The 288,358-nt window shown below is 29.3% G+C and overlaps 12 protein-coding genes, 1 long non-coding RNA gene and 1 other non-coding gene across 20 annotated transcripts in view; 5 read left to right on the top strand and 9 right to left on the bottom strand.

The window, feature by feature from the left end:
- Positions 1-10,593: 10,593 nt before the first annotated feature.
- Positions 10,594-12,162, bottom strand: LOC109609216 (forkhead box protein D3-like). Its single transcript, XM_020025849.2, has one exon. The coding sequence runs from the start codon at positions 11,890-11,892 to the stop codon at positions 10,921-10,923; it is 972 nt and encodes a 323-aa protein (XP_019881408.1). The 5' UTR covers positions 11,893-12,162; the 3' UTR covers positions 10,594-10,920.
- Positions 12,163-30,912: 18,750 nt separating this feature from the next.
- LOC126264238 (uncharacterized) lies at positions 30,913-31,420 on the bottom strand. Its single transcript, XR_007547000.1, has 3 exons — positions 31,311-31,420; positions 31,164-31,202; positions 30,913-31,091 (listed from the first exon to the last, which is right to left on the bottom strand). It is a non-coding gene; the product is annotated as an uncharacterized LOC126264238 (long non-coding RNA).
- Positions 31,421-62,362: 30,942 nt separating this feature from the next.
- On the top strand, positions 62,363-81,582 carry LOC109609197 (putative phosphatidate phosphatase). Of its 2 annotated transcripts, XM_020025828.2 has the most exons (6): positions 62,363-62,657; positions 69,639-69,790; positions 76,644-77,006; positions 77,065-77,241; positions 80,189-80,310; positions 80,435-81,582. In XM_020025828.2, exons 1-5 carry the CDS (start codon positions 62,591-62,593, stop codon positions 80,261-80,263), a joined length of 834 nt encoding a protein of 277 aa, XP_019881387.1. In that variant the 5' UTR covers positions 62,363-62,590; the 3' UTR covers positions 80,264-80,310; positions 80,435-81,582. The 2 variants fall into 2 exon arrangements, with proteins under 2 accessions (XP_019881387.1, XP_019881386.1); XM_020025827.2 differs by lacking the exon at positions 80,189-80,310.
- Positions 81,583-82,262: 680 nt separating this feature from the next.
- Positions 82,263-99,856, bottom strand: LOC109609222 (F-box only protein 11). Its single transcript, XM_049962132.1, has 10 exons — positions 99,722-99,856; positions 96,629-96,985; positions 96,216-96,516; positions 94,496-95,031; positions 92,499-92,743; positions 90,725-91,246; positions 87,471-87,776; positions 87,170-87,405; positions 86,919-87,110; positions 82,263-85,530 (listed from the first exon to the last, which is right to left on the bottom strand). Exons 1-10 carry the CDS (start codon positions 99,816-99,818, stop codon positions 85,401-85,403), a joined length of 2,922 nt encoding a protein of 973 aa, XP_049818089.1. The 5' UTR covers positions 99,819-99,856; the 3' UTR covers positions 82,263-85,400.
- A 5-nt stretch (positions 99,857-99,861) lies between these two features.
- On the top strand, positions 99,862-102,950 carry LOC109609221 (CAAX prenyl protease 2). Its single transcript, XM_020025855.2, has 7 exons — positions 99,862-100,110; positions 100,539-100,644; positions 100,704-100,842; positions 100,899-101,066; positions 101,151-101,219; positions 101,271-101,556; positions 101,609-102,950. Exons 1-7 carry the CDS (start codon positions 99,935-99,937, stop codon positions 101,634-101,636), a joined length of 972 nt encoding a protein of 323 aa, XP_019881414.2. The 5' UTR covers positions 99,862-99,934; the 3' UTR covers positions 101,637-102,950.
- A 76-nt stretch (positions 102,951-103,026) lies between these two features.
- Positions 103,027-109,546, bottom strand: LOC109609220 (BTB/POZ domain-containing protein KCTD3). Of its 3 annotated transcripts, none has more exons than XM_020025854.2 (11): positions 109,343-109,545; positions 108,973-109,286; positions 107,920-108,360; positions 107,765-107,858; positions 107,529-107,710; positions 107,269-107,472; positions 107,096-107,212; positions 104,944-105,083; positions 104,599-104,882; positions 104,344-104,525; positions 103,027-104,018 (listed from the first exon to the last, which is right to left on the bottom strand). In XM_020025854.2, the coding sequence occupies exons 1-11, from the start codon at positions 109,396-109,398 to the stop codon at positions 103,828-103,830; spliced, it is 2,205 nt and encodes a 734-aa protein (XP_019881413.1). In that variant the 5' UTR covers positions 109,399-109,545; the 3' UTR covers positions 103,027-103,827. The 3 variants fall into 3 exon arrangements, with proteins under 3 accessions (XP_019881413.1, XP_049826851.1, XP_049826850.1); XM_049970894.1 differs by having other exon boundaries at positions 103,027-104,015; positions 109,343-109,544; XM_049970893.1 differs by lacking the exon at positions 103,027-104,018 and adding an exon at positions 104,091-104,288 and having other exon boundaries at positions 109,343-109,546.
- Positions 109,547-112,464: 2,918 nt separating this feature from the next.
- Positions 112,465-116,608, top strand: LOC109609210 (uncharacterized). Its single transcript, XM_020025844.2, has 6 exons — positions 112,465-112,847; positions 115,187-115,269; positions 115,319-115,454; positions 115,507-115,713; positions 115,765-116,001; positions 116,054-116,608. The coding sequence occupies exons 2-6, from the start codon at positions 115,212-115,214 to the stop codon at positions 116,502-116,504; spliced, it is 1,089 nt and encodes a 362-aa protein (XP_019881403.1). The 5' UTR covers positions 112,465-112,847; positions 115,187-115,211; the 3' UTR covers positions 116,505-116,608.
- A 1,397-nt stretch (positions 116,609-118,005) lies between these two features.
- On the bottom strand, positions 118,006-120,512 carry LOC109609243 (cyclin-dependent kinase 20-like). The gene is made up of 5 exons (XM_020025879.2): positions 120,274-120,512; positions 118,809-118,994; positions 118,516-118,752; positions 118,225-118,452; positions 118,006-118,169 (listed from the first exon to the last, which is right to left on the bottom strand). Exons 1-5 carry the CDS (start codon positions 120,454-120,456, stop codon positions 118,044-118,046), a joined length of 960 nt encoding a protein of 319 aa, XP_019881438.2. The 5' UTR covers positions 120,457-120,512; the 3' UTR covers positions 118,006-118,043.
- A 1,402-nt stretch (positions 120,513-121,914) lies between these two features.
- Positions 121,915-127,784, bottom strand: LOC109609242 (mediator of RNA polymerase II transcription subunit 16). 2 transcript variants are annotated; one of them, XM_020025878.2, is made up of 13 exons: positions 127,608-127,784; positions 127,411-127,554; positions 126,841-127,039; positions 126,535-126,784; positions 126,326-126,478; positions 126,075-126,271; positions 125,482-126,023; positions 125,285-125,424; positions 124,856-125,233; positions 122,802-122,911; positions 122,450-122,658; positions 122,283-122,370; positions 121,915-122,109 (listed from the first exon to the last, which is right to left on the bottom strand). In XM_020025878.2, exons 1-12 carry the CDS (start codon positions 127,679-127,681, stop codon positions 122,334-122,336), a joined length of 2,433 nt encoding a protein of 810 aa, XP_019881437.1. In that variant the 5' UTR covers positions 127,682-127,784; the 3' UTR covers positions 121,915-122,109; positions 122,283-122,333. The 2 variants fall into 2 exon arrangements, with proteins under 2 accessions (XP_019881437.1, XP_049826759.1); XM_049970802.1 differs by having other exon boundaries at positions 126,078-126,271.
- A 273-nt stretch (positions 127,785-128,057) lies between these two features.
- LOC109609198 (uncharacterized) lies at positions 128,058-130,769 on the top strand. The gene is made up of 2 exons (XM_020025830.2): positions 128,058-128,090; positions 128,147-130,769. The coding sequence occupies exon 2, from the start codon at positions 128,152-128,154 to the stop codon at positions 130,651-130,653; it is 2,502 nt and encodes an 833-aa protein (XP_019881389.1). The 5' UTR covers positions 128,058-128,090; positions 128,147-128,151; the 3' UTR covers positions 130,654-130,769.
- A 957-nt stretch (positions 130,770-131,726) lies between these two features.
- LOC109609226 (uncharacterized) lies at positions 131,727-270,529 on the bottom strand. 3 transcript variants are annotated; one of them, XM_049961992.1, is made up of 11 exons: positions 270,326-270,529; positions 257,610-257,754; positions 203,529-203,550; positions 192,836-192,976; positions 154,522-154,695; positions 148,803-150,970; positions 148,297-148,713; positions 148,076-148,243; positions 134,237-134,389; positions 133,058-133,517; positions 131,727-132,979 (listed from the first exon to the last, which is right to left on the bottom strand). In XM_049961992.1, exons 4-11 carry the CDS (start codon positions 192,927-192,929, stop codon positions 132,324-132,326), a joined length of 4,290 nt encoding a protein of 1,429 aa, XP_049817949.1. In that variant the 5' UTR covers positions 192,930-192,976; positions 203,529-203,550; positions 257,610-257,754; positions 270,326-270,529; the 3' UTR covers positions 131,727-132,323. The 3 variants fall into 3 exon arrangements, with proteins under 3 accessions (XP_049817949.1, XP_049817951.1, XP_049817950.1); XM_049961994.1 differs by lacking the exon at positions 154,522-154,695; XM_049961993.1 differs by lacking the exons at positions 192,836-192,976; positions 203,529-203,550; positions 257,610-257,754; positions 270,326-270,529 and adding an exon at positions 164,357-164,505.
- On the top strand, positions 228,699-230,218 carry LOC109609188 (uncharacterized). Its single transcript, XM_020025817.2, has 7 exons — positions 228,699-228,873; positions 228,919-229,003; positions 229,055-229,222; positions 229,271-229,518; positions 229,569-229,696; positions 229,748-229,893; positions 229,988-230,218. The coding sequence occupies exons 1-7, from the start codon at positions 228,784-228,786 to the stop codon at positions 230,119-230,121; spliced, it is 999 nt and encodes a 332-aa protein (XP_019881376.1). The 5' UTR covers positions 228,699-228,783; the 3' UTR covers positions 230,122-230,218.
- On the bottom strand, positions 232,450-232,522 carry Trnak-cuu (transfer RNA lysine (anticodon CUU)). Its single transcript has one exon. It is a non-coding gene; the product is annotated as a tRNA-Lys (tRNA).
- Positions 270,530-287,208: 16,679 nt separating the features above from the next.
- Positions 287,209-288,358, bottom strand: part of LOC109609217 (inward rectifier potassium channel 2-like) — a 2,206-nt gene continuing 1,056 nt past the window's right edge. The window contains exons 4-5 of the mRNA XM_020025850.2: positions 288,133-288,358; positions 287,209-288,066 (exon numbers count right to left, since the gene is read on the bottom strand). The exon at positions 288,133-288,358 is cut by the window's right edge and continues 31 nt beyond it. Of these exons, the coding sequence (XP_019881409.2) occupies positions 287,811-288,066; positions 288,133-288,358 (482 nt within the window). The 3' untranslated portion in view covers positions 287,209-287,810. The remainder of the gene's footprint in view (positions 288,067-288,132) is intronic.

Below are 288,358 nucleotides of genomic sequence, written 5' to 3'. Positions count from 1 at the left end.
TTTTTTTCAAATAAACAATATTTACTGCGCCTTTAGATTTAAAGTGCTTGTATGGACAATGGACTTAAAATTGATCATCTTATTTTATCTGTCTAACATATATAAGAGAAGGAAAGATGAATTATTTTTTAAAATTATTTTTTTATGGTGATATTTTAATAATTTGATTTAAATAACATATGTATAATATTAAACTTCGTAATGTATTCAAATAAAGTTTTGAAACAAAATGCAATAGTTTACAAAAACATTCTTAGACTTCTGTTATATGTATATACAACGAATCCAATATGTTTTCATCGGAAGTGAAATATCTGAGTTATAGCTATAGAAAGTTAAAATTGTATGTAATTTTCCTCTTCATTTTCAGTTACGTTTGTCATTTAAGTCATATATAAATAAGTAAGTACAAGTATTTCCAATATCCCAATATAATATGTAAACAATCAATATTTCAAATACAAACAAATTTCTGGTAGACCACGATAGGAGAAGAAGAAAAATAAGAAACGATCAACTATTATTTGGTCCTTCCTGAAGCTGCTTTCAATTTCCTGATTGGTGGAACGATTCACCTTGTGTGTCCTTTTAACTACTAGATTCTTTGGGATTAAACCTAAATAACAGATGACATAAGGTCTTTTTTATTTTTTATTTTTGCATTAATATTTTTAATTGAAGGACATGAAAATAATTCTAAAATATCTAATTCAGTATACTTTTTGAAAATATTAGAAATATGGTTCTAGCAGATACTACCTACACAATTGAAATGATAGAGGCACTTTTCACATCTTAATGTAGTTTACATGAGTGAATAATATTGATATTTAGCACCAAACTTATATATTAACTTCTATTTTCTATCACAAAATCATCATTGTTTATTCCATTTTAGGTCTGCTAGGGCTTGAAATGGTTGTAAATGTAAGTATCTATTAAAAATGTAAAACTTATTGGAATTTGTTGTTAAAAAAATTACACAACTGGTGAAAGTGACTGAAAGTCAATTACATAGCTACCTTTTTGTAGAAACAAATTTACCATTTAATGCGTAATTTAATCGTTCTAATACCTGAAAACACAATTTTATCATCAAGATGATGAGGAAGTTCTGATAAGATTAAAGAGAAAAAAATAAATTTGGTTAAAACTGCTCAGGTATGTTCTGAGAAAATAAAATTTAATGCAACTTGAATATGCTAACGATTTTTTAGGAGCAGTTGTTTCAGTCGAAATATATCCAAAAGAAAATAGCACTTCGACATTCTTACCGCCCAATAGTGAAAGAGTTGATGAATGAATTTTGATAATTTGGGTGTATTTATTTGGTAATGACGTAATTGTCGTTATAATTTATCCTACAATTATTATGATCTAACTATTCAAACGTAATCACTAATTTTAATAGATTATCGAGTACGATAATTACGATTATCTTACTGCATTTAACAAACTTACCCGTATATGTAAGTGTATTTTAATGATAATTACTTGTGTAAAGAACAACTAATAATATTGTGTACAGACATAATTAAATTTAAAAAATAAGTACTATCCCATTTTTAATTTAGTAGAACTTATTATTGGTTGATGGTCAATTGCTGGATAATGCGGGATGGATCTCAAAATTTTATTGATGCTGCACTGTTTATCACTTCATTCCTCGATATAGTCAGTGAAAAAAAATAAAATACATATATCAAATGGATAAAAGAAAGTAGTAAACTCACATATTAAATATACTGATAAGTATCATATTTTTAACTAATAATGAGTTAGACCTCAACGTTAATCCAAACACTTATTGACTCGCTATTGTATTGATCTAATGAGGTGGTCAATTTCGTCAATTTCCTGAGGTCCCTCCTTCTATGCCACCAAGCTGAAGCTTATGATGTCCCACGTGTGTTCAATCGGTGATAACTTCACAGTTCTTACTGGCAATTGTCAGAATGTTGGAAACGCTTCAAAATAATGTTGCAATACGAATTCGAGCATTTGAGAAAACTGGATTTTGAAAGGTTGTGGGGTCAAATCGAGTCAAATTAACTCCAATAAAAAATAAAGATAACAGAGTAACATGGCACTTTTGAAAACTACTGGTCACAGAGTAAACTCGTAGAGCTAAAGTTTTAAAGCAGTACTCTTGATGTTCATTTATCTTCCTGAACGTCTCGCACGCCACTTCTTTAGATTACGCACTCAACAGTTCAAGACTGCTGCCTCTTTTAAGCCAATAATCAAACTCATTTAGATTATTGACTGCCTTCGTATTAACGAAACTAAAAATAAATGAAAGAACCCTATAAACGTTGAAACAACAAAAAAGTTATACAATACAGAACTGTGTCTACGTTGTTCGAATTTTGCACACGCAAAAATTGTACAAAAGAATCCTCATATGGATGAGTGTGAATACCAATTGTAAAATTGAATCACTGAATTTGTGTGTCCTATTTTCAATGTCACTGAGTATATAAGCAACGCTTTATGGTATTGTTTTGATACTGCTACATCACCTTTCAGAAAACTACAATTTGTTTGTTATCTATTCTATATGCACAAGACGTTCTAGAAGATATGAATATGAAAGCTATTTTTCCTTTAAAGCCAGTGGTCATCTCATATTGTAATGTTGGTTAATCACAAGTTTAGGAGAAGACCGACGATTAAATGTTACAAGTCACTATAAAGTTAGTTATAGATTGTAGCATAAGGTACGCAACTGTAACCTAGGTAATTTGCAATTGGATTATTTTAACTGTTATTTAATATAATAACAAAAGGCTAGTATTTTTTCCTTTAATTAAACGTGTATTTTTATCTATATAATTTTGTTTATTTGCAAAAAAAAACATTGCCAAGCTCAAGTGTTTATGGAAAATCTGATAAAAATCTGATCTGATTTTATTGATTTTTTATTGATAAAAATGAACAATGCATTTTGTTTACCTGAATTAAATATATTTATAATAAATAGTCTGCGTAGTATAATTTATTAACTTTTAACCAACTTATAACTGAGAATTTGTGTCAGATAAATGCCAACATTTTTAAATCACTATATAAAATATTAACAAAATGTATAAAATTGTTATGCTTTTATTTTGTAAATTTTCGATAAGAGTTTATTCATATAATAATTATATTAACGTACAATGTAATAGTATTAAATTTATACAAACAAGTATATAACAAATAAATATAATTAAAATATCAGACAGTGATATATTGATAAACTGATATCAAATTCAAATATTTTAAAACGTTTTATTATATACACAAAGAAATTTTAAAAATATTCACCATTAATAATTAGTTAATCATTGTACAATAAGAATTCAAGTTTAGGTGGTTCTCTTATAATCAAATTTAAATGGGGGCATTATCCTCTATATACTATCAGAAAATAGTCAGTCAAAATTTCTATTTGTTAAAAAAAGCTGTTAAAAGCTAGACCAAAACTTTTCCAGGAAGTAGATTAGCAAGAATATCCTAGAAGATCTTAGTACTCAAATGCTAATTCCCTTTACCATAAAACAATGTATTTTGTTATTAAATAGTATCATATGTTACTGACTTCTGCCAAAAGCTAAAAATTAATTAAAAAGTTCTAACCACTTAAAATTATTATTTTAGCTATATAAACACCTATTATACTAATCAATTTCTAAGATTGTCTTATCAAGATATTTATCTATGTACGGACAAGTCTTAGATTATAGATTAATATGTGTATATTTTTAAGCATGATATAATGTCGTGATTGGTTCACCTACAATTAAAAAATCATGAGTGTTATTTCACCGTCTTTGAACAATTAATTAGATTATAAAGTGGTTGATATGAAAAAGTTATTTTTGGTGATGATGTCTCAAGAGCCCCCAGCGGAGAATATTTTCTCATCTTAATTACAGCAAGTTGTTAAGAAAAAATTAATTTCGAATATTGTAATCGGAAAACAACCATTGTGAATTACATAGTAATCGATACATGAGGATTAGTTTTAATACCAGTACTTAGTGAAATGTGACATGAACACAAAATCAATCATTTGAAGAGATTTTTAATAATTTAACTTCTAATGGACAGATTAAGTTAGCGGGTTTGATTTGGCACTAATATTCAAACAAATCAAACGCCATATTAAAATAACACAAAATTTATAAAATGTTATAATAAATTGCTACGTTTTATGTCTCTTCATCCATTATCAAAAAATAAACAAGGTACTGATTTAGATTTATTGTACAAAAAACAAACGTTGCTCGCACATTAAAATTGTTGAATTACATCTTGTATGTTTGTTCTTAGATAAAAATTTTGAATGCATATTGTAATATTTTCTTAAGAAAACAAATATATATTTATTTTATTTAGATAACTCATAAATTTCTGGGATTGTCTAAATGTTATCTACTTTAACTAACATTTGGTTAAATAATGGTATTTCAATGTTTAATTGTATTATATACTAAAAATATACACAGATTTACAAGTCATTTAAGGAATAAACAATAGTTGTTCATTATTATATTTGAAAATTAACTTTATACTGATAAAGGAGTGTAAATATCAAAAGTTGAATCAAAACAATTCGTGTGTGGTAAATTAAATCAATTTTTGCTAGTCTCCATTAAATGAAAAGTACATTTTCACGTCTTTCGTTTTCTTAAAACTTAAAAAAATAATAGAGAATAATTACTAATAATGGTAAAACTGTAATGAATAAGAAAACTAAAAATTGTTTATGTAAAAACTTAAAATATCGTATTTAAAATATAATAATTATTTTTGTATAGTTCAACATTTAGTATCCTGGTAAGATATTTCAAATAATTTATTCATTCATTTCATTTATTCCTTATCTTTATACTAGAACTGTGAAGTGTAAAAGTAGATACTTAAGAGCAAAAACAAAGTTCACATTTGTTTGCAGAAACAAGGGCGATCTGAATAAATTGTTTGATTCAATATATTATATTACTGGAAAGTCTGTGGCACAATTAAAATGTAAATTCTTATGAATTTTTTCTTTTAATCAACTAAACTATAGAAGAGTTATCAAAGATGATTGAATATATCAGAAAGTTACTTAAGACATTATGAAGTCCAAAAATAATTTTGTTAATCCGCACTAAAACAAAATTTAATAATTTATGAGTTTATTTGAAGAGAATATGCATTAAATTTTATTTCAATATTCATATTTAATATACGGAAATAAAAATTTTATATAAAAATAAAAATGTTTCATGGGTTATTTTGTTTCACCTATCGAAAAAATGTAAGACGTTTTTCGCAAAAAGTAGAAATGCTGACAACATCAAAACGGTTGTTTAAAAAATTTGATATCATTTGACTGAGACAATTTTTTCATAAAAAAATGTAAATTTAATTATACCAATAAAAATACAAATACCTTGTTTTATGAAATAAGGTTTTTCTCTAGATATTTACTTTATATTTTCAATATAATCAGTAAAAAATATGTTTAACCATTGCTATCTGTTTGTATTTATTTAAACACTGACCAGTCAAGTGTTTTGAATTATTGCCAGGATAACTTTCAAGGACACTTTTAAGATCAGATAGAAATTTTAAGATTGGCATATTATTTTATTGTTTTATGAATCCTTTTTGTCCATAAATAAGAAATATTATAATACAAGTAAATTCCACTTTTGTGAATAATCAGTTTATAAATAAACAATAACTTTTTGTTTAATAAATTTTTAAACGAAATTTAGAAAATACGTGCACATTTTAATGGCATTGATTACAAAACAGATAAAACATAAATCATGACATATTTTAACCTTTTTATGTAAAATGCAGTCTTACAAATTAATTAATTACAAATACTAAGACTGCATTACAGTATACAATAAATTTAATAGATGGTGAGATTGAATTCAGAGAACTTTAATAGTATTTTATTCTTCAATTTAAAAGATTAGATTACTTATTCTGAATGTCATCGAAGCCTCGGTATAGAATTCTAAAAAAATTAAAACACTAAAAAGGGGTGTTAAATTCTAACTATACTCCTTATTTTACTATTTAATTTATGAGGTAATGCATTGTCCGAAATGAGCACTTCCGATTCAGTCTGAGTAAATTAGCTATTGCATATTTCAAAATCCTGGGTATTTTCGGTCAATGGATACTACTGGAGAGTAGAATACATGAAGTCGCAATGAATAGAACACACTGCAATTTGTACACATCTTAGATTCACGTTTGGAACGTAAAATGTGTATGATATCCATCTTCATCTTTGTAGAGTCTGCAGTATAATAATGTGGTTCTGCTTCGATTTGTCCACAGTGTTAGCCAATTTTATTTATGATTTTGATTGATTACTTTTCTCCGCCTTCGAGTAAGTTAGAAAATGGGTTTTCTACCATAAGTAGTTTTATTTTTTTCATTAATTCTCCAAATTTCTCCAACTTGTGTTTTTTTCGGCAAGTATTTAAGTAAATTTAACATGAATTTCGGCATTTTTTATGACATTGTGACGGACTATTGGAAAGATTAATTAGATAGATTGAAGAATAAAATTAGTCTACGTTAAAGCTACTGACAGAAGAACAGAAAAAGAGTTAAAAATATTTAATATTAATATTATTTATTTAGTCTATGGGGTCTTCTTAGTAAAAGTGAAAAAATGTATTGGTAGACGGACAAGAACTAAATAGGTTATTTTGTAATAATATATAGTATAAGATCATTTGTGGTTAAAGTTTAATTAAATTAGTTAGTCAAAAATTATATATTAACATTACAGTTGGAATTACTTTAATAAAAAGAATCAATTATCCATCATTTCTTACTGATTACCAACGGTGCTTCATATTTCTCATACGCACTTAAAAATTTTATAAAATAAATAGATTCTGATCTTGTATAAGGACATGAGTACATACAGACCATCCAAAAATAATTTCTCACGGTTTTTAATAATATTTACCATTTTCAAAATTGACGTAATTCTTTTTTCGCGTGGTGTTGTCAATGAGATTACGAGATTTGCAAGTGTTTGCCTTAGACAATGAGTATTTATTTAAAATTAATCCAAATGACAACTGCAAATAATTTACAATTGTGTATTTTACGATTTTCATTAACGTTTAAATATATTGCAAAATTTGCACGGTTTGTTTGTTATGCTTATGTTATAATTTTAGTATACGGGGTATCTTCGGAAGGATTCTACCACATATTTCTGCTTCGTTTCGGCCGTAACGATGTGGCTTATTACCTGGATATACGTCGTCACACCTAACGAAGCTCACATTTAAAAGTTCGATTTAAAGCTTTTGAACTTTTTTAACTAGCAGACGTTTTGTATTTATTAATTTATAAAATCAAAAAAATATTCACGTGATAAGACTAATTTTAAACCTTTGTGTCAATCAATATCGAGACGGGTATAACATTTATTTGTTTAACTGATCATTTATATAGGATTACATATGTTATAAAAATACTATTGTCTCTAAATAAATTTTATGATTTATATCAAAGTATAGATAGTACAAATAGATTATATTTGTATAAAATTAAAGGTATTTATTAAAGGTATTTGTTTAAGGGATAATGATTTCATGTCTAACTAGTATAGAAGATAATTGAAGGCATCGAGGTAGAGATAATCTTTGGTTAAAATCTGAAGAGATTTCATTTTTATATCATGGAATGAATCATTTGATAAATCATACAATATACAGCAACTTAACAAGAAAATCAAGGCTCGTTAAGAAGATATTTGTAAATAAAATTCTATTTCCTTTTTTTAACAGATAAATATTCTAAAATCACTTTCAATACATTATTTTGAAATTATTTTCTGTTACATTTTTTTAAAATTTAGTTTTTACAAATACTCTTTTTTAAAGAAAAACTACTATTCTACTCTGAATATAGAATTACAGAATTAGACATAATTTCAATAGGTTAAATATGAATCTTTATGATGATTATCAACGCTTTGAAATAGAGATATCAAATTGTCATACTTGGCTTTTAATAGAAATTTAATTAACTCTTTGATGATAAAATTTGTTGATGAAGATAGCTCTTGAAAATGTGATTTACATAACGTTATCAAATGTGGAAATATAAAACAAACTTTTTAAATAACTGTTTATTTAAAAACTTCTAACTTAATTTTTCCATATGAAGAATAGTTCCACAATTAAAAAATATTCTGTGATAATTTAGGGAGGACACTAAATAGCTTATAATTTTTTATTTTACATAGTTAAGTTTGAAAAGATAAAGTTGTAAATATTGTATTTTTTCTTTTCTATGGGAAAGTATTTTACTACATGTACTTCCACGTATGAATATGGGAATAAAAAAAGTCATTTATCCTAAGATTGGACAAATTTTCTTGCACACAATTGCATATTTTTTTTTTTTTTTGATAAAATTAAAAACTGTAGTAAAGATTATCTATACTCCTTTAAGATTAGATTCACTTGACATCAAGAAATCTTATTGGAGTGTGCTAATGGACACTTTCAGTTGCAATACAGTTCTAGGATTTTGAAAAAAGTACATTTTTCTGTGGTATACAGTTGCATGAAAAGCATTAGTGTATTCTTATTTTGCCCAGAGCAGTTGTCGACACTGTTATCATGATGTATGGTCAAATTAAAAGTTCGGATTTTTAAATGGATACAGGCAGTTTTACAATTACAGGGTTTAATTAAAAATCCGTGGTGTCCAATGACTTTATTTATGTTAAAAATCTGACGTCAACTTTTGTCTTTTCCTCACTTTAGGCAATATATTTATTACAAAACTACTAACCTATCTTTTCCATTTCAAACCATATAAGTATATATTAATTTGTGTGTTAATTTCAATAATTAATTTTTAAATGTACGTACAAAAAGTTAATATGTCATGGTTTAAACTTACAGTTTAATGAATGAAGTTTTAGGGGCAATTTTCAATAGGATTATTGAATTGTTTGATGATCAAAAAACATCGTGGCTTCTTTTTTTTGTTACTGAAAATTAAAAAAATGTTACATGTTTATTGATATTAATTAATTAAATAACTATTTGAAAACATTCAAATAAATTACTGTCTAAACAGCCCATGTTTATAAAAAACACATATATTAGTAATGTTTTCTGCAGTAGAATTAAAATATATTTATTTACTATAACTTAAATATGTTTTATAATAATTAAATAAATGCTACAATTCGAGGTATTTAAATTGAAAATCTTACAGTAAAAAAAAAGAAATACATAACTTTTATTTTTGGCGATACAAAGGCGGGTGTCGTTTATTAGGATATTTCAAGACATTCCAAGAATCTCAGACTTTAGTGAGTTCCAGGATTTTCTCTCAATTGTTGGCCTTGAGTTTTCGGTTCGTTGTTATTTTGTAGCTTTTCCCTAAAAAATATATCACATACACAGAAATTTATCCATTATTCCGGGAAAGGGAAATATTTGAACAACATTCAAAGCGATGATTTTCTATACATCAAAGTACAAAATAAATAAATATACTTGAAAAAATTATGTTATATCCGAATACACTATATATAACAATTCTTTGCAATTTATTTATTAATGTTTTTATTAAAGTGGAAAAACTAAATGAAGCGTAATAATACAATGAAGTTAATTGAGGATTATGTCGCATTTTAAATCAGGTTATACGGTTTCACAACAATATAAATTTTAGAGCACGACATGGTATATTTTAAATGAGTTAAAAGGTAAAAAGGATTCTGGTAACAGAGCAAGATTTTAATTTACCGTTGCTGCCTGACCACCAGCAAAGTACTCCCACATACTAAACCTACTGGTTCACGCATTTAAACCTTTTCATGTCGTTCTCAATTATTACTCACCTGCTTACAGCAACATAAATAAATTGTTCTCCAAATTTCAATTAAAATACGGATTTGGTTCGAATTTAATTTATTTAGGCAAGTATTTACAAATAAATATATTTTACCACATAAGAAATAAAATAATGGAAATATAAATACACGTAACTGTACAACTTTACTGTTTAGGATTATGTACACAAATATATCTAAACAGATTTCAAACTTATTAAATTAAATTTTACATATTCAAATCTACAACTATAATAATAGAATAGTAGTAATACCATGTGAACGTCTACTACTACCATTTACAAAATCTAAAATCTATAAATTTTGCGTTTTTAATTTTATAATCCTTGTGAAATAACAATTGAATAGTGAATTTTAGTGCTACATATAAAGATAAGTACTTTATTGGTGTAAATTAAATAATTTCAACAGTATTTCAAAAATAATAAAATTTATCTGCTACAGAAGATCTGTAATATAATTTTTTAAATTGTGAAGAAGGTGTGAATTACTCTGTATTATATGTTAAACCATAATTTAATTTTATAAATATTAAATATTGTTACTCACCTTTTTAATTAGTTAATATTAGAGTTCAGTTTATCAGATTATTATATTTAAATTTAATTATAATGAAAATACAAAACTTGGTTTAAAATTAATTTATTTATGCAATTAATGTTTATTACCACATACGAAAAAAACGCAGAAAATTATAAATACATTACTGTACAATTTCACTATTCTGAATTATGTACACAGATACACCTAAAAGTGACTTAAAACTTATGAAACTAAGTTTTACATATTAAAATCTACAATCTATACATTGTATATAGTAGTAATACCAAGTACTCGTCTACTACTACCATTTACATCACCTACAAAATCTAAAATCTACTAATAAATATTGCAACAATAAAATCACATTACATTTTTGCTTGTCTTTGGTCTTATACGAGAAAATAATGAGATACCTTTGTTGAGAATATACCTTTTTCTTAATTGTTAAACCAAACGTAGTTTTAATAGTTGGGAAAATTTCACCTCGTCCAATCATCACTGGATGACAGCGGTGAAAAAGCCGAACTGTGTATTCTTGGCACGGGCATGTCCGAACTTTCCGGCAAAAGCTTAACAGCCCCGTCGGATTTCGACAGCGACTTTTCGTTGCCGATTATCGAGTCTATCGAAAAACCGTTCTTCCCCTTCTTGGCGATCTCCGTCACCAAATAATCTTCGGTATCGGAAATTGATGTCACGCTCGGCGGTTGAACAGGAACTGGCTTGCAAATGGTCGGTTGCGGTATGATGCCCAAGTTGCCGAGGCTGAGTCTGGACAAGTCCATGGGACCGAGCAACGGTAGATTTGAAATGTTCGCCGGGATCGTCGGTATGTAACTGTAGGGGTTGTGCAGGCTGGGATGGCTGAACAGACCGTGCGAGTAGTTCTCCTGATTCAAGAACGAGGCCACCATCGCGGAAGCGTGATGATCTCTCATCAGTAAATTGGGAGATGGTCTTTTGTATCGTTTTCGCCTTCGCAGAAAACTGCCGTTGTCGAACATGTCCTCGGCTAAAGGATCGAGCGTCCAGTAGTTACCTTTGCCGGGATTTCCCGGTTCCCTGGGAATCTTGATGAAGCAGTCGTTCAGCGACAGGTTGTGTCTGATGGAATTTTGCCAGGCGGGAAACTTCTCTCTGTAGTACTGAAACCTGCTCATGATAAATTCGCAGATCCCGCTCAGCGTCAGCTTCTTCGAGGGTGATTGGAGTATGGCCATGGTGATCAGAGCAATGTAGGAGTATGGTGGTTTGATTAGCTGGTGTCCGGGTTTCTTTGATGATTTCTCTTTAGGGAAACTGTCCGATTTTACTTCCTGCGATTCGCCGGATCCTCTCAAATCCAACGGACTGTCGGGCACCGGGTATCTCTGTTCGAGTAGCATTTCCGTCTGTTGCAAGTCGATGTTATTTGTCATCTTGTGACGAACGTCATTGTCCATCATAAGCATTTGATTGTTCTCGTGTCTCAACCCACGCTACAAAAGTTTTTTACGCCACTGATTCAAATACGCACAATCACTCGTAAATATTTTTATCTGTAGCACTGCATGTGTGAAAGTAAAGTGGGAGACAGTCACTCACGATATTTTTTAAACTAGTCCTTATCGTGGAATCACTTAGATTTGTAGATAAGGACCCTTACACGTAATACATGGACTTAGTCTTGTGTTTGGTGCATTCACAGAGCCTTCAATGGTAGCTGGCTAGCACTGGCACCGCGGATGAGATTAGATGTGTAGCCGACGCTTTCTCAAAATGTTATACCAATATTTTGATGGTAAGAACAATGATGGTTCAGGCCACCACATTTCCGTATACGCAATGTGAAAACAAAGCGGTAACGGTGGGGATAACGGCATGGACCACGCCCTCTCAAACAACCCCAAGACCCGCCCATTTCGCCCCGTTTAGGTAACACCGGGGACTTTACGTTTGGATTTTCACGTTCCAAAAGTGGGATTGCTGTTAGCCGTGAATGTTTGATTGATTTTTCCAATTCCCGTATCCTTACAAAGAAACTAAACACGATTTAATCCGACGGAAGCACTACTTATGTATTTTATATGATTTGGTGCTCCGCAGCAAATTTTTCTTTATTTAATAACTGACGGGCTGGTTTTGATGACTCAATTTGGCTGATTGATAAATTTTGATACACCTCATTGCATACTCAAATAAATTTAAAATAAGTGTTGCTTATCACAAAAAATCAAAGATAACAACAAATCATCGACTAATCTATTCTATTTTAATTTAAATAGTCTCCAGGGGTTAAATTAAATAATAAAAAAAAATTACATCTATATTTTTTCTCATTTTCAGAAAATGAAATGAAAAAAAATTATTTTTATTTTGAATTACAATAATATTTTTTATTATAATTTCATTTCAAAATATTAAATAAAACAATAATATTCAGAAAGGTAATTATTTAACAAAATTTAGAAAGGTGTTCAAATAAGATTATTTAATAATTTCAGAACAAAGTATAAACGTGTAAAATATTACTTATCACAAAAAATCAAAGATATCAAATCATCGACTACTCAATTGTATTTTAATTTAAATAGTCTATAGGGGTTAAATTAAATAATAAGAAATAATTACCTTTGTATTTCTTCTCATTTTCATAAAATAAAATGTGTAAAAAATGATTTTGTCTTGAATTACAAATATGTTTTTTGATGACCCATTTCAAAATATTAAATAAAACAATCAAAAAGTAGAGATATTCAGAATTGTAATTCTATATAATCAAGAAAATTTAGAAACGTGTTCAAAAGGGAACAATTATATTCATAACCCGACAGGTTGTGTCATAATTAACAGTTTTAACAGTGAAATTTCAGGACTTGGTAAATTTTACTCGGATTTTAATAAACGTGTAACATAAATATGTTTGTTTCACACAATGAATCAACAATATATAAAAGTGTTATCTGCAATTTAAAATTAAATCTTCGATTAAAATATCAGACACATCATTGTAAAAATCTATAAATATGTTTTATTGCCAAATTTATAATGAAATTATAATTTAATTGCCTAGAATTAAATTTTATTGATTTTAAACAAAATATTATTAAAAATCTTTTTTATAGATATAACCACTTATAAAATTAAAAATTGATAAACGAAAGTATATATTCTATGTTAAATTATATTTTTAGGCATTTTTATTACACTGGGTCGTTGATAGGTCTACACCGATAATTTTAAACGTTTTTAATGAAATCAAAATAGTTTATATTTATATAATAAAGAAACGAATAAGCAAATTATAATTGTTTTAAAATCATTAAAAAGTGACATTTTTAAAAAATAAAAAAATCTAATCTAATAAATGTCAAATTTAGTAAGTGTTTATTATAAAAGCTTCTATTAAAAAAAAAAGTTTATAAAAAAGTTGTAGGTTTTAATATATGTTAGATCTTAAACGTGGAATAATCATTATACAATTAATTTTTTTTAACGGATAATGAAAATATACAGGGTGATCACCTAACTGAATCAATAAGTTTTATGAAGTGCTAAAAGCGTCTTTTTTAGATATAATATAAATTTAAAAATTAATAAACGAAAATATATATTTTTTTATTTTATTTTTTGTTATTTTTATTACACATTTTTTATGCAGGGTAGCTGATGGGTCTAATAAAGTACCATTCTTCTAAATGCCTTTAATAAAATTAAAATAATCTTTAGACAAAAGTAGGGTTTAATCTGAAACAATTAAAAATTGTTAGACAGGGTTAGTCAAGAAAATGTAATCCAATAAAGTTTTTTTAACGTTTTCAATACCCCTGTATAAGGTGATTCACCTAACTGATTTATTAGAGGTTTATAGATAATTAAAAGAGATCTGATCTGATCAATCTGAAATTTTGGCTACAGGTGTAGCATGATGTTAGCTATTTTTATAAATTATTTCAAGTGAAATATTATTGCATATTTTAATTGCACTTATAATGGACCTATTTATTATATTTTAAATGGAAGTATTTAATTTCTACAAAAAACTTTCACACATGTAGTGACATTTTTGTGTTGCTTAGCAATTATTAGCAAGTTTGTTCTTGGTATACACATTAACAAAAGGGTTACTAATAGTATAATACTTCAATATTTTATACAGAGTGCTTGGTATTTTCGTTTTCCTTTTTTGTACTTTAAATGCCAATAACTTTCTTATTTGAAATCGAATGAAAAAATATTTTCAAACCATTCGATGCAGAATTTCGTTCTCTATTAGTATGCTGTAGCATATCCTTGAAATAAAATAAATATTTACCGCAATATTACAAAATATCTGAAAAAAATCAACTCGGGTATGATCGAAACTGTTTTATATTTAGTTTTAAATATATATTTTTTTAATTTATTATTGTGGCATTTTTAATAATATGCCGTAATTCATTTAAGATATAGGGTATGTTACAACCTGTCAATAGAAAAAAATCCAGGTCGAATGGTGTGAAATTTTTAAGTATTTGCATTTAAAATAAGATATTTATTCGCATTTGAAGTATTAAAAATGTGAATGAAAATACCAAACAAACTTTACATCTTTAGTTATGGTGTATGCTACATTTTAGTAAAGAAAAAAATTCTGTGTCGTGTGGTGTAAAAATTTTATGATGTTTCCATTTAAAACAAGAAAGTTATTTTTATTTAAAATTGGAAATAGTGTCTGTATGTGAAGATTGAATTTTTCAACATTAGATTTGCTTGCAATATTGACATTCAATCGATTCAAAATACAGTAAATCCAGAATTTTATATAGAATTCAAAATTGCAAGAAAATGTATATATAGAGTTTCATTTGAGAAAACAAGGTTATAGTTTAAATGGCAGGGACAGTACTCTGAAATTAAAGAAAAATATATATCACACTGTAGTCCTAACCAAAATTTCAGATTGATGTCTCTTTTAGTTATCTATAATCAGTCTATTTATTAGAAAATGAATCAGTTAGGAAAATCAGCCTGTATAGATGTAGTCATTTAAAAAAAATTTATAAAACAACTTTATCCTATCACCCTTTATGAATTAACAACTTTAAGGTGTTTTAGAATAAACTTTATTTTTGTGTAATTATAATTTTAATATTTTTAAATGTATTTAAAATAATCAACCATTAGTCTACATAAATTATTTCGTTAATTATATTATATCTACAGAGACAATTTTAGTTGTCGAAAAACCTGTAATGAATCAATTAGATGAATCGCCTTGTATACATCTGAATTTTTCCATTTCTTGAGAATTTTTGAGTAAATTGTCTAATTTTTCAAGAAAATGGTATCCATAAAAAATAATTCACCTACTAACCCTGTATACTGATTGTTTAAGTTAAACTTACATGTATTTTATTTAATAAAATAAAAAAAAAATGTAAGTTTAACTTAAACAATCAGTATACAGGGTTAGTAGGTGAATTATTTTTTATGGATATCATTTCCTAATAAGATCTTTTCAGCTAATAGACTGTTACTGTACTATATTTATCAATAATTGTGTGTAATACTTTATATTTATTTATTAATTTCTAATAAAATTGTAAAAATTAATTTTAATAATTTATTACTTACAAAAAAAGTTTTTGAAGGCAATTAATTTTAATTTATAACTTGTTTATTCGTGTCATTATTAAAATAATGAGACCACTTATAAAAATAAATTATCTTCAAAAATAGTTTTTAGTTTTATAACGAACAAATATTCAGACAAACCCATTATTGCTAAAATTAAATCATATCATCATAAAATTTACGATTTTCTTAATATATATATGGTTTATTTGCTTTATCACGGTTCAATTATTTCACTACATATTTAATAATATTTATTTTGTGTGATAGCGGCAACGACCAATTTAACAAAAACCATATTTATCTTCGAATCTGGAATTAAGTAGAAATCACAAACCGCATACTATAGTTAAAACTGATAACAATAACTTAGACACTGCTACAGATCCTTCAAAATATACTTATGCAAAAGTTTGTGGTTAATTATTTATATATACCCTCATATATACGTAAATTATATTGTCTGTCTGTCTCAAAAGTAATAGAATTGTTGATTTCTGAGAAGTAGGAAAAATTCTTGTTGTATAATAAATGTTTGTTTATCAATGTTACCTGTTGCACCAAAGTAAATGATTGTTATCTTATTCAAACACTGGTCCACACTTATACTTATGTGTTGTGGAACGTACGTTCAAATTAAATATTCTACGGTATGGTTTGGCCAAGGCAAACACAAATATTTAAATCTGTTGTCACAGTCTTACGAAACGTACCAAAAAATCGCTGTTTGTCTTTATGAAAACTAACCCGATACACATGAACACGGAAAAATAAATATTGTTCTATTTGAAATAACTATAGTTATTTGTCAAGATTTAACGTCGTAAATAGATAAAGTAACATAATTCTAGATTGTGATTGTGTTTTGTGCCGGATCCGTTGGATGGGTTGTTGCAACACACATTTTGGACGTGTTTCGTCTTTAGTATGTCGGTGTTCCAACCCTTTAAAGTTTGATTTATTTGTTTAAGTAACCTACATACAGTGAGTCCCATTTAAAATGGAAATACTTCCGTATATTTACTATTTTTTATTAGATTTTTGATAATAATAAATCTTTTCTTCTGTTGTATTGGACTTAATGAGAGAGATATTTATTGTACAGAAATGTTTAGACATTTTAAAATTTTCTTCCATATTCAATATCATTTGTCCATCTTGAAGTAACCATTATATTATTATTTTACTCCTTTTTGTTGATAAAAGTGGTGTAAAGAAAAGTGATATCGCTCGCAGATTATCTGTATAAAAATCTCTCGTGTCACGAACCATTCAATTGTTTTCCTTTTGTGGCAGATTTGTGAATTTCAAAGGGGGCCACATAGAAAAACGTCGGATAGAATGGATAAAAAATAATTTCCATCTGTAAATCCAATCCATTTTTTACTTCTTCTACAATTAAAGTTGATATTCTGAAGACTATTCACTGAAAAATGTACGAAGAAGGTTTACCTTTGCCTGCAAATACATTTATTGGTCAACACAATATTGAAATTTTATTTAGGAACAAGTGAAAGTCATACTAAAAATGAGAGGTTAAATCTAAACTATGTTTGGGTCACTTTAAAACATAGTGGACACGAGGTGTCAGTTTGGGTTGTCTTTCTAATCACGGTATGGGTCCAATTCACTGCATCGAAAGAATTAGTGACAAAGAAAAATACAATAATATATTGCAATTAATTATATTATATATATTATATTATTACCTTCCCCATATTGAAATATACCACTAAATTTTTCTTCCAATGCGATAACGACTCAAAACATACTGCAAAACTGGTTAAGGAATAGTTAAGAACAACATAATTGAAGTTTTAAAATGGTCAACTCAAACACCGGACTTAAACTCTATCGAAAATTTATGTTAAGTGATGGAAAAGAAAATTTGTGGCAATAAATTTAAAAATGATTATCTTTTTCACGAGAATTAAACTGCCTGTTAGTGATTACCATGATCAGTTCTGAATATATACATATATATATACGGAAATTTGAAATGAAAATTATTCAATTTTATCAATTATTTTTAATTATCAAGGTAATCAATCTTAATGTTCCTTATAAAATATATATGAAAAATGGCAGGTTTCACCATAAACAAAAGTAAAATTAAATATTTTTGAATACCTTGCCAGTTAGCCTTATAATAGTACATTACGATGATAAAAAGGCATTTAGTCTTAACATATTAGGTAATTAAACAAGTTAAACATTTGATATTTGACATCAAAATCATATAAATATGGCAAAGCTTATCAGTTTAGTCTTACTACACGACAATTCTAAATACTACAATATATTTTATCAAAATTCACAAAAAAGATAAGTCTATGGCAGAAGAAAATTTTCTAATAACATAACATCACTTTTAAAGATAACATATTTTGAAAAACAATTAACTCATTGTAAGAACTAATAAATTGAAAGTAAATAACATCTGATGTTCTCAAATATTTTTCATATTTAATTCCATTATTTAGAAACAATTTAGTTGATAAAATGACATAACTTCATTAGAAATTAATTAATTAATAAGAAATATTCTTTAAGAAATTTAGAGACTAAAAGCTAATTTTGAGCTACTATTGACTAAAACTGAGTTAAAATAAAAAAGTAAAGCAATACTTTTACCCTGTATATTTGCACATATCTCTAAAAAATACTAAAAGGTTAAAGAAGTAAAAATGTTTCGCGTGACTGAAATTTCTGAAAATTCAAGTTAATTAATGTTGCTTCTGAAGTTTGAATATGATGGGATTAGTTTATTAAATAAATTATTTTAAGTATTTAGAATTCAGTTGGTGAAAATAAACAAGACTTTGCATAGAAAAACTTATGAAAGCAAAAAACAATTGCAACTTCATTTCTTGTTCAGAAATGTATAAGTTTTGCATAATGTAGATAATTACTTGTGACGTCTCCGGATAAACTTGTGCTGTCATAATCTTTGTTTTTTAAGTAGATTATTAAGAAAAAAATGGTCTAAAAATAACAAAATAAAAAAAAAATACCCTGGTCGTCAACCCAAAAATACAATCGAGCAAAAAGAGGACGCAATGATAATTGACAAAGATTATTCAATAAAACCAAATTTAATTTCAACATTATTAAACGAAACCCCCAACAAAACAAAAACCGTCAAAAACAAATGAACGTTTTAACTTGATTGTCTCCCTCCATAAAACGAAAAGTTAGCCCTGAAAATGTCAACAACGTCAGCCCCTGAAGTGCTCCCACCACATCGGTCGGTGGGGGCGTGGCGCGCCACGTGGATGTTATCATTAGCCATTGGCCTGAAATGGGTGGAGTCACGCCGTCTTTTGTTAGCAAGGTAAATAATATTTTGCACAATGTATACACCTTTATGCGGGATAGAATGTGACTAGCACAGTTGTGAACGATAGGCGAGAGGGTTACAATCTAAGGGCGGTTGTGGGTCTCCTATACATAACTATGGTATCATATTATGGCTGGAATTTTATCCCTCCATTGTCTTTGTATTTTTAGAAAGCAATTTAATGAAATAAGTAATCGGCTGTGTGGAGGAAAATTTATTTTAATGGGGAGAGTTCTGAAACATGAAAGATGAAAGAATTTCTAAATTTGAAATTCTAACTGTTGTTCTGTGGTCTGAAAATCTCTTATAAGTGTACTCAAATGTTATTCTACTCTTCAGGCAATATTCAAAAAAAGTAACGAAATCTAATAAATAAATAATTTTCTTTTAATTCAATTTGAAATTAAATTGTTGATTAATTAAACAGTTATTTATTTCAGTCTTGGTCTTAACACGATTTTATTTAGAACAGCTTTACAAGTTTAAAATTTATTTTAATATTAAATGTTTTAATTGTAAATTTGATGTATAATTTTTCCACATTTTTTGAAAAACTTTTTCTTTTAATTACAAAAAACTTATTATTACTTACAAAATTGAACGTGTTTGGGTACCCAAAGACGTTAAATTCAATTCAGATTTCTTATTATCTTTTATTTTTTAAAAGATAATTGTCAAAAAATGACCAAAACATTTTTTTCAACTAATTCAATTTTGAATGATCTTTGCAAAACAAAAATAAAAAAGTTGAATTGAATAAGGGAATTTTTGTTTAAAACGACGTATGAATAAAAATTAAAAATGGTAAAATTTTAAAAATAAATAATTTTTTTTCAAAATCTAAAAAATCTCAGTATAAATTTAAAAATAAATGTAATTTTTATTCAAAATAGACATAAATAAAAAGATTTTAAAAGACTTTTTAGAAAATTATGGGCATACAGAATTATTTAATGGGGAATTGTAACCGAAAAAAATTTCAGCGAAAAGAGTCGAATTCAAAATTTGTGGATTTACCGAAAATAGTACGTTTTCCTGTATAATTAGGTTTATTTTTACATTATCCATTTTCGATGTCGAGAAATCAAATTCTAAATTTTAAATGAAACAATAATTTTTAATGTATTTTTAGATGGCTACACTGTACGAAATTTAATGGAAACCAATTAATTATATACATAAATGCGTCTTATTTATCTATAAAAGTTTTCCAAATCTTCTAATCAGAACGTTGTGAAACACCTTGTATATAATGTGCCCCACCGAAATTATTGTCCATTATATACACGCAATAAAAAAATGCATGACAAAATTTGTTCAATCAACAGAGGTCTACCATACCAGTTTTTACAGTTTTACCGCTTTTTTATGAAGCTTACTAATATCTTTGAAACAAAATTTTCAAATAAAATTATACTTTTTTTATAAATTAAATGTTATTAATCAATGCGTTAAATATGTTTCTCAAAATATCTTTAAATTTGAGTGCTTTTTAGTGACATAATATACCAGACAGTTAATTGGGAAATTCGTCGTCACCAAGAATTGAACTAATTGTAAGACTAATGTGTTAAATCAGCCTGATATTTTGAGATATTTTTGATAATTATTTTTATGCTTATTTTCATAGTTTATTTGTCCAGAAGAAATAACTTCAATAGAAAAATTTCTTCTGCCACAGACAAAACCATACTTGCGCATTTCGTTGGCCCAAAAATTAAACTAATTGTAACAAATAATGTGTTAACTCACCACCTGATAGTTACACACACATTATATTCACAATTATATAAAATGGATTTGTCCAAAATTGGGTTATAACAAAATTAAACTTTAGTTTCGAGTTTATGAGTGATTTCTGTTAAAACCAGTCTTCCAGGATTTCAGAATTTTATGTTTCTTTAACTTGATTCTGTTTATTACTTATTGTCTTTTAAAAAATACCTAATTTCTTAACTAATAATAAGACCCTTTAAAAAAATATATATTTAACTACAAATTATATATTTAAAATTTAAAGAATTTTATCATTTGTAACCTTTAAATAAATAAATAGTATTATATAACTAAATACAATATGAACTATAATTTATTAGTTGTAGAAGCTTGTATAGAAAAGTACATTATTTTAAAATTAAATGAACGTTCATATTCGAAAAAATATTATTTATTTGTTAAAATTTCAACTCGTTTGTAAATGAATAGGAACTACTTACCACATTTAGAACAGAAAAATGAAAAATACATTTAAAATAACCAGGGATTTTTGCATCACCGTAACCTGGAGAGGTGTAATACAAAAAATAGTCTTCGCCGGTAGGCATCAGGGAACCGACGACGATGAAGGGAATCACCGAATCGTTTAATCGCTGCGGGTTTCAAAACTCGTGGCAAGTGGTGTATGACACTGGCGCCAAGCTGTGAGCAAATAGTGCGCGAAGGACCCTCCTCAATAAGGATTAATTCATGAGCGTATCAGGGCCAGAAGAGGTTTCATGGTGGCGAGGGTTCCGAGGGAAGAACGGCGGTGTTTAACAAATGACACTTCAGCATCGGTGCGAGAACGATATGAATAATATTAATCGGTAATTTCGTGCACACTTGTTTTTTTTTACATAAATTATAAATAAAATAAAATAATTTATTAAAAGCTTATTCAATTAATGATTGAAAATTTTGGGGCTCAAATGAAAAATATAAGAAAATATAAGATAATATATATAAATAAAAAGATGTTTAAATAGTTCTACAAAAATAAGCAGTACATAAGAAAGTAAAAATCATTTTTCTGGACAACTGACATCCGATTAAAAAAAATGTGCGTTTCCTCATACATATGCATGTGTATTCAAATCGATTGTCTTTTGGAAGGATTTAATAAGTAAACAATGTCCCCAGAAATCCGGGAACCATTCATGAACAATGGGACAGACAAAAAAGCGCCATAATGAGATTTAAAACGATTCAGGAGGCATAGATACGGCAGCATCCTCGCACGCAGCTGAGGAGATTACACGATTGTCATCTGTTCACATTTAGACGAGAAATTTAATTAACTGCAAACAGCGGAATCGGATTAGGCAATAAAATAAAAGTATAATGGTCTCGGGGATTCGGTTTGGGGGGGAACGTGAGGCGGGTTGTCACCACTGTTCACTGCATTAGCTCGACACACAGCGGCACAGACATTCCAATCTTCGAAGTGGATTATCCCGGCGTGAGGAGGAAATTGTTAACCGCTGGTCAAGCCAATTTCGTTCCTATTTCACACCGTATGAATCTTTCCTATGCCATCGGAACAGAGACGAACAACATCAACTCGTTGTTCTCTTGTGTGGCCCGGATTAATTTTATATCTGTCAGGCTGTATTCATAAATTTTACATAACACCTACTATTATAAATGAAAATAGTGTTTTCTACGATATGCAAATCTGTACTACGTATAATAAATTGCGAAGCTTAAGTTAAGGATGTGAATTTTAATAAATATTGACATTGAAAGAGTAATCTGATTCTTAATTACTTACATTAATAAAAAATGCAATATTTATTATTGTTATTGTAATCTGAAGAACTTTTCATAAGATTATAAAAATTCAATATATATTTCATAGGATTATAAAAATTCAATAAAACACAAAGGAGAAGCTAGTAACACCGTAAGAAAGTTTCAATATCGTTCCCTTCACATCAATGTTGCGTTCACTTTGAATGATTCGGAAGGTCTTATTTCTAGATATGTGTTCTGCTTGACTACAAAGAACTGGTTAGTTGTTTAAATAGTCCAGATTTTGTTTATTTTTAAATACCCGAAGAGTGCCGATATGAACAAGACGAAATGTATTAAGAATATATGAAATGGTTCGTCTGGTTGGATGAAATCTGTTTTGGAGGAAAAACAGATTTCATCCAATATTTTTGTCAGGACTTTTGGACAGGGTAGATCTACAGGCAAAACCTCACTGATCAAGTAATCGTCAATTTTCAGACACATTTTGTTTCTCGACCTAACAGAACTTATTGTCAGCACAATCTCCAAATGTTAATATCATCGAGCATGCAAAAATATGTACCACATCTTGAAATACTTCAATAACTTCTGTAACTACCTACCATTATATTTGTATAATTATGAGAAGAAATTGTTTAAAAACATTAACAAATGCATGCAAGTGTCAAACAGTAATTAATAAAATGGGATTTGTGGATACTTATACATTTTTCTTTTCTGAATTTTTTTTAATAGAGTAAATTTTTGTCATACAGAGCAGTATGTTTATATCTCTTTCAAACTTAATTTATCTGGAAGAGAGGTGGAACTATTTCTGCACAGTAACTGGTATTGTCTCATATTTTTGGCTTTGAATAAAAGATGACTCCAGGAATTGGTTTGAATGAACCATTCTATTTCCTCATTATCAAAACTCATTCCCCCGGTGAATTTCCACTCTTTACCTCTGAAAGATTGCCAGTTGACATTTATCTGTATTGACTTTATGTTTAATGTACCATATATTATAAATGCATCATGAATTTATAGTCTGTTACGACTGATAGTAGTGTTCCTTTATCCGGTAATTAAAGTTGTGTCAAGCCAATACTGGACAATTTGAACATTATGGAATGTAGACATATCTGTTATATATATAATACACAGAACTGCCCCTTTCAAGACGCAAATATTTCCAATATCATAAATTTTACATTTTTAATTATTACTTTATTCAGTATATATATTCATATTATAAAGAAACCGTATGACCATATTTAATAAATATTTGAAGACAGTTTGCTATGAAGTATTTAGGAGGTTGTTGACTTTTTTTGGAAAAATATAAAAGTCGTAATTACGAAAAGATTAGTATATTACTAAAAAAGTTCCACACAAATAGTATGAACGTTGCAATGTTTCAGTTTCCCACATACTCTCCAAGGCATATTCATAAAAAATAATTAGTTTCCATTTTTAGTTACAAATAAAGCAATTAAGATGTATTTTTGAAGTGAAAACTTCTTTAGCTGCGTTGGACACTTTTTGGTAAGGGAAAATCTTATGGGTTCACGTCACCGACATGCACATCACTGGCGCACGTGCAGTGCGCAGTGCGCCTTACACACTTTTTGGATGGATGAAATCCCGTAAGTTCGCGTCACCGACATGCTTATAGCTGTATATCTGTAGCTATGATGATGATGCTGTGTATATCTTATAAGTGAAATTGAATGGATTTAGTGAAAAGTTCAATGTGCATTGTTGAAATAGTGTTTTTATTTAACTATTATTTGAATGGTCATGTCCAATGAACAAAAACTCAGTACAACAAAATATAAAACGACAATAGATGCCGTTTTTACGCGATACTTAGACAAATTTGAATAAAACATTTTCATTTCTTACTTTAGTTACCATAAGCCTATTGTATCTTTTTTATAAGAAAATGAAATAATTGAAAGTACAAAAAGCCTAAGAATTGTTAAAATTAATGATGACAATTAAAGTAATGTTAAAAAACAAGAACATTGAAATTTAAGTAAATACAAATACTATCCATAAATAATATGATTGTATATTAATTGTTATTTCAATTGAATTGTATTTATATTTTGTCATGATCTTGTACAGTCCGTAATATATTTGAATAATAAAAAACCACATAAATATGCTTATAATTGTTGCTCGGAGTGGCAGTTTCTATAACTGCCAATTTTAATTTTTTTACTTCAGTAATTTGGTTTTCTTCCTTAATAAGCCAGTAGGCTCATGGTACCATAACATGATTGAGATAAAAGGAAGTTTCAGCAACGAGCAAATAGTAGTGGTATCTACTGCTGATTTTTTATACGATAGTATCCGATCTACAGAAAACGTAAATGTTCAAATAGAAACTTTTCACCTAGTTTAAATCGGTAAAACATATGGAGATTTAGCAGTACATATTTGTTTTTTATATACATCATAACATTATCCAATCTTGATCTACCATGACGACAAAATGTTTGTAATTGTAACAAGTGTGGATTACAAAATTTTTATATATTTCACTTATATGTTGCCGGACGCCCTGTACCATTTTTAAACCGAAAACCGAATGACGACACCGGACAACTAGTCATTGAATATTCGATGACTTTTAAATCTTTTAGTTATATCTATTTTATTAGCTGCCTCAATTCTTCTAAAACTAAAACTAATGAATTTAAGAATAATTTATGTAATACTACTAATATCTCTATAACCATTTATTTACTAGTTTACAAATTGTATAAATTAATTATTCTAATAATATATTTATATTGTAATAGTATATTTTCTAAAAGAATTAGTTAAACTAATATTTAATAATAAACTTTTAAAAATTTTATTTTTATGACATGTATAAATAGCTGTAATATTTTTATAAAATGCCATGTGATACCAATATAGTATCTCATTTATAAATTTACGACCAGTTATAATAGATATTTATTTTTGGTTTTTTCCGTATTATAATTAATCAAAACAAAATCATTTAGATTAACATTATTATATGGATTATTATTCAAAATTAAAAATATATAATAAATTAATAAGTGTTTTACAAATTGAAAAAAAAAAAATAATTTCCTCATCATATTTTAGAAGAGATATTATTTTTTAGATATTTTTTTAAATCCTTCAAGAATATTACAAATGATTTAAAAGTGATTTTTAAATTAAAAAAAAAATAAATATATTTTTCGTGTTCAGTATATCCAAATTACATTAATTAAATACGATCCAATTTTTATAAAATTTAATTTACATATTTAAATTTGTTATCCTCCTTATTTTAAAATAATTCGTTCAAGTAATGTGTACTTGGAAGTATTGTCCGACATATGAAGGTACAAGTGTCATATTCAACATTCGTAACTCTGCCCAATTCGTCAGAGTAAGATATTTAAATAAATGAATAAATTTGTTATCATACTGAAGATAGTGGATATCTATAGGTTGAGAATTAAACAAAAGTATTTTTTATTTCGTCTTAGGAAGTAATAATATAATTTAATATATCAATTTTGTTTATATTAAATTATATCATTATTATATTATTATTATTATTATTATTATTATTATTATTATAGAGATAGAAAGTACTTAAAACAATTATATTTAATATCTGTTAAATATAAAAAAATCTTGTAAAATGTTTAAGAATATTCACCACCAGAAAGAATAAGATAATGTAATCTTTAAATGTTATTAAGGCACATTAATTTAGAGGATGACATTGAAAAATGATTTTATTTGATTTAGGTCAATCAATAAAATTTAAATTGAACTATTTTCTAAGCTTTAGTTGTTTTTTTAAGGATGTTATTTGCTTTCCGGCTGTTGTCCTTATACTGATTTAATTTATGTTGAAAGTATGAAAATTATTAATACACCTAAAAATATAATTTTCTTTGGTGGTTTTATGTCCAAAATTTTACTCCTCGATATTTTTTCGTTATGTATTTATAAATGTTTTCATGTTACTTTGATCTCTTAAGAGTTTAATGAAATGTTACGACATCTTAGGTTCTAAATTATATATGATTTCTTCTTTATAATATATTATTTAAAAAAGAAGAAAAAGTGACGTCTATAATTTCTAAAATACTGTTGCAACGGACAAAGCGCTTTGTTGAGATAAGCATAATTAAAATGAAAATTGAACTTGGTGGTTTTCGATATATCATTGTTATTTCTTTCTTGGTATATGATTATAAACTATGCATTAAATTCAACATTAAACATTTTTGATTTATAGTCTAATGCATTTATCAAAAAATGTCATAACAAAACATGTTTTACACAAAAATTAAATATTTTTTCAACAAAAACATAAATTAAAACATATTAAATGCATTATCTTCAATATTTACTTCAATAATATGCATGGCATGTTTTTAAGTGAAGTCGATTTAATTTTTGCACTGTACGTGGAATGCTTTAGTGAAACTTCAAGGCTCTGAAAGTTGAAGGGAATCAAAACCCTATTCAATTACTTGACGTCATTGCCACTTGAAAATATTTAAGAGATGATATCACCACTAAAGAGAGCAAAGTTTAACTTTATATTTATGTAGAAATATTGGTAAGTTACAAAAAAAACTTTTAAAACAACTAAAAATCAACTTAAATAATTTTGACCACATATATATTTTTAAATGTTTATTATTATTTTTTTAAAATCGAAATTAACTTAAAAAATAGATTTATAAAATGTAATAACAATAATAATTATTTAAACTATTGTCATTATTTATTTTGAATTTTTGGCTTTCTCTATAATTTTGACATGTATATACAATTTATTTATAAGAGATGAAATATTTTTTCGTTTTATGGATAAAATACTTTGTATGTATATTTGTTTAAAATCCCAAAAATATATTAAAAATATATAAATCATGATATAATAAAAGGAAGTGGAAAAAAAATACACGCTCGTGTCATAACAGGAGAACGGCAAAATCGACATCGTATACACACACATATTGAGGGAGAACAAAGCGAAAACTTCACTCATTGTAATATAATCTCGCTGGTTGGAAGTAGTTGGTGCGGCCTGCGGCTGCAATATTTCATCCTTTGTGCCGCTCAGACATTATTTGCATTGCCTTTTGCCTCCATCGTTTAACTACTCTGAACATTACAATATATTCGGCTGGAGTTTCGGTACCCCCGCGCACACCGCCACCAAAATCGGTGGTTAAATTGACAATCCGTTAGACACGTGTCAAGGACCAATCGTGTAATTAATTTTCTGTTTGTCTTCATCGCCTCTTCGACAGATTAGTTAAATTGAAATTTCTGTTTGGGGTCAAATAACTGAAATGATATTCTGAACCGTTCACTAATCTTAGTATTCTATGGTATTGTATAGGTAATTTAATATTTCAGTATTTATATTTAACTAAATTAAAAATGCCAAAGTAATTTAATAACTCTGAATCTTACTGTTTTAAAACCAATCATATGTTACACCTACACCTAAACTTACCTATATCATTATTGCTGTTTTATTCAATCACATGTGAATTATTGATGAAGAGACGCCAATTTTACCTTATAATTTTATCAAACGAAATCATAATGGGATAAGGTGCTTTTAATTAAGTCAGAAGGAGTAGGTTTCCATATTTTTTAAAATGCTAAGTATATTTATTGTGTTATATCATTTTGTTGTTAATTAAGAAATATATATTTATACAAGTTGGTGTTACCTTCCAAAAGGTTCGTTCTTACTAAATAATATATATATATATATATATATATATATATATAAAAGGTTTTAAAATGAAAAGAATTGGGCAAATGATAAAATAAAGCAAGTTTTTGGTTAAACAACTAATTTGACCAAAAACCCCACTAATGGAAATTATAGTTTAAAAACGATAATTAAGTTCAACTTTATAATACTCAATATCAATTTAATTCAATATAGTTTAAAACTTAAAACACTCATATTTCAGGAGACTGTAATCTGTTTTTTCTGAATTGACAGGTAACTAGTATTTTTTGTCTCAAAATTCTATTGATATTTTCATTCTAACAATCGAATAATATCATTTTTTTCTTATATTTTGTTTAAATTATTAAATATATATCAAATAAATATAGCAGGATATGGCCTATGGACTAGTTTCCAAGTAAAGGACTCTGCAAATATTTATTCTATTTTATTTCTTATGAATTTTCAAAGGTATATATATATTTTGAAGACATTTCCAGATTGTTGATAATTTCATTTTTTCGGTTTTATGCAGTAGTGAACACGTGCATTAGTATTTGAGGATGTTTATTTGATGAAAAGAAGCGTCTACTCTTATGCTATACAAGTGTAGGCTAAATAAATTATTTCTTATAATTTTACCAGACGAAATCATGATGGGATGAAATAAAGGGATTAACTTTCTCTAATGAGGGAAATTAAGTTGCAATCTTTTTAAAATTAAAGGTATATTTATTGTGTTAATATTGAATTATTTCCAGTTATTGATACTTAGAGTCTTTAAAATGGTTGTTATTGATAAATATGGAACTACGATGTCAAAGGATAAAATAAGGCAAGAATTTTTCAATGATTCAGTTTTCTGTAAAAAAAATAAAATTGGCAGTTATAGAAGTAAAAACTTTTAGTATTAAAATTTGAAATTTCATAATGTTTGAAATAAAATTATCAACATCAATCTGGTTATTGACACTCCGAGCAACAATTATATGCATGTTTATGTGGTTTTTTATTACTCAAATATATTACGGGATGTACAAAATCATGACAAAATATAATTACAATTTTAATTAATATACAATCATACTATTTATGGATAGTATTTGTATTTACTTAAATTTCAATGCACCTGATTTTTAACATTATTTTAATTATTTGCATCATTGTCATCATTAATTTCAATAATACTTAGACTTGTACTTTCAATTATTTCATTTTGTTCTAAATAGATACAATAGGTGTATAATAACTAAAGTAAGATATGAAAATGTTTGATTCATCTAATGCTATAAGCATGTCGGTGAATCGATTTATTATTTAGAAGTGCATATCTGGTTAAAAAATTTCGTATAAGTTACAAATATACCCTATATATAAACACATATGCTGCTCATTTAGTTTGGACACAAGAACATCTTAATTGGGGTTCTGATTATTTGAGCCGTATTCTTTTTTATGATGAGTCAAGACTTTTCTATCACAGAGATTCTGGAAGGATATATATCAGGAGAGAATCTGGAAAAGAAGCACGGCTACAAAATGCTCGTGAAGTGGTGAATTTTGAAGAAGGTTTATTAATGTTTTGGGAGGGAATTAATATTGGCGGAAGAACCGACCTCTTTTTAATGGAAACCACTTTGAATGCAGTTCAGTGTCGCAACATAGTTTTACCCTATTTAAGCAATGTGAGTAAAAATTCCATTTTCCTGGATAACTCTAGGCTACATAATACGAGGATCGTTTGAACAGCATTCGAAGAGAATAATATAAACGTTTTACCTTGGGCTGCAAAATACTCAGATCTTAATCCAATAGAAAAAGTATGAAATGAAACATTATGAAGACCACCAGCAACTAATTTTAGCCATACGGGAGATGTGGCTAAAGCTGAACCAAAATTTACTCCATAGGTTGATATTGAGTATGCCAAATCGATGTAGGGGGATCGTGAACAATTGAGGATTTCGGTCCGGGTATTAATTTAAAAAAATAAATAAATATACAATATATTTTTTGTTTAATTGGTAAAAAAACACTTGTTTTTATTAGTTCATTTTATTTTCATATTAGTTTTTATTGCAATAATTTAAAAATATTTAGGTGTTTCCTAGACTCATTGTGTTTATATTGATGATGATGACACATAATTTCTACCAACTGAAAAAAGCATGACAGAAATTCAAAAAAAAAGAAACATTCTGAAAGTTCAAAATTGATTTGCAATAAAATAATAATAAGAAAAGCACAATTTTTTTCCTTTCAATATATTGGAGAATACCACAGTGTAAAATTTATACGAATTCACATGGACTGTAGACAACATATAAAATTGTGTGTTGTTTGAAAAGATTCAGTGATCGATGAAAGTTCTAAAAACCGCCTACTTGCCAAATGTTCACAGTCCTTTTAGTTATGGTTTCCCAATATGGAGTAGAGTGAAGGAGGCAGGGTTTATACTTCAAAACAGGACTCTGAGGATAATGTTTGGACTTAGACAAAGAGATTCCTGCAAATTATTACTCAAAGGACACAAAAATACTTACCTCAACAATTCGGTGACTGTTGGGGTCCAAATACAATACCTGAAAACATTAAGATGTCGGATATGAAACATTTCATTCCTAGGGTAAAAGAAATTCTTATAAATGGTGCGTTGCCTGAAGGAATTTTTGAGCAGTGATATTACAAACCTGTGAAAATCTAGTATAATCGTCTGCTTTTTTATGTTTTCCTTCCTTTGAAATTGTTAAATTTTAAAATGTTTTGTGTAATGTATTGTGCACTGAGTGCCCTGTAACATTTATTTGTTATCAATTAAATAAGTAATTTCATCAGAATTGCAATTAATAGAAACTATGATATTAACAACATTAGTCATAATGCACGTTTTTCAAGTGATATGAAATGTAAAACACTACTTAATAAAGTTTTAAAGCAATAAAAATGCTGCATTTTATAATGAATTTTGAATACATCCTGAAAGAACTAAATGAAATATTACTCTATCTTAATATACAAAAATTATCTCTTGAATATAAAAACAAATAATCGACAATTCCCGAGAAAAACATAATGAAATGACGTTTCAGAATTTAATAATCCCCATGATACTGTAAACCGTTTCCCCGATTTGTAAAATAATCTCCTATTAATATTTTTGCCGTACCAAGTGTAACGTTATCTCATTTCTTATATTATAGATTGCTAAAATAAAAAAATAACAGAACGTGACCTTAGCCCCAGTTGTTAATAAATTTGATATTATCTAATTAACATTATCTTCTTTGAATTTTCAAAGACTAATTTTACTACATTTTTGAGGTGCTCTTTATATACTGCGTGCAAAAAAAAAATTCTTAGATATAATTTATTTATTATATTTTTTTTTAGAAAAATATTAACCTATTACAAAATAATAAGTGATCAAAAAAAAATTAGACGAAAAACGAAGCATAGTTCAGGAGCTAATAATGGGTTGGACCCCCTCTTTGATTAATATATTAATATACACATTGAGGTGTCGTGGCATCGATCTAATGAGATTATCGACATTTTCTTTTGGTATATCATCCGACATCCGACTTGAATAAGATGTTTTAGTTCATTAAGAGTCTGTGGAGCATTGCCTCATCACATACCACACTTGTTCGACTGGGAAAAAGTCTGGAAATCTAGATGACCAAGGCAGTAAATATACATAGGAGGATTCTAGGAAGTTTAACGTTTTGCAGGCAATACGTGGACATTATCTTCCTGAAGATAAGGCACCAAAACGTCATCCACATATCGCTGAGACGTCATATTGCCTCTAATGAAAACTAAAGGTGCTATCATAAGCAATAGCACCTCATACCATTAAATCCATATTGTTCTGAACAAGCCTTTCCAAAGCAAAGCGAGGATCACGTCTTTCTCCATGTCGCCGTCTTATTTACGCATGATTATCGTACAAGCAAAAGCGTGAATTATCACTAAACACAATGATTCCATTCCTCATCTCACTGTTGATGTTCCATACACCAGTCACTACGTTGCCGTCTATAGTTTGCTGTCTACGGGAAAAACTTAAGCAAAAAAACCTGTTGAAGTATTTTTGAGGAAGATTTTGTGTTGTTAGTATAGTGTTGCATGATCCAATGGTATTTTGGTTGTATCGTGCATGTGTCGGATGTCGGATTCTGTCCTTGTATTGTTGTATTTTTTGGAAAAATTGATCATTTCTGTCTTTTCTAGGTTTATTTTGATTTTCCACCTCTCAAAGAACACAGTGAGCTTGCCCAGGTGGATTTTGATCTGCTGGATAGCGACTTGAGATGGCAGTCTTCTCCGCGTATAGTACCAATTAGGTGTGGGAATGTCGGATGTATAAATTTGTATGATTTCGATGCAAGAACCGTTCCCTGTGGAACTCCAGCCGAAATATTTTGTGTTTTAGATAATTCCCCGTCGATTCTCTGTTTTTCTCCGGAAGTACGAATCAGTTAGTTTAACCAGACACCTGGCAGTTTTAACTGACTTAATTTATACACTAGTCCATTTAACTATACAATATCGAAAGCCTTTTTGCATATCTAGAAAGAGTGCAACTGTGTTTCTCCCCTAGTTTCAGTGCTTCTTAATGTCTCCTGCAATTCGTGCCACCTGCAGTACTTTGCCATGTTTGGGAAAGAATTCAAATTGCTCGGGTGGAGTTAAATGTAGTTGAGTGTCAGCTATTTCCAGACGGCGCAGGTTGACTCATCGGTCACTTTGGAAATAGAACTTAGAAGCGAGATTGGCCTCTATGAGTTGGGGTTCTGTGGTGGTTTACTGGTTTTAAGTAAGAGATAACAGCGTGCTTCCATTGGTCTGGGATGTATTGCAATCTAAGTATACCGTTGATAATATAAGTTAGATGGACCAGTGTCTTCCTTGGTATGTTATTTAAGAGGGTGCATTTGATGCCGTCTAGTCCAAGAGCTTTGCTGTTTGGCAGCCTTCGCAAAATTTGGTGCATTTCGCTGGGTCTCGTGAGTAGATTAGCGAGATCATTATTTTGGATTATCTGTGGTTGAGATTCGTGTATGTTCTGGGCCATTTCCCGTATGCTGTTTTTGCACCGGAGTAAGATTTGTCGGGTCCGTTTTATATATTCTTGCAAAATGCGTGAGTTTAGATGTTGCTTTGCATTTGTTGAATTTGTGCTCGGGGTTGTTGTAAAGGATGGTCGCATATACAGGACGCTCCTCTTTTAACTTCTTTACAAGTCTCCGTAAGGAACAGTCCATGACTTGAAGCCTGCCCAGAAGATCCCGCCACACGTTATTTCTGTGGTGCCCGTATTTGTGCCAACGTTTTTTGTGGTAGTTTTTTGTTTTGATAGCTTCTATTATATCATCTGGAAGGTTATCTGCTGGTGGTTTTGTTTTTATTAGTTTGGTGATTTTGTTCCTAACTAGTTTTAGATTTAATGTAAAGGAGTCCACTTCTCTTATTAGTGATTCTAAGATCACCCCTTAGGACCGTCTATTTCTCGAAACGAAATTTCTGCTTCATGCAGGCCCACTATTCTATCAAATCCGCTTAATTGACTAAAGTTATATCTTCTTCATAGTTTAGGCATGTTAAACGTTTAGTAGTCATAGTTTAGACGCTTATTCGCGATACCTTACAAAAATGAAAATTAAAAACAAAATAAACGACAATACGTTTTCTGATTGAATTATTGTATCATATACTATGTTGTAAAGATTTATATATACAGGTTGTTCCAAATGGATTATCTTTGGTCATTATAAATATTTACACACTAGATAGACAAAAACTGCTTTAAGTGTCCGAAGCACAATTTTAAAACGTTAATTACCGCAAATCGCACAGTGATATTTCTGATCGCTTATGAAATGTTCCAAAAAACTGTCTATTAATAAATCTAAAAAAGAAAACTTTTTATTTAAATTTTTTGAGAACCGGTAAAAATTTCTACACTTTTTTGTATGTAAGATAATTAACTTAATAAGACGTGAAATTTAAATCATAATTAAATTTGTTTCAACATAAATAAAATCAAGATCAAGATATAATTATATTTTTGGCAAATTTTGAGATATCTAATATTGTCGTATACGAAACAAAGAGAGTCTGTCTAACTGGTTATTTAAGTTTTTAAAAATCTCTGTATTTGGTTATAACAGTAACATTCCTATGAAATAATTAATAATTTTCAAACAATAATTCATCAGTGGTTAGGTTAGGTTATATGGTATATATGTCACCTATGGGAAATTCTAAAAAATGCACACTTAAATCAGAATTTCATTATTCATTCTGTATAGTTAAACTTTTTATTTATATTAATTTGCATATAAATACAATAGTTTATTTAATTAAAATATTCTTTTAAAACACTAGAATAAGTTAATGGGGTATATTATTAGATTAATTAAAATAAAATTAAAATATCCACACTTCATTATTAATATTTATATTTCTTTATGTCCTTATTTCAAATAGAATTATTTACTTTCCACGACAAAATAAACATAATTTATAAACATACGTTTATTATTTTGAAAATGTTCAACACACATTCAGCGGAAAGTTTGATGAGGACATCATCCATCTATTGTGTCACCCCCTTATCAAATGCTTTTATTAAAAGGGAATCATCGGTCCAATTTAATTTTCCCTGGCACCGCTTTTCTAATTTTCTAAACGGGTGGCATAATCCAAGAGTATGATTATGTGAATTTTAATCTGAAGTATTGAGTCTTTACTGGTGTGTTAGTAATTAAACTTGATTTATGTTTAATATTACAACGTGCCGTGAGGTGTGGTGCTTGTTGTTATATCAAATAAAAATTCATTTTTATATTGTAATTATGTATAAATATCTATGTTATAAGGTCTATAAAATGTAAACTACAATTGTTTTCGTATGCAAGTTATTAAACTTTACAATGTTTAATTTATAAGTAGATGTTTTGCCGATAAAAGATTAAGTTTTATTAATATTGTAAACAAAGTCGAGTGTAGCAAATATTAACATATTAACAAGATTTTTAGTGCTTAGACAATTATTTAAATTGTACATTGATAATAAATTATCATATTGCATAAAATATTAGAGTGGGATAATAAAAGTTCTAATCATTCATAACAGTGTTTAATTAGTTTATGTACGTAAAATGTGTACAAGATATACAAGTAGATAAAATTTTGTAATAAAATTCCTTAATATGCAAAACATTTTGTTTGTTATGTTTGAAAATTTTTATGTCATTTTATGGAAATAAATTTATATTTTGTTATTAAAAAATCACTTAAACCATAGACATTAAATATTTTTTTTAATTTCTGTTTTTAAAATTATTTAAGAGAGATTTAATAAGTACCAACCAAATAAACAATAAGAAACATTTTAGTGTTATAGGAAATAACAAAAATTAAATAAATAACTCATAATAAAAATATTTTTGAAAATGTGTGTAAATCAAATTTCATAAATAACCCTGGATAAAATATTAAATTAGTCCGAGGACGCAAAATTCAATTTTGTCTGTTATAAATTCTCAATAATGTCATCACATTTTTATATACATTTAAAGATATAACTGATTGTGAACATTAATGAGTCAGAAACTGTTCTCAGATATTTCATAATTTAGTTTGATAAATTGATCAGACGTAAATTTTATTGGAAAAAGTTATTTTTAATCCCATCGTATATTTATTATTATATCGTATTTTTTATGAAAGTTCATGATTTGAAATTCAATGGAATTTATATAAAAAATATTTCAGTCAATTTTTTCTTTTATTGATAATGATGAAAACAATTTTTGGGGTATATTCTTAAAGCTTTTATGTACCAAAATAGAGATATAAATAAAAAAAATGGATTATTTCATTTCAAGTTGGCCACACAGGAAAGTGTTACAAAATAAACAGATAGATAAATAAATAAATAAATAAATAATATTTTATATTGTAATTTTGCATTTAAGCTTTTTAAACTCAATGAAGATTCAAAATGATTGTAATAAATCTGCTCAAAAGAAATCCAATTCTTCACTTCTGATAGATCAATTGCTAAGGAATATTCTCAAAATCACTGTGGCAACATGAGTAATAGACTAATTACTCTGAATTTATAGTTTACCGGATTTTTGGATAACCCTTTTGAGTGAGATAAGAAGAGGTATTCTTGTTAATATAAACAAATGTTTCTTCTATAGCATATTTCCATAGAAGAACAACCTTTAATTGCTTCATAATTATAGAGCAGCATCCAATTATGTTTTTAAACCACTTAAGTCTTTAAATTTTGAACCATTCCGAAATGTCGTGGATGTGACATACTGTTTTTAATTAAATAAGGAATACGTGACACAACTTTTTTGGAATTTCTCAGATACGCAGATGAGAAGAAAATATCGATTTTTTTCCTTTTCATTGTACCTGTGGCTTAAAATAAAAATATTAATTACTCTTTGAAGTAACTTTTAATAAGACGCCTTTAAAGACTTCGTTTCGAGAGAAATCACTTATTTTAAGTTAATATTTTAATGTAAAATTAAAAATTAAATAATACAATTTTTCACCAGCAACTGTAAAACATAAGATACGACTTTGTTTTCCACGATCCCAACAATCAGGTTTGGTGAACGTTCTATTTCAGTGTCACAAAATATTTTTATAAAGTTAATATCATTAACAAATTACAACTTTGATTAAACAATAACTGTTTAACAATGTGAACATAAAAAATAACTACGCATTTATTTTTCTAACATCTTTGGCAAAAATTGAGAAATACCTATTCCTGATCTAAGAAATATGGTATAATATTTGATGAGTTTAGAATTTAAATCTGACAAATCATCATTAGTTGGCAAAAAATAACAGTTTTTATCTTTCGTTGGTAACTTTGAAAAACAATTTCCTTTTTGTAATCTAAAGGTAACGACTGCCATATATGTAGAAAAATAAGGTTAAATTTATTGTCGAAAAACAATTTGTTTGTAATTATTACTTGAAAATGATTCTTGATAAAATAAAAATATAATGTTTTAAATCTACGACACTTTTAGAGTCTCAGAAAATAGAACAATAATAGAATATTTTCGTTTTACGGCTGACCCCTTATTAATTTTATGTGTTAATTAATCACTAACAAATATTTTTGGTAAACATGTGCTTTTTATTCACTTACAACTAAGCTAGTGATTAAGCACAAAACTAAACAAAAAATAATGAATGTGTCTAGTAGAATATTTCATATAAAACCCGGTGTTTTGAATGATCAATATTTTAAATTTGGAATTATTCGGTAATTTGTAATTGCGTAATTTAAACTATAAGCTCAAAACAAAAAGTTTAAAAATAGTAAGGAATAATAAATAATAGAAGCACGTGTCGTTTTTTTTTTATTTATGCTGTTTTTAAGATTTGTTATCTATTTTTATCTATGCAACAAATGTAAAATAAACATTTATTTATCGCAAAATGATTTTAATCACGAACATGACTGTGACAAAAAAAAATAAAAAAATAATCATAAAAACAGTGACCACTTAAAAATATCATGTTTGAGACATATTAAAATAAAAATAAAATTATTAATTGAAAAAATAGATATAAACAAATATTTTACGAAAGTAATTTGAAAAAAAAGCACAGGTTGTTTTTAGTAAATTTTAGATATGAGAGTTAGGGATAATATCTGCATCTATAAAAAAATAATTCGTGAAATAATAAAACATAAAAATACGTTATATTTTCGATATAATTTATGGAACTTAGATGTCCGGATCTAATTTCATTCAATTATTTACTTTAGGGCACCTTAAATCCAAAATATTTTTCAACAATTAAATTCATTATTTTACTTATTTGTTAATTATTATACTTTGAATATATACGTCATTTACGGATTTTTTATAGTAACAATACAAGGCAAGTAATTAAGAATGTGTAAATATGTATCTATGTACGTATAGTGTTTTCGCCAGGAACGCTCAGATCATAAATACGCACAATAAACAACATTACATAAATTGTCATCCTAAATGCATAATAATAAAATCTTCCAAATATATTAAGTAGAGTAGCAACTTACACTGAAATTAAGAAAAAATAAAAAAACAGAGTGTAAAGTAGAGGAAGGTGGGCTTCCCCATTTCTTACGGGGTCATATTTAAATTTAATTTTGATTAGTATGTGAAGAGGATAAGAGAGAATAAAAAAGAAAAAATATTAGCAACAATTAATGTAAGTCATGAGAATTAAAAAATCTTAGTGAATTAGTATTTTTTTTAAACAAAAATTGAATTAAAATTATTAGTAAATTATTGTTTATGTGATCATATTTTATAATAATTTATAATTATTATTACTTCATTAGTGTAACTCTTATAATTTTGTAGACTAATCGCTCTTTTCAAATTTCTATAGATATTGTCCCCTCTGTCGACCTTCTAAGGAACTGGAATTGCTTCAACATAGAGTTCCTCTTAGTAATTTATGATAATATAGTCGATTGGAAATTATATTTTTAAATAATATTTTATTAATGCTAAATAGTTTAATTTGGTTTTAAAAGTAATATTTCATATTTTCAATATTACCCGAACAACTGTTTCTTATAATTTGCCTATCGCATAAAACTGTTTTAACTATTTAATGAAAGATGGCGCCAACAAATACTTCATATATGAGTGTATGGTAAGGATTCTATTTATATTTAGTTGACAATGTTTCGATTGCGGCATCACGTAGCTGGCTTCTACGGAACTTTAATATATTTCTTTTTTGCACCCTAGATGGCATACTTTAAAAGGAGGGTAACGATTAAATATATATTTTCTTCTTTAAATGTACATATTTAATCTGAAATATTTGTGAAGGTGAAAAGAAGTGACTGCAACAACATCGGGAACAGAGGAACAATTTACTCCTTACGCACAGTACTTCTTCAGAAATTTGTTTATTCGTCAACATTGGAATGAAAATTTATACAGATATAACTGTTATTTATTTCTAAATAATATTGTCTTATTAAATAGAAGATATGTAATAGAATAGAAATGTTAACGAACTATTTGACTAATTCTCAATTTTGTGTACTGACTAATTAAAATTAGTAAAATCAACCAACGCAAAAAAAGTTTACTCATTTATAGACCTTTTTATTGACCCATTGCATTTCCTTATATCTAAGCCATTTCACAAATAACGTTTTATCTTTTCTCCGTAAAACCTTTTTTGTGGATACCTTTAGCGGTCCTTATTATTCTGTAGATCTGTAGATTCATATATCTTCGGATTACTTTACACTACTTCGAATATCTTCCGTGGTACAATTTGTAGTTCAATTTTCCGATCCATTGGGTTATTGAAGCGTGAAATTATTTTGGGCATTAGGTTCAATCCATAAATATTTTGAGACTAAAATATTTTGGTACTAAAAGTTTATATTGATATCAATATTTAGATTTCACTAACAACAATTTGAACTACATCAATTTGGAAATCATCAGCAGTGATCGAAGGTACCTGTGGATCCAGTGTGTCATAATCCTAGTGAGACTGCTGTCAGGAAAATCAACCACACAGTTTCAGCGTTTGCTCCGCTTCAATCGAATTTTGACATTACCTAATTATTCCAGCCTTTGACAAACAACCATAGGGAAGGGAATATCATCCATCGCCGTGGATGGAGGAAGATCTAGTGTCTGTGGGAAACGAGACCAGTTGTCAAATTATAATACAAACTTAACGTCGGAACAGAATAGATACAGAGAGGACCACTCAATTTAGTTGTGGAGAAACGCTTAAAATGCATAGTCAATAAATCAATTTTGTCGATCGTTATTACATTTTCAGTACCATATTTTTTTAAATATTTCTTATATAAATTAAAAAATGTACTTACTTGTACCCAATTTAAATTAATATAAAATAAATAAAGTAGGTATACAAGATGGTTGTTAAAAATACCTCCCTGATAATTTTATAAGCACTACTACAAATGAGAAGTAGGGAGATTTTTTCTTTAAAATTTACCTAGTATGCTCGTAACTACTCATCCGATTTTTCCTATTAAAATAGAATCGAATAGAGAATAAAAATACTTTTCAAATGAGGTAATACAAGACCACCCTTCATATTAAAAATATAGTTGAACTATCAATTTCTCTTTAAAAAGTATAAATACAGTTAACTAGATTTCTGACCCAAATGAGCATTAAAATTACCTAAAAATGTGTAAAAGAAAGTTTATGTATGTTCTAAGTAAATTAGTGTTATAGAAACAAATTTATGTTGAAAATTGTTGGATAATTATAAAATATATAAAACTTTTTCATCAAGTTCGTTCAAAAATTATCTAGTAAAGAAAGTGCGTTATTTGATCATATCGGAACACGGTTACATCATTTTGTAAATATTTGTTGTCTAAAAATGTTAAAAACAGAAATATATTTATTTGAATTTGAAAAACAATATTCTTACCATTTGTTCTTTAGGACAGATCTATGGCTTCACAGAAAAAGACACGTCTAAGCGACTGACTATGCTTCTATAATTTGGGGAGTAACAACAAGGATAGTTATGATATGAAAGTGATTAAAATTGAATATTTCGAGGACTGAATGAAACCGATTCAACGAATTGGATTTGTAAGTAAGTAAAAAGTGAGTTGTACTTTCTCTCTTAAATGTTGAATCGCTGAAGCGATGTGAATATCGTTTTCAATTGTTTCATAATTATATGCGATAAATGAAAATATGTAATGATTAAAACAGTTATTGTTAAAAATTAATACTGATTAATATTACGAAATCTATTTCCACTGGCTGTTTATGATTAGTAATTGGAAATTATAAAAATAATAATGATAATATTATCTTTATTATCAATTATTACTCGTTGGTAATTAATGAATAGTAATCATTATAGTATTAATGAAATTTATTAATAAAATGTAAAAGTATTGATAATTAATCTCTAATTCTCAATTGTTTTGACTGCATGCATTCATTTAATTTATTAAAATGGAATATTTTTTGTCATAAACATATCTTACTAATAAAATATGTAGATACAAAAAGGAAAATATACTCAATTTATTCAAATTTAGTGTATAAATTTACTTATACAGTGTGGCCCATTTGAAAGCGGGACATCTCCATAAAATTCGCCCTTTTTTTAATTGTAAAGCATGAAAACATGTATCAAATATACCAAATCAAAACCTACAGGGTAATTTTAGGCATAAAAAATGAAAAAATCACTTTAGGAATTTGTTTTTTAATCGAATAGTCTACGAAATAAACTGTCAAAATAGCACAAACTATCTCAGTTTTCAATAATATTGGAATATTACTATATATCAATACTAATACATTATTATTAATATATACATTTATTATATAGAAAAAAATAAAGATGTTCCTTCATTTACATTGTATATATTTTTTGATCTCGTAAAAGATGTGTATAATTTTGTAAACAATGGTTTGTTAAAACTACATAAATTAAAAGAAAAATAGTGTAAAAAGATTTAAATTATAATTTAAAGGTCGTGAAACGTACCCTTCTTGTAACTTTTTAGTACAACCCAATATCAACCTCGAAAAAAAAAAACACATAAAATGTACATAATTCTACTAACATTCAATTGTCAATTTGAAAACATTTTTTCCTTGGATCCTTATTGTGTCTTCTTAATAGAATATTCATAAAATTATTAAAATTTTTTAGATAATTCTTATAAACCATTATTGCATGTGTAATTTGTGATTAAATAAGAATATTTTCTAGTAATTCTGTGTATTTTAATATTTAATTATTATTGTTAATTGTTAATAAAATAATAAAGAAAATATATAAGACGTTTATTTTAAAATAGACATTTGACGTGAATTTGTAAAACTTACACAATTGTGAGGAAATAATTTTTATAATAAAGGTTTTGTCTATTCAAACTAATAATTAATAATGCACTCTTTGATAAATTTATTATTATGATAACAAATTTGTTTATAATCTATCTCCCCAATTATCTGGTGTACACATGTCGAAATAATTCAGTAATTTAATTTATCCACTCAAAAAAGAAAAAAAAAATAGATAAGCCACTATTACAACATTTCGTATCCAATGAATTGTCAACAACCGCACACTTATTTATTTCTATACGGAAATGTCATTTGTAAAATTAGGCCATATGGTAATTTTAATTCCAAGTATAAACAAATATATATACACTGGATGTACCAAGAGTTAAATCAAACGGATATGAAACAAAAAGTCACTATAATTAAAGACGCATAAATAATAAATCTTTGTGAGTGTTAATTCCTTTTAAGGGTCCCCGAAGAGGCGACCTTATCAAGAGGCGGAGTTCAGAGCATTACAAAGTAATTTAACGGTAAAGAATTTTTCTTGTTAGTATATAATAAAAATAGAATAAAAATTAGTTTGTTTCAATTGACACAATAATTAAATTTAGAATTATTAAACTTAAACAACATTTGTATGAAAAATAAAATTAAATATTTAAAAATTAATATAATTGAGTGGTACTTCATTTTAGTGATACATTTATTTTTCTTTTGTAATTTATCATTAAATTTTCGATATTGTTTAAAATATACATGTATCTGTGAATTAATATATTATTTGACCGAAGTCAAAAAAATATATGATATAAATTATATTTTTATACAGGTGGATGAATTAAAAATACTCGTGTCTAGTTTAATTAAAAAAAATCATTAAATTGTTGTGTTTACATTTGACCTGATTCATATCAAGTTTTGTAATTAATATTTTAAAATTATTTTGAATTGCATATTCGTAGTTGGATACCCATGAGAAGCAATTATATTAGAACAAGTTGACAAAAAATTTCATCGACCGCCACATGTGGCACTGCATTTAGATAACACAACGGTTATACAAAATACAAGCAGCTACTTAAAAACAAGAATCGGAGACGGACATAAAAACGAAAAACATAAGGCCACCCTTAAAATGTCTCGTGTCGTTCGTAGTTAAGACAAAGATTTTTTATCTGACTGGTTGGGATAGATATTAATGTCCGGGTTCTGATCTTTTTTTAAGCCGGCGTTTTAATAAATCTCAGATTCTAATTCTAATTTTATTTAAAAATAAAAGGTGATCTCATTTGCAAACTATACAATGTTAAGCAAAATAGAAATCGTACTTTCTAAATATTCATGAGTGTTGTTCCATTTTAGGAGTCGAAGTCATATATTAACAATTTTACCTATTCTAACTCGCTTGGGAAAAAGTATAAGACAACAAGTGGCCAAAATGGGATATGTTCATAAACCTAACCGTAATTTTTATTTCATGATAAAAAGAGTAAAGTGGGGCTTTTATACTCTTTAGAACTGAAAACATTTAAAAACAAATTATACAAAATAATAAAAAACTTGATTTCCTAAAAACTTGCTTTTATGGCCCATTTAAAATGGTAGCACACCGTTTCTTTAATTATAATTTGATTTTACTGAATAATTTACAAGGTGTCTCAACCAACTAAATTTTACTGATCGTTAAAATTCAGTAAAAATATATATTTTTAATAATTATAAGCTTTGAAAAAAAATTAATTTTATTGAGATCAGTGTGGACTAGTACAACATCAATCTTTGTAAGGATTGAGGAGCTTGTATTCAATAATAAATCAATATTATTAATATTAAAATATACAGTATGGCTCATTTAAAATGTAAGCACACCGTTTCTTTAATTACAATTTGATTTTACTGAATGTAATAAATAGATATTTTAAAGAAAAACCTGAATTTTTCATTATTTAAAATAGGTGAAATTTCACAAAATCATATTAAACGTTAATAAAATTAAAAATAATGTTCTATTTATGAATTTATTTCTTCAATTGAACTATTGAATAAAATCTCAATTTTTCCATTCAGAAGAATGATGATTTTTAATTTTGCAACAGAATTATAAATTTACAATATTTTTTATGAAATTTGATTTATTTTACTTTTCATAAAAAATAATGAAAAATAAAATTTTCATTGATGAGTATAATTGTTGTCATGTGATATACAAACTAATTTAACTTGTTGAACGCAATATTTTTCTTTGAGTTTTTAATTTATATGAGCCACTCTATATATTTATGGTTACATTAGAATGTTTCTTCTCTTTTATATAGAAGTATACAATAATTAGTAATTTTATTTAAAACTTTATTAATATATATTTAATTAATTAATCACTTTTATGAATTTTGAAGATTGGTATTAAAAATAATAAATATTGTTCATAATTACATAAATTTAATGATATTATCAGTGTCAACTACTACTATAAAACAGTAGTAGTAAAGTATTATATATTTTAACTTGCAACCCTGTTTTATAATAAATCATTTATTTCTTCTAAGCACTTACGTGATATATCTCTCAATGTGAATCGTGAAGTATTTATAATTTACTTTGTAACTTATCTTGGCAAGTGTTTCAAATTACCTTCATATACCCGTTCTCAGATCAAACGCAAATAGAGGCATTATTAGCTTAACTCCGCTAACAAATATATTAATTATTCTTATATGTGCTTAGACTGTATCATACCCTGTGTATCTACTAAAATTAGTGAGTAAATCCTCGTTGAACAAAGAGTCTATTTTAAGAGCACACACAAAAAAGTAAATAACAGGAAAAACAACTTACCTGTGTTGTAAATTCTTTTTTTACAAAACAAAATTTCAAAAAGCATGTGCAAACAATATTCGAATTAGTGCAGAAAACAGAGTCTGTAATGCAATTTGAGAATTTAGCGATTTGCTGTTTCATAAGATAAATCCCAAGATCTTGGAAGCTGATATAGAAACTTCCATTATTTTCGGCGCAAAGGATAATTTGTTGTCAAATAAAATGCTCAGATCTTTATATCAATCCTTCCTTACCAGCATGCATCCATTTAACACATCGTTCAATAAGTACCGAGACTCACCCAGAAATGGTCCTAGTAGTACCAAACTGGCCACGTTTTCCTAGAATACGAACCTTTACATGGAACGTGTAAAAATTTCACGTCGATCGGACCACAAACAGCAGAGTTATTGAGATTAGAGTAAAGTCACTTTGTAATTTGTTTGAAAAATGGAAAAAAGCGAGTTTCGCGTGTTGATAAAACATTGTTTTTTAATGGGTAAAAACACCGTAGAAGCCCAGCAATGGCTTGAAAAACATTACTCGGACTCCTCTCCAACCAAACCAACGATTTTTCGGTGGTATGCTGAGTTTAAACGGACACAAACAATTCGGAACGTTCGGGTAGGCCATTGGAAGCCGTTACACCGGAAAATGTGAGTGAAATGTTAAAAATCATAATGAAAAATCGCAAAGTGACGGTCCGTGAGATTGCAGAAATGACACAGATATCATCTGGAAGCGTATTTACAATCCTTCATGAAAAAGGTTTTTTCCAAGAGGATACCGCGATTGCTTTCAGTGGAACAAAACAGTAAGCCACAAGTCCATAAAAACAAAGGCAAAATTGAACGAGTTGGGCTTTGATTTGCTTCCCCACCCATTCGCCAGAGTTAGCCCCCGCGACTACTGGCTCTTTGCTGATCTCAAAAAAATGCTTTTGGCTCGAATGAGGAGGTCATTGCCGAAACTGAATCCTATTTTGAAGCAAAGGATAAATCCTTTTATAAAAATGGTATAGAAATGTTGGAAAGGCGTTGGAAAGTTTAGGAGATTATATTGATGAATAAAAATGATTTTTGAAAAAAAAATGTTGTTTTCGTTGTTAGTCTCGGGACTTATTGAACGATGTGTTATGTTGTATCAAAACTTGACTGGCAATTTACGTTTGGTGTGACTTACGATAAAGCATTTCTTTACATTTAGCTGGAGATTGTTATGTTACTCTGACACTATGCCACCAAAGTGTCAATATCAATTTGTAGAGTAAGGACTTATACAATACTGTCGACTTGATACTATAGCTTCAGATCATCAGCATAGGTTAGACTACAGCATAAAAACAAATTCAACAAGTCATTGATGAATAATAGGAATAATAGGGGATTTAGGCGGTTATCACAAACAAAGGATATCCAACGAAATATTAACAATTTTTTGTTATGTATGAATTATTTAATAAATATATTTTTGTGATGTGACCAGCCACATTGTGCATTTATTTTGAGATACAATTTGTAATTGTAGAGGGAATATGTTGTAATTATTTTAAATAACAAAAATATTTTGAGTGCATTTGATTATAGGTGCACCTATCCTAATTAACATTAAAAAGTAATGTGTGACATCTCCGGTCACTACTGTACATCTCATTTAAAAATTTCAGTTTGAGACATATGGGGCAGAACGAGCGGTCCGATCGAGATGATGTTTCTCTAATGATACCTCCAGCATACAGACTAATTCGATTTTATCGAATGACATATAGCTGATGGAAATTTTAATTCCCTACAGTTTTTTTCGAATATTTGAGTCATTTTTTTTCCAACAACAAATAATTTGTTGTAAACAATCGTTCGCATAAAATATCATTTATTTGTAAACAAATAAGGACCATGTCTACCCAATGGTCACGTACCCTTGTTTATAAGTGATAGTGCAATATATATACAAATGCATCCTGCCCTGCAATAGGCTTCAATAAAATGTAAAAACGAACCCGAAGTTTCCTTTTACAAAAATTAAATTATTCAATTGCAGCTAACCAAGATAAAATAAAAAGTGAATTTGTTACAATAGAAAGAAGAAAAGAATACTATTTAAATTTACTGATAAATCTCCACTTAACATAATATAATTCATTGCGAAATTTGGTAAACCATTTAAATATTTAGGTGACTGTTTATTTCTAGCTATTATTTATCAATATTATTTTTTCCTGTTGCTTACCAAACATTATGAAGCACCCAAAGGTGACGAATGGCAGTTTGTTTATCACAAACTATATTCATGATATTCACACATCAATGCAGATTGACATCAATTGGCAATCAATTTAAGTAATAAATTCATAAACTATAAAAGCAAGGCTTACTGTAATCGCCGATTTAATTTTATGTAACTGTAATCACGTATGGACTGAGTGATTAAATTAATCAATTATCGCCAAATTAACGTTCGCCGAAGATTAATTGCCACCATTCAATATATAAGGAAATAAATGAAATAATGGTACGTTATGTTTTAACTTCACTAACACTTCGGAAATTTCATCTGCAGCCATCAGTTTGTTGACCAATAATAAATAAAATATTTTCAAAAATGAAGGTTATTGAACTATATAGAACTACCCTGAATGACTTGGAACATCTCGTTTAATGATCAATTAAAAAGTCCTGTATACCTCCGCCCACCGTTCTATTCTTAATCCGATTGAATATATGATAAACATTTAAAATATATACGTATGTATATGGTATGTGAAATATAGAATTTACTTACTTATTCTATTGGTAGAAATTCAAATAATACAACATATTTTCACTTCGATATGGAAATTGTTTTTATGCTGTTCGACAGTTATCAAAAATAATTTTCCTATAGAACTGTTGTTTGTTATTTAAATTAACAATTTGGTGATATAAAATATTGTTTTTAAAAATGGTATCCGTATATTGTTATATACGAATAGAAATGGGTCATTATGACGAGTCTCACCGGTCTGAATAATGGGTCCAAGCTGGTAAACCTGGTGGTACACTCTGAAGTTAAGAAAGACTTTGATGTGGTGGACTGCGCGTGGTATTTCACATATTGACTTCTTACCAAAAAGCCAAACGATCCATGCAATAGACGAAGTTCATGAAAAACTTACATACACGAGGACAAGGTACTTTGATCAATAGAAAAAACGTTCTACATTTTCATGACAATAACACCACATTTTGCATCACAGACTCAAAATGTTAAATTTGAAGGTCTACCTAAACCGCCATATAGTTCAGCTAATTCTCCTTATGACAATTTATTTTTGTCATTGTGCAATTTTTTATATAACAAACGGTTAACTCTAAAGAGTGATATTGATCTTTTCGTTGCTTCCCAGAAATCAGAATTTTTTCTCGTCGTATTAATTCGTTCAAAATTATTGATGATAATATTGATAATGGTAATTATTTGATTAAATAAAAATAATTTTGAGCAAAATTTTGTTAGCTTAAAATTAAAAGTCCAAAAAAAATTCCAATACCTAAAGATAATATTTATAAATGAATTAAACTACTAACCTAACTTAAAAACTTAAGTTCTACTCTAATCCCTTCAAATAAAAACGTATGGTCTAAATAAAGGCCATGCTATTTTATATCCAGAAGAAAAATGAAATGTTCTAAAAACATTATTCGCATTTGATGATAAATTATCTTTTGTAGGGCTGGGGCTAAATTGGTAGCACATCTGTTGTTTACAGGGGCAGTGTTGGCGCCGGCGCTAGTATTTTTTAATGATCTGAGCTGGTTATTGACTTCTACGTGGGTTGGTAGTTATGCGGGTTATTCACTGGAACAGTAAAATCGCTTTCCGTAGGATGCGTCATATAACGGAAAATCCGAGGAAAATACAAAATTGTGACGCGACTTGAGACGATAATGCTCGCTGCAATCAAATGTTTTACTTTACATTGTTGCTCCTATGGAATTTTCAATAATTTTCAATTTTCAATTTTCAATTTTCAATTTTCAATTTTCAATTTTCAATTTTCAATTTTCAATTTTCAATTTTCAACTTTCAACTTTCAACTTTCAATTTTCAATTTTCAATTTTCAATTTTCAATTTTCAATTTTCAATTTTCAATTTTCAATTTTCAATTTTCAATTTTCAATTTTCAATTTTCAATTTTCAATTTTCAATTTTCAATTTTCAATTTTCAATTTTCAATTTTCAATTTTCAATTTTCAATTTTCACTTTTCAATTTTCAATTTTCAATTTTCAATTTTCAACTTTCAATTTTCAATTTTCAATTTTCAATTATTTTCAATTTTCAATTATTTTCAACTTCCAATTAGTTTCAATTTTCAATTATTTTCAATTTTGCAATTATTTTCAATTTTCAATTATTTTTAATTTCCAATTTTCAATTTTCAATTTTCAATTTTCAATTTCCAATTTCCAATTTTCAATTTTCAATTTTCAATTTTCAATTTTCAATTTTCAATTTTCAATTTTCAATTTTCAATTTTCAATTTTCAATTTTCAATTTTCAATTTTCAATTTTCAATTTTCAATTTTCAATTTTCAATTTTCAATTTTCAATTTTCAATTTTCAATTTTCAATTTTCAATTTTCAATTTTCAATTTTCAATTTTCAATTTTCAATTTTCAATTTTCAATTTTCAATTTTCAATTTTCAATTTTCAATTTTCAATTTTCAATTTTCAATTTTCAATTTTCAATTTTCAATTTTCAATTTTCAATTTTCAATTTTCAATTTTCAATTTTCAATTTTCAATTTTCAATTTTCAATTTTCAATTTTCAATTTTCAATTTTCAATTTTCAATTTTCAATTTTCAATTTTCAATTTTCAATTTTCAATTTTCAATTTTCAATTTTCAATTTTCAATTTTCAATTTTCAATTTTCAATTTTCAATTTTCAATTTTCAACTTTCAACTTTCAATTTTCAATTTTCAATTATTTTCAATTTCAAATTAGTTTCAATTTTCAATTATTTTCAATTTTGCAATTATTTTCAATTTTCAATTATTTTTAATTTTCAATTATTTTCAATTTTCAATTATTTTCAATTTTCAATTATTTTCAATTTTCAATTATTTTTAATTTTCAATTTTCAATTTTCAATTTTCAATTTTCAATTTTCAATTTTCAATTTTCAATTTTCAATTTTCAATTTTCAATTTTCAATTTTCAATTTTCAATTTTCAATTTTCAATTTTCAATTTTCAATTTTCAATTTTCAATTTTCAATTTTCAATTTTCAATTTTCAATTTTCAATTTTCAATTTTCAATTTTCAATTTTCAATTTTCAATTTTCAATTTTCAATTTTCAATTTTCAATTTTCAATTTTCAATTTTCAATTTTCAATTTTCAATTTTCAATTTTCAATTTTCAATTTTCAATTTTCAATTTTCAATTTTCAATTTTCAATTTTCAATTTTCAATTTTCAATTTTCAATTTTCAATTTTCAATTTTCAACTTTCAATTTTCAACTTTCAATTTTCAATTTTCAATTATTTTCAATTTCCAATTAGTTTCAATTTTCAATTTTGCAATTATTTTCAATTTTGCAATTATTTTCAATTTTCAATTATTTTTAATTTTCAATTTTCAATTTTCAATTTTCAATTTTCAATTTTCAATTTTCAATTTTCAATTTTCAATTTTCAATTTTCAATTTTCAATTTTCAATTTTCAATTTTCAATTTTCAATTTTCAATTTTCAATTTTCAATTTTCAATTTTCAATTTTCAATTTTCAATTTTCAATTTTCAATTTTCAATTTTCAATTTTCAATTTTCAATTTTCAATTTTCAATTTTCAATTTTCAATTTTCAATTTTCAATTTTCAATTTTCAATTTTCAATTTTCAATTTTCAATTTTCAATTTTCAATTTTCAATTTTCAATTTTCAATTTTCAATTTTCAATTTTCAATTTTCAATTTTCAATTTTCAATTTTCAATTTTCAACTTTCAATTTTCAATTTTCAATTATTTTCAATTTCAAATTAGTTTCAATTTTCAATTATTTTCAATTTTGCAATTATTTTCAATTTTCAATTATTTTTAATTTTCAATTATTTTCAATTTTCAATTATTTTCAATTTTCAATTATTTTCCATTTTCAATTATTTTCAATTTTCTATTTTCAATTATTTATTTTCAATTTTCAATTATTTTCAATTTTCAATTATATTCAATTTTCAATTATTTTCAATTTTAAATTATTTTCAATTTTAAATTATTTCCAATTTTCAATTATTTTCAATTTTCAATTATTTTCAATTTTCCATTTTCTATTTACAATTTTTAAATTTCAATTTTCAATTTTCTCTTTTGTGTTCTCTATTTTCTACTTTCTATATCTTTTATATTTTCTATTTTTTCTATATTTATTATATTATTTTCAATTTTCAATTATTTTCAATTTTCCATTTTCTATTTTCAATTTTCTCTTTTGTATTCTCAATTTTCTATTTTCTATATCTTTTATATTTTCTTTTTTTCCTATATTTTTTATATTTTCTATATTTTTTATATGTTCTATATTTTTTATATGTTCTATATTTTCCGTATTTTCTCTATTGTCTATATTTTTATATTTTCTATATGTTCTATATTTTTTATACCTTCTATATTTTCTATATTTACTATTTTCAGTTTGCTGTTTACTTTCGTTTGATATACAAGACACCAAAAGGTCTATTTCTATAAAAGTAGACTACAGATACAAAGACATAAAATAAATGTTTAGAAAACGGTACAGTCATTTAGGAAACATCTATCTTTAGAATAACTTCTGTACATGTAATGCTATAATTAAAATTGAAATCTTAAATTCATTAAAATTGAATTATCAATAAAATGTTACGGGGTGCTTTAAGTGTATTGGATCGTAAAATACAGTCGCAAAATATTGCTCACTAGGACATCTCGTAAATTGATTTGTACTCTCGTATAAAATTCACCCCCATTTAATCAATGCGCAAACTTTAGTTGTTCGAACTCAATTTTCCGATTGAAAGGTGGGGCGAGCGCGGGCGCAAGCACTGCTATTATTGACATTGCACACGTTGAACATTGTAAATTATGATGCTGAATGGATTTGAACCACTGTTAATGTAATGAAAGACTTGGATTATTTTTTGGGCACATAGACATATGTGTGAATGTGTACCTTAAGACTTACAAATAGGTATAAATAGAGCTGAGTGGGTGTGTAAATATCTTCAATTCATTTTGTTGTGCGTAAACTAATCTGTTTCCAGTGCTCTAAGTTCAGTGACATTTTGATATTCTCAATTATCCACCTGACCTTTCCAATTACAAATTTGTTTTGACTACCTCGACGAAAATGTAATTTACCAAAGATTAATTACCGTCTTATTGCAGTGCAAATCGCACAGTGTGGTGTGAATTCTTGCAAGCCATTAATTATTACCGGGAATAACATCAATGTAATTTCATACACTACTCCATTAATCACGTTTATTCCAATTTCAAAAGCAGGAAGTACTCCTGACATAAAACGTACATAATGCGATGTAAAAAATAATGGACAACGGGAGGGTCGCGTCACAAAAGAATTCTCGTTTTTTTCTCTCTGTAAAAATCTCTGAGCGCATAAGAACCTAATAGAAGGTTGTATCGGGAGTTTAATCTCCTTGCGGTGTGGGATCATTTTTTTTTTAGTTGGCTTTAAATTGATAATGAAGCGGGGTATCAGGTGGCAAGATATAAGGATTTAATGCTTAATGGCTTCTTCGGGCTTTGGCTAATATCGCATCAGAAGCGTCGTTAAAATCTTTTATAAAATTTTAAATTGAATCTCACTCGCCTTCATTAGTTTACGCCACCTCATACATGATAAATTGTTAAATGGGTTTCGGTTGCACGAATTCAAAGCGCTTAATGGTGTGAGGGGTGAGTAACACGCATTCAATTTCATGCAAGTTTTGCAGTGACTAATCCAAAATTGCAGATGTAATCGACACGAAAACTTTCATATGAATCACAAACCGTAACGGAGACAAATTCACAATGAATAAGTTGCTTGAAATATTTAAACCCACTTCGTGCAGAGCCACTTCGATTTCTAGAATCGTAGACATCTGAAAAATTAATAGTTATTATTTATGCGTTGCAGGATAAAATTGTTGAGTCACATTTTACTTGTTTTTCAATATGACCGTCTGGCATAAAATGAGTATTATTAACGTACGGAGTCTGCCATAACTAATAGGTTATAGTTAAATGATGTATTTATGATGCAGAAATATTTCCATTTAACAAAACTTGTATTTTAAAAATGTTAATAAAAATCAAGATATAAGGAATTCATTTGGAGAAACTATTATTATATTATATTACTTTATATTAAATTTCAAATTGTAATATTTTTAAGCCATAAATATACACTATCGCTCATATGTAGAGCAACAAATTAAAAAAACAAAATTAATTTTATATTATTAAGTGTAATAATAATAATCAAATCAAGAATTTATTTGGAGAAACTATTATTATATTATATTATTTTATATTGTCACACCCGTGACTTATTGGAGGTTGGGGAGTAGCTCAGATAAACACCAGTACAAAATAAATACAATTTTATTCATAGCTTATATAGAAAAAACACATTACAAATTGTCTAACTTACAGTAATAAGTAAGGGACCATAATAGTTCCACCGCTGAGTCTTGGCAAGTCAGCGGAATGTATTGGTGCTGACAATGCCAATCAAGGCATTATGCGAAAGCAATAATCGCACTAGGGGCAATGTTTGTGTATTGATGATTAAGGATTATTTATGTGTCCTATCGTCCCTATGTGACAATATTAAATTTCAAATTGTAATATTTTAAGCCATAAATATACACTATCGCTCATATGTAGAGCAACAAATTAAAAAAAACAAAATTAATTTTATATTATTAAGTGTAATTAGTAACATTTCGTATCTCCATTTATATACAAATACCTTTATTTTCATAGTTTTTATACTTTTATACTTTTTATTTCGTGTAGAGTACATATGTTATGTAAAGCAACCAAACCGTATATTCAATACAGTTGATTTTATAATTTATTTCTGTGTCCGACACCGATACAACAAATTGTAAAAAAATCCTGAAATGATGAAAAGCAGAATAAAATTGCGATCAATTTAAACTTAAACAAATCTATCATTTCGAGCATGATTTTAACAAAATGAATACATTGGAAGGAGTTCCCAAAAGTGGTAGCAAACGCAAGACTAACTAATGTGTATAATGGTTTGGGGATGTTTTTCTGGGCTTAGCATGGGCCCGCTGGTTAAAATAGACAGGATAGTTTATCGTGATATTCTGGAGAATCATATGCTTCAATTTGCCGAAGATAACATGTGTTTAAGGTGAACCTTCCAGCACGATAACGACTCGAAGCACTCGTCCAAGTTAATTAAAGAATGTTTCGCTTTTCAAGGAGTACGTATAATGTCTTGGTCGGCACAAAGACCTCAATTCAATTGAAAACCTTGATCGGAAAATTTATGCAAAAAGACTGTCAAATTTGAATGAACTCTACGAAGAAGAGAAAAGAAATACTGAACGATTATATTGAAAATATATTGAAATCAATGATAGATACTAAATAAAGGAAGTCTAGGTAGGTACATAAGGTTGTTTTATTTTATAGTGACTGTACTTGTGACCCTTGAATTTTTTTCAAATATTAATAAATAGCTAACTAAACTCATTAATAAACAATTATACAGCCATATTGTTGTTATCAAACATAATGTATAACAGGCAATAATATGGATATTTAAACGTACACTTTTTTCAAGACAAATGACTATTTCTAAGGTTGCTCTACATGCGAGCGTAGTGTATACTATAGTATAAAATTATTACATTTACATTAAATTTAAAATAACCTCATATAACCTAACTACCCTAACCATAATTTAGCCTAAATTAATCTTGATCTAAATAAAAAATTAACATAAATATTTTTTATTTTATTTTTTTATTAGATATATAGTAAGTATCATAAAGATTTGGCTCTATTTTATTTCATTTCAATGCACTGAATATTTTGAGAGATTTAAATTAATATTATTTTAAAAGAGAGTATACCATAGACTCGAATATCTGAGTATCTGCTGACGTCATTGGTGCTCAAGCGTTTTACGAAGATTATAATCCGCGGTTATATGAAGACTAAAAGTTCATAAATTATATCTATCAGGTTTATAATAGTGAAAATAAAAACGGCACTTATGAATTAAGTAACTGGCAAAATATTGCTTAATCACAAACTAGGTAAACATAAATTTTATTCGCATAAAGAACAAAATAGTTATATGTAAACTCAAGTTCAAACTTTTATGAATTAAAATGGGTCCACTTTAATTGTACTTGATTTTCTATACAAAGTGTATTTTATTGATTTTTAAGAAATTCGATACAAAAAGATAAAGAAAAAAATATATTTTTTCACAGATAAAATTGGAACTGAAATTCGCATTTGTTTCTGACGAAGTCACCTGAAACAAATCATTTCCAGTATGCTAAAACGGTGGCTTTTGCACCATTAACTTCATCGTAATATTGACGGGGGCCTATAGAAGTGTCGTGTTAGTTAGTCGTTGATACCCATGGGGGCGTACAATATACTAACATACTTTTTTCAATATCCTTAACTTTTGAACATGAGTTTACATAAATTTATTTAATTTTATTTAATTTCAGTGAACCTACACTTAAAGTGTAAAATTAGGTCAAGAATTAATTTTATTTACATCTGTATTCACCATTGTACAGTTTATCCTATCCAAACTGTTTACTATCAGTTGAATAAAATTTAATGGTGTGTTAAGTTAAAATTGTATTCACCAAAAATAATGAACGTATGTTTAGACACAGATTAGATTTAATTTAATAAGTAGAAAAGTGAATGGTGTATAAAATTAGTACTGACTCTGTACAATTTTATTCAAACAAATGGGTTTAGAATTCATATTCATCTATCAAACAATTCCTCTATGATATCAGTTAGTATCAAATGAATCTGAAGATTTCATATGTCTATGATATCGACACGATAAACCCTATTCATTATTTGTGTAGTCTTAATAATCTGTTGACGGTTTAATAGGCCAATACGGGGTTGTCAATTTAACAGAGCTATAATCCATTATTTTTGGTTACAAATGTAACCAGTGTTAAATAATGAAGCAGTTTGTTCAAGAATGGTGAATAATTTTGAAACAATCATATTTACTACTAAAGGTATAAATATTAAATTTAACTTCAGTTAAATTAATGTAACATATTTAAATTAAAAAATAGATATATTATACATATCTTAAATCCTGATATCATTTTTATTATCCCTTTTCATCGCTTTACATGACTTTTTTCCTAACTTATATCACATGTATATAAATTATACAGTTTTCACAAACTTCATTTTGTGTTTCATCCATAATTAAAACGCACCCAAACTTTAAATAGCACGATACTACTATATTACATGGGCACCGATGACGTCAGCTGCATGGTGCACGCTCACGGGGGCATCGCCTGTTTTATCAACTTCAAAAATTTATTGTGAATCCGTTTAGAGTCCTGCTGAAATTAATGAATTGAGAAATTTAAATCGTTTAAATTCACCAAGTAGAGAACGTGCCTTAAAATATTACAGATATTTATTTGTTACTTTAAATAAACAAATCAATTTAAACGGGTGATTACTGCATGAGTCCATAAATTGTGTGGCAATAACATGCCACATCTGCCGATTTTGTACATAAAACTGCGTCCAAATGCACGTAACGGGGAAATAAATGAAGCGTGTAGTCAACGTCCTTTATTTTTTCAAAAATCCCCGTGGCGATACAATATTACCCGTGTGTGTGACCTTTTGTCAATGGTGCCATTATTTTGACAGGGGTGCCAGCAAATATCCTCCGCATCGTTTAACAACGGAAAGATTAATTGCGAAGCCTCGCCTGCAAAACCGGACCGAATAAACTTTACAGAGAAAATAAGAATTTCTTGCTGCTGAAATATTACGAAGCATACGTTATGTTCAGTATTATTGGTGTGTATACTCATTACTTCGGATCTTTGCCAAATTGGACATGTCACAATAAACTTGTACGCATGTTTTCGAAAATGTTTGTGAATTAAAATTGCTTTTATATTGGGTGTTCCAAAAATTTATTGAGAATAAGACAACAAATTATATTTTAGGTGTTGTCCGCTTTTGCCAAACGACTATTTTCGAAGCATTTGTATATTTTGGTAACTGAATAATTGCGTCGTATACATTCTTGTTTAAAAAACATTATATGATATAATAGTTTTCAATACAAGTTTCATTTACAAATATTTATTAACATTAGCCACGACACTATCGGTCACGTTCCTAAGAATTCGTTGTATCAAAATTCAAGTAAGCTTTTAAATCTGTTTAAAATTTTACAAACGTCCAGAAAGGACAATTCTATTATACTTACATTTGTGTGGTCTCTATTGATAATTTGTTATTACGTCTCTATTGTAATGATAATTTATTGTTTTTGATTAGTGTGTTACTAAAATATACATATTAATTAAAGAATCGGCTTAAATACCGCATAATAGAAATAGAACGAGCGCCAACTTTAATATAAAATATTGCAGTTGGTGTCAACAATCATGGTGTTTTATTTATTTTTTAATATGTACCGTCGTAATTGTTATTAATTATTAGTCGAAGAGTCAGAGTTTATCGTTAATTTTGCAAGCTTAAAAAGTCCAAACATTGAACTTTATTGTAATCAAAATTCATAGCACTTGTAAATACATTCATGGAGATTTATATAATTTATCATAAGATTATTACTAATTATAAATGTGCGTCGTGATGGGTGATAATTGATGGTTTGTTTGTAACGCTTGTAATGTAGATCGTGGCAGGCACCAAAGAAATTGTTTCAAATTACATGAAAATTTACTGTGATCTGTATATCACTAACAGTTTTCACCATTTAGTTTGACATAACAGAAGAGTAATACTAGGAACTAAAACAATAAAAATTCTGCGAGACACAAATATTTAGATTTAATAAACTAAATATTCAATAGACTATATTATTGGCACTACTTTTATTATACAAAATATTGATAAATATATCATCAGCACTAACCAGCAAATATTTAATATTTATTAAATATAGATGATCTTGTTTACTAATGGTTCTGTAGGGGTTATTTCAGCATTAAAATTATTAGAAATTATTGTTATTAACTCAAGTTGCGTTGTCTCATACATTAAAAATAAGTCGAGTATTTCAACTATAGAATGTAGAATATTATAATGAATGTTCAAATATGTAAGACCTATACAAAATGTTTAAATTTTCCATAGTATAATCCTACCACTATCTGTTTATAACAGTTTTGAATATCAATTCTTGATTATTAAGAATCTTTTATGTCACAATGTGTGACTCAGTGTTTGAACTCTTCAAATAATAAAGCTCTTTTGTACACACGTATTGTTTTTTATTGAATTAACTGTTTCCCTCATTCATGTTTTAAAATACATCCTAAATGTATGGTTATATATAATCAATATTTCTTTTTTAAATTAAAAATAAATTATTGTTAAAGAATAATCGAACATCACAAAGTGGTAAAGATTTTGGTACCGTTAAATAGCTCATAATTTTTTATTGTTTGTTGTGTCAATAAAAGTACCCTTTTTATAGTATTCACTGCTTTTCATAGTCGGAGGTAAATTTAATTGCGGCTATACGTCCAGTATCTTGTTCGTCAATGAATTGTATATTTTCTTATTGTGGGAAAATACAGGGAATTTGCTGGAAGATTAATTTGTTATTAAATAAAATTCATTTAGTTACAAACCTTAAATTTATTATGAACATATTTAGAAAAAAATAATCTGGGAACAGTCCTTAAAAATAAATTGTCGAAAAACAAAAATGTGGATAAGCAAATATTAGTAAAACGCATTTCTAAAATTCAAAACTATTTAGTTATTTACTTAATTAAATAAAAATTAAATTTAGATAATTAGAATTATTTTAAAAATATTTTTACACCTCCCTGATAATATATTGTTTTTAATGTTTTTTAATTGTTTAAATGATTGATGTAAAAATCAATGTTTTTACGCTAAATGTAAAAAAAATGAGTAGACATTTTCATCTTAATTAAATAATAAAATAGAAATACAGTTATGGTATTTTCATAATAAAATTTTATTTTAATTATTTGTCGCAAAACTGGAGGTCTGTGATTAAATCAAAAGGTATCTAAAATTACTAAGTGACTGAAAAAATGGTCCAAGCTCAGGTAGACAGTGTTGGTGACATACAGGGTGTCTTTGACTGTTATGAGTGAGGTATTTCCAAATTAGAGAGACAAAAATTCTAAGTGTACAGAACGCATTTTTTTGTTGTTGTTTGTTTTAATGTTGATTATTCGAAATCGTATATTGATATATCTGTTGACCTACAAAAACTTTTTGTTACCGGTTTGAAAAAAGTGTAATATTTTTTTTTATTTTTTTACCTTTTTTTACGTAATATATGGTACTTATCTAAAAAATATTTATTTCCATTTTTTTTTAAGATAACATGTTAATTAAAGTTTTTGAGCTATTAAAAAAAATTACCACTGGCTAAAACAACTTATTAATAAGTAATGAAAAAGTCTATTTTCTTATACGTTTTTTTGTGATGTGATCTGGAAATTTTTCTAATAGTCCGAAAAATATCAAATACGTGAACAATTTGGGTTTTTCAGTTTTCATTTTATTTTTTGCATTTTTTTTTATATAATCTCACGTAATAGGTTTATTGACAATAAATATGACCGTTTAACAAAAAAAAAAAAAATACTTTTTCATCATATATTGAAAAAAAAAAAATAGTTAATTTTTATTAGAAATTTTATATTAAGACAAGATGCGACGTTTATTCATAATATGTAAGATCGCCTCTTGTTCAAATTACTGCATTCGTATGACTCTGCATTGTTCAGAGGTAGTCATTTTTCAAATTTGTTCAATTTTGACCTTAAGGCCGTTGCGAGTCATTGCTTATTTTAGTTTATACCAAACTGTCTTAATAACATTTAAGTCAGGTCTGCTAGAGGGCCAAGAAAGAAGATTTATATTGTGATCAGAGAGCCATTTTTTGATGATTTTGTTGTTCGCTAATATTACGGTTTTGTGAAACGGGCCGTTTTACTTCAATTCTAATGCCTTTAGCAATTTTTTTGTGCATTTTAAGCGATATTTATGAAAAGCCTCACTTTTAAACACCAACATTAAGTTCAAATTTTGATTCGGCGCAAAAAATAACTCTACGCAAATCCTCTACATTTTGGACCTGGTTTTCTTTTGTTTTGTCGTTAACAATAGCTTTTTCTTTGCTTATTGGAACACACATTTAGATTTTAAAATTATTATTTCTGATTTAGTCTCATAAAGTGCAAGTCCACATTCGTGAGCCTTGATTAATTTATTCCAGTTACACTGTTTCATTTAACCATTTTTGCATATTTGTGTTAAAATATATACCGGTAGAAAAGCGTTTGATCCGACTGCAATTTGAAAGAGACATCAAGCACGACAGACACATTAAGTCTGCAAGTCTGCTACGTAGTGAGAGATCTTTACTGTCTCTGTCATATAAAATGTCTCTCTCAAAATTCAGTGGGATCAATCACTTTCGATAGGTATAATAAAATCTTTAAAATGAACAACAGAGCACATAATAACAACATTTAAAAAAAAATTGTGCGGTGGCCGTTTCTCTTTACAAAGAACGAAAAGCTCAAAATCAGATATCAAATTCACTAAATGTGACACATGTGGCGATTTTAAAAGTGATTAAACAATTTCACGAAACCACCACAATACCGATATTTTAGAATACAACCCTTAGGACGACAATTTATAAATAGTACTTTAGTGCAGCAAGAGTTTTCATTGACTTATAATGTAAGAATAAGTGGCTGATAGGTACATAAGGGGAACCCTAGAACATCATGTTGTACCCTTTGCTCCATTTATCGAAGAAGAGTCTATTTTTGCATGATAATGCACGATCTCACATAACGAGAATTGTCAGAGTCTACGTTGACGAGGTTAATATTCCGATAATGAATTGGTTCGCTAGAAGTCCATACTTAAATCCGATTGAACATCTATGGGACCATATGAAAAGACAAATAAGAGAACTTGAACCACCACCAAACACAAACCAATTAAAGGAAAAGATCATGGAAATTTGGGAGGGCATTGATCAGGATCTCATAAGAACGTTAATTTTAAGTATGAGACGACGTTGTCAAAAGGTCATTAATACACCTGGTGGAAATACTCCATATTAATATAAATAAACCTGAAATTTGTTTTTGTTATATTTATTTATTTCTCTAATGGCATTATATATTTTTTTATTCAATAAATATTATATAATAAATATATTTTACTTAAAACTGTATCCATATTTAAGAAAAGTAACAACTTATTTCATTTTTGTTAATTTTTGAAAGTATTCCATATTTTTGCGGTGCAGTATTAATTAAAATCAAATATTAGAATTATTTATGAAAATTATGATTTATTCATGTAGTTTATTTTGTCCCAATATTTAGGGATTAGGGCTCGTCCTATGTAACTAATTTGGAACATTCAGTATCTTATAGAATATTATTTGATTATAGGTCTCATGGGCGTGGTTGTATCGGGGTTAATTTTGTAATTTAAAAGACCCACTACGTATTTACAACGTACTTAAACGTAATTAATACTAATGAAAACGTCAAAAATGATATCTGTGGTGTTAGATCTGCGTAAGACAATGTTTTCCTTTTTATCTAGTTCATATCAGACGTATGAGCAAAAACATTCGTTTAAAAATAGCAATTAGTCGAATTTATCGGTCAGTGTCACTGTTCCTCCGCAAGATGAATCAACACTGCGTATGACCATATTCCCAGCATCCCATTCACCGGCTCTGAATGGGTGCTCTATGTTTTGAATTGAAAGCAGCGTCGCCGGTGGAGCGCAAGCGCCCAGGTGCCCGGCACCAGGTGCGATGCCGTCGATTCAGTCGCGCAGTCGATCTCGGTGCTGGTGGGTGTTACGACTCTCCGCGAACTGACAATTAAAACGAGTGACGTTCCGAGTGTGGCCCGTTTGCACGGTCGAGATTTTTCCGATTTTCCTCCGTTTCCAACATGTCGACGGAAAAAGTGCACGTGCCAGTGACGAAGGTCGTCGTAGACATCGTCCTCATACAGTTAGGTGAGCGCGCTGCGAGGTTATGTCATCTGGGTCAATTGTCCATTGCGGATTTGTTGTGAATTAATTTTACTCAATTAAATGTTCGTTGTTTGTGGTTTTGTTTCTGTAATATATTTACGTGAGGTTTTCTTATGAAATCGGTTGTGCGTTAATTATGTATGTTAATTTATTTAAACGATGAATCTCATATATCTCAAGTTTTAGTTTCAGAGTAATGAATAAATATGTTCTTCAATAATATTTATCATTTATATAGTATTTGTTGATGAATTATAAATAATAATAAAATTATTAAAAACAATTTTAACATATTGTTGCGCATTTTTATTATAATTAATTATACGTAGTTGATAGCAACAAACTAATTTGAAAGGTATAAAATAGCGTCCTTCAAAAATTATCTTTTCGTATAATATCAAGGAATATTTTAAATAAAAAATAGATTTATCTACCGAATACTGTTGATAATTAAATAGCAAATACAGTTTTATGCTAATTGTAATTGTCCCATAACTAATAATAACTCAAAATGAAAATTTTAGTTTCTATTTTATTAAATATATTTTATTTAAAGCAATCGTATTTTAGAAAAATAAACTAGAATGGGACACCCGGAGACATAATTATACGATGACCTTTTACCCACCAAAAAAGAAATAAAAAAGTATGACGTATTTTACGAAGTATCCCCCCTAACCTACCCCCTAAAATAATAATTCAAATCTTAAATTAATATTTTCTCCAAATTTTGCTAATAATAGTAATTTTATTAAATTGAAACTAAACTTTCAAAAGTGACTATAGATAAAGTTTATAATTTATAATGTATTTGTTCATAAATTATAAATAATAATAGAATTATTTGTAAAAAAGAACTCGAATTATTGCGACACTCATTTTTTTAATATTTAATTATATGTGGTCGATGGGTACAAAGGTTAAGTTAATGTCTTTCAATATTTATTGTTTCATATCATGTCAAAAAACATTTTAAATAAAGACAGTTTTGTATACTAAATAAATTTGATAATTAAATAGTGATTAAAGTTTTATATTAATTGTAATTGTTTTCCCACAAATAATAAGTCATTAAATATTATGTTTAAAAATTAATAATAAACCCCTTTTTTTAAAGCAATTGTATTTAAAACTAAACTAAAAAATTTTAGTTTCTATTCTTATAAATATATTTTATTTATAGCAATATTTTTGAAATAAATGTGGCGACAGAAAGGGAGGGAACACCCTAAGACATATTTCTATGTACACCTTTTTTCCACTGAAACGAAATAAAAAATGATTTTAAAGTATGCTGAGTGTTGTACTAGGTGTTCCGTTAATCTACGATAAAATGATTCAAATCTTCTTAATTTGGAAAACGTATTTTCATTAAATTTTACTGAAAAAGATTGGTTATTTTTAATAAAATTTGCATACTTGCACATCATAACTAGCATTTATTGATAGTATTTATAATTTATCGAATATTTGTTCATAAATTATAAAAAATAATAGAATTATTTGTAATTGATAATTAAATATCATTTTATATTAATTGTAATTGGTGTCCCACAACTAATGGGTCATAGTTAAATACTATATTTAATAATAACAAAAAGGATACAAGTGACCATATTTAAAATATTATTTTCGATTCCCTTAAATATATTTTATTTATAGAAATATTTTTGTGGAAAGTTTAGTGACAGAAAAGGGAGAATACCCTGAGAGATATTTCTATTTCTTTTTTTTTGTTAAAGCAGTCTTTTTGAAAAAAAAATGGTGAGAGAGGAAGCCCTGAGAGATATTTAAAAAGAAAAAAATATAATGGTATTAAAGTACGTTCAGTCTGTTTGAGATGTCCCCGTTAATCCACAATAAAATAATAATCAAAATATAAAATCTTAAACTAAAAATCCAGTTCACTAAATTTGGTCAAAGAGATTGATTAGAATAAAAATAACTTAATTAAATTAAAACTGAAATTTTAAAATGGACTCCTTATAAACAGTAATATTATTATTTGATAAAAAAAACTTATTATTCCAGTTCCCATTGTTTTATATTAAATTACATTATCCATAGATATACAGGTATAGGTAATATATTATCGTTTCGTTTCGTGTCAAAATCATTTTAAATAAATAATAATATTTGTATACTGAACAAAGTTGATAATTAAGTGTCAATAACAATTTTATGTTAATTGTAACTGATGTCCCACAATTAATGTGTCATTGTTCAATACTATATTTAATAATTACTAATAAATGAGGTAAAAATTTTTGTTCCGTTTCCTTTAAGCATATTTTATTGAATCAGTATATCATTTTTAACTAAATATATATAAATATGTTTATCATTCTGCAACATATCAAAGAATATTTTAAATAAAAGACTGATTTATATATTGAATAAAATTTATAATTAAATCACATCTTATGTTCATTGCAATTGGTGTCCCGTAACTGACAGCTGGATAGTTAAGTACTTTATTTAAAATTGATAATAAACCTAAAATTTAAAATCTTAGTTTTGATTTGATTAATTATATTTAGTAGTAGAGTATCTATTTCTGAAAAAAATGGTGAAAGAGGATACTCGGAGACATATTTATCTGATATACTATTACTTTAATCTATAAATGATCAAAATCAAATTTAAAAAGTTATTTTATTAAATTTTGCTCGTAAAGTTTGATTAAAGGAGAAGTTATTTAACAAAATCGAAAATAAAATTTTAAATATATCTCGGTTATTTTTTATTAAAGACAATATTTACAAAACATAATTAGTATTTATTGATAATATTTATAATTTATAAAAATACTTGTTCATAAATTGTAAATAATAATATAATTATTTATATAAAAGCAACTTTCTAATTGTTGCGAGGTTCATTTTTGTTATAATATATTCACTTATATGTGGTCAATTTACTACTACTAATTTGAAATGCATATGTTAATTCAATGTTTGTCATTCCGAAACATACCGAAGAAGATTTTAAATAAAAATACAGATTTATATACTGAATAAAGTTGATAATTTTATGTTAATTGTAGTTGGCGTCCCGTAAATACTATGTTTAAAAATTAATATTAATCACGATACCAGTGATCAAATTTAAAATTTTGGTATCTATTTCATAAATTTTCTTCTATTTGTACCGTTCTTTTTGAGAACCTTTTTCCACTGAAAAGAAAATAATGCAATGATTTTAAAGTACATTTTCAAAATCTTCTATGGTAATCTATGGTAAAAAAAGTTTTTTCATCAAATTGTGCTAAAAAGGTTAAATTATTTAAAAAATTAATTAATATTAAATAAACAATTTTATTATTTTTAATAAAAGTTAATATTAGCATAAATATAGTATTTGTTTAAAGTAAGTGTGATTAAATTAAAATATTTTTTAGTCTTAAATATAAATGAATAAACAAATACTTAACAAAACATTAGTTACGAGTCACCTTGTATTTTTTTCCTTAATAGGGGACATAATAACTATCTGTAAAACAATTAATGTACGTATTTAATATTAAATTTTCATCTAAGAGATACTCCCATTATGGTGATTAAATGTCTCCAATGACACATTCAGTTTAATTAAGAATAAGTAACGAAATAGCCCATGAGGGTTCTACAATATTCTCCGTAGTTTAATTAAATCCAAATGCTATTGTGTAATTCACACACTCCATGCAGTATGTAGAAATTTTCTTCAAACATTAAATTTTATTAAAGGTACCAATAGGGCAATCGGAACTTAACCTAGAAAAGGTAGGAAAAGTAGGAAAGAAGTAATTTATATAAACAAAATAATTACGCCATTTAATCCATTTTTCAATAATTATTTTAAAAAATTTGGAATTAATCTTTATCTATAAGCATTTCCTGTGTAAACGATATTTCTAACACAAGAAAATTAACAGAACCCCCAAAAATGTTGACAGTATCCTGTTTACTCATTGTAGCTTTTACGATCGGCTCCAAAAACCTGTACGTCGCGGACGAATTAGTTTCGACTCTCCTGAAGAGATGCTATTGACCCAGTCGACGTGTCCCAGGTACCCAGAAATGCGGAGAATGTGCGCTTGTAAAATTTGAAAGTTGAGTAATTGTTTTTCTGGGTGCAATTAACGAATTATCATAAAAGGTGTCACAGTCTAAATTGGCCAAGCTATTAGTCATTATGTTATTTTTGAAATAAAATTTATTCTATGAGTTCATGGAAATTGATAGCGTATCTTAACAAAATAATATTAATTTTTTAAAGTAGCAGTTAAAAACTAAATAAATAAATTTTTATCAATTATAGTGCATCTATTAAATGATGGTGATTGAAATTAACATATTAAACTGTTCTCACCAATAGAGGCACCAATAATCCAACTAATTGACCTCATAATAATGCTTCGGGAGAAGTGTTAACGATGAGACTTAATGGATTGATTCGAAGAATGGGAACTATATGAATTTTGCATTATTTATGATGCAAGACGGGCATTTTGGAGGAATCTATTAGAATAAAATTAGTGTTCTATGCTTCTTTTTTTAGACGACCTTGAACCCGGTGAGCTGCTACAATAAATACATCAGTCGACGGCATTCTTCGAAAATAAACAATCCCAACATCGAGTACTATAAACAGCCCATTGTACTTCTTGGATCAATCGAATTTATTGTGTGTGAAAATTGTGGTAAAATTTCTTCAGATACACTTCCAAACGAAATTCGTTGTGTCATATCGAGTCAACCGTTAATGTGATGCCGAAAATAGAAGCATCCCACATTTGGTAGCTACTTGCGCCTATTATTCTTTGAAACGCCTTGGGTTTTCCATGTGCCAAAACTCACGAAAACGTGACAACACGCCATAAAATTACGAATCCCTCATGTTATCCTAGTTATCTAATTCCAATTTTTGTGTTAAACGTTTCTATAAATTGCAATTTTACATATTACACAGGCGGATTTGTATTACTTTATTTTTTTTGTTTAAAACCGCATTATTAGATATATTGAATCAATGTACCATCATTTTTTACATAAAAGAACATGATCAAACAATATTTTTATAAAGATTAAGAGAATTCAAGAAAGAAGTTACAAATTAAAAGTATTATAGGTGTGACAAAAGGTGGCACCTTTAAATATACAACATATTCATGACATTGTTAAGTTAAAAAACTTCTTTTTATCATATTTTTATCAAAAAGATTCGTCTAAATATGTAATATAAACTCGGTTATGATTAAATTTTTTATTTAATTATGATTTATTAATTATGGGACACCCTGGAATCTCAGAAAAACTCTAATTTCAACCTCTCAAATTAATTCGTACTAATTGACCATGCGTAATTAATTATAAAAAAACATGTAATAACTTTATAACTACAATTAACGATTTTATAGACATTTCAAATGTATTTATTCCACTTAGTCGCCTTGCCATGTTTGTCATTTTATCCTGGTCTTCCCTATTAGGAAAAATAAAAAACCAAGGAACTAGATTTTATTAGAAGTCACTTTATATTGATTACTCATAAAGTTCATAATGAATATCATGTTCGAGTTATGACAAAGGTTGAAATGACCTAATGCACCTACTTGAATAAGACATTTTAGTACAAGGGTAGTCTTGTTATATATAATTTTTTTCTCATTCTTTATAATGTTTAGGATATAGGAAGGATAGTTAAGAATAATTTATCTAAAACTTAAATAAAATAATATTTTAAAAAGTTTTGCACAATTTGAAAATATTTAAATATATAATTTAAAGCAATTTTTGTCGTACTAACTGGAAAATTTACGTTTTCTGGCACAACACAGTGTAAAATAAAATTTATTGTCCCAAGACCGGTTCTTAAAATTCACAGCTGGTATTAACAGCCTGGTGCATTAATATTTTGCTATTTAATTTTAATTGTATTTTAAGACAGTAATATAATATACAGTATGTCCTATTTAAAAGGGAACCATCCTGGTCTTTTATAATATTTTGGATAATAAAAAAAATTAAATAAATTTACCAATTTAATTTTGTTCAAATTGATAATAAATAGGAATTATAATAAATAATTATAATTGGTCCTTAATATTTTGTGATAATTTGACTCATATTTTGACGTGATGTGTTGATGTGTAGTCTGATAAAAATTTTAAAAAATGAGTAATATTTATTTTAATTAATCTACGTGTAATCTGAAAATAAATACACCTAAACTTACTTAATAAATAATTAGAAATTCAAACATGTATTAATATATGAAATGTTACTAAATTATCAATATAAACATTAAAAAATAACAGATTGTTATATACAGTTATGTGTACATTAACTAATTGTAAAATTAAATAATATATAATACAAAAATAATTATAATTTTATCTCTTTCTAGAACTTCTGATAAAGTATATCAGTACATCGTTTGTTACACAATTTGAAATCGGCTAATCTAAAGAAGAGGTTCCATACGATTTTATATAAAAAAATTTATTCTAGAAATTTAATATTTCTCTTAAACGGTTATTTTTAATGTTACTCTACGATTATTTGCAAATTTTAATTAATTTTATATTTTTGTATGTCTGTTTAATTTTGTTAGTCACTTTTTCTAAATTTTAACAATATACACCAATATGTACAAAATATTTAGAGATTTTTTGATATCCATTCCTTATACAACACATGATTAGGATTCAATTGATATCTTTTTTACTAACATTTGATTTATTTGTATTTCACTCACCCTGTACATATATGACGATCACAAACCCATCGTATAAATGCAAATTTTGAAATAGAAAATTGTTTTATGTTAGACCAGTGACCAAGTTATTTATAAATTTATACGAGTTACATTGTCGTTTTGAGAGTAGAGTGGGTTTTAGTACTGATTACGTCATTTTTATTTCTGATACAAGATAAATAGTCGATTATTGAACTCAAAAAAAATTATCATCTATTTCAGTTGGCTGGCCAATTTTGTTTTTGTACTTGTGGGGAACGGCCTTCCGTAGAGGATTTTTCTGTGATGACGAAGACTTGAAGCATCCATTCCACGAGTCAACAGTACCAAGTTGGACTCTGTATATTACGGGATTGGGCCTCAACGTCATAGTGGTGAGTACAACAAAATACTCGTCTCATGTGGATCGTAATTAAATTTGAAGTCGGCCAATTAGCAATTTAGTACAATGAAACCAAATTGGCTGAGGCTTTGTATGAATTTCACAATAAAAATAAGAGCTTCAGACGTTTCGGGATATTAAATTCGAGATGACAATCGACGACGCAATCGTTTCGAGTTCGTTGCAGCAGAAGAAAAACCCCTTTTGAAAAATTCCATAACGTCGTACCTAATGCGGCTTATTTTGTAATAATTTGACACGACGGTCAAACGAAATGTCTGAAAACCGTAAAAGATTAAACAGACATTTACAATGAACAGTTTTTATCAGGTAGCAGGCTGTTATTTTTTTCTTTTGAGCTCTCTTATGATGACCGTGTGATTGTGACTTCCTTTTAATTGTCGGGGGAAGTAATTGATTGTCAACAGAAAACCAAGTTCTTAGAAATGGATACCCATCATTAGACTTTAATTTGTCTTCATAAATAAATGATTTTTGCGCTGTTGAGATCTGAACAGTATAAATAGTACGTGTACTTGTTATTAATTAAAAATCCAACTTGTTTTGAAACAGTGGATTCACGTAATACGGATTAATATCACAAATAATATGTTTATAAAACTCAAATTTTAGTATCCCTCGATTAGATTACAATTAAAATTATACTGATAAAATGTATTGGCTCATTTCAAATCCAATCGACAGTTTGATGATTTTGCATTTTGATGATCATTATTGTTTTTAAAAGATGCGTTTAAGATTAAAAGACTTTTGTACAATTTATACTAACAACTCAATTTTGATGAATATGTGTTAGGTCAAATGATAGACAAGAAAGAAAACTGTTTGCATGTCATTAAAATATACAGTTAGTTCGATAACTTTTGAATGAAATCAGATATCAACCTTGAATTAAAACAATGTAAAATACTGTCTAACTAAATTTTGCCACAAATTATCGTGTGGGCACTATTAACAAATTTTTTGATCTTGTGATGACTGTTTGATATTAATATTTTATTTTCTATTCACTTATATTTTACTGAGTAAAATAAGGTGAATAGTGACTAAAACATGAACGATTCATTTAAAGTGTATACAATTGCAAAATAATAGTTTTAGAATCTTGTTTACCTTAGAATTGTTGATTATGATTATAATAGTTGTCAGGAAATGGATTTTTTAAGACCTCACTGTATATCATCCACCAGAGGTGTTAATTTGTGATTATTTATTACGGAATAACGTTTAAATTAATTGTCTATTAATAAGATTATGAATTAAAAATTAATTTTTTCTAATGAATAGAATTTGAAACAATTTTTTTAAAATTTATAATTATTTTTAAATATGAAACTACATTAAATTTCTGAAATTTTCCTGTAATTGTAAAATATTCGAATGATATTCGTTTATTCTCAAAATTCATAAAATTATACGAGAATTGTTTAATTTTTTTTTCCTACGAGTCTCCTTCGACACTGGATGAGAATCAAATTGCGTCAGTGACGATCAATCTGTTAAACGGAAAAATATAAAATGTATAAATAATTTATAAGTTATTAGTCTTCCCACATAATCAATACTTGTACACTGAGCAGCTACAGCATTGACCTAAATACATTTTTTTCTATTGCTGTCGGTAAATTGTCATTTATGGTTATCGGACTATTATACAATAATATATTAATTACTGTCATCGGCAACTCGGCATAAAGTAAGTTCTTTTCGCCCTATGTTACTGATGTCAAGAGGTTAAAAACGCATGGAATTCTATTATATTTCCATTTTCTTTCATAATGGTTTGGTAAACTGTCTTCTCTAGTTTCTTGGTACATGTTGAGGGAGATAAGGCAGGTTTCAGATTGCTTGCCATGTTTGTCTTGACAAGAAAGACAACTGGCAAATATACCAAGATGCGCGCCTGGTAGTCAATAAATAGAGGTTTCGTTTGCTCGGCAAAGAGTTGTTAAAAGTTATTTATGAACATTATCCGTTGTGTGCGTTGTCTACAAAACCTTCTATGTAAATTTCATTGACATTTCCTTTTTGAGAAAGTGAATAATACTACAGAGTGTGAATATAATATTTAAAGTATTTATACCATGTTAATTAACATAATGCAAAGTATTTGAAGGGTTGATTCGTCAAACATTAAAACATTAAAAATTACAAAAATAAGTAAAAATTAAAAAAAAATTACACAGTATGATTTTTAAACTAAATTTAACAAAAATATTCTATATCAATAAATAATAATTTTTAATGAAATGTCTTCTAATCAACTAAACTAAATAATCATTAAAATGTTAAAAAACCTTATATATTTATACAATCAGCATAGAACTTGTTCAAATGTCTTTAGTATAAGTATATGACAAGTGGTATTATTAGTGAACATAATGTAAGAGACAAAATTGTATTTCAAAGTCTTGTTGGCACGAAGAATTAAACTATGTAATTGTAAGAACAACTGAGACATTTTATACAATGTTTACTTGATTCTTTATATACAATATTGGTCCTAATAAAAGCAATTTTTATTGTTTAGACATTGTATAATTATTTTATTTCTACCATATTCAATTCTAAAAACTACGTAAAATGTTTCTGTTCTTTTTTGTTCAGTTTTTTAAAGCGACAATGTTGTTCTTATAATAATATTTAACAGTGCCAAAAACTTATTTCTGTTTGTAAAAACGGTCAACTGCTCCGTGGAATTAATTTTTCAACAAGTTCATGTGACGAATTTTTATAAAAGTGGTGTAAAATTAATTGATATCGTTGGCAGGTTGTCTGTTTTTTTAGTTCTACGATTAAAGCTGAAATTCCGGAGGCGAATGTTTCTACAAGGACTATTCGTCGACGTTTAACTGCAGCATATTTACCTGTACGAAGAACTGCTAAAAAATCTAAACTTTCACTTAAAAATATACGAAGGTTAACCTATGCTAACGAACATCTCCATTGGTGACGAACTAAACTTATAGTAATATGTTTATAAAACGTCTTAAAAATGAAAAACTAAATTCGAAGTACGTTTGCACTTCTTGCATGCTGGTGACAAGGTGTTAGTTTGGCATTGTTTTTCTGGTCACGGATGGGTCCGAGTCACCTCATCAAAAGGATTATGGCATATTGCAATTCATGTTACCTTTCTCAGAGTAGAATATGGCACAATTTTTTCTTCAACGCTATAAAGACAAAACATATTGCAGAGAACAATAAAATTGAAGTTTTCGAAAGACTAGCTCATTCACCCGACTTAAACCTCATGGGGGAAAATATCTATGATTTTGCCGTGTGTGCGGTGTTACGTATAAATTTAGAAAATTGTTTAAGTTTGTTAATTTATCGCTTCAATTATGTTCACATAAAAATTTAAACTAAATTTTAAAAAGTAAATTCGGTCTAATTTAAATAAAAGTAGTATTATTTATTATTAATATTAAATAAGTTTTTTATATTAGTACGAAAATGTACTTATTAAAAGATAATATTCAGTGAGAAAAGCACCTAATAAAGATAACTAGATAGTTAATATAATAACGTGAAATTGATTAGTTTAATGAAAAAACACCTTTTGTCAACACCTGTAAAAAAATACTGATAATAATAATAATAAAAACAATAATAATAATAATAATAATAATAAAATATTGTATCTAGAATGATCGTGTAAAATAAATTACGTTCTAAAATTACAGTTTAAATTTTTTAAGTTAATTAAAAAAACATGAGGTATAGTCACAATTGACGTTACTACTGGCAAAAAAAAAATAATTTACTAATGTATCATTGTTTCAACAAAAAATGTGACACGAAATAAAAAAAATATCCGGTAATTATCAAAATAATATGGTCACAGAATAAATGATATTTTGAAGTGTCATGGTGATAAACTGAACACTGTGGTAGAAACGGCTGTTGCAATTCACTAAGAAATTCGGTCCAATTTTTCAAAACTAAATTAATTATCAATTTTTAAATATTAAAAATCCAGTATATAAAATATTGAGTTAAAAAAATTAGTTGACATTTTGCTGATGGTAGGTGCTGATTATATATTAAAGAGTTTTCTTTTGATTTATAATATAAATACTATACAAATAGTCGTAGGACTTTTTACTATATAAACAACAACAAATATGAAAATAAAAAAATAATAAACCAGTAGTAGTAGATAAATTAACGAGATAGCTAATTACAAATTATGTTTCATAAAAATTCCCATAGTTATCTAATCCATATTATCTAAATTAAATTATCAACACCTTTTTAATATAAAAACTTTTCCTTTTAAATATTAGATTAATAATATAAATAAATCAAAAAATAATTGTCTTTAATTGAAGTTGATAAGCAAAACAAAATTTTAATTGGCATAAACATTTATCTGATGCTGTTTATAGTACCTTTCGACTAAGTTGATCAAACAAACTAACTGAAGCATCAGACGATTAAAGTTTTTATTTGGATAATGAATTAATTGACTTTAATAGCATAGTGCATGGACAAATTCTCCAATTTCGATTTATAGCAATAAAACCAAAAGAAAACGACAAAATTGAAATATTCTATCTTAAAAATATTATGCTCACGGATAAATTCGATATATATGTTATGTTTAAGGTAATTGATAATCAACGAACTCAGTAAAACGTGTATCGTGATTTATCAACTAATCGAATTCAATGTAACTTCCATCAGATTTAATTCTCGGCCTTAGATATATTCAGCACTTCATAGTATTCAGCCAAATTTAGTCAGTTTAAGCCTCAGAACAGAACGTGTAATGTAGAAAATTCGTATGTTAAATGTATTAGTACTGTCAAACAGTTTAATTATTAGTGGCAATTTTATCTTTTATACCACACACACACTCTAAAAGACATTCTAACAAGTACATAATTAATGTGTTAAGTTACTGCTCATATTATCAATTATTTTTAACATTTTTATTTGGACCACAGATGTAATAATTGCATATTATTTGCTATGATCCATTTTGAAAGACGTAAAATTATATTTTATAGAAGAACTTAACTTGCTTTTGGGAAAAAACATTTTTACTTCTCTTTCTCATATCAACAAACTCTGAAATTTAAATACTATGAACCTATAGCACTGCAAAATGTTGCTTTATTTTGACCCAGTTGTCACTGTTACGTGGTGTAATAAGTAGAATAAATATTGAAATAACAAATGCGTAAAACAATTATTTAATAATCATAAATGGGTACGTGTTTATTATTTCTAATTCCAAAGATGTAGGATCGGGAGCAACGGTGGTGTGCGCCCAGAATGCAGAAAATGAAATAACTGTGGCCTGCTACATCTTTCTGATACACCACATAAGTACATATGCATGTAAAATTTATAATTGAACATCCTGAGTTCGTATACTACCGGGGATTAAATATAAACGTGGTATTCCTACATCTACAGAAACAAGCAGGAGAAAATTACATACAATTATAAATTTTTGAATTTCGCAGTGTACTGAAAGGCGATCATTATATGCAATGCTTAATTTCACGGCTGTGTTGCCTCAGGTCTTTCATGCACATAGGATGCTCATTTTTAGTTGGCATTCATGTTATCGCCACAATGGATACAATGCCGAGATAAGCGGTTTAATTTTTTTATGAAATGGGCATGTGTAATGATATTTAGACTACTAGTCGTTAAGTTGCAGAAACACGATATTGTTACAGCATTAGTCAAAATGTGGGAGTGAACGTTCCAACGACCTATTCTTTTACCAGTTTAATATTTCAGTATTATATTTACACAAGTTTTTGTTGCTGAGCAACTTTATTTAGCGACTTACAAGATATTATAATTTATACTCACAATTATTTTAATTAAGAAGGAATTTGGGTGGAATGTATTTAACCCATTTTCTTGTTTATAGGGTAAAGATAACATCTGTGTATGTTAGTAAAGTAGCTTTATTGTTTAAATATTTGACAACAGTTAACCAAATAAAACTAAAACAGGTGTTTTTATTCATTAGTGATTTCCCGAAAATTTTGTAGACATAGTAATAAGGAAGGAAGATAGGTGAAGAATTTTATATTTGTGTTGTTTCGTGATGACTATTTGTGGTTCCTTCCATATAGTTTTATTTATATTACATGATTAAAATAATTTGACTCTATTATTTATTTTTAAAGCCTTATTTAGTATTTAACTTTTTTGTTTAATGAATCTCATTAAAAATTAAAATTAAATTAAAATTACGTCTTTCTAATTAAATTATATCATCTGATGAACTAAACTAACTAAATTGTGAAATAAAATGTGAATAATATCTGAGAATTACTGACGAATTAATTTTCACAATCAGATTGGTACTTGCAAAATGTTTTAAAATACCATTAACTAAGTGGAGTTATCAGTGAGTATAATACAAAATTGTGTCTCTTGTGCACTTCGATTTAAAATAATTGTGGAGTTATTATCTGACATTTTCAGATATTTTTTACATTTTATACCAAGGTTTACTCTACCACAAGAAATCAATTTATAAGAAATACACATCACTCGATTACTACAAGTACTTGAATACAGAAAACACGATTCTTAGAAGTACTCGATTCTGCCAATCACTAGTATGTACGTATTTTGATGGTGTGGAACAATTTAATTTGTGGCATACATAGTTAATGGGTTATAGTTACATATTAAATCCTAATCACCAAATTTTGCCCAAACCTAATTTAAATAAAATCTTAAATTAAATATATATATATATATATATATATATATATATATATATATATGATATAGTATGCACTTTCTATAATTAAAAAAATAAAACATGATTCTTTCTTTTTCAGATCATAGTTACGGAAATTTTGAACCCCCGAAACGAGAACAAGGAATACATGCTGCTTGGGTTTCGCGTGCCGAATTGGGTCTACCACGCATATTGCGCTTTGGGAATTTTCGCATTCGGCGCTTGTTGCTCTCAACTAACCACCGACGTACTCAAATACACGATAGGACGTTTTCGACCTCACTTTCTGACAGTATGCGACCCTGATGTTTGCAAAGGCAACGCCAGTCCAATGACGTATCACGTGGATTTTAACTGCACGAATCAGAATTACATTAATAACAAGAGGATTATGAAGGAAATGAGGCTATCATTTCCATCGGGTCATTCGTCCTTCTCTATGTACTGCATGCTGTATTTTGCCGTAAGTTATTTGCATTTAACCATTTTATTGTGTTTCATTTGAATGTGATTTGTTACAGATTTACCTTCACCGGAGAATGTCTTGGGATAGGACAAAGTTATTAAAACATACCCTGCAATTTTTAGCAGTTTTGTATTCACTCTTCACGGGGATGACGCGAATTTCGGACTACAAGCACCACTGGAGTGATGTCTTAACTGGACTGATTATAGGTTCCACAACGGCTATAATTACGGTAAGTGAAATAAGGTGATGGATGGGAAGAAGGTCTAATTGGATACAGATAATTGATTTCAGTGATGGGACTATGGAATAATTTGATTTGAAATATAATTAATTGGCAATTAAATACTCCTTTAATTGGGAACTTAAAGGCACCATACTTTGCCTGTATTAACATTTACATATATATTACGTACAACTATACTGAATAAATTCATTATTTTTGATTATTAAGCGTATTGAATAGTCAAATGTAATATTTTTTTTATTTTAATTACCGGGCATATTTATAATAAATCCTGAAAGGTGTCAATTTTAGATGTAATGTAATCCTGCAACTGGAAAATTACAACCTCTTTAGTGATACTTAATAATCTCCAAATTTTAAAATGGAAAGTAGGTTCTTATGATCTTTATTTTGAATGTCTCTCTTCTCTATTTAAAATTATTATTACGTTTATTGTAACAATTAATATTAAAAATAATTTAAAATCATAATCTATATCAATTTCCGCTTAATGTAATAATTAATGATACCCATTTACCAATAACTAAAGGTTATTATTACTTAAGTTTTTAGTGATGATGATTTTATTTTAACTCCTTGGCCGTTCGACACTGTATCATTAAACAATAGTGGTAATATTTTAAAATGTTAAATATTTTATTCATGAATTTTTTATTTAAAGTGAACTATTTAAATAATATAGTTGTTTTATTCAGTATTATAAAAGTACTATATTCTTACTGTATAAAATGTTACATTTATTTTTACAATCAGAATTGAGATGGACATAAATATAGTAACTATAATTTTGAAAGGAATTTTTAATAATTAAATTTGTGTTATTTAATTTAACATTATCATACATAAACATTTGTTTTTGGGATCGTTTTCATGTTGAAACACATTTATTAAGAGCATCATTTTTTCAATATATGTTGAAACAACAAATTGTTGTCTAAGGTCCCCCTAGAAGAATTTAAGCATCCCCAAAACATAATTGGTCGCAACCATCTTTCACTGTGGATATAACAAACTTTTTGTGTAATTTTGTCCCTATAAGATGTTTAACATGAACACAACTATCATTTTTTTAAAATTAAATTTAGACACGTCGCTAAAAACTACCCGTTCCCACTGTTCTATGGTTCAGTGAAAATTGACCTTTCACATTTTTAGTAGAAACCAGAGAATTTTTGTAGATCTAGGGTCCTTAAACTAATTTCAGCCAGTCCCATTTCCTCCAGATTGGCTTTAACATAATTTCAAATAATAATAAGATTGAATAACTTTTTGACATTTGAATTATCCAGTTTTTCAAGATTAATAAGTAATTATAATTATGGCGACTACTGTGTATAAATTAAAATTGTTAATTTAGACTTTTTTATACATGGTTTAAATGGTTTTTTATCATGGTTTAAATTAAAAATATATGAAAAAGATGTCCGAAAGCAATTAAATTTTTAGTGATTAATTCGGCAGATTAAAAAACTGGTAAATGTTTTTTGTTTTTTTATCCTATTAATTAATGAATATATATTATTATATAATATTTATTATAAAACGTCATTTTAGGGACGAAATTTCAATTCATTTCACAATCAAATTAAACATATTGTCACTACAACACAATAGTAACAGTAAAATAAAATTATTATTCAGAACATCTGTATTAAATTAATTAATAATTTTCTTCATAATATATGTATTTGTTTTGTAAAAAATATAATTATTCAAAATCAATAATAATGAATCAATTATTTGTATTTAAGGTAATTTAAATATATGATAAAGAGATTTATTAGGACCCGCTGATTTTAATATTATCTGTTCCAATTATACTTAGTATTATTTACACATTATTTAACTAAAAAAAGTTATACATTATTAACCTTTCTGTTATTAATTTCATAGGTCTATTCCATTTTATTCCAAAAAAATCCGTGTCTGTAGTTTTTCATATAACAACATATTTTAGTTGCGTCAAAATATAAAATTGTGTCAAAAATGGACAGGTCGAATTGAAATGGAATAGGCTCATGCTGAATTTAAATTCATTGCATGTTATTTAATTATCACCTAACATACAAATTGTGGGAACAGTTGACTTTGTAAAAATATTTTTCCCAGGACATTGAATGTCTATCTAACAGTAATAATTCTTTATCAAAAACTACTATTTCGAAAGCCTTTGTTTTTTATTATTAGTAATGGTTTGAATTTTAATTTAAAACTTTAATATTATAATCAATTAAAGTTAATATGCTATACATAATTATACTCTATTGCTTCTTAATGGCATATTAGGAATAAATCTAGATTTATCGTTCTGAGAACAACGTTGTTCACATTTATATTTATTTTATTACAATAAATGTCTTTCCATTAAGAATTATGTAAGGTGTTTTATTATTTGGAAATAAAAGATATTATTCTAGAAAGTTTATATTTCTACAGAATAGTAATTTATTTATATCCAAAAAAATTAAATCCATAATTTTGTAATGAGCTCTTATGTCCACTGAAGTAGATATTTTAGTTTCTAAAAACGTTATGAACGTATTTGTTTAAGCACCTTTCTTATGTTTAGTTTTCAAAAACAATTTTAAATTGAGAAGAAACAGGAGTCGTATGTCGGTTTTAGGTGGTGTGAAAATAAGAGCTGATTCAATAAAAAATCAAATCTAAAAATAATAAATAATTAATAAAAGCCATATAAGTTTTCCTTTGATAATTTTTGCTATTTTATGTATTTATGACATTAAATTAAAAAAAAATAAACCTATTGTTTAACTGAAAATGGCAATTTAACGTCGTAAAATTTGAAAGATATTACTTCTAAAGAATAAAGCACTTTACAATAAATTAGAAAAATTCTAGCAGTACAAATTATTAAATCCACCATGCTTAAAAATTGTTGGATCCCTGCAATTATATTATTTTAATGTTGCAGGCAAAATTTTTTGCGTGGTTCGAAGAAAAAAGCGACATTAAAGGCACCTACGCAGAAATTACCCACAGCGTCTAAACAAAAAATAACCACTATACACCACACTTACATTACATGCACAACAGGTATTAAACTATTAAAACACCATTACTGTAATTAGTATACACATTCATAGTATTCAAATTAACTCTTGATGTCTGTGTTGCGCTGCTTGTTATTTCCGTTCAAAAAAAGCTTTTCTTGTTGCAGGCAACCTGTTTCTCAAATCTGTTCACCAATAAAAGAAACAACAAAGAACCCACGGAGGCCAATGGAAGCAGTATGGTGACCATATAATTCTCATGAACGGCTGAAACCGATGGACCGAATATGTTGTGTGAATATTAGATATAAGATCCTCCGGCGACGTTTTCGAGTAAGAAAACTTATCTTAATCTTCGATGTGGTCCGAGATATTTCTCGGCGTTCTAAGATTTTCAGCTTAACTCTGAACGTTGCATTTGACCAGTACTCGCTACAATCCAAGTATTTTTTATTAGTGAAAATATAACTGCCGAAACTGTAATTTTAGTTTAGGGAATTAACGGCCTATTAAATATAAACCAAACAAAGTATTTAATCTAATGGCAGTCAATAATACAGGGTAATGCTAAGTATAATAACTTATACCAGATGAACCCTTCTTTCTTACCCTAGTAGGTATTCCAGTAGATGTGATGTATATCATAAATTCTTGAACTATATGTGATTAATATTATACAATAATGTAACTATGTATTTAATGTTAGCAGTACGGAATTAAGTTTTGCTTCTTGAAAATGTTTTTGGTAAGATTCAAAGGCCGCCTAACTGAGATTATGTATGATGAAATTACTTTGAAATTGTACTCATGGTTCTACAATGGTCTACTTAATAAATATTTGCAATAATTTTATATGTTGTTATTGTAAAATGCATTTTTGTATTATATTTAAAACAACTTTAAAAGTGTATATTTGTTTCTTGTTAGTATTATAGGTTTATTTAAAATGTACTTACGTTACTCTTAATTTTATGTACCTATTGTGTGATTGTGGTAGTATGAAAATCCCATTTAACACAACTGGTGTATAAGTACAAAAAATGTTATTTATATATTATGTTAAAAAAGTTATTTTATCGACTCTAAACGAGTATAAAAACGTTTTGTACCTCAAATAAGTTTTGTGATATTAAGATTATATTTTTTATTGAATAAGGTGCAATCATAGAGGATTATGATATTATATTTGTGTAGCACAATTGATGAATTTTAACCAAGTGATTTTTTATACATAAGCCTCTGTGACTGCACTTGACTTAGATATATTTATTTATAAAAAAATATTTGCCACTAATAAAATTTTACTTTACAATAATGCAATGTTTTATTTTACTTATGGATTTAGTCAATAAATGAGCCTAACATTTTCTAAATTTACAAAATATGACTGATAAAATATGAAATATAGTATTAACTACTAATATATGTAGTATTATTGTGAATTAGCTTGTAGCTTTTACCCATTTAAACCAGGCTAGTAGGCAATGGGGTTGTGTATTTTACTCCCCATTACAAATTCTTATAAAGCATCCAAATCAATGAAGTCACATGTATTTACTAATTCATGCAACATTTTGCCTTTATTTAGAATTATTTCATATTTAAATCTAATAATAATAAACCAAAAATTTGTTTATTTTTTCACAAAAAATTTTGTAGTGTTGCGTAAGTTGGGGAGTACCTCCTAGGCGTAGTAAATAATAAGTTTAATTATTTAAGTTTTATTCAGTCGTAACAATGAGAGAAATGTGAAATAAAACGCAACACAAGCACTGACTTATTTTCTTTTAATTTAATAATATTATACTCTAAGAGTTAAAAAGCAGTGAATTGAGAGAAGAAGATGTACTTTATATATGTTTTTCTTCTTTCCTTTCACATTTTAAATTATGTAGATAAAAAACAAGATCACAAGCCGAATAAGTTCGATTTACCTTTTAGTTTATTTGATGATAAAACCTTTGGGAAAACATATGAATAAGGAAAAGCTGGACAAAATGTTTAGCCATATATTTTTATAGAATGTACATAGTACAATACAGTGCTAGCTATCTACGCAAAATGACCTGTCAGTAGATCTATAAGCCTGACAATTAAGTAGTTCTTAAACCTATCTTAATTTAGAATTAGTATAATAATAGAAAAGGACAATATGTTACAAATATGATATACAATAGACTTCAGTCATATTAAATAATATTAACCATTCACATATAAGACTTTAGTATCATACATATTTTTGAAAGGTTAACTTTCTGAAAACCACTTCGTCACCTGAAGAGAAAAATACACAAAACATTTAGACAACATCTACAGTAAGATGTCACGTTTCTTAATCGTTTACGTGAAAGTGGGAGTTATACATTTTTCCTCACTGCACACTGAAAGGCCGTATACCATTCACTCGATAATTGAGGCAACCCATCCGAGTCTTCAGGATTTATTTTTAATCGAGCGATCGTATTTTCTCAGTGGGTATGGGAAATATGTTTGTGACAGTATTATTCGTTAGAGCATTAATCATAACTACAATTGTGAGAAAAATAATATATTTACCTAACAAAGGTTAATAATAAATACACAAAAATACTTCCACATATCAACGGAGAGAATATACAAGTTTGACACAAGAGATTACTAATGAACAAAATTTCCTAAAATCAGGCAAATCTCATTTTCACCACATCGTTGTACCAAGAGAATTTAAACAACTGGCAAGAAAATAATCATCCACTAAAATTTTATATGTATATTTCAGTCAACATAAGAAAATGGTATAAAAAACAATTACTCTATTCCTTAAATATTATTAATTATCTATTGGATAATATTTACCTAGCTAAGTTTATTCTTTTTAACTGTAGAGTATGGCACCATTCAAAAAAATCTGCACATTATTGTACCTATACAGTTCATATAAACAGAGGCGGGTCAAAAGTGCGAAACGGTATCGTAGTTTTTGAACGCCGCTTTGAAATCGTGAAATCATATTCTGAAAGCTCTCGGTTATTTTCTTTTGCCATATATTTACAAAATTACACACATAAAATACAACCATATCAAACAAACTCTTGTCCAAATTATCAAAACCAATTTGCTTCATAAATACTGATATTTTACAAGTAGCCCATCCGAACGGCGGGCTCAATTTGTTGTCGCCTAAACTCCTGCATTGAATTTTAATTACTCCAAACATGCAGTAACACATTCAATAAACTATCACACAGTTTCAATATTTACAAATGGATTGTTGGTACAAGTTCCAAATCAACAGAAACCAAATTGGAAAATTGGTAATTAACATACTGAAGTTGTGTTAAACGTAAAGGAGTACTACTACAAAGAAATAAAATTATAAAAAAATGAATAACCAGATATTGGGCTTCTGATGTTAGGGACAATGGACCAACATGTTAAAGCTATATTCGCTAATACGTAAAAAATGTCACAGCTGCAACTGACCATAACCACTTGTTTCAACTATCACAAAAAAATGGTGTTCAGTAATGGGGGATTGTGGCATTTCACAAAATATTTATCATCAAATATTATATATATGTGATGTTTTCCACGGTAAATTGAGCTGAGTATTTGTTTTTGCTCACATATAGGCAGTTTGTGATCAGCTGCAACAGGTTATATAATAACTAAAACAAACCATAATCTAAATAAAATAAATAACTTTAGATGTAATGCATCGAGTTTTATTCGTGACCTTGATATACTGGATGTAAAGACAGAAATGAATGCAAAATAAAAGGAAAGGATAGGATGTAACTTAAATTTTAATTGATATACAATTTGTTTTCATTAATAAACACCAAAATTTGTAATGAACAGATGACGTACATGCGCAATTACAATACAAAGTGACGGATAAATACCCGTGCATAGAAAAATTAATAATAATTATATAAACAACTTTTAATTGCGTGGAAAATTAACTAAAAATAAACAGAAACACATTTAAAAATGCTAACATTTAGTCATGTACAAAACAGATACAGTAATTTGAGCGGACCACCTACTCAAAATATTTTTTTTGGGCATAAAACTGACCAATTACATTTTGAAATATTGCCAGGGTTTTACGTGCAAGATGATTAAAAATTTTAATATCGTTAAAAATTAAATTGGAGATTATACACACAAAACTGAGATTCATATTAGGTACGAAATAAAAACTACATCACCAAAAATAAAAAAATATGATTCAATATATACAAATTTTTGAAACTAGATGGTAGGTTTCTCAGGTAAATAAATAACGATATTTACTTAGTAAAGGGCACATGGAAAATTAAAAAATTGTATTCTTAGATAATGCCATTAATAAATAATCTAAAGTATAATAAATAACAAGTTACAACAAATAAAGGAGGGAGACTGGGGGCCAAAATGGAAAGACTACCATCAGTTCATGATGTTCTCCAGTGCAAAATTTTAAATTAAATAAACAATTTTTAAGGCTTTCGCAGTTTGTTTATGTTATGCAATAAGTTACCAGTTTAAACAGCGTCACACTGAGTCTTGTTTCTCACTTTTCACACTAATGGCATTTTATGATCTTAAACTATCACTGAGTGTTTAACACAACTACACCATAATAATCCTAAGAGCAGCTATGCCAATGAGGACCGTGTGCCAAAAATTGAAATTCAGTATTTTGCGGTTTAAACTTGAAAGTTATTGTATAGTTAGATAAACAGTTTCAAAAATGGAAGCGCAAGTGTTTTGATTGTCTAACCCTAGAAAATGGTGTAAACTCAGTCAGTGCTAGTTTCATTAGATGATATTGCTAAGCTATGCAATTATTTATATTTTATATATAGGTAATTTTTTAAATTGAAACACCAATATTAATAAACATGAGCACAGACACTTGTGCAAAAAAACTAATACCGACACGTCATGAATTTCAGTAAGTCACAGTCCAATTTTCTGGGTAATGGGGGAACACCTCACTCTCACACATTATGAGTACGTTTTTAGCACTTATTTTTTGAACACACTAATATTTGTCGCCGTTTATTTAATCCAGGATGAGACACAGGTCCTTTCGTTTCTCGTTAGTCACGACATGATGTCGATCATGAACGAACCGCTGGCTTGAGTCTCCCTCCATCGGTTCCATTAATTCACCATTAAGGTGTGCGATTCCATGGGTGCTGCGGAATCGTACAAGGTGTCCGTATCCTGGGTAGGCTCGCCCTGAAGCTGGCACTGATTCGTTAATGTACCAGCACCACAATCACAGAAAAATCTGAAAGTAAATAATTGATATAAACATTTGTAAATGTTTTATATTAAATTTTAGCAGATAATTTATTTAGATAAATAGGAATTATCTTGATTTTTTGTAGTTGCATATATTCTTTCTTCAATTTTATTGTTGCAGCAAATAAAATTTATATTTATAAATGGGAAACAAGAAAAGAATATATAAAACCAAGATAAACCAAGGAAAAGCTTATAAATACGCAAGAAATTCAAATTAGGGAAATAGTAAAGGAACCAATAATACATAAATAAATAAAGTTAGTGGGAATGTGAATAGAACAAGACAAATTAGAGAACAAATATTCAAAGAACTGTTATCAAAAAAGCAGATCAAAATCTGGGCCGACGCAGTTTATGAAAGAAAACCACTTCTAGGGTGTTCTGTTTCCACTGTTAGCCCAGCAACAGAGGAAGTTTCAAAGGAAGAAAGTAGTATAAACAAGTTAGATTATTTGGTGATGTAGGATAGTTAATAAGCTTTCCAGGAATTGAAAATATTAGAGTAAAACTAGAATAAGAAAATAAAAAAATATTAGGTACCTGGTGAAGAATTTTATAAACGAATCTACATTTAGACAAAGGAATAATTCATCAGAAAATCAATGTGAATACAACAGAAAAAGTGGAATTTCTGAAAGAGTTAATGAAACTTTTATCGACTTATTTATTTAATGAAAAGAAATCCTGGACCGGAGCAAATGCCTTCCAAAATTTTAAGAATATGGCAGTGTTTGGTCGCATTTTGAAACATGACATTAAGAAAAGCCAGATTTGAAATATGAAAGAAGAAAATAAAACAGTGTATATTATTCTGAAGATGTACAAGGATATAATATTTATCACTAGTAGTTGTAGTAGTACTTATTTTTGTGATGCTGAAAACAAGGGAAATTCAGTCGGGAACTGTTTCAACGATGAATTTGAGTATACTACTTATTTACAATAGATTAGGAAACAAAAATATAGACATATCAGGTGACCAAAATTTTGAATATTTATAATAAGTTTTGAACACAATTTACGAGAGAAACAACAGAGTGCCAATAGTATAAACGAGATAGATAGATTGTAATGTAAAAAACATCATCTGGGGATGTCAAGAAATTCAAAATGTTAGAGAAAAATCAAAAGGACAAAATAAATAATGAGTAATCTAGAAAATTTGTTAATAAATCTTAAATTGAATAAACGACAGAATTTACGAAAAAAAATCACTTGAAAGATTCTGAAACAGCCAGAGTGACAGCAGTATAAACGAGTTAAATATAGACTAATTGTAACGTAACAATCATAATTTTGAAATTATACCTTTAACCAGAGAAGGTATTTTATTATTCGACTTCATTGATTCATTTTTGACATTCAACTTACCTATCGTGTCTGATGAACTCAACATCGTGTCCCGCATGACAGGTCTTGATGCAGTTCACACAGATCGCATTACGATCCGTGGTATTGCACGTCTGGCAACGGTAAAAATCGTGCATCGGAAAAGATGTGTAGGACGAGATCTTATACAGGCACTGGCCATTTGCCACGGCTTTTTCAACAGCGTCTTGATTGCTGGAACAACGATTAACTTTAGCAAATCTGTTTAAAATAAAAATTAAGAGAGCGCATACCTGAAAATTTTGTTGCCCCTAACTATGGGCTGGACGCCGGAAGCGAGGCACAGACCGCCGAAGCGATTGTTGAAAATCTGATTGAACTCCAAGGTGGCGGTTGCATTGTTTGTAATTTCAACGCCGGCTGCCAAACCATCGAAAATCCTATTCCGTCTCAGAATGGGGTGCGATTGTGTCGAAATCAACACTCCAGCTTGAGCATTCCTAAATATATCGTTTTCCTCGAGGACACCCTGCAAGAGATAATAAATTTTTCCTTTATATGAGGTTCCGAAATATTACCGTGTAGAAAACGTACCTTGCCTCCGTTGAAAATACATATGCCGCCGTCACGACCATCGAAGATCTTGTTACGTTTCAGCGTTGGATTCGAATCGGTTTTAATCCAAACACCAGCCATGGCGTTGTCGAAAATCTCGTTCTGCTCAAGCAGTCCGAGGCCGCCGTTATAGACGAGAACACCACCGTTCTGGCCACCCCAGATCTTATTGCCCCTGATCACCGGGTTACTACCAGTACGTATCTGCACGCCCGAGTACAGATGATTGAAGATGTCATTGTCTTCCAACTTACCATGGCCATTATCGTAAAAGTATACGCCAACCTGAAATATCGATATTTTCCACATTATATGTATATATTAGATATTTTAATTTATATAATACAGTTAGTTAGTTAGTTGCAGAGGCGCGTACAAATTCTTGAATTTATTTTATATTGTCTACAGAGACTAAATTATTATAAATTGTTTGTTTAATTTACATTTCGTTGGTGGTATTTATTTACCAAGCAAATTGTTAGAAAATCGTTAATTATACAATCTTTGAAGTAAAAAAAAAAATAAGAAACTAACTAAACATATCTTTAACAAATTTATAAATTTGACCATTTTTTACAATATATTCTCAGAAAATTTTTGTATAATACATTTACATATATGATACAAAGGCGTCACAGATAATTTATTTCATTCACGTTTTCAACAAACAAATTTTATATTCATACACACCCACTGAAAAATTGTGATTGCTAATTTTCAAACAAATTAACAGTGAAACATTAATTAATAATAAGTTTGTCAAAAAGTCAGCAAATCCTAGTTAGAAACCCTGCACATATTGCATTTTACTTCGTTTTAATCAAAAATGCATAATCGTATAATACCAATTTTGCCTAGAATTATTATAGTATGTATTATGTATTAAAAAAATATAAAATAAGATATTTTATGGGAAAAAAAACAATTACATAAAACCTTCTCAACACACCCTCTGTGGCGAGCTGCGCCATGAAAGCAATCAGTCTATTATCGATTCGCGTATCGATCGGTAGGGTGACAGTGTGCCCGCACTTTAATGAGAACAAATTAACATAAATTTTCTTATTAATATTTAAATATTTTATTACCAATTTAAGTTTCTAATCAAATAATTTTTTTAAACGATTTCAGTCATTACAAATTTATAGTCTTCCTGAGAATTGATTATAATTTTTTATTATTATTGAATGTATTCAAGCCATTAACAATATAAATAAATCGGTTTGTCGTTTGGCAATTACAATTTTTACAGAACAAAATAAAGAAAGTATTCCAGTATGAATTCTTCAGTTATGTAAAGTCAATAGTCGAAGAAGTGTGACAAATATATAAGAAGAACAAACAATTTACATTTTAGAATGTTTTTGTTAATTTTTTCACCGAATAAACTAAAGATAAAAGAAAACTTGATTTCACCTTAGAAACTTCAGCAAGAAATGATAATTATAAATAATATGATCTCAACTTATGAAAATGAAACCACGATAAGGCAATAAGGAAAATACATTAAAAGTAAACGTTGTTTATTACTAAAATGATGAAATGTTTTGGAATGATTAGGGTTTTCTTCTTCGAGGACAAGAATTATTCGATACCAAGTATTCAAAAATGTATTTATATCATATAGTATTTTATGTTCTATCATTAATCTAAACATTCTCTTTCAGCTTAAAATAAATTAAAGAGAACTGTGTTTTAGTATAACCGTATTTATTTCTCCTCCACTCTGATAAAATATTATTTACGAAGTTTAGAATTGCAAATAGGTAGAAAATACATTATGTAAACGGAAAATAGCAATGGGAACATCAATTTTTCGTATTTAGTTTTTATTTTTATTATTATCTACTTTAAATTTAATATTGAAGGCGTTTCTGTGAGGGAACATATTATAATACTTGAACTTTAGAATGGAAATGGCTATGTTTTAGCGACAAATCTAAGTATTGTTTGTTTAATTCTAATGGGATTTTATAAGTTGGACGTCCTATCGGTCAGAGATTAAACCCAAAATAAACTATTAACTACTGTAAGGACCCGCGGTAATTCACCATTAGTTTAGAGTTGGTTCTCAGCTCTGATGTAGGTCCATTACACAGAATAAATGGAGTGGTGGACAGATTTGTTTATACGGATACATTAAAGAACATTAAGCTGCCCTATATAGAAGATAATGCGCCTCTATTATGTAGTTTCTAGCGAAACAACGATGCCGAACGCAGATAAGGCCTCATTCAAAATTATTTTAAAAGCGGACAAAATTCCAGTAATTAAATGACTTCACTAATCACCGGACCTCTGTGACGTTGATGATCAGAATTTTAAAATGTTTTAGTTTTACTATGAAAATCTAATTGTCTCAATTTTTGATAAGGTGTAATATTTAGTTAGATTGTTTAATTTACAGCAAAAATAACTTTTTTACAGGCAATTTTGATCAGATAGATATGAAAATCGTTGTTAAAAAAATAATAATTCCAATATCCCAAGTTTTATTTTAATCGTTAGTTCAATAATAACAAGCATTTCGAAACTTAGTAGACCAAGATCGGATAATAAACTACTTGAACTACGTTTTATAGAAATCAACGACAGTCGGACATCATTTACTCATCCCTGAAGCTTTTGAAGCTCTTTTTTTGTTTGAGTCAGTTGTTGGTGAAATCTTTTATCTTATTCATCGCTATGACCACCTAGATTTTCTTCGAACAAAACCAAATCTCTGGAGAGAAAACAGATATTTGAACTTGTAAATTCAAATTGAATATTTTGGTAAGATTATGTCTTAAAATGAATGAGAATTAATTGAAATGTTGCGTGTCAGTCGCGTTGTAGCAATGTTTTTTCACATAATTCATTTTCATTTTCACATATTTTGTTTACACAGTTAATATGAATGAAAAATATCCAAATTTAGCAATAAACTTATTCAGTGCTTTCTTTTGTCAGTACTGTATGTTTATTTAATTTTCATTTTCCATTTGTGTGCCTGCACTCAAACTACCAATTACTATGGTAAGAATTCAGATATATCTTTGACGTACTGGACAGTACAAAATCACGAATATGATGACTGTTAAATTTTTATATAATATTCGTCACTATCAATGTTATTGCTTGTCTTGTTTTCAACAAGTCTATTCAGTACATTTATCCAATTTCTCAACACATCAATCTGTGTTAATACAATAAACACTACAGCTTATAAATTTAAATAGAAACGAAATACTCACTTGCTTTCCACTATGTATCCGATTGCGCCTAAGAACGGGCGTACTACCCGTCGTGATCCAAACACCGGCGAGCGTATTCGCATACACTTCGTTCTCTTCGATGAGACCTTGGCCCTTCTCATGAACATAAATACCGCCATGCTGCCCATGATGGATCTTGTTGTGGCGCACGATCGGATCACTGTTAGTCCGTATCTGGATGCCGGCGAGGGCGTTGCCGTAGATATTGTTGTGCTCAATGAGACCGCGGCCCTCGCCGAATATGTAGACGCCACCCTGATGTCCGTTGTATATTTCGTTCCGTCGGATGGTCGGGTTACTGTTCGAGGTAATCCACACCCCGGCGAAGTTGTTCGAGTGAATCTTGTTATCGATAAATTGGCCGAGACCGTTCTCGTGCACGTAGATGCCGCCCGTCTGTCCGTGGTGGATTTCGCAGTGCACCACTGTCGGATTTGCGCCGGCCTTCACCTCGAAACCGGCGATCCTGTTGTTGTGGATGTCGTTCTGCTCAAAGTAGCCCTGTAGAACGTGCACCAATGGCAATTAGACAATCAGCGAATGTCATCATGTACATAAATTAATAAAGCTTCTCTAGCCACATCAGACAAATGACGAGAGAATTATAGTCTTTGGATGTGAATTTTATTAATAATTCAAAGTAGTCAGTTCTGATAATCAAATTTAGCAATTATATTGTCTTAGGAATGAAACACATTGACATCGACACCGACGGTCCAAATATTCCACCATCGACTTCGCCATCTGCCAACCGTCATCAGATTGACAACATTTTACATGACTTTTATATGCATATTTTCTACTTAATTAATATTTATTGCTCAATTTTTGATTAATTTAATTAAGTTTTAAAACTTGTTTTGCGAATCTTAAATCATTAAATTTCATTTTATAATATTTTATAAAAATATTATAAAATGAAATTCATTCATTTTATAATATTTTATAAAAATATTATAAAATGAAATTCGATTAACATTCGATGTGTGTATTTCTCTTTCACAAAAACCTTCTGATACATAAATAATGGAGAACGTATTATTTGTTAATTTTTATTTTTGTATTCGATTATGCTTGTGTTACCAATTAAAATGCCCTTAGTAATGTATATAGAAAATAAAGAATTTTAGTAAAATTTGTATAATTTATAATATTTTGTTATTGTCAAATCATTTACATTTAAATAATAACTAAACTATATCTAATTTAAACATATCGAAACCGTGTTTCATCGACATTGGCAATCGACTGATAAATAAAACATTGTTATCGCCATCGGCCGATGGAAAGAATTTGCCATCGGTCGAGCCCTAGTTACAATATTAATAACTATTTATGGTATCCCATAACTAATATCAAAACAAATATTTTAAAAACTTAGAAAATTATTTATAAGACATATTTTTTTTTCTACTAAAATGGTAGACATACAACATTTTCACAAATGATTATGATATTCTAAGGAGTAAAAGAAGTTTTAATAAAAGTAATGTCTTTACAAGGTACATAACATTAATCTACAACAAAATAATATTCAAAATTTAATTTCTAAAGTTAAAAAATCCCTTTCACAAAATATTATCCACAAGATTGGTTTAACTAGTTTACTTTCTTGTATTTCAAATATTAACTGTTGAATCGCAACAGTTCTGCGTCATAATTAAAGTAAATAACCATGAAATTTTAGTTATGAGACACCCTGAAATGTTCCAACGCACACCAATATCGAATATTAAAGTAGAAAAGTACTGACCAGTCCGTTGTCGAAAGTGAAGATGCCGACGTCACGCCCGTGGTGAATGTGATTGCGACGCATGATGGGATTGGCGTAGTTCTTCACCCAGATGCCAGCCAGAGCATTCCGACTGATCTCGTTGTCTTCATAAGTGCCCTGCGCATAGTCCGTCACATACAAGCCGACGTTCTCACAGTCGCTGATATCACAGTGCCGAATAACTGGGTTGGCGCCTACGCCAGTCACACATACTGCCGCTCCCACTGTAAACAATTTATAGAACCATTTAAAAATGTGAATACATAAATGATTTGGTGTTGATGCATCACCAAAATAAAAATGTCAAGTAGTTCTATTTGTTGAAGTTAAACAACGTGTTTCAATACGAGTCCCAAATGGGTCACTTCTTTTTTTAGATATTTTGGGTAAAGAATATTTTCAGTTTAAAGAACTAGTAAATGCTAATAAAATTAATTCCATAGAAGTTGAATAAAAACAACATTTTTGTAAAAACATAAAAAGTGTGAACTAAAATATATAAATCTGTATCAAACGTATAAATGTGCCTCTAGAGAAATAAATTTCGAATTAAAAAGATATGGCAGCACCGATAGTAATTTAGATTGACAATTAAATTGTGTTATAATTTAAAAAATAACGAGTTCCCTTAATAAACTCATTTCAGGTTGACAAAATATTATATTTATTTCAAATACAGCTGGAGTCACATTATTCTGATGCTATGCCACGCGAGGCCATCCTACACAATGTCAGATGAATTTGACATGGAGTATTTCATCAGTAAGGGGCACGCAGCAGTGCAGCATCCACTAATATTAATGAAAATGTTTCAATATCTGATAACTGAAGAGACATATAATTAGAAATATTTCTGTAACAACCAAATCAAACTTAATAATATTGTGAACGAAAAACTAATATGAAAAATGCAACATTTTTCTAAAATCTATAGTATTCATAAAACGTAGTGTTGATACGAATTTTTAAATGTTGAAAAACGAAGATTTGTTCAAAAACTCAATTTCTAATTTTAATTTTATTATTTATCTGTGATAATCTATTTAGAATGTCTATTATTCCCAAATTCCATTGATAAATAACATTTAACGCCTTCTGTTTCCTAAACTCTATACAGGATTTTCATAACTGTTGGTTTACAAATTGGGTCTTCATTATATCTGTTTTACACAAACACCAATTTCAACGTTTAAATTATTGGCAACAATTTGCACCAGTTTTCGCCAGTATGGGCAACATGTTTATTTTTATGTTAGGTTATTTTAGTACACGTAACTTGAATATGTGTGTAAACAAATATCGTTCATCAGTTGGTAGTATCAAAAGTTACTAGAAAATATGCGAAAAATAGAACTTAGTTCTATATTCTAGCAATAAATTGCCCATTTCTGTATTAAATGTAGCAATAAATTGAAGGTCTCATAATTGGACAATTAGTTTCACTTCAAACCAACAAAACAATTTTTTCATTTGTATTCAAAATAAACTTATGTAGATTAAAATTTAAGAATTAAATTTATTCCTTTATAAATCAATAACAGCAAGATGATTATAATATACGCAATTACTTCAAGAACTCCAAACATGCGAAAATATGTAGAAGTATCCATTAAGAAAGTATTTCATGACAAGTTGTTGAGTAACAGTGTATAATATTAAATACCTATTATTTATAAGTAACATTTACAATTAGTACTTGAACAAACCCATACAATACTTAACGACCCCCCGTGGTTCAATAAATTGCAAGCAACCTTGAAATCTATTAAACATATTTGATGTTAATTGAATCCAGAAATCCATTAACAAGTGTATGGATCCTATTAGATTAAACTCTACAATTTTTATATCAAGATTTTGATAAATATCGACTCTTGCAAACTCCTTTAGGTAAAATAAGGAATTAATAAAATAAATAAAATTATTATACACTAAAATTTAAAAAAATGGTCTTGGAATCCAAGTCGACTACTTACCCACAGACGTGCTCCGAATTATGCAGTGATCTATAGTAGGACTGCAGTTCTCGCCCACCTCAAGACAATAATGCTTGTGATGAGGCACCGTCGATGTGACGTCCGGCGAGAATTTGAGAGTTAGGTGACCCGCATACGCGTTCTTGGCCCCCTCCACGAACATTACCGTTGATTCCGACTCCCGTTCGAGTATGACGCTCTCCGCCACGTTGCCCGGAGCCGCACCTATCAACGCGATATCCGAGTCGATTACCAAGAATTCGCCGCGGTAAGTGCCGCCATGCAAGAATATTAGAGCGCCGTTACCGCCGCCACCGCCTCCCACTTGCGTTTGTCCGGTGTTACCGGCCGCGGAGGGGGCCGCGGCGGCGGGATTCGCAGCGCCACCGTCGCCCGAGTGGTTGCTGCATGAGCCGGACATCGAGCCGGTGGTGCTGTTGGCGCTGTTGCGGTCGTCGGCGTAGTCGAGCGCGCCCTGTACCGTGTTGAAGTAAATCAGGTTGCGACCTTTCAAGTTAACATCCTGGTATCCTAGCCTGTAATTAAATGGATCCGTTTTAATCACGTGTATTACATAAGCAATATATTTGTTTTTTCTGCGAAAAATTAATCTCCCATTAGGGAAATATACAAGAATGTGCCATTTGAAAATGTTTGTTTTTGCATACTATTCTACTCTTTCTAAACTCCCAGATAAGTTTTCGGCATTTATTTCTTAACGCTCTGTATAAAGTGCTCAAAGATTCGTTAATTAACTTTTTTTTAAAATTGATCATACTATTAATGTATGATGAATAATTTTATGTATAAATAATGATAAAAAATAGAATATTTGTTATGTGATACACTTATTTAAATGTTTTGTTGATTATTAATTTTATTATTTGATAAAACATTAGTTATTTTAAATAGATTTTCTAATTAGATAACAGAAAAAATGTAATATTAATATCCTAAGTTTTAACCTAGTGCCATTTTACTACTTGTTACTGTTGATAATATATCATACAAAGACGATGTTTAAAATTTTTATATTCATATTTATAAATAAATTTATTTATTTACAAAACATTTATCAAAAAGATCCTCGGAACAATTGTTTATATAAGATAAAACTATAGCACCATGCGTGAGTATCAACTACACTTAAAGAAACTATTCAAATCAGAAACTCATATTTTTTCTGTTATGTTATTAATTCATCAAACAATTATAAAATACAAACAATTATTCCTGTATACTAACGAAAAATAACTAGAAATATATGAATTACTTCATATATCTCCAAAGTTCTGAAAACCAAAGGAAATAAATGAAATCTTATTGAGTTAAATCGGGTTAGTATTGACACAGAAGATTAAGTGGATCAAATAGGCTGCTACTTTGGAAATTCACAAGTAACAAGAACATATATAAAATTCTCAAACAATTTTATGTAAAATAAACTTCTAGCAATGTGAAATTTCAGTCTTGTATACTAATCAAATCAAAATCTTAAGTATATTTTCCAAATTATATTAGTTTATCAGATAACTATAAAAGCCAAACTAATTAGAGTATGCAATTACTATTGTTGACTTTGACTAACCCAAAAATTCCTAGGAAAATGTGAAAGATAATCACATCATATTTATTTGAATTAAAATTTACTTAAAACACAAGCAAGAAGTCATTAACAAACACAAAATCAAACTAACTTATTAATATAAGGTTTATTTACCTCACGTGGATGCCCCTGTACAATTGTCTGAACGACTCCTTCCAGGGATTGCCCAACTCAGACTCCTCAGGACTGACGAATTCAAACCGACACGGTGCTGGATTGAAAAGGGGCAAATCGAACTCGTAAACGCTCTGATAGAGACGTTTCCACAATTCTGGGTCGTTGGCGATTGCTTGGAATCGCTTGCACACCTGACTTACGCGACATAAGTCCTGTTCCAACAGATAGCTGAATATGGTCAGCAGCACCTCATCAGGCAACTCGTACTGTAGGTAGTGAGCTGCACTGTTTGTGCAGTCTAAAAGAAATAAATTAATTTAATGAATACCAAATGTAGAAGTTTAAATTCATACTGATGTAACATACGTGTTAAAAATATTTTTCTATTACAATACACAAAAAAAACTCACTCTCATAGGAAGATGAGCACGTCCTGCGTGGACGTTTGCGCGCCGGTAACATTGAGCACGAGTAGCCCTGAGCGGGTGCCGTCGGCGTTGCCGGTGATGTGGGCGAACCCGCTGTCGCGGCGCTCGTACTCGGTCCCGGTCCGCCGGCTCCCGCGCCTCCTCCGCCGCCTGCGCCGCCGCCTCCGTCGTGATGGGGCGATTTACGCCGCAGGTCGTAGGGCGAGTGATGGGCGGGTACGGCCCCGCCGCTGGTGCTGGCGCCTGGCTGGGCCGGAGCTTGTGACGGGCCGGGTGCGGCTGCTGATGGTGCGGGTATGTTGACGTTGGGCTGCATAGGACAAGAGGGCTCACATGGTTCTGGAATTATACATAATTTTAACTCATCAAAATTTTAAATGAAAATTAGTTTGGGTTTTGTCACTTTGTGTTGGAAATATTAACTGGAATGCCGTTTTGTTGTTTTTCACGTTAAAACTGCTACTACAATATAAATTATTTTTAACAAATAATTTAATTTCCATAATTAAGAATATCTATTTTTACTTGGCACCTCTTATAAAACAAAAATTTCTTTTATTAATTAATGATAATTTAAACACCAATATTTTTCTGTATCCAAAATTATTTTTCCACAATTGAATTGTATCCATTTTTGCTCAGTACCCTCTTATAAAACACGTATTTCTTATTATTTATTAAAGGTCGCAAATGTAATTCATTATAAGCATAAGTAAATAATTCAAAATAATAGAAAGGACTTTTAGCTATAACAGTTTATTCAGAATCAATTTACATAATAATTACAATAATTTCAATAAAATACCTAATACAAAATATACGTGCCCAATGTTGTCTTAGTTTTTTTATATGCGTCTAGAAATAACTGTACTAAATAAATTCAACCTTGAGAGCACCTTTGATTAAAATTTCTCTTGGAAGTAATACCGATTTTTGATTATTGATACATAAACAAGTAAGCACACATACACAATATAATCCTCAACGTGACTGCTCAATAATATCAAAATTTGATTTGATTTATTTAATTTTTTTGTTGCTCTCTCAAGTTTAATATAATTTAATATATATTTAATAACTAATATTTAAAGCACATTTCTGATACCAAGGTTTATAAGGTATCATGTAGGATCATGAAAGCTAAAATGTGAATTTTGTGCACGTTTATCTGGTACTAGGCTCTGTTATAAATATAACGTTGCGTCCTGCAATTGAACTTTGAAAAACAAGAGAACTGAAAGACAATATACATTATTGAGAATAATTTTATAAGAGTAAGAACTATAAAATAGAATATTAAATGTTTCATAAATTCTATTACATATTTTTAGATATATACATATATATTTTTATGTACTGAATATTCAAATATGCTAAAATCATTCATTACATTTATTTCAGGTAATTCACATATAAACAGGCAATTAACACAGTTACAAGAAGATATTAAATGAATTTTCCAAAAACGTCATAAAATGCAATGTTTTAATTATTAATTATATGTGTCAATATCAGATTAAAATTTTAAACGTAAATTATACATTTAAAGTACACAAAAATAAAAAATGGTAACTAGGTAGTACATAATCTATTAATAGTTATTATATAACTATTTCACTTATTTTGTCTCAATTGGTACAATTTTAGTAGGTACCTATGTTATGCTTTGTTAGTACTGTAATTTTATGACATTAACATTGAAAATATTGCAATTTTGATGTGACTTTTTATATTACTTCATTTAAAAAGAAAATACAAAAATTACTTTCATTTGAAACTGATAAATAAAATTCCATAATACAAGTTAGACAATATTACAATAATTATTACAGGAAATGAATGAATCACATAAAATACATATGAAAATGCAGTAAATATTCATTAAAATATACAGTCTTCACTTCAACCAACGATTAAGAATAATTTTTCAAAATTAGTTGGCCTACTATCAACATTAATTTTTTTAACATGACTTACTTTGATATCCAGATCTCAAGATCATTTCAAATTAACGATTTTCACTGCAGTTCCGTCGTCTTACATAATACCATTATTTTAAATTCTTTTATCATATTACTTTAAATATTACTTTAAATTCACATTGATGTGTCTCTATAAATGTTTTTATTGGTACTTGCAATTGTGTTTTAAGGTTACTTTTCTTATGAAAAATTATGTATTTTAATTGTAACTAAAATTTTTCACATGCATGTATACAATGAATATTCATTCAGAGGCCCTTAAAATTTGTCCCATCCTGTATATAATGAATACATACAGCCTTGAACTAAGTGATATTAAAAAGTTTCACTGCTAAAGTACAGGTTGCATTTTACTGTTTTGAAATTATACATTAAATTTTTGTCTTATTAAAAAATCATGAATTACGGACAATTACCTAAAATTTGGCATCTTCAGAAATGTCTTTATAAAACACAACTACCAATTATTATTCACAATTATTCACCTGATTTATGTTTAATTTAAATGCTTATCAGTTCACAATATTTTGATGCGTCACAATCATTATTAATATCACTATAAGCCACTGTTTACGTTTGGAATAGATAAAACAATTAAATAACCAAAATAGGTAACATTTATCGGTGCCGACTCTCCAAATAAAAATTCTAACCATTTAATTTTTTGAATTTCAATACGTTTTTTTACACCGTATCTGTTAGTCTGCATAAACACGGACAATACACAGTAATTCTGGATCTGAAGGAATTTCGGGTTTTCGGTTTAGGATATTGGCGGCGTAAAAAAGTCGTCGACAACCATTTATCGATAACATTCCAGATGGTCTTGTACCGATTTAGCCGCATTTGAGAACGTTTATCGGCCATACAGTCTAGCCCTGTTATTTTTATGTAGATACATTTACAAGATGACATTTCCAAAGATGACAAACCTGCATCTGGATATTCAGCCAAAAGTTTCACTCGGGGCTTACAGAAACGCCACGGGCCAACGTTCGTGGCGATTTTGTGGGCCTCGATACGGATATGTGTACGATTGACACCATAAAAAATGAATCGGGGTCGGACCTCATCAAACGTCTTTCGCACTTACCAGAAGTTGTTCTTGACGGTGTCGGTATCCTGTTCGCTCCTTTCCTGCGGGATCTGCGGACGTACGACCGCGAGGCCGTAAACGACGCGCTCGGCATTTTAACAAAACACACGCACTCCGAAAAACAGGTCCTAAACAAAGGAGAAACAGGCACTTGCACAGGCGGCCATTTTTTCGACGGTACAGTTCTGTGAGGTCCGTTGCGCTTGCGCGATGTCAAACTGTGAGGCCAATGGGTGCGCCTGGTCGATTCCACGTGACCCCAAAAATGTCAGAATGGAGCAACATTTCAATGTAATATTTAATTGTTTTGTTTCTTTTGGATTGTGTTTTTTTCTATCGCTATTGTACATAGGAAGTCTTCACATATGGAACAGTCAATTTCATAGGTAAGAGTTGTTTGTGTCAAAAAAATTTCAATTTGTCTGCACACACATACACATGCGTTCCATTCTCGCAGGCCGTCATTCGCTTATTAACTAACCGATTATGGCCAGTTGCTCCAATAACGACACACACGCACATAAAATTCATCAATTAATATCCGTGCAACTCTTCACGTCAGCGACAGTTTACTCTGTGGAAGTTGCTATTTTACGCGGCGCTTTGTCTAATTGTAAGATCGTGGGAATCAATGTCTTAGGACCGGATACAGTTTATAAATATTCACCCCGTATAATATGTGATGAGTAAATAACGTGAATTAATTAAAATTTAGAAAATGATTTTTAAAACAAACGATTATAATATTTGTTTCTCACCTCTTCATGTCAGTTAGAAGGGTAAAAATATGTGGTATTACTCATTCATGTTTCAGGGACCATCCATCCACAATCAAGAAACGATTCATCAGCGTATTTTTTATGTTATTTATAGGCCCTTATATAGCTTATTTGGGTCTTCATAAGGAATATCTTGAAAAGGTATCATAAACTACACTCCATGCATTTGTAGAATTTAACAGTTTTGTTTATCCTTGCAGCATTCTTTGTATGAAATTTTAGGACTTAAAACTAAAGGACTATGTCAAGCAACAGTGATGCCTCTATTTTTGACCATGATATTCTTCCTGGGTCCTATAGTGGTGGAGTTACATAGTGGACTTTCCAAATTATACACAGGTATCCATATTTCATTCAATCCTGTTTTAAACAACTTTAAACTGACACATTTTCAGAGCAGTCTTATTGGATATCCAATCTTACAAACCTAATATGGTTACGGAATCATATTGTGGCACCACTCTCTGAGGAATTCACATACAGGAGTTGCATGCTGCCACTGTTGTTACAGAGTTTTTCACCCACAACATCAGTCATACTCAGTCCCTTGTTATTTGGAGTAGGTAGGACAGTAGCAGTTGTAGAATAGTTTGTTGCAATGATACTTTAATTTTACATGTCTAATATTTTTTCTTTTGATCAACAAGCACACTTTCATCACCTTCATGAAAGAGTGAAATATGGACTGGATTTGAAGACGGCTCTAATGATATCTTGTAGGTATATAACATTCAAAATTTTACAGTTATGATGTGAATTTTTTTCAGGTTTCCAATTTGTGTATACAACACTTTTTGGTATATACTCGGCCTATCTCCTATTGCGAACCGGCCATTTCGCATCCGTGTTTATCGTTCATGCGTTTTGCAATCATATGGGCTTCCCGGACGTGACGGAAGTTATGACGTATAAGATGAAGAAAAGAATTATTATTATAGCAGTATATATCCTTGGTGTTACACTTTGGGTCTTCTTGCTTAAGCCTCTGACTGAGCCAAAGTGGTATTTTAATGACAATCCGTGGTATATTTTAACAGAGAGTCATACACACAGGTAACAGTGTTTTAGTTTAGATCTTAAAACCGTTACACTGCCGTTATTGCAGTTTTAAGGTTCCTTCCATTCGAAGATGATTCGTCCATAAGCCGCAACAATTATTGTCTAATAATAGTAATATTTAAATAATAAGTTTTTCACGTCACAAATTGAAAATGTATCTTTACAGTAGACCAATAATCACACTAACACAAGTTTTTAAAATACGTAGCAAATCAATTGATCATTTAAAATTCACATGCAAATTTTTTGTTGATGCAACCAAAAATAAAATATTCTTTTCTCTTGAAGGATAGAGGCCAAACAAATTGATGACGAGTGTTTGGCTCTGTTATTAATTCATGAATACTGATTATACAGCTATTGAAGAAAGATAATGCCAAATATACATATAGATATTGTTTAAATGTATATAGCAAAATAGCTCCAAATATTCAATTTATTTTATTCTAAATATATATTTAAGACTGAGATTTATATGAAAATAATTTCGTATCATAATTATTTTTAATTTGCACAGTTCCACCCCTCACAGCCTCTTGTATGTTGAGCTTCAATGACTGGCAAGTAGACCACATGACAATCGTCCACGGAATAACTATAATTAACATATTTATTCAATAAATGATTACGGTGTTGCTATAAGAGTTTATTTAAAGCTTCTATCTGCCATTTTATGTTCTAATATTAAAAATATGAGGTCAAAAACTGAAACTAATCCAGGACATAAAATAAAATGCCTTAAATTACGTCTTTAGAATGTGTTGAAAATTCTTAATGAACGTGATTCCGCAAATTAATGGTTGCGAATATGTCGTGCATTATTTTTTTCTGAATCATTGGTGTATTTTTTTTTGTTTTCATTCACTAAGATTTTTTTAAATCTTTGTCAATAAAAACAAAAGATATCCACTGTTTTAACAAAGTAAATTACATATTACGTCCTCTTAAAGTTTGAGACACTTTAACACTGGATATTTTAAACCCTTGAATGTTGTTAATATCTAAATAGAAATAAACTTTATTTTTAAGTGTTCTTTTTATTTCAATCGACGAGAAGAGACTTTTTCTATATGTAGTAAAAGTGCTTGTGCTTATTAGAACCACGAAAATCACTTTTGTTATACAAAAATTTTTGTTAATCATATTAATTATAATTTAAGTAATAGTTACTGTAAAGATACATTATATGTCCGTGTGGAAGGTCCTTTTAATATGTTAATTTTACAACCAACGTATTTTTAAATGAATTGTTGATGAGATTGAAGTATATAATTAATTTATGAAAACATTGTTTAGTGTAATTAAAGATAAGTAATGTCGCAAATACAATAACATAAAGTCAATTAATAGTTTTTGTATATCTTAGATTTCAATAAACTGTTAAATATTAAAAAGTGTAATTATTGTTTCCAAGATTTTCAGCAAAGACAAAATAACGTAAATAAAACAGGAATTTTAAACCCATTGGAGTGTAAAACGTATTTTTATTAACCAAATACAGCAATGATCTAAGATTATAAATAGTAGTATATCACAATTGAATACAATGTATATATAAATCTCATTAAAATATTTATATTTCATAAAGGTATAAGTGTTGGCAATATTTAACAATCTACAAGGATCAAGTTTTACATCTATTGACACTATAGGTTGACTGAATAAGAGGAAAAACCCACTAAAATAAATACTTGTTTGTACCATAAATTAGTCTTTCAGTAGATCGAAATTTTAACTAACCTCTTGTACTACTCCCTAAAAGTAAACAATCTTGATGCTAGTCTAAAAACTAAATAAGTCTAAATAAATATGAGCTCGATAAAATTACCTTAGAAAACGTCTTAGTTGACAATTTTCAAAGAAATTCAAACCTCAGTAATAAAACATTTTCTTGCGCTTGAAGTACCTCTCAATAATGGGTTTCAAACTCTTAGTTATTCAGCCAAATAAATTACTAAATCAATAGTAAAAAACAATTAACAATATAAACAATCATTTGTTGTAACACTGTTTTGCAACAAACATTCCGCTTTTTTACATTTTAAAAAATGCCGAAAACGATTTCGAAATATGATATTTCTATTAATCGATTTATGAAATTCAAATCAAATTGTCACATTAAACAGAGTGCTGCATAAGTTGTGAAACACCCTGTTTAACGGCGAATTAATAATTTCGGATTCAGTACATCTCGATAACAGTACAGAACAGCTTAATCTGCAGTAATGTTAACTAATTCATCCTGGAGCAGCGCCCAAAGTTGTTTTAGGTAGAATTTAAGCAGTCGCCACAGTTCTGATTGAGGAAAGCAATATTACTGGTTTTGAGTCTCGCTGCAGCGGCTAATGATGGTGACGGAGACATACACGGGGTAGAACACAGGCTATTGCTGATGTCGCAGGTGTCCAACATTCTTAACAATTCCTCAGTCGATGGACCGCCATTAGTCTTTTCTGCTGAAACCAGTATAAATTTAAATTCGCACTTGAAAGTAAAGTGTTATTTATAATAAAAATTGCACTTTGATATTCGTCTATTTTTACACTTTATTCTATGTCTATATACAATATTTAACCTTGGTCAGATGATATATAAACAATTTTTATGGCATGTGAAGGTCTATTTTCAGTATGTAAAAAAATTTCAGGAGATTTTCCATCTTGAATAGATCACACTGTAATTTTAATCATTATTAATTACGTACTATGTAATAAAATCAAAGACATCTACAAAGTTTATTTTTAGACAATCTTTTTAAAACATGCATGGGCTTGGTTCTACCTAATTCAGTCTTATAGGTGAGATCAAGGGCCGTGGTTAGGTCCCACATCTGTATAGATCCGTTAGAGTGACCAGTGAAGATGAACCTCCTTGGCCTGGAGCCCATCCTACTTGAACCCTCGCATTCGTGAACACAGAAAGAGCTGACTGTGCTGCCATCCACGGCTTTTATGACACACACCCTAAAAATCGTTTGAAGTATTCCAATAAAAATTAGCGACAATACACACAATACATAAAGATCTAATACGTTACCTTTTCCCATTGCTTGCCAGTCTGACGAAAAGCTGGTCGGCATCTGGTACCACTTTCTGGACGAAAACCTGCTCATCGTCCTGTTCTCCGAACGGACCACAATCGTTTGCGACCGAATGACTGATGGTAGGTTCCACTGCTTCTAAAGCCACGATCTTAAACGAAGCTTCCGGAGTAGATCCCGGTTGAGTGGAGAGCATTCCTCTGAATCTGGTGACGCGCCAGCTTCTCACGTGATTGTATTCGGAACAAACCGACACTAGGTATTTCTCGGACAAAGTTACCTGTGTAAAAATAAGAAATACCATTCACTGTTTTTTCATAGCCTCGTATCTTATAACGTACCTTTATAACTTTACTCTGGTGTACAGTAAAGGTCTGAAATAGTTGTGGTCCATGTCCGACGGTCTCTGGATGCTGTACGATAACACGCACGGCGCCTGAGGTCGTGCCGTATGCAATTTCAATCCAGTTCCCGCATAAATCTAAACAGAATTCATTAGAACAAATAAAACCTAAATCGACATGTTCGAAATGCCTGTCGATTGTAAATATGTATTTCGAACACGCCCACAACACCGATACAAACGACATTTATATGGATGCGAAAATAAAAATAAAGGCGCCTAATGACAGATATTTACACAGAATTGTCTAGGGACTCCGCATCGAGTCTCATGCGCTAATTTTCAAACTACACAACTGGCTAAGGTGGCTTAATGCATTATGTACAATTCTCAAATCAATCAGTCTAATTATTGCCCATGCACGTAATTGATTCAATTCTGTGTAAGTAGTCTGGAGAGACTGGCAGCTTTCATGTCCTTGTGTTGACATACCAGCCAACCAAAGTGAATGGTGTGCAAAACGCATACAAACTCCACAGTTAACAAGAGACTCATCTGTAAGCTTTAGATTTTGCACTCTCTAACTACACATTAAACATATAACAATAACTCTGAGATTTTTGGCATAAACGAACTCTTAACGGCAAAGAAAGTCAAATTTAATTTACAGACAAAACAGATATAGACATTTTTCAATTAACCGGATTCGGCATTCATTATTTTATTTATATGGCATGAGTCTTAGAGGAATTTCCCCTTTTATTACTTAAGTATACACTTAAGAAATCATATATTAAATTGTATATTTGTATTTTTAATAAGATAACAATGTATTGATGTGTTTACAACCTATTAAAAACAATACTCATGAAACCATAGACTAATAAAACAATGTTAATTTGTTATTAAACCAAGTTTGACAATCTCTTTGCCATTTTCAAATCAAGATATACAACAAATAAAACACAACAATTCCACATCGCATATCAAAAAATTAAGCTGACGACTTGGTGATGGATTTGAATCAGTACTCCGACAGTTAATAACACTTACAAAAAGATTTTAACAATTAATTAAGTGTACTTTATTGTAGTAAAGTGAGTTTAAGAAAAATAAACGTGGTCGTGGCAAAATGTAAAGCTTCAAAAATTCTCTTTTTTTGGAACATGTTGGTAGAAAAGACATTCATAATAAAATCCAATTCCATGATAAACAATGTTAAGGACAAATAGATTGGATTTTAAAATTAGATGTATTTTCTCTGGCCACAGTGTATAGAAAAATATAAACTACAGTTACGAGTCAAAAAACAACGTGTAAGCTTTCAAAATGTTTGTTAAATTCTGCCATACCTTCCCGCCCTCTCTCTGAAGCTGGCATGAAACACAAGGCTTAGTTACAGGGAAATTAAAATAAATCAATTTGTAACACAACAAACAACTTGATGGTATTTTCTCTCCTCTACTTTCATAAAGACTGTTCTCCTAATTAAGATCACAGTATATACAGTCTTAAAATGTACAATGTGGAAATATTTATTTCAAAATCAGTATCACAATAACGGAACCAAAGAAAAAGACACGTTCTAAAATCATTCTCATTTACGTCTTGTCTATATTCCTAAGAATATCATGAATGATATTCTTACCATATTTAATAAAAATAATTTTTGACTCTATTGGCTATAATTGTTAATTCTTAAATCAATGTTGTTGTAAATAATAAATAAATAAAATAAATTACTAACAATAAAAATTTAGTTTCTTATGTAAATGAATTGATAGAGTAGAAAATAATATTCAGTATGTATATAATTAAAGCCTCTGGGGATATATTACACATTATTATATATCAATTAATAATATTTACTGCTGCAGCTAATATTTCTAAAATTTAAAAGTTCAAACAAATTCAGAAAAATTATTCAATGTTAATTACATTTTGGCCAAGTTGAACATTTATATTTTTTTCTTTTCATTTCACTAAACACAAATGTAAAAATTTTATCAAGAACATTTTGATATGAAGAGATGATAAGTTGTTTGGTGTGTTATTCAAATTAACCAAGATGAAGCCATATTTATATGAGTGATTTGTAATTATGTGCATTATGAGAGGAATGACGTTCATATCAAAGAAAAACTACTTACTGGTTTTTGGTGTCAGGTAAACCGAAATTGCTGTTACTGTATCGTTATTCGGATCCCTGTAGAGCTCAGTTACTAATAGATCATTATCCTTCATTCGTAGTGGAAACTTTTGCATATCTGACAATAAATAACATAGATGTTGTAAAAATTTACAATATGTAATTCAAGTTTACCTATGTAATAAATGCATCCATTGTTGCAACCTAACAAAAGTATAGAACCTGCTGTGTCAAAAGAAGCTATTGGCATCACATCCTGTGTCTGCCAATGTTGTGTCATGGCATGCCAAACTCCTAATTTTCCAGACGGAGACAGAGCTACTAGTTGACTACCAATAAAAAATAGGTACTCCACCCTCACATGTAAATTGAACGTGCCTATATCAAACAATTTAATGAATTAATACGAAAGTGAACTGGTAATTGGCACCCACCTATATCAGTTCTTGCCCCTCCATCGGAAATACCCCACAATCTAACTTGACTGCTATAAGAAATAGCTACCATTTTGGAAGTCTCAGAGGAACCCATTTTTGCATTAATTGCAATTCTTTCAATACAGCTATCAATGTAAGGACTGGTAAAAACTTGTTGCCAGCCGCTTGAATCCTTTAACCTATACGAAAAAATTTGAATAAAAAAGAAAGCAGACACCTTATCAAATAAGTACCTGTAACAGACCACAAAGTGGGCGTACCCAGCAACAATCCAATTATGATGAGCTTTGATGATCTGTACTCTAAGCGGATCTGCCCAACTTGAACCTGAAAAAATATCAACATCAATTACATCAGATATATTCATAGTGTGATAAAAACAACGTACTCGCAGTACCAAAGACAAGACCCACATCATTCCTAACGAGTTTATTGAGATCAGCCGACGAATTCCTGGCATGTCTCAGATCCAGGGACGCGGCCCTGGAATGTCCACGACTTGAAATGCCCCGTAAGTCTTGGGAGCTACGACTATAATTCGTTGATATGCCCATACGCAGTTCCAAAGACGAGTTCCTCGAATGACCTTGTCGATTTTGGATGTATCCATTATTGGCTACGACATGCTGTTGCACGAGTTGTCCTTTTGGATGATGATTGTCAGTATTGATACCTTCGCCAGAATTAGAAACCACTCTGGACGTAGAAGGTTTGCTAGAATCCGTCGTAGTCACAGAAGAATCAGCGGGACGGCTTGTTGAGCCCCCAGACTGATGTACCGCAGTGGTTTCCACGTACGGTGTGTTACAAGGCACGTGCATCGGTATATCTGAATTGTGAAGAAAACATGACAGTTTCTGTCCACTATAAATTATTATATTTTTCGACTATTGTACGAGTATTCATATGCCCTGTTTAAATTTGAAATATGAACAACTAGAAGTCAGATTCCTTTATTTATTACAATAAAATATTTGAAAATAACAATCAAGAAAATTATTATTAAGTAATTTTAATTGTTGGTCACAGAATTTTTTATAGAATTTTTAACTTCATAAACTATTTTAATTTCAAATTGAAACAAATATAATAAATGTGTGCCTTTTATAAAATAGTGCAATTTAATTGTAATTCGTTAATAAACTAAAACTTATAATACATATAGTGTGTATTTATTTATTCCAGTATCAATTAAATAAATTGAATACTATTTTAATATTTTCATATAATGAATAAATAGTAAAATGCATGTGCATCATTTTATAATAAGTACAATTGTCTAGTAATAATATAGTATAAAATTATATCTCGTTAATCAATCAATGTCAAATCTCAAAACATATAAATGATACCCCATTGGTAAATAAATGCAATATTTCATTATAATTCTACATCACTGTGGGTAAGTACACTAATTTATAAATGAATCAAATTAACTTACTTGGTGGTGGTAGAGAGCCATAGAATAAAACATCTCCACAAATAGATTCAGTCAATTCTTCACATAGCATCAGTCGTTTAACAAGTGGAGCAATATTATAATATTCTGCTTCATGTCTAAGTATTCTTAAATCTATCCCATTCAGTTCAATATCCCTAGTCCTCAGATAGTTGAGGATTATGGAAAATATTTTGGGGTCTCTATCAATGAATATTGCACCTTTTTCATCCCGTAAACTGGATATTCGACCATTTAGAAGGGCAGTAAAAAATGTATCCGGAATGAGGGTTAAAGTTTGACGAGACGTACTAAACCTAAAACATGTAAAAATAAAAGGACTGATGTAAACTGTTTATCTTGAAATATGTACCTTTTTCCTCCAACATTCAAATGTAGAATGTCGCCGACTATTTGTTGATGGGACATCCTTAAAGGCTAGAGATAGCAGACTAACATTTCGTATTTTTTCTAATTTAAACACCTTTGCTTATGTGAAGAAATACGGCACGTAAATATCTTTCGTCAACAAATATTTGACATTTGCTGTCATAATAAAGCTGAGCTTTTTCCTTGGAAATTGTAGGTATTTTTAGTTTGTTCAATTGGTACTACGATCAATAGACCAAAGACGGAATATAACTACCAGAAACATGAGTAGGTCAAAATTCATCTGTTCACATTCAATATGCGGTGGCGTGCGCATCGGCTATCTCCATAATTATTGATAAATAAATATACATCGGTTACCACGAACAAATTAATAATTCGTCATAACAGAAATGTCCCAATAATAAAAAAATAATTTCTCCACACTTATGAGTTTCAACCTATTCCAACTTTTAATATTTTAGTTTTTTCAAATGTTCTATTCATTTACTCAGTTTAAACTTTAATTATTTTGAAAATTATTGTTTACATTTTTTTATTTTTCGCTAATTACTTTTTATTAACGTCAAAAAATTATTTTGTTCATATGCTCTTAGTCGACGCAACTGTAATTAATTTGTTACTTTTGTCCATTTTATAAAGTTATTTCTTAAGTTAAAAATAAATAGTTCTAAGATGAGACTAATAATTAAAATACTATTCTATAAATGAATCTGATTTTAATAATTGTAATAAATTACTTTATTTAACATCGTCCAAAATATTACTTTAATAATTATTTTTCGCAATTTATGAAACATGAATAGACATTTAAATAAAAATCTTATTAAACTGGGTCCGCAAATGAATAGTTTGGTGATATGGTAAATTATTTCGCGTTATAGCAGATTTTTAATTTCAAATTTTTTATCATTGTTAACATAGATGATGTTTCATGGAGTAAAAAACGTAATAAATCTATGACTGTTATTGTAACGCAGAATTAACCGATATGCATTTTTGTATGGTCGTACTAATGGGATTACCACCAACATCTAATGTTTTTCGATGAAGTTTATCCATATCTCCAGCTTTCTTCACATCTGTCTGTATCTACACCTAGAGTAGAAGAACAAATTTTGGTACAGGTAGTTGGATCACAATCTGGAGACCAGTGTGTGGACCATTACAGTCGAGGCCCTTCACCAGTAGCTGCTTTCTCTGTTATGTTGACACCGACTGCAGACCTTAAATTTATTCGTACATCAAATACGATATTTTTTTTGCTCCTGCTGTGATGTTTCTAATATTCACTAACGCATGTTTAGACAGACGAAAATTATCATGCTGTAATGGAATCTGGACATTTAACAGTTTTTTATTAAACAATTTGATTTGTATTTTTATTGTTTCTGTTGTCGTTAATAGGTGGTGCTAACCTCTAGAAACGAATGGCTGATCTTTTGATATTCTTTTAAACAAAAAGCAACAGATTTCGTTCTCCAGATAACTTCTCCACTGCTCTAAGAGAGCGCTTAGACGAAACAGTTACATGCAGATGGGGAAGAATGGACGAATCTGTATTATGGACCCAAGATCCTCTGATTTAAACCCTTTAAATTTCTACTTTTGATGATTTTTAAAAACATTCGTCTATGGTATATTTGTAGATAGCCTCGAGATACTGAAGATACGAATCTACAGAAAAAAGACAAGAATTCCTTTTGTAGCTTAGTTTTTGTTATAAACTGTTTTTGTTTGTACATTAACTCACTATAGGCGGGCAGCAAAATAGTCCAAACTAAGTTGTTGAATTATAACAAAAATTAAGAGATAATTCTTGCAGTTCCGTATGTAAACCAACAGAGTAAAATTATCTCACCCCGCTTTTAAAGTAAGTACATTCAAAAAGGTAAAAATTACCCGGCTCACTAATAATCAACAGTTCTCGAGACGGGTATTTTTACCCGACCCGCTTATAGTGTGTTAATAAGCATTTACAAATAAATGTTACATAAAATAATAATTTTTCATACTTCTAAAACTGTTTATTTGCGGACCCATGCTTATTAAAAGTTTTCTGCTTATTTTATATTATTAATTTCTTTTCCAGTGATTTTTTATACGTTTAAAAAAAAAATTTTCAACATAAAATAACATTTAATTTTACATATCTTTGTGACCTCTGTACTTCGAGTACAACACAACACGTGTTCTACACTGATGATGCATTAAAATAATAGATATATAATAATGCAGTTTTTTGCTAAATATAAATTAGCAATTACTAATAGAACAAAACGAACGCATTATGCAAATATTAAAATATTAATAGAATTACTCAAGTTAATATAACTTGTTTTTAATTTTATTTTTTAACTGGTCTATAGTTTCTATTTCACACTGAAATGTTACAGTATTGTTTCATGTCGACAATTCTCATACATAAGTTAGCTGCAAAGTTTATCAGTTTGGGATTAGAATTTCGAAGACGTATTATCAAACAAAAATGTGAAGTGAAGAAATTTAACTTCAAGTTTGGTTTATTACAAATTTATATCAAACTGATTCTAGTACTTCAAATTACCTTTTATTATATTAAATTTATTAAATAATAAATCGATTAATAACTTTGTACATTTGTTTTAATCACTGAAAACTTACATATTTCAATTGATATAGGAAACCATCTCTTCTTATATATCAATATAACAAGTTTCTCTCAAGGTTAAGTATGATGTGATACAGCAGAAAAACGGAAATAAATCTAAAATTTTATTAGTACAAATTTAGGAATTTTAAATATTTCTTTTATTAGATACATATGTTCGGTTATAAAGTTATAGAAAATGTGGACACTTCGTTCTCTAGTATAATTCATTATTATGTAAAAAAGTTTGATCTAGATAAATTCTAAACCCGTATACGGGTTTAAATGAGAACAATAGTAAATAATATTTTCGCAAATAATTGGTATTGATAATGATATCGAAATCAAAACAAAATAAATAAATGTGTTGATGTTTTAGAAACAAAATTTATTAATAAAATTTTAATTGTGTTATTAGAAACTTTGATGTATAGAATTAAATTTTGGAAATTTACAAAATAAAAGCGCACGTGAAATTAGCCTAAACTCCAATAATTCAAAAGCCACCTTTCTTAGACGCGTTCTCTTCACATATCAAAGTGTATTCCACATACTACACACAACACTACATAATAAGCAAATTACCGGTATTTAATTTTATCGTTTTGAACAAGTAACACGATTCTAACCGGTGCTGAACGTGGTCCAAACACTGGTGTGGGTACTGAACATACGAGGCACTTTCACTCAACGCAAAGAAGAAAGAAACGGTCTTCGTTCGTTCTCTTAACTTCATGCTTCAATTGTGCATGTGCTTATAATAACGCGTTATTAGTTATAGTTTCTAAGTTTGTTAATGAACTGAGACTATATTATATGTCACCAGAAAGTTACAAGTTCAGAATAAAGAAGTCTTTTGGTGAGTACCATTTAGTGATTATTTGTATTTTTTTAAGTGAGAACTCAGGTTGACATAGTTTAAAGAATGTTCATGTGATGGTCACATCTGTGAATCCTTGAAGGTATCGCAATAATGTTATGTTAAAGTAGGTCGTTAGCGTTTATATATTAATTTTATGCTATTTTGAAATATAATTATTGTTATTGATATTTACAAGTTTATACACATTTTATTTTCTATAAAAAATGGCACTTCTTTGTACTTACTGTGAATTTGCTTCGTAGATAATTGAGTAAAATTAGCAACATACATGCTTTTATAAGTATACAGTATAAACATGTTTATTATGCCTTAATTATTAGTAATTAACAATTTAATATTAATTTGATATTAAATTCAATCCTTATTTAAAAATTGGTCGATTTATTGATTTCGTTTATAAATATTTAACTCTAGTACGAAAGATTCGAGTCTTTAGCAAGTTTACTATGTTTATACTTGACATATCTAATAGAGCAGAAATATATAATTTACTTGTTCTACTTACGTTGTGTTTAAAAATGCATTTCTAACTATATTAAAATTATTAACTCTTGACCTGTGTTTATTATTTAAACTGTACAAATTGATAACAATTTTTAACTATTAATTAGTGGATCACTAGATATAGTTAATTGTACTATAAATAACTTGTCATTTAATATATTTACATACTTGTCTTAACTATAGTCTGCAAATTAAACTATTACATGATAATATCTAAATATTGATAGTGAAATTTAATTATTTGTAACACTTTTGATGCAATGTAATTGCCGAATATACTTATTAATATTACGATCACGATCCAGGAAGATTACATAGACAATTATTTAACGATAAACAAAGAACACATTTAAATACTACGGGGTTTCCATTGAGACACAAGTTTGGTAACAATCCAAAAATAAACTTACACACTTACTCAATAATGTGCAATAATTTTAATTAAATGATAGATTCTATTTACTTAACACTGAATTTTAATTGAATTAATAAGAAAATCATTATCTATGTTTTATCTATATTATTTGGCATAGTATATGTTGTGACTATTGACCAAAATTAAATAAAATCCATGTAAAAATGTATGTAATATAATATAAAACTCATAATATTGAACATATTCTGAAGCAGTTCAAAATAATAAAGAAACAAATTGTTTTCTATATTTTCCGACAGAGATATTGACTATTAAAATATTTTTAAAAGTGATAATGAGTGTATCATTGGCGAACAGACAAAATTAAACTTTTCTTGTTTGCACTAAGAATTAAATAGTTTGCGTTAATCACTATTTTATATTCTCAGATACTTTTTAATTCTATAATTAGGTGGTCACACGAAGATAATTAGATGAAGTGATTTTTTATTCCCATAAAAACTTCCAAATATCAATTGTTTTGGTTTATAACCATTCTGAAGCATCTTAAATTCAATGGAGACATTTTTTAATAAAATGCCTCCATTTTTCTCATGTTTTAACTGGTGATATAGAAAACAATTTTTATAAAAATTATTGACCATTTTTTGGACTATAATTCATTAAAATCCATTTATAAATAAAATGGTAGACAAATAGTATAGTAAGTGTTACATTAAATAAGCCTTATCATGTGTTTGGCTATGCTTAATATAAATGTAAACATTTATAAAAACAACAAAGATTTTATTAATAATAGGCAGTAAAATAACGATCTAAATTATTTTACGCATTTAAGTGTAAGTAATGTTGAAATTCGTACCTAGTTGCTCAATTAATTACTATGAGTTTGTGCGTGTAGGAAACAACGTGAAACAATCCGAAAGCCTTGAAATATACACTACAAATAAATAATTTACGCATTCATTATGGGTCATTCCATAAAAGATTTACGCTTTTTTGAGTAAACTATTTGTTGGTGTCTTTGTATTGTTCTCCTAATGCTATTGAAAATATTCGTATAATTGAATTGAGATGGCCTGGAGAAAAAAAAAAATTAACAAAAAGAATTGGGACCAACATGAAATATCAAAATTTTTGTCAAATACTAATAAATTTGTATATAAATCAAAAATTACAATTTGTTATGCATTTAAAAATCCAGTACACAAAAACTTTTTAAGAAAGAATTAATAAAAAATCTGATTTTTTAAGTTTTTTTTGTTTGATAAAAGTATCAAGAATTAGAAAATAACTGACTTGTTTTAAACATTGTATACTTATATATTTGATCAGAAATTGGCAGAAAGTTATTCACAAATTTTCTTTGTTACCTTTGTATTATTATTTTTTTTTTTGAGTATATTTATATTTAAAAATTATATATTTTTTGCAGATAATCTGAGAAGATAAGTTATGCAATGGCACCAAACAATCAGGATCAGGAAGAAGATAAATGCAACGTTGAAAGTGAAAACTGTAATTTTTCCAAATGGATGTATTTCAAAATACTTTATATTTTATTTAGTTTCAGATTTTTCCGCAGAAAAATTCGTAAATGATTTACTTACACATGGAAACACAGCACCCTGTGATAACACATGTGATGCCTTCAATAATAATACGGACCTACCCACTTTTTACGATAAGTCCTTATATAAATCGTAAATAAAACTAATTAACTAAATATCAGTTTTTATAAGTATATATTTTCAGTGGACAAAAGTTTTATTACAAACACATTTTCGCATTATTCCTGTCAAAACTATTTGGACTTATCGCTGTCTTAGCCATTCCAACGATTAATAGCATTCTACGTTTCACAAATCAATCCTCATCAGAATATAAATCCTACAGAAGATACATGTCGACGATTTTCCACATGTGCATTTGGTATGACGAAGATTTCACCCCTGGTTCGAGGTAAAACATCACCTATTTTATCACTTCAGGCACCAATATTTAATTTTACAGGCTCTGGCAGTCAGTTATTGAAGTAAGAAGGAAACACAATTCTGCGAGCAACAGAGGTTGTTGCGCTGGAATTAGTAGGATAACTCAGAAAGACATGGCACTAACACAGTTTGGATTTATGGGAATTGCCCTGACCAAAAAAGAAAAAGTTGGAATATTTTACACAACAGAAGAAGAATGGAAAGCCTTTATACATATCTGGAGGGTTGTTGGTTATTTAATGGGGATCGAGGATAGGTGAATATGAAAAAATATTTAAATACTGCGAGTTACTCAGGGATTATTTTAGATTCAACATATGCAGAGAGTCTGTGAGTGAGACGAAAGAAATTTGTGAAATATTAATAGATAAGTTGTTTGTTCCTGAAATGGAAAAGAAAAACGAAACATTTTTGGAGATGGCAGAATATCTTATCAATGGGATGTGGTGTTTTAATCCAAATTTGGAAGTGAAAGTATTTATGACGTTTTTATACAAAATTTTGACCGATAACAATCAAAATAATAACGACACTCGACCCACGCCGAATTATTATTTTGACTTAAACAAAAAGGAAACAAAAAAATTAAATTTTTTAATGTGGGCCGTCTCAAATTTGAAGTGGACCATTTTAAGAGTTTTCCACAATACTTTGCATAAATGTTCCATTTGGTTAATGAAGGTATTTCCATTCTTGGCGTATTATAAATTTGGAAGAGCCAAGTCTTATGTGCACATTCTCGAAAACCATAGCAATTAGAAAGATATATATGTAAATACACTTAAAAACTAGTCAATTAGATGATATCATTTTGTACTTAAAGAAGAATATGAAGAAAATAAAAGTATTATTTTATTGTATAATATTTTATTTTGAGTTATCGGGAAAATAGAGTAAATATAAAATGTAATGAATTATTATTTGTTTTAAAATACAAGTCAAAAATCATAGTAGTTTAATTTAACAAATGTACTGTAATTTCCAATGTACAATATTCCAGACTTGCCCTACGTTAAACATACGTAGTAAACACATGTAAATTTAAAACATAAAATAAGCTACTTAAATTTGTTGAGTAAAACTAAATTTAACCGATAATTTATTTAGTGATATAATAGTACCATTATTCCATAGTACGTATAGATCGTTACCAGGAGTTTTACTAGGTAAGTTGGAAAATAGAAACAGTATTACATTTGGGTCTGATTTAAATCGACTAAGATAAGCCACAGATTATTCCTAAACCATATTAGAAATTCTTATGAATGTTTAAGAATATTGCAGTTTCAATACTTTGCCCTGAATTAAGGTTTTTTTTCAATTGAAGGAAGGGAATTGTGGACGGGTCAACCATCCTGTTGAAACTATATGAATTCAAAAGAAATGTTCACGAGTTACAACGAATGACCTAACTATATGTTCTCCCAAAATTTCTGCTTTACATGTGGAATAACCTTTTTTGAACGAGTTAGATGTTATTTTGCTTTCGCGAGAACATTGGGTCCATTCACGATTCGAATTTAATTGTCTCACCTCACATCCCATAGGGTCCCAACAAAGTATGTATGGCAAGTCGCCCATATATCCTTTGTACAGTCGCAATCAACCAGATTCACCTGGTAAAACTGTAACGATCATATACTAATTTACTAAGCATTTGATTAACACTAGAACAGCCCATGAATAGTAGAAAACAAATTCCAAGAACAAAGAATTTGAAATATTCATAATTTACATTTGTCGAAGGTCATACCTGTACCGGTTTTTGCTCCTATCTTCAACTAGGTTTACAATTATTATTATATTGACAAAATAATAATAATAATAACAATAATAATAATAATACATCAACCTTATATGACCTAGGCTATATGTTATAGATTTTATTCGATTCAAATGAAATTTCTAGAGAGTAGTTTTAGAAATTTTTGGCATATTAAGTAATTTTTGCTCTTTAGCATTCAGAAGCAGTGTCACAAAAATGTTGATTTGTAAATAAAGTCACGTAATTTAGCAGATGAATATAATCAAAATATTATTAAAATTAATAGAAAATAGCTATATAATTTCTTAAGAGTTAATAATTTAATTTAGATAGTATTTTGAAAATCAGAGAAAGGTTTCCCTCCAACCTCTCTAAAAGTTATTAAACTATTTTAATATAATATATTCTTATAAAAGTTGAATTTTGTGTATGGTCACATTAACATTAATAACATACTTAGTAAATCAGTATGGTTGTTAAATTTTTATACATATATTTTATATTACTTCATATAATTTTTATTAACCCTTCTATTAATTAAATAAATTTTCAAAAGATTCAAAATTCCACGCGGCTAAATTCTTTAAATTCTCTACTTTTGGCATATCTTGTAGATTACTTGGGTAAGGACTTTTAAAAAAGAAATCATGTTGCAAAGCCTAAAATAATAAATAGAATAAGATCGGTATTAACCAAATATGAACAATTTTATACCTCATTGGCTGTAAGTCTTTTGTTACCATCGTAAATTAAAATTTTTCCAATTAAATCCAAAGTGACGTCGTCAGCTGTAGGTATGATTTTATTCCAATCTTTACCATTACTTGGATAAAAAGCAATTTTATTGTAATCGGGAAGTTTTGTTAAACCGGGCCACGTTTTTTCATTCGGAGTTCCCAGAATACCTAGAACTATAGCCAATTGTTCAATATCCGTCTCTCCCTATATAAAAAGAAAAACTAAAATATTATAAAGGTATAAAATGGATTATTATAAATTACTTACTGGAAAAATTGGCTTTTTATTAATCATTTCGCCTAAAATACATCCAGCAGCCCACATATCTACTGAAGGGTTATAAATTCTAGAACCGTACAATAATTCAGGGGCCCTGTACCACCTTGTAGCTACTTGGTGGGAGTACTGCCTTTTCGGGTCCTTCTTATAAATTCTGGCTAGACCAAAATCGGCAATTCTTAACATACCCTCTTCACTAATCAAAAGATTAAATGGTTTGATATCCTTGAAAAAATGTAAAATAGAAAAAGTAACGAAAAGTAAACTCAATGATACCTTACTCTATGCATTACTTTGTGGTCATGCATATATGATATTCCACACAACAACATTTTCATGTAGGATTTAATTTGTCCCACATTTAATTTCATACCGCTTTTCAAAATGTCTCCCAAACTGCACGGGTGGTATTCCATCACTAAAATCACAGAGGTCCCCATCGCTAATACTTCCAATAATTTTACAATCTAGAAATAAAACAGAATTTAATTATTAATAATATTGTGATTGACATGTATTATTTATTTTATTATTAATACCCAAGAAAAGATTTTCAAATTTATGGAAGGGTGTCTACAAATTAAAGAACAATTAAAAAATGACCCACTTATACTCTTTTATTATGAGAAAATCTTTAATTTTACTAATCCAAAAATGGAATTTTGGAATTTCAACAATATACCGGGAATACCAGTTTGTACAGCAACTGAGACCGTACATCAGCTGCAAATGTGGACGGGATTAGAAATAAAAACTTTTTTAACTTTTTTGTTTATGATTCTATTTGAATAACCAAAGACTACAAAAAATATATATATGCACAAAAAGTTATTCATTATATGGAAAATACTCTGTGATCTAATTTCATAAGACTTTTTAGATTGGCCTATTGTTTTATATCTACTAAGTGTGGAGTGATCAGTTTATCTTAAAAACTCATAGCACAACCTGGGTCACGTTAAATGAAAAAATTCTGTTGTAAAACCTTCTTCAGAGGCACTTTTAAATGCGAAAATTCGTTTTATAAGTCAATCTTGAATATTTCTATTTTCGGGTAATTGTTTCAATAGTAAGGGAGCTGAGACATGCCTCTAGTCAATGAAAAAACTCCAAATACTGATACAAAAGAAGTTTCCTACTTACTACTTAGACGTGTATGTCTGGCGGATAACACTAAATATTAAAGAAAGGTAATTATACAAATTAAAACAAACTTTAAAATTTGTTTCAAGTATGCTTAAAATAATTATTAAACTAATAATTAACCCAAAAAAGTGACATGTTTTCACAGATATCTCCGCTAATCTGGATGAGAAAATTCAACACATACGAAATTTCGCAATGACGAGAAAATTAATTTAATACAACTAAAAACTCTACATAAATAATTTTGTTTAATTAATTAATTTTTATATTAACTCTTGTAATAATAAAATATGAAACAATAACCGATGATGACTAAAATATAAATATAAAACTTTTTATTTCCATAATTTATAATCTGTTATAAATGTATTGTTAATTCACAACTTTGTTGCTGTATTCATTCCATGAATATTTTACTTTTTAAATTGATTTACTTATAATTAAATAATTTTTTTTATAAGGTGTGAAATTTTTTGAACACACACTGAATGTTTTGGTGGTGCTGGTGTTACCAAGGTAATAGTGTCAGTTTCATTGTCAGTTACGTCAATTTGACAGAACTTCACAAAAAAATACATACATTTAAAATTAACTACTTACATATTTAGATTTAAGTGCCTTCAGTGCGCAAATCTCTCTCATGGTGTTCTTCGGCAGGCCTAGGTCAGAAAATATTGATATTTTCTTCAACGCCACTGTTGCGTTTGTCCTTTTGTCAAGGCCCTTATACACAAATCCATGCGCTCCTTCCCCAACTCTACCTAACAATTTATAATTATTCATTTCCAAGATTTAGTGAAACAATATTCATCGCAAATTTAACAATAGGAGGGACAACGTGTTTGTATAGGTCGTTGCCATAGAGATCCACTCATTCCTTCTGACCAGAGAGTAACCTACTAACTTCATTGCTCATTTAATGAAAGCACTGCTTAATATCAAACAAATATTCATATTTTATAATAATTTTTAATAATTTAATGTATAATAAATACACTTCATTGCATAATTGAATTTCTACTTTTCAATTATGCAATTTCACAATTCTGACCATCTGAGAACCTGCGGTAGATACTTTATATGTTATATGATATATTTAGTATATACCAATTATGTTTTTCTTATTTTAAATTTTGTTATAATTCAGAAAAACAGTTATTTCCAAGTTAGATCTATAATTTTACTTTATGACAACTTATGAATATGTTTATACACATACAAATTTATAGTGAAATAATTTTTCATTTTAAAAAGTAATAAAATAGGTAATTCAAATCATTAATAAAAAACATTATTTGTTCACATTACTTTAAAAAAAAATAGACAACAATTCTGAAGCCGGAAACCAATATGGCGCCACTAGAAGCGTCTAAATCGCTTTTTCAATGCACGTAGATAATTAATTAGACGAAAATTATACACCAAAACTATGGATTATAAGAATCAAAATTATTCAGATAAAGATATTTTTTTCGAAGTTGATAATAATCGTCTTCTAAAGAAAATAATGATATAGTAATAATAGTATTAATAGTAATTATTATTATATTTTTATTTTTATACCTTTACATGCTTGTGATTCCACGAAGAATGTGAGTGATTGTGGTAAAGGAAAGTTATGAAGAAATCATCGGAGGATATTCTAATAATATTGAAATCATATGTCGATGTGCTACGCCAACAGATTGTATGACTTTTTAAATATTTTATAATCCAGGATATACACAATATGTATTTAATTTCTCCAAAGCAAGAACTAAAAAGTCTGATCATTTTATTTAAAATAAATAAATTCTTAAATTTAAAACAAAATCAAAATATTTCATTTAATAGTTTACATTTTACATTCAAAACATGTTTTAGTAACATTAAATAAGAGATAATGGGAAATATCGTTTATAACTTTTTTGTTGTTTATAATATAACGGTGGTTTTACATTTGCAAGTACTTAATTTATTTCTCTTTAAATAATTTTACACTTCAAACTAAATGTATTGAAAATAAATAATTAAAAAAATTATTCATTTCATTTAAGATATTCCGTCCAATAAACAATAAAAAAATTCAAAATTCAACACAGATGCCATATTTTCAAAAAAAAATATCAATATGTCTTCCGGATTATCACGTGTTGGATTCATCACGTTGCAAAAACTTTTACATATACAGTAGATTTCTATTTGAAAAGTTTTACACAGCAAAAAACTTTATTTGGAGGCAATTTTAAAATAAAACAACAATTAAAATGCGGATTGTATATTTCTAAAATTTTAAAATTTCTACAGGTATAGTCAATTATTTATTTATTTACATGGTATATAATTATTAAAACCAAACCACGGTAAGTTTTAAAATCAAATAAAATATATAAATAAAAGTTATCAATGTATAAAACATAATTAATATTTGCAGTATGGTTTATAAGGTCTCCACACCTGAAATAAAAGAATACTCAGTTTAGTGATCTATAAACAAATAACAACGATTGTAGGGAAAAGTTAAAAAATATATATATCCGATACTCATTAGAGTCGCCACCAAAATTTAATTTTTCTTGGTGTTTCTTTTCCTTTGTCAATTTGGACATTTTTCTTAAAACACTACTTACTGATTTAACTGTTGCTACCGTTGAACATATAATACTAATAAAGTATATAGTTTAGGTATAAACTTGCATTCTCCAAAGGCCACCACATCTGAAATGAAATATCTTTTATCTAGCCTTCAAACAAATATTGTATTGCAACATTTAATTAGCACCTAAAAACTACTTACTGGCATGACCGCAGCCAACGTTGGTCCCAAGCACGAATAGCTGCAGTTCTGGTGACAGGAACCGTTCCTGCGGCACTTCCACATCTAACACATTGTTTGATCATTCGTGGTGTTCTGCCTAGGTACAGATGCCTAATGGAATCTACAGTTTGACCAGTGTGGATGTCATTAGAAGATGCCAAACACTCCGGTTCGTTGTTAAATTCCAACTGAAATTAATTTAATTTAAAATTAATTATTTATTGTACTATTGTTGAATAAATAGAGCATTCAAATTTAAATATGAAGATGATTGAAAGAAAATCGTTTTATCGGTAATTATTTTTTTAATAATAGGATGTTGAAAACTTACCTGCAGTGGAAGAATTTGTTGACTTAGCTGAGGACAAGCAAGAGCTATTTTATTACTGGTCTGCTGCAGTGGCTGAATTTGTACTTGACTTGGCAATAAGCAACATTCATCTGCAAATATAATTTATGATTTTAACCTCCGCATTGCACCCTAATTATATACACATATTCACAAATAATGTCTTTAAAAACTATTTAATAACGCAGACGATTCAATATTAGTCCCTTTGAAGTTTTATTTCAAAGGGGTTTGTAACTATGGCGTCTTGTGTAACAAACATATTCACTGAAGTAACGTGTGAAACTTTGTCAGAGACGTTTGCGATGAAATATTCGGTGGGGGAGACGGGTTCTTCTAACGGTAATTGATTTTTCTTTTCTTCTTCTATGAATGCTTCGATGTAACTGTAACGATTGGCGGCCATGATCAAATCTTGAAAAAATTCTTCGCGTGGTGTAAGAGTCGATTTTGGACGTTCTTTATGCTCAATCAGAACTTCTTTTTTTAATACTAAATGATCAGGGCGCTTACGTACTGATTGAATCGGGTTACTATCACAACAATCCTCATTTAAGATGTTTTCCTTTTCCTCTTTAATATCATCATACATGTGTACACTTTTCAATTCAATTTCTGAGTGCCGTAACATCTGAACTTCGACTGGGTTTTCCTTGATGATATAGTAAGGTTGGCCTCCATTTCGAGATTTTTTGTTCGATCGTTGCAACGCACACAGGATAAGTGATAACAAGAACACATAAACGACGAGAGCGGTGATCCAAAAGTACACAGGCCAGATATGCGGCCACTCTGGATCGTTTAAGAGAATGGCTGTATATAGAAGACGGCCAAAGATAAGCCAGTAAAACGTGGTGAAAAGTAGTATTGTTAATAGACAATGAAACAAATCCATGGTTCCAACTAGGAGTGTAACCAATAGACTACTGAAAAAGAAACCCGAAATCAACGCAGGAATGCAGGAACCGACAGTATCCGGTACCGATAATGGGAAACCGCGATTGATACGTGATTGTAAAAACAAGCGCTTCTTATCGCATGTAATTGAAGCGGCGGTTAGTACGATCGACGTACGGTATCGAAGAAATCAAAACGCGCGCTGTGGATTTCAGTTAAACTTTCTGTTACGGCTACCGAGGGACCAAAACAATGCGCCTGAAATAACTGTTAGTGTATTATGAAATAGCACATATCAAATATTCTCCGAAACCTGACAAAACTTCACATTTTTGGTAATATCTTTGTAAATATTTATTTACCATATCAATAGAGAATACAATTTTAAATTAAATAGTGCTTCCCTTCGAAATAAGAAAATTATTGGTATTTAATGTGATTATAATGATTCATGTTTCTTTTAAATATCCAAATATATAATGTTTTAATAAACAATGTAATCTTCTGTCTAAATTAAACAAAACTGCATCAACAACAGATCTTTTAAAACAGTAATAGAACTAAAACCACTAAATTTCTTGTGAATTAGTAAAACAAAATTACTAGGTCGGTACACCTTTGTTCAATAAAAAACTTTTTTGTCATGGTCCTACGCGTGTTAAATTGGATTGGAGTCTGGCGAATGCGAGGGTCATAGCACCTGAGTAATGTTATGATTTTGTAACTTAAGGTTGGGTATGTCCTCTACAAAAACGAAATCTGTTGTTGCAGTCCAGATAATATGAAAGAAACTGAATATTGTTTATTTTTATGTCTATTAAATAAACATAAATTTATAAAACTGACCTATAGAGCTGCAAATATTCAAATAATATTACTGATCAAAATTAAACCTACTGAGATATTTTTAAATTAAATTAATCTAAAAAATCCAGGCGTGAAGTGTATAAGACATATGGTAGTATTAATATTAGGTTAACAAGTACAATATATAGAATGTCTACTATAAAAGGGCCTGTTCAAAATAACAGTTCTTTATAATTTTTGAGCGATAAATTATTATTAGCCAACATTAATCAAAATAAAATAAAAATGAAAGTATAGAATACAAATAAAATTTAAAATTGAATTTTTCTTACCAATTAATGCATCATCTGGCTCATTAACATTCTGCACTAATCTACTGAGTAGTCTAAAAACTAAAGCAAGAACATCCAAAGTCCCATCCGATTTAATAAACACTGGCAAACAGGCTGGTCTCAACAATCCCCAGATTCTTATCAATACCAGCATCTCTCTCAACATGTTTAGAGCCTTCACATCTCTAAGCAATTCATATGATTTTCCTGGTGAAGGCCTACTGTCTGGCAGCTTAATCAGTAGGTTCAGTGCTAAATCTGCTACCCATTGAATTAATTGCTGAAGGCTTTGCAATGTAGACGGTTCTACTGTAAACTCTTTAGCTTCCAGATGCATTAGAACTTTATCTACGTCACTTTGGCCCTCTGCAATCACAGCTGAAAATGAAAATCGTTATTTTATATTAATTATATTATTATATTAATTACTGGCTAATGAATCTGCAGGGCTCTTTTCGTGACTGTTCATTTCACTTGGTCTTAACAAGCTTTTAAAGGCAGTGGATATACTGTGCAACATAAGGAAATTACTGAGGTCACTTGCTTTGTTTTGTCCCTGAGCTGTAAGCCTAAAAAATAAATCGGATTAAGAAAACAAATTAATGTTATAAATAAATGATTTTTACCTATACAGTGATATTTTTATACACAAATACTGTACATAGTAAAATTGTTGTAGAGAGCTGGGCTGTCTATTAAAACTCTCACTTAATCTGTCGCACAAAGCGTCAAGAAGTCCAGGCCTAAGTACCAGTAATAAATCTAACCAGTCTAATCCTGTCACTAAACAGTATTCCAAAATTGTGGTGCAATATGGAACACTTAATGGTTGTGAACTGTCTATTTGTGGAGGCAATCGGAATAAATGCAAGCTATCATCAGAGTCCACAATCAATAGAATGTTACCAAGCCAGGACATATCTATGTTGGAGATTTTGGTGTCTATCTTTTGATACTTTGCATTGGATTCTTCCAAATATCGAGGCATCATTGAAAGTTTTGTGTTAGCTATAGGTTTGAGCGAGTCCCTACACAGACAATGTATGGTGTTGTCTGCATAGGTAACCACTATATACCCACTTGACAAACTATTTACAAGACTTAGTTTACTAGTTGATAATGACGTCACTTTGCTATTGTATTGAAAGTGGCATTGATATTGCCATAACTAAAACAAATAATATTTTAAAATTGTTTAAATTTGTTTACATGAACTTACCACAGTGGTATAAAATTGTGGAGAGTCAGAATTCCCCAAGGATTTATGAACAGGCACAGCCTTCTCTCTAAGTTCCCACACCTGCAGGCAACTTAATTTGTCACTACTTGCTGACACAACCAGCGAATCAGCATCTTCTCTCATTATCCATTTTATTTGGTTAACTGTACAACGCTTGTCCCTTGTTAACTGATCCACTAAATAAGGATAATTAATAAAAACAATTCATTTGACATTTTCATTTAACTTACTGATAGCTTCCTTCGGTGCCTCAAAAAGGTAAAAACTTAATAAACATTCACTTTGGATCTCACACTTATCGTCATTTTTTTTCACAGATACCTTGTAACACTGAATAGGCATCACTGGATTTCCACTGCTCACAGCAATTAAAAAATGACCATCTAAAATAACATTACATAAGATATTTTGAAAATGGTTTAATATGACTTTTGTTTACTTTTTCCATAGCAAATATCTGCTGTTTTGACAAAAATTCTTGTGTGTCCTAAGCTTTCTGTTGCAATAATCATTGGAGTTTGACTTGTTGTTTGTGGCAAAAGTACAGCTGCTAACATTCCAGTAGTTGTCAAAAGTAAGGCTCCAGTTGCTGGCCTCCCTCCAAATTGTTTCACAGAACATGCAAACTTTACTTGTTGGAATTTGTCTACATAGGATATGTTATCTTTCTTTTCTGAATTTAAGCATACCTAAATACATTTTCTTATTTTAGTTAATGAACATATATTTACATGTACTATCTTACCCTTTTTCCTGAATGAAAAAATGCAGCAGACAAAATATGCTCTCCCTGTAGAGTAGTTTGTAGTACTAAGCTCCATTCATTTAGAATATGCTCTTTTGTCTTATAAATCCTAACATTTCCATTTTCATCACCTATTAATAGTAATTCACCTGTGAAGTCCCATTGTAAAACTGTTACTGGTGATGAGTTGCCTAGAATTCTAAAATACACTCAGTAATTGAACAAATTAAAACTTTCTATGAATGATGTAAAGATTACCTTTGATTGACAAAATATATATTTTTGTTTACATATTAGATATCTAACAACGATATCTAATAATTTACACTTAAGTAACTATTACATTAAAACCAGATGTTTTTTTAAAGTTCAAATATCCTATTAGGATATATAATTTTCTTTCTATATATAATTAACATTTTCTTGGAAAATAATATCTAACAGTTGTAAAAATAAATATTTTAACAAAATAAGGAAGTATAATTTTCCTTCTGGTATACCACAGTATAATAACGTGTGTAATAAATTACACATACAAACAGTAAATAATAAAATTAAAATTAAACTTACTTGTGTACTTGCCAGGGACTATTTAAATCAGCTACATACACATTGGAACTCCAACACAACGCATTTCCTTCTTCCAAATTACTTTCTGTACTAAATGCAACAACATTGGTACTAGATATAGAACATACTATAGATTTTTCTAATCTAAAAATTAATTAAAGTAAGTACAATAAAAATCATATTAATGTTAATATTACTTGTTGAATATGTTCTGTTTGGAAGAATTGACGGATTTTACTGGTTTTTTACTTATGGTAAATATATGATCCATTTTTAAACTACACTTAATTTAGTTTATTCATTTATAAATATTAAAAAGACATCACAACATATATATCTGGAAGCTCGTTCAAAACATAAACTGACACATAACCTCAACATGCAACATTTGACAGTGCGTGCTTGGTATTACTGATTGTGTCTAAATACATACTAGGTATATACATTAAACTAGGTAACAAAGGACGTAAATTAAATAACGATTAAATTTTATTACGTAAATGATTTAATAAAATTATGGGAAGCGGTAAATTTAAAAATAATTTACAATTTCACAGCTAAAAGAGATTTTTAGTCGTGTTTTGGCGCCTTCAGCACCAACGTAGTTACAAAAAACCACTAAATTTGAAGTTTTTGTTGTCGTTAAAAACACTTCAACTTGTGCACCGCTGGTTTTAATTGTAGTGTATAAAATATAAATATGTTTTAAATATATTATATAATTTATATTTTATAGTGACGATGGGCGATAACAAGGAAAACCAAATGGAGAACAGTGTTACAAATATAAAATTACTTCCATGTGCTACTTCTACAGCAATGAAAAAGAAAAAAAATCCAGTAAATGCACATGATGATTTGGAAGACTCCTTGGGACTCTTAAATCTAAGTAATACATCTAGTCTTAGCGGATTTAAGGTTTTAGGTGATAACAATGACATTGGAAGGAATCTTGAAACACAAAGGGCCCTAGCTGAACAGTCATTACAGAGATTATCTGAGATTCCATCAAAATTTTTAAGGTCAAAAGATGTTTCTGACTCGATCAGCGAGAATTTGGCTGGTAGTACAATCAATGAAAGTGACTTGTTGAACAGTTTAGACAATTATTCAAACCCTAGATCATCAATAGCTTCACTTCCTGTTGATAAATATGAAAAAAGTATATTAGGAAAAGCACTTTCTGAATTGTCATTTAAAATAAGCAAACCACAATATTCATTAGATGACCTGATGAAGGACTTGAATCTCTCAATGGCCACCAGTGATGCTAACAGTGAAATGTTTAGGCCAGCAGCTGAAGTAAAATCTGAGTTGTTGGCCAATGAAATGTCATGGAGGAAGAAAAATGAGATACCTTATAAAGAAGAAAGCTTTACATCATTTGCTGTACCTCAGGAAGAAAAATATTCTATGGGTGAGTTTTTTAAACAGAAATCAAGTAGTTTTGCTGACTTGCAAGGATGTGTTAGCCCAAAAAGAGGACAACCAGTTACACTTTTACCAGAAGAATCGAGCATGTTACAGAAAACAAAAATGTCCAGTAAGAGTGTACCTCAAGATATATCTGTGAATTCTAATAGCAATAAAGTACTTAAATTAGATAATAGAATTGGAAAAACATTTACTCAGGCTAATAAAACTGATACCATTGAATCAAAAACTTCAATATCTCAAATAAAGGATTTGCTGGCAAATTCACATACACCCACTAAGATTATAAATTTACTGCTTACACCTCCAGATCTAATTGATGAATCAGAGATGAACATTCAAATAAGTAAAAATTCTTCTTACACTAGTAATTATTCTGAAAATGCTGCTATTAATCAAATTGTAAATGCTACTAACAAACAGACAGTCCCGAACAAACCATCAAGGACTGAAATTGCTTCAATTAATAACTCTGATGAGGGTGGTGTATCGCCAAAATTAGGCAGATCTTCCAGTCTGTCAAGTCTTACAGATGGTAAGCTTCCACTGGAATCTACAACCTTTGAGTTAATTTGGGGTTGTGTGAAGGTGGATAAGTCTGAAACTAAGGAATTCCTGATCAGAAATAAGTCATCAAAAGTATTAAGGATTCAAATACACATTACTGGACCAAATTTCAAAATTAGGAAGGACATCATGAGTGAATCAGATACATTAAGTGCTGCAAAATTGGTGCTTCATGGCTATGAATCTAGACAGATCCTCGTCACATTTTCACCTACAAAAAACGGTGCCGCTTTTGAGGAATTAAGATTTACTTCTCTTGATTTTCCAGAGCAACAGTCAAAAAAGCAATCTATCAAATTGTTTGGGTATGGTGGATATATCAATGTGGATGTTGTAAACATACCAAAGGATTTGTCTTCAAAATATTTAATTAACCTGGGGACCATAAATAAAAATATTATTGTTCAGACATTTTTGGTTAAGAATACTGGTAATTTAGCAGCTTTTTGTCATATGCAGTATAGAAGTAAACATATGACATTGTTTTCAAATGTAATGATATCTCCAAATTTCTTTTCTTTAATGCCTAATGAATCAAAAGAGATTACAGTGTCTTATGAACCTTCCATGAATGATCATAAGTCCCTTCAGACTTTAAAAGGTGTGGTTCATGAATTAGGTAGTATTAAATTGCTTTTTGGTGCAGAAGTAAATAGAGCTAGGCTAAGGAGATTATGTAATAAAGCAACAGAGCTACAAATAAAAGTGGATCCTCAATATAAAATTCTAATTGAGAAACTTCAGGATGAAGTTATACCAAATGATGTTTCGAAGTTACGAGATGCACTAAATTCCATAGATGATATTGGTCAGACATTCAAAAGTCATGAAATCGTCGTAATCTTAGAACAAGATCCTGATCAAACAATAATGCCTCAAATGCATGATGAATCTGATTTGTTCACGACTTTATGTGCTGACAGTACTACAGATTGCTCCACCACTAAGGATATTTGTAAATTAGAACCCGAAGTTTTAATACTTTCGCCGCCTGTGAAGACTGAAGATACTTTGTTTTTGATATCAGAAAATAATAAAATTCTGCATTATGAAGCCCAGTCTAACCCTTCAGGACTGGAAATATCACCTAAAATCGGAAAATTATTACCTGGCGAGACTATAATTTTGCGTGTAAAATATTCTAAATGTTTGTCTCAAAAACAGTCCTATAAGGTTATAATATATGTAGATAATGCTGTTTTAGAAGCTCAAGTTAAAGTTTTTTATATTTCTAAGAAATAATATGTGTGTTGTATACAATTTTTATTACTTAATTTTTATTTTTTTACATGTGTTTTATGCAATTATTTTTTTATTTATTATGTGTTATAGATATTAAAAAACAACTCTTACAAGTATATGCTGTTTTATTTTTGTTTAACTAATTTAATATTTACAGTGGTGGCCAGAGAAATAGCACACATTGCTATTATTTTGTTCAGTACCCTTTGTTCGTTATAACTGCCTGTATACGGCGAGTTACGTCCACGTCTCTTCAGTACAAAACTCTTCTAAATTTGATGGTTTTTTGAGTTTTAATCGAGACTTCATGGTCGTTCAATAAGTTTTCAATTGAATTTAGATCCGAACTGACCGATCGAAAACTTCAACATTTTTTAACCAATTGTGAACAAATTTGAGCGATAGTTCGGATCTTTATAATCTATAAAAATCCATGCCAAGAAAGGAACCCTAAATCATAACGCTTCCTCCACCATGTTTCAAAGTTTTTATAATATATCTAGTCTAAACTTTTTTTTGAATATTCTTCTGTGATACCATTGGTTTCTTTATTGAAATACGTCTTTGCTAGTTTTGTTCATTCAGTAGTCGTATGGTTGCTCTACTAGACACATTGATATTATATTAATTTTTTATTTACCTAGAAGGCCAAGGAGAATTTTGTTTACTGATTCTTCTAATATGTCTGTCCATAAAAGGATTGTTTTTTGTTTGGTCATTTTCTTGTATTTTTAAGTGAGTGTGTTATTTCATATTTGTTAATAATATTGAAAACATCACAGTTCATTTGGGTTATCTTTAAGATGTATGACAAAGAGGTAAAAAATGTATAGAATATTGAAATATTATATTTACTGCGCAAACTTTATTTTCATTATTATCTTACAAAATGTTTAATTTTAAATTTTATTTATCTGGCTACCACTCTATTTAAGAATCCGTAAACTTATGTAGAATACTGAAAAATATTATGTCATTAAGCAACTAAATTTTCTCTTCAATTTCATCTTTTACACATATTCGTATTTCCGTCTAGTAAATTTTCAATAATTTTTTCAATAAAAAAACTAACGTTAATGTATTAACTGTTTATTTGTGTTTAATATAGCACATAATTACAAAAATAGTTGTTTTAGTGACTAAATTTTAAAATAATACAACTATCTTAATTTATATAAAACATTTCTACAGGATCCAAATTCATAATAAGTAATTTGGTAACAAAATAATTTTAAACATATTTTCTATACTTTAGATATAAGTACCTTACCCATAATTTACAAAATTAAAAGGTTGTTATTTACAAAGTTTTACAAAGTATTGTTAAGTCCTAATATAGCACCAGTATTCAATGATTAGCGATTGATAATCAGTACATTGAATCCTAAATTAAAGGTTAGATAAATAACAGCGTTTATAAAGCTCAGTAGTTAATTCTAGAACGAATTCAACTTCCCTTTCACTAGGTTCCCGCACATAATGAAAGAGAAGTTCAATTAAAATAATAAGGCACATTTTTTCAATATTAAAACTAAAAATCTGACAATAGGTTCTCGGTCGCAATTTAACCATATATTAAATTTGAGAGAACATTTTTTTTTTGCTACAGCAGATGGCACTTGGGTTAATCAGTTAAAGATTGATGCCGCTTTGTTAAAAGAAATAGTGAATCACAGTCGTTGGGCACTGGCGGAATGTTTGGGTTTCTTGGACATCTTGAACCAGCCTGCGGACTTTTCTGGATCTCTTGGCATAGAAACCGACCTTGATATATCTCTCTCGTCTCTGCTCCTGCCCGATCTGCTATTGCTTCCGAGAGACTCTACTGACAGGCTTTTAGAAGCTATTTTTTTCTCATCTCTATCGCCCCTGGAGTAACGCGAGTTCTCGCGTGGTAATTTATCTTTTTTCTTGTATAAAGTGGAACTAGAACCTTTGGATAAGTCGCCGTTGGACTTTCTGAAGTTCTGCGAAGCCAAATTTTCTTTACTCTTGGACTTTCTGGTGAGGGTGCTCATATTTTGGTTACGTTTGGTTTCTTGGGCTTTCTTCTTGAGCGTGGACGAGTTCTCCTTTCGACTAGATCCGTTCTTAGTTATTTTTTGCTCGTATTTTCCATTTTTGACTTGTTGTTTTGGGTATTGAGTGTAATCTATATCCATTGCCTCACGGTAATGTCTGGGTTTCCAGGGCGCCAACACTGAGAATGAACGACTGAGCGTTTTCTCCTGATGTTGAATTCTACTTGAACTGTTCGATGCCAGTTCTTCTCTCGATGCAGCCCGTCTACCGTTCCGTAAATATCCTGGTCCCGGAATGTCTCCAACTTAAACAATAATTGCAATTATTATTTATACTACTAGAAAATATATAAAAAAATATATGAATTTAAAAATTAAATTACCTGTAGCTGCATGCAGATATACTATGCTTCTCTGTGACTGCTGACTGCTATCACCTTCCGTGGAACTCTCTACTGAGCTCACCTCATTCTTTCTTCTCCTGTTCCTGTCCTCCCTACCTTTCGTATCCTCCCTAACTCTATGATTCGGTGACATTGGAGGTTTCAGGCTGCTTTTAACACATTCAGCTTCGGTAATGTTGGTCATCGACTTATGGCTCGTTTTCTTTGCACCCAGGTCAGGGGAGCGTAACTCTTCTGAAATATTGTGCAAATCGCGGGTGGACTGACTTCGAACACGGTCACGGCCTAAAATCCCTGGCCGATGTTTATGAGTAGAGCGGTGACGAGTGCTGTCGTTCGATTCGATATCTGTGTCGCCGAAGAACCTCAGGTTCTTTGTCGGCGTCGGTTTTAGCGGCGAGTCTTCTTCGGTGCTTGTCAGGTTACCGTCCCTTTCGTCCTGCACATTAAAACAAACATATATTAAGTGAACAGGTACATAAGATTTGTATTACAAAGACAAGTTGCACTTTCAATGGCAACAACAGTTTTACTCAATGACAAGGTCAAAACATAAAATAACTTTATCAATTTATTCATAAATATTGCACCAAAGTTTGTAGTAAACTGAGGCTTGTTGTGGAGAGCAATATTTGTTTTTAACTTTAATGCTGATTTCGGAGAGTCCTGTTACTATTTATTAATCTAATCCTCATTTTTACTACATAATATATTTATAACTTTCAATTCAGTTGTCTTCATAGGTAATATTGAATAATTACAAAAATCGTAATGGTCTATAGAAGTATGCACCACCAATAAATAAATAAATAAACAAATAGATGTTGATTAGAAGTTTCAGCCATTTTTAAATTACACAAATAATTTTTGCGTTAATTTAGAAAAGTTATTTGATCAGTTCTGTAACCCAATTTGACCTATGGTGTAATGTGTCTTATCGTGTAGCCCGTACACAAGAGTCAAGTTTTTAATACTGTCTCGTCTTATTTTACTGGGGCACAGCTAATTCCTTTTTAAGTATCCTGTATATATAAAAAAATGATATAAGAAAAATTTATATATTTCAATTAATTATTGTTAATGGATTTAAACTGCGTAGAACATAGAAACCTAAAGTGGTCGATTCCATGTCCGGTTTATGGAGAATGATTCACTCACCTTTTTGGTCTTTTTGCGGGACAGCCTGTCCAGCGATTTGAACCAGCTTCCGTGGGTGGTTTCCGCCGGTTTTTCATTTCGCTGTGCCGTAGTTTCACGCGTAGGACTCGGGCTCGGCGTCGACAAACGTCTCCTGTTGCTGTAATCGTAGCTCTGCAACAAAACCAAGTAACAGTTAATCAAAACTGTTTATCAAATGCTTTTTTGCAGTTAGTTGAGATTTTGACCGATAAGGAGTATCTATGTAATTTTTAAAACTTTTGTTGATTTCATTATTTTTCAATTTTTCCATAATTCAAGTCATGACTTACCAGGAAAAAGTTTGGCTTAACAAGACATTCAGTTATTAAATAAACTACTATAATAATATGAATGTATCAAGTGGCGAAATAGTGTATTTCAAAAGGTGCTAATCGAATAGATGTATAAAAATATTAACAATAAAATAGGCTCTGAAAAAATGTGGAAGATACAGTTTAAACTTAAGTATTTCCCATATTTTGTATTAAAATTTTGTTGTACCTCTTCAATAAAGTAGTGGTAACACGATCTATCATATATATTTCGTTCCTTGTTTTAGCTCAACCATTAGGGAGACTAATCACAATAAAATTGACAGATTTTGTGATTGATCTTTCAAAGATTTTTTCAGAAACATACACAAAAATTGTTCCCAACCGATTTGATTCGAGAATTGAAAACCTCGAGTCCTCGAAGTTCCAACTTATCGAAGTTCGACGATAATTATCATAGTTTCTGTTTGTCCCGCTCTAAATGATATTTAACAACCTGTAACTGATTAATTGCAAGTAGCTGTACACAATACGACCCAATTTGTGGCAAGGACATCAGTCCGGTTTTTTTTCACTGATCGTTGATAAGCAAAACATTAATATTCTCACAACGTCGTTCGGAGACCTGAGATGTTGCCATTAAAAATTCTTTACGAAATTTCGCGTTACGTAATCTAGCGCTATAATTTATACATGTACAATGAAAAGAAACATAAATCTCTCCATACAAATGCGGATAGATATGAATGTAAATGCTCTTCCTTAAATAGTAATTTTAATTAATAAGCAAAGTGTAATGTTGCAAAATGTCGTTGTCACAGTGCGATCGTGAAAAGAACTTCACGGTCAGACGATCTCGGTAATTTGCGAATCGGTAATGATCTTTTTTATATTCCTTTTGGTGATCCGGCGTTTCTTGTTTGGCAGTTGTGGCGCCAAGGTTTTATTATGCTCTCTCAGATTTTGAATAATGTTGTAAATATGTATTGTTTATAAATGAGATATTTTGACTCTAGTGGAGGGTCTTTTCTACACCGCCTACGCTATTCTTAAAATAAAGTGAAGACGAAAATTAGAAGAATATTAATTATAAAAGATTTTGAATTTTTCGCTTTTGTGCTTCGCGTAAAAGTCTGCGTATAAAAATAACTGGTATCAAAAACGTTTAAGTTACATCATTTTAAGCAATTTCCGTAGTCACACACCAGAATTATAAAATAGAATATTTACTAACAGGTTATCATTTTTGATTCGAAACGATTGCCAATAATTATACAACGCTCCTGTACAAAATATTAAAATAATTTTATAATATGACATCTATGTACAATAGAAGGTGAAAATTAAGTAAAGAAAGAAATTTTCTCTCATCTGATAATATTTTTTTATAACAAGCATAAATAAAATGTTAAAAATAATTTTTCTGGTATAAAATTTTCCGTAGAATGCGAAAATGTTTTTAAAAGTTTTTAAAATATCCACAAAAGGAGTATTTGTGCAAGTTGCAGTACATGAATGGGAACACACATTGGTGTTTTTGGGGAATTTATTATAATATATTATAATAAATAATAATAATAATAATTATAGAGGAAACATAGATGATTTTAAACCAGAGAAATTGAATATAAATTTTTTATACGCCGTTTTCTACATTTTCTAAATTTCAAAACTTGATGGTATGGGAGGCTCTTTTACAAATATTTTGGAGAAATAGACATATTTAATACCTTAAATCAAATGAAAAATTTCATCTCCATTTTTTCATATTTTAGTTTTTTTACTAAATTAAAATATTTGAATATAAAAGTTATATTCTTTGTTTCTACAGAGAATATTATTAATTTTTTTGAACTTCTTATAATCAGTTTTTCTTAGAACTCACCAGCTCCAATAATACCTCATTTCCAGGGTAATAAGATTTTGTTGAATATGTTTATTTTTAAGTTTTAAATTAGAAGTAATGTAGATGAGAATGTGCAAAATGTAATTTTTAAGGACATTTTTACACCTATAACATGGTAATTTTAAAAATACTAACTTATTCCTTACATAAATGGAAAAACTGTGATAAAATATTGAAATGCAAGGCTACCGGCAGTTTTTTATTGGGTTGAGATCTAAAAAAAGAATATTTAAGACAACATAAATCTATTTGGTTCTGTAGAAGCTAGATTAGCAATATGAACTTTCTTTAAACTCTTTTCTTAGTATTCTGATCTTGTTCTAAAAGATACTAGACTTAAAGATAAATAGAACTGGAGAATTTGGTAAATTTAATGAGAAATTGATATAATTTTGCTTTATTTACAGTAAAAAATAAAGAAAATATACGAAAAACAAAACAATGTACAACAATCAGAATCAAGTAAATAAAGTATTTGTTTTCCATAATTCTTAATGCTTGAGAATCTATTGATCTATCGTAATTATAAAAATACCATTGTTATGGAGTCAATTATGTGTTAAAATGATTGTCAATTTACAATTTAATAAAAAGAATTAAAGATACCTCTTTAAAAGGTCAATAAAGGCCTGTATTCCATTTTTCATATTAAAACCATTAACATTTTCGAATTTTATGCAAAATTTCAGAAAACATAGTTCATTTCCTCGAGATGTGATTTTTCTTGTGAAAATGAATTTAATTAATATGTAAATTGTGGTTCTGATCAAATAAGCCAGTTATTTCTACAAATATTGACAACCGAAAAAAATGTGTTAACATACAATTAATATTTCAGCAGCAGATTTATAACATCTTGTATTTGTTGTAGAAATGAAAAAAAGAAAAAGAAAAAAAAAAAAAAAAAAAAATAATAAAGGGATAGAGCGGAAAATATTCTAATCTGACCGATTATGAATTAATCACGATTTTGTTTTGTACTGATCGGATCGGTCTCCTTTACACACACACACACTCACACATATGTCCTCAGAGTGGTCTGGATCTATGCGCTCATTACGCAGAAGAGAAAGAAGTAAGTCCCTGTCTCGAGTGGTTTTCCTCGGGGCCGGGACACGGTGCGCTTTTGTCTACTCGTTCTTTATAACGTTCTCCCGCTGTATATTGCCGTATAATGAACCGCCGCCGCCACCACATTCTAACAAATACCACTCGGGGAAATTTATAAGTGCGCCCGGTGCAGGGGAGAATTCTCCGAGTCGCCGGTCCATTGTCGATGCAATCAAGTATTCAAATGCCTTCGAACATACATAATTACGGTGCTGTGTGGACAACTGTGTTATTGCACTTAATTTCATAAGGATGGTACTCCCGACTTTTTTTTTTTGTTTTTAATTCTTTGTGTTCTTTGTTTGGGAAATTGCCACAGATTATATTAGGTCTCTCCAAATTCAACAATGCGTTTAACATTATTATGTTGTTAAAAACACTTAACTTAATGGCTGTACAATATTAGTTTGCAGAAAGAAATAATGAATTGTTAATATATTATATGGTGCAAGTAAATATAATGAGAATGTTCACAGTTAGTACTGTCATGGCTTTCTTTTCTGTTAAAGTTGGTGGACCAGTCAGAACTGCAACTGTTCGGAGAAGACTTGGAGAAGCATATTAAATGGATCTAGGTCGCTAAAGAAACTGACTTACTAAGATAAAATCTAGTTTAGAATGGATTTTAGTTGTTTCAGGATTTTTAGGAAAGCTTTTTTCATGTTTATTAAAATTTTAAACAATATTATCTATAAATCTGCAATTAAACTTTGATTTACATAAAAAGTATAGCATAAAGTACACATACTTCAGGTGTTTGGTACACGCGGAACTCTAGTTAAGAAGCCTATGAAGTAGCTCAATTATGCATTTGCGAAAAACGGTATTGAAAACTCTCCCTTTAAGAAAAGTTTCTGATGACTCACACCTGGAGGAAGTAAAAGTTCAACAAGGTAATGCTCCATGCGACATATCAGCTATCAAGGATTTATTTAAGGATAATCAAATTAATTAATTAAGTAATTAATTAATCTACATCTTACAAAGAAGGTCACCCTTAAAAACTATCGGATGTAATAAATGAATAAAGATTCAAATGATGTTTTCTACATCATTCGGCACAGGTCTATTATATGACAGAGTCAAAAAATGAGAAGAGAGTAATAGATAAAATAATTTTAATAGTCAGCATCCGGTCAGGAGCACTTTAATTTATAAATTTATATACAGAAATTGAATTTATTTAATTCACAACACGTGTTTTATGGTAGAACACAAACGACACTCTTAATATACCCATTAACATTTATAGTTCCCACAAATATAACTTAGAAAAAACAACATGCTATCATCGAAACATTCACCTCCGATAATTATACAAAAAATGATAATTTGGCAGATCGAACATCTTTTGTTTTCACGTGTGACCTCGGCCAAAGTGATTTTCGGGTCACCGCTTAACTCTTTTGTTGCTTGATCTGACAGCGGTAAAGATTAAATGGTATATCATACCGGAAATTATTATGATTAATAGTTTTTTATTCATAAATAAAAGTAGTAAAAAATTATTCTGTACAATGATGACAACAAACCTATTTATTATCCTTCTTTTTCTTCAATGTGGGTAAACGGACTTTAATGAAACACCTAATCAGTCATCACATTTACAATTCAAGAAGGGTACGCGATCAAAATCATCAATACCTACACCAGTTTTTTATCTGAGGTTTAGAAGCAATTTAAACTGGAGAAAAGTGGCAATGGCATTCATCATATCGCATTTTTGCTGATGTTGAAGAGTTATTCTGTAACATTACTTTAATAAAGAGGTATGGATGATTGATTTATTTCGTCTAATGTAATGAAAATCAATGGCTCTCTTCAATAAAATACAGTACGCTCTCAGAATCACTTATGCACTTCTAATAAATAACATATTAATTCCTGCTTGAATCAAACAACGCCGTAATCGATTGTTTTTAACGACTATCTTTTTTTGCAAACGGCAACGCCACTGAACGATAGGAATCCTGGAATTAATATACGACACGGCGCTCTCTTTATCATTTGGAAGTTATACATTAGTGCATATGCGATGTTAAATTTATGCTACCGTGAGAATTGCGAACGACGCCAGACTTCGGACACGTTAGTTCGAAGTAAGTATGTTTTTAACTGGACTTTATGTTATTGATCAATACTAGTTCACCAAGAACCACCCAGGCACTATATGTGCCCAGGTTTACTTTAATTGGGCGTTCTAACCATAATTACACCAATCTGTAATGCAGTATATAAATTGTATGGCTGTGCGCGTTACCCAAGGACGCAATGGAGTCAATAACTAAGTCACATTGGTACGTCAAATAAAGAGAATTTAGCATGAATGTAAATTCCCAATATACTGGGTGATTCATCTAACAGATTCATTAGAAGTTTATGAATTATAAGAGAAATCTATCCGATGGTTGCTTCAATAAATGCAATGGAACTCGATAAATCTTATTGCATTTTTGAATTCTGAACATACTGCTTTTTAAGTCGATCTTCTACCTTCATTTGTTTTTGAGATATTTAATTTTCTCTCATGGAGTGACATACTAAAATGCATTTGCAATGGTATTGTTGAAAAGCTCATGCTTAATATACCTATTAATAAAAGTGTATACTATCAGAAGCCATTAATTAATTTCAAAATAACAGTGTTTGATTTTCCATTAACTCTTACTTACATACTTTAAATGCTTTCTTATTTCAAATAGAAGCTCCATAAAATTTTACATCATTCGACGCAGAATTATATTCTTTATTGGTATCTTCAGGCAATGTTATACATAAAATGAAAATTTACAGAGATGTACAGGATGTTTAGTGTTTTCGTTTACGTTTTTACTACTTCAAATGGTAATAACTTTTTTATTTCAAAATCATAAAATTTTCATTCGATGTATTATTCGACTAGAGAATTAGTATATTTATTTCTAAAATTAATATTTACAGAAATGTTACTAGAAATGTCACAATGATTTAAAAAAAATAGGATAAATTTATAATACACACGAGTCGAGAGGTTTTTCAAACTTTTAATAATATTAATTAATATTTAACCACAGGGTATGCTACAACATAAAATTATTGAAATTAAACATGAAATACATAATGATATGATACGAGATATCCAATTAAATATTTTGGAATCCATTAATAGCTCTTTATAGGATAATTTTTATTAGCATCTGTATCTGTATTAAAAAGAAAATAGTTTTAGAAAAATTAATAACATTATATTATAGCTGAAATCAAAATTTTAGATTAATGATCTTTCAGTTCTTTATAAAACTTCAACGAACCATTGAGCTGAATCACCCATTTAAGATGAAAACATCTTCTCAAGTGTTTACAGAATTTAATAAACAAAATAGACATTAAAAAATTCTGCGTATGTCTTTAAAAATATTTTCTACATCACCCTGTAGAAGTCTGTCAATATTTTTTATATAAAAAATAATTATAAAAATATAATATAAGAGTATTTATATGACAAAATAATAAATCAAATAAATAAATAAATAAAATATAGTAAGTATGTCACGAAATTTCGTACTCTTATATCTATTTTATGGAGGTAAAACATAACATAGTAAGTATCCCTATTTTTACTACTACTAGAACTGTACTGTGCTAGGGTTTACCAAAGTTTATTAACCAAAATTAAATATAAAAAAATAGCAAGAACTTACACTAACCTTGAGGTTTTTCCTCAGCGGAACGAATAGTTATGGTGCATTAGAAAATAATAAATCATATAAAACTCACAAAACAAGTTTTGGTTGAAAAAAACACAAAGTATTAGTGACTTAAAACTTATTTCATACATTTTTTATTTTAAAATTGTGTAAATTCATAAAAAATTGGTTAGTATATTTTTCCTTTTCACAGGTGAGGAGGTGAGAAGACCTCTAAGGTGAAAAAAGTTAGAGGGGCAAACATTTCTTAGTGTTCTTATTTTGTTAAAAACATTATTTCTTGGTAAATATTGTATAGAATAGAAAAGTTAATCGAACATTGATTGAGCCCGCATAAGGGCATTTTGAAATTTATACAGCTCATACTCTGTACCAAATTCTCACTCGCAGAACAATTTATCAGCAACTAATTACCTTTTCTCGAACCCGTTAATCGAGGCTGGTGTAATTTACGGCGTTGGAAATAACTTTCACACAGTCTGGTTAATATTCCGCATAATATATTTGCTTTGTCGCAATAATAGATTCATTAAACTGCATTTATCCAAGTGCTAATTTAGAAATAATTGTAGGTTAGAGTTGCAGCACATCGTATTTATCTCTGGCTGCAGATATGCATTTACATCCTCACGAATGCGGATTTCATTAAAAATTTTATATGATCATTGTATATATATATATATATATATATATATATATATATATATATATATATAATAAAAAAATTCCGGACTAAAGTTCGTTTTGTAACAGTGGGTGGTATTTTTAATTGAGTAAGGCGAATAAAAATGTCATTAATCAACAAACAATATAATTTATTGCAGCAACCGGGTAATTATTTAACTGGCTCTTTATAGTTTCTCGCTAATGTTGTTTGAAAGTTCAAAGTTTCATTTAATCGCTGCAAGAAATGCTCTATTGGGGTTTACTAAGATAAGGTAGTTTTTATTGTACATACACATTGTGATAGTTAATGTAGTTAAAACTTAAACTGATGATAGCCAGACAGTGAAAAAAAAATAGTTTGATGCAAATAATTTTCATGATTGAATTTTTGCCATCTTTTTATTATTTATAAAAGTCCAAAATCAAATTATTTGTTGTCCATGTTTTATTTCAAAGTACTTAGACCTCGTATAAAATTTACAAACTATAAATGATTTTAATGTGACTGAAATAGGTTCGTTAATTTAGATACCCACTCAACCTAAGCGAATGTGAAGTTGTTTTCACTTTTAATAGATAATCTCATATGTTTATTAATATTAATATATATTATATAATAATTACAAATCACATAAATTGTGGAGCGTATTTGGGTATGCAATTTCTTATTTATGGTATATAGATATAAATTTGAATGTGCTGTATGTAATTCACTATTCATTCTATAAATTCCAACACCGTTGCCACTAATAAAAAATATAGAACTGCAAACAGTTGCACTAGAGCTCCATACAAATTGAAAACTAATTGAATTACGTAAACAATCATTAGCCGACGTAGAAGTCAGATTGTGACTTAATTGCATTTTTCAACCTGCTATTTTTCATCACAATCGACGTCCAGATTGAATAATGATGGTTTTTTTATTCACCATTTAAAATGAGGATTATAGCGCCAGTATTCGACTACCGACGACCTCATGTGTCATGGAGATGTGAAATTTGTCAGCAACCATATACGTAGAAGGTTGATTATTGATTCACATGCTTTGCACTTTTCGTAAAAGGATAATTATGTCATGACCTTAAGGCGTGTTCACCATTTTTTTAAAATGGAAAAATGCATATTCAGAAGGACGGGCTCCGCCTAATAAGGAATCAATTTTCATGATTCGGTGTTGTACCGAAGTGTTGGGCACAAACAAAACGCATTCGGTACTTTACACGAGTGTAGACGCTTGAATTTTACACATCGGTTGGTTTTGGGGTCCGCAGAGATTTTGCCCTAAAAAACAAACCGATTGCTAATACTGTTCACATGCATTTCACTTATTATTACAACTGTACTACCTCACAATTCCGAGTATTAATGCAAAGGTACAATTTCGCGTTCGCTTCAAGATCTTATCCGCTGTGGTTTATTATCATGATAAATTTTAATAAGACGACTAGCCAACATTACGCGAAAATATTTCACCGGACGCAGAATGTTCCTACGAATCCAGCGAGTCATTCCGTTCGTTAATTTGTCGTTTATGTATTTGTACAGGTGTAAAAACTGATAATTATTGAGGTAATTAATATACACAGCAATTAATTCGAGACGGTTCAGTAATGCGATACTTTAATGTAACGTTCGTGAAATCGTAAAATTATATGTATAAAGAATGACAAAAAATCTTAATTAAAGAATGGTTGAAGTGAATAAAAAGTGTTAGCATAAGAGTTATTAACATTAAGACAGTGTGGCCCATTTAAGATCCCTCCTATTTTTTATTTATAATTTGATTCTAATAAATAATAGTTCAAAAACACTATATACGCTATAAAAATTGTTTTATCTATCTGTCGGTGGAAGTCTATTATACGTAGTGCCCGCTTTAGAGAGGGTCACTTTAATGTATCTTTATTATTAACTTATTGAGAATGAAACTCCCTGAACGTAGCTGTTCTTAATGGGTTGTCTAGCTGTTAAAAAAAATTTAAGATCAAATTTGTCGATTTATTGTAAAAGGTGCATAAAAAGTTTATACACACTTGTTTACACCCTCTTAAAGGTTACAAAAATTAATTTTTTATAATAAAATTAGATATAATAATTTTAGAAGAGAAAAAAAATTATAAACATTATCAAAATTCCGAATTGGTTTTCTCACAAGTTTTGATACTGCTGGTAGCCCTTAAATTAAAAATATTATTGTTGACTAGTTATTGTTCAGAATAATTGACAGTTATATGTTTTTAATAATAATTGTTTTCATTTTATTATTAATTTTAAAAGTAAGAATAAGGTATAAAATAGAGAAAGTTAAAAACATATATTTTCAGTTACTGTTAACATAAATCAAAACATTACAAAAAACTAAAGTTTTTCAAGCCTCATGTTTAACCAAAAGTGTTAAGTGCCAAGAAAACTTATTTCATTACTTTATTGGAAAAATCTGTATGCTCCTGCTTCTCTATAAATGGAATCATGGCTTCTAATTTTTGTTGTCACTTATGTGACTTTTATAAATAATTTTTCAGATAGATTTAACTTTTTTAATATTGATTTTTTTAAAAAACTTAATAACTCACAATAACTGTATTTTCCTAATAACATTCCTGGATGTTTGGCAACTACTTGTATAAAAGTTTACTGATCTGAACTACTTTTAAGTATAATACTGAATCACTTGAATGTTAAAAAATTTGTGCACATCAAATATTTGAAATTTTCACAGGTTATTGCGATAGCAAATATATTATTTCCAAGAGTAAAAATAATTTTGATAAAATTGGCAATTAGAACATGTGAGATTATCAGTGTTTAAATTTGTTACATAAGTAAGTATGTAAAATGTATATTCTTTAACACAGATGTGAAGAAATTGCAGTATCAAGGAAGATACGGTACAAAATAAATAGTTTGAAAAACGATAATTATAAATACTATATAATTTGACTTTTTTGAATTTTTTTCGTGCTAAAAAATATGCAATTAGACAACAACTTTATGATTTTCAACAATTCTAACTATTAAAAATTTTATAGTTGTATTGAAACAATAAGGTTAAAAGCTTACTACCAAAAATTTTAAGGAAACTAATTAAACATTTTAAAAAGCTTCAAGTTTTTGAAAATATTGTACATTATTCTAAATCCTAATTTCTATAAAAACATAGTTGTTTATATTTCAATTATGAATTAATGTCTACATCAAGGAAGTGTAAGATAAGTAGAAATGAAATGCATTTTATAAAAAGGGAGTTTACCAAATGTCACAAAATATATTTATTACATTAAATCACATTTTTATGTATTTATTCCCTCTAATTAAGCAAACTAAGGAATAAACTGTCACTATCTCAACTACTTTTTAGTATAATATATTAATGTATTAATTATTTATTCATACTTGAAGAAAAAAAGAATTTCCTCGAGTACTCTAGGGTCTCTATCATAAATTTGAAAAAATAGAAAAAATTGTAAGTATTTTTTTTTTTGCTGCAAAATCCAAATCTGTAGTAAAATACAGAGGAGAGTACTAATTTTAGCATTCAATTTTGATTATTATCATTATTATTTGAATAGAACTTATTATTCGAATTTTCAACTTAAAAAATCCCTTGTATATTTTTAAAGATATTTTAATACGCAATAATTTAGTTGTGAAAACTATATTTATATTTACTTGATTTATTAATGTCAACTCGCATTACTCACAGATAATTTTAATATATTTCAGATTAGATAAAAGGATATTTTTTCATATTGTATTTGATGTCATTTTTAATTATGTTGCAGACTTATGAATATTCTATAGTATTTAATGGTGTATACTCATTTTTATTTTATTCTTAAATGTTATTTCTTTATTAAAAAAATGTTATAATGGAACTCTAACGGATTACTAACGGATTTATTATTATTTATTTATTTATTTTGTATCCTTTGATTTGCTCTTTAAAAACGAATTATTAATAAAATAAGTTACAGGGGTGTTGCCATCTTCTGTTAAACTTGATTGTACAAATTCCCATTCGGTGAATAACTTGAGTGTATCGAACTGCCGAAAATAATAAAAACGTGAGTTAGTACATAACTCGTCTTACGACCCCCGTCCTGTAACCACACAATCGAAGCACCATTTCGTCGCGGTCCGTGACAATCGGCGCGATAAATATAAATTTAAGATTGTTGTGTTGGAAGCTGTCTCCATTTTTTTGCAATGACCGAATTGGCAGTAGTCGCCCAGCCATAAAAGGTCACTCCGGATGACGTAAGTTCTAAGTCCGCGAGACGCCCGCGCCTTCTGTCCCATTCTAGTACACAACACGGTGAGCGACTGCTTTCACTGCTCAATTATTTTTTTCGTTCCCATCTTTCTATTCGCCCGGTTTTTCAGGCCCACTAATTAACGAATGTTTTTTTTTTTTCTTCTTTTTTGGCGATGCGACGTCTAGAAACTCGATTTTCTGCCATGAGAGCACTATACGGCTCATTATAATGAGATAGAAACTGGTCGGATATGTTTCTGGTTCTCACCTCCAAATTATTGTAGACTTCAGACGTCTCTGCCCTTTAAATCGTTGCGATCGTTAGTTTTATCGAAGTTAAAATTTATTTAACGGTCCATCAATTTGCTCGGGATCCGTGTTGTCCCCCAAAATTGGCATGTTTTTTTTTTTTGGGATTTGGATCCAATTAGTTTTAATTGGCCAGATTAGGAAGCCCATTGTTTTCTCTAGGGTATAAATATAGTGGATGTAGAATTTATATAAAAAAAATCTATTTCATCTCGTTCGATTGTATATTTACGTTTCGCGACACGCTCTTTGCTATTGATTCCTCGGAACCGTTGCTGCTGCACTAATAAAAATTCCAATTTTTTCACTTCTACTAGGAAAAAGAGATGCGCTCTCGCTAATTTTTGGAATTGTTTCCCACGATTAGGCCAAGACTAAATACTTTTCAAATGACATTTTTTTAATCGATTACTTAACGATATAATGAATCTCCCAGTACTGATCATTCCCAGAATCTTCTAGGCAAATTATTTCATTCATTGTATGCTTCAGAATCTGTTTAAACTCGCTTTAAGTTTTTTATTTCAATGCAAGTAAAAATTTAAATTTCCTATTGTCATGTTATTATTATGTGCAAATAAACCATATGTAAACGTAGGGCATTACTATTAAATTAAAAAATGATTTGAAAGTAATAAAAATTATGGACGCATGATTGTTGTGCTGAATTTTGAAACTGATTGAACCACTTTTGGGAATGAATAACGCATCCACCAAAATTTAACATCGTGTGATTTCAGATTTAAATTACCAGTATTATATATTACTGTCGTTATTGAGAAGTATTATTAAAAAAAGTACAAGTATTTAATATTTTTTATCGAAATTATCTTCTAATTAACATAATATTTTATGAAAGGTAATATGTTATAATTCTGTTTCTATTTTAAATGTAACGCAGCCAATTGTAAAATTGTAAATAAACATTGAAACGGCTTAAAATTCAATTTGACACTAATCTCGTTACATGCTTAAATAATTGCGCACATTTATTAAACTAATCAAACAATAACTGGCCGTCAAACAAATCTGCGAGCATATTCACAAAAAGTGACAGTCCAGTTATAACAATCAATTTAGAAATCCCCGTATCCATCATTAAACGTCCATTATTTCACTATACATTCTTGCAAAAAAATCTTTATTATATTGAACGAAATTAACGTTATTCGTTCTAAATAAAATTAATTTCGTCAGAAAAAAAGGATGAAAAAAAAAAAAAAAAGAAAAAACAATCCGAAACACCCACGATTGTCCGCGAAACGACACAGAATCTATCGTGCCAAGTGACGGAACAGCGTGCGAACGCACGAACAATCAAAAGACAGACAAGTGCCTAGGATTGACCATATAAGCGTATTGGAGAGTGAAAGATCGGCCACAGGACCTGCCGTCCGGCCTTTGAAACCATATGGCGAGTGGGTTGCTAAACACACGCGTCCTTGTGTCAGTTCTTTACCGTCTTGTCTCCCATTTGCATCGAATTACATATATGTATTGTATAAATTAAGCTGCGACTGCCTACTAAACAAAAGAAATTTGTCAGCGGGTGACTTATAATTCAAGACAATTCGTAACGCGAAAATATAAATAGAAACGGCAGGTACTTACCGAATTTTCATCGTTCATTTCTTTCTTCTTGTACTTCGGTTCGTTGTCTCTGCCTTTGTATTCCACATATCTGGCTCTCAAACTCTCTTCCCTAACCATATTCTGATGTTGTTGCTGTTGGAGCTTCTCCTTTTTCTTTTTACTGTCCCTTGTGAACAGTGATTTCATCTGTAAGCAAATGTTTGTTAAAAACTAACCCATAAAATCACCAACCATTATACTTTTTCCAAATTGCTCTTTTTCTCTGGTTTCGGGGGCTTCTTCTCCACCTTCTTTAAAGTGTTTCGGTCAAAACCTTTGTCAATCCTGGGGTCGAAATGCGATCCGTCATCGATACTCCTTTCTCTTGGTACGTAGTCGTGCGCCTTGAGCTTCATTTTATAGTCCAGGTGCTCTAAGTGTCTATAAGGATCGTCCTCTTTGGAATATGCCCTGTCCGAATCGTAATCCTTCTTTTTCCTACCGTTTATGTTGTCTTCAGTATGCTGACGCTCACTGGCGATCAGCAAAGAGCTGGCGAAGCCTTCATCTTCACTCTCGTTACAGTATTCCCGTCGGCGGGGAGGACGAGAAGCGCGCCAGTTCTCACCGGAGTCTCTGCGGAAGTCATTTTCTATTCCGGAGTCTCCAAATTTATCCTGCAAAGATTTAATAATACGAAAAGATTTAATAATAAGTAGAAGTTAAAAGACAAAATTTTTGATGAACTGATTGTTATAAAACATACCTTTCTTTCGTTTTCGCTGTGATCCAAATAGCGCTCAGATCGGTATCTCGAAGAGCTGGTTAGTCTGTTTTCGTGTCTCTCCCTGCGTAGCGAGTCGTGGTAAGAATCCCTGTAGTTGTCCGCATAATCCTGGTGATGAATCTCCGGAGTCGATTTGTAGTAGTCCCTGTCCTTAAAGATTTTCTGTTTGTCGCTTCTGGCGTTGTACCTATTATGACTAGCTTCGAACTGGCGGTTCTCCGGCGACGATCTGTAATCGCTTATCTGCGAATCGAAACTTTTCGGCTCATTGTCGAAACTCTGGTAATTCTTTGAGGTGTGGCGTTCGGGGTGATCACCGAAATACCTCTTGCTGCGGGACTCGGTGGTACGCCGTTCGCCATTCTTATCTGTCCTTGTTTCCGACACGTACTTTTCCTTGTAGCCAACAGGACTAATCGATCCGCTACGGTAATATTTCGACGATGATTCCGTGACGTAAACGTGAGTGGGTGTTTGACTTGGATATTCTGGCGAGTGCCGCACCCCTGAGTCGTTCAATCTTCGATTAATCCTCGACTCTAAAAGGTCACGTCTAGCGCTCAAGTCACTTCTTCCGTTTCCATTGGGGGTTCCGAAGCCGTTTTCGAACTGTTCTGTTAAACTTTCTCGTCTCTTCGCGTCCATTCCGTCCCCACGTCCCCTGGAAGACGAGTCTATATATCCTGTGTGCTCTTGTCTCGAGTAAGAGTTTACTTTTCTGTAATCACCGCTGTAACCGTTTATGAAGGCGGGATTTGTGAACTTGGGGGTTATTGGTGTTTCTTCGGCAAACTTATCCACCTCATCGAAGAAATCTTCGGTTTTTCTAAACGAATCATTAAATCTGTCATCCCCAAAATGTGTAATGGTCTTCTCTCGATTAAACCCTGTATTCTCCTCATAACCCAAACCTTCGTCGGAGTCCGAATGAGGATGTTTCTTTCCGTTTTGGTACGCGGTGTGTACAGTTTGTTTGGTCGGCCCGCTCGTGCCATTTTTTCCACACACCACTTGAGCATAAATAATAGGACTGCTAGGGTTGGGTAAGTTTTCATTGGACATGTACTTCTCAGGACTTATGCCCCTGGTATAAGAGAACGGTTGGTTGTTATTGTGTTGCATGGAAACATTGGGGGATATTAAAATGTTTGTTTTCGGAGGTGGTGATGCTGAATCAGTGCTAAGTCTTTTCACCATATGATCCACTGTTCGACCTTTGGTTAGAGGCAGTTTATCTGCCGGTTTTTGACTACTGTGAATCATGTTCGGGGAACGTTTACCTGAGTTCTCCAAATTCTCGATCGCCTCCTTTATTCTCGGAGAGGCTGAATTTGATCCCGCTGATAATTTTTCCTCAAGCTTTGGCTTTTCTAGGATCAATTCTTCATTTAAAATCTCCTTGGGTTTTCCAGCTTTTTTGTTTTGATTTTTGTTCTTAGCTTCATTGGACTTGTTTTTCTTCTGTGTCAACGATTTCAATTTTTTTCCTAAACTCGTTTTCTGTTTATTGTTTGTTATCTTTTCTGCCTTATCAACATCAATTATAATAATCTCGGGTTCTTTGATATCTTCCGGAGGTGCTACTCTTACTCCTGTTTCTTTAAATATTTCTTCATCCACTTCATTTATGTACTCTTTTAATTTTTCGGTAACACTCTCCGACTTCTTGCATTTCCTTCTTGCTGGTGCTTTTATACTTACATTGTCATTACTAAGAATGTTCTCTTTGTCATCATTTCGACCTTTCGAAAAGTAATCATCTCTTTGTGTTACTTCAATAATAGGCGACAATTGTTTTTTGGGTGACTTTACAGGGGAAACTTCCTCAGAGTCACTTCCGGATCGTTTTCTCAGTAAATCACCTTGCGATCCATAAGCTTTAGACTTTAAATTCGTAGCATCGCTGACGCTTCTACGAAGATTCGACTTTTTTGCGTCTTTTTTGTCAGACTTCTTAAATATGTCGAATATTGAGGTTTTCTGTGTGGTGTGGGGTGTACTTAAGGTTGCAAACGTGCGTGGTGGTTTTTTGGGTGGCACAGGTTCTAGAGAGTTTCTTCTTAATCGGCGATCTAAAGACGATGATATAAAATCCGGTTTCTGTTTTCGCCTGTTAGGCAGAGTATAAAATTTTTCTGGGAGAACACCTGAAATAAAGCGAAAGGAGGAGTTAATTTAAGAAAATAAAAAAATATACTAATATTAAATAATATTAATGAAGAAATACCATCCTGTCAAAATATAATTATTATAAGTATGCATGAATAAGTGACCAAATTTATTTAATGTTTTCGTGTTAATCTGATAAATGATGTAATATGAAGTGGTTAACTTAAGTCCAGGAATATAATCATTAAGAAATTTAATTAACATCTCAATATGGGTAAGTTATACTTAGAATTGCGGCATTCTTTGTGGTCGTGCTCGCAATTAAATTAAAATCCTGGCGAATACCGACATTTAGGTTGGACGAGGATATTTCTTAACGAGTTCACAATAGAAACTGAACGTTGCTTTAATAGATCTTTAATTAATTTATTCGAAAGAATAATTAAATAAAATTGCCTTTGACAGATTATGGGTAGATTACCGCACAGCTTTTATATATCTAAATTCTACAAAAAATTTAAATATAATTACGAGATTATTTAATAACGGAAACAGTCAAGGGTAAGTCTGTTCTTTATGTAAACTAATTGACGTGAAACTTTCCAATCTCGAACTCGTAAGTGATATGTAACTGAACGACAATTAAAAATAATACCTCTTTTGTTAATTGTGAAGCACGTAAGGACCTTGGTATTAGATTTTGGATGTGTCTTACATCACACGACAAATATTTTAAGCCGTTAAACCTTCGGATGTATAACCATAAATGACAATTTCAATAGCTCCTTAAATTTATAAGAATCCAAAATGAAATCAAATAATGAGAATTACTAATTAATATTCAACTGGTTGAACTTGGTCAGGCAACACATGGCGTATTTTAAAACCCAAAACAAGATGGCATAACAACTAATTCGTTTTATTCAAATTTATTTTGTTTCAATTGTCCACTTGATATAAGAGAAATTAAATAAAATGGACCTGATACTGATACAGTTAATCAAAAAAGTAAATTTCCAATGGTTCTAGTCTGTCAAGTTGTCTATGATTACATAGCTAAGTACTTCAATGGAAGCGAATACCGGATACGAAAACTAAATAGCTGATGTATTTTCTTGGTCTACTTATATAAAGTATATGTTTGAAGGAAAAATTGCCACTGACACATCTTGCATTGAGAACAAGAAGATCATACAATCGTTCCTGTAAATACTGTACATCATACATATAAATTATGTAAAGAAATGTGTAGTCATGTATACAAACAATATTGTTCCTTTTGTGTTCCGTGTGCAGCGAATGTAAATATAGCTATGTATGGGCACCGTGCATAACTTTCATACGGGTGCATAATGAGCGTATTTATTTTATTAATAAATAAGGGATGTATCATAATTCACATTTTTAAGAACATAATTTAATTAATAAAGCATCAAGTGTATATTTATTGTACACGATTTTAAAATACATCATTACTGTGTTTATAGGTTTTAATTGATTTGATTAATTAACTGTTTGTTTGTCTTTAACGAAATTGTAAAACGGGTATTTAGGTTGTAACGTTTACGAAATAAATTCCGACATTGTTGAAATTTTCAGGTTAAGGATTATATTATATAACGCAATGTCAGTTGCATTCTGATGCATTTTTCATCCTTTATTAATTTAAATTGTGAATATACAGGCATTAATTAAAATACTTTGTGTAATACTGGTTAATGAATTTTAAAAATCCAAATTCATGTACATGTTAAATTATTTATTTTTTTAAAAATAATTTGCACGTATATAATTATAAATTTCAAAATGTAGTTATGAAAATTCTTAATTAATTGTTAATTTCTAAAGATATTATTATATAAATAACTCAAAATAATTTTAAAAATTGAGTTATTTATATAAGACATATTATGAATTAATGATAACTTCTTAATTGAAATTAATAGTAATTATTGTTTGTTATGTTATATGAAGGGAGTATTTTCCGTTCAGAGTAGAGTATTTAAATATCTTTTACATATGAGAACCCAGTGTAAGACACATATTCTTTTAACTATGTAAATTTACCAATATTTAGTTAACATCAAAGATAATTAATGATTCTCTATATGTAATATGATCATATAATGCATATCAAGAATATGGAATATTTTAATAAGCTTACATATCAAAGAAAAGTATTGTATATATAACCTTACTTACCTAACTTTAGACCAGTTATTTTTAATTTTTTAGTAAACCAATACCATGACCAATAAATTTTTAATCAACAATTAAGTTATTTAAAACTATATAATTTTAGAATTTGTGTTGAAAAACTCTTTTATTATTATATTTATCTGATTTTCAGTATTATTTTATTTATTGACACTAATAAATATTTTTATTTATCATCAATTTCTTTAAAATATTGATAAATGTATTAACCAACTTTTTTATGTATGGAGTGTGATTTGGTATTTATTGGTAAAATCAATTATCAATGTTGCAATTTTACTAAATTAAATAATGTTTACCTATATTAAATATCCAATTTAAGGATAATAAAACACTTGATTTGAAAATAATATTATATATCGAATTTAATATATACATATATATGTGTATTTAGCATATATGGTATTTTTCAGATTTTTGTTTATATCTTCGATAAGAAAAAAATATCAAGATGGGAGTTTATTCCAGATTGATATTTTGTTGTATTGATAGGGCTGGGATTTTTTAGGACCTCACTGTATATAAATATTCAAAAAAAAAAAAACTGGAAAAGTTAAATTATTCAAATATAAACAGTAAACAGATTTTAATAAAGTAAAAGATAAATAATAAATCATTTTAAATATTCTTTTCGTTCGCAAATTAGAAAGAAAAATTGATTTCCCTGATAAGTCACTGATGTTAGGCCCTTAACAGCTGTTTTAAAAACAAAAGAAATATTTACCAAAATTTTTTCAGGGGCATTTTTTCAATAATTTTTATACCTATTTAATAAATAATTTCAGAAAAAAGTTTCACAAACTTTATTAATCCGTACAATTATATCCCTGTACAATTTAAACCTGTGCAAATAAAATATTATTTTTGGTAAAACGTCTCTTGTGAGTTTAAACATTATTAATATTATCCTTATGTTTAATTTGGGTGCAACCTTCTTTAACCTATATTCAAAGACAACAACAAACAGATACGATTGTGAGTCACGACACCAAAATAACCGATTGCATTTTGCCATCGGCATCACCATCGCCCAAAAGTGAGTAAACAAACTGCCGAAAATGAATCTTTCTTTAAATAGGCAATCGGGCCAGGATCTGGTGGGCGTAGGTGTCATTATAGTCACACACGTACGTTCAGGTGTGTGTGTGGGGACCACAATCCTTTCCATATAAAATCGCTAAGCGAAAAACAACGGGGAAATATTACGTAGATACGTGAATTTGCATGCACTATTGGAAACTGGACTGAGCGGAGCCAAAAATCGATTGAACCACGTCAAACCACGTGCGGTCACTTCCGCTTTGTTCGTTATGATGGATAAAAATGTATGACGTTCATGTATTTATGGTCAACAACAGAAATTATTGGTTACCTTTGTCCTGGGTAACGCAGTCGAGTTTATCGGCTTGGTGTAGGACCCGGGCGGCTTCTTCGGCAAGTTCTTTTTTGGAGCGTTTGAGCCGCTCTTTTCTGACGGGCGAAGCCACCAAGTGACCCGCTCCGTCCGCGCTAACCGCGCCAACGATCCGACCACTTTCTCGTGGCACTGCAACAATAAATAAAAATCATCAAAATCTTTGATCAAAATTTGAGAAAATAAGAAGTAATATATATATATATATATATATATATATATATATATATCAAAATTTCAGAAAATAAGAAGTAATATATATATATATATATATATATATATATATATTTGTTTCACTTAAACAGTCCTCATAACGGGGTTTAAATTGTTGTAATGCATTACAAAACTTTCGTTGTCTATTTATTAAACTGTGTATAATAATTTATATATGTAAATTAATATTTAAACCACAGTTATTTTTATTTTAATTTAGATGGGCCACACTCTATATTTAGAAAACATTCTTTATAGGCGTAAGTACTGTTTATTAGACTTTTTTTTTAATAATTTTTTGTAAGCCTCGTTAAAATATCAAATTTAAAAATTTTTGTATATAAATCATTATTTAGAACTTTTATATTAATTTAAACGGGATCCTCTGTATATTTTACTAGAATATTTTTATTTTATTAATTATTTTGTTAGTGATATCAAAATACAATATTTTTTTATATTAAATTTTTTGTAATTTTCCAAATATCGAATATAATAACTTATGTACGTAAATTATTATTTAAAAAATTATTTTTTTATAATTTACGCCACATTGAATATTTAAAGAACTTTATTTCTAGATTTAGGATCTTTTTATTAGAATTTTCTTTATTTTATTATATTTTTTGTAAATATTTATTGTATGTAATATTTAAATAATATTTATATTTATAATGTATTATTTAAAACCTTTTTTATTATTATAATTTTAAGTTTAAAAATAACTTTTATATTTCAATTAAATATGAAATATTATGCAAATAACCTCTATACAACTATAAAGTTCATTTCCATTAGAAGTAATAAAAATAATGTTTTATAAGAAAGTGCACTTACGTAATATTTATATATACATATGTTTAAATTAATGTTTCAAATGCTCAATATATTTATTTATAATCATTCTTAATAAATATACAGTTAAATTAAATTAAAACAATCAATTTCTAAACTATTAGCTTGTCAAACTAAATATTATTAAGTATCTAAGTATTCAACAAACTATGAACTTAATTGGATAATAACTTAATGATTTAAAATTAATTGCATTTATATTGAAAAAAACCCTTTATTATTGCAAAATTATACGTCATATTTTGTATAGCTATTGATTATAATTAAGTCTATTATACGATAGCATCGTAATTTATTTATCTATTTATCCAGAAGATTTATTAATTTTTCAGATTATTGATATCTTATATAAGATGAAAATAGTCGTCGAATTATGTAAACTACAAAACTGGTTCTTTTAATATAAATTAACAAAGTCGAAGAATTTTTATTGCCAATTTATCTGATCAAAAGAATAAAATTTATGTTTTCTATTAAATAATAAAACATAATTAACAAACTAAAGCAATATAGGAAATGCCCAGGGGCATATTTAAGATATTTACAGTTACAGGTTTATTGACAAATTATTTCTATTTCTATCGTTAACTGATGGTAACTTGGTGATATAAACGATACATTAGACAACGAGCCCAACTAATATATAAACAGTGTTTAGTAAACACCAATTCCAATGCAATATAACGAAATCAGTTTGAATCGATTACATTACACAAACAGCCGACGATTGTTTATCGATATTTCAAATTTTATTTTGTAAGAACTCTCTCATGAAAAAGCGTTTTGTAACACTGCGAATTGTTATGGCAGTCAACAACTGACCATTATGTTAATATTTGGCTTCAAGGTTAGCAAAATATTTATATAATACGCTAAATAGTTTTGCTTGAATTTCGTCGTAATGTACAATATTCTCTGTTGGTTTTTTTTTGTCATTTCGTCAAAATTCTGCTCGCAAAATCCGCCATAATTTACTGCCCGTCTACAATGAAATAATGTTTCAGCAGTACTTAGCTCGACTAGTATTTAGGTTTATGTCTAGTTAATATGTGTAAGTCATTAACTAAATTGCAACGGGAGATTTGCGCGATGATTGGAAACAAAAATAGATCGTTTACAACGATAAAGAGGTGCCGAATAGCGAGATCGAAAGTAAAATTTAACTTGACACAGATTAATATCTCGACATATACAAAATATTTCAGCTACAGATTTAATTATAATCATTTTAAAGCCAATTAGTGGTTAAAGAATTTAGGTTGCAGTTTTTTACCCAACGAAGGTTACAGATTTATGTGGATCGGTTATTTTTGCTCTATAATTAACTGACATTAGAGGAGTAAGTGGAGTGACCTTTAAATAAATATTTTGATACGGTGCAATGACATAAATTTAATTGAATCTGAATGAAACTTTTAAGAATGTTTCGTTGCATTATTTTTTACTTCTACATCAAGGATGTTCATTTTTTGTTTACTTTATTCTTGACATTAATAATATAATAGCATAATGGTGTACAAATACAGAAGTCATGTGTTTCTTTAATGAATTAAAATTTTAATTCACAGTGTTTACCTTCCATTTAAATGGGCTTTGTTTTTATTTAATGGATATTGCAATGAAGAAGTCAATATTTAAAATATAAAAGCAATATAAAGTGTTATAAAAGTTGCTGTTAAAATTTCAGGAAATTTAAATATACATAAATTTTATCTCCTGTTAGAATAACCTTTGAAGTAGGTAAAAAAGCGACCGTCCTTAAACAAATGTTGACACACCGTTTTTATTTCGTAAATTACCATAGTTGTTTATACCCGAACCACTGTGCCTTGTTTCTGAATTTACAACAAATATTTGACGGTTAATTATTCCCGCGAGATGTCCCAGAGCACAAGATCCCTGGAAGTTTGCAGACCTTGAGCGATGCTAAATATTTATTCAACGATCCTATTTTTACAGAAAGAACACGAACAATACAAATAGTTCATTCAAGTGTATGGTATAATTGCCTGGGATGTACGAATTTCAATGTAGGTTTTGGGTTGGGCGCATTTAAATAAAACAAAACGTCCATACAAGTTAGCCATAATTCTAACAATTCAAAAGACCTCACATAAAAACCAGGCGAAAGAGAGCACATCATCTGAAGACTGGGGAAGTTCATACAAGCCATAATTTACCGTTAAATTCGTATTGGCAATTTGTACCATTCATATTTATAAATATATGTTGATTGATACAATACCGTTATTCATAATTCACCCAACTCCAAATACATTTAAGATTTATTTCAGAGAGTAATGAAAAAGATGATGAAAACATTTGATATGCAATCAAAAAGTCTCAATGAAACCAATGCTGGCAAAGATCTATTATTCACAGTGATAACTATTTACTTTTAGTAACATTAAAATGCAAAAATTATTCGTGCCATGGATAACATTGGATATGTAAGGGGACATTATTTGACAAACCATGAATTTTTTTAAAAAATGTGTCTAATTCTATTTTAATAGGGACTCGAAGATAATTTACCATTTGACAAAGAAGCAATCATTTCAAGAAAGCTATTAGGCATTTTCGAGGTTTGTGAAAGGTTAGTTTCATCGTCAATATTTCTGAAACGGTCGTAAATTTGAAAATGTGGTTTGTACAATCAACATTTTAGAGAAATTGAATTTTGGTTACAAATAATAATAAGTATGCTAGTTAAATGATGGTTGACGTTAAATAAACAAATTATCTAAATTACTGTTATGGATTTCATATACAAAAAAACATTTTAATATCTACCATAACACCAAAATTTGGAATAATTTAATTATGCATACTACGAATAATATTAGATAAGGACAAATAATTATGTTAATTTTTGGATCCACCAAATTTGTTTCATACAAAAGAGTTTATATAAAACCAATATTAATTCTATTTTTCTAATTCTACCATTATTCCATCAATATTATAACATTAGAATTAGGAATTAATTTTGTAGTCAGTCTTAATTTTCAATAAGAGCTGCCAGAAGAAAGCTTTTACCATTTGATAAAGAAAACATTGATTTCCAAAAAGTTTTTACAGTTTTTCTAAATTATTTGTGTTAATTTCGTTGTTAATATCATTAAAATAGTCATAAATAAATATTTTAATTTTTGAACAAATAATGCTTCTTTAACTTAAATTTAATATTCGTTAAAATATAAAAAATTTGATTTTCAAACATTTTTGACAGTTTTTTAAGTTGTGTTAGTTTTGTTTCTTAGAACTTGAAGGAAGCTTTCATCATTTGACAAAAAAAGACAAAAAGTTTTTACAATGTTTCGAGATGTGTTGGTTTCTTGTTTTTAAAATACTTAATATAATATAATATTAAAATGTGTTTTTCAACAATCGACATTTAGACAAATTAAACTTTGGTTACTTTTTATTTTTTTCTACCTACCATGTACCCAAAACAGGCAAACTTTATCCATGTATATTTAATTAATTATGTCCAAAGTCACGTAGATATGTCTTATAAATTTAAGATCTAAATTATATTGGATATTATGAAAATATTTAATACCTAATGATGAATACCTAATATTTAGTCCCTAAAATTAATCATTCATCATCAACAGCAAAATTAGGTATAATTTAGTTTTACTATGTATAATATTATATAAAGGGATGTTAGAAATATCTCACAAATCTACCATCTATCATTAGACCAGAATTAGAAATAACTAATAATAATAATTTCAATTTATAAAATAGAGCTCGTATGTGCTAGTTGCCCAAATAGTGGATGCCAATGGCCATATTTTAAAAAACTGCTAATTCAGTATGTAGAGATAATATTGGAATATCAAAAATGTGGAAAATATTTTTAAGTTTCTATAATATCTGCACCACTCATATCATATCAATATGTATATCAATTATTCTTTCTAATTTGCCAAGTAAAAAACAGTTTAAGATATTTGATTATTTGTTATTCTCAAAAGAGAACATTTATTATATTTTTTATTAAAATCTTTTTACAGTATCTCTTCAATGTGTTAAACATTCAAAAATATCAAAGTCAATAACATCACTTTGACCCAACGAAAATTGATAAATTTAGTACCAACAGAAACAGTTTTCTTTGCTCTATATTTTATGTTTTACTTTTTTAGCTTTTTTACATCAATGAAATGGCATATAAGTATGTAGGTAAATAAAGTATAGAAATCAATGTAGTTGGGGATAATTTTTTTATTATTCAGTATTTGACCACCCCGTACTTTCATAAGTGTATGTACTTACAAAAATTGTTTAAAACCTAGGATTTCATATTGGTGAGAACAATTTTTCATTAATTCTTCGCTTATTCCAGTAAACCCTTTGACATATTTGTATTTTCTTCGATTAGTCTTGTTTTCACTCATCCCGCGTACAAAATTTACTAGCGTCAAATGTTGATTGTTCCACATACCTAACAGCGAAAAAAACTTATGGGCATTTAAACACCATCCGAATCATTTCTACAACAGGTGGTTGGAATGCTGCGCGATTATTTACAAATTCATATGCGAGCCACATATTGCAGAGTAATTTAATTAATTGTTGCTTATTTCATTAAGAGATGCTGTTGCATATACTTATCGTCGCTTATTTACAATTCAAATAAGTATAATTAAAATGTACTAGTAGTATTCACACTGGTTGTGTCAATTAGAGGCTGTTCGAAATTTGTTCGTTTTATCAGTTCAAAAATATAAATAAATAATTAAATAAATTAAGGGTTGTAACTGATTTCGATTCAAATTCGTAGAAAATAATCGTTATTTATGTGAAAATCTTTTTCCAAAATAAAAACATAATCAACTAATTATAAATTCAAATGACCATATATAAAATGTTGTTCCTGTTCGACTAAATACGTTGAAAGTAGTAATTAAATTATTTACGTCATTACACCTGACAAGGTCACTTGCAATATTGTGACAAATGGTAATACATAACAACAAAAATTAGATGACTGTTAATATTTTCTCGATGTTGCCCATGGATAAAATTAATTATTAATGTCGCCGTTTCAGGATAATTAACCATTAAAAGCCTATATTTTAGGCATAATACGGCCATTGCGGACGCATTGTTTTGTAAATACCCGTGAAATTTGCATGCCTCAAGACCGACCGAACCAGTTTTGGTATCAAACAAAATTTTATTGGCCGACGATATTAGAAAAATATGTTAAATATACCCTGATGGGATTTGCTACGTTATTAAAGTGGCCACTTAACTATAATTTTCATTTAATCCTAATTACTAATTAACGACGACTACTCTGTATAACATTTTACAGGAAATTAGTGTTATTGTTATTACTGAGGATTAAATTTTATATCCACTGGCAGTCTAGTTTTTTTTTGTATGTGTGTGTACGTTGAGTTCGCGTACATTCTTCGAAAACAGGACAACAGAGGAGATTTCTCAAGAAATTATATCTAATTGTATACGCAACTGTCGTCGTTGAGAATCTTAATTTAGACTTACGACATTGCTGGATATACATATTTGAATTTTAAAGTTAGACCATAAATCATACGACGAAAGTTTATTGGAAATTGTTGTCATCAACGATACTAGAGACGTTACAAATTTGAATAACAAGAAATTCCAACTTTTTCAATTGACATTGGAAAATTTATATTCAGGTTGTGTAGAAGCATCGATTCGGTGTAATATTGTTATTAAAATCTTGGCATTTCTTTTGAATATCGAAATAACTAAGTCAATTCCTTAACAAGGAAGAAAATATTAAAGTGACGGTAAAAGATCACATTGTAACAAATATATCCACTGACAATTTAATTTTATTGCGTGTGTTACTTTGCGTACGTTGTTCAACAATAGGACAACACAGAATATTTCTCAAGGAAATTGTAATTAATTGTATACGCAACTGTCGTTGTTTAATTTTGAGTTAAATACATGGTACATGTACACAAAAAATCATAGTTCTCTTGTATATCGAAATGTATTGAAAGCATATGAAACGAGTGTACACAGAACTGTTGCCATCAAAAATGCTGAAAACGATGGTAAGTTACAAATCTACAACAAAAGGGTGATCAGGAAATAAATCTTCAGTTGCAGCTCGAGTATTTTACGTTAGAGAAAAAATATTACATCTTGAAATTAAAGAAGACAAAAACTTTTCATAGTTTTCTTGCATATCGAAATGTATTTGTTAACAAACGAAGAAGGGAATTTAGAATGGTTACTCTTTCCACTAACAGTTTAGTTTTTTGAGCACGTCGAATTTGTGAGATGTTATCATAAATGATGACGATAAACGTTACAAATTTCAAAACAGCAAGAACAAGTGGAATCCAAAATTACATCTAACTTCCATCATCAAGCCAAATGAAACAATTTACGTCTGAAAAGTATAGAAGCATTATCAGTCCAAAATTCTTTTATTTATTTATTTATTTAAAAAGGAAGAGAATATTAAAAGGATTATAAAATATCATGTTGAATAAAACATATTCATTGGTAGTGTAGGGCAACAGAAAAGGTTTCTCAAGAAATTATGCCTAACTGTCCTTGTTAAGAATCTTAATTTAGACTTACGACACTCCTGAATATATAATTTTGATTTTGAAAGTTATACATTACATTATACGACAAAAGTGTTCAGGGAATTCTTGTCATTAAGGATGTCGTCGATAAACGTTACAAATTTCAAAACAACAAGAAGAAGCGTGATCAAAAAATAAATCTAAGTAGCTCCAAAAACATCAATATACAGGGTATCCCAGAAAATGTGGTCAATCTCCCAAATTCAGATAGAACACATATAAATAATAAGACTAGTTTATAAATTTTTTTCCTACAGCCTTCTTTATGGAGATATGGGACCATAATGGACGCCCCGTAAATCCTTAACCATTTGACCAAATTTATTAAAAGGGAGCTCAAAGAAGATTTCTCAAGAACTCAAATCGTATGACAAAAGTTTGTAGGGAACAGGTACCAAGGATATTAAGGACAAAGATAAACCTATATACTTATATAAACTTGAAAAACAACAAGAAGTGGAACCAGAATATAAATGCTGCTGCAACTTCGAATAAAAAAAATACATTTGGAAAGTACCGAAGCATTTTCTCAGCGTAACTATCTTTAGCTAGCTTAGATATAGTTTAATATATCGAAATATAATACGATAATATATCGAAATATAATATATACGTATTTTCATACGGGGGAGACAAAAAATATATGTATTTTGTGACTTTGATAGCAGGACAACAGAGAAGATTTTTCAAGAAATTATATTTAATTGTATCCTTTAAAAGAATCTAACAAATTTAAAGTTCTTTTATTGTCACATGTGACCTCGGCCAAAGTATTTTTCGGGTCACACTTCATAATTAATATTATAATTTTGCACCTTATTTTCAACATTCAAATAATAAATGAATTGAAATATTTTCCTTAGATATGCAACAATTTTATTATGTTAAATAAAAAAAGTTGTCATAAAATAAAACTGTTACCCGTTATTGCCTAAATCAAATTCACTATGTACAACATTATTATTTTAAAAAATATTTTTGATCCATTTTTTTCGATTTGATGCAACTCTACATTATATAATATTTGACGAAGTTGTGTTAATATATTGGTACAATAAATATTAGTATTTATTTATAATTAACTTTTTTATTTAAGAATAAAAATATTTAAATAGAAAATATGTAATTTTTATAATTATTTTCTTTTGAAATTATATACCTCCTGATTAAAAATTATTGTCCATGCAACTTCTTTGAAGAGTGATAATGGAACAAATAGAACAAGACAAGTTTAGCATTTATCATATCTATTAATATCTATTAATATATTTTATAATTTTACAAATAATTAATTTAGAAAGTAATTATTTAATTGTTAATAGTTTTGTTTAGGATATAATTTTTAGATACAATTTTCCTTGCATTTAAAAATAAAAATTATAATTTAAATTAAAAATATAATATTATATTATAATTATTTTCATTTGAAATTGGTATATACCCCGTGATTAAAAATGATTGATCATGCCATTTCCTTGAAAAATGATGATGGGACAAATAAAATAGGACAAGTTTAGCATTTAAATATACTCAAATTAAATTTTAGGTTTTAGAATTTTTGTAATAATTAATTTAAAAAGTAATTTTGTTTAATAATTTGTAGTTTTGTTTAGGATATATTTTTAGACACATATATAACCAAGACTGAGTCGAAAGAATCTCTTCAAGTTCTCAGTTTAAAATGTTCAAATATGATATCATAAGTGGTATTATGATAGTTATCCCCACATAATACATATTCATGATATCCATATATCACAAACTTATTAACTTAGGTTTTTTAAAAAAGCCGTAAAAATATATGTGATATTGACAACAATAGCTTAGAAAAGTTGTTTTCACTCATTCATTTTTAATCACAAGGTACATTTTCGTTTCTATAAATAAATGTAAGTACATTTTCATGTACGTACCTAATTCAACTAATTGTATATAGGTAATCGAACGCAATTAAATATAATTAAGCATTTTTGTATTGGGTGCTCACATATTTGTTTCCCGTGCGTAAATAAATAGTTTGTCACATCGGTTTCAATTCTCGCAGTTGACAAATAATCGATTGTTAACCTTGTTAATCCGATGACGTAAATCAACAAACAACTTACACTCACTTTGAATTGTGTCTAAATCACAAACAAATCATCGATATCCGATTAGACCTCACAAACCAACAACAACACACCAACAATCAGAGAACATCAATTTTTCACCGTGCTGCGACCGGCACCGATATTTAAGTCACCTTGGCAAATATTTCGGAGCGACTAAATTGTTGACAAGAGCGCGGAGTAGCATATTGCTATTTTTTTATTTTCACAACATCATTTGCATATATCGCGGTGTCCGCGCGCCCGCCGTATATCTCCGTCTCGCTCGGCCAGTCGCGGCAGCAGGTTTACTCAGAAATTCAATGTAGGAGTAGAATATGCGCGAAACCAGCTGACATTTAAATAATATAAATAAGCCGTTCTGCCTACTCCACTTCTCTATAATCGACACCTTCGTTTTTTCCTTCACACCGTCTGTGGTCAAGTGTGTCTTTGCTTTGCTCACTCGAATTTCGAGAAATGTTATTTCGCATTAGGATTCTATAACAGTAATGTCGGAGACATCTGTAGGCGATGAGAAAAGAAACCTTACGTGCGTTTTATGATCAAAATTTCAAGTACACATCTATATAAGCCTCGTGGTCGTCACCACGAAAATAAATAAAGTGTTGTAACTCATAATTAGCTCTTCTCTAGTTAAAAAATATCCAAAAAATGAATGGCAACCAGTTTGTTCTAAAAGGACTCTGAGGAAATATCTATTTTTGAATCTATTAGTATTTTATTAGTATAATAATAGGAAACACCATCATAACATTAGATTTTTTTCCAAATATATTACATACATATATCTGTGACCGAATTAAAAAAAATTATTTCTTTTGACCAAGTAAATTAATAAATTTTTAAAAATATATCAGAATATCAATCAGTGGCTAACACATTAGTTTTCACAAGTAATTTAATTGTTAGTGCCAATAGGAGGCACAAGTTCAATTTTGTTTGTTCTTTAGACACTGACCAGCTATAAACTTAGATTTAGATATGACTTTATAAGTTCTAAACTGATTGTAAATACTAAAATATTAATTTAGTACTTCATGTTACTAGATGTTTTTCTAATTTTATTCCACATATAATGGTGGTCAGAGAAATATTATACTATACATTATCATTTTTTGTTATTTAGGAAATGCACATCAACATATTTTAATTTTATTTAAAATAATTACACTATATGCTTTCTTTAATTATTCATTTTGTACCTAAATCAAAATAATTTCTATTTAAATTAAATCGTAAATAAAATAAATGTTAAATAGTTTATACATAAAATTATTAATATTTTGTTGGATACCCATTATTCGTTATAACCACCTGTAAACAGTGAGCCAAAGTTTCAATGAAATATCAGCAATGATCTTTTGAAATTATATTTCACAACTCTTCAATTAATAACCAAAATTCGTCTCAATTTGGTATTTGAATTGAGATTACAAGTCGTTCCATAAGCTTTCAATTGTATTTAAAATCAGACTTTAGACTGGCCAATCGAGAATTTTAACATTTTTATCTTTATACCAACTTTGAACAGCTTTGAATGCATATTTCGTATCATTATCATGCATAAAATGCAAGTAATTGGTAAATTCTGGTTGACAAATGATTCTATTGCATCTTTCATGATGTCTCTATAAACCAAACGGTCTATTATATTAATAACTTTTTGTAATGGTTCTATACCATGCCAAGAAAAGAAAGGAGCCAATACTTTTCTTCCACCGAGTTTCAATGTTTTTGTAGTGTCTGAGATCTAAACTTTTATTAGGGAGACGATGAATGTATTTATTATCATCTGATCTTATTCTATTGAATATGGATTCATCACTTCAAAGCACCTTCGTAAAAATTCTAGTCTTGTACGAATATACTTTTTTGAAAACGATATATTTCTTTACTGAAGTATATCCTTGCAAATTTCAGTCACCGGAAGCATTATAAGTTATATCGATAGCAACAGTATTGTTGTTTCTTTTTATTTATTATTTTCTTCTTCTCTGGAGAGCAATGTTTCTTTCTTCTCAGTGAAAGTGAATCTATTCACTAAAGTATAAATCCTATAAAGAATAAATTCAAACTATTAGTAGTATTGTTAAATACATACACAAAATTGAACTTGACTGATATGAATCATTTTCAAATTGTTAAATTTTAATGGAGTTTATTTTTAACAAATTTCAGTTGTTCTCAATTTTTAACTATATATATAAAACAAAAAAAAATTATATAAAACAAAAAGTATTAATTTTTCCATATAATCCTCTTTTACCTGGATTTTTTTTAACGATGTTTAATAGGTTTGGTACCCTGTTTATAGTGAGAAACGACGAAATTTCCAAAATAGCTGTCAACCACGTCCTTATTAATTTACAAATATTTTACCACCAGTTATTTTTTGTTTTTGTTTGCAAATATAAAGTAGTTGAACAGAACTAAATCTGGCAATTGGAGTGCTTGAAAGAGTAATTCTTTGATTTTGGCCGCTGCAATAACGAATGTATTCACCGACACATTATCGTAATGGGACAACACTTTCTTTTCCTTAATTTCATCACTCAAACGCTTCAATAAGTTCGCACAATACTCGTCGTTTCCTTTTTCAAGATAATCAATGAAAATTAACCCATGCGCATCCCAAAAAAATTACTATATGACCTTTCTAGCTGACGGAACAGTTTTCGCCTTCTTTGTAGCCGACTTTCCTCCTTTAGCTCACTGTATTGACTGTTCGTCTTCGTCTCATCGGCGCAAAGATTCTGCTTTAATACGACGGATTATGGATAAATAATCAAACATCCCCAAGTCACTATTTCAATTGGAAGCAACCCATCTTACTGTGCTTTTTTATATTTAAATAATCGATCAATATGAGATTTGTAGCAATTTTTATAACTTTCACTTTTAGGTGACGCTCATCCAAAACCATTTTGTTGATTTTTTTAACCATTTTTGGCATGGTCACTTTCTTTGCGTATCAAACGATGGAAAAGCTCTCTCAGAGTAGAATCCGACATCGTGTTGAGATTGGTTAAACAAATTAAACTATTAAATCACATAACGATGGTTTTATCATGTTTACAAAAAAAATCATTGAAAATATTCACTATTGGTGGCTATTAATTAAATAATAATTAATGTAGCGTCTTGAAATTTCAAATTTCAACTGCCAAAATTGCTTTTATAATATTATCTTTTAATACGTTCCACTAGAAATTATCTAGTTAAGTCCATTCTAAATATTTTTGTATGTAACTATCAAAATAGCCAATTTAGCACGGCCATATAAATATATTCGCTAGATACAATAAAAACTAAAAAAAAATCGCATAACAATAGACCTACACAAATAATTGAAATTGATCCGATTAAATTATTTACGGGGCCGTTCAAAGAGGGGCACACATGAATAATGCGCCATGGAAATTTATAAAATAGGGCCTCAGACACACTGCGAACGCCTTTTTACGAATACCTAATTTCAGCAATGAACACCATGTAGGTGATAAATAAACGATCTATTGTTTTGAAAACGGAGCCCGTGTTGATTTCATCCCACCGACATTCAAAGGTCGTTTGTTTGCATACCTTTGTCTAGCATGTGGGATATTCCACACAGATTTATTTTGTAACAATGTACTTACTAAATTGAGAACAATGCCAAGGATCAACTAAAAAAATATATTGAAATGTTTTTTAAATTTTATATTAATGCAAATATTATTTAGTACAGTATCCTGGATTTTTTATCATTTGTAATAAAAATAAGTATACGTAATTAATATTTTCTTCTTCTAATTATAAATAGAAATTTAATTTATAACACCATTAATTTTGGTGCTAACACCATCGCAACATTTAATCATTTAATTTAATGATTAAAGAGTTGATGACTAAAGAGATTCATCAGCTATACAGCTATTAAAATATTTTAATAATACGAGTATATTAGTAAAAAAACAACGTAGGCTGTAAGTACAGCAAAACAATTTAATTTAACATGGAATTACCCTTGATTGAATATCTTGGAATTATAAATCTACTTGTGTCTACTTATTTTACGTACAATTATTTATGCTTATTATTATTTATTGTTAGATATTATTAAAAAATAATTGTGAATTAAACCATACTAGTGTTTTCTATATTATCCAAAGAAGGTCCCGTAAAAGTCAGAGAATAAAAAAAAATAATTAGATTTAGTATAATATTAGTAGTAATAATTAATAAGTCAGTGAATTGAAATCAGATTATTCTAATGAAATTGTGTCTTTTGATCAACTAAATCATGAAACAAAGGGCGAAGCATATCTGAAAAAAGTTACTGATTTTTCATAAGTGTGTAATAGAAGCATTTGGTAATTTTCTTTTCATATTACAAGTAAAAAATAAATATATAAAAGAATAAAATACATTAAAACAATAATCATGGACATTTCCCCCTCATAATTCATAAGCTCTAAGAACATAATAAAAAACATCAAGATGGCCATAACTGATAAGTTCTTCATTTTAAATTAATCGTCAAGATATATAAAAATTGTGTGATATAATTTGAGTTAGGTCGTAGGTGTTAAAACCAGATATGGCTACGTATAAATATAAATAATTTTAAATTTAAATTTTGTTCCTCAAGGACAGATAGAGATGTTCGGATTTAAATGTATTTTTATTGTGAATTTGTGTGCAACAGCAAAATATGTTGTTTTAAATGTGACGTTAAACTTTAAATATGTATTAAAAATGCATGCACTCTCATTGAAGGTTTTCAGTAATGACTTTAAATAGTCTCATTCCGTGATAAATGAGATCATTAGTTACCAGGAACCTGCAAGTGACTCTTCGACTTTCAAAATTGTATATATTTAAATGATTATAGTGACTCATTCACAATCTGAGAACAATTTACGTATGTTACACATTCTAAAAATGCACGTTACATAAAACAAGTTAATTTCTTATGTAAGTTTATTTATTCGCCTACGGTATTATTACTGATGCATCGCAATTTGCGTGCTGAAATTAAATTTAACAGTGTCAGATAATATTGGGCAACAGTTTCGATGTAGCAAAAACACCATCAATGGCCGTATTTGGCGAATTAAGGAAAAAATTGTCGTAATAGTAGGTAGTCCATAACATAATAATTGAGAACGTTCAACTTTACTAATATAGGGTGAAATTGGTTTACACATGCGGTTTTATAACTGCATTTTTACAGTGAAATTAAATTACACAAGAAAATGCGCATTCATTTTACCAGATTTTCTTTAGTATGCAATCAACAAATCTAGAAAACAACAAACATTTTTTTGCATTACAAAATTTTGTTCAACCTGTGTGAAGCAATTATTGCAAAACGGGCAATGAATAAATAATAAATTGTTTATGATTCAGGGAAGAAACAAATATAAAGGATATTTACTGACTTATTATGGAATATTTACAGAAGTTTAATAACAAATTAATTATAATTGCAAATCACATAATAATAAATAAAAAAAGATTCTTGCAAAATTGTTTTAAATTTTAATTTAATTTCTCTTCAAAAAGTTACGCAAGCTGTAAGTAAAATTAACGTTTCACATCTGAACTAATTACAAGACGAAATTAACAAGTCAACGAAAACTGTTCACGGATAAAAATTTGGTATCGATTACATAAACGCTTTAATATCAACGGAATACATTACAACCTACGTTTTACTAAATTGGTCTGCAACCGGCGATAAATTAATTGATATTATTGATTGAATAATGAACGATTATTACAACAAACGTTTCTAAACAATCGCACATATTGTTACGCGATAGAGCGAATGAAGAAACTGAATTACGCCGTAATAATGATAATTAATTGGCAAGGTTTCAGCTAATTGTATTGCTATGAAATTCGCCATTCATTATCTTCATGGTTGTGAAGATTTTACAAAGAACATACCTCATTGACTAGTTTAACTGTACCACCATTAGTAAGTGCCACATTTTCACAAATATATTTTTTTGTTAGACACATATTAATTGTAATTTAATGTCCGTAACTCAAAATAAATTAAGAAATAACACATAATTAATTTATTGTTTTCGTAATCATTAATCAATATTATTTTAGCTAAATACACACACATAAACATGTTTAGTAAAATATTTGATGTCTATCAGTAGCGTGAAACCGATTAAACGCAGAATCCGGCAGCAGCACAGTCAGCGGACAGTAGACAGTAGTTATCGTAGGCCAGGTGTTACATAACGCACGCTTAATTACAGCCGCTTAAGATAATTCAACAAACATATGCGCTCGAGAAACGACCTGGATTGGAGCTTGTAACGAATTAATTTCACTTTCATAATCGAAAAAGGAACAAAACGAATGCAAAAACTGAAAACGCATTTATCGTTTGTCGATGAAATCTTTTTGGCTCCGGCTCGGTTTGATTCAACGGCAGGCTGTTACGTAAGTCGGAAAACGGGAAATGGAAGGAGTTGAAATATACTCAGTGACATAGATAATAGAATACAGAGATCCAATGGACAGATTTCATTGAATTTTGATGTATTTTGGAGTAACAGGGACAAGTAAATAATTACAAATTCAGACAAAAGTATTGAATATATTGATCAGTATTTTTTTTAACTGATAATGTGTTGGACCCTACATAAGGATCCAGACACTCATTGATTTGCCTTGGTATTGATCTAAGGTGGTGATCAATTTCATTCTGAGGTATCCCATTCTATACTTCTTCTACTTGATCCGGAAGAGTTGCTGAAGTATTAGGGGGACCGGAAAGTAATATCGCTTTCTTACATTAAATTCAATCAATAACTTTTTGTCATCTAGTGTACAATCAATCAAGGACTGATAAAAATGACGACTCTTCTGTTGACAATCGCCCTATACTTTTCCACCAAAAATTGGTTCATCGATCCAATTGTTCACAATAATGAATTCTCCTGCTTGAACAATCTTACGAATACTCCACCAAACAGACAGAAGTACCTTTTTCGGATGTAAACCCGGTTTCGCAGTACTTCGTGGAAATTAATTTGGATAGAACCACTGCCTTTTGCGTTTTGGATTATCATATAGGACCTATTTTTCGTCTCCGGTGATCAAACGATCAAAAAACGATTCTGTATGGTGCCGTTGAAGAAATACGTTGTATGTATGTGACAGCCGGTTAGCATTGTACTCTTTGGACAGACTGTGGGGGACTCAAATACTTGCCCTGCTTATTTTTCTAATCTATTGTATTTTTCCTGAATGGTTGACCAAGGTTGGTCAAAGATATTTGACAATTCTTCGATTGTTTTATGTGGATTTACTTCCACTTCGTCGTTGTCTAATCTCGTTGATCTTCCTGATCGATAGGAATCAAAGAAATCAAAATTACCGGATCTGATCATGAAAAACCATTTTTGGTATTTAGGAATGTCTGAGACTGAGAAAAATCCGGAAGGCTGGATTCTACGATAAATACTTCACATGACAAAGTCTTGTTTCAAGTTCTAAGGCGGTGGTTTTGATGTTTGTTCCTTGCTCAAAGTCTTCCTTAATCTTTCGCAAGTCGTTCATAATCTTCTTTAGACGCCCTCCAACAATTCTAGACGTTGCTACGACTCCGGTTTATCCGATTAACAACTTTCACAAACGAAAGTCCTTAAACCAATAATTCACCCTATGTCAAGCTTACATAGATGGTTAAAATTTGCATTACTTAGTACTAACGGCATTTGAAATGAATTAAAGAATCATTCAACCATAACAAAAGTGACATGAATACTGAACTGTGTTTGTAGTATGAACATACAAAATTTGTACATAAAAAGTGTAACACAAAAACTTGGCAAACAACTTTCAAAATCCAATCCTTTTTTCTCACTTAGACAAGTGTATACACCAAACTGTGTTAAAATTAGACCACTGGATATAGGTATTCTATTTTTTATATTATTAAGTATATAAAAAGAAATAAGCAATAGACGACTGAAAATTGAATGTATCACCGGCGACAAATGACTTTTAAATATAATTTTTTTTCATCGTGACATCTATTTTTATTTATAGTGTGGATTATTTAAGATGTAAATTTTTATTTACGATTATATTATAATAAATAGTACCTGAGAAGATAAAAAAAAACTGTATGCATGCCATAATAATTGTTTTCTCACACACAGAGGATTATAACATCTCATAGGTAAGAAAAAATGATAATGAAGTTATTTTCAGTGAGAAAAATGTGTCATTAAATTTCCTTCACTAGTTTTTATGGCATACAAAGAGTTTTTTTTATTATCTGTCTTCAGAATTATTATTCATTAAAATCAAGTTATAAGTAAAAAAGTTGCAAAGGAGTCTCCATCTTAAATGGCCTACTCAGTATATAATTATATAATTTCTAATAAGAAGTGTATCAAATTGATTTGATGTTTAAACATGCACGAGATTTTTTTAATTTGACACGCTGTAAATCGTGCAAATAAAGTAATTCTAAGGCAAACTTGCCTCTTTTTGAAAGGGCTACACATGATTAGAATTTGATCTATATACTTTGCGACTACTTAAAAAAGCAAACTATTCCATACCTATAAGACTAGTTTTCTAATAGTTAAATCTTTAACTCCGCTGCTGCTTAACTCGAATTAAGTGATCGAGTTAAGTGATCAGTGCTATCGGTGAGTTGTGTTCTCCATATGGTTTCTAGTATTATCCAATTGTTCAATTTTAATTTTTTATAATGTTTATAGTTTACATAGAGAACAATAGATTGCATCGTTAACAACGCAAGATTGTTACAGTCAATTGTGTTTCCAATTAACGTGAAGCGCACCCAGATTCACCCAGGAAACTGCACACCGCAGAAATTAGCAAAACAAATTAACCCATTCAGGATTGGGTCCGGACACTTTGCGAACAATTAAATCAAATGTCTTCATTTATTTATTGGATTCAAGGTCCCGCTTAATAATAGAGCACCATCGATTCTAATCTGCGTCGATTCAAAAGAGCTAATTGAAATAAAGTTACTGAATCGCATGTGGGCGTTATTTAAATGTATAATTATGATTAAATTAAATTTATATAATAAGTTTTTATATGGATTGTACACCTGTCTCTATTTTCATATAAGAATGGATTATGCAAAATTTTATTATATTATAATGTGATATCTGCTTTTTGTTGTGTTCGATGTTTAATAAATCATATAAAAAACTTTTATATTTTCAAAGAGTAATAAATTAAGTAATAAATTTAAAATTACAAAAAATTGTTGTCAAATATTATCGCAATAATTATAATAATTATAAGGTGTTATTTTAGGATTTAAATTTTAACTCCACATACGAAGACACAAATTTTACGACATAAATTCTACTCCGTAAAATGATTTTCGCTTCCTAAATGTGAATGGAATTTGTTAATTGTGATATTTAATGAGGTAACGTTTAAAGAAAAATAACAGAAAATAATATAGAATGTGGAGATTACTGAATATGTTAAAAAAAGTTCTTTTGCAACAAAATAATAGTATTTGTCTGCGTGTCTTGGGAGATATAGGTTTTACTAGTAATTACTCACATATGATATTAAATAGGCGTTCTTCCTTTTGTAATTATAATGTAGAAATTTTCTGAAAAGTTTTTCGCGAATGATTGCCTACGTTTTATTTTAGCACTGAAGGCAATCCAGACAACTTTAAGAGAATATAATTTTCAATCGTGATAAATTATTATTACACGGGACATTTTTCTGTGATTCCATGACTAAGAACTAAATAAACAATTGCTTTTGCTTTCAAAACGGCAAATGCCAACGTATCAGACACTATTTCATATGCATTTTCCAGTTGTTTAATTAAATCGGACACGTCTTAATAAACTTATCAATCGCACAGCATAAATTCGTAACTCTCTCACACCCATGATATTATTTTTTTTTTGAGCGAGGCTCCGTTTCACAGTGTTTACGCGTTTCTAAAAACGAACATTCTACGAAGTCCAACCCATGGACCCTACCCAAACACCTGCCAACGATTGCGGACTTTCAATTTTGGCGGCCTTGCGACTGCATTATTCCGGTCGCACAAAAATCAGGAAGAGTATTATTAGTCGTTTTAATGGCATTAATTGGGTGAAAAAAACTATATTGAATTACTGTATATTGATATTAATTACCAGGTTTTGTTGTGCATGTCCCAAATAATTGCATATTAGTTACAGTGCAAATATAATTAGGCCTCAATTGAGTTTGATTAGTTAAATTGGTTGTATACGGAATTTAATTATGATTGAGTTATTAATTTAAAACTTGCGGAAATAGTGCATAGAGTTAATAATTAAATTCGTCCCTGAATAACAGATTGAAACACTGAATTAATATACTAAATGTGAATTCTCTAAGTACATAGAGTTAACCATTTACGATAGAAACTTGTTTGTAACTTTTTTATTTATAACTCGATGTTAATGAAATAATATAGACAATAACAAGCTCTCATCAAAGGTATATTATATCATTTTTATAGTAAATAATTTGAATTGATTAGTGCTAAAAAACAACTTATCCACTTCCTTCAAAATAGGCATATACTTTTTTAGAAAATATTGCATATTAATAAGTCTGTGATTCATCAATTTTCCGATTACTCTAACTAAATGTTGGAATAAAATGTGAAAAATATTTGAATATAAGTTAGAAAGTAATAGATTTTGTCTTCAGTTTGATCATTCTTAAAATTTGTACAAAAAAGCAAAAGCAAAAATATTTCCACTGGAGCAGAATGGCCTAGATCACATTTGGGATGAAACACGTTGATATTAAAAATTGTGCATCTATATGCATGGTACAATAGTTGATTTTTATTTTTTGTAATAATCTAAAATGAATGTTTGAAACGGGATGTTTTGATTATTTTATTCTTTTATCCTAAAACTTTAATAATACTTTTAATTTCAGGAACGAAACCTTGGTAAAATAGTGTAATAGTAATAATCTTTTGTTGCTAATAACAATAATTAATTATTTTCACTTCAGGTTGTTATTAAAAATTAAATCCATTAATAACTTTTGACCCTTATTTAATTTTTAAAAACCGTTTTTGATATAATAAACCGACTAACATAAATGTTGTAATAAAATGTAAAAATATCTAAATATTAATAAGACAGTGTTAAATTTCATCTTCAGTTTAGTATATGTTACAATATTTTTAATAGTACATAACTAAGATGTTTGGTATTTGTCAAAATATACTTAGTAGTACATAACTAAGAAGTATTATCAGTGAACATAGAGTAACAGACAAAATTGAACTTACGTGTCTTGTTAACAATAACATTTAATCTATATGGAAGAACTAATAACTAACATTTCCACTGGAGTAGTATAAGGAGACAAAACTTGGTATAAATTAGCTGTATGTGGGATAACTACTGCAAGTCAATTACATATTAAAGAACGTTGATACTAAAAATCGTGGAAATTGGCCAAATCACTTCACTTTTAATTTTTACAGTATTCTAAAATAAATGTTTAAAACAAGATATTTTGGATTGTTTCATTATTATTTCAAAAAACTTTAATAATTGAGAGTACTCACAATATCAAGAATGAAACTTTCAAAAAATAGTGTAATTTTAAAATCTTTTGTTGCTAATTAAAAAAATAATTAATTTTAGTTTAGTCTGTTGTTAAAAATCGTTTAATATATTCTGACCCTTTTTTAATATTTTAGAAATTGTCTTTTGATCATCTACCTTAACTAAATATTGGAATAAATTGTGAAAAATATTTCAGAATCATTTAGAAAATATTAGATTTCGTCTTCAGTTTGGTGTTTCTCAAAATTTGTACAAAAAAGCAAAAGCAAAATTATTTCCACTGGAGCTCAATAAGGTGAGATATTTATTTAGTTTGGTGCTTGTGAGAATATATTTAATAGTACTTAACCATTAAGAATTTTCATCACCATACAACAAAATTGTACTTGTATTTTATTAACAATAACATTTATAAGTATTAATGACAAGATAACTTTCTTGACAGGAACAAAAATATTAGCTACATGTTATGTACTACTAAAAGTTGTGGAAATAGGGTAATTCAAATCACTTTAAATTTTTATAACATTTTAAAATAAACGTTTGAAACCTATTATTATTATTTTAATAATTGAGAATACTAATTAATTAATTAGTAATTTCAAGTATGAAACCCTTGTAAAGTAGTGTAATTACAAAAATTAATTAATTTCAGTTTAGATTGTTGTTATAAATAAAACCCATTAATAACTTTCGACCTTCATTTAATATTTTTAAAAACATTAAAATGTATTCACATTGACCAAGAGCTACTAGTATTGTTTTTTTTTTAAATTTACTTGACATATTTAATATCGGTTGTAATACATATGCACCCATGTGCATGTACATACACAACGAATAATAAACTCAATGCCTTAGTTAAATTTCTTGTTGGCCTTGACTACATTTTTCTCGATTAAACGACTCTGACAGTGTTTGCTTTGTCATGGGGCTTCAGATTAATTAGATAAAGATTACAAGTCGGACGTATCAACAACATGACATCGTTAATTACACCGTGGAACTAATCTGTTAAACTTATTAAAATATATCTCCTTTATTATAATTTATAAAAGTGCGCGTGGTTTTCAATTAAAAGCGCAACATTTTTTAACATAGCTGCGGTTTAATGATTTAGAAAATTGAATGTTTACATGTGAAACTCGTGACAGAACAAAAATGACTGACTAATAATCCGATTCTCCGAAACATTCTTCCTTGCGAATTTTTGACCGATTCTTCCGACGATGATGTTCAAAAACAAACATAGATAAAATTTATGGTCGGTTTAATATTTGTGAGCCACAGGAATTTCCTTAGACAGCCTTGAAATAATAACTTTCTTGCGGAAACCATTATTGTAACTATTGGCTGATATTTCGCGGAAAACGTCACGCTTCGCAAAGTTTATAGAGATGTCGCAAAAAAAAACGTTAATAAACAGAACGCACCTACAAAAAGTAATTGATTTTTTGGCCGTGTTTGTCTAATTGAAAATTTTTGATGAGCCTACTTTTTTGTTACTGAACACGCAAAAATAGAAAGAATGATCACGAGGAGATTTCAATGGTGTATTAGACGACGAACCTAATTTTATTATTTTGTTTACTTACAGTGTAGCTCTTATAATTTATTTTTTTTTATCTGATTACAGATTTATTAAAATATTTTTTATAGATAAAAATGAAGAATTATTGACAGGTCATATTTTATTAAAAAAAATTATATGTAAATCTTTTATTTTCGTGTCCTCCAAATTGAGTGTATACCAATTCTCACAAAAAATATTGCATGGTAGTCAAAAATATTTCAGATGGTGATTTAACTCATTAGTTCTCACAGTTAGTTTAATTGTTAGGCGCACAAGTTGCACAAGTTCAATTTTTGCTGTTACACTAAGTTCATTTACAATTGTGAAAAGTGATTGTGAAAACTAATGCGTTAAGTCAGTATCCGTTATTCTCCGATATTTTTCATACTTTGTTTCATAATTTAATTAATTTAATCGATCATAACATAATTTCATTAGAAAATGTTATGTTTATCTCTGTCAATATGCAATATTTTTTTGTAATATTTTAATTACAAATACACAATACACAATAAAATATGTGGTAGTCTCTATCATGCAAGATGTCTCTCTCTAAATTCAGACGGGTCAAATGCTTTTCCTATTGAAAAATACGTATATTAATAATATATAAAATATTGACATTATTTTTTTTTTTTTTTTGACAAACGGTAAAAGCATTCTATCGGTGCCTTTTTACATATCATAAAATACTATTATTAAAAAAATATGAGATGCCATAATTTGCCTATAAAATATAAAAAAAAAATATATGAAAATATATAAGTTGTGATATATTAAATTATTTTTATTTAGATAGATATTTAGATCTTAGGATCTAACAATATTTTTGGCAAATTTCCAGATATTTATTATTGTTATATATGAAACAAAGAGGGTATAACTGCTAATTTATTTTATTTACTAAAACTGGCATTTGGTATGTTAAGAAAAATATAATAATTTTTGTTAATTTACTTTTGACAAACGGTAATAATTTTTTAGAGACCTCTTTTTACATAATTTATGATACTATAAAAATATATTGCACAAAATTTTGAGATATATAAAATAACTTAATTTAAATAAAATATAAAAAGAGGACGTCACTGATAATTTATTTTATTTACGAAAACACATTTAACATATTTGCGAAAATATAATAACTATTTTATATGATTTACTTTTGACTAGGGATAAAATTTTTCTTTCTTTTTACATAATATAATTTTTTTCTTTAAAATGTCGAAAAAATAAAAATTACCAAATATTGAAATATATGAATTTCAGGACATGTTGTGACATATTAAATCTATAAAATATGATATTTGACAAAAATATTATTAAAATATCTTAATCACTGATAATTTGTTTGAGAATTAGTGTAGCTCACAATATTTATGTGAGTTTGTAAATATATATTTATGAACAGTGTATTAGTACATATTTTCACGAAATATTAAATTGATATATTTTATGTTCTAATATTTCTTAAAAAATGCCTGTAGAAAATGTTTATAGTTTGTAAAAAATAATAATAAATATAAAATAATATAAATATAACATTTAAAAAAAATTGAGCTTTCTAACCAATTACTCTCATTATTTGACAACATAAAACGTTCTAATGGGTCCCTACTAGGTGATATAGAAAACAATTTTTGTAGCATGCATTGAGCTTTTATTGTCCATCTATTGAGTGATTATCCATTAAAATCGAATTATACTCAAAAATGTTGCAGAGGTGTTCCCATTTTAAATGGACCACATTGTGGATTAAGAAGAGTTGCCCGAGGCAGAAAGCTATTTATAATCATAAAAGGCACATTTTGTAATTGATTAATAGGCATAATCAGATTTGAAAATTCGTAAATCAACTTCTGTTTGTGACCAGCAGTCGATTTAGTTCCTTGGTCGGCCTCGCGTTTTCAAACGGTCGCAAATCAAACGGCGGGCACAATACAGTAATTACACCCACGGTGGACATTTTTAATGAACACATTGTCCTTGCCCAGTGCGCCGAGCATTCCTCATACAGACCATAAATTAAGTATAGAAGGATAATGTAAACAAATAAAACGGCCCAGAGTAAAGTTAGATCGCTACGATGCGATTGCGGCACTCGGTCAAGTACGCCCGTACGTTTACGTTGTTACGGTTGTTTGGGATGATGGTTTGAGCGAAGAGAATAAATAGGAAGAAAAAAAAAAGATTCACGTGTAATTAAATCATTGTCTGGAAGGTTGTTTCACATGACCTATGGCTCACATGCACATGCAAAACTAATCGTCAACGTCAAACTATCCACGGAAATGTCGGAGAATTTAGGTTAATTCGCGAAAAGGATTATTCACGTGGAGATCTTTAGGTAGATTTAAAGGTCATAAAGATTAACGGCCGAAAATCTAGTGTAATAAGTGTAATTGATTACATAAAGAAGCGCGCTTTCATATCTATTCCTGCTGCATTATGCGGATTAACATTTAAAACTCATCTGGCATCACTGGCTAAACATAGAAACCATAATATGATGTAAGCGAATAATTTAAAATACCTGATTTCTGAAATGATCGGGATGGACATCGCCTCAAATGTGTTAATATTTAAGTGAAGGTCGAAAACTGTGTCACAATATCACAATATGTGTTAATTCCGAATACATTAAATTTTAAATATCAACCTGATGTCACTTTGTATCAATATACATAATGTAACGTTATAATATCTAGCATTAAGGCTCAGTTAAAATTAGACAAGATTAAATCTTGAAATTGGGACAGTAGCTGATTTCAATAACTCTCAAATGCTGTTATATCACATTAATTAAGTTAAAATTTAATGAAAAATTCAGTCGGTTGTTTGGTACATGGCAACATGTCAAAACTGGGATATTTACAAGAATAATATTTATGGGAAATTTGATGATCATAATTTCTTGGTAAAACCATATTTATACAATTAAGTTAAAAAGGTAGTTTTAAAGCAAGTTCTTATTAACACTTCTAACTTATGTATATAATGTAATAAATCACATATACGTTGACAAATATAATAAATAAATAAATTGTGCATATTTATAATATAAAATGTATAAGAAATATGTTTTTACTAAATTGCTAAATTAAACTTATGACAATTATATGATAATAAACAGGGAAATATGAAATTTAATTACATATTACCACATTCAGACGATAATCCCATAAATTTTGCTTCTTTCAGTACATTTGATAACATTTTATTCAATTTGTAACCTTTAAAATGATTCAACTGATATGCAGTGTTTTTTATTATAATTGTTCCCTATTTAGTAAATTAGAAATAATATGTGCTGAATATTTTGGTAAAATCAGATTAAATTGTCGTAAATAATAACTTTTAGTGGTTTGACAAAAACGTCTTAATGTTCCGGTCGTAGATACATGTATCTTAAATGATATTTACATTTATTTAATTAAATTTTATTTATGATTATTTGCAATTTTGTTCAGTAGTATAAATTCAAATGTAAATTTTAAATTGTATAACATAATTATATAATGTATATGTTAAATACTATAATATTAATACAAATATATTTCTTGAAGTTATACAATAAATTATAATTAATATTAAATTATATAAGATAATTTTGTTTTATACAATTTTTTGTACATAAACTTCTGTAATATACAGTGTGCTCCATAAAACATGGCTATACCCGCGTAAATTTTTTTATGTATAATTTTATTTTAATTAATAATATAATAATCAAAATTAAGAATATTTCTCAGATTATCAGATAGTGACTTAACGCATTAATTCCCATAATTAATTTAATTCTTAGTGCCAAGAATTTAATTTTTAGTGCAAGTTCACTTTTATCTGTAATAGCACTTCTTCAGTTATATATTTTTAAAGATATTTTAACAGATACTGATTGAAAAAATATGTGTCAGTGCTTCATATTTTCACATTTTTCCATGATTTAGTTTACTGATTAGAAGACATAATTTCATTAGAAAAATTTTTAGATCTGCCACAGGTTTATTCAAACGTAACATAATTTTTTGTATTTGGAATACAGGAAATCCCAAATTAGTTCATGTTTAATGTTCTCTAATTGACCGCGTCAGACTGTTTTTGAAATATCTGCAAAGACTAACATTTAACAGATTTCGAAACAATTTAAAATTATTTTTCTTAATATATTTATTTAAAATTAAATACTTTCCACAGCTCTTTTTTATTTTATTTATTTGTTCACATATTAAGTTTCAATATTTTTTATAAAATTTAGGAGGTGTCATATAAAAAGGTTGTGATGATTTTTCATCTTAAATGGGCGCACTGTATAGAAACTAAATAATTTAATACTGGATTCAAAAGTGAAATCTTTATTAATCTTGAATTTTTAAATTAGGAAATTATATTGAACCGTCTCATGGTGTGTAATAATTTAACACCTTAACTACGTCAAACTTATATAACACTAATTGCAAATATTTCTTTTTAGGAAATGGATCATTTAATAGATTGTTTTATAGCATCAATAAAATTAAACATTACGAAATATTTATTTAATGTAAATTATCATGTAAATCCATTGCTAAAACAAAATGTGTCATCTAATCGACCTCAAATTGCCTAAGTGCACATCAAACAATAAACACAACGTTACGGAATGTAACAGGTGTCTCTAAAATAATCACCCGACAATTACTCACGTTAGAACAACAATCAAGTTGAATCGGTACATCTGCGAACCATTTCACAATTCCGCAAATGGACGCCTTGGCAGCAAAAAAAAAAAAAAAGTAGCAGGAAAGTTTAATCAGATTCCACCCCCGTAGAAGCGCCGCGAATTCACCTTGTGCCGAACCCACGACCGGTCGATTTCCCCGGCTAAATATGTGTCGCACACCAACCGAAGGAAGATGAAGGAAAAAAAAAAATAAACAAATAAATAACTAATAAACGCAGTTGACGGAAAACACGGCGCGTACGAACCGAACACCGAAAACCGAATACGAAAAGACCGTGGTTCAGTCGGAGACACACTCGGCACCGACACACAACAGCTCCGTATTCCTCCACTACTATGTTCGAACTAAAATATTTGAACACTAAAAACCTGAAATGAATTTTATGTCTACAATCTACGTTGAAGGTTATTATCAACTTCACTTTACATCTAGGTTTGTCTCCTTTCATTTATTTATAGAGGTATTTCAGATTGCGTTTCACAATCGCAAGTAATTTATTAATGAATATCAGCAATTACGCGCTCTTCTTTATTGCGGCTTCGATTGTTTTTTTTTTCTTTTCGCTGCTTATTTTTAAACCTCGTCTCTCTTTAATAGACCATCAAAGAAATTATAATTAGGATGATTTTCCTCCTTTTATAGTATGTTAATTTAGAAAACACAAGGTTACAACACATATTTGCGTCGCTGCAACATTTCACACAGTTAGTGTTATACAATATATATATATATATATATATATATATATATATATATATATATATATATATATATATTTAAATTTATGAAATAACAAATATAATTTATATCTAATATTGTCGAAAATATCACACTATTACTAGTTTGTTTAATACATCTTTATAATTTTGATTGTAAATATGTAATATTTTGTGTAAGCTGATGAGGCCTATAAAATTTATTGTGGTATGTCTTTACATCCTCATCTCTGTTAAATATAAATATTTAAAAATATTTTTCAAGAAACAGGAAGAAGAATATATTTTATAGAGCCATTTAATAACTATAATGCAAATATATTTAATATTTCCCAATTTATATATACTTATATTAACATACATATATACAGTGACTCAATATGTGTATCTTTCTGTCCTTCTTTGCTTATTAAGTTTTTCGTAAAAATACCTATCATCGAATGAGAAAAAGCATTCGTAAACTTATGAACTACTTAATAATTTTAAACAACATTTTTTTCTCTCCATATGAATATAGTTTTGAGGTGAAGTGGGACAAATTCGAAAATTTGTATTTTAAAGTATATTAAATTGTACATGCTTTAAAAATATTTACGAACATCATATGATCCTCATGCTAAAAAATCTAATGACAACAAAAACTATACTCCAAAAGTGTAGCAAAAGACTTATTAAGAAAATAATTTACTTATATTAATTTACTTGGTAAAAAGTCATATTTATTTTTTGATATGTCAAATTATCAATATAAAATTAAGTTTAACTGTGTAAAAATTGATAACTTGATTTAATTAAATTTATTCTTAAGAAAACATCAATTAATTTATATTAATTGTATTGTAATTTAATTAATTTACTTGGTCAAAATTTATATTTATTTTTTGGTATGTAACGATACAAATTCCGTTTAAAGGTAGAAAATTTGAATAAAAGGCTCTTTAAATTAATGTATTATTACAAAACATGTCTCATTTTTGTCACGAAACTTTTATTTGTATGTGTACGGAATACACAACACACAATATATATATTATATTAACCATTGTCATTTCACCTAAAAAATAGGGTATTTGCACGATCCCAAACTTAAATCTCGTGCGAATACTAATTAAAAAAAAATTGGGTGCGCATTTTATTGCCCATAGAATATACGAACAATCGATTAAAACAATTTTCAATCTATAATTACCGATTGAAATATCGGATCACAACATTATCCGTTTCTTAAAATTATAATTACATGTACGCTTTTTCCTACAGATCAATCATCGGGTGAAATCTGGGTTCAACGAACGTATTGGCCTATGAGTTTTTTTCTTTCTTGTTTTCATTATCTTTGTACTAATTTACCAATGAAAGACAATGGCGTGTTTATGTATTCATTATGCCGAATTAATTGTTCTAAATTTTGTATCGAGTCATGACGCGAAGAAAGTTGAACGGTTACGACCGATATGTGGATCCATGATTTACGTTACGCATGCTCTTACCAGAAACAGTTTTCAATTGGTTTAATACGTACCTGAAACACATAAAAACCAAATCTCAGTCATCGTATTTCTCTTAAAATTCGATTAGCAAGTCGAGCGACGTGGAAGAAAACCGGAGAGAATTTTTTTTTATCGGTTTAACGAGTCTTCTTACTCGAGGCAGTACTGCCAAAGAAAACAAATTGTTCTGGGTGAGATATGTTACTTATTTCCGGTTAATTTGATTCAACGTTGGGTTTTACGCTACCAGAAATTACACGGGGCCGATATCACACAATTGGATCAATCATCGTTGGAATGTGATAATATGAGTTTTCGTCATTTTCATTATTTATATGTGGAACAGTAAATACTAGCATAAACTTGATTGTGATAAGTCGGATTCAATTATCGGGACATTCGTTTTCTCCGTTTCAAGATTCCGTAAAAGGCGAAGGATGGTTTTCAAGACCCACACATGGACACGGGAATTGGTCTTCTTCCATCTATAATTAAATCGTGGAGCCAAATTAATTTATTTGGTCATTAACAATCTTAATTATTTCAATTATATATGGTAAATTCAAAACCGTATATTGTGATATCGATGATACATGATCGGAATCAAGGGAAGAACGTCCACTGGTGCATTGACGACAATTTCGGTACATGCTCAACAGACTTAATGTATACCAGATTGGAAAATTAGTGCACACCGACTAACTCGTTGCAATTAATATCTCAATTAACAAATGTGTAACGAACCAATTAATATTTTATTATTACACAAACCAATTAAGGATGTTCACGAGTCTCGAAATAACCCAAATTCCGAGGCTAATATGCAAAAAAATATAATGTAACTTTTTTTTCTGATGGTATCGCACACCAGCTAGATTTGAGTATTGTGTACATGGATTTAATGACCCTTTCAGAATCGAACAGCAATAAAACTAAACAGCATGTTATATTTTTTCTATCAATTTTGACATAATACATTATCAGCCACTTCTCTCGGAGCATAACAATAAATCACGGAGACGGTCGGTAGATATTGGTTCTCGAGATGTTGCCGTTGCTTTTTTTAACACGTTGTTCGTAGATTGTATTGAAACATTAAAAGAGTCGTAACGTGCTATTTTTTATGCTACCGATTGTAAAAAAAGATGCAAGACTTACCTTTTCGTGATTGTTGGCCAACAATAATTGATAAACATTCGTGCTCAAATCGTTAAATGGATAATTGCAAAACGATTTTTGGCGATAGAAGATCAATTAATATGAATGAAATGATTTGAATTGGAAATATCTATTGATCAGTATAATGTTCGAAGGAGTATTAACAAAATTAAACATCTAAAATTTACTTCAACTGATCATATCTGATATTTAGCAATTTCAAAATAATATATGAATTATGACTCAAACTTGCTGACTCACTTTGGGTAATATTTATGGAATAAAATAAACTATTTATGAACTTCGGTATTTAATGCTCAGTATTTAGTACATTTTTCAACAATATATATTACACCAAATTTTTGAAAATTTAAGTCCAATATAAAAATAAGGAACTGTAACAATCATCACAATGTCTCGAGACTCCTCAAGGAACAGGACGTCCTTAACAGCAGTCTAAGATGGAGACAGTTAGTTGATATCCATACAAGGAAGAACAGACATATTTATTTTTCATGTACAAGAAATATTTACCATAGGAAATTTTCTTGTAAGTTTATTTTTTTAACAAAATTTCCCGTATTTTACAAAATCACAATTTAATATCTAATGAACAGTTATTATCTTAATTATGTTTAAACGATTTTTTAAACTTGTTATTGAAATTATCTCAACTATTTTAGATTTGATAATTCACTAAGTTCTTTACCAAGGACGTGTTAAAAAATGCTTATCTACTTTGTTGGCTATAAATAAGATATTTGAAAGAACCAGAAAAAAAATGTTTGCTTCCACATTTTACGTGTAACTTTTAATGTGGTTGTTGACCATTTATCTGTGTAGCTCAATTTTGAATATTCCACTTGATGAGACGTTTTTCTCCTGTCACGATCCTATTAGCGAGAAATTTGTACAGTAATAAAAACATTTTTTGGTCGACAAGTACGCGGCGTTTCATCTTTGACACCGTCGCCGGCATTGGTCAGTTAGTCGTTGGGCGCCATTAATTAGAATTATCAACACGAATTCGATTTGATGACACGGGTTTTATTTTTAAAATGTCAAGTTCGACGAACTGTCTGATTTGAATAAAGGAGCCATTAAGTTTGCTTTCAATTTCGATCTGTGTTTAGTCATTTTTGCTTCTACTGTTTGTAATAAAACCACCAAGTTGTAAATGAAAATTAATGTTTGGTAAACTGTATTGTTATTACACAGTGAAGAAAGCAAAATCTATTTTTTATATAAATGTGTTAATCATTTTTTTTTCATTTTATAACCATAAATAAAAATATTATAGAAGCGTTTTAGAAAACAGCTTTTATGATATACCTAGAGTTTTTTTTAGTTTCGAGGCTGTTTACATCTTAAATGCAAGGTTTTTTATTTAGTTTGTAATTATTGCACACACCTTGACAATAATAAATTTATTAGAAACAACTTAATTTAATAGACGAAAATTAAATATCATTTGTTTTATTAAAACACTTGGTAACTCTACTAGATTAACCTGTACTAGATGGTAAGAATATCGAATTTTTTGGTTATAAACATTAAATAATTTTTCTAACACATTAAATGAATCCTGTGTAATTCTTAATTACCCATTCGATTTTACCCGGCTAAATAACAATGAATAGAGAATTAATATAATTTTCTAATTATTAAAAAAAAGGAAACTGGATACTCTAAATATAGGATTTATATAAACATCTTCATAAAAATTTTACTTAAATTTGATTTTAATGAATATAACCTGACCGATAATTTTTTGTTACATCACGTGGAGATTCATCAGGATATATTTGATAGTCAAAAAATGAGGAAAAATGTAAAAAACAAGTCATTAAATCTCAGATCCAATGTGATCCTAAATTGAGTGTACAAAAATTAACAACATATTTTTGACCTCAAAATATATATGCTTCCTAAGAGGTTTACAGCCCTTCCAAGGTTGGTTATGTGTAGTTATCATGATATAACATATCTCGGAAATTAACAAAGAATAATGAAAGTTTGTACAGTTACATAACTTTTCTGTATGTAAATTTATTTTAACTTTGATATCACAATATGAAATATTAAAAGTTTTTGCCTAAAAGTGGTCCTCTTCGATAGCATGCACCCTTTTCAAGCAAAATCAATTTTGAAGTTTCACCACATAAATTCTAGGAGATCGAATTTTCTAATATAAATATAATAAATATGTTTAATTCAAACAATAAAAAACAAAATTGATTTAAAATTTTGTGAGATCAGTTACTAAAAGCATTACAGCAACTGGAAGAACCTTTGAAGGCCTGTATCTCTCTTAGAAAGCATATTGGTATATAAGTAAATTGGATCGAATAAGCCTACTTGAGGTCAAGAATATGTATATTTTCTATAAATATTACATTTCATATATTATTGTTTGTATATTAAATTTGTAGTAGAATTAAAAATTACATTTTAATGAATTTATTCCTTCGGATCAAGAAAGCAGCATCATAAAAGATCATAAATATGTTACTTCACTCACTAGTGAAGTGTTGTCACTGACATCACTTATTTATACACTTTCAGTACTTTAATAATTTATGATAATTTCTACATTTTACTTCGTGATTTAGTGAGTCTACTTCATTAAAAACCATAATGACATTGAAAAACGTATCAAAATGTAAATTATATAAAAAATTAAAAGGAAATTACATTTTGTCGTGTGCAAACTACAAAAAGTTATAATAATTGTTATTTAACCAGAAAATTAATCCGAAATAACCAACTGTTAAAATTTTCATCCATAAACTTTGGTATTTGGTGTCTTTGTACCTCTGTAGTTGTTTAGTTCGTTTTCCAAGTATCTCATCTCGGTTATTTCACACTTAAGCAATTTAATATTCGGCTGTTGAATTTAAAGCGTTGATAATTACCGTCTTGTTATAATGATTTCTCGCGACCTGCGTTGGACCACCGTAATTCTTCACTTCAAGCAGGGGTTATTAAAACTTTTAATAAACAAATTTCCCGACTATGATACACATCGTATATAATCATTCAATCCGCCCGATGTAATTTATATGTATAAACATTAAAATAAAAATTTCAGTGTTTACTACTTTCAATTATCGTCTTATTTATGTTGGCAATCAAATCTAAATTACTAGGGTCCGTCTAAGCGTCTTAAAAACGGACCGACTAAGATTTTTATGGCGTCCGAAATTTAAATTTAAAATTACCCAGAGTGGCTTGGTAAATTAGTAAAGATTACAGGGGAACATAGTATAACTATAAAATATGAGATAAGTCACCACAGCTCGAATAAATCAAAAAAAGGTTGTAATTAAAGTGTTCATTAGTTAAGTAAGGAATACAATTCCATAGAATACAAAACGTTCATGATCGATTTTAGACAACAATAACTGAACTAGTTTATAATTTTTAATTAATATACCGTTATTAAATATAACCACAATGCCGACCTATTTGTGTTATTAACTGAACATTATGATTTTAAATGTTCACCGTATGAACAACGGTACGTTTCCAAATCGATTCGGGCTGTTCTTATCAATTGTCATTAGTCATCAAACGTTATTAAACGTTCATGCTGCTAGTAACAGTATAGTATATGTGTATGTTACGTGTGGGCTTCAACAAAACAAAGCGCACTTTTTTATCGACTTGTTAATTATAAAATTTAATGCCTTATTAAACTTCAAATTTCAAATAGTATTTAATATTCAATTATCTTTGTACACCACTTAAAATTAATTACATACACAGTATGCATAATTGTCTCATGAAAAAAACCAATGGCTTGAAAGGACGCAATGCTATTCACTCGGAAGATTAAATTTAAATTGCCCTTTGGGAAAACGGGATAACACTTTATGAGATTTAGCCGGTGCTTTGTATAATCCCATAATTCTGTATGGGATTGGGCTTTAATTGAAACGAACGAACGAATAGATCATTAGAATAATTCTTGTGGGAATTTGAAAGAAGTCAGGTACTTTTATTGTTATTAGGGAAATTAAAGATGTGTATGAGTAGCCTCACACATATACGGAATGTTCAGGAAATGTATATCAATGGACGTATTTCGTCATTCCGCTGAAAGCTTAGTCATTACCACTAAAGACGGAAAAGCACTGTAATCGAATGAGTGTTTCCTTGTTTGACTGAAATTTTACGTCACTACTGGGACTGACTGTTTAATTTCAGTCAAACGCTATCAATAGTCATGCGAGTATCCGTTACATTGTTTGACGTAACGATGAAAAATTAATATTATATTATAATATATTATTATATAAAAAATGTAGCTTCTACTTAAATACACAATGATTTTGTTCTAGATGGTTTAGAGAAGAACTTCAAATATCCTTCTACTAGTCTTCAGTTTTACAAAAAAAATTAAGTACTCGTAAATTAACTCAGTTTAGATATTATTAAACATTTTAAAACTTTTCACCAAATTTGAGTCAAATACTCTTATTGGGAGAAGAGTATTTGCTTTATAAGGGAACGGACTTTCCTCCGGATGATAATTTACGGCAATACCCAACGACATATTGAGAGAAGGTACAAAGTGTTTCACACCTTGTCTGAAAAATTTTAACCACATACTCACTGTTATATAAGAAACCCATTTTAAAAAGAAATTGTAATAGAGCAACAGGAAACGAGATAAAAAATAATTCAATCCATCAATACATTTAAAAAAAAATGATAAATCGACTACTTATGCAACAGTGAGTTTTTGGTTTTCGCATAAGTTGCGACACACCCTGTATAGTTTCAGAAAAATTTAATTTTTAATTGTGATAAACACCTATTAATATACAACACTTTTTGATAAATTCAGTATGTACTCGTTGTTATGTTAATTGTGTACTTTTTTTTCATAAAAAGTACTATATTCTTTTTTTAAATTTTTTATTATTCGATATTCCTCAGCCATGTTATATATAGAAAACAATTTTTAAACATAGAATTTTACTTAAATGGGTCAATAGGTATCTATAGACAAGAACAATTATTATATCTATGTATATATTAAAACATGATTTGAAATGCAATATTTCCAAATATTAAATACAATTGCAATTTTTAATATTTTAGTTTTACAATTGTATTTATTTTCAATATCATTAAATATTACATTCAAATTTCATCTATCGATTAAAAAGAGTACATCAAATAGTAAATTCCTGAAATGACACCAAATTTCAGTCAAACAAGGTTCCTTCGATTACAGTATTTTCCAGCTTTACAGGGAATGATTTTCCGGGGTATGACGTCACAATCGACATATTGAGAAGATATAGTTTCAGAAAAATTTAATTTTTAATTATGATATACATTTATTAATTTGTTATATTCTTCATAAAAATTACTATATAGTTATTTTTTAATTTCTGAATTAAAAAATGTTATGATTTATCTCAGACATTTGATATAAAAACCAATTTTTATGCGTAATTTTATTGTCTTTTAAATTGAAATATAAATAAAAAAGTTACGAGTGTTTCAGTCTGAAATGGACAACTGTATATTATATGTTTATGTACAGATTAAAAGAGACAATTCAATCGCAAACATTTTAAAACATTTCACACAAATGACTAAGCAATATGTCAAACTGTGAATCGTTTAGAGCGTTGACTGAAACAGTCAATCCCTGAAATTACGTAAAATTTTAGGCAAAGAAGGGAACATTCTTTCGATTACAGCATTTACCAGATTTACAGGGAATAACTAAACTTTCCGCGAAATGACAAATTAAAGAGAAACATTTTATTTTTATATTGTAGCACACAATTAAAAATACGGGTGAAATTCAGTATAGATTCATTTTGATGTTTTGAAGATGAATTGTGTAATAAAAAGTACTCTAATCTTTTATTTATTATTTTGTTAAAAGTGTTATATAGTTATTGTAATATGTATAAACACAACATTAATTTTAAAAATGAATATAAGAATGGGAGGCGTCTCTTATAATTAATTCTCTTCTTATTGGTTCAGATACATATTTAGAATACTTTATACTATAACCATAATAATCAACTAGGTAATGATAATCAACTAAGTAAACCTGTAAAAAGCTCTATAAATCAATTAAATTTTAGCATAAAAATAAAATAACGCCTATTGCGTTGATCATGGTCACGTCCTACAACTATTTATTGTTTCGAAACGCCAACCTTCCAAACCTAATTAAGAACACAGAGCATCACTACACCTATCTACCGTTCATACTGTCCTGATGTAATTTACCATATATACCTATCATTAAAGATTAAATAATAATTTGTAAAGCTTATTTATAACCTTTTTAATTTAACGACGAAATTTTTGTAATCATTTTACCTTTTCTCACGAGAATAGTGCGAGGTAAAAGCGCATTTGTTATTATCGATCTACATTTACTATTGTTTTCATTATTTCAAGGACACAACGTTTCCTTTTAGAATCAAATAAACATATAAATATATTATGACACGATTATGGTATTCTAACTGCGAATGCGAATATTTGACATCGAATTTGTTATAGTGATCTCTTTTTCAACGGTACAAAGTCAGAGGGGCAAGTGGAAAAACAGGTCGTTCCAAGGACGTTCGCCATTCAAATTCTCGAGTTTCTATGGAATAATAGTGTTATCTTTGATCTGTAGAAAATTCTACTCGGGTAACATTAAATAGGGAAATCAACAAATGTAGCCAATGAAATTGTACACGCTTTACGAATCAATAAATAAGGAAAGTGAAATGAATTTTAATTTTCTAGAATATTTAGATGATTCATACCATTATTCTATTTTACTGGATTGATATTCTACAAATAAATATACAATGATTGTATTGTATCAAAAATTCTTCGTTTATCTGATGAAGTTTATTTTAGAAACAGAAGATGATGGTAAATCTTAAAATTGAAGTGAAGTTTGTCTCTTCCATTTTGTTGCTGTGGTAAACAATTTGGAAAAACTGTAAGTTAAGAATAATTTTAATACATTGGTTATACATAATTCTATACTTAGACAATTAGTAAAGGAGGAAGGCAATTAGAAGTTTTTAATTGAAAATTAATTAATTTTGTTATTACTTGCACATTACTTTAAATATAATTGTTTTTTTATAAAAAATAAAATCAACTCTTTCTGTACAAATTGGTGAGTACATAGATTTTAGTATGTTTTAGTCGTGAGATCAGACATTTTTATCGTACCGATCCGTTTGACGTGCACGTCTCTGTTGAAGGATACGCGAGGCCTGTTCGAAACGTCGGATCGTTGGGAGTCTGAGCGGGTCACGTCAGGCATCCTCGGTCTCCTTTCTTGTCACACCACCTGGACTATCTCATCTCATCCTGGAACACCCGTGCGATCATTTGCTAAACTTCCACCTCCAATAGATGACTTTTTTTTTTGGATGAAATGATTATGAATGATGATAATGATTCGGTTTCCGTCCGCCTGCGATAATGTCGGTATCGAAGGATTACACACATTCAATTTGATTTGAAAATTTAAATATGAAGTATCAGGTCAAAATGAGATATGCATTAGCTTTGGATGTGCGCAGCCCCTTAATACGGATCTGGTTAAGAGTGATAGTCAATTAAAGCTAAGGTTAACACGTGGCCAAATATTAAAGATCACTTGCTCAATTAATATTTATATTTCTTTTTTCTATTTAAGGCAATTTAAATTTTAGATAGTAATATATCTGTCCTGTGTCGACGTTGAAATTGGTCCTTACGATATTTAATTAATGTATGTCAATAAACAATTATTAAATTATCTCAAATCATACCACTTGTATGAACTGCTGTTTCGTAATTTGTAATATAACAGTCGAATTGTGCAAGGTTAAATTTAGTGAACGGTTTCTGGGTTAAAAAATAATACGGTGCTACAACAATAAAAATAAATTGCATATTATATAAATTAAATCAGACATTAGCGGTTTTCCTAAATGACAAAACGGAAAAAAATCAATGAACTCATAACAATATTAAATATTATAATAGATGTCCTAATTAGATTTACATGTCGACAATATTGATCAAATTTCGTATAATATAAAAGGTTAATATAAGTGCATATAATTATTTTATTCAATTTTCTATTTCAAGTTTAAGGGTATTTTTTGAAACAAAACACAAAGCATTAATTTATTTAAAATCTCTATTAGAATAAAAACCAACCAACATTTTTTTTTTGCTGCAACATTAATTAACACAGTTAAGTTAGAAATTGTTTATGCCTTCTAACAATCGATATATTTAATTATGTAACATGAAATGTCCGTTTTCTCCTTAAATGAAAAAGTGTCTTTATCATTTTGAATTTTAACATTACAAACATAGTAAACTAGGAAACCAAGAGAATCCTTGTGATATAACTTCCTTAGAATGTTTTCTTAGTAGTTAGAAATCAATATTGTATGTATTGTGCAAACAACGCAGGACAACCATCCCGTGTAAACACAAGATTTGTATCTGTTTGCTTACGATAATTTCGCATGGGGCCTCGAATGGTGCCGATGCGGACAAAGAAAAAGTGAATCACTCGCCACACACAATACAAAATCTCGAATGACCTCAACGGGCGAGATACCTGTCGATTGTTATGTAATATCTGGGTCGATACACTCTCTTGGCTTGCAACAGGCCGATGCCAAAAACGAAAGTGATACAACGATTCAAGAGACAGATTTTAGAATAAAATGTTGTCACTGATCCCATTTTACTTAATTACATGCACAGCTCAACAAGTTTCAGAATATTACGTAGAGCCGGCAAGCGATATTTCCATTCTATATTTGCATATTGGATAATTGCAAAACCTTTTAAATAACATTATTTATATTCAACACGTTTTTGACAATTTTCTAATAATATACAAATAGTTATTTCGGTTCGGGTGGCACTACTTCTTCTTGCTTAAAATTTGAATTCATTTGATGAATGACTCAGAAATTAGGGTTGTAACTCATTCTGTCATGGAATCAGGTTTTTTTAACACTCCAAAAATATTTCCTACAGGAAGACTTAACTTTTCTATGGCATTTATCATAAAAATTTTATATTTATTAACAAAGGCACTACCAAACCGGTCGACCGATTTGAAAGGCGGAAATATAGATATTGAAAAAGGGAATTCCCTTAGCAGACACTTTAACCTCTCTTGTATTTTAACTAATTTGAAGTAGCAATTAGTATTAGTTGAATGTTCTCAGTGATCCAGATATCCATTGATTCGTTTTGGCAATAAAGGAAGTAATCAATTTCGTGCTGAGGCACCTCATTCCGTCAAAATCTGGGGAAGGAAGACAGACTTTTGAAATTTCCTGCCTATGATGTTCTATACGTGTTCAATTGATGAGAAGTCAGGAGATTCTACTGGCCGTGACATACTTGAAAATGCTCCTCTCGCAATATGAAGTTGGGAATCTTGTTGAAAAACTGGATTTTGAAGAATCATAAAGTATGGAGTTCCACAATTTCCTGCATATATAGTTGTCTCCCCAAACGCAATGGCATCCCAAGCCATTATTCCACCTGTTCATCACTAAAACTCCAATTTTTGATCACGATGTGTAATGTGTTGCATTGTGTAAAGAAACACAAAGTGGAGACGAAAGGCTCCAGCTAGTAATTCATCCTGTATCAAATTCACTTAGGTGACTATAATTTGCATATCTTCACAAGAATTTGAATTGAGAAAAGATACTTCTACAACAACAAAAGTGAAATGAAAACTGAACAACTGAACTGAATTTACGTTTTACAAATTTAACACAACCAAAAATTGTACAAAAAAAATGTAGCACCAAAAAACTATTCGACAAATAAACTTTTGTATCATATGGAAGAGTCTACACATTAAATTTTGTTAAAGTTGGACCATTGTTTTTATTTGATCTATTTTTATATCATTGAGTGATATATTTAAGATGGAAATACCTCTGTACTTTTTTACTTATAACTGGACTTTAAAAGAAGACGGACAGGGAACGGAACCCACAGAGTGACATTAAGTAAGTAGCTGATTGTTGGAGCAAGTAGTCCTGTCACTTAGCTTGATTTTATTGATTTGTATAATATTATATATAACGTACCACAACACCATTAAGGCCTTTCAATTTGGAAGCCTTATTAATTCATAGAAGTTACAAATTAGCACCTAATTTAAATGAATGGAGGAAAAGTATAATAATACAAGGCAACAGAAAAATGAATCAACAAATCAACAATATATGTTTAAAAAATTTCATCGCCAAGACAAACAACAAACGAACCAAACCGAACTTATTCAATGCAAACCAGATTTATTAAAGGGTTTAGATTCAGAATATATAAGTAATATTATTGGGACGGCCACGTATAAGTGTAGACGTGTATGCTTCCAATAAAAACCCATTGATAAGTCATACGCAGATGTAGTCAAAATCCTGATAGATTATTTCAGTAGGAAATGGAGGGTTCCAATGTTTTTAGGGGGACGAAGCAATTTTGGATGAATATTTTGACGTATAGACTTGATTTTCTTGATTAAGCTAAGATTTACTACATAACTTCCAGTTGCTTTTTGTACTCGTAGTTGCTTTTCATACCCTACTTGTAAAATGCAGTTGTATCTTAACCTTATTGTTCTCCTTGCTGTTCTTATAATTTAACATTTAACACAAATCTCATTGTGTGTATCGACAAAATGTTTCTGTAGTATTCTGATTACACCTGTCATTTCATAAAACCGTAAGTTCACACATTTAAAATTATTACCAAAGTCACCAGTTACAACACGAGTATTTGTATTTTTATGTCTTGGTTATTATAAAACATTTATTAAATATTTTTGTCAACTTGTTTGGCATTAGCGATCTTCAGATGAAATTAATACCTTCTGAGACACGTTGTATATGGTACTTTTATAGCTTTTTGCTAAATAAAGTTTTTATTATTAATTAAATTATAAGAACCAGACATTACTCTATTTAATTCAAATACATATAATCCATTCCTTTTCCTTTGAATTTACAGCTTTAATTATTGTTGTACATGCCAACATCTCTAATACTTCTAATATGTTCAACAGGTTTTCTTGACACACGTGACTTAAACAAGGGCGTTCGATTCGTACTGCATTCCAATATTTAACAACCAGGTGAAAGTTCGGCGTCCTTGCGATAATTCCACAAATTCAAATGGAATACACTTGTTTATAACAAGATCAAATTCAATGCGGTTGATGGAAATTACACGGGGTTGGGTAGTGTTTTAAGGACAACAATGGCCAAGCCACAAATTCAAGGATTAAACATCGCAACACCGTATTAACAATCGGACCAGTCCATCGATCTGTGTGGAATTTGCTCTGCGATTCTCTGAAAAAAAAATCCCGACGGGACAAGACGGGAACGCTGCACTAAGATTGGCATCTGTCACGGATCACAATGGACGAACGATGGAAAAAATAGCGACAATTATCCATTATGCTATTATCGAGGTACCTTGTGAGAGATGAGAGTAGGCTGACCCGATTACCATTCGTCCAGTTATCGTGGTTAAAAAATATATATTGGAAAAAGTTCGGCATTGTTCCTGTCGAGAAAAAACCACCCACCCCTGTATCAATACGATCTCGAACGATGAATGGGATTTTTTAAAAATATCCTTGCTCGTTGTTAAACATTACCTTCTTGTTTACGTTCTGACTAAAATGAATGTTATATGTTATTATTTTAACAAAAAGAAAAATAAATTAAAAATTGATAATTCCTATTCTGATCAACCATATTATATATTCTTTATTAAAATAATAACAAAAAAGAAAATATTCGTTTATGTTAAAATTCTTACATAATGTAAAAATGACCATTTCTAAAGAAATATATCGTTATCTTAAATGGGTGACACTGTATAAAATTTAATTTATTTAAATATCCGAAGTTTATTTTTCAGAGTATGTTCATTAAACTGAGATCTTTAAAAAAATTGAACTCTGAATACTTGGCAGAATAATTTTTTCTGCATCTGATTAATTGTTGAATTATTGCGTTAAATCTGCCTAATATAATATAACTGAACTCTGAATACTTGACAGAATACCTTTTTCTGGTATCTGACCTAGAAACACAAAACGTCCAAAAGATATGTTCTGATTAAAATTAATATTATGTTTTCTTTATTAAAATAACAATAAAAAAGGAAATATTTGTTTATTTTAAAATTCTTACAGATTGTAAAAATGATCATTTCTAAAAATATACGTCTTAATTAAATAAACCTCTCTAAATTATGGAAATTATTGTAATAATAAAATATCAGAATTAATTTAATTAATTATTGATATTATTAGTGAACATAATTTATTAGACAAAATTAATCTTGTGAATCTCGTTGGCACAAAAAATAGATTAATTTTGGAACTATTGCGTACTGTCTATTTTTGATATAAAGAATAATTATTATGTATAACATATTAATTTATTTAAATATCCACAGTTTATTTTTTAAGGAATGGCCATGAAGCCCGAACGTTTAAAAAAAATTAAACTAGTCGGCAAATTTTTTTTTGCATCTGACTTATAAATACAAAATATTCAGAAGTTAGTTACATGTAAAGAGTGCAGGAAATTTAATCTGTCTAATTTTATATTCTATAGTTTATATCTGAGTGTAAATTTAGAAACTGCACGTTATATCGAACAAAATACACTGAGCTTGTAAAAAGTTCCAACCTCCTCGATAATTTTTGAATGGGACAAATTTTTGGTCTCGAATAAAAACCATGTAAAATTTTGTTAAATCTAATTAAATATTGCTACAAAGTTGACAAGTGCCAAATTGTCTAATACCGTATGAGCAAAATCAACTATTTTTTTCTAATTTGAAATGTTATTTCTCATTTGAAAAGTATTTTTATTTTCTATGCAATGCTATTTTGCTAGATAAAATCAGGAGAATTGTTACAAAGTTAACGGGTTAGAATAAACTTGAAAAAAACATATAGAATGTTGTAGATCTAACTATATTTTGCTATAAAGTTTTCCAGTACCATATGGAGGCACTACTCACTTTATTTTAATGAAAAGTGTGTTTTTATTCTCTATACAATACTATTTTTTAGCTAAAATTGCATTAGTGGTTACAGAGTTATAATTGATTTTCTTAGATAAACAAAAAAAAAAAGAGAAAAAAAGTATTTATTATTAAAAAATGTGATTCCTACATGAAACAGTTCCTGAATTGTTAGCCGAGCTTATAATAGTTTGAGTGACTTTTTAAGACCTCACTTGTTGTTGATCTTGATATTCACAAAAAATCATTATTACTGCTCGTTTACTAATAAAATCATTAGCTTTCCAAAGCTCTGCATCACACATCATGACTTATATAACTGATAATACAGGTCCTTTGTCGAATATCCTTTATTTTCACCATTATCACGTGTGTGTCCAACCTCATAATTACGGGACTACCTAGGGGCGTCCAAAAAAAATTCACCTGGGGCATGTAGCATACCTCAACGTTGCGGTACCGGTGCCCCTGTATGCAGCGCCAATGCCGCAATGCAAAGTGACTCCGGCACATAATCGGACCAACGAATAAGAATAAAACGACCCAGGACAGAAAAAATCTCACACGGCCGGACAAGGCAGTACGTGATAAAAATCCACCTGATGGCCTTCACAAGGATTTCTTATTAGCAAGTCCTTATCGTCGGCACTCCCTTACCCTAATTTTAATGTCCCGACAATAATTGCACAATCTGACCCGCCGTTTCCGCGTCTGTGTCGATAACCTTTTCCGTCTTCCTCAAACCAGACAGAATAGAAATATAAATACACGATACTTAAGGTGACCCACATTCAATGTTATTATTTTAAATAATGAGCTGGTGTGATTGTACCAAAAACATTCATCTTCAATGCAATTACCTCTGAACTTTTCTATAAAAAACAAAAGTGCGATATTAATTGTAGGTATTCACAATGTGTGCAATCTCAACTTGTATTTTTTTCTTGTGTGTAATTTTCTTCGTAGAAGAATTACAACAACCTTCTTTGGTGAATTTACTGTAGGTAATTATGTCCGAGGTTATTATTAGATCTTCGTTTTATTGTTTATTTTCAATATTAATTAAAATTATCGCTGTTCAATAATGCGGCTACCATGGATACCGGTTCGCTACAATTTATATTTTATAATTATGTTTTATGAAAAAATTGTTCTGCTTTCAGACATAAATAACTGCACCTTTAGAATGCAATTTTGTAAATATACACGGTGAACCGAATTTACAATTCGACAAATTCACAGTCAACATTGTTGTTTGAAATACCCGACAAGGAAGCATCGAGACATCAAAAGCTCGATTATTGTACCTTCAACATTTTTATAAATTTAAACAATGGTTTCATCAGGTTAAAACAACAATTAGGTATCTTGTCCGCTGTGCAAAAACCACATGATCTGTCCTTTCTTGAATTCATTAAGCATTAAACGACTTTTTTTTTTGTCTGGCTTTTCTCAAGACATTTTTACTTCATTTTAAAAGCAGGTTATGATCCTCAAGGTTAAGATAACGACACAATAAATATGTTGTACCTTACTAATTGTTTATGTTTGGGCCAAACAATACACGACCATTTTTGCATTATTAGAGATCATTTCAATCCGGTTCATTATCACTCGCGAGTTCTTGCTTATATTGTTTCAACAGTGATTGTAATGAAGGACGTGGTATCTCATTTATCTGGAACTTAATGACAGAGCACAGTAATTTTACATGTTTTCTCGCTTTTTTGATCTGTTCTTCATATAATATTGATGTTACTTATCATAACCAGAATGCCAATTGAGTATTTTTATAGTTGCATCCTGAAGGGTACTCTTTATAGGACACAGTGACAAGAAAGTTAAAGGTCGATCCCTTTGCTAATTTATTGAACTGTGTCTCAGTATTACATATATAGTCATAGCGTTTTGTACAACTAGCAAGGGTATCTTTTTGCTGCATCCCAACAACAATAATTATTATTTTTACCCGCATTTCACCATTATATATTTCTTAGAAATCTGTCACCTCATGTTCAGTTAACAGAAATTTCAATGTCATCGAGGCACCTAAAAAAAATAGTAATTTTGAGATTAGTGCATACGGGCAAGTATTCCCTTGCAAGGAAAAAAATGTTGTCCGGCACTTAGCTAACGCTGCTGGCACATTTCTCTAACGATCATTACGTAGATAGTAGATTGAAAAAGAACAACACAACTGCAACGTCATGCATGTTTGTTGAAATTATAATATCCGTATAATGCATATTCATTAGTCCAATATGGTGCTCTTTATTAGTCGAATAGTTTTTTCAATGTGGTCAGAGGAGTACAATGGATAAGGTGCTTTTTATTGCCTAATAGATTCAATATTTTATTCAATAATAGTGGATACGATTAGGACGTTATTACCACCGTGGAAGTAAGAGTAAAATGGAACTTAACTATAGTTACGGTCTATAATAATTACGAGGAGCCAGTTTTAATTAAGTCTTTCGTTGTGTTTTGAAATTATTCAATACAACTTAAAATAGAATTAATTAATATGCCAAAAAAGTAGATGAAAGTTTTAAATTATTATTAGTATAGAATAAAAGAAGGTAAGTACTTCTGGTAATCACTTGGCCAATTAGAACGCTTAAATTAGATGAATAATTCCTTATTAGACTTTTACTTTTCACTTAGATTTTTTTCTTGTGGGAACATAATAATGCTTAAAATTAAATTTTGTACAGAAACACACTTTACACGGAGTGGAGTAAGTGAATTTTATTAATTAGGTTAAAAATTTGTATTTTAAATATATTTCATATAAGAGTGTTCAGTTATTGTTTATTATTAAAGTTATTATAATAGGTATACAAACATATATTTATCTGAAGCTTACACTAGAAGCAGTGCAGCCATCCAATCAAAAGTGTAAATTGTTACATCTTGGCGATGCAAGAAGTAGTATTTAATTTTCTTGACAAACTAATAAAATTATTTTCACCAAAACAGAATTCGACGTTTGAAAGAAATATTTTACTAAATGTGAAGCCAAGGGACGGAGAACATTAAGAATTTGAAAAATCGACACCAAACCAATAAATGCACATTTGTGAATTATGAACAGTCAAAGAATGTTTTAATGTTAAAAGTCTCATGAAAACCAATATTTGTTTATACTTCATATACAGTGGTGGTTTGTTTTGATACCAGAAAATAATAAATTTTGCATTATGAAATCCAGTCCAATCCTTCAGTGCCAGAAAAATATCGTAAAATTGGAAAATTATTACTTGGAAAGTCTATAATTTTGTGAGTAAAAAAGTCCTATAAAGTTATAAATAATATCTATAGCTGTTGTAGAAGCTGAAGTTAAAGTTTTTTTTATATTTCTATGAAATATGTTAATATGTGAATTGTATACATTTTGTATTACTTACTTTTTATTTTTTTTACATGTGTCATTATGTAATTATTTTTTTATTTATTATGTATTATATATAATTCAAAAAATAATTTTTGCAATTATATTTTGTTTTACATTATTTATACTATAATAATTTAATATTTACAATGGTGGCCAGAGAAATAGCACACATCATTATTTAGTGTTCATTAGAAAATGCTCACGTCTAATTGAATACATTCAAAATATTTTATATTTTACTTAAAATATTTATATTATACTGTATTCTTTCTGCAATTATTTCATTTCGTACCTAAATCAAAATAATGTTTGCTTAAATTAAATTCGTTATGTACACATTTAAAAATTTTGTATTTATTAATTATCATAAATAATAAACATATTATAAGAAAATTTGGGTAATTTTCGATATAACCGCTCACAATCTAAAATTGATTTATCATTACATTCTTCATTATATCTCGATACATGAGTTCATTTTACTAAAAACTTTCTGTAATGGTGTAGAGACCAAACTTTGAATTGGAGGACGACGATCGTATTGTTTACTATCTGATCCTATTCTATTGAACTTGGTTTCATCACTTCCAAATACTTCCAAATACTTCTCTAATAAGCAAAAAAGGATTTTGCTTACTAGACAAATATGCTTCACTTTGTCAAAAAAGGACTTTTTTCTTGTTAGGGCGTTTTCTTACTGTATTTTCAAAAGTGTCTTGTTTCATATTTGTTAATAACAAAGTAAAATATTTTTCGAGAACATCTTAAGTTTTTAACGATATTAGCAATGTTCCATTTTTTCATATTAATTATTATTTCACGTTTGTAAACCTTAATAATAGTATTTGAATGTACTAATTTGTGTCTAATATTTCCGTCGTTTCTAATATGTGTGAAAAAAAAAGATGCAATATTGAAATATATTTTATATACTGAGTGGACAACATTTAAATTAAATCCTCTTATGAATCTTACAAAATAAATAATACCTTACCATAATACAACATTTTTAATATCGGCAGTCTGAATTTAGGATTCAAGAATATGGAGACAAGTTGTCTTGACATTAATGTAGTATTTTAACAAAATTACTAAGATTACCGAGGCCATTCTAAACAAATGTTATAATTTATAAGACACAAGTACCGAAAATTATAAAGAAAAGGATAAAACAATTTTGACACCTCATAGACTGCTTCCTTGTTTTATAAAAGTATAAAAATAAAGTACTAATTTCATATATTATTATCGACACTCCAAAATATAATTGCTGATAATATATAGGACCACTAATTATAATTATAATAATTAAAATTATAATGATCTATTTACAAAAAATAGAATTAAAAATAAATTATGTATGTACAAACGGATTTAAATGGTTGTTAAAAATTAATGAGCATTATTTAGAATATTATTTTAATAATATTTGTTACTTACATAAGCCCGATTAACAATTTTCCTGTAACAAAAGAATGTCATTAATTTTATTTAATCACAGCTTATAAATTACATCAAATCACAAATTTTGCAACTTTCGACGCAGTTACAACTATCCAGCTATGTAATTAGCAAGACTATAATTAGACAGATGAGAAAATAATATTGTTTTTAAAATATTGCAGAATCCTAGATGAACTATGAGGCGAATCTTTATCCAGATGTTTGGCTTGAAACAAGAATATCGATATAAATTGATGATCGAATGGGTGTCTAAAATACCTGCAACATTCCGAATAAAATCTGGTCGCAGCCCACGCACTACGCAATGTTTATGCAGTCCAATGAATAAATAAATAAATACAGTGGCGCATCGTTTGATGCATTGTATGATTATCAATTCACAAAGACACAACAAGGTTAAGCCGTTATTATTCACTACTTTAACCGATTGATGTGTGGGAATCTGTGATTGACGCAATGGAGGCTTCAAATATTCAAGTTAATAATAATGATTGATAAGAATGAAGAAATTAATTAGTGTATTTTATTGAGGTATTTCAAATGACTATCGAAATAGGTTGATGCCATATTTTATTGTATTAATTGAAGTTTAAAATCTTAAAATTGGTTAGGTAACCTCTAAGGAAGGTTCTTAAGATTGCAAAAATAATAAATAAAGTGGTTGACCCAGCTGTTTCATTAGAGGTTCATAGAGAACTAAACTAGATATCTAACTTTTTCGAATGAAATACAATAAATATTAGATCTACTTAAAATTCTGGATCAATTTCCTATATTCATTTGTTTTTGAGATATATTTTTATTTTTATGTTAAGACGTAGTCAAAATTTTTTGGAAAATTTAAATATCTTAAAAACAAAATTAAGAAAAGAAAGATTTCGCTTTAGGTTGAATTAAAATTTCATATTGTTGCCTCTTTATATATCTCCAATGAATCAGTTCGATGAATCACCCTCTATATAGGTGATAACAGTATTATTCCCTGCTTAGGGAAGTCGGGTTGACTCTTACAATTTGCTCTTCTTATTCAAAACTCTCTATTCTGGATGTTTTAACGTTTTATTTTATCAAACAAATGGAGACGACATGAGGAATAGTACCGTACTCAGAAACTTCCTTTCTTATTATAAATTAAAGTACACCTTCAGCCTGCCTGTGGCTGCAGGATAATCTTAGGAACTGCCAACAAATAGGCTGAATACCCTATATTTATATATTCTTTATATTTATAAACACATCCAACTTTTCTTTCTATTAAAAATAGAAAATTCATAATTTACGAAAAATACTTGAATCATAAAATTATGAAGATGAACAAAACGGGTATATTCTATGTATTTCCATTAATAGCTACATGACACTGGATCTATGAAAGAAATTCTCATTGCTGGAATAATAAATATATTGATCAGATTTGATACCAGATACAAAATTATATATATACTTTTTTCAGGCAATGTAAAAAAGAAAATCTTAAGCGAACAAGAGTCTAAAATAATACAATAGAAGATGAAAATAAAAAATCATCAGGATATGTCCAAAAGAGAGTAAGAACAAATACCATTTTACCATTTTCGATATATGAATTTGAATGAATTTAAAGAAAGACTGAATAGTTGAGTTTTTCCTAACTAATTTGGTTCAGAAGTTTTTACCTAATCCAGCAAGTAGTGTTTATCAGAAAGACTACTTTTGGAAGTTGATTATTGAAAGTAGTTGTAGTTCTGGAAATACAGAAAAACTTTTTTATTTATCTACCACAATTTATATCGGATTATAAAAATAATAAAGTTGAAAATTTTTCTTTGTACTTTGAAAATTTCCACCGGATTGTACTTATGATCCGGAATTCACTGTTCTCCCGGAACCTTGGGAACATTATTTTTTTGTGGCAGGAGGAAGTAGGAACAAATAATTTATTTCATATACAAGATTGGTCAAATTTATGTAAAATAATTTAAATAAATAGTTATGCGATACGTTTTCAGACACACCATGTAAATGAAGTGCAAAACGTTCTAAATTTGTTCCTTTTCCCAACACGCAATTATCGTAATTCAGCGTTAGACGTCCGCGTTCAGTTATGCGATGGGCAAAACGAAATTACCATGCGCACAAGTGCAACTAAACGTGTTTATTATAATTGTAATTTATGTTAGTTGCGCAACATGGTCCGGAACGCGTAGTTTTGCATACGTACGATTTTTGCGGGACACTTCATTGAAGAGAAAATCGACGTGAACGGTGAGCACCGACGTTTCCCTAACGGTACATACCATCACGGTGTCAATCGCAAAGTTGTATTCAAACGAGATACACAAATCAATTTGCCTTATAAATAACTCACATATACAGAGTGAATGTGTGTAATAAGACGGATTATGTCACCTCATTTCAAACAGTAAATAATTTATTATTAATTATTCTTTTGAAACTGATGTTAGAAAAGAAAAATGTTTGGGTGGTTTTTTCTAAATTAAATGGGTCGCACTGTATGTGATGTAGTGCTTAGACATGAAGCTACTTATGCCAATCTAACAGCTTAGTGTCTTTCAATCGTTTATTAAAAACACTGAATTTGTGTATCAAAGAACGCTTAAGAAAACAGTATAAATCCCTTAACCGTTTCTCGACGAGGCGCATTACGATAATTAATAAGCACTGTACAAAGTAGATACACTCATAAAAATTAATGAGGGTAAACGAGCAAGTAGCTGCGGAGCAAGATCCTACACATTATTGTAAAAACAATGTTAAAGCCTTGACGTTTATATTGTCGGTGAAGCCGCAGAGATCTCATAATAAGATTACTACATGGGATAATGCAACGCTATTTTTTATTATTGTTCGTTACCACCGTCATTATAAAAAATGAGGCGTTCGTTTCGATGGAATAATCCCGTAACCTTACCAGTCGAGGCGGGTGACCTTTTCGGTGAATTTGTCGCGAATGAAATATGCATTTTGATTCAGTTATAACTAATGCACGGAAGATGGTTTTATTACTAATTTATGCATTTTGCAGGAACTGAATGAATATTATAAAACACTAATTGGATTCTAAACTTAGGAACTGGTTTAAATATGTACAGGATGGCCGAATAACGAAGGTTGTATTTCAGAAATGTGGAAAATATTACTACATTTATAAGACTTTTATTGAGTTTCAAAGATAATGTGGTGATAACGCTCAAACATTTAAAAATTATAAAATTGGATAACTTCACTTAATATTACTACAACAACTGGAGTGAATAAATATCAGAATGAAAGAGTTTTCTTTCCTCTCCTACATTTTACAAATAGCTTGAATTTTGGCTTTACATCAAATACCTCTGAATTTTTTTTTTCAGCACGAATTTTTGGCCATCAACATCTTATCATTGGATGCCGAAGGTATTCTTCATCTCTTTGATGAATCGAAAATGTATTCTTCCGATATTGGTAATGCTGAAAACTGGATTCGAAACCTGTTTACAGTCACAAATGCAAGCAATAATGTTGGTTTGATCATTAAGCAACATCAGAATCATTGCTGAAAATGTCTGCAAAACAAATTTTTCAAGCTGGTTTTTAAAGGATATGTTTAATTGATTTTTGAGTGGAAAAACAAGAAGAATATGCAAAGCTTTCAAGTAAAGCGGTGAAGTGTTTTGTACCTTTCATGGCAATTTCCTTATGTGGGAGTGAGTTTTCATGGTTATGATAAAGACAAAATACAGGAATCGACTAAAAGCTGAATCTGAATTAAGGTTAAAATTGAGCAAAATTGCTCCGATAATCAATTCCATTTTCCACAAAAAATAAGTACACCCATCAAATTAATTAATAAAAATAACAGTATTTTTGGTGTTTCGCTAGTGAGCACCACTTCATTAAGTCTTGTTTTTAGAGTATGTAAACGCACTAATAGTTTTTGATTGATTTATTAATAATGTTGTCAACAATAGAATTTAATTATACAAATGAATGTAGCTGCACTTTAGTGGAAATGAAAGGGCAATACCAGTTGATCAAACTTTTAATTATGCCCAGAAATGTCCTCAATGTCTAAATACCATAAAATTAAATTCAACAGCAAAGGGTTCTATGGTTAATGAATATTATAATATTTATAAAATTCCAAATGAAAGTATGGCAGCAATATTTCCAATAATTAATTACATGCAGCATACGTAAAAGCAATCGCTACAGATATTTTAAGGGGATGTAGAATAGGGTAAAATATTGCCTAATGACCAACTATCTATAAATAAATAGTTTCGGAGATTTAGATTATGTCTTTTGAAAGTATTAGTATATATTTTTCATTGCTCTTTAGTGAACTTTAAGTGGGTGTAGTACGGTTTAGAATATAAAGAAAAGGTTTAATGTACATTAGTCTACAAATGATTAGTTTGGGAGACATTGAAGATTATTTCATTTTAGGACTTGACAATCCTGTTGTTTGAATTGTAAACTTATTAAAAAACAGGACCACAGTAGTTTAATGAGACTTTTGCAATATTCTCCTTAAGACTATGTTACATATTGTTTAAAATTATCATTTATGTAATTTAAGTACAGGTAAATATATTAAATTATTAAATGCCCCTTCACTAACTGGAAAATACTCTCTTTAAATCATAACAATATTCCTAAGTCAGCAACAAGTAATTAATGAGTCATAGAAACAAAGAAAAATAAACAATAAAAAGCACATCCAATTCACTAATTTTTTTCAAATGTCTTACTAGAAATGTAATTTTATTTAGCCCCCACATACCTGTCCAATATTTTTGTCCCAATACAATTTGTTATCCAGTGTGACTCCCAAAAATTTGATTAACTCTTTGGATATCTTTTTTTAAAGAAAACACCATTTGTTGTGTTTTTGATTGGTCAATCGATTGCATGAGTACTTCTCCATGACATGTTTTTTCAGTTTCGTCCATTCAAGTACTTACATCTGGATTCATGTTTAATAAAGAAGCGTCATCTGCATACAAAATAAAGTTAGCAGGTTCACACACATGTCATTAATGTAGTATATTACATCATAATAATTTCCAAACTATTATCATAGAGTTATAGCTCAGACTCACGTTATAAGCCTCAATACTAATATTAGACGGTAGATTTACAGGTTTGACTATTATCAATAATTTTTATTTAGTTTACCTGATTCATGGCTGGATGCGTGTGTTCTGGAATAATTTAAAAAACAAATGGTTTAATTAAAATTCCTCGACTCTCACCACGCAACCCTATAATTTTCGAATTATTCCAAAACATCGGCCTGTCATGTGTCTAATACAAATATAATGGTCGGTACCATTAATACCACAAACAAATTCCCGAAACGTTTAAGACATTTTGTGTGCACATAATGGGCCACCACTCCAACCACTAATTGCACCTATTGACTTTTCTAGTGTCCGAATGCTATCCCGTGGAGTGTTGGAACATGAAAATTGGTAATTTATGTGGCGAGGTGCCATATGAAGTGTCGGCACTAACGGCGAAATGAACGGGTTATTAATAAAGTTCCGAGGCTAATTAACACTTTAAGACTGTTCGGAGTATGTGATGAATATTCTACTATTCAGTGTTGACGCCCAGTTTGACGTACAGTGGGCAAGTAAATTAGGCCCATTCAAAAATTAAATTTTGTAATTAATGGGCTGGGAAATGTTAAAGCGGCCAACATGCTCACCTCACTGCGTTTAATCTCGAAAGGGAGGAAACGTTTTAATGTGTGACGCAGATAACCCATCACTTTAAAATATAGTACCGGGGATACTGTAATAATATTTGTATGTGATTGGAGGTAAGGATAAAACAGAAAGGATAATATATCATAAAATTAGCGTGATATGATCTAATGTGATGCTATTGACCCGTGCTGGCATAAACTATGGTTAACAGATGTGTATATGTAATTAGATTGTTCCGGGCCAGCTGAGTACTTGAAGGCGCTATGACGTAAACAAGGTCAAGGGTTACGTGGTATTATGTAAAGGATTGAAGTGTACAAAGAATAAAATAACATAATTTGACACAAATTGTTGTTAACTAAATGTACTTACAGAAATATGCTTTATTGTTTCTACCACAACTTTTTCAAAATTCTAGATTCTTCTTTTTTATAAAAAAAAAAAATAAAAAATCATAATTTTTGTGAAGATTTATAAGTCATTTTTAATGCTTTTTTTTTGTTTAATTCAAATTTAATATAATATTAAATTCAGCAGTATTGCTGGGTTGTAGCAGCACTTATCACCCATCAACTGAATAATTCCTTGTATGTCATAAGTTTAGATTCAAATAATAGCCAATATCTTTAATATAATTAGTATCTTTGACAACTTCAGATATTTGCAAAGAGTAGAATTGTTAATTCGCTCGTTGTGATAAATCTATCCTTATGGTCGAACGGCGTTGCTAGAACAAAGCTCTAGTGCACAACGGCAATGTAACGAATTGTAATTGAGTAGGAAGGAACATTATTAAAGTACCACGGCCAGCATAGAGAGAACTTCTTACGAATTAGTTTATCTGCAATAAATAATGACGTAAATTCTCAGGCTGATGCCGCTAGCCGTCACGTATCAGTTTTCAGTATTTTTTTCGTCTCTCCCTTTCAGCGTTTATTTTATTTTAAACTGCGCTCACGCTCATGTGTCGCTCGGATCTATCTATTCCAGAACAGGAAATCGACCGAGACTATTGGTTCGCTTCCTGCTCCATATAACATATGCGAATCCCTCTCCGCTTCAGCTATTAGATAACAATAATAAGAATGACTCGATTTACTGCTTCCGATATCTCTTGAGACGAATGATCCTCGAACAGGCGAGAACTTGTCCTATCGTTATGCTAAATTTCTTGAACTCGTGAGTCATCACTTGTTAGTTTGTTTCTTTTGATCTGCCATAAAAGCCTGTTACAGTTCGCAATTTTACGTTGGAAGCTGCTCGACGGGACGTAACGAAATTAAAAATTGTGAAGAACATTGGCCATTGAGTTGAAATTTGTGAAACCATTACGCAATTGCGTACGTGGTTAAAAATATTTGTGGTGTGACCAGTAATCTACATACTAAATAGCTGTAAATAAATATTAAATCTTATAATAGTATTAGTATAATAGTATTTTAACACTCCGGTGTTACGGTATGAATGGAAGTCCTAGATACCTTAGAAAACAGTGAAGAAAAACTTTATGACCGAAATGTGGAGACCGAGAAAAATATCAATTAAAATTTTAATTTACTAATTAATTGCTTTCCATAATTAATATTTTTACTTTTACCTTTTATTCTTATCAATTTAAATATACACCAGAAAAAAATCTTGTATAGATAATCTGAAAGCTTTTTAGAATATTAATTAAATTATTTTTTTTTATATTGACTCAATATTTTTCATTATAATAGTTATTACCCGGCAACTTAGTTAAGAACTTATGCTCTCCATAATAGAATCAGAATTGACAGATTCTTTGAAAGGTAAAGATTTAAAAACACAGCCTTAGATGGCTATACAAAATAGCCAATCGACAGTATTATTAGAAAAACTACATTAGAAGTTTATGGATAAAGGAGAACAAATACAAATGGATTGTGTGTGATCTGAGAATTTGATACTGTTCAGCATAAATTCTTCCTTCAGTACACAAGAAATAAGATCAATAGAACGATTTTTAGAAAATTGAAAACAAGTTGTCAACTGAAATTGGACAAAACCATAATTATAAACATAGGGAGTTTTGAGACCAATCCATGAGAGGCATCGCATGAGATGCCATATCTAGGATATCAGTATGGAGATGATACTGCATTCTTAACAAAGACAGATACTATTCAAACATTAAGTAATACAGCTTATTGAAGTTAGTTAAATATAAATTATGATTTGATGTCAATAAGTTAATGTTTGTACATAAAAAACTAGAAAATAAGGTGCTTAGTTGATTTTAGACCAATTATGAAAATTTCGAACCATTTTGAAAATTTCAATTGAACATTTTACGCACAAATATTTCACATATTTAATATTTTCATGAAAATTAAAATACACAAAGAAATAAAAAAGTAACAAAATTTTTAAAATATAAACTAATTATCATACATGGTGTCTCCATTGATCTTCAACAAAATAATTATGAAAATCTAATTTTTAAAGTAAAAAATCTTTTCAAAAAAATTGAATAATATTTTAAATTTCTTAATATTCCAGTTATATTAATTTTTGAGAAATGTTTTGTTAAATCGGTTTATTATCATGACAATTTTAAGCCGCATTATAAAAAATCTCTTTCACTTTTACTTCAAGTGCAATATGAAATTAATTATACCATTGTACAAGTTTTTGAATTACTTTTTAGTGTGTACAAACAAAATTGGACAGATATTTTAAAAACATTAAGATTCAATGATTAGTCCTTTTCACATTATTCTGTCGAAAATAAGCGCAGGAAATTATATAAATTAATTAAATGACGCACACCAGTTTTTTCTATGTACAGTTACGCATTGCTTTGTACGCAATTATACTAGTAAATGGTTAATTTCCCGTCGTAAATTTTGCTTAAATTTTGCATTAATCATTTTAATTAATAGAAAATTGTCCGTCAGTGCAGACATGATTCCTGGTGACGGTTTTCACGATTTAATTGACACAAATCAAAATTAAATCAAAAGTGTGTCGTTCGGATTCGTCTAATTAAATCATCGACTTGATATGTATGTGGCATCTTGGCCAATTGATAATGTTCAACTAAAATCAACGCATAAGACAAATTAACACAGTTCAAACAAAATAAAAAGTAAACGTTCAACATTCAGGAAGGGGAAAGGCAGGATAACCGAAACTGAAAGACTTATTTCAGGAACCCACAGGCATCGCAGTGCTCGTCGGTGGTTTCTTAGAAGCACGGTTTTCGCCAGTGTTGGGTCCGCTCGCATTTATAGGCTCGCGTGTCTGCTGCGGGCGTCCCATCTTCCGTATTATGTGGGTGGCGGCCCCGTATTGTTAGCTCACTCCGTCCGCGACCATTATTACTTATTAGAACCACTTATTCGCTGCCACTTTTTCCACCCGCCGTTTCCTGTTATTATCCGTGCCGTATCGTTCGCCTCTAATCTGCCGCGTGTCTCCACCAGAGCTCTCGCAAGGTAAGGGGTAAGTATGGTGTACCATCAAATTTTCGAATGCTTTTTTTTTGCTTTACCATGTGATTTAAATAACAATAATCTTTGAAGGGGCTGATATTCATAGACAATTTCGTATGGATATTATCAAGTATTTTTTTATCAAGATATATTTAATATCTTTCATAAAATTGAGATTAAAACACATTAAATATTGAAAAAGACACACTCATTAACTCAATAGCTTGTTCAACAATTTTTATATACATTGAGGTCCTAAAAAGACTATATCTGGCTTTCAGGAAGATGAACATACATACAACTATAACTTGTTTAACTCAACCCTCTGCATAATATCTGGGTGTTTCTTGAGCTATTGTTCACTAAAGCTGAGTTATAAACACAGTATTTTTTGGAATTATAAGACCCTTTGTCAAGTCAATTAAATTTTATATATTTTTATATATAATATTAACTAGTAGCTATTAGCATTTTAATTTTATAGACAATATTACTTCCTGAATTCCTTGAAAGCATCAATTCCTACAATAAAGTGTAAGATGATAATGACAAATAGTAAAAAATTATGATTGACTTATAATAATATTTTTTCAATTAGGCAATTAAAATAAAAGTGTCTCTCATTCATCATTTCAGGAAATTTTATAATAAATAAAGTTAATTAGAAAAAAAATTATTTTGGATACTTTATTCAAAAAAGAAAATTTTTCTTAAGGAATATTACAGATATGGAGCGCAACAGAAAAAAATTAGATTTAAAATCCATTGTATCTCAATAAAAATCGTATTACTGTATCGAATAAAAAAAGATAAGAAAATTTTATGCAAAAATAATTCTTATATAAATTGACCCATATGTGTGTCATTGATGTTAATAAACTATTTTTCCTGAATTCTTGAATTCCTTTAAAATATCTATTTCAAAACTCATTAAAAATAATATTTAGTAATAAGTAGTAAAAAATTGCTTCAATATTTTTTAACAGAAAGAAAGTTGTTTCCAATAATAACCATTTTAGAAAATTTCATAATAAATAAATGGACAAAGTGTCGTTTCATTGAATTAAAAAAAATAATTTATAGTTTTCTTGTAGAGTACTTCATATAGCAATAGCAAAAATTTTGAATTAAATTCCGTTGAGTTTCAGTATAAAAAATCAGAATGAATGTGTTTTATACAAAAAGATTGGTCATAATTCTAATTATAAGTGATTCATGAGTGTGATTTGATTCATTTCCGGAAAATTCATAATAAATAGAGTAGGTTTTATTTGGTTGAACATTTTATATAAAAAATAATTTTAAACTTTCCTGAGGAATAAGGAATGCAATAATAAAATAGTTGTTTAATTTATAAGTATTTTCGTGTTGGATAAATCTGATGAAAAAAAAAAAAAAAAAAAAACAGAAAACATATATTTTATTTTATTTATGAAATTATCCATAATTCTTGTATTTGTTGAACCGTACGTGTGTGATTTGATATTATTAAACTATATTTTTAAGAAATATTATGTTACTTCCTGAATTCTTGAATTCCGTGAAAGTGTCAATTACAATATTCTTACGGTAAACTCAAGAGTGATTAAAAATAATTTTGGATAACAAGTAGTATTGTTGTCATATTGTTTTTTAATTTGGAGTCAAAATTAAAGTTTCTAGTAATCAATTGAAATCATTTAGGGAAATTTCATAATAAGAAGGCAATAGAAAAAGTATTATTTAATTAAATATTTGATTACAAAAATTACAAAAAATAATAAATAAATAATGAGACCATTTGGTGTTACTAAACCATATTTTTATTAACCATATTAGATAAAAAATGCATATGGACTGACTCATGTGTGTGATAAGAAAAAAGTACATCAATAGATTCAATTGACAAAAATTGGTATTACTAAATCATATTTTTAACATGTTACTTCATGAACTCTGAAATGATTAAAAACAATTGTAATGATAAGTAGTAAAAATTATGAGTGATATAATATATAAAATATATAATATTTTTTAATTATGCTGTTAAAATGAAAGTCTCTCAATCACAATGACCATTTTAGAACATTTATTACATAATTAACATATTAAAAAATAATGCTAATTTTCCTTTATCTTGAAGAGTACTTAATAAGGAATTGATTAGCAAAAATTTTGTTTTAAACTACAACGGATTTGAATTAAAAAATTCGGGTTGGGTGTATGAGAAAATTAAAGAAACACATGTTTATGCAAAAAGATTGACCATAATTCATTCTTGTATGGTTGACCCATATGTGTGTCAGAATCTTATGCGCCAGTAGATACAATAATGACTATTTTTACACCGATGTCCGATATGTTGGGATTTAATTAAAGATTGCAATCTTCCATTATTATATTGTTACATATTCTAACTGTTTTCTTCTTTTTCAATCGACGTGGAGCGGATTTCCAATCGGCCAATCATCAAATTGTCCTTTTATTTTATTATCCGTGTTGCCTCTCTTATTTGTACTGTTAAGACGCGAGCCCGTAATTTCAAAGTTTCCTCATGGGCCCTTACACTAATCGAGCAATTTCCGTGTGCCCGCCACGCTCACAGTCGATATAATAAATCAATTCGAACAGTGGACTTCAGGTGACAAACTCGATTAAAATGCGAATCGCGGTGTCCACCTGGTGTTCGGCACTTTCAGCCGTGGCTTGTTTTCTCACACTCGGCCACATAAACGTCTCCCGAGATAGATTAATCGGGCGCGGGTCTTTTTCTAGTCGCGCAATTCATCACATCCACGGCGGATTTATTGCAGCTATTAAGATGGCGAAGCCCACTGCAAAACTGACCAGGATGGATCCTGTTTTAGGTACGTCTTTGTGCAAAACATTATTTACAGTAGTGTGGTGGACGGTTTAAGTCTTAATTGTCTCGCGAGATGAACAGGAAAACGGTCGAATTCGATATTGAAATCAACAAACAAATCGATGACAATTTGTATCACAACAAATATATATCACCACTCCAAATTCTATATTATAGCATAGTTCCCACCCAGGTACCGGAACCTTCAACGTCTTCAAGCTAATGAAAAATAACAAATTCTAAACCGCATTGTATCTATATTAAAATAAAATATTTACGCAGGTGATTAGAAATCGTCTAAATGTTTTGATAGTAACAATGCCCATCATTATGTCAAACTTCTGGTTCTTAAAGCTGAATTAGGAAAGGAATGCTCTAATCACAACTCTTTCAATAATACATCTAATCTAACCCACCTCTTGACATTATAAATTCAAAACCATGTATTTATTGCACATAATGACTATATTATTCAGTTTTGTGTGTTCAGATAACCAAAATTAAGTACCTTCATTCAAACCTATCAATAAAACTTCGTCCGTATAAAGGTAACATTCTCTTCATAGATCTAGATTGACAGGGCACTTAAATTCGAATGAAGCGCATTGACTCCTCGTCCATAAATATATCATTAGGTGGTACCACAAACTTTCTGACGTGTAATTTTCACAATGATTGCTTTATTTTATAATATTTTAGATTTTTATCGGACCAAAGGGTCCGGCATTAATAACCGTTTATGATATTAGTCCGTCCCATTAATTATATTAATTAATACGTTCGAAACCGAAATGTTCGTAGTGACATACTTAGCGGTTGCAACCTTTTATTTTCGTGTTTCATGGATAGTTCTTTAATTTTCTATTATTCTAATGATAAACAGAAACGTGAATGCGCATCTGAACGAGAAGAAAGTACATAATATTATTTATGGTCCATATTAACGGTGCCATCTCCATGGCATATTTCAAATCTGACATTTACGGTAAATGACGCTTCAGGAAGTCTGTGCCCGTTCAGTTAGTGCCATTATAAATGACTCGGTTATCAGGACAAAGAAAATTCGTCTTGTTATAATAGTCATTGCTTCTTACCATACCCTTAAATATTATTAATAGTGTCATATAAGAACAATTTAAGATATGTGGTGAAATTAGACTGATATTATAAATAAATTATTATATTAAATATAAATATTCATAATTTTTATTATTATTTGAAAAATCGAACTTATAATACAATTTTTGTATGTTTATGAAACTGAATAATTTTGATATTTTGACTATTTGACAATAAACAAATGACTACTAAAGAAACATTCATTTTGAAAAATACAATAGGATGTTTCTTTCCTCCTTAATCATTAAAAATACTTTGCATTATCATATTAAACAGCCATTTTTATTCACCTCATGAAACCAACAAGTGGAACTTATTACAACAATTTAATTATAATTAAACTATTGTTACGTTCTAAATAATAATGAAAATAGTTCAATAAATTTATTATAATGGCAAATACAACATGATAAACTCAAGTTCAAAATATATTGGAAAACGTGTGTAAAAATCGTGATGCAATTGACTTTTTTTTAATTTTACCTACTTTAATTTAAATTTTTAATTAAAAGTGAGTTCTCGTGAAAAAATAAAAAAAAAATTGAATGATTTATTAAAAATATGTAAGATTTAAAAAATTTAATATAAATCAGCAATTTTTATTTTTATACATACTTATGTTCTCCTTGGGTAGCGATAAATGTTCCGACACCTCTTCTGTATTCCTTCTATGAGGTTATTCAATTCTTCTTGAGGTATACTAGTCTATGTTGTCGAAATTATATCTCGAAGTTATAAGAGAGTGTAAGTGCGGAGTTGGTGGTTTGAAAGTTATCGTTTTATCCCATACATTGATTTATGTTAATCTCGAGGGAAGTTGTAGTGTAAGTTTTCGCCGATAGCAGCTTGAAAATTGCAGATTCCGTCCACTAAATGAGACATTACCCGTTCCAATCGTTGTTGGTTATTATTATGGGTCCAATGTAATCGTTGCAATGGTCTTCGTGAACGAAAACCTGCATTTGCCAAGCGTCTCCACACCGTAACTGGAGCGATAGGAGCTCCTCTAGAGTTTTTTGGCTGCTGCTAGGACGACGTTGTAAAGTCCCTACTGGCACTCAAGCGCAAATATGTGGTAATTTTCTTTGGCTTATGACTTTCTTTCCGAGGAAGAGGCAGTTTGATAAAATTGAGTACAAAAACGAGAAGTAGGCTTGAGTCTACCTGGTCTGATTGACCCTATGTTACAAGATTCCAATTGCTCAAACTCTCTCATACACACGACTGTAATCAATTATAAACCAAACATACATTGTATTGACATATAAATCTTTTTTCTTTATCTGTTTGTGCCAAATTTCATAAAAGTTAATAAAATAATTACTGCCTATAATGGTTCCAATTTAATTCATAGTTTAATGTTTATAATTTCTGAACAGAACAGAGTTTATTTCCTAATAGAAAATCATAAATTCGATTTTAAATTGATTCCAAAAAATGCTAAATTCCTTTTATTTAATTTAATAAGTTATTTAATAACGAATGTATTAGTAATGATTACGCCTTCCATCTTTAATGTTATATGCAGAACATCCAAGTACTTGTTCAATGCAAATCTCCATTAAAACTCACTTGAATTGTATAGTCACATGTATTAGCGGAGCTGGTTGTTTTTTTTATCTAACAATCGTCCATCAAGCCTACGAAACAAGACGAATTTTACGGTTGTTCTGCATTATAAATCGTAAGTGCCTGTAATGTGTCACGATCGTTATTGTTCATGTGGACCATTAGCATAACCCGACAGCAAATTTCATTTACACCTAGTTACGTAAGCGTCGGTCGGCACTTGGCGTTCGCCAAAACACGTCCGCGATTTACCATTATCTTGAGGACAATTCACAAAAATTGTTATTGCGATGGTGACTAATTATGGGGACGGGTTCGTCGAACGCAGACAATGTAATTTGTTGATGGAAAGGAGGAAAAGTCTTCGTCTACATGAGCCAGTATGATTCCCTGGCTTTTCAATTAAAAACTCTTTATTTGAAGGACATAAGTCATGACTGACATGACTTCTTTTAAAATTAACTTAAATTTTAGATGGCTACAAATAAATTTGTTCATGATTTATTTGAAATTATTTTTTATATTATATTTTATTATTTTTGTATTAAACTATAATACTATTTAAAAGCTTTTTATGTATTTTCTGACTATAATATTTGTTACAACCTATATTGTAATTAAAACATTTTTTGGACCAAATGGATTTGGAGATGATGTAAGTGATGAAGTCCCACGATTTTGGTTTCATGGGAATGAAAGTGGCATTGAAGATGAACAACACTAAGGTCGTCGTGAAACCTTTACCAGCGAAGAAATTAAGTAATATCTCCTATAAAATCCTCATGCAACATATTTAGAAACAGATCAGTCATTAATCTGCGATGAATGAACCATTAGAAAGAAGTGTCATGCAGTTAATTTAAAAAAGTTGGACAAATGGATTTCACACAAGTGCAAACTACAAAATTAGTTTTACAATTGCCAATTCTCTCTTTGCACGTAATCCAAATGAACCTTTTGTTTATCGTTGTTGCATGGTACGAAAAATTAGTTGACTACTACAATGCTTCTCGATCTTAATCCAAGGAAGATTTTGATGACGTATGATGTTCTGCCCATACTGACTACTAACCAAAAGGACAAACAATTAATGCAACTCCCTTACCCGTAAATTGACCAGATTCAAACTTACTCAAAGACGAACTTCTTTAGACAATAGAAAAGTTTTGTTTCTTCTAAAAACGCAATACCACATATCAGGTTAAAGACTCAATCTCCAAAATGTTAAATGGTAAGTTATACCATATCCACCACACAATCCAGATATATCTCCATTCGTTTATTATTTATTTAGGTTCAGTTCCAAAAATCCATTTTTCGAATTCCATAAATTTGTTTGTAGAACGATACCAAAAAATGATTATCAGAAAGTCTCGTTGAATAAAAGTTATTTTAAAGTTAAACATTAAGAAAATAAATTACTTTTCCCATCATCTAATATTTGGAAGTAAATCATTATAAAATCAAATATACAAGTGCAATTGTTGAAATAACCTCTTTAACTAATCCCACAGCAGGTGTACGATTGTAATTACCTCGCCTAATTATTCTCACACATTTTTCACCCACATTATGTTACAAAGGGCGTCTTAGATTTTTCATCTAACCATCAACTGCGTAATGGAACAAGTCATCGAAATTAATGAATCGCAGATCTCCAGCGACAAATTGTAATCTTGCATTAAGTTTCCAATTAAAGATGATTAAATAATTTGTAATATCAGTCGTGTGCTGGTCTTCAGCAATTTAAATTTTAACGATTGTCGCATTCCCGAAGAAGCAATTAAAGGTTTATAAAAAAATCCTTCGTCTGCTACTTTAGTGTATGACGATCAAACACTGGAAAAGTTGTTCCGTGAATAGAAATAATGACGGACGCCATGTGGAGAGTGTCTTTGTCGTGAAATTATTAAACACTAATTAATTAATTATCATAGTTTATTACAACCAAATTCACTGTGAAACACCACTTATGTAATTCAATTTTAATGAAAATATTTCAAAATATATATAATAATAAATTCTATGATTACTATAAAATTTATTAATTAATTAATAAGACACATCGTGTATAAACTATATAAAAAATAATTTAAGAATCCAAAATTGTTTAAATTTACTTTCCGTACTTTTTGTATTATACCGTGAAATTATTATGAATTAAAGCCCAAACATTTACAATTTATTCTACCGGGGTGTTAAATGTCTATTGTATCAAAATTGTTTTATGTTGAAACATCATTTGCATTTGGAAGAAATAAATCAAGCTGTGGGACATTTCAAGGTAATTTAAGACAAATTGAGGTAACAGAGAAGTTTAGTGTTTCCCAAAGTGCCACTAGTAGGCTGTGGAGGCGCTTTAGAGAAACTGGTAGTTCGATTAAACAGCATCCAGGTCGTAGACGCTGTACAACAGCAATTCAGGATCAATATTTAACATTAACTGGTCGAAGACAACCTTTTCTTACAACACCTGAGTTGGTAACAGAGTTATAACAAGCATATAATGTAGTCGTTAGTCGAGATACTGTAAGAAACATTAATTATATGAAGCCAATCCACATTTTAGAAGACCTCGACTTTTTTTCAGCGATGAATCTAGGAAGTTTTTACATATAGAAATTGTACAATAATGGTTTGGAATGGTAACATTATTGCCGATAGAATTGGTCCAATTTTTCCAAATGGATTTTGAAAGACACAACAATATTTAAACAACAAATTGAAGCCAATTGCCGTTGCGTTTGCTGATGCTATTAGTGAAAGCTTCCGCCACATTTGCCAAATTGGATGACCAACGAAGGAATCACTACTCTTAAATCCTATAGAGTTAGGATGTTAGGATGTTAGGATTAAGCTTCAAGATCTACATAAACGTGTAATATAAAATTAAAATATCTTCAGATTTTTGTTGTATAATATTTTTATTTATTGAACAAGTAATGTTTAAAATATTAACAGGTATGAAATATTCTACACGAATGTGAGAGTTTCGTAAATGCAAAAAGCATTCCAGAATAATGTTTGTGTGACTGAATCAAATTATGAAGAATAAAAATTAATTCGATTTTATCTATGAATCTTGATAAAGTTTATCTAAACGACACACAAACTGTTATCACACACAGTTATAAAATATGCTGGAACTATCGTATTTTCAAATGTAACTGTTCTGTTTCTAAAATTACATCTAAAAAATCACCATTGTAAAGTAGCGTTAAAAAACACGTTTTATAGTTGACCTCTGTGCAGTTTTAACTGAAGCGCGTATTTGTGCAGATGAGTTTCTCTATCCCGGAACAGCGGTAATAAACACGCAAAGCAGAAGAGGCCCGATGATAACAGCACTTTCACGAATTTCGCCTGCAGAATCGACTTCACTTTTCGGTCACGCAGCGATGCAGTCCTGTCCATCTTCACTAGCATTACGCAATCGACTTCAACTCCCCCCGTACGATGTGACTGTCCACTCCTTAATCAGCAACGTGTGCATCTTTATTTTTCTTTCTTTTCTTATTTATTTATTTTTTTTTTTTGCTTCCTTTTCTTTTTGTAAGCGAGCCGTTTAGGTTGATTCACATTGCAATTTCCCGTGCAAGAATAATCTTTCGGATTCCTCGTGCTCAATCAGGGAACTATCTCGGATGCAACGGACTTGCACTTTCAGATGTCGTTGTTTTTTCCATCGCATTAGTCATTCGCTATTATGCAATGCATGATTTCAAACGTCATGCCGACATTCTCCGGGGCGGCCGGCGCAAAACAAAACATTAAGAAACAATAGACGGTGTCTGTCGCGCTCCGTTTGACTCCGGGAGGTTCTTGTTCTTACTGTTTTTTTTTTTTTTCGTCGTTTGCCATGTGGAAAAAGGGAGTATTACGTGTGGTTTCACGTTCTTCCGCCATGCGCTTTTTTGCACGTTTCCTTAAAATGCTGTTCGGACTGTGGACAATGTGACGTTGTTATCTTTAAGCCATTTGTCACCCTTATGGTATTTCGCAATGTTTGTACCAAAAGGAAGAAATTGTATTAAGCAGCAGCATTTCAGATTTATAGGTGTCTTTAAAAAATTTAATAACAAATTTAACAACCTTGTACTCTTTTATAATTTTCTTTTAATTTAATAATAGAAAACTTTATGCATACCAAAAAATGTTTTCTATTTCAATCAGACAAAAGTCTCCTATACAATTTTTCATATTCAAAAACAATATATTCAAATTTAATTTCATTAAAAATTGAAGAATAACGAATATAAAAAATAAAAAATATACAAATTCGTAATAAATCTTATAAACCAAAAATTTCTTATAACCTAAAATTTGAGATTAAAGTTAAATTTTTGGTGGGAGTCCTGTCTTTATTCACAGATTATATAATAAGATATAATTTAGAATAATAATTTTTTGAAATTTGAAAATTTTATAGAATGGCCATGTCAGTAACAACTGATGTATAAAAATATATAAAATATGATTCCTAATTCCAGTCGTAAAATTTTAATGACTTGTATTTATGTTCAGGCATTACATTTAAGTAATAATCAAGAATAATATTCTTTTGAAAAAACTACATAATTTACATTGTAAAATTTTAATTTTTATGTTGACATAATTGAAGCGACCAATCAAATCAAACAATTTTATTAATTAATACGTAACAATAAAAAAACACAATATTTCTTCCAATATTTTTGTCTAATTTTTATTACTGCACGACATTGTTTTAGGCATAGATTCCAATAGCTTGTGCAAAATATCAATATCAATATTTAAATCTCTTGAAACAATTATTGCCTCGAATCCCATTCTCCACCATCTCTCATAAATTTTTCGATGGTGTATAAATTGGGTGATTGAGCTGGCCATTCTAAAATTTCAGTATTGTGGTTCTGCAATCATCCCTTAACCATTTTGTGTTTTGGGTAGTTATCGTGTTGGAAGAGAAATTTTAGAAGCACAGTCCACTCTGCGGGAGATAACATAATGAATTGCAATACGTCATTGTACGTAATCCCTTCGATGCGATGAATTGGACCCATTCCGTGACCAGAAAAGCAATTCCAAACTAATATCTTGCCGCTCCCATGTTTTAAAGTGGTGCAAACGTACTTTGGATTAAATCTCTAAATTTTCAGGATGTCGTACCTATATATTGCCTTCAATTTTAAATATATTTAATTCGTCATTAATGAAGGTTTATTCATATCTTGTGGAATAGCAGATTTTTAAATTAAAGTTAAGGTTCTTTAGCAGATCTTTGTGCAGGTAAACCTGTAGAAGAACTCAAAAATTATTATTTTATCGAATCTGTTTGACGTTTTTTTAAGTGATCCACCTCCTTTGAAATTCCTAAATCTGCCATGAATTAAAACCATTTAAATAGGTCTTGACACAACAGATTGTGAAACATACAACCTGCGAACGATGTCAGTTTGCTTTATACCATTTTAATAAAGATCAATCACACATTTTGGTACTGAATATGGGAGAAACAAACTGACAATAAAATATATCTGAATATTAAATATTAATTCTATTATGTCTAATACTATATATCTAACATCTCATGTAAAAATATACAAAATATGTAAAATAGAAGAATATTTTCTTTTAATGTAATAAATTGACTTAATTTTACCTTTTTCAGTGTTTAATGTGTTTCCACCAATTTATTTTAAGAAGAATATAATAAAAAATATGGCAAATATTCTCAAAACAAGTAATTAAATGTCCTAATATATATATTATAAATCACAGTCCTGTAAATAATTAATAGACTATGTGAATCTCCGCCACTGGATATTCTGAAGAAACTTTAATCCACGAAGATGTCCTATTGACGACGAAATTTATTTAAGAAAAAATCACTTAGTACATCCAAAGGAGTGAAAGCTTTCCATTAACAAAATAATGCGTCGAGACTTAAGTAAAAATTCTCTCGCATTGAACGGAGAGGGCCTGAAGAAGTCCCTCAAGGCTGTCGGCACCAATTAAGCACCACCAAAATACAAAGAGAGGATTTAGATAGAAAAAATCGTAACTGACTTAATGATATAAACAATCGTGGTAAAACAGGACCGTCATCCCGTAATTGAATAAGTGCATTATATGGCGGCTCTGTTTCTAACCTACATTTGAATCATTATAAAAATATCAAATACCGCTTAGTCATCTTTAATTTTTAAGCCTTACCGATGATATTACATTACAGGTAATAAAATCACATTATCTCGGGTTATTACGTTTTTTAATAACGTTATTTTATATTTATTTTATCGATGTATTCGAAGTCTAGACAGATTTAATTTAATACGAAACCGGAGAATAAATAAATAATCACCGACAATGAGATCCAAGATGATCGTAGCAGCTGTTCCTGGAATCAGTAATCATGATTTAAAATCACTTAAGCCAATTGCGACTTCCAAAAATAATTACTACAAAATAATGATGAAATATCATAATTATTTCGACCTTCGAAAAAAATATTAAATAAAAATTGATATTCAATTTTTTATTTTCTCCTAAGACATCTATAAATTACATTTTGTACAATTCAATATTACTAAATATTTAGAATTTTTAATAAGCATAAATTCATTATCAAGTTATACGAAAAAAATCAACACGTTATATAGTGATGGATAATTAATAAAGAATTGCTTCTTCACGGTTATTAAAACGGTCGATAACTCTGCGATGTATGAACTGAGTTATATGGTCTGTGTTTTCCTGACGCAAAGAATCTCAGGTATGTTACAGAAACTCTTATATGTCGTTTAGTGTTACATACTTCTAAAGCAATAGCTTGAAAGTTGGACCAACGATGCTGCTATATGCTCTGAATGGAGCTAAAATATACATAGTTTATAGCCAAAGTTAAAAACATCTAGGAGGCCTAAAATGAACTACTTTATACAACTTCAATTGATAGAAGTTCATCTGTCAAGAAATTGTAATAATTTATATCTTAAGTGATAACACATGGGATCGTATCCCATATATGCTCTTTTGAGGCTAAATCTTCCTGAATCTTTCAGTCTGGTTCAGTGTTTAAGATAGATTCATTTAAAAACTATAATGTTTACCAAGAGTTGGAAAACTAAGTGTGGATCTGAACTATCGCTGATAAAGAGATCAGCTGTTACAATAAATGATTAATTCTAGAGACCCTAATGACCATATGACCTCTTCCAGTTGTGGTGATGGTGATAAGCCTTGCAAAAGACGCCCATTTCATTAGACACTATTTCTTGTGTTGTGTAGTAAGCATACCCATGCCAAAATTTTATCAAGTACAATTCCACTAAGGTGGGACAAGGACCGGAACATCTAATTCTTTCTTATGTCAGATTTGAACTGAAATTTCATAATAGTTTCTTTGTCCAGTATTTCCCCCATTGAAAAACTATTTGTTTCAAAAGCTTACCATATGATACACTAAAATTAAAGCTATTTTCTTTCTAAAACAAATGATTATAACAATTACTAACATAGAATATTTTAGTACTAGTATAGCGATGTACTTATTATTAAAAATATTTATACTTTAATCACAGAGAAACAAATTTGCTTAATCAATTTTAATTGAAATTGTTTTTATACAATGAACTACTTGAATTAATCAGAAAAAGAGAACAAAAAATTGCAGTTACATAATACATAATATGTACATAATGCATTTTCAATTTTAATCAATTATGTATAAATAAGTTTCCTTATAAAATAATTAATTGGATATTTGTTTATTACCTATTTCCCGTTCCTTAATAAGTAATATGTTTATTCGCTTTTATTAAACAATAAAAATCAAATCAAAATATAAATTAACCTGTATTCGACATTTATTACATTTCAAACGGTACCGAATAAAAAGTATTTTTTTTTTCTAATCGTAATTAATCCATCATCCCTGCGTGCGCTCAAGAAATTGTTTTACATGTCAATTTAACCGAAGATAAATGACGGCAACACATAATGTCCAACTGCGACGCCGTGGAACATCCATCCCATAATTCATCGCGATAGTTTTTCGTAATAAATAATCTATTTCACATTGTCCGATGTATTATTTAGTAAAATAATTACTTTACTCGGACGTAACATCATTATTAATGAAATGATTAATATTTTTCATATTCCTCAAAGCATGGAATTAATAACTGCACGTGTGCGCCGCAATACATTCTACTTGTTTTTATTTAAAATAAATCATTTCTGTGTTACGTGGAACGAGACTGTAACTAACAGGGCACATAAATTTATGATAAATTGTTTAAAATACGTGAATTATGACCGGCACGCTACATTTCGAACGCTTCCTGTATCATTCCTTCAGATTAAGATCAACCGCTAAAAATCCTTGGATCACATGGGATAAGCACGACTTATTGGCGTTCGCATCATTTCACATAAAATATATCAAAGGGACAATGGCAAAAACCCGGTAAACACACTTTGTCATTATTAATTACCATTTCCCAATTCGAAAATCTTAATGAACAGTTTTAAAATTGTGAATGAACATCATTTTCAATTACTCGAATATTCTACGATGGCATTAAGTGAAGAGGATCCCCTTGGCACTTGGATGTGTCGGTTGTAAACGGCCGTTCATCTTTGTTGATGGTGCCACGGCGTTGTCGTCGGGCGTCTCGTGAACACTCCATCATACCGATCGTGCGTGAAGAAGCCGACTCGAAGGATCCCTCTTGGTTCCGATCTGCTCGACTGGAAACTGGGAAAGACTTACGGCCGCAGAACGAGATCGAGCACGTGTATTCGTGAGTCTCCAGTCGCACATCTGGCTAGGAAAAACATGGGGACGATAATTTGCGGACTACCGATATTATCCTGTGGTGGAAAATGTGCCTCATAGAGTATTTGTGAAATAATAAAATATAATATAAATAATAATCTTGTTTTGTTGGTTTCTCAGTTGTATGCGTTACTGCATAAAATATAAATTTATACTTTTGACACCCTTGAACATAATTATGATTAAAAGCATTAAATAACTGATTCCTTGAAAGAAATGAAAATAATATGAAGACATAACAACCTATTAATACTGGCAAAGAATCGAATGCATCAAACGAAGAAATAGTTGCATTTTTTAAGTCCACTAATCGGGCTAAACGAATGTGCCCGTGAACCGTCAAAGAAAACGCCGGGACACTCGCCACTGCCTCTCTAGCATCAAAAGGCTCCGGAATCACTGGAAAGAATGAAGATGGTTGTCGGATAAATAAGCGTTTCTTGGTCAACGATGCGAGTCGGCTGCAAAGAATGCTGCAACACCGGATCATGAATGAAACTACGGATCCGCCGCAAACAAACGATTACATGAGGTTCAGATCTGTGGGTTCCGTAAAACGATTTGGTGGTCTGACCCAGTTCGCGTGCCACCCAAAACTCTCCCTTTCGATATTATTGTTGACACTGTTATAAATTGTACCATGGGTCAGGTCTAATCAACAAAAATTATACAGGTAACACAAAAACTCTGAGGAATCTGGACAAAATATTGAGTGACTTATAAAAAAGTTTATCGGTTTAAATGATTTCAAAAATGCCTTTTTTAAATTGATTCAAATATGTGGTGGAAATTAGAGAACACAATTTTTTCTCTAACAATAAATAAAAATTCCTTAAAAAGCCAACAAAGAAATTAGAATTTATCTCGTGGGTGGCGATGACTGTTAAACTCTTATGTTACGCACCCATACACAAATTTTTAATTCAATTATTTGAAAAATTAAATATAGAAATTATTCCTGGTAGAGACTTCATTGTTGTTGCGGTATGAATACCACCTGAGGTAATACATCGGACGCCACCATTAAAACCTTGGTGGTCTCGAATTATATGCACTGTTAAAAAAAAGATTTATACGAGTTATAGATGGATGCTGTAATGCACGGAATGCAGTCAAGTAGATTGATCTAATAAATTTGTTGTTATCGCTATTTACTCTCACAACCATTAACATAGATTATACCCATTTTGTTAAACTGGAAATAAGACAATTTATCGCAAATTGTATTTACGAGTTATTTATATCCGTTCTTAAATAGTGTTTGAGAAGAGACCTTCCCAAATTAAACATTAAGAAACAATTTTTGAGAACATAATCTTAAATGGTCTATTTATTATTTAACCTTACCGTATGTTTAACTTATCAAGATCACTGACCTGCAAAAAAATAATACTATTAATACGGTGAAATCAATAATGGGTAGGTAACACTTATTTTTATCTTGTATTTAAAATCTTTATTTACCTCACAATAGTTTTGGTTCATCTAAAATTAACATATTTTTAATAGATTTTTAATTTTATCATGTTTTGCTTTTGTTTGTTATGACAACGTCTGATTACAATGGCACCCTGTATATATAAACAGATATATAATTTAACGTCAGAATTTAACATACATAATATATATCATACCTTTTATTATACATTTATTATATTTATACATTTATTATATTTATACATTTATTATATTTATATATTTATTATATTTATACATTTATTATATAATGGATGTGACACTGCAGAAACATTGTGCAAAGTTTATATATGCCGTACCTGATGGGTTACATGAGTTGATGAGTGATATTTCAAGAGAGGTAAACAAATTTATATTTCAAACATAGTATCAACCGCTTTTCAAGGTTTTAAGATTCCAACCCGAGGACATTTACACATTTATTGCTGATTATTTAGATGCTCTACTTATCACCAGAGAAAACGCCAGAGGTAATTTTCTCATTTATGAATACCCGCACATGTAAAATTAAATTGTTGCAGTTGCATCAAGGTTAGTAACTACAATAACTCGAATTGCGATTACCACTGTTGATTTACTGGAGCAAACGGGTATGAGATACGAGGAGGCAGACAGAGTGGTTTCTGTAATTCAAGAAGTGTTCAGGAGACACATGGACATCAAACCTTCAGACAATTTATCTAGCAACGGTGATTAATACAAATATTTATCGGTAATTTCTTACAAGATACTTTCAGATGACCTCGATGAGGAAAATGTTGTGACTGAAATCATCTGTCTGTCCAGCGTACCTTCATATATAGCCGATGAAGCGGGATTGATCATACAAAAGGCGTATCAAATGTTTAAGGAAAGGAAACAATTTGAAAGGAACCTTTTGGAGAACATGCTGGATTGGAGAGTTGCTGCTCGGAGTGCCATTCACCTTTATAGAAAAACAGGAGTCAGTAAGGAAGAAGCTGACAGAGCAGCAACATTAATAAAGGCAAGAAATCTAATGCATTTAATTCAGTGCGTAACATTAATTACGTTTAGGCTGCGTATAAAGGTTATTACACTAGAAGGCAAATCAGCAAATGGTGTGAAATGGAAAAAGCACATCCTCAAAAAGATATAACTAATGTCGAATTTCTCAATCAATCAGATGAAAATGAAGAGCTTAGGTAAGTCAAAAATAACTAAATGAATATAATATGAGTTAACATACATTTTAGGGAAGACAGCATTGGCAATTATAGAAAAATTGCAAAATATTCTGTGTGCGACGAAGAGGTAACAGAATATGAAATACCCACCTTAGCATTCAGTCTTGATGAGGATACTTCTGCTGATCAGAATGAAATTACAAAGTCTCTTACTAGTGAGTAACTCCATACTTTTTAATTAATGGATTTGGATGAAAGTAAATATTTTATTTTAATATTTTTATTTATCCACATTACTTTTGTACTTAGCAAGCGAGGTTGAAACTGAAGAAGTTCCAGTAACTTCCATAACAGCACCAGAAGGTACAGCACAAGTTGAAACAGATGAAGATATTTCTGGAGCACCGCTTTCGAATATTTCGAGTCTTGAAGAGGAAAATTAGCTTTATAACTATATTTATATTATATTATACAATAAAATATTTATTACAGAAGTATTTAGCTGATATCCACATGAATAAAAATCGTTTTGAATATTTTCTTAGCGGCCTTTTAATAATAAAACAACTAGTTAAAATACGAGACCGCGTAACATGTGGTAAATCACAAAAAATCATAACCGCTACGTTGCATACTGCTAATGATCTGCGCACAGCTATTTATCAATATCAATTAGATAATAGACATTAATGACTGCGACTATAATTCCTATTTATTTCTATTAACGTTTTTCTTTGGGCGATAAAACCCGCGACGATGCGCACATGATCATTAGTGAATTATTTCTTAGTCGGTTTCTGGTTGTGTGGTCTCATGATAAAAACGCCGCGTAGAGAATTTGAAGAAGCGGATTTTTGCATTATTCTTGTTTATGCACCATCATCGCAATTTTTGCAGTGCGCTAACTCTGTAGCCTCTTGACAAAGCAGCGCCTTGTATTGCATTCTATATTCAACCAAATTTGCATTCCTAGGTTAAATATCATGCGATTTTTCGATCTTCCTAATGACTTAATGAATAGTTCGGACATCAGGGCAGTACTAAGGAAAGTCCCTTGGCATTTTCTTACCATAAGACCGGCATACTCAAATAAAAGACTCATTTTGATGAGATAATAATAGTAATTGCACTTTTCAACTTGGCTTCAAACTATGAGAGGTTGTTATCTATTGATTCTTTAACGCGGGATTCTTTCAGTGCTCGGTGACTTTAGATGAGAAACTTCATCCGCTGTCTTATATATTTCATGACGCTAATACTTATCTAACTAAGGAAGTAGTAAGACTGAGATTTTTAACATTTCATGTATGTTTCTTTTTACCTATTTGTTCTTCTGAAATGCAAAAACAAAAAGACTTGATTTGAAAAAGCCATGTAATAAGTTCCATGCAAGTTTAGTTAGCCTTCAGACAAAACTAAACTACACATGCAAGAAAAGCCTGAGAATATTTTGTAAACTTTTAAATTTTCTTTCGAACCTTTATTTAAAATATCAACACAAAAAGTTCATTAAACATTAACGGTAATTTGAATAACCAAACATAATCTTATTTTATATCTTTAAAAACCTATTTGAAAAAACGAGATTAGTTTTACCTAATAATAATGATACCAGTCTAAACTATTATTGTGCAACATTTATTTGTTAAAATGTTTTGGACGACCCTAAGACGGGATAAAAACAAAATTTTAAATCGTAGGTGAGTAAAATTATCAATCTAATTTTGAAAATCATCATACCATTAAAATTTTGTACTGCAATTGGCTCCAGTAATAGGAGGGTCTTCTAGAATGTAAATTAGCCTCAAGTACAATGTTTCTTTCAGTATTTCTAATGACTTACTGTAACTCCGTTACTAACTCAAGTAAGGAAAGGTTGTAAAGGTTATCTTCAAGCAGTTAATGTCAAATATTGACTATATAATCGACTAATAATCCTTTGGAAAACACTAAACCTCTCAACTACCTCAATTTGCCTTAAGTCATCTTGAAAATGTTCTGCTTAATTCATTTCTTCCGAAGCTATGTAACGTCGTTCCATCGATACAATAGACATTTAACAGTTCAGTGTTTGAAAAGTTTATGCCTACTTTTAAATTTATAAAATATTCTTGGACATTTCGTTGTGAGTGTACATAGAATCAAATTAAATTTTCTATTTCATCTTCTGTCTAATAAAATTATTAGCAAATGCTTTAAATAAATAAATAAAATCACACACACACAAACACATCTAGTCATATTTTACTAGCAACCTTTTATATACCATTTTCTTCGGCCCTAGTTTGTCAATTGGTATTCGGTTGAATGAAATTACCACCTGATTATTGGCAGCCCATTTCTTGGACAAAACCACGCCGCTGACCCAATGTGATAAATCTGAGATGAAAATATAAATCTGTCAGCTGGTTAACCGTTGAAAAAATTGGCTTATGTTTATCCTGAGATGGTTAATAATTCGGTCGGTACGTGAGTACGCAGAATTTATGAGGAATTTAAGGAAATTCTCATGAACAGTTACATATTCAAATTGGAACTGATAGTAATTTGATGTCATTTTGTTTATTGAGTCAGTTGACCTGTATGTCGTAAAATGTGCAAGCATTTCGAATGGATAATGACTTACTGTGAAAAATCCTTATTAAATTCATTAATAGATTAATGAGCATAACAACCATTATTAAACTTAATACAAATATTATTTGTAAATTTTTATTGAAAATAATTGTTAATTAATAAAATATTATTTTTATTAAGTCGAAAAAAGTAAGCGCCCAACGTGGGGCTCGAACCCACGACCCTGAGATTAAGAGTCTCATGCTCTACCGACTGAGCTAGCCGGGCTATGAAAGAATTGCAACAGCACATGTTTATATTCTCAAATATACAATATAAAAATAAAATTTTATGTCCAGTTTCCTAAATACATTTTGAATAGATAGAAATATTTTTAATATTTTCATATACATACATTAGACAAATACATCTTTCGTTTGATTGATTGATGATAAACATTCTGTATATAGGGCCTAAGATAATATATTTGAAGATATACGGATCAAATCAGTAGAGAACCCTAATAAACATAGATCCGTAAATGAACTGTTATTTACTTATTACTTAGTTATTATGTATACACAAAATTTACTAACACTAAAGAAAATAATACAATAATTATTTAGATACTATCTCTAAAGTTTAACACATACAGATCTTGAAAACAATTAAAATCTAGCACTGAAAATCTACTATATGTAAATGAAAATGATAAGGTAAATGCAAATTTAAATTTACAAATTGTAACATATATCAAAATTTAAATTTTATTTAATTTAAAAAAATAGTTATATATTTTTTAATTGTTAATTTCAAAGCGGAAATCTAAATTTTTCATATAATTTAAAAAAGTTCGAAAAAGATATTTAAGAAGAAAAATTTTAAAATATGAAAAAGGTAATTGTGTTCTTTACGTATAAGTAATAAAATTATATGTGTAAATAAGTTTTGCATAGTTATTATTATAAATTAAAATCTAAAACAGTAAAATTATATTTAATAATTAAAATTTAAAAAGAAGAATTGCGTAAGAAAATTTAAATTTACAAATTACATTCTAATTAAATTAATGAGATAAGTTTAGCTGCATAAAATATTTCCTTTTTAATTTATAATTTGAAAATAAAATTTTTCATTTAATTTTAAAAAATCCATAAGGATTAAATTCAATAGAACAGAAATTTATGTGCTTTATACAAAACTACTATAAATACACTTCAGTTAATACAGGTCTATCGGATTTTTCCCCGGTCTAAACATACATATTGTGAAAATTAAAAGTTCCATTTCGGATGAACTGCTTTTATCTATAAAAAGAATTTTGAGACAAATACAGAAAGAAAGTCTTTAGCATCTTTACGACGAAATCATCGCCAAATTAAAAATGTACTATAACAAGGAATAATTTATCCTCGATTATTTACTGTTCTGTTTTTCTGTTTTGATCCATACTATTACTTTTTTAAACATTTTACATTTTTTTAACTTCTTATATGTCTTTTCCAACAAATACATTAAGATTTGCTGGTTGGAAAACGAAATACAAAAAAGAGAATCCTTAAAACATTTTATTTTATGAACTCCAACTGCGTGAACAAAAAGTCACTAAGAATATAATATATGTAATAACTGTATGATTAACTATAGCTGTTTTATCGGAATAATATACGGAGAACACAGGAACGTATTAGACAAAACTCCCAGTTCTGTTTAACAATTTCTACAACATCTATGTTTATTAAGGCCGGATCTGAAATAATTTAAGTTGAAGTTGTAAAGCAAGCCAGTGATTGTGTTGCAGGGTGGCACTCGATAGGAAATTATACATCAATGAAGCAGCCTATCATCATTTAGTAATTATATATCTGTGCGCACACTACGCTATTTTTTTGACGACTTCAGTTACTTCAGTTTTATTAATACTTCTGGATCGGCGGTATTGAAAATAATGCCATTCGAAATGCCAAAAATTTGAAGGAAAGAAAGGACCGAAAACTTATCTTTACACATTGCGACTGGAAAATGTAATCTAATAGAGCGACAGGTCCGTAGATTAAAACATTAAACAATCAAATATAAATTACAAAGTTGGCGGTGGTAAAAAATGGAAATTCTACGGCGGGCGTCATAAAAAGTTGCTCGGCCTGATTGCCTGTAATTTAACACCATATCTAGGCGTTATTACGAGTAAAATAAAGCGTATCCATTATTATCATGGGAACATGTGGATAATTTTTCAAGATCAAAGCAATCTGACGCCATGTCCAACTGTTTGTTATTAAATTACATAAATCCCGACTGAAGGTATCGTTATCGTGTAAGAGATCCCTACATTATCCACATATATATTTTTGGTATAATATACTCACATTATCCACCTTGATTAATCTTTTTTGTCTCAGAAACAACAGATACATATTTTTCTTAATATTACAACGAAGTTCTATAATGTATTTTAGTCTACGAGCTGGATTTGTTTCAAACGTTGCTGATTGTAGTTGTAGAAATAGGCTGGTCCAGTTTTCACACCGACGCCGTCTACATATAAATGTCACGCTTTTTAAACTAATTTTCCATTGGACAATGTTTTAATTCGTATTTTTACAAATACAATATAAGTTGGACCTTATATTGTAATGTTATAATTATTATGTTTCTTGTTAAAAATTATTGCCATTGCCTCTCTCTGTATTTGTTCTATTTGTTTAAATATCGAATTTTCCTGTGTGTGTTTTGTGTTTTCAGGCATCTAATATTTTTTATTAATTTATTTATTATATTGCATTTTTTTGTCCAACAATTAGAAATTATTATGTAAGAATCGCTGTTCAGAATTATATTGTCTATGTCATTTTCGGTCCATTGAATTTTATTATTTTAATTACTGAAATAATTATTTATATACTTATTTATATTCTTCATGTAACGTTGTGGAAGGTTATTATGTTTATGTATATGTATATGTTTTATTTGTGTTGTTGACAATAACTGATTAAAAGACCTTCCTTTTGATGTTCTACTAAAATTGAGATCAGAAGGAAATTGGCTTCAGTATTCGGTAGTGTTTATATAAAGTTGGACAATATCTAAATTCATTTAATTTGATTAGTTTTAAACAATAATCATTGCAAGACACATTATATTGATATTCATAATTAGAAGTCGATTTGCATATATTTTTTTAACAAATATAGATATGATGATACCCAAGATGTAAATAAATCACATTTGTTAATTTTATTTATGTTTATTATATGTGGTCTTCCTTGATTATTCAGTTCTACGCATTCAGAGTGGGGTTACTACATTTTCGTAATTATTTTCTTATCACACACAACAAGGGTTCTTATTTTTTTTTAGTTGATCACGCGGCCATTTCTTCGTACTTCTAATAATAATATAACCCCGTTGGTACCATTACAATATTAATATCATAATCGACAATATTAAATATTCAGAAATTTACCTGAAATACCATTATATTTTGGGTAAAGTTAATTTAATATATACACAATAGTATACAGTTTTGGGAAGCTTGTCTTTTCCGACGAAAAATATATTCAATTATGACTTTCATTTGAAATAAAAAATACATTATTTAGTAATGTAGATTAAATAAAAAACTGCCTAGAGAATTTTTAGCATTTATCAAAAATAATAGTATACGTAAAAATTATTACACATTTCTTAATTCAGTAAAAAATTCGTTTTTATATCAAACAAGTTGCACATTGCACATTTAAAAAAAATTGTAATAAAGCTACAGGAAACGAGATAAAAAATAATTCAATCCATCTATAAAAGCTGTAAGAAATTTTTATCATTGATTTTGATGCAAGCTTGGCCCGTCGAATCCAATTTTAGCACACCGCCTTCTATACAGGGTGTTTCGCAACTTATCTGAAAAATTTTAAGCACATAATCATTGTTACATAAGAAGTCCATTGTTTTAAAAAAATATGATAAATCGACTACTTATGCAACAGTGAGTATGTGGTTAAAATTTGTCGAATAAGTTGCGAAACACCCTGTATATATATGAGTGTCTATAGTTAAGTTTTAAGATAAATAATACATTTTTCTAGGAAACGCCAGTTTTCGTTCATATCACAGATAGAGTTAGAGATATCAAAATGAGGTTTTGAGGCAAAGAACATTTAAAAAAATTGAACTTTTAATTCAGTTAAGTGTCTGGCTTGGAAATACTCCTAACAAGCAGAATTTAACACAGAGTCATTAGTTATGCAACATTCTGTCTATACTGATGCAGGTAGATATATAAATAGCCCGAGGGCCAAGGTTTAATTTTTATAAATTTGTTTACGATTTTCAACCAGACGTATAAACAGCACACGAAAACATCGAAGTTCGTCGAGTTCGATATATATATATTTTTTTTCGACGGGGCGCCAAGATGCAAAGAAACAAACAACGTACAAACAATTTATAGAATTACAGGCTTAACACTTTTTTTCATTGAAGAAGTTCTTTATTGGGTCGTAAAACACGATTTTATATATTTGCACGAGGTAAATGATGCCACTTTTTATTCAGGGATCCTTGGCGCTCATAAACGTAAATATAAGGATATGCTTGATTTAACGACCATGCTCATACATACATATGTGTTTTGTGTACTTTTGTACTCCACACGTCTTCACCGTCCCAATAAAATTCCAAACGTAACAATTTCAGTGACATTTATTTTCTACATTTCAATTTCGGAATTCCAACATTCTCATTAGTTTTATTAAAAACTGAATTATAATAGTTAATGAACTCGAGCTTACCGTTAACGTTACAACTGAATTGACAATAAAAATTATGGATGCATTCAAGAAGACGAGTGGAAAGACGGAGAAATCTTATATGCACTGGCAGGTTCAGCAGTAGTTGTGTTGCATAACCCGGTTATTAAGGCGATTATTTTTTATTTTGCCGGCATTAATGAACATGTAACACATAACAGGAAGTTTTTAATGCGCATTAAATATTTAGTGTATTAATTGTCGGAAAGTTATTAGGAGCAATTAATTCCCATTGCGATTAAACGATATAGTTATGACATGCATTCTCCGATACGAGAGTACCTATATGTGAGAATCTCTTGACATTCTCTGAATTAATGCATCTGGTTGAATACATGTTTACTAAATAAATGTGTACGTATGCGTAATTATTCAGCCAGTTAGGAAAACTTTAATTAATGATTCAATTAAATCTAAATAGACATATTACTAAAAATATGTCTAAATATTAAGGGGACCAGAAAGTTTCTGCGCATGTCGATATTTGCTTGTCAATGAGCTGACATTGTGAGTCTCGAAGGCGTGCCAAAGTCATTTAAAGATTATTGCGATTTGTTCACTTCTAAATAATTCAATATTAATCTTGTTTGCAATTTCAGGTGAAATGGCCAGTCAAATACCAGAAGGGTATATCCGTCATTGTATGCTTTTCGAGTTTCGCAAGGGTTAGTAATGCAACAGTTGCGACCAAAAACATTTGCGATATTTATCCAAGTGCATTATACCTAAATGTCAAAGATGGTTTTCTAACTTCAGATTCTGTAATTTTGATCTTTCTTACTCCTATTGATTAGAAAGACCTACAACATTAGACAAAGACATGCTAATGGCAGAAGTGGAAGCAAATCCAGATCAAACAACCGAAGAGTTGTCAAATACCCTTTACCAACCTGGTTGACTATCTAAGAACATTTACAACAGATTGGAAAAATAAACAGCCCAGGTGTTTGAGTCCCGAAGAGGACACATGCAATGTATTGCTTCAAAAGCACGGAACCGTTTTTTTTTATCGTTCAATCACTAGAGACGAAAAATGGGTCCTATATGATAATCCAAGGCAGTGGCTGTCTCCAAATGAATCACCACGAAGTACTACAAAGTCGGGTTTACATACCAAAAAGGAACTTCTGTGTGTTTGATGAAGTATTCGCGGAATTGTTAACTTAGAAGTGCTGGATTGGAAAAACTGCTAATGCAGAAATTTATTGTGAACAATTGGATCGAGTGAACCAAACTTTAGTCTAAAAGTATCCGGTGATTGTCAGAAAATGCGCCAATCTGCAACATTACAATGTAAGACCACACTCTGCAAGACTAACACTGGAAAAAATGAATGAATGAAGATATGGCCTACTTCCTCACCCACCATACTCACCCAATATTGCATCCTCACATTTTAATTTATTTAGATCACTATAACACTTTCTTGGTGGAAAAAAAATTGAAAATTTGGATGATGCCACACTAAATGGCAAAAGGTTGTTTATAACAAAAGTGATTATATTATTGATTAAAAATGAAGACTTATTAAACATGCATTCGTTTGAATTTACTGTAAGAAAACGACATTACTTTCCGGTCCCCCTAATAGCTTTATCAAAACAAAATCGCCATAAAGTTCTTGGGTGCCCCGAAACCAAAAGGAAGAAATAATATTTAAAACAGTCCCCAGGTATATAAATCCGTCGACTAATTAAGTAACAAGTTATTTCTAGAACGACCTTCTGAAAATGTCATCGCATTAGCCTGCTGGACCGCTAAAATATTCCGTGAATAAAAAACTTTACATCTCTATTTTCCCTCTGTCGGAAATAAATTATGGGAGATAAGGCGGCCGGCAAATGAAAAATATTGTAGTTCCGACCATGAATTTCGGACCGCAAAGTCATATTAAAAACCGGTACACGTACCAAAAATACACAATTATCATTCCGCGAATCTGCGGAGATTTGAGTGGCGAAACGATGCCGGCAAAAAAGAAATAAATTGAATGAGTTTGTTCGCTCTTTTCAAATACGTACGTAGCGAATCGAAACTTGTTCGGGATAGGATTGTTTTAAGAGATTTTACATAATTAATAATTTTGGAATAATGATTAGTTTTTTTAAATAAAAAGAGGCGTAACTCAGTTGTAAACATGCCGGTTTCAGTTAAGTAACTGTAAAGTATTTGATGTCAAATTAACATTACCTATTAACTTAAATAATGATTTAAATTTATTTAATGTTAAAGTATTGACATTTACTTTAAGATAAAATTTTGTATTAAAGGTTTGTGATGTCAGTTGCTACTCCAAATTGGAATACTCTAGGAAATCAATAAAGTTCAGAGATTAAATGTTTAATTTTAAACTATTACTAAACTGAGTTAATAAGTCATTTGGTACATTTATATATTTAAGTATCAACTAATTTATTATTTTTATTGTTATTGATTATTCATCCTCATCTTAACTAAAACATGTTGCCCATGACTTATTTGTTAATAATTATTAATTAAAAATTTCTTAAACTCCACCTTGGACAATCTCTTTTTATTCCAGCAATGAAACTTTAAATAAAATACCAAAAAAGCAAAAAAAATTTTGAACATTATAGTTTTTATGAACAAACATAGAGAATTACTGACATTCATAATATATTTTATTTAAACAATGGATAATGAATGAAAGCTTTTCAGTATTTACAGAACTTATCCTACATCTATTGACAAACACATATATTACCGGTTTCTAAAAATAATCTTTCTGAATAAACACTAGTTGTTGGACTTGTGTTCCTCGATGGCTACTCCACTAGTCAATTGAGTTTGAATCAATCAGAGAAGATTCAAATGTCGAAGGTGGTACTCCACCTTGGACAATCGTATTTTATCCCAGCAATGTGACTTTAAATAAAATGCAAAAAAGCAAAGAGACATTTTATTTATTATTATTTTTTTATAAAACAAGATACACACACAAAATTCATAATTTATTTTATTTAAATTATTCCATATAAATATCAACAAATACCACATTACTAGTTTTTAAAAATAAAATAAATTGCTGAGTCAAATTATTCAGAAAATATTCGACAATAGCTATTCTGATATTCAATTGCGTCTGAAAATCATTTAGAGAATATTCAGATATTCAAGATGTCACAGAGATAGCATACCACTTTTATTTGTTCTGGTTGTTGCTAATGATTGGTCATCCTCATCCTCAATAACAACCTTGCAGTCCTTATCGTCTCTTAGTATTTTAATTTTGATTGAAAGGTGATGAGACGAGAGGACATATAAATCACTTTAAAATAAAATTTTTGAGAAATATTGAATATTCACAATGAAAGGATGGTATTTTATTATTATTTCTTGTGTAGTCTAAAGTCATATACGAAAGTTCTTACCATAAAGAATAAAAAAAATCTTACAAATTAATTAGGTATAAATTTTAGGATTTAATCAAAAATGTCACTGAAAAAGAGAGTGAGAAAAAATAAAGGTTAATGAAGCATTTGAGGTATTCGTCAGTCCTTTAAATCTAAAACCCTCGATATGGCCAAGTTTTAAGTATTAGTACGAAATTACATTTATTTAAAGGCTTAAATTTTTTCTCAGAAATTATAAATTTAGGAAAGAAATTTGAAGAAAATCACAGATAAATTGATTTTGATGAAACACCATATATTTCTGTAGCTTTCTGATTCTATCGACTTTTAACATAAACGAAAACCTCTTCCTCCGTTTTACATATGAACTAGCTAATCACAGGAAAATACGCAAACTTGTGTTTGTTCTTGTGAACACCATATACAACATAATATTTTTTCAGATTTTTGTAGTATTATTCGCAATAACGACAAATGCATACTTTTAGGTACAACACCGAATTTTAAACAAAGATGTATCTCCTAGCGTGTGTCCGATCGTCGCGTCGGGTACATGCCAACGTGCCCGGGGCCCAAGTTCTCCTTACATCCGTGCAATAGTCCTTTCGATTTCAAATTTACTTTTTACTGCACCTTGAAAGTGACTTTCCATTTTCGGCGTACATCGTTCAAGAAAGCTGTTCCCGGTGCATCACCACTTCACGTAATGCCCGAGCTCGTTGATAATTCTCTCGACACGTGAATGTTGCGATCATTTTTTCGATGTTCGTCTTGGAAAGTAAACCGTAGTCCAACAAGTGAATGAGCTGTTACAAAACAAGCATCCACATTTTAAAATGCGATGACTGGTGCAACCACGCTTTTTATCTTAATGGTAATGGATGTACGAAGGTATTTTCTAAATACGCTTCGCAGAAAAAGGTAATGTTTTAAGATTAATAATAATAACTTGTGCAATACAGACGTACTTATACCGCTGAAACTCATCACAAAGTTGATAATCCGAGAGGTCCGTGCAGCGTTCCTTTTACACGAAAATAAGTTTGTTGGGCATTTCGTAAGACCCAGTTAAGCATGTAATCCTCACTTTCACATTCGTATGCTGCCATAAAGGGCAGATCGTCTTGAAACAATTTAATTGAAAGAAGAGAAACTTAATGATTGAAACAAGTAAGTGGCGTGTTCGGCAACATTAAAGCAGCATTAAAACCGCAATGTTTATATTAGATTCTCTCGTGCGCAGATTCGCAAATAGTCCTCGACCGTTAAGAGACATTTTACACACATATTATGTGTGATATGTACAGCTATATGAATATGTACAGCTACGTGAATTGTGATATTAAAACATTAATTAAACTCCTCGTCATATCCGTTTTTTGATTCCTCTCCCTTCGATTAGACCATAAATGGTATTGACCGTTTGGGGCAATATTATTGATAAAATACATCACTTACATGACTCGATAAAATTTCAACAACTATTATTAAATATTAATTTCGATTAGGTTCTACAATAAAAAAATGATCCTAAAATAATTTCTCTCTCTTCTTTATCTACTGAATTCGATTCCTTTTGGTTCTGTGGCTTCCCATTATTTGTACTTGTACTTACACTCTTCTCAGTGTCCGCCTCAAAACACTCATAATAATAATGGTGAATTGCAAAAAGACTCAAGTACGTGTTGAGGATCAGTGACGTTATATTGGAGAATATGACAATATACCCCTCATACATGAAAATAATATTGATGGCGTCTAAATATTTAGTACATAGACACACAATACATAAGAGTTAAAAGCAGTGGTGGGTACTTAAATGAGGCCGGTAAGGCAGTGTCTCACCTATGAAAATTTTATTGACATAACGTTAATATTAAAAAATACATTTTTTATGATAAAATCTTTAATATAGAATACAACTTAATATTTAAACAAATATAGAAAGATAAAATGTAAAACCAACAATTAAACAAGCAATATCAGTTTTATATTATATTTTAATGAATATTTTGGGCGCAAGTTCTCCAAAAGCACTTTTAAATCTACCTCTTCTGGTCAATTCGTTTCATAAGTAAATCTTGAACATTTCTATTTAGTTCTAACATTCGCGCATGCGCTTGAAGGTCGGGCAATTATTTCAATGGTAAAGGAGCTGAGGCTAGCCTCTAACCAATGAAATAACTCCAAATACCGACACATACGGATTCAGTTGTGGAAAGGTTTCTAATATTACATCTCTTATTTATTACGATATGGCATCAACCAATAATAACACGAAAGAATTTGTTAACATAAGAAATGTCATCGTTTTTATTAAATAAATGTGTGTTTCCACTATATATTGGGACGATACATTTTATTGGCTAACATGAATACAGTAATGAATAAATTATTTCACTGGCCTTTTATTTCAAAGTGTAGTTGAAATATATGATACAAAAGAGATTCGAATTGTATGTTGTTAATTATGTGTAAACAAATATTTTTAAATTATTGCAATAAAACAAAAAAACTAAAAATATAATTAATGAATAAGTGTTTATCACTAATTAAATAAAAATATATTATAAAATGATACCTCTTTAAGCATAAAATAATAACATCCATCAAATATCCAAATATTTATTATGTTATTTATAATAAACTAATATCCAGACGGACCTCCTCAGCCCTACATCAATATTAACCTATCGAGTAGAATTTGTACAAGATTTCGTTGGTTGTCCCCATAATGGTTATGACGATACAAAAGTTTTCTTTTCATAGCATTCCATACTTTTTCTGGGGAGTTTGCTGGCCACGGTAAAACGCTTATGTTATTCTCTTCGAATACAGTTCGAACGATTCTCGCCACTATTAATTCCTCCTCAAAAAATCAATGAATCTTATTCAAAATTTACGAGCATCTTGTAGCCGTGATTAATTTCCAGGTTTTCTCCAGATACGTATTCTTCCAGAACATGGGTCGATAATAATGACTCATCAGAAAAAGGAATACGGCTCCAATCATCAAGACCCCAATTAATATGTTCTTGTGCCCTTAAAGGTCGTCTATGAAATGCTTGCTCTCGGACATGGTTTCTGACGATTTGAGCTGACACAATCACACCGTGAGTCTTAAGAAGCTCTTGTCTTAGCTCGTGAGCTTTTATTTCCCGGTGTCTTTGAGCTTGCAAAAGCAAAAAGCGGTATTGTGCCACTTCATGTTGCGATGATCCACCCTCTATCATCACAATTGTTCTTTCCATAATAATAAGAGTATTTTGATAAAAATTTGATGGTCAATAACACAAAATATACTAAATTGCGCCGTTTAAAAAGTATCCAGGAATACGATAAATAAAAGTTAAAAAAAAAAAGTGGTTATGGAATATTATAATTTATAAGTTATATTATTTTTTAATTAATTTAATTCGATTTTTCTGGGTGTGCCCTAGACACTTTGACTGTGTATGTATAATGTGCCTCACCAGACTCCAAACTCACAAGCCGCCACTGATTAAAAGGTTTTAATTTTCTTCAATATTAATTCCAAACAACATTGTTGTTTCAGTATACTACTCAGACGAGTAATATATTGATAAATATTGAAACACTAATATTGACGGGCTGAGGTCCACCTATGACGTTAAGGATACGTGGTCTTTTATTATTCTTTTTCTTTTTTTTTGTAACAAAATTTTATTTTATCTCAAAGTGTCTCCGGCGTATAACGTTTCAAGAATAGATCTGTCCGCAACCGGCACCCGATATGAATCCGATATGTGCGTTTAAAATTCCGTGAAAGTAAAACCGCAGTTGCTCCACAGTTGTTTTTTCGCAAACTTAGAATGTTAGTAATTGTGTTCATAACTGGTGCATACGTTTATCGCAACTCAACGAATTTGCATATCAGATTCGGTAGAAAATAAAAATTCGGTTCCGATTTGTTGTTGTTGAATAATGGGGAAATGTGGCCGATGTGTTTGTTGCAATTGCCTGGATGAAATTACGCAAAACTATATATAAATGGATTACCAAATTTAAGGGGAACTTACTAATTCTATCTAACGAATCAGATGTCAATAACCCGCAAAAAACGTGTAATGGAATAAAATTACTGAATATTGACTTGTTTCTAGTCGGTACCGTTATTGAAATATTTGTATTACTAATCATTTTATAAATACCGCGAATTTCAATAAGCTTATTAACATATGGCGGAGGAACAATGTGCAGTTAGAAACGACAAACGTCATCATTGTGGACTGATTCGTTGATTAATTTAAAAAATATATTTTATTGGAGTTTTCACAATTGTAACTTTATAATATCACAATTAATCAGAAAAAGAATATACAGTATGAATAAATGAATCAGAAGGAATATTATGTAATAATATATACAGTACAGTAAATATATTAAAAATATGAACTAGATTAGATGCTAATGCCTTTTTCTTCTGTTATTTTTGTATTTAATATGCAACGGGCCAAAATGCCTTTATTAAATAAAAAATTGTAGCAACTTTTTATTTTACTTGTTTTTCATTGCTCTCTGTGATTTTAAAAAAATAATAAAAATTATTTATTATTGATCTTTTACTTATTATAAGTATTTAATCGTTGGTTGAAATGTAACTGTAAGAAAAATTATAATTCAGTGTTATCAAGACCAAGAGAAATAAAAAGAGGTGGCTAAAAGTTTACGCCTTAATAAGTCAATCATTTCCCGTATTACTAAAAAATTTAGTGAAATTGATCAAAAAATTTTGAATGAGCACGAGAAACGATAACTGGATAATTCGAATGTTAAAACACTATCAAATCATATCATTAACTGAAATTAAAGCAATGGAGAACTTGCTGAGATTAGTTCAAGGACTGTGAGAAGGTGGTTAGAAGATGGGGATTATTTTGACCCCAGGCCTACAAGAAAAACCCTGGTTTCTATTAAAAATGTGAAGGTCCAATCTTTACTTGCTTAGGATCACATTCACTTAATCACAGATAAGTGGGGACGAGTAGTTTTTAATGACGAGTCTAAATTCAATTTAAAGAAAAAACCAGAATACCCTTTTATATAATAAGGCGATTACTTAAAAAAAAAAGCTGTTCCAAGTTTTCTCCATTGATCTGCAAGCAAATTTGGGCCCGTCTTATCCAATTTCGTCGCACTAGTTCCAACGTTCCTTCTTGCTGCTGTTCCCGGAGACGCAGAAGATTGTAGGAAGCCGTTGTCATCCGTTCACTCAATTCACCAATATTTTGTACGGTATACTTCGGTTAAAACAACAAAAAACAGACAAAAATTGTTTGGGTTACAATAATTGAAAATATTAAGAAGTAAACACTGCATAAAAAGTACAAAAGTAAGGTTCGTTACAAACTTTAACATGTTGTATCTAGTTTTCTGTTGGACTTTCATTAGAATTTTTTTTAAGAAAACGACTTATTATTTAGAAGTGCATATCTGATTAAAAAATTTCGGATAAGTTATGCAACACCCTGTACATATATTCACAAAAAATATTTCTGTATTTAATATATGCTGTGATAAAATTTACATTTTTCTAATCAAGTAATCAGAAGCCAATATTTTGTTAGAAAAAGTAATCACGATGATGTATGGACAACAATTATTAAAATCGAATGGAAATGTGACATAAACAAACTACATTGTATACTTGAAATTGGTTTAACAAAATTATATTTAGGAGTACAACTGATCATTTTTGGATGACATAGAATACAATTTTAACAATCACATATTTTGAATAAGTATTTTTTAAAATGGATTTATAAATAAAAATGTTGCAAGGATGTTTCCAACTCAAATTGTATATTTGAGATTTGTATAAATGAATGTAATGTGTTGCTATATTATTTATTGGGAAGGAAAACCATCAGAAACTGTGCATGTTCCTTGTAATATTATTAAATATAAATACTAATTATTATTAATTATTATATTGATAAAATGAAATATTTAAAAATATTCTCTTAATATTAAGAGTTTTCTGTTTCTTGCAAGATTCAATCAAATTGATGCCAGTCGATTTTTTCGCCACGATTTATGAAATGCTCTAAACCTTTTTGGTGCAATATACCGAGTTGATGTTTCCCGATGCTAGAAACTACCTGTAACTCACAGGTTGTCGGAGTGTGAGAGAGTCGAGATCTATTTTTAGAAATAAATTAAGCCTCTGTACATTCTACGAAGCTATCCTTGAGATTGGCGAAACTCCATTTGTGTATTTACGTTCCCACTTGATCCTTTCCATTTTTACTTAACGCTGACTCACGCTACCATTATATAAAAGTTCGAAAGGCGTTAATCACGGGAGCATATAAATCTAACACAATCAAGATCAAAATTCCACTGCATCATTATCACCCAATCATAATATTGTAGGTGAGCTCTTTCAGACTCTGCTCCAATTTATAGCCATCCCTGCAACGAAGATTAACATCTAGCATAACAGTATTTGTCTTAAGTATAATATCAGCGTAATTGTACCAGTATTTGTTGGTAATGAACGTTTTAAGAGTGTCGATCTAGTTCAAATGGGTCTCATTTTGTTTGGAACAACTATGAGATGGTTAAGGATTATATTGACTCTGACGCACGTTATTGCACAAACGATAATAACAGTAACAATTAAAGCGATACCAAGTGGACTCGGATAATGATCGTTTGGCGGACCTGTACAAAGAAGACACTTCCTTCATTCCATTTACTCCTGTCATAGGTTGAAATTGTCACTGAAAATACTTTAGGTGAATTAAAAACAATTATTGTCAAGTCCAAATCAACAAGTTCTTCTTGCAAAAAATTTATCTTTTTACTTCTTAATGGGACAAGGAAGAAGTTACTAAAGAACATAATACAATAGATCTCCGCCAAGCAATTTATGTGACGAAAGTTTATTAATTCATAACTGACATTTTTACTACAATCAGCCTCATTTGTCTCTCATCAATATCCGCTATATCGGTCACATTGATTTTCTTTTGATCTTCACAAACCTCATATTTACTCGTTCAATTAGCATGCAACTAAGTTGCAAGATCGAAATATCACTCGGTCCCCATAAAGTCGAAGCTTGATATGAGCGACGTCGGACATTAGAGTTGAACGTGGAGCATATAAAGATGTGCATTTTATTGTTTAGTCGGGCTCGCGGAGATGTGCACACGGTGCATGCACCAATCTCATAGACCGTTCTACATTCCAAACAGTTTTATAATGGCGTTTTGGTGACCTTAGCGAGGTCGATTGTGTGATGCGACCGCCGCTATTCGAACGCACCCTGTTTACTATTGTTTGTTGTTATTATTATCAAGAACAATTTTATGGGTTAGGTTTTAAGGTATTTATTACACTAATTTACATGAATTATAAAATTGATAAAAGTGTCAATTAAAAAGTGTTTAATAATATTAACAGTTTATAACTTTTATAGACATTAAATTAGTTCTATAGTCTAAATGTCCGTAGAGTACATACAGTCGAACCTCGTTAACTCGAACCATAATTTGCCACAAAAAAAATTCGAGTTATCAAGTTATTCCGAGTTCGAGTTATTAAATAAAATAAACAGTCAATTTTTATTTTCAAGCAAAAAAGTCACTTATTTGTGTTTGATGAAAGAGATTTATTTCCATTTTCAAAAAAAGGTACGATTAAACCATTCCAGAATAGCTTTGTTGACATTTTCATACATAGGTTTTCTCACACGAATCTTAATAGTGAAATATATACATTACCATAGTAGGGGCTGCTTTTAAGACATTTAATTGGAAAAACCCTTAGTAGAATGTACTTCCATTTAGAATTTAGGGTTTTATAATCAGGTAAACACCATAAAGTAAATTGTGAGAGTTTTCAGCATTAATCATTCGATAATTGATCTTAGAATTGTTGCCGACAGGGAATGTCATTTGAGCATAATAAAGGAAAGAAAAAACCACGGTAATGTTTACCTATGGCAGGAGAAATTCGATTTATCGAAGGTTGTGCCAAATATTTAGATATACGAATAATCGAAGTTCAAGTAAAAATTACACATAATTTTGACCCCGAACGGTATTGTCAACCAATTTGCTTCGAGTTATCAAAAATTCGACTTATAGAAGTTCGCCTGTAAATTACAATAATTACAATGAAAATATGTAAATTGTAAAAAGTTCACAAAATATATTTGTCTCATTAATATTTTCTAAAATGGTCAGAGAGATCAATAAGTTGAGAACAATTACTCCGCATATTTGTTGTCTAAAGGCACCAAGTTTTGAATTCAGAAAGAAATATGTTTACATACGTACGGTATGTACATACCCATTTAAGTCAGAAATCATATTTTCTGCTAGGCTAAACTCATGAAGTAAAATGTGAAAAATATTAGTTTTCAGTTTAATTCAATGATTTAAAACATTTTTAAAAGTGCATCCCTGAGGGGTAGATAACGTAGTTTAAGGACAAAATTGAACAAAAAAATTTTTTTATTTACTTAATTGAAAGATATTGTTCCAATATTCCAACAACATCCAACACTCGAAACAGCCACACGACCAACTTTCAAAGTTAGTACAATGCTCTGTATTTCTTTATACGTATACTTATTATATTATATTTTCTTTAAAAGTTAAATAAATGTTGTTTTGACCTCTTATCACTTTTTAAAGGAATATACTTCAACACATTTTCTTTGCAATTACATTTTTTACACATTTACTTTAATTGAATTTATAAAAATTATATTTCGCAACTATTTCATTCTTGCTGCACAAAAAATTTACCCCTCAAACAGTGCTACGTACAAAATACAACTTTGGCAAATCACCTGATTGATCCAGTATATATCCCTTGTCCATTTTCATACTTATAAACCCAGCAAATATAATTTATAACTATTAAAATTGATTTAACTGAACAACACCGTGGTGTTGAGGGAGGCGCAATGAGCACTGATGACGTCAGTAGAGACCCGACTCCGGTTACACGCTCTACTAAAATTTAAATAATTTATGTCTCCGACGACACTCAATATGTGAAATGAAATGCCATTATGTATGTGACTATATCTACTAGGAAAAAATTATATATACATTTTTTTTCAATTTACAGTCATTTTGTGAGAACTAATGGGTTACTTAGACAGAATAAGTAAATTCATTAAAAATGTGATTTTTACTTTTGTACTAGGCTTATTAATATGCAATTTTATTATTATTATATATTTCATAAAAAATCAATTAAGTCTCTCATTTTATGACTATAAAAATAGACATAAATGGAGCTTTTTATTGTTTATCATTTATTTATTCATTACGATAGATTTATAAATAAAATTTTATGTGGGTGTTTTCATGTTAAATGAGCCACAATATACGTTGTAGCCGGGTAAATATTGAAATTTGGACGTGACAAAAAATACTTAATTTAACTAAGAACCTGTTAGAAAAATTTAAATGAAGTCAATTAAAACATTGGAAATGTGTGTATGTTGTATCTAAACGAATATAATCATCTTTTGACATTTCTCAGTTGCGGACAGTGTGCGTTGGCGGTATTCGTAGTGTTTCCGTGGTCGCGCTCCGTTTGCCGTACCGTATTTTCGAACTGTTTTGTACCGAGGTTGAATTCGTGACGCTGACAGTGAACTACATCTAATTCGCGAAAAATTCCCCTTTGCTAGTACATATTATTATTTAGCGGAACGGCAGAACCACACGAATACGATTTGTGGGAAATCGAAGGACGAAATTGCACCGGGTCGTCGGCGAATCGTTTCGTTTGTCCGTTGCCGAAACCGAAACGCTTGTAATTAATTAACCGCCACCAGTTCTCGTCCATCGTTCAATCATAAGAGTATTTCCGGTTCGAGTCGGCCATATGAAGTATTTTTAGATGATAAAGGGTATGGTTTTTAAGACACGTTTGGTTTTACAGACGTATTATTTTCTCAAATTATATACTAACCGAAGGAATGTGAGGTCAGTTGGATATTTGTATTTTAACATTTAAGCATCTTCAATTTTTTTTAATCTTGATTAAGTTTTCATTTCAGCAAGTTTAAAATAAGCTTTTTATTTCTATTTGTAAATATAGCAACTCTGAAAGAAACTGTTATCTATACTAAACGAGTAATATTTAATACTAATACTCGTTTATATCTGTTGGTTAATCAATCAATCTACACGATGAAGAGGGTTTACGCCAGAAACAGAAAAGTAGTGCCATACTAAAATTGAACCACCATCGTGTTTCATAGTGGATATAACAAATTTTCTGTGTTCTCTTGTCCCTATAAGTCGTCTAACATCAGCAGGATCGCCATTTTTAAATAAATAAAAAATACTCGTCGCTGCTGTTCTGTGGCCCAATGATCGTAATTTTGGGCAAACGAAATCTTCACATTCCTAGTAGAACCTAGGTTTTTTTGTCTGTAGCCAAATATACTCCCATCAACTAATCTTCTCATAGTCCTTGAACTAATTTCAGCAAAAACCATTTCTTCCCGGTTGGCTTTTTATTTCAAGAATCAGTGTCTGTAGGTCAATATAATTAGAGTAAGACGGCAACTCTTAATTTTACCTGTTACCAAGAAATGTAACTAAATTGAATCTTCAGAACATATTTAGGTAAATTGATCGTTAGAAGTCGAATAATTATATAATTTTATCAATTAAACGAATATTATCCAAATGATGATGCCATAGTTAGCACTTCAAAGCTTCATCTACCATTAGAAATAAAAGGAGGTAGAATTAAAAATAATATAAATTTAGTAACTAAAATATGTAAAAAGATAAATGAATCAATGAAAAAAATAATCGAATTGCTATGTTTAGTCTACCATCAAGAAGTTTTCCGAAAGGACATTTGATATAAATATAGATAATTTCAGAATAAAAGAATAAAATTGCAATTTTACAGGGGAGCTAAAAAGTAGAACATTTTACTACAAAACTGTCCCACAAAACTGTCAATGGTCTCGATCAATCGATCTTTAAAAGGACGGTTCAAAGGAGGAACTAAACCAAAACACTTTTCAATTCAAACTAGTGATTGTGATGGTCACCTCCTTGCACTTTTATTTACGTGGATATATTAAGTCGATAGTTTATTAGGCACCATTTGAGTGCTACGACATCGAGTTTAGAGTTTACTGTAACATTACATCAGAAACTTTTGAAAAACAAGAATTTTATAATTGTCTTTATTATTAACATTTAATTAATTAATAAAAACATTTTACATCAAAATTATTATTAATTAGTATACCCGTTCAAAAGATCTTTTACACATTTAGACAAGTTATCACATATCCTATAGTAACTTAAAATCCCGCCAGGAATCTTCTAAATGATGTTCTTATATTTTATTTGTCGATTATTCTTTTAAAGATCAGTACTCCTGTACCTTCTTACAATCTATATAAAACTTTATATTAATTGCTATTCATGAACTTTAATAATAATTATTATTTATTATAAATAATTGAGAAAACCAAAAAAAAAATTTTTTGACATTCTGTATCTAGATTTTATTTAATTATTAATAATTGTAGGAAATAATTGTTAATAAATTAAAAATAAATAATAAATAAAGTTGTGACACTTAATAAATTAAAAATGAATAATAAATAAATTTGTGACACTCTGTGTATATATTACTACCAATTTTTATTAATATTATTTCACAATATAAAATACAGAATTTTGCTTCATTGTAAAAGAACCATTGTTATCATAATATAATATATAAGAAAACGCTATGTTAATAATCAAAAATCACTTTATTACTCTTCAACGTTTTATACAAAGAGGAATATAAAATACGAAAATATGCGAGTAATTATCAATCCACAATTCGTAGTGAATACCTAAATTTTTTTCTACTATCCCGAAGCGCACTGGATACGAATCATACAAATGGCCGGCTAATTTCCTCTCGGTTGTAATAAGAACGTCCCGAAATTATCTGTTTTTTTTTTATTTAAGAGATCGCATGATCTGATTGCACGTTTCGGAATCGAGGGCGGATGATCAGATCATCGTGAACAGCCAACAGTTATATTGAACGTGTAATTTCGTCGGCTGCTTAAGACCACGAAGATCGCTCATCAGCGTAGGCATTATGCACTTTTACACATTGCGCTACCGTTAAGCATTATCAATGTTATCAATTAGCGGGCTCCGGTGTGGCTGGAAGGGATTTTAATTGAAAAGGTGCTCTGGTACGAACAACTTCTTGCTCATTAAATAAATTCAAAATTGAGTTTGTGCCACACGACACAGAACAAAATTTGACTAGGTTAATGAGACCTTGAGTTTAGTTATTAATGTATAATAATGAGAAGAATGATTGTACAACGACGTTTACGAGTTGTCCGAAAATTGAAAAATACTGCAGACTGCAGACAATTTAATTATTACATGTTTCGATAAAACTAGTTATCTACATATAGTGAGGTCATAAAAAGTCTCCCCTTGATAAATTTTGAATGAAATGTAACAGTGATCTCGAATAAATGTAAAGTGATTTCAATCTAACCAAATGTTGCCTTAAAATTGACATGCGCCAATTTGCCTATTAGCATATAGGCACTTTCAACAATATTCTTTTAAATTGGAAATTATATTTTATTTTATATATTCATTATTAATTTCTAAAAAATTTCGTATTTACACAAGAAATAGGAATTACACAAGACATTTTTAATATCACATTTACTTAAACATTGTTGGCTATGATTATAATATAATATAATATCAGATGGGGGAATTTATATGAGCTTACTGTATAAACGATATGTTTTTAAAAAAGTATTTTAAAAAATGGTGGAGGTACACAAAATCAAGTTATGAATTTAATTAATTAAATAATTAATAATAATGTTAATATATTTAATAAATAAATGTTTAAAAGATAAATTATATTTTTATCTATCAATTGAACTATACTTTTATTTAGTAATAGAATATATTTTGAAAGAATAACAAAATAATTAAATATTTCTCTCCTAAAATTATATTTATTTGATACTAATTTAGATAATTACAAAACATCATCTAAAATCCATCAGACTGAAATCCAACCTAAAGATAACCTTTAAACATTTTATAGTGTTTTAACAAACTTTTTTCAATTATATGCATAATTTTAATAAAATTTGGCATACACCCATAGCAGAAGGTACTTAATCCAATGGTGTAGTTAGATTATCTGTAAGAAATTTGTGTATGATTCTTCAATTTTCATACCTAAAAAATTACCCTTTGGACTGGTTTTATGTTAAAAATTATTGAAATTTGTCTATAAGTTTATTATCTATTATTTTTTACACATTTTTCATATAATCTCATATAATATGTTTATTAACAATAATAATATAGTTAATTTTGAGTGGCAACTTAATATTGGGACAAGATATTATTTTTATTCTTAATATCATCACAGTGTCACTGCCCTTTGTTCTAATTATTGTCTGAATTCGTTTGGACAGTGACTCAATTAAAGATCTGCACAGTTCAAGATCAAATCGTGTCAATAATATTTAGGTCAGGTCTGCTAGAGAGTTAAGAAAGAATATTTATTTTGTTACCGGCGAATCGTTTTTTTTTTTTCTTGATTTGAGTGTGTGACAAGCTGGCCCATCTTGTTAGAACATATAATTTTAACTAAAATGAAGGTACCCTAAACTTGGAAGCTGTATTGGAAATTTTGTTAGTATCTGTAAATTTCAATAAATAAATAGATAAACTCCCCAGTCCTGAAGCTGCCATACAAACCTAAATCATAACACCTTTAGGAAATTTTGAATCACTCGTTTACTCTAATCACCAACATAAACGTCAAATTTTGATTTGCCGCTAACAGTCCTCTACAGTCCGAGACACTTCGGACTTTGCCTAATTAATCCTGTTTTTCTTTTCAAAAAAGACACCTTAAAATTATTATTTCTGATTTAAAATTATAAAATCAAATCCACATTTATGAATCCATTTACGGCAGCATTCCCTTGATAAATTTAATCCAATCACACTATTCCAATCTGCCACGATTTGTCTTAAAGTACTTCTTCTGCCTTTTTTGCATACTTGTATTAATGTCCTCTTATCCCAATCGCAAATTTGGCTGACCAAGCCTTTTTTTGTAGAATTTCTCCGTTTTTTCCATACTGGTTTATTACATTACCAAAGTGTTAATTTACGAATATTATAGCCACTTCAAATATTATTTTGCCACGACAACAATGTTTAATCATCAACATTTGAAGTTTAGAATTTGTAAAGATATCACGTATCCTTTTGTTTAATAGGGGCAGATATTCACCTAATACGAGAGAAAATTAAATATGTACTACTTGTACTGATCTTTCTATATGTATCATTTTTAAATACTTTACTTTATACAGTCCCTGTACTTAAATGTCATACAAAAATTTACATTTTTCTTTTTAAAAAATAATAATAGAAAAACCCTGTAATGTATATAAAAATGTATTTTTATAAAAAAGTTAGAATAAGGTTATGTAAGTTATTTATAATGCTACATAAATTAATATCAAATAAACACACCAAATAAAAAAATGTTAAATGAATTGTTTGTACAATAAAACAATGGTAGGTATCGTCCCTAAAATATATTTTATCGATACACATTTACTCCATTTGCTTGTTTAATATAAAATAATACGATTATCAGGTTCTATAAATTCTCTAACCAATCAACGTCAATAATTCAATGAAATGTAATGCACCTAAACGATTTCAAGAAAACGCACGTTCACTTTATGAATTCATAATTACCTATTACGATTCTGAGAAATTGAAAAGGACTACATGATCTCGAGTACAGTTATCACATATTTAATGGTACCCCAACGAATTTCACTTTGAGTTATTGCATCAGATGAATATCAAATGAATTTCGGTGGCCGGACAATGTTCCCGGCAACAATGGCAACAAAATATTCGACACGGACAATAAATTTTTATAATGTGTATTGTTTGTGTCAAAAGAGTGATCGATATATGGCAGTGAAAATTCGGTCCCACTTGCTTTTGATGTAACGGACCGACCGCAAATTATGTCGCACGTTGTAGAGGAGAAGTAACGTCCGCAAGGTGCGACATGACTTTGGTGACCCCAAATCTAAAGTTACAAATTGCAAATGACGTCACGAACGGGAGGTGAGATCATAAAAATAAAACAAGATGTGACACCGACTGGAGAAGGGATAACAACATCCAGTTGCATTTGATAGAATGAATCGATGAACATGAAAATCCATCAAATATATGAAATATTCAAGGCAGCTCACCGTTACCAATATTATTTTTGGTTCACCAAGCTTTCCATTCTCAATGCAACAGGTGACTTAAATATCTACAAACACGCAATACTCGCCAGTTATGCTAGATTATCCTTTTTTGTCTTAAAATATTGATTGCTTATGAATTGGATGGGTATATTAAGAGGACCACCGTGCAACTAAAACCAAGACCAAGGTCGTGCAAGTTCGCGTAAGAAAAGAAAGTATAAATTGTTTAAGCTGGTGTTAAGTTATTTCTAACGTAAGTAATTGTGTCAGGAGCGATTATAAAATAAAATTATCTGGTAAAGGACGAAGTCGATTGGGTTTCTTCTTCATGTTCACCAACACTCAGAAGGATTCGGAGGCATACTCGTGATAATCGATGAAACTGCCACGAATTCATATAAACAACGATTAAATGTCGTATTTAATGACATTTAATGTGCACTTGGAGGGTACACCGTGTATCCACTATATTTTGCCCGCCGATAATGAGCGATTGCGACAGGTTTGAGCCTCGGGCCCTCGAACTTGGTGGAGAAGTAATAAAGCACCAGTAGATAAAAGAACCGCGAGACGCTTATTATGCGCTTATATGCAGCCCAGCATTAATGATATGTTCTGCATTAGAATACATTTGTCAACCCATCTTTAATAATTCGATGCTAAGAGTTAATATCGGTCACATGTTTAACCTCGACAATGAAATTTGCTTCTCTTCCATAATTTCTGTGTTATTATTTATTTACTATTATGAAATTCAACATCTATTAATTTTAATTATTCCGAAATGTAGGATATATAAATTAAAAATTTAGTAACAAGGATTTTACAGTTTTGACGAAATATATATTACATAAAAAAGTAAAAGTACAGAGAAGTAAAAATACCAAATAAAAAAGGAATATTTGAATAGTTACTTTCTCGTATATGAGAAATTGTTCCAAACACTTTTTATATATTAAAAAAATGGTATATAGATTTGAAAATACATTTTCAGCAGGAAATCAAACAATCATAATGTTTCCCTAAAATATATTTAGAGCAGGAAAATGTTTAATTATAATAAGCGAAACTTCTACTTTTCAGGAAATATTACAAAATTCCTCAAACAAGAATCAAAACCTTATACTTTACTAGGGCTCAAAAAATATTTGAATAGTTAAATAATTACCAATATAAAAAAATAATAATAAAATTACTTTTCCTAAACTGCATTTTCAGCAGGTATAGTTAATTATAAGTACAATTTTTGAGGAAATATTACATCCGATTAAAATTTTATTTACATTCAAATTAGAGCCCATAGGTGCTAGATAAAAACAAATAAGATAATCATTGAAGAATAGAATTTTGAGTAATATCAGAAAATATAATTTTTTTGAAATTCACTGAACACTCTTCTAAGAATATTTTGATTTTCTTTAAGTTTAATAAATATAAATCATAAAAGATATCACTAATAGTTTTAAATAAATAATTTTCAAATACTTTTTAGTCAAAAAGAATAGAAATTCATTTTCAGCAGCAAAAATTTTAATTATAACAAGTCTAAGTGTAGGAAATATTACAACATTTTATTTACATTTAAATTAGAATCCGTCAGAGCTAGATAAAAACACAAATATTGTTTAAGAATACAAAATCACTGAAAAATTGAACCTTGGGTAATACCAGAAAACTCCCCTTCAATTTTAATTCATAACATACTTCTAAATTATATAGTATAGTATATTTGGATCTTCTTTAACTTTAATAAACATATGATACAGACGCCTCAATAAAGTCAACTAAAGAATATTTTAAATACGCATGTTGAAATGCATGTACACATTATTGTTAATAATATTTATGTACTAACGTAAGCATAACAGATTTCTTACTTTATTTTACAGATGAGTTGATATGAACGTTGCTTCGTCTTCCACTCTGGAACGTTTTTCAATCCTTCAGTTCACACACACGACTCGAAAAAACACAGTCCCGATACTTCCCTCCTACCGTTTGGGGACCGTTCTCTGTATCAATCTGCAAAATAAGAAAAAAACATTTAAAACAATCACGCATCGAAAAGCGGATCGAAAAATGGTTCTAACTGTGAATCCGCCAAGACAATGCTCCATTGATTAACAGACGTGATTGGAATGCCTCATTACTACTATTATTGTATTGGACAAATTGCAATCCGTTTCTGTCTGCAAAACTAATTAATAACCTTAACTACTAGACACCAAACACATCACAGACAAACCTTTAGCCAGCATAAATAATGAAGAAGTAGCCAAACTGTTCGTGTTTCAAAGCGAAAAAAAAAACTTGAATCCTGGTATTAAATCTGACTTGTTATATGAAATGAGGAAGCGTGGTTACCGGCTGCGCTATTTCATTGAGTAGTAAGGGACCCCATTAACATTCAAGGCAGACGATCAAATAACTCTAACTTATGTAGATGTAGATATACACAGCACAGGACACATACATACCGAGATGTGTCGTTTGATTGGCTGTCGTCTTAACAAAGTGAACATCGGCACGCAGGTAACTGCATGTGCGTGACGCTATTCGACTAGATCCAGCGGCGGGGAAATGTTCCCTTAGATCAGCATAGTAGATCTAGGATTAACCCTAACAGTAGTTAGTCCATGAGAATTTTCAGATGAATCATGTGTGTCTCAGTACACAATCGATGAATTAGCTTCTGGGAAATTTCATTGACATTAATGACTAGCTTCTTACAAGTGAAGGCTTTGACAACACATTCATCTCTAGAACGAACAAATTTCAAAATTATTTTAAAATCATTTTCATTCAGAATAATGAGCTGGAGGATCCTAATTTTTTATGAAACTGTTTCTGTTTTTAAGTCTATTAAGATGTCCAACAACTAAGGGGTTATGCTTCAACACCCTATTAATGGCCAGTTAACCAAATTTGCCCAAAACCCAAAAAGTTAACGAAATGTTCATAACGTAGAATCTTTTATGTAAGGTTAGAGAGAATAAATTTTATTTCCTGTCAGGGAAATTTGTTCGTCATAAGTCTACTATAAATATCCAAAATGAAGTATTTTAATCTTGAGTATTTCAATTAAAGATAAGATTAAAAATTTAGTAGCATGTTATTCTTAATGTGTCACGATCCAGTTCTAGAAACTTCCTCAATTACGAACGCTGAACTATTCAGTGGTAGATACTTAAATAGTAAGATAATTGCAAATGTCCAAATTGAATCCTCCAGAACCAAGTACGTCTCACATCAAATCAATGCTTGATTTGTAACTTTTATCAGGACTAAATCAACCTAGAAAAGTGGCCCAGTCACGAGTCCGTTCAACAGTCTCGTACGTTCTTCGTCCTCTTTGTCTCTCAAGTTTTCCGTCTCTCCTAGTACGCAGCAGAATACGCGGAGGTTAATTTAAATACGTGCTGGGCCTAATGCGAAATCACATTCAATTACTGGACTGAAAATACGATAATTGCCAGTGAAATAATGGAGAACCGTACCATCGTTTGGCCATGTTTGGAAGCGGGATTCAAGCCGCTTTCTCTCTGGTGTCTCTGAGCTGCTTTGTTAATTGCATTGAAAAACGTTTTCTCGTTTTCAGTCAATCCTCATCCTGAAAGCTTCATAAAAAAACGTGCATTCTTAACCTTTTGAAATGGGAACCTTGATATGCATGTGTCATGATTTCGTTCTCAAGTTGATCAAGTTGCTGCCTATGGGTTAGTCATTAATCACTTAGTTTGAGTATTTACTTAAAACATTTTAAACAACAATGGTCCCTGGCGTCATAGTTCATATAATTGTAAATGTTTCAGTGATTAATTAATTAATTTTGAATAAAATATTTAGATTTTACGTATAGGATAAGATAATTATTAATCAATGTAACTCTAAATTGAAAACCTGTTAGTTTCTACAGTAAATATTGATTGTATAATTATAAATAGAATTGGGGATAAAAAACCAATCGATGACTTTGTTACAGTTTTCCAGTACATATACTTTAAATTTAGTTTGTAAGACATGGATATAAAATTAACGTAGCTTAAAGTAATTGTTAAAATTAAGAGAAATAATATTAAATAAAAACTGTAAAAAAACAATTTATAAATCTCTAAAACAAATCGATCCCCATAAATAAATCTACCTATAAACTTAATTCATTATGCTGTAATAATAGTGTATTACAAAGGTAATAAACTTAAATAATAATAATTTATGGCACACATATCCAAACAATTTTCAATATCAACGTAATTATCCGGAGAAGCCATTGAGACAGATGCTGGTCTCGTTATTTACTGCCTTCGCGAAAACATCACGAAATTGCGTACTCTACAGGGCTATCATCAATTTTACTCAAAACATGTATTATTAAAAATAATGCATTTATGAATTATGAGATAAATATTAAAAATATTAGAAGTTTCTGAAAAAACTCTTCAATTATATTATCCTGAAATATTAATACAATGAAGGAAAGGAAAAATTAAAATGTAAAATAAAATAAATTACAACAGCCTCGTATATTTGAGTTATAGAAAGTTATAAAAGAGGTGTCTTCTTTGCCACATCTAACAGGTTGTATAAAGTATTTCAGAAGGAAAGGAGATATCTCACACAATACATAATTTTAGAAAAAAAATAATTTCTAATATTTTCTATATAAATAGTAAAAAATACCATTATTGTAATGATTTAAGTTACGTTATTTTTAATTCTCTTAAAATTTCTTACCATATCTAACCCATTATCAGAAGCACAAGGGTGGAAATTTCTACGGATTTATGTAAACTGAAAGATAACGGAAAACACATACAACGCGATGTATCAAATATTTCAGAAATGTGCGAGGAATTTCATTCAAAATTTACATAATTAAATTTTAAAAATGAAGAGATATCAAGAACTTAAAAAATGTATAGAATTTTCATATAAAATCTTATAATGTCCATTCAATCTTTATTATTCATCAGGAGATGCGAAATTCAACGGTTTTGCAATAAATTCCAGTTTCTTATCTTACCCAGATTTTTATTCCGAAATTTTTAACAATATATAATAAATACAGTTTTTATAAAATTGTTGGTATAAAAGTATTAATTCTTAATTTATTGCCTTATCTGCAGATCATAATTGTTTTGAAAGGTTTTCTCGAAACTAATTAGCATATTTTTAATTGATAACGCGTGGACCAGTAATATTTTTGTTTAATTTAAATCGTTTTTATCTGATTTAACACATTCCACATATAAAAAAGATTTATTTGATTTTATACTCTAATCTAAAATCTGCCGTTAAATAAGCAATAGTGTAGACTAACAGTCTGCAGTCTACGGTAATGTTAACCCACAAAACAAGCAAAGAACTATGTCATCTGCAAAACATTTTATTTTTGCATTCTCATAAGTTAATCTCTCTATGTCGCGACGTTATCGATTATAACAGTACTTAGTGAAATTTTAATTATTAATTGACTACCAGGCGTCCATATAGGTACTATACTAGAGACTGTATCTCTATATTAGTAAAACTGGATTATATTTAAATTTCATACGTGATTGAAGGTTCTAAATTAGTTTTAACGTCTGTTGGTGGTGATTCAAAATGCACAATAAAGAAAAATGGGTTACATATGTCATGGTATTGATGACGGATCATTCAATTCATGGTGGTGCCTCTGGTTTTATTACCCTTCTACGGTCATGTTTCTTGTTTGATTTGTTCTTTACAAATTAAATATTATCCCATTCTGATATTTGGATGCAATTCAAATATGGCTCCATTTCATTATACCGAAAAGAAAATTTTTGATGATGAGTGGGAATTTTTGTTTTAAAATTGACCTTTTCTGTTATTTGTCCAATCAATATTAAATTTTAAACCCACTTTAACGTTCCGTAAATAACGGAATATCTAGTTAAACATGTTTTTTTTTAATATATTTCAAGTAACCCAAAATTATACACGCATTCCTTTAGAATTAAAAGACTACCTTTGCTGCTGATTGATTTGTGTGCAAATATTAATTATTATTAATTATCACATTTTGGTCATGATTCTGAATCTGATATTTTTATGAAATTAAAATGTATAGTTCCATGAGCATAAATCAATTTTTTGTATTGATTTATTCAACAATCTTAAATATTTGATATTCTTTTAAATATGATCCGCTTTGAATTATAGACTCTCTAGTTAAATATGTTTTATACTTCAAATATAAAGGGGATTGATTCTTTCAAAATCAAAAGATTGCCTTCTGATTTATTTGTGATTTGTTTACAAATTAAATATTATCTCACTCTGGGCATGATTTGTTGGAATTAAAATATGTAATTCCATGATCAATTTCATTATGCCAAAAAGAAAAATTTTAGTGACGTGTGAATATTTTTGCTCTTTAACCATGAATGATTTTTTTATTGATTTTACTCCACCATACTTTAACTTTATTTTAAATCACTCCGTTTTCAACAATAGAATATTGTAGATTTTTCAGTTGTTATATATTTCAGATACCCCAAAATTATCACCAAAATCAAAAGATTTTAATTTTTACACTATTTTATTGATATTTTAATGGGCATATCTAAAGTAATAATGTAATAAGCAATTTTTTCTATAACTATAACTCTGAAAGCTGATGAGAAATGAATTTTATTAAAAAAAAAGAATAAAAATTTTTATTTTAGATCATTTTGAAAATTGTGAAATCCAATTATTTAGTTTTTTAATAGAAACACAGACATAGATATTTGTTGGAATTGTCTAGTATTATTCATTAAAATCGAATTATAAATAAAAAGGGAGAGAATCTTAAATGGGTCATATCGTATTTAATATCCATTCAATTTGAAATGGAATAGTCCTACTGCTTATATACTGCACCTCCTGAACAAAAGCATATGATAAAGCAGAGCCAACTAGATGACCGAGCAATTGCTGCCAGCAGCCTAGATAACTTAAACCGGGATCTGTGCTGATCTACGATACGCTCGGGGAATCTCGAGTCCCGATTAAAATCATTAAATTAAGATTGCCAATGATAAAATTGCTCTTATGCAATTTATAAGCCATCTCCTTATCGATTTTACCTATAATAGGCGAAAGGATTATAGGAATTTTGGATCGAGCCTTTAAAGCGGCGCTGCGTTTCGCTCTCACCGGGGTTTAAGGCATTCCTTACGTCCGGCCTGAGATTTGTCCAATTACACATAAATTGTTGGTGGCGTTTTATTTAGTTATAAAACTATGCGACGCGGCGCAGCGTGCGGGTACCATTTAATTTACGACGAAACGTACACCTTGTCTAATATTACACGTACGATTCCCTAGATTTTTTCGTTCTCCACCATCCAGCGCGCGTTCATTTTCACTTTACGTGGAAGGGCCAGTTTTATTGGAACCCGATGAAAACACGCACTCGAAACTGTTATTCCTCGTAACGGTACAGTTTGGCTCTGGGATTACGTGTAATTAATAAAATTCCAGCTTTTATGCACGGATGACTTACGGAGTGAATAGATTGGGTAATTGTGTTAAAGACGTTTGCACAAATAAATATAATAATAACTCTGTTGAATAATTACAATTGTGCAATAGGAGTAATAAATCTTCTGTGCTATTAAGTTGCAGATCCCGACATAATAGTGCGTACAAACATTAACGTCTAAAAACTTTCGCTCATTTGCAAACGTCCATGGGCATATAGCCATCATGACAAAATCATTCTATTTGTTTTTATCACTGTGTGTAACTTAGAAGATTTCGCTACGGCAGCATCTTCCAAACTGCTAATGTTTAATTTTTTTCCTAATTCAACACCTCTTTGTACAGTTATGATGTGAATTGAGAAGAAAATGTTAGATAATGTTGGGTACTGAAATTTGAAAATTTTTTTGGTGAAAAAATAGGATTTTTGATTGGATGGTCAGAAATCTCCTATTATTATAAGAAAAAATAAAAACCGTTGTGTTGTGTTTTTTTTTATTTTACGACTACTGACGTTTTTCCTCTGTCATTTGGTGGGAAAACCTGTTAACAGTATGTTTTCCTTGAATCTGTCGTAATAATTCATGAGTGATGTGATGCAGGTGCATAAGTAGAATCATTAATTTACATTCATAAGCCCTATCACACTTGAGACACTAGAAAATCATAGCCATATACAATTTAGAATCATCAATGAAACACTGTGGCCCTGTTAGATGTGCACAATGCTCTCAACAAGAAATATCCTTTTCTTCACGAATTTACCCAATTAAAAAATAATAAATGTGGCACACTTATTAATTTTAGAAACATCTTTCGGGTTTCAAAAATAAAAAAACATCGTTTTGTACTTCAAAGAAAAAAAGATATATAGTGGACACATGATCCATCTAAAAGAAAACAGCTAATGCCTGCTTGGACAAATTATTATAGAAGACCTAGAGACCAGATTGAATAAATATTTGCCTTTTTTGTTCCTTTGTTTTTCTTACACATACATAGCTGTACCTATTACGACTACTGATGGTTTCATTCTTCTATTTGATTGAACAACGTGTAAAAAGTATGCTCTCCTCGAATTTACTCATTCATGTGACGCTGGTTCATAAGAAAAAATTATTAATATATCCTCTTAACCCCATCATTTTTGAGACATTAGGCTCAGGCCTGATGTACCAGTAAATCACATAGACAGTATAATCCGTTTAAAGAAGAAGCATTGTTCCTTTGTTTTTTTATTTAGCAGAAGACAGTTAAGGGTTGTACAACTATCAATGCAAAATAGAGTTGGCCGCTTAAGTTGGTGTTTGGAGCATGAAAAAGAACACTTAAAAATTGGCGAAATGTATTAATTTTGGATGGGACCAAAATTGGCCTACAATCAGTAGATCGTCGGATCCGTGTTTTAAGAGGTTGTGGGAGATAAGCTAGGCTTCGTGTTGTCCGATCAGTTCCCAAATATAAAGGAGAAATTTAATGTTTAAGGGTGGTATTATGATTTATGAAAAGACTCCTTTGATTCCCACTAGACAGTCTCCTATAAAGGAGGAAGTGTAATGTTTTAGACTGGCATTATGATTGATGAAAAGACTCCTCCACCTACCAGCATACTTGCAAAAAATTGTTTGGACGTATGTCGGAATTAGAGTGGCCTACTTATTCGCCGGATCTTAATCCCATTGAGCACTTACGGAATAACGTTAAAAGAATAATTAGAGCTCATGAAAATATCCCTGGCAACAACTTATACCGACAGCTTTAAAAGAATGTGGAAATATTGCTCAACAAGATATTAATAATTTAACAGGAAGCATGCCACGTCGAATTCGTGCCTGCATTGCTGCTAAGGGTGGCAACACTGATTATAAGATTACTAAAAATTCACATTTTTGTTATTTTCTCTATATAAAATTTGTTTTAATGATTTTGTCTTTAGTTTTGTAGTAAATTTGATTTGAATAAACAGTTTTTTTTTATTTTAAAAATATTTTTTTTTTTTTTCAAATATAACACCGTTTCTCGTAATTACTAAGTGATTCCATATAAGTTTGGTTGAATGTATATTATTAATTACATTTATCAATAAATATGACTTAAAGAAAATGCATATAAAAGGAGCGTGAAAAATTAAAAAATTAATTCATTTTCATATTTTGCCATATCCAATATTTTTTTTTAACTTCAAGTCATCTATTTTGTATAGAAATCGATCGAATTGATCCATGTAATGTCTTAAATACGCAGTATTTCTTCTATATATTCTATATATATATATATATATATATATATATATATATATATATATATATATATATATGTGTTAGTATACGGTAAAAGTATTCTGTGTAAAAATAATAAAATTACCAATCAATTAAAAATTGTAATCTGAATTTTAAATTTGTTCTATTTATTTCTCTAATTTTGGCTGAAGAACGTGTTAACAATATGTTTTTATTGAATTAGTTGTAATGATGCATGAGCAGGTACATAAGTAGAATTATTAATTTACCCTCTTCAACCCTATCCTTCTAGACACCACAACAATTTATAATTAATTTAGAATCATCAGTGAAACTCCGTGACGCTGTAGAATCCTATCCTATCCTATCCTATCCCATCCTATGATATCCATAAAGAAATATTCCTCCCCTTATAAACATAATAGAAACCTCAAAATATATATTAATAAATATATATAATGATTAATAATTCATAATTATATATATATTTATTAACTTCTAATCTTCCATGTAGCATAAAAAATCGAAGTTTCATTGGACAGAAAAGAATTAAAAATTGTAGATTACTATTAGTAACCCCCGTGTAATCATTGATTACACCACAAGATCAACAAGTCTGTGATATATTGCTTCTCCTTTCACATAATTAAAAGTAGTAATTTGTTTTTATTGTTGTAGACGTTATTCGAAAAATGTGTAAAAGTACCATTAGACATCTATAATTAGCTAATATTTTCTTTTTCTTCAAACACCCATTATGAAAATCCAATCTGGAATATGCGGAGAGTTAAACGAGCGGCAACGTTCAAACCGTCGCGAATTGAATATAAATAATCAATTAAAGTCAACAGTGTAAAAACACCGCTCGACAGAATCTGCAATGGAAATTAATGGTTGGAAAATGTCGGCCAATCTGAAATTTATAACATAATAATAGAATCTACGTTTACCGGACTTAATATTTCATTAGTGAATGCGTATGGCGATTTTGCGCGTCCAATAATGCTATACGATGTCGCGGCACAAAATTTATTGTTTAATAAGCTGACATAATATTATTCAATGCGTTGCAATCCGTTGCAATTAGCCCGTGTAAAATCTAACGTGATTGATGCTTAATGATCTCTATAATTTGGATTAAGTCAGGAGGTAAGTTTGCGGTCGCTCAAACGTGCGCTTGCGCAATTGGAACTTATGTTTAAGTCAGATTCGGTAATTCGTCTCGTCCAAAAAAAAAAAAATTGTCACGCTTTAATCTATGCTAAGGTTAAACAAAAAAACACGCAAGAAAACAAAATAAATATTTGTTGGCCGTTGTAATTAGTCGTTGTATAAAAACAAACTCGTATAATAAATAGACCCAAACCGCAATTTTAACCCACACGTCTGACCAATTTAAAAAAGTTGCTTTACGAAAAAAACACACACACACATACACACTTACAATCGGATCCGACCTTGACAGTGAAATCACCAACAGCAATAAAACATACATGCTAACAATAAGTTAAATGAAAAAACCTTGTTTGTTGTACTATAACCATGCTAACTAGCATATGTGTTTATTGGTTATTCTGATTCTGTCGTGTTTTCCTTTTAATTCGAACACTTTTTAACATTTGACAGTAAACAAGTGTTAAATTATTTATTAAGTGGTCTGTTACGAAATCGCCCTGGGCTGCCAACCTGCCGTGTCAAAATTATATTATATTATTGTATATGACGCAGATTGTCTAAAATTGATTTTGCCTAGCAGTTAAAATATCACCCTGGATACTGAAATTAACGTGATAATTGCTGAATCGCAGTTCCATCGAAGTAATTTCCTAGATTCGTTTAGAAACAACCCGTTATGTTTTAAACATGTCAACCCCATATCTTATGACAAATATCTGCTGTTAAATTAGCTTAAGCACACGTCCGCCATCAAGTGCTTAAAATGGTATAACAAAATTTTTATCATTATGGGGTCTCATTAAATATGTAAATTCACGTATTAAAATTACCATTTTGGCTGTTTTTAATAGTGTAAATGGTGTTATCCTAATTTCTTCAGTTATTTTATTAATCACACTGGACGAATATTAATTTTATGACGCCGTTTGCATAATTTACTTATGTAAAGTTCTTTAAGTTCTTTGAAGGAATAAATGATAATATTTAATTTAGGATAATAAGAATAGAATTTTGAATATTTTGGTAATTTTTTATTTAGAAATGGCGACAAACAAAAATGTTTACATCTAGTTAATTATTATTTTCCCAAATTATTTAAAAACTAAATGGATACGACTAAAATACAAATGCTCACACAATTTATATATAGTTTGATTTGATATGTAAAAACATGTGATATGGTTGGATATGATTGATAAACAACTTTCTTTTATTAGAAAATTCAAATACAAATGTAAGATAACTTATATCCTTTCCGTATATTTTATAATAGTTTCTATAGATTAACCGGTTGGGAGGTTTTCTCTTCCCATTTAGAATGTAGTGGGACCCTATTTGAAATTCAGAAAAATAGTTAGAAATTCTATTAGGTTGAAATGAATTTTTTAACCTTATTTCTTTTTAAATTTTGAATTTTAAATGTAAATTATTTTTATTTAGTGCTACGGTTGGACACCTTTCCTTTTTTAATTTAAAATATACAATATAAATTTGACGGTTTATTGAATCGTAATGTTTTAAAAATAACATCCCATGTGTATTTATGATATTTATGTAGCTTGGCCAGTGTACATAGGGTAGATACGAACGTTTAAGAAATAAAATGTTTCAGACAAAAGTAAAAAATTTGAATATTATTAAATCATTTATTTTAATTTTGTTTTTGTACAGGAACCTACAATTCTTTAGCATTAACATCAAAACTGTTCATACACAAACAATATTAGAATTAATTTATCTGATTTCTTCCAAAAACATTTTTCTTTTATATTTTATTACGTCAACAAAACATTTCTCTTCTCTAAATGATTAATAATTATGTAAATAACTTATTTAAAAAAAAATATATCAAATAACCATTGTTTTTTGTAAAAATAAATGATTTATAAAAACATACATTTTTGTTTTTAGATGTTGTCAGCAATTGAAAAAAAAGTTAAATATTTCTATATTTAACAAAATTCTCTCTTCCTAAATGATTAAATATCATTTAAAAATGTAAAGAATTTTTTATCAAATTTTTATTGTTTTCAAAAAGAGAATTGATTTATATAATATATTATTGTTAATAATTATAATAAAAAAATAATTACATGTATACTTCTTTATTAGCTGTATTAACTCAAAAACTAGACAAAAATCCAGAAATATATTAAATTTACTTTGTCTCATATCTTCTATAAATATTTTAATTTTATTTTTTGTATCAAATTGCTTTACAAAATTCTCTAATGCCTAAAATATTTATCATGTCATAATTAATGATTTGAAAGTTTATTTTTTTTTTTTTTTGTAAATATAAGTGATTTATAAAAAATATATGTGTTTAATGATTATAATGTTAACAATTTAATAAATAAAATACAATTCATTTAGTTAAAACTTCATATATACTTTTTTGAATCATTAATTGTCTAATATCTTCCATAAAGGTTTTTAATTTAATTTTTATAGTTATACCAATAATTTCTTCGACAAAATTCTCTAGTTATTAATTATAGTGTAAAATAATTTACAATTAAAGAATATGTTTATTAAATATTCATACTTTTTTGAAAAAATAATTGAAGAAATATATTTATTATATTTATATATATATATATATATATATATATATATATATATATATATATATATATATATAACTTAATTAAATAAAGAATTTGGTTATAAAGTTTTCTTTTTTTCTGTAAAAAATGAATTTTAACAAATATGTTTTATTATTATCTTGATATTAATAATTTAAAAAATAAAATACAATTTATTTAATTTGTATTGCATGTATACTTTTTTGTTCTTACTCTAATTTTCTAAATGATTAATTATCATCCAAAACAATAATAATAAATAAATATTTAAATAAATAAATAAATAAAAGAATTTGTGTATACAATTTTCATAGTTTTTTTATTTAATATAAGATTAATATGAAATTTTGATATGATTATTTAAAATAATTTATCAATTAAAGATTCATTAAATTTTTATCATTTAATCATCATTTAAAGAAACGACTTCCATGTTAATTAAAAATTTATATTTTAATATTTATAATTTTATTAAAAATAGTAAAATATTATTAATTTGATTTATGTATAATTTACAACTCCAAAAAAGTTCATATACAAAAAATGATAGATTTATTTTTTTATTTTGTTATAATATTTTTTAGAGATGTCACACCAACTTTTTAATAAAATTCTGTAATTCCCTGAATAATTAATTATTATATAAAATAAACTATCAATTAATTTATTAGTTAAATTTTCATTGCTTTCGATAAAAAAATCGTTTAAAAAATATATGTATTTTATTTTTATTTTATTATTTTATACACTTTAAAAAATAAAATACAATTTATTATTTTTACGTATATTTTATTTATTTATTCTTTAATTTCCCTAAAATTTTATTTTTAAATTATGTCTAACAAAAATTAAAATAAACTTATTTATTTTAATCCCAATGTAATGTACATTATAAACTTAAAATTATAACGTATCAAGAAATGACTTGACTTTTATAAGAGACTGACGTCCATCAAAATGTTGCATTTTAGCTATGTAACCGGCATCATCTCGATAATTGTCATCTCACTTTCAGCCGCACCGAGTGCCAATAAAACGCCGCATTACATAATCGGTAACCGACACCAAACTGCGCAAAAACTTAGTACTAGTACTCACCTCAGTCAACCTCTACACCAAGTCACTGTCACTCCAATTAAAAACCTCCAAAACGAATTACCGAGAAACCTTTTAGAAGCGAAATATAAAAAAAAAATAATAAATAAATAAATAAAAACATAAACACACACGAGCACGCAGGTCCCCGAGGACTGTGTTTCAAAGAGACGGAGTTTGTGCGCTGGACGTTTTGCACAGGTGAAACTCACTAGAAGACTGAGCGATCGCGGCCTTCTTGCTGCTGGAATCGCGATCTCCGTGCAACCGCGGCCCACTTGACGTCGTCCGAAGGTGAGTCCATTCCTGCCGTTGTTGCTGTTATTAATTTTATTTATTATGTGCACCGGGCCGCTGAAAATATCTGATTTCCCATGACCGAAATGGAGGGCCGTGTTCGCGACGGTTTTTTTCGCTGCGAAGGATTCGTTTGAGTGACCGAGCGATTTTGGGCTTCGATTAGGGTCGGAGCCGCGTTAAGGCGGCAAAGTGATTGCCTTTAACGAAAACGTTTCGTAAAGTGAATCTCGCAGATTGAAGATGCACTTTGACTTGGTACTATTTCGTGTCATTGCTTCTTCCAACACAATATACCAATTTTAAAATCATAAGGAGTAAGTTCTATGCTTATTTGAATTCGTTAATGTTAAGTCATCATCATGAAGAGGTTTTTGGTGGAATGGAGACATAATTAAGACCCCGCAAAATTTCTTTTCCCAACTTTCTTCGTGACTCGTAATTACAAGTCAGTTGAATAATAAAATACCTTAATACATTATTTAAAGCGTTTTATTTTTCCTTTTAAAAATTCAATGCAATTTTACTTTTCAAAACAAAAGTAGTAAATAAATATGTATATGTATAGAATTTATTCTCCAAATATACAGTGTTTATACTCGTCCACATTGTTTGCATATAAAATATCATACCAGTGCAACAATAAAAAATGTAAATACCGCCACTTTGCCCTTATAGTGGATCTGAATACAAATGGCTCAGGAGATGGTGCTTTTTTACTGCCTCGCTTCGTACACAATCCATAAAATGTAATGCCGACCATTTACATATTTATTAAAGCGGAATGTTTCTGCATCTAACGAAAACATTACAAATTGAATTTCAACCACTGAAGACGAAGATAAATTGTAACAAGTGGCGCGCTAATCCCAAGGATGTGTGTCATAAATCCTTAATTTTATATGCCCCGCTCAGGATCTAAAACGAAAAAACTACGATTTTCTGTTTGACTAACGCTTTAGTTTATTGGGTCCTTGAAAATAAAATGTCAATCATTTACATTTTATAAACATATGGTTCACAAGCGTTAACACATAAACAAAAGCACGAGACCTTTTCTTTTGACCTTCAGCTATTGAGTACGGGTCCTATCCTAATTATTCCATTTAAGGAAACGAACATTTTTCTGTGCAACAGCATAAATTCGAAGGAAACATATGTTACTTTCACTATCAATCGACCTAATGGTATTACTGGAACTGTTTATAATTGCTCTCTAAGAATATTCTTTTGGTTAAAAGAAAATGTTTATTAAATTGGACGGCAAATTTGTTCAGTCTATCATTAGATGAAATCAGTTTTCTTCGTTTTATTTACGTAGGCACGTTAATGGATTAGCAATTGCATAATAATATTATTTATGAAATTTTTTTAATGTAATTTAATGAATTCATTAATATTAAGGATTGCATAAAATAGTCAATGAATAATTGCGTAATCTGCTTTAATTTTAAATTATCACTGGAAAATTTATTCAATTGTGTTTTATAACACTTTAATTACTTTAATATATTTATATTAATTAATTTTGCTCCTTTATGCCATACTAAGTCGTACAAAAGTTGTTTGAAATAATTTTTAACACCGCATATGTGAATCGGAACAAAAATTGTCTAAATTTAAAAATGGGTACTTAATATTATTTTGGTTTATATTGAATACTAAATATATATATTATTATATATACTTATATATCATTAAACAGTTATGTATGTTACAGATCGAAAAACGCTTGATCCATCTGAATCCTAAGAGAGGCATCATGCAAGACAGAGACAGTTAAAGTCTACAAATTTGCCTCGAAGTGGGAAAATTTATCCCTACAACAATATTTTTTTAGTTCAGTAAACTGAACATATTGTTTAACAGCACTAAATATTTATTTCTTTCTGTAATTCCAAACAGTACATCATTTGTATAAGAAACATTCACACGAACTTTAATGTTTGTTGAAAAATTTCTTATAATTAATTTTTTAACAGACATTAAAATTCGTGTGAATGTTACTGTGTGAATGATGTAAAGCGAACTAACGCTCGTAGGTTGTCTGTTTCAAAATTTGTTTGTCAAGAACCATTCAATATTGTCAAATCGTGACAGAGTTGTAATACCCAAAGGAGGTGGACCGCTTAGAAAAACGTTAGACAGAATTTAAAAAATATATATATTTTCTATTTGCAAATCAAATCAATTTTTGAGTTCTTCTCTGAAATTCCGGAGGCAAATGTTTTAACAAGGATAATTCGTGGAGAGTACCTGATATTCTGAAAAATGTATCTTTTTGTTTTAAGAGTTACTTAGTTATTATAAAAATGTCATTTCTAATTCTGCCTCAAGCTTATTAATATACGATTCAATATTCAATGTTGTGCTTATTTTTTTAAGGAACCCTACTTAATGTTTCTTATTTATAGAAAAATGTTACAGTTACAGGTTTTTCCAATCTGTTATTTTAATTATTATCATCATATTGTGATTATATCGTAAAGTTTATGAGCCTAAAGTATCTGTAGGTATAATCAAAATAATTTATGAAGTTTTTATAAAAAAGTTAAAAGTACTTAAAAAATATTGTCGTCAAGTAGTAATTAATAGGAAACATGACTCGAAAACAGGCAATGGTTATTGAATAGAAAGAGTTACACATGGGAAAAGACTTCTTGTGCAGGTAACCCTTCAAAAAAGAACCAGCAATGACGTGCCTAATGAGCGAACGTAAAATATTGCCTTAGTGGAGAATCCTCGACGCGTCCTCCAGTATTAAGCAAAATATTTATCGAAGAACACGAAGTGGTGTTGGGCATTAATCTCGCGGCGATGCAACGGAAAAAAACCACGCTAAATTATATTTGCACACATTAAAAAGGTTTACTAAACATTTAACTCATTAGCATGTAGCTAGAGAGTATTCTCTCACCATAACTAGGCATTTTTCACGGTGGAGGCACGAACGTCTTGTTACCGACTTGTCGATAGTGGTACAAGTGACGTTAGCGCTAATAATGCCGCATAACATATTATCTTTCACGTGCATACAACATTTGCGTGCATATATATCCCGATATGTGTGTGTGTGACACTGACAATACTCATCCGACTATTATTGTATCGTTCGTTTGTGGCTGAGTTAAATCTCGGAAGACGTCTATATATCTTGTCCTAAACAGGAATCTAATGCCCGACGACCACATTTTATCGGCTCGTTCTGCTACTCACTTAGTTATAATTACATTCCGTCTTGTTTTTGCCGCACACTCTTAACGTTATTATTATCGGGAGCTGTTGAGTTTATTCCCCGGCTAGTAAAAATGGGAACGCAAACTCGGAAACCGTGGGCCGCATGTGCCGTTGCACGAAATCGTGTGCGATCCGCAAAATTGTCGCAGGACGATAAAGTCGACCGCCTTCGCCCGCGCGCCCGCGTTCCGCAACGGTATCCATCTTCCAAAAAGGACAACGGCCAATAAAGTGATGATGGTCGACTTACTTTTCGCTAATTTTATCGACATCATGTCCAACACAGTTCCGCTATTAATGCGTCATCGTTATGTAACCCATATGATCGAATCGATGCCGTTTTCACCCTCACCTTTGCGCTCAACAATGTTTCGACTAGTTGTGACACAACCCCGACGACATACAAAAATAGTAAAAACAATAGAAATAGTAATTAAGTTTTTTAAAGTCAAAATGCGATTTTAAGCTTTTATATATACTACTATTTAAAAATTTAGAAATCATATCTCATTTAACTTCGTTGTCATATATGTAATTATCTAGCCTATAATGAATCTCATATTAATTTGTTGATAAATTGCGAAAACTGTTTAGCTTAACAAGGAGACTGGCAAACTTGGAAGTGATTAATATATATTGTATATATTAAAATGGCAACATAAAAATTAAACAATTTTGACATATGTTATATCATTTCAACTCCCTGCTTTGCATTGAGCTACCTTTTTATTAATTGTGACTCAAACAAATATAAACATACGTAACGACACATAATAAAAATGATATTTTTTTTCATATTCAAAATAGGGTTTAATGCTCTTACATATACTCTTCGTCTCTTTAAGTTTTTATGTCCATGTGCTACATCATCTTGTTATCTTATTTTACTTTGAAGTTTCAAAATTATAAATAAATAATAATATAATAATATACATTTAATAAACCAATTTATATAAAAATATATTCTGAATGTTGTAACAATTTATTGAATAATTTCCAAAAATTACTACCAAATTGGGTGATATCTAATTTATACAGTATGATCCACTTAGAATGAAAAAATCAAAATATAGAGAATATCATTTTAATCCACTACTTTGCACTGAACATTGTTTCGATTAATTGTGGCTGAAAAACTATTAATATTAATCTATGTAACGACAAAATAGTGAAATCAATGGAAATGGTAATTAAGTTTTTCAAACTCAAAATACGGGTTTAAGCTTTTACATCTATTATTTTTTCTTTTTAGATTTTTAGAATCCATATGATACATAATTACATCTTATTTTATTTAAAATTTTAAAAATGATATAAATTTAATAATTCAATCTATATAAAGATATGAATTTGTATGAATTTTGTAACAAGTGTGTTTAATTGTACAAGGAGATTAGCAAACTTGAAAATGACTAATATATACAGTATGACCCACTTAAAATAAAAAAATCAAAATAAAGACAATTAAACCTATGACATTGTAATCTTCGCTTTGTACTGAACAGTATTTCGATTACTTGTGGCTGAAACATCAATAACATTAATATACACAACAACATACAAAAATAGTAAAATCTATAAAAATAATACCTAATTTTTAAAACTCAAAATATTGTTTTAAGCTTTTACATCTACTATTTTTTATTTTTTAGTTTTTGTGTCCATATGCTATTTCATCACATTTTAGTTTACTTTGAAGTTTGAAAATTATATAAATTTAATAAAACAATCTATATAAAAAAGATACTCTTTTGTTTGTCCTAACAAGGAGGCTACCAAACTTGAAAATAACTAATTTATACACTATGACCCACTTAAAATGGAAAAATCAAAATGTAGACAACTGAACCTATCGTTATGTTAACCGTCTGTTTCGCACTAAGTTTCGATTAATAATGACTGAAACACCACTAATATAAATATACGTAACGACTTACAAAAATAATAAAATCAGTAGAAATAATAACTAAGTTTTTCAGCTTTTTCATTTAGTATTCTTTCTTTTCAAGTTTTAGAAGCCATATGCTACAAAGTGGGATCTTATTTTATTTAGAATTTTTTAAATTATGTAAATTTAATAATTCAATCTACAATATATAAAAGATATATTCTGAATGTTGTAACAATTTATTAACAAATTTTCAAAAGTGTTTAGCCTAACACGGAGGTTAACACATTTCGAAATGACTAATTTATACAATATGATCCACTTAAAGTGTAAAAATTAAAATATAGACAATTAAACCTATGTCATTATAACCCTTAACTTTGCACTGAACAGTGTTTCGATTAATTGTGTCTGAAACACCACTAATATAAAAACTAGTAAAACCAATAGATAATTAAGTCTAATCAACTATTTTTTCTTTTAAAATTTCATAATCCAAATGCTACATAATTGCATCTTATGCATTTTAAAATATATAATAAAAAACTATGGCAAAATTAAAAATCACATTCTTTTTTCACTACTTCTGCTCAATTCAATCAAGCAATGAAATAAGATGTTATTAAATAAATATATCTAAGAATATTATATAGTCAGTAAATCTGAGTATATTAGGTAGTGACTTAAGGCAATAGTTTTCACATTCAGTTCAGATTCTGTTAAAATATCTTTTAAAAGTGTATAATTCAGAGTTATTGAATTGACATAGTTGAACTACATCTTGTTGGCACTAAAACTGTTTGTGAAATTAATGCTCTATGCCACTTTTTTATTAACTGAAATCTTTTCATCATTTTATCACATGGTTTACTTGAATAGATTTATTACAGATATTTTTTACTTTTGTCATAGACTTATTAATTCAATGAAGTCGTAAAACTGCCCCCTCTCTAATAACTTTTAGATTACAAGCCCAACCAACAATTCAGAAATTAACAATGTAATAAAACTATTGTCTGTTGTGTAAATATTGACCTGAAATAGCTATTTTTTTGTAAGAATAAACACTGAAAAGTTTTCAGTTTCACAATTTTGGCTAGCAAAATTACCGATTTTATAAAAACGTGTGTCTATATGGTCCTGAGCAATTTGGCTCTAGACAAAATTGATTAACAACACTTGTATGGTTTTTATTCGAGGTCAGTATCTTATTCAAAAACTATCAGGTGGAAGATGTTTTTTATTGCCTCTGTATTTTTTGTGAAATTTGGTTTCACCAGCATTGAAGTTTTTTTTTTCATAATTATATGTCCAATCAATTTTTCTTTTTTCTAACTATATAAAAAATTTGTTGTGATGGTATGTGTCTTCCTGTGGCAAAATGTTCCTGGCATGTTGCAGAAACTCTTCCAGTTCATTTACTGTTGCAAGCCCCTGAAGCAGTCGTTCGAGAGCTCGACCAGCTATATCCATCCCTATGTTACATAGTATACCATTGACAAGCTTACATACCTGAAAAAGGCTCATTTTTTTCCAGTTAGGGAATAAAATATATCTTCTAGTTTACGTATTTATGTAAAATCAATAATTTATATCTTTATTATTAAAGATAATGTATTTTCCTATAGAATAGTTCATCCTAGTTGTCTTAGTTAAAGTGTAACAAAATAAACATTACTACCTTCCAAGGTAGTTCAAGTATGTTCATATATGGAGCGGTACCCAGACTTGGGCATTACCATAGCATAATAAATAAAATTAAAAAAATTCTCATTAGGTCATTATTTATATCTTCACAGTAGATCTTTGATCATTCAAATATAACTAATAAAAATTTTGTTGATATGGGCAGATTTGTATATCAAATTGTTTTAAGATAGGAAGTATATATCTACCAGTATTGTAATAAGCCCAAAAATAATAATTTTCTATATGATTATAGTATGTCCTCCTATTGCAAAAGTAAAATTTTGCCTTGTGCTCTTCAAAGTTCATCAGATTCACCTAAAAACAATTTTAGATTCCACACTGAATTGAATGAACTCTCTCTGATTCTGATTAGAATCAAATCCAAAATTGTTTGTACAGTACCAAAAAAAGACATCACGAGTAAATGTAGATTAACTGTCACCTTTAAGGCAGACATTCTGTCGTTGTATCAAAACTGTTAAAGGTTTGTAAGATATTTCCATTTTGGTTTCAAACAGTAAACAGTCTGTGATTGCGATTGTCACATGATTGTATAAAAATATCACGTTCCCAAATCTTGCATAAATATATTCTTCATACAATAAACTTACAATCTAATATATTTATATTTATACTTACAAGGTTTTTCATACATTTTTCTTTTTTTATGAAATTGGAATTTTCTTTCAAGCCTTAAATATTGAGAACAAAACACCCTCGTTTAGGAATTGAGACAAGGTTTAAAACCGTCGTACAACATAAATCTAATATTATACAGTTCCGTAATGGCTACACAATATCTTTGAAACCTACTTAAACTTAGTTAATTAACCAACAAAGTCAGATCCAATGCGCAGATAGATATTCCAGTTTATGCTGCTGGCATTCACGGTATAATGTTTTCATTTTATTTGCCAAAGGGCCGTTATTAGGAAGTGAATGTTTAAATAACGTGCCACTGTTACTATAAGCGTTTAATATTGTTTACAGTTATTATAATTTTGAGCACAGCTTGAAGATGATATGCCTACTGAGCAGGCGGCCAACATTACTAAATATTGAATACAATTTGTAACAGGCGGATCGTGCAAACATCGTAAACTTGAAGGGCAGACGAATTGTTCCGGAGCAATTATTAATGGATGATTATTATCTAGTACTAGTTTCAGTTAAAATACTGCTGTTTTAGCGCCCGTAAACATTATGGAATGTCGAATTTATTGGTAACCGATGCCTCGTAATCAAAACAAATTGACATCAGAAAGGTTTAATTATCTGCCCGTGTGCAATCTAGTAAATATCAAGATGACTATCCACTGCATTGAAATGCAATAGTGTGTATAAATTCCACATCATTTGCATAGTGCTTAAATCTTCCCGACAGATCGGGACAGATAACATCTATTAATTTACTATCCTTTTAGAAAAAACTAAAGTAATTGTTTCAATAAATTAATTTTGAAATATGACTAATAAATCTCGGGAGAAAATTTCAAATCTGAAAAAATGCTAACTAATTTACTGGCAATATATTCTTCCATAAACTTTAATTACACCATTACAACATAAAAATTGTAATATTTTTTCTGGTGACTCAAAATGAGGAATTTCCGACAAATTTCTACTATAGATAAGTGTCTACTAGATATTATGTTTTTGTTCATATCTTTGGTAAGAAAAAAAATATCAACATAAGACTTTCACCAACTTTTTTGGATTCTTATGTTTTATTTACTTGTTTCCAAAAATGTATATTTTCATATTAAGTTTACCATTTTTCAGGGTGGGAAATTGCACTTACTGTTTAATGAATTGCCATCATTTTATTTTAAGAGATATAGAAAAATGATATTAATAAAAAATATGGCAAAGATAATTAATTAGACATCTGAAAAGCGTGTTTAAATCGAAAATTAAACAGTTTTTTTGGAATTTCTATAGTTTCTAGCGAACAACCTCAATTATTGGACCACTATATTCATATTGGTGATGATTAATAATAGCTTGCTTTTGTGGCATCCTCTTCGGTACATGGGGCAAGATCAATATTAAACCAATTCTAAATTTTTTTTTTCACATGATTTTCTTCTTTATTGTTCTTGTCTTTGTCATAATATATTTTTTCTTTAAACTACTTTTTTTCGATACAACCACTAAAACATTTTAAGACCCAACTACATTCAATTAGTTAAATATATTAAAACCTTTAAAACTTTGATAAAAAATAAAGTACCTTATTAAGATTTCATGTAACAACATCAACTGTTATTTACATATACTAATATTCTAATTTGGTTGTATGTAAGAGTTTATAAACTACTACGATTCTATTTTTCTTTTTTCACTAATAGAAACCTCCATTATGCCTGAGTAATATTGACAATAACTTTTTACACCTTAAAAATAGATTAGAAATTATAAGGTTTGATTGCGACGGACATTTTTTTGAGAATAGTGTTCCTCGAAATTATACGCTTTGGTTAAACCTCTATGCAATCGTTACTTATGTTGTTTCATAAAAATGACGTGTTTCAAGAAGAAGAATACGCGTCTACAGCGGTCAATCATATCCTAAAATTAAGCGCGACAACTAAAAGGTTAAATATACTTATTAGGTACTGGTTTCTATTCGTTTTACATGCAGTGTACAAGTATTTACATGTGACACCTAAAAGTAGCCACTGATATCCCAGGTTATACATATTTACTCAGTTCTGTCACAATCCACGAAGCCACCGGGCACACATTTTTCCCGATATCGATAATTGTTAATAATTTTTTTGGAATTTCAGTTTAAGAGTTTTTTACGAGTATGCGTTTCCAGTTAAGATGTCATTAAACATAATTCTAGTATGTAATATATTTCTATTACAATGATAAAATGTCAATATTACAGCTGTTGCTAAATTACAGACAAATTCTTTATCAAATTCCTATTAATATTAAAATAACAACTGATTTTTCTTGGACATACACATATATTATTAAAAATAATTTAACTTACTCTAGTTTTCTACTAACTGATATTTGATTGATCAATTGTAACAGTTTCTAGAAACTCAATCCCTGAACGATAAATTGGTATATGAACTCGTAGCCTCTTAAATAATATAAATACCTTGCAATTCCCATAAAACAGATCGCGATTGGATCTAACCTTTATTGGACAGTTTCATTTACAGATGTAGAATCGGTAGTATAAACAAGACTCACTAGAAGTAACTAATGATGCAACAAACTAATTTAAATGTTCGAAGACCACTGTTATATTTAACAAGCTCACTTTTGCGGAAACGCGAGTAAAATGGAAGTGCATAAAGTCGAGTCCAATTCCCATTCAGCTCAAAGGCGAAATATCTGCTTAATTATGTAACAGCCATGAACGGATTGTAATTTGATAGCGATATTGTCGTATCCGAACTATTCGAACTATGATTAACATCAGCTGCACAGGTACAGTATAATTAATATACTGGAAATGTAAAAGTGGAGCAGTGCGAAACAACAAAAGAAACACAAATTTAAATGTCTAGTAGATATACAATTGGTGTGGACCTTACGAAGGACTTTTCATTATTTTCGTGTGTCATATGCATCTTATTTATTGTTGAAAATCAAGTTTGAAGAAAACTATGCAATGCACCTATAATTACGTTTCCCACATAGTCCACCTACGACACATTTCTTGTGCCCATAAATAGATTCGAGTTGTTACATATGTAATCATGCGATAGAATCAACATTCATTTCAGTTTTGATGATTTAACTCTTGAACACATAATTTCATCATCTTCGAATATAAAGGCAATAAAATTTAATGAATTTTTGAACAAACATAAACCAGTTACACATTTCATATTGCGATTTGTCCGAACTGTAAATAGTATTTTCTGTTTCACGGTTGGTACATTTGTAAGATAAGTTAGTTAGTTAGTAATTGTTTCAATGTAGAGAATGGTTGTTTTGAGCAAAATCTGTGGGCAATCCTAACATGTTTATTGTCCGTTCGTTGACCTTGCCATATACTTAAAAATATGATATATCGCCGTCAAAACGAAGAGGAGGATCCGTGTTTGTCTTGAAAGTATGGATTATACACGGTTAGTAATGTATTCAAAAGTGATTAGGTTTAATTAAAGAATTAATTTGTATAATAAACCTATAGTGTAACAGGTAATCTAAAAAGAATCGCTGACGCGTCTATAAATGAAATGATAGATTAAAATGATTTATAGGCGACCTGGTACTCATTGTCAAAAGATTAATTTTAATTATTTTAACATATGTTTCACTTTTTAAAAAACATACAGTCATAAATTTAAACTAATGAATTGGAAAATTTCGAAAAAAAAGTTAAGCAATAGTGCAAATTAAAAACAACTTCCTCATGGCTAAATAATTTATTCATATATATGCAATTTATGCTTAAAATTAATTATTATATAATTTATGTACAGGATGTAGAAAAAATCCCAATTTTATGATCGACTCCATATCCAACTCGGATAAAAAACTTTAAGCAACGTAGAAAGTTACATACTTTTGTGTAAAACCAGGAACCTTTAGAACATCACTCTCTCTCGTCATCAAGTTAGAACGCATCGTGAATCTCCATACCCGGTGAAGAAGTGTTTTAATTAAAATAGCAACAATTAAAAAGAAGGTCGAAGACAACATTGATGGAGACAAATATTTATTACAGCTGGCAACTCGCCTCGTTTAGTTGTAATACTAAATAGATAAACACAGAAATAAAAGAATCTACCTTTTATACAATTGGAATAATTTTTAGTTCACACACAAAGGCAACCTCTTTATATTACTTTAAATAATTACTAATAATAAAATTTAATTTATTCCTTCTTTCCCTACAATAATATACAATGAAATGTATGTCATAAAATTATTGTTTTATTCCTTAAATTATGACTTAATTTAATTTTTCAAATTCACAAGATGTGAACATTTTTTTTTATTAAATCAATTTTAATGAAAAATAGCTAAAAAATCGAATATTTATGCTTATCATAAAATATTTTCTATGTCTCCCCACATAGGTCTACCATATTATATTATACAGTCAGAATATGAGAAAAATTGATTTATGAAAAAAAAAATTAATTTATCATCTTTCAGAATGGATACATATCAATTTCTTAAATGTAAATTGCTTATTAATAATTCTGTGACATAGCTGAAACAACATTTTTAATGGAAATTATGCTTTTAAAATTGTGTAGATGAAACAAAGTTGGTGACACTAAAAATTTAATTAATTCTAAGAACTAATACCTTAAGTTAGTGATATTCTGAAATATTTTTGACACTTTTTTAAATCTGTCACAAACTTATTAATATACATCTTTTTTGTGAGATTTGGTCGACACCCATTTTGAAAGACACTAAATTCAATGTACTTGGTTTCTCATAAAAAATTCCTTCAATCCAATTAATCTTATTATTGAATATAAAAAATGTTATAATAGACCGTTGGCATGTGAAATAGAAATTAATTTTTATGGAAGGCATAGTGTTTCTTTTATTTTCTACCTTTTGAAATGTTAAATAAAATTGAGTTATAAAAAAAATTGCTGGTGGGTTCTCAACTCAAATAGGTCACATGATATTTGATTTTTAAAAAAATTACATTTTGGTAATAAAAAAATTAATTTCAATTTGTATTTAAAAAATTCATTTTGTTAATGTTGAATATATAGGCAGTTTTAATTTCAATTCACTTGAACACACAACAATCAATAGTGTAATTATTTACTTATCTTTGTTTTTCATTCTCACATGTAAAAACCATCTTAATAAATTAAAATTTTAATCGAATAGCGTCGCAAAAACATAAAGTTTCCGCGGAACAAGATTGTGCATGTTGTAAAGAAGACATTTTAACATGCAAAATAATTACAACGGCAAATTTATAATAGAAGCTGATCGAACATAAAATTAAATTTAATTAAAAATTTGCATATTGTCGAACAAGATGTATGGAATCCTATCTAGCCTACGATAAAAGTCACTTGAGCAATCATTAATAAACTACTGGGTCATTTTTTTCTATGTACCCTGCAAATTAACTTTAATCACAGTTCATATAAAATTACCTTGCAGTTTACGCGATGGAATTTTATTTGTTTGCATAAGTTTAGAAAAGGCGTCAACGATGAATTTTAATGTCTTTACTAAAACTTGAACTACTCCGCAACTAGTCCATTCATAATGTTGGTATTGTTGTGCAATTTGTTTCAACGTTGGCTAGATAATTCCCAGAACTTTCCAATAAATCAAGGGGTAATTTAACATGTAGTCTTTTTTTACAAAAAATAGTTTACCAGTAAATTACTATTGTGAGTGTAGAACCCGGTGCCTAATGACGTTATTTTTTATATGTCATTTTTATAATTTCTTGATACCGTCCATATAATTACACAACGACCGGTAGATGTTCTTTGGTCAATTTAAGATCGAGGAAATAAATATGTTAAAAATATTGGGTAATCAAGGAGGCCTGTAATAAAGGCTCTAAATTATCTTATCCTCGGATCAATTACACAGGAAAATTGTTTGCGTTTTCGTTTGAGACTGCGATGCGCCTGTAATTATTAAATTTAATCCATGCATGCTTTGTCGATTGGAAGGAATTGAGGTGGTTTTGATTAAATATTTAATTATGGGATTTCAACCGTCATAAAAAGTTATTTTGCTTATTAAGTCATTTTTAATTTTTAAGGTACTTTATAATATACTGATGTAAAAGATTGTTGCTCTCTCTTTTTAATAAAAATTGATAATATTGGAACAATTATTATTATTTTGGTTAAATTGGACTCAGCAACTCATGTTTAAATGTTAGAGTAATTGAAAGAGCTTTGTAAAAATCACATAGTCATTAACTTTTTTAATTTTAATTAATTAATTTTATTATAAGTCACGTCTACGGGAAAAGTTATAAGGTTTCAATATTTACCATTCACAAAAATGGAATTTTCATAAATGGTTGCTTGAAAATTTGGTTCTATATCATTAAGAATGTCCATGACGTATTCTGTAAAGCCATTATAACAAATTCCTCCCCACACCATAATGGGAAACTGCTGGAATTCGATATAATTCTCACGATGATTTCGTGGTATACCTCGTCTGGAGCAAACGAAAACTCGACGATTATAATTGTACCACCAAATTCTACATTTAATTGTGTAATGATTCCCAATCGCAAATTTAGTTTTTCAATTGAGGTAGTTTTCGGAAATAAAAGTGTGAAGAATTTAACAAAAATTTCTTTTTTACTTCTAAATTTTATAACTCGTAGATAAATAAATTTTATAAAATGCCCAATACATATTTTTGTAAGAAGGTCTGTGATGGATTAATCGATTACTCTAACCATTTAGAGAATATTCGCAGTCGAATCTGTAGTGATTTTAATAATTTTTCAATAAATATTTCAAATTTATCCATTTAAGTCATGAATTTTGAGATAATTCATTATTTACTTTAGATTTAGGTTTTTTTACTCATATTAGACAATTATCATAAATATATTAAATCTCAGCTGCTAATTATTTGGTTATAGTTGTATACAAGAGGACACTACTCAGAACCTCCAAAAACTCTTCAATTCCCCAGACAAAAAATATTTAATTATAAATTTTGTGTTAATAAAACAATTTAATAAAACTGTAATAAAAATGTTTGATAGTGTACAATATTAATGAAAAATTCTTTTTAAGGGCTTTACCTTTAGAAAACTATCTAAAAAATTGTTGAAAATATTAAGAAACCTAATATGATACTTTATAAAGTTATGTGTATTAAATAATAAGTTTAAAATTTAATATCTTGCATTTTTAATTTAAACTTTTAAATAAATAAAATAAACGAATATCTATAAAAATTTTGTAACTTGTAGAAAATAGAATTTTTTGACATTGTATTTGTATTATTAACAAATATGATCAAAACATAGTATGTTAATAATAATAATAGTAATAGCAATGTTGCTGGCTCACAGTGAAAAATAATAATAAATTATAAATTATCAAATCACATATTTATTTATTCACAAGAAAAAACGAACAGAGATAAAAATAAAAAATAAACTAGTCTATATTTATTGAGATCACCTATAAAAAATATTAGTATTAAAACTAAAAAGACAAAGAGTGTTTTAATCAGAAAAATGTATGTATAATTAATTTTATATAACTATTAATTTACTATTATATTTTATTAAGATAGTTGTATCTACCAGTGAAATTCCCAATGACGTTAAATCAATGTTTAATGCATAAATTTAAAGTTTTACTAAACAATGTCGATAATAGTATACCAATTATACCAATGTAGGTGTCACTGAAGGTTATTTCAACATAATATGTAGAAAACTTGGATAATGTAATTGAAATAATATTTCGCATCCAGTTATCTATTGGTAAAAAAGACTGTTTTATGTTGTAATAAAACTATACATTATTAGATTTAGAATCAGGATCGATATTATTGTAAATCCCATTTATCTTTCTACTAAATCTCTACTTTTCTTGCACAATAAATAAGATTAATCTAACTTTGGAATTTATCGCTTATTGCAACTATCATCATTAATTTTATTATACATTATGTTTCCATTTGTCGAAGGGCCGGTTTTTCAGCCAGTGGTTTAAACTTCTAGGTTCAAATTTTAAACACATCTTCAATATTCTCGATGTAGCAATTTAGTTGATTCAATAAAATTGGCAACAGTGTTTTAATATGTATTTGTTTACAAAGTAAATATATAATTTACAAATTTACGTTATCTATAATTAACGTGTATGTATTTGTTGTGTAATTATTATGCCAGTGTATACCGATTGTTTTCAAAGGTCGCCAGGAGACAATAGAAAAATGAAAGAAAATAGCTTCGTCTGAAATAGAAAAACTGTTTATTTCATTCAAATTTATAATTTTATTAATTTAATTAAGCCACATTTAAATTCACTTTTAATTTATTGAATTTATAAACAAAAATATTTAAATTTAATAGAAAATTAACTGTTGAAGTGTATTGATTATTAATATTTATACAAGTTCCAAATAACCGAATTTTATTAAAATAATGTAAACCTAGAAGAAACACGATGAGATTTATTGGTAAAACAAAGTTATTAAAAAGATTCTCAATTAAATTTTGCATAGCTCCTGATTACAATTAGATATATCCGTGAATTTTGACAAGTCGAAGAAAAATAATTGATTTAATTATTTGAGAACGTGATGGCAATCCTGCCGTTTGGTTTTTATTTCCATCACGTCTGGGAGGTCTTACATGTTTCATATTTTTCTAGTCAATTAGTGGATTGTTTTATCCGTGTGTACGACATGTAATTGGCCTGGAATAACTGAAATAGCTGCGAATCCGGCCTCGCTGAAATGCACTTAACTTCGTACTTAAATATTTAAATGATCGGCTCGCATCGTACTTATGCAGATGCGTATTGGTTTTCTTAAACTGAATATTTCCATAAATATGATGTGATGCTAATTTACTGCGGGAATTTGCATAGTTAATGAAGTTATTCGGGTTCTTTTGCTAGGGAAATTACTTCGATTTGTAAGTTCTTCCACTGGTGTTTTGAAATATTACAGAAATTCTTAAAAAGATCCATAACGTTATACAGATTAATTTTAGATTTATCTTAATATAGAGTTTTGCAGTTAAATATAAAGATGTTCAGGCAAGTTTCTAATCAAGTTCATGTCAGTAAAGGGAATCACTACAAAAGATCATCATCATCGAAATTTAATATAACAAAATATTTATACTCATTTTTCATCTCTTAAGACTAACTACTTCGATTTTTTGATAACATGTTAGTCAGCAGTTTCAGAAAAATTTCAGACTACCGTTAAACAAGAAACACAGAAATTTTTTCATTCTTAGGAAAAAGAGTTTTTAGATGAAGAATCTAACATACCATACTTAACGTGGTTTAATGACGCCTATTTTTACTTCTATAATGTAATTTAATTATAATGTATATAGATAAAAGAAAGATATATTTCCTTAGATTATTACTCTAAAGAAAAGCTACATTTTTTAAATTTAAATAATGTTATTAATGTTTAATGGAACAAGGCAAATGGTGGGCCCTACTTTGGAGCAATAACTATTTTCAGCATCATAAAATATAAGAGTATAGTTAGTTATACTCTTGGAAGGCAAAAAATTAAAAGTTCTGGAAGAATAGAAAAATATAGTTGATAATTCAGTCTTAATATTAAATGGTGGTTTCACCTTGTATAATATATGTCTATATGTATATCAGAGTTTAACTTGCATTCATGCCGCTTCCCATATAATTTAAAACGGGTATCTGTATTTAACTAGGCTAAACTAGAATCTATACTATCTCTATACATGATCTCTAACATTTGAGGACTACAAAGAGGTGCATCAAATTCTCGTGTTTCATTGAAGTTTTTGTTATTGACGTAATATTCGCCTTTAACATGATTGAATTCTAAACAGTCTTCAAATCTATAGCCCCATAAAATTTCTTTGCTTAAATATGATGTCTGACTCCTCGAAGGTTGTCCAGTCTGAGTCGAGCAACCAGATATTATCGCCAAAATTTCAATCCTAAAACAAAATGTCAGATATAAAATGATGTATTATCATTAAACGTTTAATAAAGATAAATGTTACCTTTTAGAAATAATGTCCTCAGGTGAGTATGTCCACAAAGGACTACTCGAATCAATCTCGTGAACAATTTCTACAGGCCAAAATATCGCCCCCAACGGTTTTATAGATAATTCTTCCACATAATTATGCACAAACTCCATATTATCCACAACGCGTTCTCTTACTAGAAACAAATTTATCTTGCTGTCTATCCAGTGTTTTCCGTTCTTATCGTTCAATCGTATAA

The sequence above is a fragment of the Aethina tumida genome, chromosome 1, assembly GCF_024364675.1.
Source record: "Aethina tumida isolate Nest 87 chromosome 1, icAetTumi1.1, whole genome shotgun sequence".
In the NCBI taxonomy this organism is placed as follows: domain Eukaryota; kingdom Metazoa; phylum Arthropoda; class Insecta; order Coleoptera; family Nitidulidae; genus Aethina; species Aethina tumida.
Note: the sequence above shows the minus strand (reverse complement) of the source record. Positions and strands in the feature narration are given on the sequence as shown.

Excerpts from the sequence above, each read along its gene's own strand:
- LOC109609216 (XM_020025849.2), bottom strand. The coding sequence starts at position 11,892 with ATGCTTATGATGGACAATGACGTTCGTCACAAGATGACAAATAACATC.
- LOC109609197 (XM_020025827.2), top strand. The coding sequence starts at position 62,591 with ATGTCGACGGAAAAAGTGCACGTGCCAGTGACGAAGGTCGTCGTAGAC. Across the intron at positions 62,658-69,638 it reads CATCGTCCTCATACAGTTAG|TTGGCTGGCCAATTTTGTTT; the intron begins GTGAGCGCGCTG and ends CATCTATTTCAG. Across the intron at positions 69,791-76,643 it reads TGGGCCTCAACGTCATAGTG|ATCATAGTTACGGAAATTTT; the intron begins GTGAGTACAACA and ends TTTCTTTTTCAG.
- LOC109609222 (XM_049962132.1), bottom strand. The coding sequence starts at position 99,818 with ATGCCGAGCGCGTCGTTTACGGCCTCGCGGTCGTACGTCCGCAGATCC. Across the intron at positions 92,744-94,495 it reads AATTCGGAGCACGTCTGTGG|TGGGAGCGGCAGTATGTGTG; the intron begins GTAAGTAGTCGA and ends AATTGTTTACAG. Across the intron at positions 87,406-87,470 it reads GTATTTTCAACGGAGGCAAG|GGTGTCCTCGAGGAAAACGA; the intron begins GTACGTTTTCTA and ends TATCTCTTGCAG.
- LOC109609221 (XM_020025855.2), top strand. The coding sequence starts at position 99,935 with ATGTCAAACTGTGAGGCCAATGGGTGCGCCTGGTCGATTCCACGTGAC. Across the intron at positions 100,645-100,703 it reads ATAAGGAATATCTTGAAAAG|CATTCTTTGTATGAAATTTT; the intron begins GTATCATAAACT and ends TTATCCTTGCAG. Across the intron at positions 101,557-101,608 it reads ACAGAGAGTCATACACACAG|TTTTAAGGTTCCTTCCATTC; the intron begins GTAACAGTGTTT and ends CCGTTATTGCAG.
- LOC109609220 (XM_020025854.2), bottom strand. The coding sequence starts at position 109,398 with ATGTCCCATCAACAAATAGTCGGCGACATTCTACATTTGAATGTTGGA. Across the intron at positions 109,287-109,342 it reads TTGAATGTTGGAGGAAAAAG|GTTTAGTACGTCTCGTCAAA; the intron begins GTACATATTTCA and ends TACATGTTTTAG. Across the intron at positions 107,711-107,764 it reads CACTTTGTGGTCTGTTACAG|GTTAAAGGATTCAAGCGGCT; the intron begins GTACTTATTTGA and ends TTTTTCGTATAG.
- LOC109609210 (XM_020025844.2), top strand. The coding sequence starts at position 115,212 with ATGGCACCAAACAATCAGGATCAGGAAGAAGATAAATGCAACGTTGAA. Across the intron at positions 115,270-115,318 it reads CAACGTTGAAAGTGAAAACT|TTTCAGATTTTTCCGCAGAA; the intron begins GTAATTTTTCCA and ends TATTTTATTTAG. Across the intron at positions 116,002-116,053 it reads TTAATGGGGATCGAGGATAG|ATTCAACATATGCAGAGAGT; the intron begins GTGAATATGAAA and ends GGATTATTTTAG.
- LOC109609243 (XM_020025879.2), bottom strand. The coding sequence starts at position 120,456 with ATGAATAATTATAAATTGTTAGGTAGAGTTGGGGAAGGAGCGCATGGA. Across the intron at positions 118,453-118,515 it reads ATAAAAAGCCAATTTTTCCA|GGAGAGACGGATATTGAACA; the intron begins GTAAGTAATTTA and ends CTTTTTATATAG. Across the intron at positions 118,170-118,224 it reads AAAGACTTACAGCCAATGAG|GCTTTGCAACATGATTTCTT; the intron begins GTATAAAATTGT and ends TTATTATTTTAG.
- LOC109609242 (XM_020025878.2), bottom strand. The coding sequence starts at position 127,681 with ATGGATCATATATTTACCATAAGTAAAAAACCAGTAAAATCCGTCAAT. Across the intron at positions 126,479-126,534 it reads AGATATTTGCTATGGAAAAA|ATGGTCATTTTTTAATTGCT; the intron begins GTAAACAAAAGT and ends ATGTTATTTTAG. Across the intron at positions 126,272-126,325 it reads GGCACCGAAGGAAGCTATCA|TGGATCAGTTAACAAGGGAC; the intron begins GTAAGTTAAATG and ends ATCCTTATTTAG.
- LOC109609198 (XM_020025830.2), top strand. The coding sequence starts at position 128,152 with ATGGGCGATAACAAGGAAAACCAAATGGAGAACAGTGTTACAAATATA.
- LOC109609226 (XM_049961992.1), bottom strand. The coding sequence starts at position 192,929 with ATGCCTGACGTGACCCGCTCAGACTCCCAACGATCCGACGTTTCGAAC. Across the intron at positions 154,696-192,835 it reads CGTGCACGTCAAACGGATCG|TGCCACGAGAAAGTGGTCGG; the intron begins GTACGATAAAAA and ends TTATTGTTGCAG. Across the intron at positions 134,390-148,075 it reads AAATGAACGATGAAAATTCG|AGCTACGATTACAGCAACAG; the intron begins GTAAGTACCTGC and ends GTTTTGTTGCAG.
- LOC109609188 (XM_020025817.2), top strand. The coding sequence starts at position 228,784 with ATGGATGTGACACTGCAGAAACATTGTGCAAAGTTTATATATGCCGTA. Across the intron at positions 228,874-228,918 it reads TGAGTGATATTTCAAGAGAG|GTTTTAAGATTCCAACCCGA; the intron begins GTAAACAAATTT and ends CCGCTTTTCAAG. Across the intron at positions 229,004-229,054 it reads CACCAGAGAAAACGCCAGAG|TTGCATCAAGGTTAGTAACT; the intron begins GTAATTTTCTCA and ends AAATTGTTGCAG.